This window comes from Carettochelys insculpta, chromosome 10, assembly GCF_033958435.1.
Source record: "Carettochelys insculpta isolate YL-2023 chromosome 10, ASM3395843v1, whole genome shotgun sequence".
Classification (NCBI taxonomy): Eukaryota; Metazoa; Chordata; order Testudines; family Carettochelyidae; genus Carettochelys; species Carettochelys insculpta.
This window is the reverse complement of record NC_134146.1, coordinates 46566627-46851486: the sequence shown is the minus strand read 5'-3', so window position 1 is coordinate 46851486 and position 284860 is coordinate 46566627. Positions and strand designations below refer to the sequence as shown.

Sequence of the window (284860 nt, the reverse complement as noted above, 5' to 3'; positions counted from 1 at the left end):
TTACTGCAGAATGCTGCTCTTCTTCCACTATTCTGCTGTAAAATCCCAGCAGAGACAAGGGGCTGGACCATTGCCTTGCGGTACTGGCAATAAGAACTAAAGGTGCATTGTCTCCTCTGTATTTTATAGCAACAGAACTACCAGGTCAAAAAAAAAAGCAATCCTGGGCACTTTAAAGACTAACAAAATAATGTATTAGGTGATGAGCTTTTGTGAGACAGACCCACTTCTTCAGATCAATAGCCTTACCAGAAAACACTCAATATATAAAGCACAGAGGGCCAAAAACTGTTATCCAGGTTGGCAAATCAGAAGAGCAGAGGGGGCGAGGGGGGAGTTAAGAGTTAGATCATCAAAGTATGTAAAGCATCAGAGAAGTAGCTGAGTTAGTCTGTATCTTAAAAAACAACAAGAACAACAAGAAGTCCTGTGGCACCAAGCTCTGGCCCTCTCCTTTACTGAGACTCCCCTCTTTAAATCCTCCTCTGAAACCCCAACCCCCCACTCACGCATCTGACACAGCGGGTCTTTGCCCGTGAAAGCTTATGCTCCAAAATATTTGTTAGTCTATAAGGTGCCAGAGGACTTCTTGTTGTTTTTAAAGATACAGACTAACTCGGCTACCTCTCTGATAAAAACAAGAAGTCCTGAAAGTATGTAAGAGTCCTTATAATGGATTAGGTAATTGCTGTCCCTGTTCAAACCATGTGTTAATGTGTCGAATTTGAATACGAATGTTAGTTCTGTCAAATTTGACACTAACAGGTGGTTTGAACAGGGACAGCAATTACCTGACCCATGATAAGGACTCTTACATACTTTGATGTTTTATCTAACTCTCAACTTCCCCACGCCACGCCACACCCGCAACCCTCTGCTCTTCTGATTCACCAATCTTCTCAACAATTTGTCTGATTTGCCAACCTTGATAACAATTTTTGGAACTCTGTGCTTTATATATTGAGTGTTTTCTGGTAAGGCTATTGATCTGAAGAAGTGGGTCTGTCCCATGAAAGCTCATCACCTAATAAATTATTTTATTAGTCTTTAAAGTACTACATGACTGCTTTTTTGTTTTGATAGACTACAGACTGACACGGCTATCTCTCTGGCACTATAACTACCAGGTGTTAATTATTTCCCTGTTAAAAAGTACCTTTTGGCCATCCCTCCGCTCTTTTGATTTGCCACATGGATGGTCTGCACTGAAAAACACACATCAGCAAGCTTCATCTCTCACGCATGTGAACAATTCCCACCCCTGTGAGACCAAGCTATGCCAACCCAACCCCCAGTGTAGACAATGCTGTGTAAACAGAATTATTCTTCCGCCAGCCCATCCAAATCCAGCTCCCCAAGAAGCAGATTCACTACCATGGTGCCACAGGACTTCTTGTTGTATTTGATGATGCAGACTAACTCGGCAGCCTCTCCGACACTGTGACTGGAGAACCCTAAACCCATCACACTAATGAGCATCTGCACTGTTGGCATAATTAAAGCACCCCCGACAAGAGGCAGGACAGCATCTCGCTCCACCCCAGCGCTTTATATCAGTGAAGCTCGTATCAGGCAGAGGCAGCATTGCATGTAAGCTGAGAAGGTGCTTGGCCACTCAGGAGAGCATCACACGCCGCCTGGCTGATTAGCAAACCTCTGCCATGCTTGCAGCCAGCAGGGTGGGTTTCTACTGGTGGTGCGCACACAGGTGCCTCAGTGCACGACAAAATTTGTTCCGTGCATGGACGGGGATAAAAACGGAGGGAACGCTGGGCGAGCTTTTTCACACCCCAACAGACCAAAGGGCAAGGGGAGATGCTTAAGTGTGGACGTAGCCTCAGTCCCCAGTCCAGCACCTCCTTGCCTTAGGACATGCCAACATGGGGACCCTCAGGAAAACAAAAGTGAAAGTGGTCAAGTCTGCACCAGCGTTAGGTCAATGTAAGGCAGCTCACGTAACCGCGCTGTCCATGTCTACATTACAGCAATCCACCCCCCAGTTTAACTCACCTCTACACCAACCTTCAACCACTTCTGTGAGAGGCTTAAGTCGATGTGGTTGGGGGAGCCAGCGTACATGTAGACACAACGTTGCTTACATCACACATGATGCTGCCTTTGAGAGACAGAGTGTGACAAAGTTGCGGGGGGGGGGGTGTAACCTGGGCAACCAGGCCATGGTTGTCTGTGACCTAGGCAACCAGGTAACACCTCTGCCAAGCTGGGGCCTGGGCCATTGGTAACTTGGGCCACCAGATGACATCTCAGCTGGGTGGTTTTTGAATGAGAAGCCCGGGAGTTGGAAGGCAGTTAGCCTGGACTGCAGGAGAGTAACAAAAAGAGGGGGAACCAAGGCCCTGACTTGGGGGGCTCCCCTCAGGCCTCCCCTCCCCAAGATGGATCGGAATGACTGTTTCTGGCTGCTGGTCTGACACCTCTGTACTACAGTGCCTCTGTCAACGAATAAACTTCCTGTTCTACCTGCTGAGTGAGAGTCACTTCTGGCTGTGGATGGGGTGTAGTTGCTTAGGGTCCCCTGAACCCCATTACACAGAGCCACAGCTGCTTTGGGGCTGACTGCTGGAGTCCCTGCCCACCAGGAGTCCAGGGGCAGAACTGGTCTTCACAGCATCAGTGCTGGTCTGGAGAGGGGACTTCACATCGCAGTGGCAGTGATGGGAGTGTTATAGGCTGACTCAGCACTTGCAAGAGATGTTCAAGGAGAAATGTGAAGTGCACATGGATGCAAGTAGTGTGTTAACATAAAGATGGATACCAGAGGGGGCTGGGCAAAGAAGCCTGCTGAACGGGAGGTCGGAGATCAGGTGCGGCATTGGAGATTTGCAGAACAAATCATTCTTTGGGAATGAACAGGGAAGCTGGCCCAACAGCACACCAGGTAAAAGTCTGGTCAAAGCAGCTAAACGAGACAAAATTAAAATGGCTCCATTCTTCATAGCTCAAACCACGGGACCAAAACCTTTCAGTAGAAGCTTTTCATTTTCATCAAAACCAAAATGTCTGAAATTTCAGGTTTTTGTTTTATTGACCTCCCTCTCCTTTCCGCCTCTCCCCTTTTTATCCTTTCTCCTGCTGAAGAGATGCCTGCTATGAAGCAATGACCTTCAGCATTCTCATATTTGGGCAGAGGCTGAGTCAGCTGGGGTGGGCCAGGCAGCGTTGGGGGTGCTCGCTCATTTTCGCCCACGTCGTAGAGGCATAGAGGGGTTAGACAGAGAGTTACTCCTGGCAGCTTGGACTTGCTTACCTGGTGCTGAGGATACCAGCCCATGTCCACCTTGCCGAAGCTGAACCCTGTGCATTTGTACCTGGGGGAAGGAAGGAGGCAGTTAGCAGAGGGAGATCCCAACACACAGGAGGGGAGCCTGGGGGCAAGGGTACCTGACTGCATGTCAGGATGGGCAGAAATGGCATCCCCAGCCTCTGTCAGGAACTGGAATGAACAGCAGGGAAGGGATCAGTAGCTGATTCCCTCTTCTGTTCATTCCCTCTGGGGCACCTGCCATTGGCCACTGTCGGAAGACAGGACATTGAGTAAATGAATCTGTAGTTTGAGCCAGTTATGTTACGTACAGGTTTCTGGGTGGCATGTTAAGGTAATTCCTTTAAACAAACACCAGGAAGCAGTAAAGTTCTATCATCCAGCCCGTGAGATCAGTCATTTGGAGATCTTTTATAAAATTAGTCCTGGAAGTTGTATTTCTAGTTAGGCTCTCAGAATGAACCAGAAATACAGCACTTTATTTATATAACACTGTACACACCCAGGTGGCTCTAGGTGGTTTAACAGTTCTTCAAGGAAGCCACAGTAATATACTCACTTTGGCCCTCTGAGCCGGGTACATGTCAATTATCAGAGGGGCAGCCATGTGCAAAAACAAGAAGTCCTTTGGCACTTTATAGACTAAAAGATTTTTGGAGCATAAGCTTTCATAGGCAAAAACCCACTTTGTCAGATTCCTCTCTGGAGCCGCCACTCCAGTGTATGTGACAAAGCAGGTCTTTGCCCACAAAAGCTCATGCTCCAAAAATCTGTTAGTCTATAAGGTGCCAAAGGAGTTTTCATTGTTTTTTGTGCAAGTCAATGAAATCCCATGGCTTCTGTGGTATGCCTCTTGCCTCATGGCTTCTGATCTCCTTCCTGATGAAGGCACGCACAAATTCACAGCAACAGTTTGCTCTCTGATGAGGTCCTGGCAGATGATACGTAACCCAGAGGAGAATTTCAAACAGCTGTGGAAGAAGACACATGAAGGAGCTGTGAGTTATTGATATTAGAGAGCTAAAGACAGGTCTCACAGAAAACCTTTTGATAGTGGAATCAGTGAATTTATCACTCCTTTGAGTACATTTTAGCACTGCACAGAAAAATAACATTGGGAACATGATGTTTAAAGTTTGTGACTGTGAAACCACACATTTCATGATTTCTATCCCTGTGTTTAAAAAGGGATACCTCAGAATTATAGACAAAGTCCAGATTAGAGATTACCTAGAATTGCCATGACACTGCTAAAACAGTCATATTAAGGCACTGGAAGAGCAACACCCAGTCGTTTATAGCAGAATCACGAACGTTTTAAAATCCATCTTAGCAGCTTATTAAAAAACATGTGGGGCTGCACAGGGAGAAAGACACAGCAAAATCTGACCAGCGCTAAGATTCAAGGATACGTGCAAAAACTCCATGAAAAAAAATTAACATCGATCCAAAATCCTGCGAATCTACATCACCAGATTGAAATACCTGGCGACAATTGCTACAACAGGGCACATAATCCTTCGATAGTATGTGCGCAAGCCACATGAAAGAATTTCTTCTGAGAAGGAAAAACTCTAAGACTCAAGAATTCAGAAATAGACTGACATGCAGCTATTGCAATCAACTGTGAAAACCCAATATTGGACGGATAAACCACGAGAGAAGCTGCTGACTCAAACGCTGCCCATAGATCCTCACTGTGGCTGCTAACCACCGTCTCTCAAGATGAAAAAGGGCCATAGTATAGTATAGCATTAATGTATTCCCCTTTTTCTATGAAATAACTACTCTTACTGTATAAGCATGGGGGGGTGCAATTTTCTTGTAACAGTATAACTAATATGGTTTGTCTAGCCATTTTGAGAGGCCTATAGCTTGTCTGCAGCCAGACTAAAGAACAGCAGCCAGTAACTGTGAAGCTACAAGTCACATACTCACATTCCATCTACATTCCAGCACAATCGTAGCATATCAGGCTGTTAAGAAGACGACCACATCCTAGTGCCACCCACTGTTAAACAGATCTCAAGATGGGTAAAGAAAACTTAATTAACAGCAACAGAGAGGGAGCCGAGCCGTGCTAGTCTATATACTATCAAAACAAAAAAGCAGTCAAGTAGCACTTTAAAGACGAACAAAATAATTTATTAGGTCTGTCCCATGAAAGCTCACCGAATAAATTATTTTGTTCGTCTTTAAAGTGCTACTTGACTGCTTTTTTGTTTTGATAGTATGAAGACTAACATGGCACCTTCTCCTTACTATTCATCTTCTGATGGTGCCTCTATTCCCTCACTTCCTGTGTATTGTAAGATATGTGCACATGCAAGGCCCTGGGGCAAAATTTCTGGGTGTTAGCCTAGAAGGAGCGGTAAGTGGAAGCCGCCTCCAGAGGAACTTCAGCTAGATTGTGGAGCTTCTTCGTAATGAAAACAATGTGCTGTCTGGGGCCCCAAGTAGTAAGTTTCCTCCCAAGTTGAGCTGGAGATTAGTATGCACCCAGTAGGTACAAAGGGATGCCATGGTTCATACCAGCGGTCAGCACCCCCCAGCACACAGGCCAAGCATGACAAGCTAGCCAATTTTCATCAGCACGTGAGGCAGGAGCTCAGCCCTGGCTGTCCTCCCTCACCTCCAAAAGCCGTTGGGCTGCTTTCCTCTTCCCGAGGCTGTTCCAGAAATGCCAGGCTTTGTAATGAGGAAGAGGTTTTGTGAAGAATGCAGATCGGTTGTTTAAGGCACCAGGAAGCCAGCAGGGTCCGCCTGTGAATTAACAAAAGACCGGCTTATGATATCAACTGCCATCTAAACAGTAACACTCTGCATTTTAATGTGCTTATTAATAAAGCTGTTGTAAGTGGGACTACTAGTGACTTTAGAAAGTATCACCAGCACTGACTGTACATAGAGGTCAAAAGGTCAAATTTTGGCAGTCCATCTAGGAAAGGTTGCTGACCCCTGGTCTATACACTGATTATGCAGCCCTGAGACCTCAAAACTGCAATAGCTTCATTAACATCAGAAGGAGGGAAAAAATTTTCACGATGGGTTTGAAATGAAGGAATCAGATTTTCCCCAGACAGAGATAATGGGACGTCATTCAGAACTAAAGTATGGAACCTGCTACTCTAATTTCTCTTAATCCATTTGCAAACTGAACACAACAGCACAAAAGCCCACGGCTGAAAGGCACTGTGACTCAGACACTTGTTTGGCCTTCACATGAACTGAACGGTGTTCATATGGTAGCATGGTTTAATGAATTAGTGGCACTAAATTGTTGGATTCAATAGCTGGTACAGAATGTGTTGAAAGTCTGATTCAGTGACTTTGAGTCTGCTGAAGAAGTATTAGTCCAGGAACTGAAGTTGGCGCAGTGAAAGAACTGCTCAAATGACTGTATTTGCTTATAACGAGCAGTTACAAGAACTCAGTTGAGCTGAATTCTACCCAGATTCATTCCTCAGATGCCATAGAAATGTTGATTATTATTTACTTTTAAAGGTGTCAGAAGCCCTACAAAACAAAGCTTATCCAGAAGTTATACCAGTGGGTTCTTCAGCAGGCAATTAACAGGGAAAGACAGGCAGCCATTTTACAGCAAAGATAATAAAAATGGGTGAAAAAACGGTACTTAAGGTCCAGTTCCAAAGAAATGTACACACCACAATTCCAAGAAGTACTGCATGTCTGTCTGGGAATCACCCAAAACACACAACCAAAGTGACCCATGCCAAGCCTGTTAGCAAATTTGTTATCCTAGCCAGCTGCCATAACCTGACCCTTCATGGGCACATACCTTGTTCAACACCAGTATCTCTGGGTCACCAATAAAGCCTTTTTATCGCAATCATTTTCTCAGGATGTTTCCTCGTGAATAGTGTGATCCTAGCTACTTCTCCTAACTTTATTTTGAGGGTCTCGCAGATCTCTCAAAAACCTACCAATTGACAACACCTCCAACTTCTGATGGGGTTAAACAAACATCTAGTGTTTTGTCAATCAGACTAAATGTAACGTCAACCTGCAAGTGTTCAGAAAATTTCCTACATGTTGAACCTTCCTATTCTGGAACACTCTCGCTCAGCAACATCCATAATCCAGCATGACTTTACTTAGCCAGATGATCACTTATCATAGGTGTGGCCAAGTTTTCTGTGGTCCCATAAAGTTTGTTTCCAGCCCCCAGTCCTGGCTCTCAATGTTCTGTGCTATTATTTATCTGTAATTTACCCCTAAACATTTTCTAAAACCCCAGTAACCACTGGAAGTGTTGGTAATGCGCTAGACAATATTGAGCTCCCATGATATGGGGAATTCTCTCGTGCGGCACCTGTCAGGTCCCAAGATGGTGCCAGATTAGAGAAGTTCAACTTGTATTTTTTACTCCAACAGGCACACCCTATTCTTATCAGGACCCAGCCTTGCTCCCTCTCATGACCAGTCTAGCTCTTCGACACTCTCCAATGCCCTTTCAGTTAGGATCTTGCTCCCATCTCACCATAGCACCCAACCCTTCAAATTCAAACCCTCCAAATCCCAAACAGGCCAGCTGGGTGGAACATCTATTCAGGAGTCCAAGCTTCTGTCTCTTTGTACCTCCAGCACCATGTTCTCCGTTGGTCTTTGTCCTACTACATAGCCCCATGGTACAATTTTGCTTAACATTCTATCCTACGACCAGGAGTCCTGCGGCACCTTATAGACTAACAGATTTATTGGGGCATAAGCTTTGGTGGGCAAAGACCTGCTCCGTCAGATGTGTGCGATGTAAGAGTCTAACACGCATATGATGAAGTGGGTCTTTGCCCACGAAAGCTTCTGTCTCAATTTATCTGTTAGTCTGTAAGGTACCAAAGGATTCCCCATTGTTTTTGTGGATACAGTCTAACATGGCTACCTCTCTGATACTTATCCTGTGACCACATCTCTGCTGCAATTTTCAGACCAGCATCTTCACATCAGCCCATGGGCCAGATGCATTCATTTCTGCCCTTCTACACTATGGTGCTCCAAGGGTGATCTATCAGGTTTACGGGCGGTGTGCCTTAAGATAAGAGCATACCAATCTTGCTAATCCGCTGGGAAAGAGTGGGGAAAGATGCTAGGTTTGAAACACTGTCCCCAGCAAAGCCAACAGGAGTAGGATTTCACCCCACAAAATGCAGAGCCATCAGTGTTTTTAAATATTTGAACTGTGCATTTCCCCTACTCGGAGCCAATTATCTCTTGCAGTATTACACTTTTGCACTGTGCTGGTGTGCCCAGTAACAGGCCATCCCAGTAAAGAGAATCATGTTATAGTCTTACATTCACAAGCCCCCTTCAAAGTGGCTTCAGTTTAATATAAAATATATATTTTATCTTCAAACTAATTTTGTTATATAATTAGTTACATTATCTAGTTTTGGTTTGTTTGGTTGTTTTACTAAATAAGGTACTAACTACCTTTATACAGAATCTTGTGGATAATTCCCCCTTCTTTCTGTAATTACAGCAATCACTTCTTAGGAAAACATGATAAAATAATATATCCCTAGCTGTTTCGAAGGAATTTTAGCTGGTGGGAACAAAGAGAAGTGTCAGTGCTATCAGAGTCCTGATGCCAGTGGATCACAGTTTCAGAGCCAGTAGCACGTAGCCCCAGGATCCATCCTAAATCGAAGAGTTTCTCATTGAAAAGAGAGAGAGGTCACACTGGGAGATCATAGAACAGGGTGGGTGTGGTTTGCTAACTGGACTGGCTCGCATATTTCAAAGTTTACTAAAAACACCTTAGTTTGGCAAGTGTAGAATTTATCAAAGAGAGAATCAATAACCGGAAAAGGCAAATGCTCGCAGCAAAGAACCAGAACCTAGCAGAACGTGAGCCAGCATACGCAGCTCCAGAACAATTTTCAGAAAGATACTGCCCCGGACAGAAAAAAAATGGATAAAGCAGCGCAGTGAGATGTCAGGGATAACTGAAGTTATTGTTATTCTGATTGTGTTTCTCCTGATTGTGCAGTTTCTAAAGTTGCAATGGACACGTAGCCGGTTTCCACCTGGACCAACTCCCCTACCCGTTATTGGGAACCTACTGCTGCTGGACTTCAAACTCGACCGAGAGAATCTTGTTAAGGTATTAACTTTTGCAGAATTCTGTACTTAACTAAAGTTGACAGGCTTGAAATTATTCTGAAGAATTTAAAATTTGTACTGCACAGGATTTACCTAATCAATCACAGGGCATTCTCCAACCTGTCTTAATTAAGCATTACTGGCAAAAGAATAATTACTTTTGATTACTGTTTGTTTTATTTGCTTTTGCTGGTCTGTCTAAGAACATCCAAATATCTATATTATAAACCACAGACTTTATCATCACAGTCCACTCTGTGAACAGCAATGAAAGCCTGATCCAAGATCCACTGATATCAATGGAGGTCTTTTCATTGCCTTCGTTGGATTTTAGATCAGGCCCGGTGGCTTCCAAAGTGGTTCTAAGACAATGCAGATACATTGTTTTGTCAGAGGATGAACCACTCATCCCTTCTCTAGCATTATTTACTGACTACGAGTGGCACTGGGTAGTAGATATGGAAAACTCAGCCTCCTTCTAAAAACAACTCATCACACTGATGGCTTGGATTCACTCTTTGAGATAGGTACTGTGAGTGTCTCATTCTGTGACTTTTCTTGCAAGCAGCACTGTAACTATCTCTAAACTCTAAGAACTTTATCTCCATACCATGGGTAATTGTACACCCTAAAACAAAACAAAATTTCACAATAATCCAGACTATCAGTTTTAAGATGGAGCAGGAAAAACTGTATTCCTGTTTTGAAGTGTCATTCTCTTGAGAAAGTGTAAATAACAATGGTAAAAAAAAAATCACTTCAAATTCCTTTATAGGAGAAAAAGTGTGCCCTGAGAAAAGGCAATAAGAAGATAAGAAAAATCACAGAGAAGCAGTAAAAAGAAAAAACAAAAATGTAAAGTGCAGAACTACTTCTCTGCCTCCATTGACACTAACGGACGCAAACACATACAACTGTGAGGCCGAAGACAAAGCTGAGTTGTCAGCAGGAAGGAATAAGCCTGCAACCTTACTGGCTAAGGCCATGTGCTCTACTACATGAGTTAAAAGCCAGCTGATCCCCAGCTAAGGGTACAAAGCAGAGATTTCACTCTCCCTTGTCAGTGGTCTCAGGGCCTTTGGGGTTACACAAGAATTTGCAATAAATGAAAAGAAAAAGAAAAAACAAATACAAGAGAGTTCCCCCAAAATAATGAGTGTATCTGCTCTTTTTCCACTCTTAAGTTTGAGCTGATGAATCATTTTAATAGAACTCTTTGGTTCTCTTTTTGTAGCATTTTCCCTCCTGTTATAATACTCAGTATCCATGTTGCATAAGATGGAGTAGGACAGGCCTTCCATACCCAAAGTGTGTTAAAATAGGGTTGTCAGGTGTCCAATATTGAACCGGACAGTTCGGTCTTTGGGCTCTCTGTCCAGTTAAAAAAAAATCAAATACGGGACATGTAAATGTCCAGTATTTTAATATTATTATAAGTTCTCAGCCAGTGGAGGGGCAGGGCATTTCTGAACATGCATGGCTCTGCCCCTGGCCTCACCATATATTGCCCCTGCCCCCATCCTGCCTTCAGTGCTGCTTCTGATTGGAGAAAGGGCTCTTGGTCTCATCCCTCGCTCTTCCGGGATTGGCGTCGGGCATCTTCACCACGAGCTTCCTTTGGCGACTAGTGGTGTGGCACCCTTGAGCCCACTTCCCACGCAGGAAGACTGGCGTGGGCAGGATGCCTCTCTCTTCCTGGCCCCTCAATGGAACTCTGATTGGTTGCCAACTGCTGCATCCCCGCCCCATCCCACTGGGCTCTGTGATTGGGCAGCAGGCACTCGGGCGATAGGGTGAAATAGCGGGTGTGGAAGAACCAGAGACAAAGTTGTAGCACATGCAGAGTCCGAGCTTGTGAATCTGTCGTGTGACTCTCTGCCGCTGGCCGCCACCGCTCTGTCTTAAGTATTGGAAATCCCTCGCTGGCTCGTTCCCATCCCAGCTGAGGGAGGGGCTGGCTGCTTGCCAACTCCATCCCAAAGAAAAAACCTTGTTTTTGTAACCCCCTCCCTTTCCCCAGCGGCTGGTGTCCAGTATCTTGTGAAGGACATCTGGGAACCCTATAGGAGGCTACATTCTGTTGTAAACTCCAACCCAGCTCTGTCAGAGGCAAATGGTTTTATAGCCACAGTTATAGAAAACATCCAAAAACCTTTTAACAGATCTGCCGCTTGATTTCTATTTTTCTGACTGACGGTGTTCAACTCTCCAGCTCACCAACCTCTATGGCAAAATCTATACAGTGTGGATGGGACACACTCCCATGGTGATATTGAATGGATTCCAAGCTATAAAAGATGGTCTCATATCCCATTCAGAAGAGCTCTCCGGACGGCCTCTTTCCCCCTTCTATAGGGATTTGATGGGTGAAAAAGGTAAAAGACATTACTCTTTCACAAGGAATAATATTGACGTATACAGGTGGCATTCCAAGGAAGAGAGTTCTTCCTGGAACCATCTTGCCACGTGGTACTTATGCAGCTGGATAGCAAGGCACCATGAAGAACTGGAAGAGTAACAAATTAAAAACAGACCAGAAAACCCAAATCCCATATTATTTACTCACTTAACACACCACTGCCCATGCCTCTTTTCATTCTGTAGGGTTCAGAGAAAGATTTGCCTGAGATGTTGGCCTTAATTTGACTTAGTTTGAAAGACACGTCTCCACATACAACACCCCTTCACAAGCTATATCTGTTTAAAGGCTTGCTCACAGAATTAAGCACTTCTGACACACCAGTATTTAATCCTCTCCAAAAGCTGTCGCCATGGAGTTTTCAGTGATGCCATTATGTAGTTATCCTAATGGCAATAGAAACCTAAATAACAAATCCCAGCTCCAAATCTATGAAGTATGTTGTTATTTCCTCTTACTAGAAAAATGCATCTGAATTTAAATTTATCTTCTGATATAAAAGGGTTTCCTTCCTAGCAAGAGCAGAACAGTATTTCTATGGCCCTCAGGTGTTTTCCTGACAAGCGGTCACACCTGGAAACAGCAGCGGCGCTTTGTTATGTCATATCTAAGGAGCCTGGAACTGGGTAAGAGAATCCTGGAACACCAAATACAAGAGGAGGCCAGACACCTGGTGGAGGCCTTTGCGAATGAGAAAGGTAAATTATGTGAAAGATTGAAACTTGGAGCTGTTCCCTTTCTATGTGACAGGCAGTGGGAGTAAGAACGGGACTAAGGTCTGTGCTTGAAGGACGTACAGGTGGTCCCTCGTGTGGATGGGATTATTATGGGTTTCTTAAGTGTCTCAGTGAACAAAGCACTTTCCGAGAGTGCTCAGGCGAGTATTGTGACAAAGTCAGTCTTGTACCTGGGCTTCTGGCCTTGATTCAGTCCACTGGTCCCACTTATGGGCCCAGTTGCCTTTGCTGGGGGGAGGGGTGGCCTGGGGGGAACCTGGCGCCCTTCCACCCGTGCCAAGTTCCAGCCCAGGGACCCTGTGCGGCTGCTAGTGGGAAGGGCTGACTCCCTTAGCACAGCAGCTCTTCTCCCCGGGACACTTCCCAGCCAATTCCCCCGGTACCCTCTCCAGGCTGCAGCAGTCGTGAGTCCCCCCGCGCATGATCTGCTGAAGCTCCTCACTCTCCCTCTATGGTTTCTGGTGTTCCCGAGCCTCTCCTCTGCTCCTCTCACACTACTCTGGTCTCCACTCGCCTCTCACACTTTCTCCCCGCCCTTCCCACTGTGAAGGGCTTTTAAAGGCCTCATGACACCAGTCATGGAGTCAGCTGGCCCTGGTTAGGCTGACCCCTCTCTTGCCCCGCCACCTGTGATTGCTCTGCTGGTGTTCTGCAGGCCCTTCTGCTTGTCTGGGCTCCCTCTGAGTGGGCCTCCGCCCCGGCCCTGCCACGCTACTCAGATTGACGTTTAACATTTGTTTAAAATAAATACACCAAAGCCGGTTCTTATTTCTCCTTATTGATAGGGAACAAGCCCGATCTTCGAGTTATCTAACACTTTCCATTATACAAGATTCCTGTGAGCGCTAACAACTCCACTGCTTTGAAATTCATCCAGGAGTGGGCCCTCAGGCTGGAGTCACACTGAGAAGCAGATTCACTCTCCTCACAGGTGCCCCATGGCAGAGGCATTCTCCCTCTCTGTTTCCTCCTGCCCCGGGATAGAGCAGTGTCCCAGAGCGCCCTTCTCAGACAAATGTCCTCCCCCTCTTGCTACAACTCTCTAGCTGAGCCACTGGGCTTCCGTTCCCTCCTCTGAGATGCCTAGGTCTGTCCCTAGAAATTTTGGAGCCACTCTGCAGGGGCCTGGTCCCTCCATAGGGGAAGGAGAGTTGCACTCAGGAGCACAGGGGTGGGAGCCATGGGGTACAGGCTCAGAGCTATGGGAGGCAGCAGAGGTCAGTCCTGTCCCCACACTCATTGGGGCAGTGGGAAGTGGAGCAACCCAAACCCAGCCTGCTTGGACCCTCTGGTTCCCAGCCAGGTTGCTTGGGGAGGAACTTTGGGAAAGGGGTGGGCCATCCCCTGCATTTGCTAGTGGCAGGAAGTGAAGCGACACAGCTAGGAACCAGGTGAGCAGAGGGGGCTGAGACCACTGGCAAGTGCAGGGCCATGTCATTCAGGGGAGGGGATTTTGGGGAAACAGTAGAGTGTGGGCAGCTGGAGGATTCTAGGCCTCGCACACCCTCAGGGATGGTCCTGTTGAGCACCGCATATGGGTGGCCAACTGCGGAATGGGGCTGACTGCAGAGCACACAGCTTCCTAAGACATCATAAAACTTGGGGAAATTTAGTGCCCCAAATTTCACAGCACCCTATGCAGTTGCAGTTTACCTATTGGTAGGCAGGGCATTGGTGTGCCTCCAAGTCTAGAACCCTCCCACGCTGTGGCTAATGGTACTTCGGGGGAACCCAGGCCTTCCCACTAATCTGGTCCTGGCCCAGAGACTCTGTAGCTAGCAGCTGTCTGCTGGGTCCATTCATTCAAGTTCTGCTGTTGTTCTGATTCCCTGGCCCGCTTCTTCACAGCCCTGTGCCCTCTTCACCTTTCTCTCAGGGCTTTGTCCAAAACAGAGTCCCAGAACCCCACTCAGGGCTCCTACTTGTTCTCTTAAGTATCTGGCAGTGCCACCCTGTCCAGGGTTCTCCAGCTCTGACAGCCAGCCACACCCTCCAGGCTCCTACAGTGCTAGTGAAGAACTGGCTAGCTATCTGACCCAGCAGCTCCCTATATACTAGCTTGCTGAACCCTGATTGGCTGTTTCTCACACAGCTGCACCAGGGAGGCAGGACTTCTCCTCTACCGTTCGGTTCTAGGGCAGCATTGAGACAAGGTCACAACGCCACCAACAGGGGGCTTGGGGCCTAGCCCAGCTTATCACACGTGTCTTTCCCTTTTCCAATGAAATTTTTTTCAGGTCTGGATGAAAAATAGACCACTCAAAGTCCCTATCTCACTTCCCTCCCTTGTGTTCTTCTGTAACAGTGTGGCAGAATGCCAGGAGAATAATAACTGAACATAAATATTCTAAGAAGTCAGGTCCACACCACCACAGCAGCAGCACCCCAGAGTAGATGGGGAATGCCTAATTATTCCTGTAGCTCTAAGAGCAGCACTTGCTGCAGCAGTGCCTGTTTCAGGATACAAACCCTGATGATATACTGGAGGAAGGGGTGAGGTTGTTAATGGTACACAAGAGAGAGCTTACTTTTTCCTTTTCCTTCAGAACCGCTCCTCAGGGATTAGACACAGAAAGCCACATTAAAATTAGAATAATTTAGGTTGCAAAATCAAGTGCATGAAAAATAGAAAATACCAGAACTGAGGTAGCTGTTGCAACCTGAATTTGCCCGTAAGTTCAAATTCATTATGATGGTATTTAATTTCCTAATCATGCAGATACACATAGGCCTCTACAAGCTTTATTCACTCTGCATGCATAAGATAACAACATTTAAAGATTGCCAGGGCAATCTTTAATCTCGCATTGGCTAACTTTGACTGCTTTTCTTTGCTACATAAAGAGAATTACTGTACTGCAATTATGTGGTAGGCAAAAGCAATTGAGACTAAAGCCGTGTGTGTGTGTGAGAGAGAGAGAGAGAGAGAGACATTTTAAATTTTAATGCTTGCTCTGGAAATTTGAATACTTGGAAATAATCCAGTAAGGCTCCAATCCAACACCCACTGTAATTAATCAGCTTTTCTCTTTTTTCACTGGATGCTGGATCAGGCCCTAAGAGAGGAGTGTTGTAACAATCTTTTTTGTGATCTCAAAATCAAAAAGCAGTCATATAAAAAGTGGAAATTAGGAGAAATTACAAAGGATGAATATAAGCAAACAATGCATGCATGCAGGGGCAAGATTAGAAAGGCAAAGGCACAAAATGAGCTCAAACTAGAGACATAAAAGGTAACAAGAAGTCATTCTATAAATATATTGGAAGCAAGAGGAAGATCAAGGACAGGGTAGGTCCACGGCTTAGCGAGGAGGGAGAAACAATATCATGAAACTTGGAAATGGCAGAGGTGATTAATGGCTTCTTTGCTTTGGTCTTCACCAAGAAGTCTGATGCAGAAATGCCTAGCATGGTGAATAGTAGTGGGAACGGGGTAGGTTTAGAGGATAAAATTAAAAAAGAACAAGTTAAAAACTACCTGGAAAAAATAGATGTCTGCAAATCATCAGAGCCTGATAAAACACATCCTAGAACACTCAAAAAGCTAATAGAGGAGGTATTGGAACCTTTAGCTATCATATTTGAGAAGTCCTGGAAGTCGAGAGAGATTCCAGAAGACTGGAAAGGGGCAAATATAGTGCCCATCTATAAATAGGGAAAAAAACAACCCAGGAAACTACAGACCAGTCAGTTTAACTTCTGTGCCAGGAAAGATAATGGAACATGGAATTAAGGATTTCATCTGCAAACATCTGGAAGAAAATAAGGTGATAAGTAAGAGTCAGCATTGATTTGTGAAGATCAAATCATGCCAGACCAATATGATAGCTTTCTTTGACAGGATAACAAGTCTTGTAAATAGGGAAGAAGTCGTGGATATGGTATACCCAGACTTTAGTTTGGCATTTGATATGGTGTCACAGAATCTCATCAATAAACTAGGCAAATACAACTTAGATGGGGCCACTATAAGGTGTGTGCATAACTGGCTGGATAACCATTCTCAGAGAGTAGTTTTTAATGGTTTGCAGTCATGCTGGAAGGGCATAACAAGTGGAGTTCCACAGGGGTCTGTTTTGGGACTGGTTCTATTCAATATCTTCACCAGCAGTTTAGGTATTGGCATAGAGAGTACGCTCGTCAGTTTGCAGATGATAGCAAGTTGGGAGGGGTTGCAACTGCTTTGGAGGATTAGGTCAGAATTCAGAATGGTCTGGACAAACTGGAGAGATGGTCTGAGGTAAAGGAGGAGTTCTGCAGAGAGGGATTTAGGGATCACAGTGGATCACAAGCTAAATATGAGTCAACAGTGTGATGCTGTTGCAAAAAACCAAACATCATTCTGGGATGTATTAACAGGAGCATTGAGAGCAAGACACAGAAAGTCATTCTTCCACTCTACTCTGCACTCATTAGGCCTCGGTTGGAGTATTGTGTCCAGTTCTGGACACCACATTTCAAGAAAGATGTGGAGAAATTGGAGAAGGTCCAGAGAAGAGCAACGAGAATGATTAAAGGTCTAGAGAACATGAGCCATGAGGGAAAACTGAAAGAACTGGGCTTGTTTAGTTTAGGAAAGAGAAGACAGAGGAGACAAGATAGCAGTTTTCAAGTACCTAAAAGAGGGTCACAAGGAGGAGGGAGAAAAATTGTTCTCTTTGGCCCCTGAAGATAGGACAAGGAGCAATGGGCTTAAACTGCAGCACGGGAGGTTTAGGTTGGACATTAGGCAAAACTTCCTAATTGTCAGGGTGGTAGAACACTGGACTACATTGCCTAGGGAGGCTGTGGAATCTCCTTCACTGGAGATAATTAATAGCTGGTTAGACAGACATCTATGGGCTAGACAGTGCTCGATCCTGCCGTGAGCGCAGGCAACTGGACTCAATGATCTCTCAAGATCCTTCCAGTCTAGTGTTCTGTGATTTTATGATTCATTTTACAAATGTACTTTTGAACCATGGGAAAGGTTTGAGCTTAACTGTGCTTGTCTCTGGAAAAAAAAAATCTTAAAACTTTAAAACTGCACCCGAGTGCTTGAAGTGATGTGTCACTTCAAAACTTGGAACAAACTAAAACTTTGGCAGCAAAAAGAAGAAATTAGAGCTCCTGCCAAGAAACATGAGAACCTACTCTCCTATTTCAATCCATGGCACTCAAGGGAGCAAAACAGCAGTAACTCCACACAAAACACGCCACAGAGCAAAGGGGGAAATGTAGACGCAAGGTTTGTTTTCCGCAAAACAAATATTCAGTAGCATCCTTCCATAGTTAAGGATGAGTAACTAATACATTTTAAGGATCTCTTCAAAAATACCTTATTCTAAAAAAACCTGAAGGAAGTCCTCACCAGGTTCTCGTTCCTCTGTTAAGCGCACATTAAATAACATTTACTCTTCTGTAAAATGCCTCGCGTATCTAAAAGTAGTCCAGTCTCCTTTATATTGTACAACTCTAGAACTACTGTACAAATTCTTTCATGCCTCTAATGAACTCTCCGCACTACAGGGCGTTCAGTGGTTCTCATTAACACTTGTATTTGCAGGGAAATCCTTCAACCCCCATACTCACATTGTCCATGCTACTGGAAATGTGATTTACTCTGTGATTTTTGGTCATCGTTTCTCCAGCGAGGATGACTCTTTTAACCGGCTCATCAAAGCCATCTCTTTCGTGATCTACTTTCAAGGCACTATCTGGGGCAGGGTGAGCATTCAGTTATTCCGGTTCTTATCACTGTGTACTTTACCTGTGCTTCACCACAAAAAACAGAGGAGGTAATGATTATTGCAGAGTTACTATATATGCATAGTACAGAGCTGAACATCTGATACAGGACATAATTTCAAAAAAAAAAAAATGATGCAAGAATTTTGCTTCTGAAGCAATAAATATCCACTTCATACATCTCCGGGCACATTTATAGGACACAGTCAGTAAATCATGTGGCCCAAGACTTGAGTTATTAATATAAACAATTAATTCTCTTGGCAGCCAATTTCCAAATTATTTAATGTGTTTCAATACCAAGAAATGTTTACATAAACTTGAATAGTAACAGAGAGGAAGCCGTGCTAGTCTATACACTATCAAAACAAAAAGCAGTCAAGTAGCACTTTAAAGACTAGCAAAATAGTTTATTAGGTGAGCTTTCGTGGGACAGACCCACTTCTTCAGACCATAGCCAGACCAGAACAGACTCAGTATTTAAGGCACAGAGAACCAAAAACAGTAAGCAAGGAGGACAAATCAGAAAAAGATAATCAAGGTGAGCAAATCAGAGAGTGGAGGGGTGGGGGGGAAGGTCAAGAATTAGGACTGAGCCAGGTATGCAGACGAGCCCCTATAGTGACTCAGAAAGTTCCCATCACGATTTAAACCATGTGTTAATGTGCTAAATTTGAATATAAAAGCCAGCTCGGCTGTTTCCCTTTCCAGGACGGTGCGATAATTCTTCTTCAGTAACACACATGCCTTGAGGTCATTGACAGAATGCCCCATTCCATTAAAATGTTGACTAACTGGTTTGTGGATCTGGAGTGTTTTGATGTCTGTTTTGTGCCCCTTGACCCTTTGTCTAAGGGAGTTAGAAGTCTGTCCAATATACAAAGCATCTGGGCATTGTTGGCACATGATGGCATATATGATGTTAGTAGAGGAGCATGAGAAAGTGCCCGTGATTCTGTGAGTAACCTGGTTAGGTCCAGTGATGGTATTTCCAGAAAAGATATGTGGACAAAGCTGGCAGCGGGCTTTGTTGCAGGGAAAGGTTCCAGGACTGGTATTCCTGGGGTATAGACTGTGGCTGTTAGTGAGGATCCTCATGAGGTTGGGAAGTTGTCTGTAGGAGAGAACAGGCATGTCACCCAGGGCCTTCTGGAGTGTCGCATCCTGATTAAGGATAGGTTGTAGGTCTTTAATAATTCGTTGCAGTGGTCTGAGTTGGGGGCTGTAGGTGATGACCAGTGGTGTTTTGTTCTTGGCTTTTTTGGGCCGATCTTGGAGTAGCTGGTCTCTGGGTATTCGTCTGGCCCTGTCGATTTGTTTTTTTATTTCTCCTGGTGGGTAATTCAGGTTTATGAATATTTGGTAAAGTTCTTGTAGTTTTTGGTGTCTGTCAGTTAGATCAGAGCAAATGTGATTGTACCTAAGAGCTTGACTGTAAGCAATGGATCTAGTCACTTGTGCAGGATGGAAACTAGAAGGGTGTAGATAAGTATAGCGATCAGTAGGTTTTCGGTACAGTGTGGTAGTGATCAGGCCATCCTTGATTAGTACTGTAGTGTCCAGAAAATGTATCTTTTGCATGTTGTAATCGACGCATAAGTTGATGATGGGGTGTAGATTGTTAAAGTCTCTGTGGAATTCTTCTAGAGCCTCTGTACCATGGGTCCAAATCATAAAGATGTCATCAATGTATCTTAAGTAGAGGAGTGGTAATAGGGGACGAGAGCTGAGGAATCGTTGTTCCAGGTCAGCCATAAATATATTAGCATATTGTGGGGCCATGTGGGTGCCCACAGCAGTTCCACTAATCTGGAGGTATAAATTGTCCCCAAAACAAAAATGATTGGGTGTGAGAGCAAAGTTACAGAGGTCAGACACCAGATTGGCTGTGGTGGCATCAGGGATGGTATTCCTGATTGCTTGTAATCCATCTTTATGTGGAATATTAGTGTACAGAGCCTCTACATCCATTGTGGCAAGGATGGCGTTATCAGGAACTTTTCCGATGTTTTGTAATTTCCTCAGGAAGTTGGTGGTATCTCGCATATAGCTGGGAGCGTTGGTGGCATAGGGTTTGAGGAGGGAGTCCACGTAACTGGATAATCCGGTGGTAAGGGTGCCAATACCTGAAATGATAGGGCGTCCAGGGTTTCCAGGTTTGTGGATTTTGGGAAGTAAATAGAATAATCCAGACTGTGGCTCAGATGGTGTGTCTGAGTGAATGAGGTCCCGAGTAGCAGCAGGGAGTTCCTTCAGTAGTTGTTGTAATTTCCTTTGGAATTCCAAAGTGGGATCAGCAGAGAGAGGTCTGTAAAATGTGGTGTTGGAGAGTTGTCTGGCTGCCTCCTGTTCATAGTCTGACTTATTCAGGATGACAACAGCACCCCCTTTGTCAGCTGGTTTGATTATGATGTCTGGGTTATTTTTGAGACTCTGGACAGCATGGCGTTCAGCATAGTTAAGGTTGTGTCTCATTTGGCATTGTTTGTGCATAATGTCAGCCTGAGCACGGTTGCGGAAGCACTGTACATAGAAGTCCAGACTTTCACTACGATCCTCGGGGGAGTCCACATAGAGGAGTTCTTCTTTTGTTGGTGGGGGGGGGGTCGAGAGAGTCAGACTGTTGTTCATAGGTGTGCTGGAAAAATTCCTTTAGATGGAGGCGGCAAAAGAAGGCTTCAAGGTCAACATAGAATTGTATTAAGTTCGTGGAGGAGGCAGGGCAGAAGGAAAGACCCCGGGACACATTTCCTGGACACTACAGTACTAATCAAGGATGGCCTGATCAGTACCACACTGTACCAAAAACCTACTGATCGCTGTACTTATCTACACCCTTCTAGTTTCCATCCTGCACAAGTGACTAGATCCATTGTTTACAGTCAAGCTTTTAGGTACAATCGCATTTGCTCTGATCTAACTGACAGACACCAAAAACTACAAGAACTTTACCAAATATTCATAAACCTGAATTACCCACCAGGAGAAATAAAAAAACAAATCGACAGGGCCAGACGAATACCCAGAGACCAGCTACTCCAAGATCGGCCCAAAAAAGCCAAGAACAAAACACCACTGGTCATCACCTACAGCCCCCAACTCAGACCACTGCAACGAATTATTAAAGACCTACAACCTATCCTTAATCAGGATGCGACACTCCAGAAGGCCCTGGGTGACATGCCTGTTCTCTCCTACAGACAACTTCCCAACCTCATGAGGATCCTCACTAACAGCCACAGTCTATACCCCAGGAATACCAGTCCTGGAACCTTTCCCTGCAACAAAGCCCGCTGCCAGCTTTGTCCACATATCTTCTCTGGAAATACCATCACTGGACCTAACCAGGTTACTCACAGAATCACGGGCACTTTCTCATGCTCCTCTACTAACATCATATATGCCATCATGTGCCAACAATGCCCAGATGCTTTGTATATTGGACAGACTTCTAACTCCCTTAGACAAAGGGTCAAGGGGCACAAAACAGACATCAAAACACTCCAGATCCACAAACCAGTTAGTCAACATTTTAATGGAATGGGGCATTCTGTCAATGACCTCAAGGCATGTGTGTTACTGAAGAAAAATTATCGCACCGTCCTGGAAAGGGAAACAGCCGAGCTGGCTTTTATATTCAAATTTGGCACATTAACACATGGTTTAAATCGTGATGGGAACTTTCTGAGTCACTATAGGGGCTCGTCTGCATACCTGGCTCAGTCCTAATTCTTGACCTTCCCCCCCACCCCTCCACTCTCTGATTTGCTCACCTTGATTATCTTTTTCTGATTTGTTCTCCTTGCTTACTGTTTTTGGTTCTCTGTGCCTTAAATACTGAGTCTGTTCTGGTCTGGCTATGGTCTGAAGAAGTGGGTCTGTCCCACGAAAGCTCACCTAATAAACTATTTTGCTAGTCTTTAAAGTGCTACTTGACTGCTTTTTGTTTACATAAACTTGTGTGTCGTGAACCAGATTTGTAAATGCTAGTGCTAAACCTAACACTCAGTCTTGCTGTGATTAGTATGTACTTGGAAACTGAGACATAAAAATACAGTTTAAAAAATCCAGAACTTTGAAGCCCTGTCATTTAGAGTATATGTCTGAGCTGTCTTGCTCAGATCTGATCTACAAACCCTAAATGCATGTTCTATACCAGTGCTTAGCAAGCTTTATCATTATGGCACACTTCAGCACTCGTTATAATTTCACAGCACATCCAGTCTCCTCACCCCAGAGCCAGGCCCCCCTAGCCCCCTGCTCTAATCCAATCCCCCTCCCCTCTTCCAGAACCAGTCACCCCCAGTTCCCCACTATAACCCAATCTCTCACCTCTCCCACAGAGACAGGCACACCCAGCCTCCCCCCCGCAACTGACTCGATACCAGTGACTTGGGCCAAAATAAAACTGATGTGGTTCAACAAGGAGAAGTATAGAGTCTTACACCTGGGGCGGAAGAATCCAAAACATCGTTTTTAGGCTGGGGACCAACTGGCTAAGAATCAGTACAGAGAAAAGGGACCTAGAGGTTATGGTGGACAAAAGGCTGGATATGAGTAAAGCGTGTGCTCTTATAGCCAAGAGGGATAATGGCATACTAGGGTGCATTAGGAGGAGCATTTTGAGCAGATCTAGAAAACTGGCTGCTCCCTTCTATTTGGCACTGGTGACGCTACATCTTAAATACTGTGTCCAGTTTTGGACCCCCCAGTATAAAAAGGATGTGGATGTGCTGGAGCAGGTTGAGTGGAGGGCAACAAAAATGATTAAGGGGCTGGAGCACATGACCAATGAGGAGAAGCTGAGGGATTTGGGATTGTTTAGTTTACAGAAGAGAAGACTTAGGGGTGATTTAATAGCAGCCTTCAACTTCCTGAAGGGGAGCTCTAAAGAGGAGGGTGAGAAACTGTTCTCAGTGGTGTCAGATGGCAGAACAAGGAGCAATGGTCTGAAGTTAAAGAGGGAGAGGTGTAGGTTGGATATTGGGAAAAACTACTTCACCAGGCGGGTGGTGAAGCACTGGAATGCGTTGCCTAGAGAGGTGGTGGATTCTCCATCCCTTGAGGTTTTTAAGTCCCAGCTTGACAAGCTCCTGGCTGGGATGACTTAGTGGGGGTTGATCCTGCTTGAAGCAGGGGACTGGACTAGATGACCTCCTGAGGTCCCTTCCAGCCCTATGATTCTATGACTCACCAGAGCCGCTGCTGCCACCCTGCCCAAGCCACCACCACTGCCGCATGCTTCCCCCACCAAGCAGCGGGGCACATGCACACAGCAGCCGACTACACTCCCGGCACTCGGCTCTGAGGCACTCCAAGCACTGCTTCGAAGCACATCAGTCCATCACAACACGCCAGTTCTACACCACATTCTCTCTCAGAATTTAGGGTTCACCATGGACTTGTCTAAAATCTTAACCAACCTGCATGAATATTCTGTATGGATAGTGCTTTTTCCATCTCTTTTTAAAGCCAGAAGGAGCCATCACATCTTCTAGTCTGACCTCCTGTATAACACAGCCCAGAGAATTTCATCACCACTAACGCCCATTTTTAAACATATCTGAAGTTTATCTGGCCTGGTTGTCTTTCTGGCATGCTAGTGTTCTCAGGCAGTATTTTTGGGTTTCTTGTGGCCTTCAAGTACAGGTCCCTCAGTAATTAAAACAAATATAAGTGGATTCAGTGGCAGCGGAAGTTGCTCTGTTTGCACCCCTACAGGTTGAAATCTTCTCCTCTACCAAAGAAGAAACAGCACATGCAACATAAAAGGAAGCATCCTACAAATGACTTCCTAACAGTGCATCTCATTTCTGTGTTGAAGGGAGTATATCTAGGAGGTCACCCTTCATACCCACTCAGCCCACGTTCTCTTTAGTGAGAAAGTTATGACAATCAGGATGACAATCGTCAACATGATTTTATATTACAGTAGGGTCCCAACATTTGTGAGGGTTCTGTGTTGAAAACCCTCACAAATGCTGAATTTCACGAATACAGCAGCCATTCCTGCCTGGAGCCCTGGCTGCTGGCACTCCTGCCCAGGGCCCTGGGGAAGCAGCAGCTGTCGGCACTCCTGCCCGGGGCCCTGGGGAAGCGGCGGCTGCTGCTGGTACTCCCTGCCCAAGGCCCCGGGGAAGCGGTGGCTGCTGGTGCTCCATGCCCAAGGCCCTGTGGGAAGCGGCCGCTGGCGAATAATTGAATTCGCAAACCTTAAGTTCACAATGTTGAGACCCTACTGTATAAGCACTATACGTGCTCCCTCAAAACATGGGATACTACCACTAGCTCATTAAGGAGAGGCTAGGTCACTGAGCAGCTGTTACCTCTCTGCAACTTCTGGTCAACAGTCTCCATGGCCTGGGCTCATGGTGTCGAGGGCAAAAATTGAATTTAACTCGGTTTTATAAATTTGATTTTGAGTTTCTTCACTTCAGTTGGATTTGTGCTGCCACACTACAGTAGCCAGACACTGACTGTTGCAGCAGTGCATTGTGGGAGCCTATCCCACAGTTCTGTCAGCCTCGCCTTCTACACCCTTTCCCCGAGCTTTGCTACATCCCCACAGCTGGCAGTGCTCACCCTGCTGCCTGGTTCCTGGGTCCCCACAGCTTGGGGGAGCTGGGAAACTGAGCTGCGCTGCTGTGCCTGGTTCATGGGAGGGAGGTGCAGCAGTGAACCAGGTGCTGTGCTGGTCAGTTTCCTGGCTCCTGCAAGTGTCGGGGAGCCAGGTGCAGCATTGCTGTGAGTTTTCCAGCTCCCCATCACTTGCAGGAGCCGGGAAACTGACAAAGGCTGCTGCAGGAACCGGGAGCCAGGTGCAACAGCACCCATCAGCCTCTGGAGGCCAGTGAATTTGATCCAAAGACATGGAGCTTCCATGCTAGCCTTCATTCGAGTGGTTAAATTTGAACTTGATGCTACACCACCTGGTTCCAATGATATTATGCTATCAATATTAGTGCTCCCTAAATCAAGCCAATGATATTTACAGTGAAGACAGTCACTTGGTACAATCGAGCTAACTGCCTTAAATTTGAGTTTACCTCATAGTGTAGACATAGCGTATGGGTCTGTCTACACTGCAATAAAACAGCCAAAGCTGGCCCCTGCCAGCTGACTCTGGCTACAGGGCTATCATATTGCAGTGTAGATATTTGGTTTGGAGCCTGAGCGTTAACACCCTAACACCCGACAAGGGTGGAGGACCCAGAGTCCAGTCTCCAGCCTGAAACCCCAATACCTGAACTGCAATTTCACAGCTCTGCAGCCTGAGCCTAGTGAGCTGAAATTAGCTGAGTCTGGCCAGCTCAGGTGTTTCACTGCAATGTACACACAACTTTAAAATGGGCCAATGCCCCAGGACAAAGCCTGTGGTTAGCAATTGTGCTCCTCTGGCACAAAGAAACACACAACATCAGGAGGTGATCCAAAACAGTGGATTAACTGCCCCTGGCACTCAGAGGCACAAAAGAACTCACAACTTTCCATACCTTAAGCAAGATACATTTCTTTAACCTTGCCATGTCTTACCTAAACCCACAGAGCAACAAATATATGTATGTAAAAATCACCCGAGAACAAACAACATGACAAGTGGGCAGACACATTGTTTAACGAACACTGCAGAGCACTCTGCTACCATGACTGAGCAGAATGTAATATATATAGAACAAAATATCAGTTTAGCCCAGAGTAGAACTGACCACTTAGAGGAGAGATTAAAGACTTTATATTCCTGCTAGAATTATATCCCCTTCATGACTTGGCTTAAGTTTTCATAACACCTTAAACTCACTCAGGTTCACTTGATTTTATCAAAGAACTCACATCACTTCCCCAATGTTTTTCTCGTAGTTGTATGATGCTTTCCCCTGGCTTATGCATTATCTCCCAGGACCTCACCAGGAAGTGTTTTTGTACAATGATTTTATGCATGATTTAGTTAGAAATGAGATCCGAAGTCACGAGGAAAGATGGAAGGCAGATGATCCACAGGATCTCACTGACTTTTACCTGGTCCAGATAGCAAAAGTAAGTGCCCATGTTTTGTATAATACTAGCTTCTTATTAGCCTCACTGTCTGCTGCAAAGAAACGTATCTGAAGGACTGCTAAATAATTCTATAGATTGGTATCTCAAATCTTCCTTTAACTGGGGACTTGAGAGGAGTTTTTGGTTCCCCCTCCCCATTTGTTGGATATTTCATGAGAAGTTCACATCAAGCATTACTGTAACAGAGACAGCTGCCTCCTATGTGCCCCATTTTGGTGACAGATGGTGCTCCATTACCCAGCCTCAGTTTGTGAAAGCCTCTCGGTTTGTCAATCAACTCAAGAGGGTTTTACAAGTCTAACAATAGCATTTCTTCAGGATAGTTTTAAAAACACAAAGTTCCAAAACAAACACAAAAGCCGAGGGCCTCTATTCACTCAGGTGTTTTCTCTTCTTCTGTCCACTGGAGAAGATGCAAAGCCTGGCCCCCTCCTGGGTCTCCCCACAAAAGGGAAACAAAAACTTCCAGAGGAATCTTTCACCCAACCCCAACTGCCTTCCTCAGAAACCACTGCAGAGACCCTTCCTTGTAGTTTCATGCTGTAGCCACCACCCATTTGGCTATCCACAGGCCTCTGCTATTCTACTGCCTTAGAGGTACGGTTTAGTAACATGTCTGCCTGTCTAATGACCTGATTCATTCTCTCAAGCAAGTGAGGCAAATTAGCTATGTCACAAGTGGGCTCTGTCCCTTTAAAAGGGCAAACCAATCCGTGAAAACTACGTTAATTACTACATGGTCAACTGTGTATTTGTAGAACCTTCTTTCGAATCTTATGCATGTCACCCACAGACTAAAGAGGACCCCACCTCCACCTTTAATGAAGAAAACATGGTTCAGACTCTGGTTGATCTTCTGCTGGGAGGGACAGAAACCACAACTGTCACTCTGTGCTGGGCTCTCCTCTATATGCTGCAATACCCAGATGTCCAAGGTGTGTGAATGCGCCTCAAAGGGACAAACATTAAAGTTTGCACATTGTTACTAAACAAATATTAGCTCAGCTTAACAATGTGCTGTAAACCAAGTGACCTACCAACAATGAACATCAGCGCTCAGCTGTTAATATCTAAAAGCAGCTCAAAAAGGAGAATTTAATCTATGAAATATCATGAAAAGAAATGGGAATGTGCTACTTCCCCTCTGGCTGCCTGAAATGCAACACCACTATATGTTTATATAGGCTTATCGGTCTCTCCCCATCCTAAGACAGTAAAGAGAGGAGATAGCAAGCTTCAGGGCAATTTCACAAGTAAAGCAAGCGTATTTTCTCTAGTACTTTCCTTGTTGCCCAAGTGGAAACAGCGAACAGAACTTAAAATCATATGTAATCTGACATGTATTTATAACTTCCCTGACAAAAGATGAATCTGTCAAAGTCCCTCATGTCATCCACTTCTGGAGATGAGAACATTCAGGCACTTCTATAGAAATTACTTGGAAATACTTGAGAAATAGCCTTGAGCTCTGGGGACTCTCTCTCACTCACTCATGATCAACTTCAAACCAATGTCAGGATCAAACCATAGTCCAAAGCATCTCACAACAATATATACTTATTTTATAAAATTATGAAATGCATATATCCAGGCAAGGGGGACACAGCACATTAACACGGCTTAGTAGAGATGGGTATATAGAAAAAAAAATCAGAGTAAGGGATGAAAAAATATTCATTAGTTAGAAGTAAAATGAAGTATTTCTTTGCAGAGAAAGTCCAGAAGGAGCTAGAGACTGTTCTTCAACCTTCACAACTGATCCACTATGAGGATCGGCAGAAACTGCCTTACACAAATGCTGTGATTCATGAGACTTTGCGTTACAGCAACATCACTTCTGTGGGGGCCCCTCGGCAGTGTATGAAGGATACAACGGTGCTGGGGTTTCCCATTGAAAAGGTACGATGGTACACCTCATGTCTGGGGAGAAGGCCACATTCAAAATAAATCCAAATTATAGTCTTGCAATAACTGGGAGGATGGTGGTGTTACCACAGTGATGGAGTGAAAGGAGAAAGCCAAAATGCAGTTGTAACCATGTTGAATTTAAGATTGCAGCTGAGCATCCATGAAGAAATGTCAGAACAGCTGTCTATGCTAGATACCTGAATGGAGAATAACTCAAAGCAGTCGCTATAGAGGGTATATTTTGTAAGTGTGGAGGTGGTGGGGGAGAAGGGAACTGTAACTGAAGAGGTACATGGAGTTACACTTATTGTATGATAGGGAAGAAAAAAGCATGCAATTCTTGTGAAAGGAGTAAGAGATTACGAGAGAGCAACGAAGGGGGTAAATAGGGTGAAAGAGATACAGACATAGGATAGGATCAGGTTCCTGGGACAACTAGAAGGATTAGAGGAGATCATATGAGAAACCTCTGTGTTAGTGACTGAGGAGAAAAAGAGACTGTGATAAAAGGAAAGAAGACAGAGAGGTCACATAAAATCTTGTCAATTTGTAACAGCAGGTCTGAGGACAGTGCTATCAGATGTAACCTTGGTGAACCAAACTGATAAGCAGACAAATGAGGCTAAACAGTCTATTAGCCGCAAGTGGCTGTACAAGGACAACGCTGATCTACCCAAAGTGGGAATCCTGTTTTCTATACTTGGCTGACAAAAATTAATTCACAATTAGTAGACAATTAAGTTTTACTTCTTTTTCAGGGCACAATTATACTGCCAAACTTACACTCTGTTGTATTCGAGTCTGAACACTGGGAGACCCCATGGAAGTTTAACCCAAATCACTTTCTCAATTCAGATGGCAACTTTGTAAACAATGAAGCATTCTTACCTTTTTCAGCAGGTAATGCATTGACTTCTAATTCTGCCTGGTTTATGCATCTTGGGGTAAAAACTAAGGAAATTACCGTTCCAAAAGGTGAAAATATGCATGATGCATGACACACAGGTAACATTATTTTACTAATACTGCAAACTGCAGGGATTTAGGTCAGGCAGTCTCATGTAAAAGGAAAAAAAAAAATGCACACGGCTAGCATTTCACACCCACACATTATCAAATTGAAGATGCTAAGGAAGTGGGTCTGTCCCACAAAAGCTCATCATCACCTAATAAATTATTTTGTTAGTCTTTAATGTGCTATGTGACTGCAGGTTTGTTTCATTAGAAATACAGACTAACATGGCTACCTCGCTGTTACAAACAAGGGAGAAATCTATCTACTTAGGTACAGTAGAGTCTCGATATTCAATGATTCATGAGCGGCCAGAGCGGCTGCTTCCCCGGGGCTCTGGGCAGGGAGTGCTGGCAGACGCCACTTCCCCTGGAGCTCTGGGCAGGGAACACCAGCAGCTGCCACTTCCCCCGGACCCCAGGCACAAGCGCCAGCAGCTGGATGCCATATTTGCGAAATTCAACATTTGCAAGGGTTCCTGACCCAGAACCCTCACAAATGTTGAGACCCTACTGTACTTACATAGCCCATTTCTATAGCAACTCAACACTTCACAATCTTTCATGCATTTTTCCTCACACAACCCCTGTGAGGTAGGGAACCATGATCCTCATTTTCAGATTGGAAGCTGAGTAACTTAGACACTACATGACATGCAGGAAATATGCTATGGAGAACAAAGCAACTTGGGTTTGCCCAAGGCCTAGATAAATATCAATTAGTGGACAATTCTTCCTCTCCAGTAGCTACAGAAAACCAGAACTCTAATATCTTCAGTGGAACTGCACTAGGTAGACCATCCACCAAAATCAGATTCTTTATACAGCAACAGTACAGGCACATGGCATATGATTGATTAGACAGACAAGGAAACATACAACAAGGACAAAGCAATGAAGCAGTTGACCAAAAATTAACCCCGCATGTTAGATTCTCGGTCAACTAGGTCTGGGAGAAAAGGCAGCATAAAGCAGCAGACAGGTCACAGTAATTGGAGATTTAACTGGAAAAATTAATAAATAAAAAATACCGACACAGCAATCAGCCAGCCTGACAAAATCTTGACTGGGCAGCAGCAATATAAAAAAGAATTGAGGGGTCAATGCAGATGACAGATTAACTGTGAATTTACTTTGTTGTGCTGTGGCAATAAGAGCAAACACTACCCTGGGAGGCATAGACAGCAGTTGGATTAAACAGAGTGAACCTAATTTTCAAAAGTGGCTGCTGACACTGAGCAGATCTTGCAATCTCAAACATGTGCAAAAAGGCAATAGAGGCAATCGCTTACAATTCAGGCATGGCAAGGCTGGGTTTTTGGTTTACATCCCCAGCTCGAAGCACAGACACACCCAAGGCCACATGTTTTTAGCATTTCTTAACTAAAGAAAAGTATATAGATTATTTCACTCTGAGGTAGATCCACACTATAGAAGCTATGAGACTCAGTGGAATTTTGTTTGGAAATTCACTTTTCTATGACTCATTCTGTGCAATCATTTTTAGGAGTAATTCACTGTTCTTGTTCCCTCTGCAGGTCATCGGATGTGTCTAGGGGAACATATGGCAAAAATTGAGCTCTTCATCTTCTTTGCCAACCTGCTGCGGGCTTTCACATTCCAGCTTCCAGAAGGAGTAAAGGAAATCAATCTGGACTACATTTTAGGGGCTGTCTTGCAGCCACATCCATATAAGCTCCTTGCTGTTCCACGCTAGTCTGAAATGAACCACAGAGAGGAAGTAATTCTTTTCGAAATATCCATCCTGTACTACTTCTTATTAGTCCTATTTGATATTTCAGCATCATGACAATGGATTCAGATGTTTTTATTTAGGAACACAGATCTGCAAAATTTTAACTCTTAAAAAATAAATCCATTTGCCAAAAATCAAGAGATCTGCAGTGTTCACTTGTGTACACAAACACCTATTGGAAAGAGGTATCTAAATTATTTCTACACAATAGAGACACTGATGAATTAGCTGTAGTATTTTAGAAAAAAATCTGCATCATCATGCAAAACTTAAAAAAAAACTTACTAGAGATGGCTGCTCAATGTACTAACAATGTTAAAGTACAATATATGATTCTGGGAGCAAGACACAAGTAGTAATTTTTCCGCTCTACTCTGCACTAATTAGGCCTCAGTTGGAGTACTGTGTCCTATTCTGGAAAGATGTGAAGAAATTGGAGAGGATCCAGAGAAAAGCAATTAAAATGATTAAAAACCTAGAAAATATGACCTATGAGAAAAGACAAAGAATTGGGTTTGGTTAGTTTGGAAAAGAGAAGGCTGAGAGGGGAAAGGATAGTAGCTTTCAAGCACCTAAAAGGGTCTTACAAGGAGGAGGGAGAAGAACCATTCTCCTTAGCCTCTGAGGATAGGACAAGAAGCAATGGGCTTAAATTGCAGCAAGGGAGGTGGTTAAGTACTGGAATAAATTGCCTAGGATGGTTGGAGAATCTCCACCATTGGAGATATTTAAGAACAGATTGACTAAATATCTAACAGGAGTTATGTTGGTGCTTGGTCCTGCCATGAGGGCACGGGAGTGGGCTTGATGACCTCTTGAGGTCCTTTCCACCTCTAGTATTTATGATTCTATATTACATGTGAGTCAAAAAGAGTAGACAATGAAATGGCATTATATGAACTGATGATCCAGTTGTACCAATGATGCACAATTGTCCAGATGCAATAAGGCTGCATTATTTTAACTGAACTTCAGTGTGTACCACTCACTCCTCTTTATTCACAAAACCTCTCTTCTTTTCTTCAACGTTAATTTCACATGTTTTTATCCAAAGGCTATCAATGCACTCTGGGCTTGTTTCCTTTTACGCTCTCTCTCTGGGAGGACTGTTCGCAATAGAAAAGGTAATTATGTGCATGTCTGCAATGTTAGTCTTCTCAATTCCTCTTAAAAGTCACTGCTCTTTTGATGCTCCCTTTGGATTTGGCAATGTAACATGTCACTTTTGTGTCACAGCTTCCTTTAAGTATGCCTTCTTCCTATGAGTTCCTTGTTAAATGCTTATTGTCTCTTAAAAGCTGCTTATTATATCAATCATGGAATCTTTTGGAACCAAATATTTTTTCTTATAAATCTCCCATTTTCTCTTACAACTATCTTTTTAGTAGTAAAACATCGTTCTTCTATTGGTTACTTTAAATAAGAGCACTGAACTGTTGAAAACTGAAGAAATTATTTCAAAATTACCACCATTTCTTTGGGACACCTATAAATACAGCATCTTTCTATGCAAATTGGGAGTTTGGTGCACTTAATATTATCTTTTGTTGGGTACCCACACCACTCAGATAAACAAAATATATAATCCCCCTTCTGTGTCCACTTCTGAAAAGGTTCTGTTTCCAGTTCTGCCACATGGAGTGTAGTGTTATTTTCAATTTCTGGAGTTCAAAAGGAAAAAGTATTAAAGATTCTGGAGTGTAGCTTGAAACTGCAAGTATAATTCTGCATGTGAATCTACTGCAAAATCAAAGTCAGAATATAATCAGGTCCTCTAGCTCTGCTTTTTGATTCCCACTTAATAGAAACCAGGTGACTGTAAGTGTCTGCAAAGCATGCTGTAACAAAACAAGCAAAGGTTAAAGAAACAAAAGTTTGAAAAGATTAATGCTATTAACAGGAAACATTGTGAACACATTATCACCACCTTATTTTTATTAAAGAAAATTCAGTATCTAAAAAACCCACACTAGAGTAACAATGTTTTTAATAGGAATTAAGAAGAGCTTGGTAAACTTCATGGTATCCTGCAGTAAAAGGAGATTTCTCAGAAAATAATATGCTGGGTACTAGTAACAAAAACACTGTCTTGTATGAAATTTCAAACCAACAGCTTTGCAAAAGTCATTTCTTCCTTTCCTACCAGCTATTCACATGGTACAAGACAAACTCACCTAAATTCATCCTCTCCACACTTACAGTTTAATGACAAATAGTAGCATGGCCCTTCATAAAGTGCTCAGTAGTTAAGACTGGCAGTGATAGATCTGGTCTATTCCATCTCCAATGTACTTTGTTGGCTCTTCGAGTCTTTCTTCAAAAAAGGGATTCCAGTTTCTTTCCCCTATACTCTTCCTTTCCTACTTGAGTCTCCTGAGGTTGCTCTGTAAACTTGAATATATTTCACCAAACGTTTTTTTGTTATGTTTAGACAGGTCACAATTTTTACTTCTTTAATTTTAAAACGGCAGCTTGAGTTACATGCGCACATATCCTTTGCTCATATTTCTGAAGAACTGAGGTATAGCAGGAGGTCCAGGTGCATGCCTCTGGTTGTAAAACACATGGAAGAGACAGGTGGCCATCAGGACGCACATGTTTAAGGAGGCATCTTTTCAGAGAAGACATCATCTGGCTGGAAGTCAGACTGAATGGAAAATAAGCGGGCTCAGAGTATTTCCAGGTTAATTAATTTCAGACTGAAAAGAGCCAGACATCAGATTTTGCTAATTTCTGCACTGTTTGTTATGATGTTGAGACGAGAATTCCAAATTACCTTTTCATCACAGCTGTAAAGGAGGCCTGCAAAAAAGAAGCTGAGTTGAAGCTATTTCATAAGTTTCAAATCTGTAGGTTTGTAACGTTAACAGTCTCAAGAGAAAAAAGATTGGCAGACATGCCTTAGCAAGACAGAGAAAAGGAAAACTCAGGAATTAAGGCCAAGTATCATTACATAGTCTCATCTCATTAAATTGATACACTTAAATAACCTCAAGGAAGTGATGCAAATTCCATAAGGTCAGTAATTTGGAACCAGACTGGTCAGAACCCTACAAATATACAATACATTACACCAGTGGCACCACCTCTACATCTTTCTCAGTGCTTTTCTTCACTTGTCCCATTACCTGAGATTTAAAACTACCTGAATGAAAAGCAAGTGATGGACCTAGTAGGAAAGGAGATGTTCTCCTGGTCCTAGTGATCTCATACCACTCCTACCCAACAGCAGCCGTAACCAAAAATGCTTTAATATTTAACTAACAAGGAGACTAAAGCTCTTGTTTTAGATGGAGACATAGCACAGGAAGCCATGTTTCCATCTCCTTTGAGCTAAGCCGCTACAGTGCGCTGCACCTGGCACAGAGCAGGAAGGGCACATTGAAGATTTAGTTGTTTTAACACACAGAAGCCCATATTCTAGGTCAGGCAGACTAACAAAACCACCCCACAAGAGTGGTTAATGCGCTCCATTGGTTCACCTTCAGGTGCCTGAACTGCTCCTAGGTCCTAGTCTTTATAGCCTTTGCTCAGTTAAGACTTGTTAAAGTCAGAGATCATCTCTTTCTGTATTTGCAATTAGTGACAAGACTGTGGCTGTCCATGTTCAAACCAAAATTCTCAGAGGTTTGAAACAGGGTATTCTCTGCGAAGGACCACTGGCTGTTTACCCCACCACTGGGCAGCAAAGCAGGCCCACGTCTTACTATCCTTAGGAAGCAGTGTAAGAATCATTTCTCTAGATTGGCCCGTCCCTCAGTAAAGACAGCCTGGAATAGAGACAAGCAAGAACAATACCTAAGAATGAAATGAATAATGAACAAGGAACAGAAATGCTAATATTAATTAGGTGTTTCAGCTCCCAGATTCTAAAGCCATGGTTACATTTTATAAACATACATATACATCTTTTCCATCTCCAATTGCAGTCACATACACAAAGTCCAGACTTAGTTTTTTGTGGTTTTTGAGGACAAAGTATAGTTATGGGTCAACATAACCTAGATCATGAAAATCAGTAAGCCAACTAATATCAGCTGATGGTGCGGGTGTTTTTTGTTTGCCTGTTTTTTCTGTGTACAGTTGGCCCCTATCTATTTCCAAGATTTTATCGGGTTGACATCTGTCTTGCTTAACAAGTAAACAGTGCTATCACGAACACTGTCTGATCTAAAATGCAAGAAAGATTTTCTTTTAAATGATTGCAAAAGTTAATATTTTGGAGATTTCCCACCCAAAAATTAAAATACCGTAAATGCCAGGAACTGAGAACTCATGCTGAATCCTGCATCAAACAGCATGTGCATACATAGTGCAGAAAAACATCAGTGAAATGTGAAACATATTGCATTAATTTAGGCAGAACAGCTCACAGCCCAGTGTGAATTACCATGGTACCATATTGTGTGTAAAAGCAAACGCAAATGTAGGCCTCTTGAGGCATGCGTAGCTATCACCTCCAGGTTTTCCCTCTCTCTTTTTCCCCTTTATTCCTGTACTCATAGTAGTTGTAATATTAATTTCTAAATATTACAGTAGTGCCTAAAGACTGCAATCCAAATCAGAGCCCATTAGGTGAGGAAAGGGATTTACTACAGAAATAAAATTATAAGAGAGGGATGATCATAGAAAGGGAGAATACAGTTAAACACACACATTTTATTAAAACTAATCTTTTTAAAATTAAAATGTGTCAGTTAGTGACACAAGCCCATCAACAAAGACATCTATTCACCAGCGTCTTGGACTGCATAGCAGAGGTGCACATTGAGGAATGATTTGAAGGAGTAAGTATGGTTTTAAAGATCAGTTCAGAGAGGGGATTCCATGTATATGAGGCAGCATGAGAGAAGACATAAGGTTACACTCTAATTGCTACTTGGCAGACTGGAAAATGAGGGGAGACATTTACTGATATGCCCAAGAACAAGCAGTTAGTTTCAGAGTGGAATTAGAACTTTCAAATTCCTGTCTCCCAGTCCTTGGCACAAAAGACTAGCTACTGTGTATATGTTTTCCTCTCTGACTCCCGATGTACCTCAATCTCACTGCCACAGAAATTCAAATGCCACCTACTTCTTGCAATATTTGTCCAAGAGTCTCCTGGCTTTGAATGCGTTTCCTGTTTGAAAAGAAAACAGTTGTTTTAATGCAAAGCATTATTCATTTCCCACTGTCTTATTTCCCAGGAAACCCAACCTGTGTTTCCTAAGGCCTAATACCTTCCTACAGGCCTTAAATGGGAGCCTCCCACAGACCTCACCTACTTCCCACTGGTGGCAATGGTGCAAGGGGGAGAGTGCAAGCGAGCATATGTCTCCCAAACACAGTGCGCACGAGGGGCAAGGAGCCAGAGCCTCTGGGCAACATGGTGGACAAGCGGAGGGATGTGGTGCTGGCAGCAGGGACTGGGCCCCCTTACACTCACCAGCAGCAGTGGGGGGAAAGCAGAGCAATACTGATCTGCTCTCCTGGCCATGTAACTAGGGCGAGGGGCAGTGGATAGAATTTCAGATCTCACCCCCTGGACTCAGAGGAAAAAGAAGCAACATAGTCAGGAGCCAACTCCTGTTGCCAGCACCATAGTCCCTGGGGCCAACATTTAGGACAGGCAGCTTGTTGGAAAACCAGGGGTGGGGTGGGGTGGGGTGGGGTGGGGTGATCAGGCGAAGCCACAGGCAGAAGGGACACTGTTCCAACCCTCCCCCCGGGAGGAGTCATGGGGGGTGGGAAATCCTGTAGTCAGTGTTCCCCCCTGCGCGACAATCTTCCTCTCCAGTCATCCCTACTACTTCCTGTAGTTCCTTTCTCCGAGTTCTCTCAGGATGTTTTATGGCCCAAGTGTTCATCAAACTAACACCTCCAAATGGGTGGCGGGGGCGGGGTGGCTGGTAATTATGGCACAGATGCAGCCAGCATACAACATGCTGAATTAGTTTAGTGATTAAGTTTAAGAGGCCTGTCACCCCAGGATAGTGGTAGTAGATATCCCTAAGTGTCAAGAGGCCATGGGTGGTGTGTGCCCCAGAGAGGTAAAACATTTACTGAGTTGGTTTTATGTCAGCTGCAAAATGTGGCCAAAGAGACTCACTCAGGGAGAGGGTAGAGAATCTGTCATGATGATACAAAGATATTATAACAAAAATGGACACATTTACTGTTATGAATTAATTGTATAATATTGTCCTATGCACTATTACATGTAAATTTAGACAATGTGAACCTAAACACATACCTATGTATTTTTACCTGTCTATTTTGGTTGTTATGACCACGGTGAAATTGCCTTCAGTGTTAGGCAAGTACGTTGAAGGTACAATTACATAATTCCCTGCAGAGAGTCTGCACAGTTGGCTCACTTCCTGCGAGTAGCAATGAGGTACACAGCTAACAAGTGGCTCTAAGGGCAGAAAATAAGTAGGCAGCTTCCCACTGCTGTTAGGCACCTGAAGAAATGAATATAATTTCAGATCTCAGACCTTTAAAGCAAACCAGTATGGTTTCACAAAAATTCCACTGTGTCAAACATTCACCTTATTCCATATAATGACCCCGTTTGCTCAGGATCACTTATCAATTGACAGGAAAAAAAAGTATATATTTGGGAGGAAAGAGTCACACCTGTTTACCAATATTGGGTTTCAGTCACCAAACATTCTGAACCATTTGCATCTGTGCAAAAATTAAACAAATCCACTCACTTTATAAATAAATATATAATTTCACACACAGTTAACTGTTAGCTATGGTCTTATTGTTAAATAAAATCTTCAGCTGTAAGAAAAATCTATAAGTACCGGTGGCTGTGTGACTTCTGAATCAGAATATGACAAGGGTTCAGAGGAACCGGAAATGTGGTTGCTACACTATCAAGTCACTTATTGTTATACCTTCCACTATACTGCACCTGTGAACTACTCTAACTCAAATGTCTAATTGTGTGGGCCCAAAAGTGATAACTTATAGGCTGCATTTCCAAAGTAAGAGGCACCTGAATAAATGATGGATTAAGTTTATTCTTGTAAGTGACTGGGGAAAGATATACCTGGAAGATATGAAACCCTATTGGATGCAACTTGCTATCTTGACAGTGCTGGCGGAGGGTGACTTTCACACTGCGCTCTCCTGTTCCTGCAGAGATGGAGAGGGGAAAGCAGGGATTGGTATGGAAGGAGTGGAAGTTCCTGCTACCTCCAGCACTTTGGCCATTTTTCCAGCATCCCTGTAGTTGCACGATCTCCCATTCACCTGGTGGGAGCTCTTCACAAAGGGCAGCATCAGTGGGTAGTGGTTTTATCTCACTATCAAATGTAAAACAGAAAGGAAAACTAGTACACAAAAGGTGGAAGATTTCCATGCCTGAAATTTACCATCCCTCATGCTCTGTTGTCAAAATGCTATGAATGGAACAGAGATGTCAAGAAATGCAAACTCTTGCCAGTAAGCAGTCAATCCAATGCCAACCACTGCCACGTACAAATGTAATTAAATGCAAAAGAGTACATTTTCAGAACAGAGTAAATAAATAAAAGTAAGCATTAAGATTTCTGCAGCACCTTTAATCAAGCCAAACTTCAGAATGTAAATTTAATGTATTTAACAGCGACAGAAACTACAACATGCTGAATTGGTTTACTGACTAAATTTATCTTTTCAATTCCCTAACATTAATGCAATTAGAGTCTTAACCATAACGTTCCATGAACTTATACTGTTACATTTAGTTTCCCTAGTTTTTCTCCCATCCTGAACAGGGCGTGGAAGAAAAGGAAACAGGAAATCTGAAAACAACGTAGCTCCCAGAGTCTTTCCACACTGCCCACAGAGCTTGAAAAGACATGCACACCACAGAACTGTGCAGCATCCAAAATGTACTGATGCCTGGACTAACTGTGCAGCAGTATAATTCTGGTACAAAACGCATCAAACCATGAATGAAGTATGTTCTCAACAAACTACACACTACAGAGAACTACATCAGCTCACCTCAGAAAAATGTACACTTCTTCCAGACACTGTGTTACTATGGGAAGGATTTCAGCAGCTTCAGACCGCCATTCAAAAAGCCAGGAAAAGTGCACATTAAACAGCTACACTAATTACCTGAACTCAAAGGATTTAGAACCCTCTTTGCAGAGACCTCCTTCAATCATTGTCCAGGTCACAGCAAGACCTCATCAAGGGAGTAATGATTTGCATAAACTGTCGGCAAGGGTTTCATGGGATTTGCTACTTCTCTTCCTTTTTTAACATACCTGAGGCAGATTCTCCCCATTGAAAATACACGAAGCAGAAAGTCCATCTCTACATCCTTCAGATAGGTGCTAGGGACAATAAGGTAATAACCAGGGCCAAGGTCACAGCAGACATGTACCTCTCTGTCATAAGAATGACAAGTGGTTCCTACAACCGGAGGAGCAGAGAGTGTCTTCGGCAGGTTAAACCGCCTCTTCTCCACCTAGAATAATCACATAATGTAACATAACATTGTAGGAAAATTAACAAGATTTTCATAAAGTCAAATGGGGTCAAATATTAGTAAACAACCCTGTGTGTAATCTGCCACCTAGCAAACCATGAGCATTGTAGAGTTATTTCCAAACCTGTCTCGAAGGGTCAGATTCCAGTTTGTACTCCCGAGGATGAACAATTTGGAATGGAGGAATGAAATCTACTTCACCCTTGAGCAGGAGGGGCACAGAATTTCAATAGGGACTGTAGTCCCTTCTTCCACATAGCTTCCTTGTGGACGGTAATGTCAGAATAGGGACAAAAAAGAGTAAGGTAAATGCAGCGAAAAGGTTCACTATGTCGCTCATGCAGCAGAAAATAGATCAGACCACCATCTCAAAAGCTCACAGTGCATTGCTCTAGGATATTCATTCTAAAGGTTCACAGGAAGAATTCTGTCTCAGGTATGTGGAAACCACCTTGTATAAGAAGCCATTTCATATCCCTTACTTCTGCATGCATACAAGAGCCTGTACTTTCCTTGACCTGTTTGGGAATAGCAGGAAGGATGAGCTCTATGGAATGCGTTAATGAACCGTTTGGAGTTAAGGCTCCAGCTCCCTGGTACCTGTTTCTCTTCGCTGATAACGGTTTCTCTTGGAGAAGTGATTTACAATTCTCTAATTGCCTCTGACACTGGGCTTTGTTTGTGGAAGGGTATAACATACTAGAGTTAGGTGCATCAAGCAGCCTGGCTGGACCTGGTTTTACTAGTGTCCAGTTTGGCTCCTCTGTTGCCATATTGAATTCAATAAAGCTGAATGTTAGCCGCCTAAACACAGAGGAGTCTTGTGCTCCAACAGGTAGAACTGCTTTTGGGGGCATCAGCTACAAACTGGCCCCATACAAACATATCCAGCATGCCTCAGAGCAGAACTTCACCCAAGGAACATTAACTTCTGATACATCAACAAGATCGCAAGCTCAATTTTCTAATGTGAGCAACTGTTCTTTAAAAAAAAAAAAAAAAAAAAAAGTAGTGAAAAAAATTGCCTTAATTTGTTTTCTTCAAAATGAAAAACACTGAGCAGGGTGGAGGAATTCAGATCCAAGCTGACAAGCCATCTGCCACACGGGGCGGGGGGGAACAAACCAAGAGCAGATCATTCGAGTATTCCTGTTCTGCCCTGCACTAGGAATACAGCTACAGGCAGAATGCTGAAGTGGGCGGGGAAACAGCTGCTGTGCTACTTTGACACTCTTCAGCATGGTCAAGCTTGCAGAGCTACTCATGATGCTGCTCCAGCGACTGAGAAAGCTCGGGGAGAGGACCTGGAGGGAATCCCAAGACGCAGTGATCACCTCTCCCTTCCTACAACGCTGCACTGTTGGATACATACCCAGTGCATTGCTCACAGTGCTGATGATGGTGCCCCCCCAGTGTGGGCATGATCTGTCAACAGAGAGATCAAGTATGAACACCCTCCGACAATTTTTGTTCTGTTGACTTTTGGGTGTCGACATAAATTTTGCCAACAAAAACTTAGTAGAACAGACGTAACCTAGGAAAGGGAAAAATTAAGCAAATTATCAGGAAAACCTTACTAATACTGCAATGTACTGACTGTGGAACAGTCTCCAATGAGGAGCAGTGGAAGCTTCATCATTTAGAATGTTTTACAATCAAGAGCATAAAGCTCTGATAGATGTGCTTCAGGCAAGAATCCTGTAGTCATTCTGTAGACAGGAAAAGTCATCTCATAGGTCTTTTACACCTGACTTCTGTGAACAATTTACTCATGGAATTGATATAGCAAATGAATGACTATGCCAGATGTCCCTTTTTTCCCCAGGAATATTTCTTCTTGGACCAACTAGGAAACCGAGGAGTTACCCTTAAATTACCTTCCAGACATGCAGTCCCACTGCCTGGTAATTCTCCCCTTGAATGGCTTCAGTCAGAGATGGGCCTTCCTCGGCTAAGTGGGTCAGATTCTGAATTCTTCCAGCCCAATCAGCACTGTATTTCCTGGGTTTCTGCAGAAGAGCAATGCACACCTCACTCTGCTCACATATCCTCAGCCAGAACTTGGGGTTTGTAGGAAAGCTGCTGTTGTTACGGCAACCACCGGAAGACTGGCCTTTCACCCAGGATCCACAAAGATGCTGAGTATGACTCAGCACTTTCTCTAATAAAGAAAAAATGTTACCACACAATCAATCACTGGAAACAATTCTTTTTGTGGCTCAGGAGTACCCAGAGTTAAAGCATTGCTGTAGCAGTGCTACTTCCTGTGAGCTAAAATACCTCAAGGGATATGAAATCCAAGACAGAATGGCAAGCTGAGGAACCTTATCCTTAAAGATCATATTCAGAACTATTTCTACAAGGCTGAAACCTCAGATTTGCCTCCCCTTTGGAAGAGATCATACTCAGCTTCCCAATAAAGCCTTCTGTTCTTCCAGGAAAGGATTAACCCTGCAACACAGGGGCCAGATGTAACACGTGATTCTTCGGCCTGACATGAAAGGCTTAAAAACATCTGTACAATCTCCTTCTTTCCTCCCAGCAGCAGACACAAAAAAAGACTTACAGGTTGGGAAGGAAGAGAGTAAAACACTGATAGTTCTGCTTTTAAATACTTCATAATAGTTACAACAAGAAACAAGGACTATAAAATAACCTAAAATATAGATAATCTCATCGGAAAGCACGGGCTGATGTTAACAACTTTATAGCACGTGTACGTCAGAATTCCAGTCTGCTAATCAATAGAGCATCTTGAGGGAGGATGAAGGTGTAATTGTGACATATAGGGGACATCTGCACTAGGAACTAACTTTGAATTTAACTTTGAAGGTAGGCACTATATCACCGTAGCCAGCAGAGAGTCCACACACATTTTTCCCTTACTTTGAAGTTAACTTTGAAGTCGGCAGCCCAACTTCGAAGTCCTTACTCCATTCCTGGGAATGGAGTAGTGACCTGCTTCAAAGTTTAAGTTAGAAGTAGGGTGTGTGTAGATGCTCTTCCTCGAAGTTGTACTTTGAAGTGAGCAACTGCAAAGTTATTTTTGTAGTGTAGACACAGCCCTACAGTTCAAGGGAGATGTGCAGGAGGAGGAGGAGGAGAAGTACTCATTATCTTACTCAATGTGTCCTCATTTCAGCGACTGACCTGTATCCTTCAAAACACTTATGTGCCAACTTTACATTTAAGCACACGACTTAACACTTCAGTGAAAAGGAACTAACTTACAAATGTGTTTACATGTTTTGCCAAATAAGGGCAAAATGCCTCCCACTGGCCTTTCCCTGGAAAAAGCACAGAACCGTATACAGCACATCCTCGATTTAATGGACTAATAGGTGGGAATGGATGTCCGTTAATGCCCAAAGTCCGTTATAGCCGAATGGTTATACTGTATGATGCTGCACTGACATTCCCAGCCCACTACTTACCCTTATCCTCTGGCCCTCCTCTCCCCGTCTGCCCTTCTGCCCCATTCTTCCCCTCACACCTCCATCTACCTCTCCTAATTACCAGGAGAGGAGCTGACATCTGGCTCCTTCCACCTCCTGCAGCTCTCAGCACTGCAGCTCCTCCAGCCCCAGGCTCCTAGCCACCCATGTGAAGGTAGAGCATGGTTGCCCTGCACCTGCCAGTGGGCAGCAGCCTCCGACACCATGCCTACCGCTCAGCACCATTGCAGGCAGCGGCGGCCAGACGCCGACATCCTCCACACACCTGGGCTGTCCTGGGGAAAAACCTCATCTTGAGTCCCATCCCCGAACCTCCTACACTCCAACACTCTGCCCCAGCCCTGCGCCCTGTCCCACATCTTGAGCCCCTCATCCCCTGCCACAGCCTGTAACAGCCAAAGCCCTCATCATTCCTTGAACCTCAACCCTCTGCCCCCCCCCACGTTCCAAACTCCTCAGCCCCATTCGCCACGCACCCTCCATGTACGTAATGAGTTATGATATGTGCACCCATATGGAGCTGAATAGTTACCCATGCTGATGTGTAGAAGAAAATTCATTCCGCACATGGATATAAAAAATTAGAGGGGACACTGATTACGAGTCTTAAGATTATTAGCAAACAAGGAAAAGGATTTTTCCTGTAAATCAGAGAATTGAGAAGTAAGTGAAAAGTGAGTAAGTAATAAGTTTAGTTTACTACCCAAGAAGGGGCCTGTTCTGTACTTCAACCTGTCCCAGAGTATATGCTCACTGCATGCTCAATAAAATAAAAAAATTGGAATCCACAGAAGTCCAGGGCTAAACAAGCCTAATTTTCGAACTTTTTAATTCAAAACAGACTTCTCTGTTAAAATAATCTGATTTGTTAAGAATAGTCCCCTTGTCCACATAGTACCTGTATAGAGGCTCTGAAGCTGTCCCTCTTCAGTGACTGGAAACCCAACAGTAATCTCATCAAATTCCTTGAAAAACTCTTCCTCCTCAACCCAGAATTCTCCTTCCTGGGTCTGGGAAAGCAACTCTGAAGCAACTACTGGATTCAATTGGCTCCACCCTTGACCACTGTAAATAAATGCACAAAAGTCTCTATTTAGGCTTTTTGCTCACAATTTTAATCAAGTTCTACAAAAAGTTTCAATAAAAATTGCTGTGTAGAGAGGAAAAATAGGGTTGGTGTCTTTGTTTTTGTTTTTTTTTCATTTTACTGTTATGTTTACTCATACATTTCCACTAGTTATTATTCAGTTGTTACTGGAGACAAATTATAGACAGGCAATCTCTGCACAAGAACACCTAGAAATCGGCCAAACCAGAGACTGAAGGATTATGGAATATGTTCCCAGGTAAAACAGCTGATTTTTGTACAATGAACAATATGCAAAGTACTTGTACTTTTAAAAAAAACAAATCAGGTTTTAGAATTTTTACATGATGGGATAAGGAAGGGAAAACAACTCCAAACACAAAAAAAGTGGTTCAACAGATAAAATTAAATATGACTGGCTTAGAATGGTTCTGGTGCCACTTATCAATGCCCTTACATCAACAACACACGATTTCCATAAAGCAGTAGGGCAAGATATTTTAGTATGTTGGCTGCCAAGCTACTGAAGATCTGAGCCAATAACTAACCATTTAGGGTCCCATTAACTGCTGGATACCTTCAATTCCCATTAATATCACTGAGATTGAAAAATATTCTGCATTTCATAGAATGAGGCATTACAAATTTAAGTCCTTGGAGGCAAGAATTGCGCCGTCCTTTATGTTTTATGCGGTGCCCAGAACAACAGTAATTTTTACATTTTTAAAACTTTTTGTCTATGCAGTGCTGTAGCTGTGTTTGTCCCAGGATACCAAAGAAACCAGATGAGTGACATACTATCTTCTACTGAACCAACTTCTGTTACTGGGAGACCTCTCCTTCCGGCCTAGAAAATGTACTCAGACTATCACAGTTAAATATAAGGTGGAACAGATAGTTTAGCACAACCAGTTAGTTAATACATATTTCAAGGGATCATTAAAGGGGAAGTGGCTCAGTAACACATTTCCTGTGATCTGTGCACTATCATCTAAGGGCGCCAGAAAAGAGGACTATGGAAATAAAGTTTCAGATCCCAGAAAAAGCATTTGTTTGTCTGATTAAGAGTATGTGAATAGCTCCAACTACAGGTGAAAACCTGAAAATGCTGTTATCATACAAGTCCACTGTCAGCACCCTTTCTCATGCTACATCAAATACCTTGATGAGCATGTGCACCATGGATAGTCTAATTCCTCTGAGTCAGTTTTCAATCTAAGACTTTCATGTGGGGTTTGGGGAGGGCTCCTCAGACTACAGGCTGAATTTCCAAAGGGGTCTGCGACTGCACTCAAAATTTACTTAAAGGATCCACAAATGAAAAGACAGCCAGCTCGCAGAACTCATATAGACATATGATAAAACAAAAGCACCATATCACCTGTGGTTGAACATTTTCACAAAGTGATCACTCTATATCTAACCTCTCAGCCATCGTCTTCAAAAGCAAACTTGCCCAGTCCCTTCCTATGATGAGCCTGAGAGCGCAAATTCATCAACTTTCTAGATACCCACAATCACAAATTGAATAGACACCGAATTTATGGGTTATTACGACAATCTGCAACCCATGTATACCCCCACCATAGCACCAAAAAAAATATTTCTTATCAATGTATCATGTATTTGGAAATCTAGACCACCATACCCAATGGCTCAAAATATTCAGACCCCAAGAACCATGATGTTGAATACTGAACTCAGAAATAGGTTTCAGTGAAATAAGTCTACCATAAACTCTCCTCTGTGGCTGCCGATTAGGAATACTACTCTTAGTAACACATACACATTTTGTGCTGATACACAGTAAGTACATTTTTATGAAAGTACCTTACAAAGAATATTCTAAATGAAAACAATCCATTTACCCTTCCCTCCAGCATCCTTTCCAACACCGCCTTCCCCAAGGGTTTCGTATCCGTAGCAGGATGATTTCTTTGCCTGAGATGCTGGAGAGATGAAGCATGTCTATGACAATAAAGGCATGAAATTCTCCCAGGTCACTGGCACCTGTGCACAAAAGACAGCCACTGTTAGGAGGCAGCAAACTTTCCAGCATTGTTTTACAAGGGAAGAGGAAGTAAGCTCTCCACCTCCTGTGAAAAAGATTCACTTTCTACTGAAGAAAGTTGCTACAAATCCATGGCTCTGTCTATAAACGCAATGGATGAACATGCAAACCCACCCTGTAAACAAGGAGCTATCAGTCTCTGGTTTATGTATCTATCACTAGAAGACTGAAGGAAAATGCTGATCATCATAACCCCCTAAAAACATTCTACAGGTTGAACCTCACGAATGCAGAACACACTCATCTGGCAACATCCATAATCTGGCAAGATTTTAGTGAGCCAGACAACCACTTATCTTGGGTGTGAACAAGTTTCCTGTGGTCCCATAAAGTTTGTTTACAGCCACCAGTACTGGCTCTCACTGTTCTGTGCTGTTATTTAGCCGTAACCTACCCCTTCTAAGAGCCCAGTTGGCAGTGAAAGTGTTGATAATGTGGTAGACAATTCTGATGTTCTGTGGTCCAGCAAATGCTCTCGTCCACACCAGTCAGGTCCCAAGGGTGCCGGATGAGAGAGATGCAACCAGTAGTTGATTTTGTGCATCCACAGACTGGATATTGAAGCACTGCTTTCCCAGACTGATTTGTCTGTCATGATACATAAATTAGCTTCCCTGCTCTAAGCCTCAACAACATCCTTATGCCTTCACTTCTCCAGTCTTCAAAACAATTCTATCAAGAAGCACTAGTGGCAGAATTTAAATTCACAAACTATTAGTGCAGCTGGATTGATACATAAAATTCCTGGCTACCTTGTTTTCTGAAGCATATGGTTTACATGGCTTACCTTGCCTGGAGCTAAGGACTGAGCAACTTATCACGCATCGTTCCTTCAGGTTCATGAGTTTCCTAAATGCCATCTTCTCCAAAACTCTACCAGCCTTTTCTCTTTCCATGCTTCTTCCAGGGTCTTTTAGGGTCCATCTCTCAGCTAGACTTCCAGTCAAGTCAACTAAAGCATTTGCCACCTGTCCTGCCCACAACTGCTCATAAGACCCATGCACCCTATAAAACAAAAAGAAACAGTAGCACAAACTTCAAACTTTACTCCTAAAATGGATACCGTTTTGTCTTTATTTTAATAGCACATTATCAGAGGGGGCCAAGCATGGGGCGGTAGCAGCACTGTTTGTGCTTCCACCCCCAGCACTCCTGTGGGGAAGTGGCACGCACTCAGCAGATGCACTCACTCTGCTTCACTGCAGCTCCCACCACCATGGTTAGTGCGGGGGGCCCAACCACTACAGCTGCCCCATGTCAGGTCCCCCAGTAATCCCCAAGAGTGCGACCCTCAGAGGAAGAGGTGCTGTAGGGTAAAAGTGCAGGATGGTGATGGGAAAGGAGGGAGCATGGGGGATGGGTTCAAACACACCCTGAGCCACCAGGTCTCCCAGGACAGATTGTGAATAAGCTCTGGCCTGTAGATGGCCCACGAGCCAGGAGTTTGAGACCCTGGAGATAGGGCCATCAGACATCCCAAATAATCAACAAAAGTATCTAAATGACTGCTGGTGCCTCTGATAGTCTATGAGGTACCGAGGTCCTTGATCAGATAGTGGTGGGTTTCTATGACAGTTTTGTGACAAGTGGACATGCTTCCATGTAACAGAGCGTTTTGGGGTGAAGGTTTGGCTCCACCACCATGGATCTATTACTATACATAAAGGTGATGGACTACATCAATCAGAAAATCCAGATGGAAGATGCTTCAAAGTGGACGTATGTAGACCACACTGCACTAATGGCGAATAGTGCAGACCATTTAGTTCAGGCAACTAATGCGTGGAACAGGAAACTAACAAATTATGGCTTCAAAATAAGAAAAGAAAACACTTGAAGTCATGTGGATGATTCACATGGAACCAGAATAGATAAAAATTAGCACTGAGGGGGGCGACAACTAAATCAGGTTTCTGTGGTAAAGTACTTTGGAGGCTGATTAGTAGCAAACAGAGAACTGTGCATGAGAGAAATATGGCAAAGGCCAGTGGTGTGATTTCTGATAAACATATGCCCAAACTACTTAACTATACAAATTGGGGAAGGTTAGAAACATTTGGGACTATAACTCACAGTCTGAGAACAAGAAGGTAGTCAAGAAAATGTTCAATATATTTTGTACAGGAGGACAGAAAATATACATGGTGTGAGCATTGGACCCGCAAACCTGGAAAGACGGATAAGCTACCCAACCACAACTAGATGGGAAAAAGGAAAGAAAAAGATGATATTCTACTGCCTTATGGAAAGCTTGGTACAATCATTTCCTATATAAAAATTGCTCGTGGGTTGTCATTTTCAGTTATTCATTTTAGGATTTTTATCAGTTCACAATGCATGATATATGTGATAATGTTGTAAAAATAACAGTTCTAACATATCTCCCTTTGATAATCTTTGTTTGCTAAGCACAGTCAAACTACTTTTTCCTCCCAGATGTTTTATTTTGTGTGGTCAGGGAGATTGTGTTGTTATTTCTGTACGAAATGGTCAAAAATATTTACCTAGCACACCCACAGTAGGAAAACAAGTTCACGGACCTAAGGTACCTTTGTAGAAACACGTACTTTAACTCCAGCATATCTGCATCTGAGTAACTGCACCTTAAAAGGTATTTGTCCTCTGGTGGGAGCTAAACAAACCCTTCTCTAAGATCTTGTGTCAGCTGGTGTCCACTTTATCCAAACCATTTGGTCTCTGATCTGCTTTATCAGTCTACACTGTAGACTGGACTGAGATAGTGTTTTGTTCTTGTTTTATAAGTCAATGGAACTACCCGTCAAACATAGAACAACAAGAATAACATTCTAGTGTTCATAACTCTACAAAACTGACGAATAAGTGGCAAGGGGTGGTTAGGAAACAGCATGCAAGAGAGAGAAAAATATTCTGAGCCTGAGCATTAGTTAGCATAAACTGGTGTAGCTTCATTATTTCAATGGAGCAAAGTATGTTTATAATAGCTGAAAGATCTGATGCTTGATGTCTATCTTAATCTTCTCAAATAATGCAATAGGGAAAACTATTTTGGTCTTATTAAGCTAGATGATCTGCAGCTAATAGCTAGCTGAGCACCACTATCAGTTGCTGGGTCATTTAACAACTCTTATTTTTTTAACAAGTCTTTTCAGTAAGAAAATCTTACTCTATGGCTATGTCTACACTACAGCAAGCTGTTGACAGAAGTCAGTATCAGAAGAGATCCTCTGACAAAGCTTCTGTCAACAGAGTGCGGCCAGACACAAAAGCAGATCGAAAAAGCGATCCACTCTGTCGACAGAGAGTGGCCAGACTGCCCAGCCCTCTCACAACAGAACGGCCAATCTGAAGCACAGCAGACAGGGCTGCCCAGTGACCCAGAAACCCTGTCTATCGACAGAGGGCCTCCCAGAGCATCCATATGGCTATTTTGTTGACAGATTCTGTCAAAAATGGCACTCTGCCTCATGGCGGAGAGGCAGAAGGCTGTCAACGGAAGTGCAGAGTTTTGTCAACAGTATGCATTTTGCGTGTGGCCGCATCGCGAGTTTTGTCAACAAAACCCCAGTTTTGCCAGCAAGTCTCTCGTGTAGACATAGGCTATGTGAGAAGAGAACTGTATCTGGGTGATCCAGGATAAAACTGGACTTTTCACAGAATCCAATATAACAACAACTCTGACAATCATCAGTCTATATAATCAGTAAAATACAAATATCTCAAGTCCTAGAGAGGAAGCTCTAAGCCCACGTGGCCGGAATGAAATCAAATCAAACAATGCAGCATGTTTAAGACATGCCAGTTACTACTATAATTTAAGTCACCTCCTCCAGTGAAGTTCACATACTTGGCATAGACCTTTTCCAGTAGGGGAATCCAAAACACATCTTCTGTCTGACAATGGGAGAAGCAAAGTTTACCCCCAAGGCAAGGGAGACGATCGTCAATGGTTACCTCCACCCAATGCCCAAACTGCCAGATTTGACAAGTGAAACAGCCTGTGTACATCTCATCTGTCCAGCTGGGCTGACCTGGAGGGATTACCTGGGATATAAGACGATATTAGCAAAATCAAGATAAACAGGAATTCTTCTGAAGAAATCACTACTTAAAATATGGTTAGTTCCAGCTATTTTCTATCATAGCATAGATAGAAAAAGTTTATCATAACACACAAAAGAGTAAAGACATAGCATCAGAGCACATCATCTTACACGTTTCACTGAGTTGGAAAAGGGAAAAATAAAAGGAAAAATAAAAATGTTAATGACGCATAAAGGAGAATCTGCTAGGACATGAAACACTGCAAGAAACTTTTCTATACCTTAGTTAGCAGGTATTTGCTCTTCTGCAAAGCCACACAGGCGCACAGGAACCAACAATCTCCCAAAATCCCTTGCTTTACTTGCACATCCTGTGGACTGTCAGAAAACAATCGAGGAGTAGAACAAATTTCCTAAAATAAAGCAAATATTAAATAAGATGAAATCCTACATGACAATCTAAGCCAAACAAATCAGTTTCATGGGACTGGATGGTTCAGGAGATGGTTAACACAATACGTTCACACCTTTCATTCCTGTTTGAATCCAGTACAGGTTAACTGTCTGAACTGACAAACTAAACAGCCTCTGTGCCGAAGGATGAATGGACATAAATCTGACATCAGGAGTTGGAATACTCATAAACCTATAGGCAGGGACGTTCAAAGAGGGGAGAGTGAAGTTTCACAAGGGGAAGTGCACCATGATTGGATGCTGGGTCTCTCCGGCTAATCCAGCTCATTAAAAATGCTGAAATATGTTACTGTTTTTATGTAGGTGTATTCACATTTATATACCGATTAATAAAGTTTTTACATTCTACAGACTATTTTCTTACACATGCCAAAAGGTGTGGGGTTTTTTTTCATATGAACATAACCGAAATTTCCATCGGTTTGGATCACATTAGACATGTCGGGAGGCGTGCTAATTGCAAGGACGAAAAGCGGGTCCTGATGTAAAAAGTTTGCTTGCCACTGCTATACGGGAACACTTTAAACTCCCTGGACACTCAAAGGATTGAAAGTAGTCATTCCTCCTATGAAAGGATTTTACCATAAGATTACAGAGGGAGACATCTGAATTGGAATTCATTTGCAAGTTTGACGCATTTAACTTCGGACTTGACAGAGATCTCAATTATCTTACACATTACAAGGTCAATTTCCCCACTTTTGATATTCACAGGAATGGCTCCCATCTTACTTAATTTACTCCTTCCACTGGTTCTGTTAACAACAGGTGACTCTCCCCACAAAAATCTTTTTTTTCCCTTCTCCTCCTCCTTCCTCACCCCACCTGCTATATAAACCCTGGACTCTCATTATCTGCTCCAATCTGAGGAAGTGGGTCTTACCCATGAAAGTCCATTACCTAGTAAATGGATGGATGGATAAGGCAATAGAAGGAAACAATGAGAAACAACAAGAAGCGGTCTCAGCACACCAGAAGTTTATCAGGGTTTTGTCAGCAGTGGAAAGTAATTAGGCAGGTTTACAGTATTCTTGGTGCTCTCCTCCCAAACATAAGAAAGAAACAGGAGAAAGCGCAAAGGAGCTAATTTGAAAATGTAACAAATGGGTGATGGACATTAGCATAGACATCTCAGTTCTGAATAAGAGATGATCAGATGGGGCTTGATGGGGCATGAAGGCCTTTGAAACTGAAGTATGTCTTACGTTTGTTGAGACAAAGGAGGAGCAGCTAGTGGAGGGATATCGTCAAAGTAACAAACTAGAAGAATCTTCTTTGCAGAAGGGTTCTGAAGGAGTATGGGAGGGGCAAAATAGCATCTGTCAAGGTGAGAGAAAAGGATGTTGCTGTAATCAACATAAGAGATGATGAAAGCCCTCATGAGAAATCAGCTGTTTCAATGGACAAGAAAAACCATCTGTTGGAGATGTTGTGCAGAAAGAATGGGCAAAATTTAGACATAGTCTCAATGTGAAAAGGCCTGACCTGAAGATGACACTCAAGTTATGGTCCCAAGTGATGGACAGGACTGTTGTGATGTCCACAGTATCGGAGAACAGATGGAGGTGAGGGAGAGCATTTGATGTAGAAGACTAATACCTCTGTTTTAGCCATGTTGAGTTTGAAAGGATGGCTAAACATTGACAAAAAGACTTCAGAGAAACGTGCCACAATTTTAGCCTGGATAGAAAGTTGGAGTTGAGAGGCATACCCATGGATCATCACCACAGATACGGTAGATGAATTTGTGTTTGCAAATAGGAAATTAAATACTAATTTGATAGGCTTCTTAAAAAAACAAAGTATATTCACCACGAGTGGCACACTGCTAAAGGGAAGAATCATAGGTACCAAATTAGTCAAACTTGCTGGGTAAGCACATTTGATACACAGAGCTCTGACTAACAGAAAATTGCAGCATTCCACTCCAGATGAAAACAAAGCAGCAGTCATGTAGCACTTCAAAAACTAACAAAATAATTTATTAGGTGGTGAACTTTTGTGGGACAGACACACTTCAGATCTACAGCCCTACCAGAACAGACTCAATATATAAAGCACAGAGGTCCAGAAATTGTTATCAAGGTTGGCAATTCAGATAGAAGAGCAAGAGCAGGGAGTGAGGAGTGGGGAAGTAAGGGTTAGGTCAAACATCAACGTATGTAAGAGAGTCCTTTTAATGGGTCAGGTAACTGCTGTCCCTGTTTAAACCACGTATTATTGTGTCAAATTTGAATAAGAATGTTAGTTCCAAACATTCTCTCTGTAGACAGTCGTTGAAGTCTCATTTCTGCAGAAAACAAACTCTTGTATCTTTAACAGAATGGCCCACTCCATTAAAGTGCTGGCTGACAGGTTTGTGTATTTGGAGATTTTTGATGTCTGCTCTGTTATTAAGACCTACAACCTGCCCTAAATCATGATGCCACTCCAGAAGGCCCGAGTGACAGGCCCGTTCTCTCCTATAGACAATCTCCTAACCTTATGAGGATTCTCACTAGCAGTCACAGGTTATACCACAATAATACTAATCCTGGAACTTTTCCTTGCAACAAGCCCCGTTGCCAACTTTTTCCACATATCTATTCTGGAGATACCATCACTGGACCTAACCACGTTAATTACAGAATCATTGGCACGTTCTCCTGTTCCTCAACTAGCATCATATATGCCATCATGTGCCAACCATGCCCACACACTTTGTATATAGGACAGACTGCTAACATGCTTCGCCAAAGAATGAAAGGACATAAAGCAGTCACTGGAACTAGGTAACAGCTGTAAAATGGTAACTGGTACTAGTCATAAGCTGACAGCACATTTCAAAACAAAGGTAACAGCTCCCATTAAAAAGGACCTATACTCGTCATGTATATTGACCCAGGTTCAGGAATAACAGCATGACAGGTAGAGATGGGTGGTATCTAAGTGAGGTCCCACAGTGATACCCTGGAAAGACAAGGGAAATGTAACTTGTTTGTACCCGCATAAAAGGTGGTGTCTTGAGGGGACCGTCTTTGGAACCTAGGGAGCAGTGGAGGGGAACTTCCACTGATTGAGTCAGTCCATTGCAGAGAGTACGTATGCATATTGGTTCAATACAGTCTACTGACAACTTTTAGAGTAAACTCTCAAAATGGGTGATTGCGAGTTAAGTGCAACTCAACCCCATCCCCCATGGCTCAACCCCCATTTGTATATTGGACAGACTTCTAACTCCCTTAGATAAAGGATCAATGGGCACAAAACAGACATCAAAACACTCCAGATCCACAAACCAGTTAGTCAACATTTTAATGGAATGGGGCATTCTGTCAATGACCTAAAGGTATGTGTGTTACTGAAAAGGAATTATCGCACCGTTTTGGAAAGAGAAACGGCCAAGCTGGCTTTTATATTCAAATTCGGCACATTAACACATGGTTTAAATCGTGATGGGAACTTTCCGAGTCACTATAGGGGCTTGTCTGCATACTTGGCTCAATCTAATTCTTGACCTTCCCCCCCACTCCTCCACTCTCTGATTTGCTCACCTTGATTATCTTTTTCTGATTTGTCCTCCTTGCTTACTGTTTTTGGTTCTCTGTGCCTTAAATATTGAGTCTGTTCTGGTCTGGCTATGGTCTGAAGAAGTGGGTCTGTCCCACGAAAGCTCACCTAATAAACCATTTTGCTAGTCTTTAAAGTGCTACTTGACTGCTTTTTGTTTTTACATAGCCATAAGGTTATCATCACTGACAGAGTAGGAGGCCTGTCAGGACAGCACTGCAGCAAATCCTGACTGATGACAAACACTGAGCCACCCACTCATTAATGAAAACTCAAATTTGGCTCAATCATTTAGTTGTCACATCTCAAAAACTCACCTGAGGTCTCAGCCAGGAAATCTCCCCTCTGAATTGTGAGAGTGGGGTGGCATAGTTAAAAAAGAGAGAAGCATCACTTGCTGGAAACATGGGGTCTTTGTAAAGATTTTCTTTTGTTGCTGACTGCTCTTTATCTCCCAGCATTTTCAACAAAACTGACACTCTACCGGTCACATCCAAGAGTTTACATTGCCAACTGAAATCTGCATATAAAATTAAAATGAACCAGAAGTCATAATTTTGGGAGTGGGTGAATGATGTTGATGAACTCACAAGCAGAAAGTCACTAACCTTTTCCATTCATTTGCTTGAACCATGTTTGCTGAAAGTTTATTTAAAAACAAATGGCCTGAGTAGTTCTCCCAGTGGAACCTGATACAGTATGTTCCTCTAAGTAATTTCACCATCAATGGACAGACCAAGCTAAACAGAAGTATGCAATAGCGATAAACCTCATTATTAGTACAGACGCACAATACTGTTCAGGATGTGATCTCTCAAAGTATTTATTAGCCCCTTCTGTACACATCCCTGGCTAGATGCCTCCCCAAAGTTTCCCCCCGAAAACATACAAGACACTTCCCCAACAAACACACCAAGCCAGACCCACCTTCACAGTCCTCCCTGAGGACAAGTCCATCCATATACGTTCCCCAGAGACCTTCCTGCCCAGATTTTTCTTACACAGAAGCCCTCCCAGACTCCCCACTCTTCCACACAGCACAGCCTCCCCAGACCCCTCCTCAGACCTCTCCCTCCTCCACACCTGCCTCCCTCTCCCCAAACCTCCCTCCCACCCACAGGCCCTCACATCTGCCCACTCAGGACCTTCACCATCCCTCCCACCAAACTCTTCACCCACACATCTCTCCAACACTTGCCTAGACCTCTCCCCAGATCCCACAGTTCCTCCCGCAGACACCCGCTCTCCCCACACAGCCCCGCCCTCCCAACCCCTCCCCGACACCCACCCTCCCCCACAGTCCCCCCACCCCTTCCCCCCACAGACACCCCTTCCCCATATGGCTCCCACAGACACCTGCTCTCCCCCCCAGCCCCGCCCTCCAACCCCTCCCCGACACCCACCCTCCCCCACAGTCCCCCTACAGACACCCCTTCCCCATATGGCCCCCCGCCCCCCACACTCGCTCTCCCCCAGAGCCCCCCACCCACCCTCCTTCCGGGCTCGCTCCGTCCCATCCACCCAGCACCACCGAGCCAGGCCTCGGGCTCTCAACCTCCGTCCCAGGACAGCGCCCCGCCCCCCGCAGCGGCTGCCGACCCGTCACCTGGGCAACATTCGGGCGGCTCTCGAGACACCGCACTGGACCGTTAACTAACCGGCGGCAGGGCTAGGAGCACGTGACCCTGGACAACCAATTATGACCCCTCTAGGCAGAGACGCTTGATCGCAGCTCCCCACAAGGGGCCCGGAAACTACCCATCCCAGCATGCGCTGCGGAGCAGAAAGACTACAACTCCCAGGAATCATTGCTGCTGGGGCTTCCCCACACAGGCGCGCGCACACAAGCGTTGAGATCTGGTCGCCCGCAGCTGACTGTTGTGGAATGTGTCCGGGTCCACCTGCGGGGAACTCCAGTGGGAGGGGGCCTACAGGAGCCGGGGGGAGGCAGCAGCCGGGGCCCGTCACCTCTGTGCCCTGGCCAATGGATTGCAAGCAGGCTTTGGAATCCAGGCAGCCCCCCTCTTTGCCTGGTGACTGCCCCCTTTGTGCAGTGCAGCCTCCATTCATCCCTGGTGTGCATTACTGACAAGCGTCAGCGAACTTGCTCAGGTCCCGTGCGCCCGCTACGATTTATTTTCCATCCAGGTACAGAATGAATTTTGTTATGTGCACCACAGCTTGGTGGATGTGCACCAGCAGTTAAAAAAAAACCAATGTGCTGCCATGTGCAGGTGGCGGTGGGCACTCTGCTAATCAGCTGGGCGACTTTTTAATCTCTCCTGAGCAGCCACCCAAACGCCCAGCTCACAGGGAGCACCGCTTAGGGCCCTTCACTCTGCTCAGCCAGTACCTCAAATGCCAAAAGGCAACAGGGCCCTGTTAGATAAAGGAGAGCCATCATGGTAGTCCAGAACACCAGGCAGAACAGGGACCCGCTACTTCAAGTGCCTCCAAAATCAAACCCTCCAGTCCAGTGCAGCCATCTCAGGTGTATTTTTTTGCCCATGAGCGGCATGATTTCAACCTGGGTAGGAGCCAGTCTCACCACGGCAGGTGAAGATCTAGCCCTCTCATTACTGACCTGCTTTGAACTATTGAAGCTGCTACAGACAGAGCAATCTCCCCCTCCCCCCTCATCAAGATCTAGAGATTACCAGCTCAACATCTGTCTGTCCTTTTCCAGTCTGTGAGCAATCAAGATAGGATGCTGTTTTTATTTCTCCTGTTTCCCTCTCCATCACCTGGCCTGGGAAGGAGCAGAGTGGTGGAACCTGCTCCCTTTTCTGCCTCAAGCTCCAAGATGAAGACTGAGTGTACAAACCATATAAACTAAAATATATAGGGTGTGAAAAACTGGAATGCCAAAATAACAAGAACTGGAAAGGGAAAAAGACCCTAGTGCTACTGAAACATGGCAGAATGATAAGTAAGAATGGTGAAATGAAGGAAGGACAAAGTAAGTCCCAGAGAGAGGGCAGTAAAATCCATAAAATCTAGCGATAGAACATTTCTGAATAGAAAGGATCATACAACTTCTATTACATGTTAGAAAAATAAAAATATATTAGTAAAAGTATATGATACCATCCTGGAAGGAAATTTAAATTGACAACACAATGTTGAGAGAGATCCAAAAGACAACAATTAAGGCTACCAAAATTTCCTCTGTGTAAATGGATCACATGTCACAACTCAGCCGTGTTAAAAAAAGGGTTGCTTTTTGGAGCAAGATGATCAGCTGTTTTCAACTTTCAAAGGGTTTGACCTGCCATCATGAAGGTTAAACCTCCTTCCTGACTGAAGCTTGAATGAAACTAAAATCTTTCATTTAGGTTGACCTAATGCAGAGGCAGGCCGCATTTAGCCCACCAGGCCTGCTAATCTGGCCTGGGGCCTGCCCCTTAGTCTGGGTGGGAGATGAGGTTTGGGTGCTGACCGGTGCCCCAGTATGCTGAGCGCTTGGGTGGCCCCCCAGCAGAGATTCAGGGGTACTACCCAGCTAATTAGCAGAGCACCCACAGCCAGCAACATATGTTCTACTGGTGGTGCACATCCCCATGCATTGGTGCACATGAAATTTATTCCACCGATGGGTGGAAAAATAAGGGAATTCTGGTGCTTATCTCATCCCCAGCAAAATCTCTTATTTCCCAGTTTCACAGGCTGCCCCTTGCATCACACTCCCTCAGCTCCTATTGGCTGGAAACCAGCCAATGACTTACCTGACAAACTGTTGTACTCTGAATAGAGCATAGCTCATCTACAGGTCTCCTCCACTTCACTCTGTCTTGGGACAACATTTCTGGGGTGCTCCTGGAGTCAAGCTAGTGTCGCAGGGAATTGTTAACCTCTTACGGCCCGCTCTGAGCCGCCCGGTTAGCGCGACCGGATTGCAAGGCTCCCTGCTCTAGTCGTCCGGATTCTTGAGGACCTAAGGTGTATAGGAGAGACAGCAGAGGCCTGGCGACGTTAGACCACCCCGCCCCTCTGCAGACCGCCCCACCCCCCACCAGCGAGAGGACCAGGGGTTATGCACGTACCCTCCCGCTTTAAGATGTAACCCCCCTGGCAGGCAGTGGCTAGCTCCAGGGATGAAGGTGAAACAAGGAGGCGGCTTAGGGTGAACCTATTATTCTATTTATTAACAAAGCCAGCAACAGACAAACAGCAACACGTATAAAATAAACACGAGACAGTTCATAACAATAGTGTCCTATATAAACCTTACACTCTAATAAACACTTACTAGTATCAATAACAATTCCATAGAAGCAACCTGTATAACGTTCTTTATTTAACCAGAAGGCAAAGTAAGATGGTTAGGAGAAAACTCTTAAGGTAAGAGGGAAAAGGTAGTTTTTGCGGTTTAGCTCCGAGCGGGGAAGGGCGCTACTCCTTCCCCAGTACACTCAGGCCTGGTCGCTACTCCGGCCAGCACTGGGGACCTTAAGGCTCTGCCTCTGAGGTCCCTCTTCTAACTGAGAGTTTGCCACGGCCCCTCTCAGCGCTGGGAGATTATGGGATAGATTGGGTGCAGGATTTACTTGGGAACCGGGAGGCTATGCCCTCACCGTGGTAACCCACCTGCACAGTGGTAAGTATGACTTATTAACCAATTCTATAACTAAGTAACTAATCTAAACTATAATTGCAAACTATTAATTCAAGTGTACAGCTTAAATGTTTTTAAATTTGGGTGATCAAGCCCGGCCCTAGGGTCGAGCCCCAGGGTACAGCCCTTCCCTGGCCCTGGAAAGGGCACGGCAGAGGTGCGACCCCTACCCCTCCTATTAGGGGACCCAGTACCCAAAAGTGTTGTATTAAATGAAGTGTCTAATTTGGCAAAAGTCCCGGGCTGTGCCACGGGCCAGTGAATAGATTACGTGACTTATCCAGTGAATGGAGGTCTCGTCCAGGTAAATATGTCTTGTCCGGTGAAATGGTCCAGGTAGGCACAGCAGACGCAAATGCTGGGGACCGTTGATGGTATTGATGGCGGGTCCCTGGTTACGTCACCAGGTACGCAGTACGCCACTCGGTGACTTGGCCAAAGGGCCCGCTTGCTGCTCCCCGACGCAATGCGCTGCTGGCTAGCGTTGAGGCGCGCTGGGGTGCTGGCGCTGCTTCTGCGCCGGTGGGCTCCTGAGGTGAGCCAGTTACTGCGGTGTTTTCCCACTCCCGGCCGGCGCCGCCTGAAGGGCAGGCACCGTAGTGATTTCAGCTCAGGCCTTTTGGCTGTTTAAGCCTGGCCTCGGAGTCCAGCGGACACCACTAGGTAGGCACGCTCCTCCGTGCAAGGTAGCAGGGTCTAGCCTGAGTCCCTCAGGGCCACCGAATGAGCTGCAGCTCCTGGATTTATAGAGGGATCTCACAAATATTCATTACATGATTTACATACTGTAGGTTCTATGCAGGTGTTTTCAAATAGGTCCTCCTCTAGTCCGAAGGTACTGGAAGATTTTACCTGGGGCCAATCAGAAGGCTCCATTTTGAACCTGCAGTCATGAATAATTCATGAGTTCAGGTTACCGGGGAAACCAACTGACTCAGAGTGACAGTTGCAGGGGCTGCTAAATGGCAGCCTATGTAACTTTAGATTTTTCATGTACTTGTATTGATGTTTAATGGACAAAGCCTTGTTCCCCCTGGCCCACGGGGACGATAATGCCCAAGGGATAAAATCCCTGACAGCGAGTAGTTGTCCTTCATTCTCAGTAGATCTTCTCCACGTTGTCCAGGGTCTTCCTCTTTTGTGTTTCTGGGTTCCATTTGAGAGCTTGATGTCTACACTGGATGATGGTTTTCTGAGAGTGTGACCTAGTCATCCCCACTTTCTTCTCTGGATTTGAATGTCAAATGGTTCTCGTCCTGCTCTGTTCCAAAGCTTCTTATTTGTGACAAAGTCTTGCCATTTGATGCAAAGGATGTACCTCAGGCATCTCTTTATGAATGTCTGAAGCTTGTGATATGAAGACTTTAGTATGCCAGGTCTCGCATCCATACAAGAGCGCACTCTTCACATTTGTGTTGAAGAGCTGCAGTTTTGTCTTCATATATATTATTTGTGAACTCCATACAGGAAGAATAGTCTTGAATGTAGCTGTTGCTTTCCCTCTCCTGGCATGTATATCCTTGTCTGTTCCTCTGCCTATATTTACACCCTCCTCTGGAACCCCCCACTCATCCATCTGATGAAGCAGGTCTTTGCCCACGAAAGCTTATGCTCCAAAATGTTAGTCTATAACATATATAACAGGACTTCTTGTTGTTTTTGAAGATACAGACTAACTCAGCTAACCCTCTGATACTCCCCAAGTAGGTGAACTGCTCCACATCTTCCAGATCACCCCTTCCCAGCATGATGGTGGTGATGAGGCAGTTTTGTCTAGCGTTGCAACCTTTTCTTCCATGTTTTCATGTCGGTGTGAAAGGAAGGTGACACTGTCTGCAAAATCAGTGTCCCCTAGCTGTTTGAAAAGTGTCCACTGAATGCCCCATTGATGCCACCTGTTGTCCTGTTCATAATCCAGTTCACTGTGATCAACAACAGCACAGGTGACAATATGCATCCTTGGTGCACTCCTGAGAGTTTTCTGAAGGATTCTGTCAAGATACCATTGTGAACAATTTGACATGTTGCGGGTTCGTACGTTGAATGGATCAGATTAATCATTTTGGATGGAATGCCACAGTGTTGCAGCAGTTTCCACAAAGCGTCCCTATCAGTGCTGTCGAAGGCTTTTTTTGAAGTCTATGAAGGTTATGTACGGGGATGCTGGGGCGGGGGGGAGGTTTCCATGCAAGTGACTGTTCTCTGATCACTCACAGTTGCTATTTGGTCAGTACAAGATCTCTCGCTTCAGAAGCCGGCCTGTTGTTCCCTGAGCTGTCTTATCAATTTCTGCCTTCATTCTCTTCAAGAGAAGCTTATGGAACACTTTTCCTGGAATGGACAATAACATGATGCCCTCCTGTTCTTGCATTCCTTCAGGCTGCCTTTCTTTGGATGCTTGGAAAGCTTGGTAAACCATGTTTCCAATCTCCTGAGATCTCCTCAATGCCCCAAATAGACTATACATCATGTTGACTGAGGTTTCACTATCTGCCTTGATTGTTTCTGTGGGGGTGTTGTCTGGATCAGGTGCTTTTCCTCTTTTCAGATGAACAATGGCTTTTCTGATTTCTTCTTTTGTAAGTCTGCTGCTGTTAATTTGCAGAGGTATATTTGTTAAAAGGGGGACAATGTAGATACATCTCTGTTTTAACAATCTTCTCATCGGAGTTTTTAAATATTGTCAAGTCATTTTATGTATCATTGAATTAAGCCCTGTTACATAGAAATTTAGTTATATTTTGTAGAACAGTCCCTAGAAGTAGGTAAGGTAAAGACAAAACTCTCTGCACCCTTTATTTTTGGATTGCTTAATTGATTGCCCTGTTGAGTGAATGAGGTGTGAATGGAAAGGTATGGGAGGCAAGTGCCTTCAGATACTTGCAAGAGTTGGGGAAGGTAGATCCAAGACCAATGAGAAGAACAATCGAACCTGTGAAGTGGGCCCATTGAAAGAAGACTGGACATATGGACACCTTGAGAGTCACCAGCAAGTGCCTTCCTTTGGGAGCACCACCCAGAAGAAGGTGCTAAATGCATGTTCTTAAGACTTATCTCCTAGATTATACATATGCATGAGATGGCTAACTTGTGGCAACCTGCCTGAGAGAGAGGACTTAATAAATGAAGGCATCTTGCACAGGGAACCCGGGTTTTGTCTTGTCATCACCGGAGCCCCGATCCAGATCGGCACAAGCCTGGCTCCACCCCACCCCCATCTAACTGACCTGGCCAGTGCAGTTATGGGGCGCAACTATTGGTAACAGCAACAAGACAGACAGACTCTCTCTCTCTCTCTCTCTCTCTCTCTCTCTCTCTCTCTCTGTGTGTGTGTGTGTGTGTGTGTGTGTGTGTGTGTGTGTGTGTGTGTGTGTGTGTGTGTGTGTGTGTGTGTGTGTGTGTGTGTGTGTGTGTGAGAGAGAGAGAGAGAGAGAGAATGGAAATGGGATATATCATATATGTATGATAGGTGTTGATTGCTATATGTGTATTACTACTAAATGCGGCATTTTGCCTTTTCCCCTGAAAAGATCCTGTGCAGTACTTCTCAGTACAACAGGTCTGCTGCTGTTAATTTGCAGAGGTACATTTGCAGGTGATAACTCTGGAGCTTCTGGGTGGGCAGGGTGGTTCAGTAGCTCTTCCAAAGCATTTCTTCCATCTACTGAGCTGCTCACTTAGGTTCGTTAGCGCACACACTCCTTATCCTGTACTAGCTAATGCACTGTATGCCATGACCCGGATAGCTTCTGTGTGATGTTACACAGCTCCTTCAAGCTTCTCCGTCCTGCAGCTTGCTCCGCTTGTTATGCAAGGTTTTCCACAAAGTTCTTCTTGTCCCATGTTACAGCCTTTTCAACTTCTCTGTTGGCTTCTGAATACAGCCTCTGAGCTTCCGCCTTGGCTGCTCTTGTTTTGGTCTTGATTGCTGCTTTTCTGTCGTTTTGTTCCTTCACTTTTCTCAGAGTTTCTGCTGTGATCCATTCTTTGTGACCACTTGTCCTCTTTGCCATGTTTTATCACAGGTCTCCTTCCAGGCTGTTTTGGTGTGCTCCCAAATTTGTTCCACAGTAGCATTTTCTGACAGACCTTATCCCAGGAGGGCGTATCTGTTGGACAGCTCCACTTGGAAACTGGCTCGTCTCTAAATCCTTCCGCGGCTGCGTTGTGAATCACAATCTCAGCTTGGTCACTTCTGTGGTGTACCTCTTGAGCTTGAACTTGAGCTTCATTGTGACCAGATGGTTGTCTGAACCTACGTCCGCTCCTCTTCTAGCACAGACATCCTGCACCAATTTTCTGAAAGAACTGCTGATAGAGATGTGATCAATCTCGTTTGCTTTCTCTCTATAAAATAAACTTTGAGGAGGGTCCATGGACAAAGCACCTAATTTTACCACCCATCTTGAGGAGGTAATAGCCATCAACAAAGCTACCTTGGTAGACGGAGGCAACAAAGAGGTAGCCATTGGTTCAAAGGGCAAACCCATCAGCACTACCAGCATCAAACTCACATCCCAGGGAGGAGAGGGATCTGTGACAGGGTGACACAATTGGTCCAAATCCTTTGAGAAGCTGATTGAGACAGAGTTCAGAAATACTGACTAACCCCCAAAGGGTGGGTGGAATGAAGAGAGAGGTGCCAGGGAACTAATGGAGAAAACTTGTTGCTTTAGGGAAACGTAAGAACTCTAAACACATCCTGGATTCAAGCCATAAGTGGTGAAACACCTTTCTGCTGAGCCCACATTAAGAAATGCTTCCACTTTACTGGGTAAGAATACCTGATAAATGGCCTCCTACTGTTCAAAACAATGTTCTGCATGTTCAGAGAACACCCTGCCTCTTTGAGGCATTTGCAGTGCCCTGAGATGGGCTCGGATAGAACATCTGCCTGTAGTCCTGGAAAATTACATCAGCGTCTCAAGACAGCACCAAGGAAGTCCTGATCAATAGGGTCAGAAAAGTGGAGAAGAAATGCAGGGCAAGCCCAGTCTGGCGCCATACAGATCACACGTGCAGGCTTGTCCTTGGGAAGCAGAGGAATCTTTGGGCAGGCATAGAGCTGCTTTTCTTTCCAAGAAAGGAAGAAAGCATCCAACAAGGAGCATGGACTGTGACCTGTCCTGGAACAGGTGACACTTCCTGTTCAGTCAAGTAACAGATCCGCAGGTGGAATCCCCCAAGCCTAAAAACGAACCTCGCATTTGATCTGAGACACAATCCATGATGTCTCCTGAATGAGCTGCTTAGATGATCTGCCAGACTGTTCTCACCACCAGAAAGGTGGGAGGCATTGAGATGTATTGCACGGCTGATTAAAACTCCCAACTCTATTGCAGAATCCATTGCCTCCTGGCAGAAATGATTTGACCCAACCCCTGCCTGTCTATTCACACAGAGCATGACTGCAGTATCATCTGAAGCTTTGCAAGTTCACAGACATTTAGTATCCAGGAGAGAAAAAGACATGCAGGACAAATTCACTACAATTCTCATCCATTTACACCATGGACTATATTTTGATGTGATCATAGTCCTTGAGTTTACAGGTTGCCTAAGTGAGCTCTCCAGCCTAGATACAGAGTGCCTGCTGAGTAAAACTGTGGGCAGAGGTGGAGAAAAGAGAACTCGTGTGCACTTTGGCAGAATCCATGCACCAGTCTAACGAAGCTCCTGCAGGCCTGCAAACCAGCATATCCGAGGGAGGACAGTACGTGGAATAAACCAACTAGCTCTGCAACGTCCGGATTCGAAGCCTGGCCTTCTAAATCACAGAAGGTCCTATGCCCCATAAACAAAAGACAGATTCTTGGCTTGGAGAGCAACACATTTAGCATTATGTGGAACCTGGCTAGTGACAGGAAAGTACTGTCCATTGCAAACTATTTGAGAGAAGACTGACCTGTCCTGATTGTTGAATAGTAACAGAGAGGTAGCCGTGTTAGTCTGTACTCCAACAAACCAAAGCAGCAGAAACGTAGTTTGTCCTGATTGGTTGACAGGACCAAGTATTTGAAAAGGAAGTGGATCTTGGCCAGACTGATTTCCATTTGGAGCTTAGATCGAGCCTCAGAAATGACAGGAAGGGATAGCCATATGGAAATGTGTCCTTCAAGCTCAGGTGCAGCGTACAAGTCACCGGGACTAAGGATAGCATGAGAGGGACTGGGGTGAACATGCAAAACTTTCCTCACATATTTTTTTTTCAAAATTTCACAAGTTCTGAGTGGGCCTGGGACTTACTTTTGGCTTTGGGATCAAGAAGCCTAAGCCATGGAGTGGAAATGCCTCCTTCAAAGAAGTGAGTGAAAGGTTTCTGTAGCTCCCAATTGCCGAACAGACCTGCACCTCTTGGATGATCGCAGCAACGTGAGACTGGTCCCTGGAAAGAAACTGCAGAGTGTAAAAATGCCTAAGGAGAACTCTACTGTGTCATCAGGAGTTGATAACTTCACAGCCAAAGTCTCCCAGGATGGAACGGCTCTTTTAAGGGAATTTCACATTAGCTCCAACCTTTGATTAATTTGCTCCTGCCCACAAGATGGGTCCGAGGCCAGGAATAAGGTGTTAGCCGTCAGATGATCAGGCCCTCAGATCCAAGGCCACCAAGAAGCTTGGCTAGGGAGAGAGAGACACCTGCTGGGAGCAGGCGGTCTCCTCCTGGTGACCCTAGATTGGAGGAATGAAGCAGTAACTGCAATCACCTTAGCAGGGTAGTACCCTTTACTACACCAAGTTGGAAAGTGTATTCACATGCCCAGCTACAATGCTGATGATGCAAAACAGCAGGATGTACGTCATCTGAGTAACAGTAATTAAAACAGTTGATAGAGGTGGGTTCAGAATATACACTCAGCTAGCTCTCTGACGACTGTTATGGTACTCTCTGAATACTGCATCTAGTTCTGGCAGCCACACTTCTCAAAGGATGTTGAAAACTGGAGAAGGATCCCAGAAAGAGCTACAAAAATGATCTGTAAGATTGAAAATATGTAAATATAGTGAGCAACCTAAGATGATCATTCTATTTAATTTATCTCTGAGAAGGATAAGAGGCAACTTGCTCAAGATAGACAAATACCCGCATGGGGAAGAGATTTCTAAGAGAAGATGGCTTTATCATTTGGCAGAAAAAGACAGTGTGAATTCAGACGCTGGAAGATAAAGCTAGACAAATTAGACTAAAATTAGGCACTTTTTTTTTTTTAAGCAATGACTGTAATTAACAATTGGACCAACTTGTCTAGGACAGAGTGGATTCTCTTTAAATATCTTAGAAAATTTTTCATGCCAGCATTTAAAAGATACATTATAGTTCAAGAAGATGACCCCCATTCAGCAGTTTCTCCCATGGCCTGTGTAATGTAGGTCAGACTAAATGGTCATAAGTTTCTTCTGGCCATACATGATAGAGACATAAACAACAAGCAATCCTGTAGCACCTTAAAGACTAACAGATGTGTTAGGTAACTCATGGGTGAGACCCACTGTTAGCCGATGGCCAAGGATGTTTGGTGAGGTGCCAGCTATGCCCGTTTTATACCATCCGTGACTTTAACCGCTAGGACGCACTGTCCCTTCGCGGCGGGCAGCCCGGGCTAGGCTGACGGATGCCCCAAGGTCCTAAACACCCGTGACTTTAACTGCTAGAGCTCAGAGCTCCTTCGCAGTGGGCAGTCAACACTGACTGACAGGTGCCCCAATGGCACCACTAAGAGCCTTTCCACACCCGTGACTTTAACTGCTAGAGCTCAGAGCTCCTTCGCAGTGGGCAGTCAGGATTGACTGACAGGCGCCCCAAGAGTTTGCCCCGTGGAGGCGGCACAACTCAACGCTAGGCTCTTAGTACTCTCACCTAATGGCCAGGCTTTATAGCCAAAACGGCTGAGGTTCTTTAATTGTGTTGGCTGCTTTACAGTAAACCAGAGAAACAAGTCAGGCTTATGCACAAATGGTTACCAAAATTTATTAAACTAGATTCTAATCATGTGGTTACAAAATTGCTAGTGCCTACTTATTTAAATGTATAGATGTTACACACACAAACAAGTTACAAAGCTGAAGCCACAATCCCAAAGAAAGACAACAAAGTATAGAGCTCTATTTCAAAATATGTGTACACTAAAGATAGGAGATCAGGTGTGGGTGCTTCTTACCCTCCTTGCATCTCTCGATTCCAGCGGTGCCAAGCCAGGATCGGTCACTCAATTCTGCGGAAAGACGAATAAGGGACAAGGCTCAGGGACCCTCTTAGCTGCAGAAGCCTTGGGAGGCTGTCACTTATCTGACCAGCAGATAGATAGTGAAAAGCACTCAAAAATCATGGTGCTGTAGGTCCCATACTTATACCTCTGTACTCCTTTATTCTCTTTCTCCTTTCTTATGCCAAATTGGGGCTGGTCTGTCTGGGCGACGCCAGCTCTCGCAAGAGTAGTTTACACTTGCAAGGGAGAGAAACAATAAGTTTCGACTACTGGACATTCTTTTATTAGGGTAAATATTTTCCCACCTAGGATGTGGGGGTGTGTGCATCACGTTATTTAGTAGGGGCTAAGAGCCATGTCTGTCACAGCTTCTCTGTCTGCTGTGAGCCTAATCGTTGTATATGTTCCCAGAGGCACATTGTAGCAGCACACCTGTGCTTCTCACAGCTTCAAAGGCTGTGCTGGAATTTATGTTAAGTGCCCTGTTGTTTTGGCTCCCTTGTGTTCCCAGCAATGCTGGTCTGAGAGGGGGCTGGCTGTCTGGCTACACCCACTTCCTCAGATTGGGTGGGCCTTACTCCCCAAAAGTTCATGACCTAATACATTTGTAAGTCTTTAAGGTGCTACAGGACTGCTTGTTATTTGTTAAACTACAGACTAACATGGCTGCCCATCTGTGACTACGATAGAGACATATAAAACAAGTATTGCCAGACTTACAAAGGATTTAAAATGGTCAGAGCAAGATGCTGCCTGAAGGATTTTCTTATGTGATGCCAGGAAAGGGAAAGCTTACCTGTCACAAACCTGCTTCCATTTTTTAAAAATCCACGTGAAAGAAACAGACATGCACCACTCATTCATAAAGGGATCCTGAGCCCCTCAACAATGGAATATACATTTTTTTCTCTCTCTCTCTTTTTTTTTTTTTAACCAAAATCTCATTATGTTGGACAATTCTCATGAAAATTCTCTCTCTCTCTCTCTCTGACATTTTACAGAGATCAGCATGAAGATACCAACCCAAATCTTGAATTCTTTATTCAGGAAAAGGATCTATTGGTTTTGAGGAGTGTTTCCTTCCCATCCATGCCCTTACGTTGGCTGGATTTTGTAGCCAATGGGTCAAACGACAAGTATAAAGTTTTGTTTAAGTAGTGTATAGGTGTAGGGCAGCCATGCAAGAAGCCTGCAGGCCCATACCTGTAGGACATTAACTTAAGCATTTAGCTTAAATTAGGCCTATTAGGTTTTAACATAAGTAAGCTGATCAACAATGATCTGAAGTCACAAGACTGCACAGGATTTAATATTGCAATATGCAATTTGCCTGATAGTCTGAATAAAATGCTCCTAGGTAACCACAGGAATTCAGTTGATGCCAGTTTGGGCATATCAGGATAGGAAGATCATCAGATGCCTAACCACTGGGCTGCTAATTGTAACTAATTGGTGTATATGCCAACCGGTTTGAGATAATAAATATAACCACCTATGAATAAGGACATCACATTATTGTTAGGGTGAGAAAATTAGTTATAGAAAGGAGGCCAAACACTTATGAATATTCATGGCAGCCACCAGACCATATGATAGGGCTAAACATGGCCTAAACCACTGAAATCTCAACTACTGGAATTCCAGAGACTGGATAGCACTTATAGGCTCTCTCTGGTCTCCCTACTCCTTGATGTCCACAAGAACTGTGTGAGAATGCTTCTGACCTGGCACTGGACCTAAAATTAATACTGCATTCTTGTTATCTCCTTGTTTGTGCTTACTACCTGGTGTGTGCTTACTAACCCTGTTAATCAAACTCAATTAAGTGCAGAACCTTTTTCTTATGAATATGAATAACTGCTGCAACCATCCCTACCTGAGTTTCTAATTTAACAATAATTCTAATAGCACTGGGTCTACTCCAGGAACTGTCAAACTTCAAAGATTTGATTTGTCAACTGGGGATTATTATTAACACACAATAAATAGATCATGCAGTAATTTCAACATACCGTAACACAACACATTTACATTAGATTGCATTTTCCCTCTCTCTGAGGCTCACGCAATGTTTTTGCCACACAGCCTTGATGGAACTTCTAAAATCGAGGTGTGATGTACATCTTTTCAGCAATCACAAAACCAAGACAACGCATGCTGCTTGCTCTTCCAGCTGTTTATACCATTCCGCCAATTTCCATTACAAACTGCACAGCATTCAGATGGGCACAAAGGACAAAAATAGTGACTGGACATTAAGCTTTGAAAAACGCTCCCTTGGTCAGAACCTTCACTGTTGTTTAGTCTGCCTGGAGGATAGATCCACCAATGGCTGTACCCCCTAACCCATTTGTCAAAAGCTGGGAATGGGCAACAGGGTGGACCACATGGTGTTTGCCTATTCTGTTCGTTCTCTGGAGTGTCTGTCATTGGCCACCGTCACAGGATAGGATGCTGGGCTAGATGGACCTGTGTGTGACCCAGCATGGCCATTCTTATGTTCTTATTTCCCATAGATTACTCCCGAACTCCCCACACAGCTGTGTTTTTCTGTTTCACAACCCCTGCCCCACTGCTCTTTCCACCATGTTCCTTCATCTTTTTCCCCTCTGAAGTTAACAGTACAAAACTCCCCAACACTTGGGAGGGACACAGTAAGACAGACAAGCAGAAAGGCTTGACACATCACAAAGCTTCGTTTAATTTGATATTTAATCATAAGGCATCAACGTCAATTAAAAAATTCCCAGCAGGGTCACATACATTCTCCCACAAAATAAAATGCCAAGGCCTGGTGCTGTAGATGAGGCTAGTGGTTTTAGCCAGGCTGTCACTGCCGGCAGTGGTGTCCAGGATACTCAGCGCCAAAAATGGCACTAAAAGGAAGTGTAAAAGGTCAATTTGCATAAATCAGCGTAACAAGGTAGCAATGAATAAAAGGGAAGAGAATTGTATGGAAAAAGCCATGGGGGATGTGGGGAGATTAATCCCAATAAAAGAGCAAAGAGCACAGCCTGGAGATGCCAAGCTCCAGAATGCTGATGGCACATTTGGGAAATGACTGTAGAACTAGGGAGGCCTGAGTTTATTATTGCTTTATTCCCATTTGGCCCAGGCTAAGGCAAATAATGTGAAATCCAACTTCATTTAAGGCAAGAAAAACAGAGCAGTAACAGCACCTAAATCCCCATCCATCCATGGGTGTAACCTGATTTCATTTGGTGTAATATCTCTCAAGCTTCCTTCCTTGCCTGTGCTAGGCAGGTCTTCACAGCAGTGCTAAAACATCTGTCAGAACAAATAATGTTACACGGAAATCACTTTTTAAATGGGAAAATCACTAGAGGGGGCCCCAACTGTAACGTAAGCCCCACCCCACCAGAAAACACTGGCAGACTTATTTTAAAATCACCAGATCTCTTCCCACTCAATTCTCCTTTAGTTAGACTGCTCCCAACATTTGCACCATTTGCTCAAGCGTGTTTCACCATTTACTTGCTACAATGTTACTTCCAAGAGAGCTGCAGGAACCCCACAGAGAGGCACTTAGAGACTGCGCACGGTTTAGAAGAGGAAAGGTTCTTTAGAACCTATAGCCTGAGTTGTGCCATTTACTGAAGTGGCACTAGCAATTCCCGGAGGAATCCCCAGGTGTTTATTTGGGATGAGCGGCTATAACCAGGCTTTGCCCACAGGGAAAGGGCAGGGGAGATTTTTGCTCGTAACAGTTGGGTGTGCCTGGCCAGTGACCCTGAGAAAGCAGGCTGGTTAGGTGCCTTGGCATTGCATTGGCATTAGGCAGCGGATGTGAGTAAAGTGGGGGGTAGGCCCCAGCAGTTTGCATCCAGGGAAAGGCTGCTTCCTTCACCTCTCCTCTCACAGGTGAAGATAAAAATGCATAAACCAGAATTTTGGTACGGTCGCCATCTCCACTGTTGTCTTCAAGGTCCAGCACATGCAGGTGATTTTTTTCAATTAAATAAAAGGTCCATTGATTATTCCCAAAGCAGAGGAAACAGGAAGAACACCCTGGCTATTGGAAGGATTCAGATGCTCTACGTGCAAGGGAACAAATGAGGGTTGAAGCTGGGCTTGTCAGAGGAGTTTGAGACACTTAGGTGTCCAACTTCCATTACAATTCAATGGCATTTGGGCACTGAACTCCACCGGGCCCCTTTGAGAATCCCAACCCGTTTGCTCATCAGTCCCAATCAGTGCAAATGGAACACAGACGGTAGGTTGAGTTAATGGGGAAGATTTTTTTAAATCGTCCACGAGGTTTCTTGCCCTGTTCTCCATAGAACAAACTGTATATATTCATCCATCTAGCTGAAACCCAGGGGTCTATTTTAAACTAGATTCTCAGTTACATAAGCACTTGCTCTCCGCCACCTAAACTCCACATTTCTGTCACAGTAAAGACCACAAGCAGAAAACATGTTTGCCATCACTTTGAATTCTGAGAAATCTATTCTTTACAGAGCTCTGGCTTTAATCCCTGTTACGCTGCTTCTTGGGCCTCCTGGCAATGCACACAGCAGGTCCTGGGTGTCACCTCAGATTACCAAACACAAACAGACCCATCCACAGGAGCCCCAAAGAAGAGAACTGTCCGCTTGCAGAGGGGCAACGCCTCCACGAAGCCCCTGCCCATGGGGCAATGAATAAAAATATCCATCCCACAGTAGTTCCTGCTCCCATCCAAAAGAGATCCCTGAAGCCTGGCTGTGTCGCCGTGTTGGGTGCTTGAAGGCACATTTGCTTTGTGTTGGGATTTTAAAAAAAATCCAGTTACAAAAGACTGCAGCTAGAGGGCTGACAAAAGAGAGAGGCAACAGATTGTATTTTTCCTCTGTTTCTGTCCCCCTCCTCAAGCTTCACACCTAGCACGAGACGGTGATCTAAGCAGACACATTAACATCCCTGAGTGAAATGGCACTGTTAGCCGCCTCTGAGGGTTTGTCCTCAAGCACCATAGCTGGTGTGTCTGTGGCAACTACTGCAGTGTCTGTGGTGGGAAGAGGAGTCAAGCCCTGTGTCAAGATTTGCTGGATGGTTTTCCGCAAGTTGGGGTGCAGCTGGTTCTGGGTCTGGTAGAAAACTTCTAAGGCAAAGGACTTCAGGGTGCCAGCACAGAGGTCCTCATACAGTGGAATTGTGTACATTCGAGACATCTACAACACAAATAAAGCTGGATAACAAAATACATACAAAGGTTAAGAGACCCCACTATGCAAAGAATGAACCAGACAGTTCTCCACATCAAGATCAGAGCAATTACTGCATTTCTTCAAACTTGTTCTTTGTTAAGCGTTTTATCAAATTACTTTAAATGAGCTCAACCTGAAGACAGATTGGTCCCAGTAAAACAACAGGCTTTTCTTTGAACCTGTCTGTCTGTCTGTCTGAGAACAGTTAATTCCATGCACAACTCCTCCAGCTGGCCAAGAGAAAAGGACAGAATGATCAAATGCCTTAACTTTTCACTTTGGCTCAATCCAGGAACTAACGAATTGAGTTTGATGTGCCTAAACCTAGTCTATGGATATTTAGCCACTGGCCAACAAAACTATCACACGGCTCAGTACAAGCTGCTGTCACTGCCCAGGCCTGGAAAAGCAGGACAAGAATGATGGCTGGGTGGGCAGAGCTGGCTAGGGGTGGGGAGCCAGAGTAGAACGTTACAGATTATGCATAGGCAAGTCACATTACCTCCTAGCCAAGCCATCACAGAAGGATGGTGCTAAACAGAAATATGGTCAGGCCAATGTTGTGTTCTCTCGCTTGCAGCCATCCCCACCCACTAGCAGGTGAACCGAGCTCAGCCCCTTCACAACACACCTGATCTATGCTTGGCCAGGAAGCAGAAGTTCCAAGGTCTCTTTCACGTCGCATGTCTCATGCACATGCCTCATGCACTGAGAGGAGCAGTGCTTTTTAATCCAGCAGTTAGTACCTGGTATTCCAAGAAGTGCCGGACTTTGTAAAGATCTGGATGATAGTCATTTCGGACTACGATCTGCAACCAGCGGATACGGATCTCTGCATTCATGGAGTCTAGCTGAGAGGAGTAACATTCTGAAAGCTTTTTTATCACCTCTGAAGAAAACACATACACAGAGAGTTCATTACGAGGAGATATTTGCCAAGTTTTAAAGAAATTAGATAGAAGTGGTTGAACAGCATAAACTTATGAGGGAGAAGCTGTGTGTTAAGTGAGCAAGGTAAGCTCTAACTTTATTTTCTTCACCGATCATAGCAGTAACACTTGGCTTGCTGCACTGGGGCAGTACTCACCATAAGGCAGTGGTGACCCATCCAGCAATCTGTCCAAAAAAAGCACAGTTTGGAACGTTCTCCATTTAGTGATGTCAACACTGCTGGCAGCAGCTTCGGCATCAAGAGGCTCAGTGGTCCAGAGTTTGAAGAGTGTCTCCACTGGTCTGATCAGACTGGATCCCTGAGATAAGTCTGGCTCAGCTAATGGAGGTCCTGTAGCATTAAGCCAACGTTCAAACTCCAGTCCTGGAATGAGGAGTACCAAAAGGGTCAAGACAACATCTCTGAGGCTGACATGACTTTCTCAAGACCCCAGACTGCTTCTAGCACACTTAAGAGAAGTTCTAACCATAACAACTGGATCCACTGCTAATGGCAGCAATACAGCAGAGGGCAAAATCCTATCAACCTGAGCTCTCTTCCCCTGCACTAACTGCATAGCAGTTACCAGGATACCCTTCCAACCGTAACACTTCTGTGTCTACTGCTAGCCCTGGTATTATCTAGTCTTAATCACTATGTTGATGGTAACTCATATATCCAAGAAGGTAATGCTGAGATAAATAGAGAGGAAGATGAGGCATTTTTGAGCCAACTTTCACGCTCCCCTTCACGTGCATCTCTTTCTCAGCAATTTTAAGACCTCAGTTCTGACAAAGACTCAAGTAGAGACTAAAGTGAAAGTAAGCAACTGGGGGAGAGCTTCAAATCTATAGAAAGGGGGACAAGTGACTGATCCACTAGTGACGATGTGAATAATTTCAGATTTATGCCCACAATCAAAAGAGAGACTAAAATAACTTCTTATAATGCACAGAGCCTACAAACCTATTTGTAGAATCAACGGCAAGAAAGCTCATTACAGAACAACCATTACATATGAACTTCAGGGAAGTATATAGCCTGCAGCTTCATTGTGAGAGAAATGTGTATTTAAATTCCACTTCTTTTTAATTACAGAAACATTGCCCTTCTATCCTCTTTCTCTAGCCTTACTGACTGGTGTTAGAAGCACAACAACAATGGCATATATTACTCTGAATGCCAAAGATGAATGAGTAAGGGAGTTTAATTTTCTTCAGATCCAGCCTTTCCTAACACACCCCCTGATCCAAGTCTAGGTTTTCCCTTTCAAATTTTCTTTTCTTAAACAAAGAAACTCTTTCTTTCCCACCTGCTTTGCTGTCAACACATTGCTCTTTCAGTTCTGGAAAAAAATTCAGGAAGGAATCCAAAAGATCTTGGGCTACAACGCTGGTGAATTTGTATTTCTCAATGTAAGCCTGCAACAGAGTGAAAGAGTGAATTATGGTTAGGAAGACAGTAAGAGTTGGATGAAGAATCATGGAGCCTCATGTGAAAATACAGAAGTGGGAGAGTGAGATCAACTGTTGGAAAGCGTATCTGGTACAGAAGGGAAGTGAAGAGGAAGGAAGATCTGCAGTAGGAGCTTGAGCAAGATACAAAGAAATGGAAGCACTACCATAAACAGAAAAGTGGTGCAGTCATGGAAAGGTTTCAAGTGAAGTATCAATGGGGGGAGGGAAGGTTGCAGCACATTCGCACTTGTGCAAATCAGGACACAACTGACTACCAGGCTATTCACCAACGTGGTACGGGCTACAGGAGACACACAAATGTCTCTGTACATGCTTGATGTGTTAAGAAGAGAAAGAGGATGAGTCAAAAGGAAGATATTAAGAGAAAGGGCAGAGTGGGGTGGGCAGCAACATGGAAGTTAAGGAGAGAAAAGTCAAGAGAAGAGCAAATGAGTTTTGTTGTCAGTTTTTAAACACAGTTCATCTTATGCAGCATTGGCCCTGGTGCACTGGACCCCAAGGCGTGCCCACCTATGACAACAAATGATCTCTCTGACGAGTCTCGATCACTGGATCTGCTAGACATGCATGCAAAAGCCACAACAAACGAGGGACTCCCGGTAGCAAACTGAAGGTAATCCCAGCAATAACTACGCTACTCCATGCAGTGTTTTCCGCTGACATTAAGCCCTAAAAAATGAGCTGCAAAGATAACTACTAGCTGGGTTCTGACAACTGGGACCAATCACTGGCAATCTCATGACACCCTTCCAGCTTGCAGATGGAGATGAAAATGGACTGGAGTCTTGCCACGTCCAGATAGGACATAACCCAGGAAATTCTTCTCTCTTGTGGTGTCTGCTGCCTCAGATCTAACTCCCTCCCAGCCCTTCATCCCTTAGGCTATGTCTGCTCTGCCATTTGCTGTGGGCAAGCCTGTGTGGCTCGGGGATGTGAAAAAAGCACTTCCTTGAGCGACGTGAGGTTTGCTGGCATACATGTTACTGTGTGCAGCACCTAAGTGGCAGTGAGGCTCTCTCCTGCTGGCATAGCTATGCCCCTCGTTGAGTTGCTTTTATTATGCTGACAGAAGAGCTCTCTCCCATCAGCACAGAACAGCTACACAAGTAATCTTACAGCAATGCAGCTGCATCAGTAGAGCTGCGCCACTGTAAGCCTGCTTGTGCAGACGTGGCCTTAGCTGCAGTGTCAAAACCTGACACACCAGCAGTCAGAAACCCAAGTGGAAAGTGACGCAGGGTGAGGTATGGTATTCACACTAACTCTGAGGAAGGAGTCAAAGTGTTTGGGGTCTCCGCAGAGCTGGGACAGGTAGTAAACAAAACAGTAGCCTTTCTCATAGGTGAACAGATTCATCAGATTACTCGGATTCACACCTGAAAGGAAAAGAAAAAGAGCTGCATTGTAGGGTACTGCACCCCCTGAGATACCATCGAAACTAAACATAAAATCCGTATGACTTGAGCCACTGCAAATTCCAGACCAGTCTCTAAGGCCTTCCTTTGGGTGCAGATCTTTTCCTTAATCCCACATTCTTCAATTAAAACCTTCAGCACACACACAGTGCTGTTAATTTCCTTGCTAGTGACTCTGAAGATGCCAACATATGGCACCATCAATATTTTTCAGCCTGCTAATAACTTCCTACGTGAGGTTTTTTTTGCCTCTACGTAGCACCTAGTCCCTATGTCTACTACATGGTCTGGCTCTCTGGGTCCCTTTCACACTATGAAAAAAAAAAAAAAAGCAAACGAGGTGCAAAGACAGGAAAATGCCCCAGGTAAAAGCACACATTGAAGGTGTAGAAATAAATTTAGCTGAGGGAGTAACAGAACAGCTACTAATATTGAATCAAAATCAAACCATGAATTTTAATTTGTGCATCTATACCTATCTACACACAAGCATATATATTATAAACATGTGCACCAGTGCATCTAATGGACAGACCTTCACCAAGGTTGCAAACCAGTTTCCACTATAATCACTTATTTTGACAAGTTCAAATGTTCAAAGTCAGTTTTCAGGGTGGAAATTTTTCATGTCTGCCCACAGTGGTTTATTTCGGAAACCGGAAAAAAAAACATTCAAACATCCTTCAGTTTAGCAAACAAAAACTTCAAAAATCCCTATTTAGTTTTAAAGACAGGGCTAACATGAAAAATGCCAGGGGACCGGATGCTCACCAAAGGCAAGTTCCTTCATTTGCATTTAAATTGTTCTCCACATTACTGGAAATATAGGCCAAGATTTTCAAGAACTGGGTGTCTAAACTTAAAACTCCTGAGTACTTATTTAGGCATTTAAATTTATAGTCTGTTTCTCACACCAGCAAACCCCAGGCCTGGCCATACCTGGCTCCAGCTTAACCTGAAGCTTGCTAACTGGGTTATCCTCCCCAAGGAGCTTCATCTGTCTGTGGAGGGCATCAAGGCGGAACGCGGTCTCCAGGCATGTGAAGGCAGCACCTGCCTCCCGAGAGAGAGAGATTATACACACTGTCCAGTGTCAGGCAGTACATGTAAAATACAGGCTACTGGAAAGCAGAAAACAAATGTCACAACAGGAGAAACATTCATGGAAGTACTTAGGAGAAACCAACCACAGAAATCCTTTGCTATTAGTGAAAAATATCTGCAACAGAAGGTTGAACTTGAAAGGTAGTATTGCCAAATTCTGGCTACATATCCCTCTGAAACAAAAGAAGCCTATAGAACTAATCAACATGAAAACTACACCAGATTTCCCTCCCAGGCTCTTATCTGATTAGACTTTACAAGCTAGGGCAGAGTGGTACCAGGGCAATCTTTGAATGGGAAATTTCCAAGGAACACCCAAGGTGATCTAGGAAGTGACACTGGGAGTGGAGTAATTGGTACTTTTCTTAAGGTTCATCACTTCATCCATCCCTAAGTCTGCCTGCAACACTGATGAAGGAAGTGCCATCTCCTAAAGGACACACAGAGAGACTTTCTGACCCAGTGTTGCTATTAAAAGTTCTGTGGCTTTTTCTGAAACAGGAAGAACTTTATCTATAGTTTCCAAGCAAATTCTGATTCAAGTTACATCATCTTTGGTCTTCCCTACAGCTGAGATAAGATAAATTACTCTATACAGTGAAACCCTGAGATATTTGCACTCGAGTGCTGGTCAGTTTTCCAGCTCCTGTGAGCACGGGGAGCTGGAACCTGGCTTGCAGCTCTCTGCTGCTCACGGGAGACAGAAAACTGTCTCCTGTGTCTGGAGCTTGTCTCCCAGATCCTTGCAGCTCAAGAGAGATGGGAAACTGACCAGTGTTGCTGTACTAGTCAGCTTCTGGGCTCCCCAAGTTACGTGAAAATTCAGCTTACGTGGGGTTACCAAGAACGCAACCTCCACATAAGTTGGGGGTCTACTGTATTTCTTGTCCCTAACTTCTGTGCAGAATTGTTCTGTGCTGTTAAGACACTGCTGCTTTCACCATACAGAAAGGATGGATTAGATAACAGAAGTCAAGTGGCATTGTGCTATACCTAAAAGACTGCACATAACTTAATGAAATTCAGTTTTGGAGTGGAGAAGACCATACACTAGGATATGTGTACAAATATGAAATCTCAAGACTACTAGTAGGTTTATACTACTGGCCTCCTGGGTAAAGAAAATGCCGTTAGGGAAACAGTGAGGTCGGAGCTCAAAGAGGCAACCAAGTCTAATGATACAGCAATAGCAAATGACTGTATATATTAATCACATGTTTTTCAACTGCTTTTTGCAACAGCTAGTTCTAAAGTAGGGAGAAAAGAAGAGACTGAAGCCAGAAAGGATTTTCTTCTACCCTACAGTGACAGAGATGGGATCAGTAATGGGTATTGGAAAGAATAATAGGAACTATTCATACAATCTGTCTTTCACCACTGTAATTATGACCACTGAGGAAGGAGACCTGAGCATCACTGGGGCCTGTTCAATGCATAGTGGCCGGCAAGCAAACAAGGAAAGAAAGGGTTATAACTGGAATCCAAATAATACTGAGAAATGTAATAATGAATTCCTTTTTGTAAACTGATGACAGCTCTACCTCAAAAGAACAGTGCAGAAAAGGACAACAAAAGTCATCAGAAGCTTGGAAAGGATGCTAAGGCAGACTGAATAGAAGAGGGCTCTTTAGTTTAGAGAGGAAACAAAAGAGGGGATGAGATATTGTTACATATAATAATGAACAGAAGAGAGAAGGCAAACTGGGCACTCCTGCTTAACCTGTCTTCTAAAGGGTTGAGAAAGAAAATTCAGTCAAATTGAAAGACAACAAATTAAGAAATGATCAAATGAAACCCTGTTTTGAAACACACCACCCATGACTGACCTCCAAAACTTGTGATAATAAGGTAATACTAAGGCGAAGAGTTAGCAGGATTAAAAATATACTAGAGGCCTGGTTGCAGCTCCACTTGCAAGCAGAAGTTGGGCTGGAAGAAAGTTCTCAACAGAAACTTGTAATATGCATCCATAGTGTATGGGCTGGGCCCCACACTGGCTGGGATGGAGTAGGGCTGGCACAGTATGGGGGACTAGGAAGAAACTTCACCATGGGCAGGTTAGCTCATAAATAACTAGAAGGCTTCTTACACTTTTCTCTGAAGCAACTGACAGTAGCCACGGTCAGGCACAGGTTACCGAACAAAGGGACTACTGGCCTGACCCAATACAGCAATCCCTGTGCTTCTCCTGCATATAAATCTCCTGAAATCTTTGGCTGAAACCTACCATTGGAACATCAGTCTTTATACTTCAAGTGTGACTTCAACCCAAAGCAAATCAAGCCACAGGGATTCAAAATGCAGGATGCTACACTTGTCAAATCCTCGAACAGTAAGAAAAAGAACCAGAAGAATCAACAGCAGTGTTCTAGTTGTTTTGTGGTACGACGGAGCGCTTAACACTACTATTTTATGTTAGGACCTTGAAATCTCAGCTCCAAGTGGTTATTAGTCAAATCTTTGTGTGCCCGTCACATGACGGGACTTTTATACTGAATATGGATGCCATTTTGTGTGGCCATTGTATCTATTGGCCCGAACAGTGTGCCAGGGGGGCGTGTGAGGTGTCTAATGAAAGACGGAGATGTCCTGAATCTGTGTATGCTACTTATATGTCTGTATCACGTCTGTAAGTAGTTATGGGTTTTAGCTCTGTAGTTGTGTTAGTGCTAAGATTCACAATAGGAGTTGTAAACTCAATCACAGCTGGCTCAGATGTTGAATCACCATCTCAGAAATTTGGGACTTGCCAATGGAATGCAGCCAACAGGATCAGGTGACCTGAGCTGAGCAAAGGAACTGAAATTAGATGCCCAGACATCCAGTACACCTGCCATGTAAATGGCTGGGGAACGCTAGCAAAACCAGCGACCAAAGGCATTTTGTCACAGTGGCTCACCTGGGTCAGATGACACTGACCCTCAAGGGCCTGATGGGAAGAAGAAAGGGTTTCTTCCCTCCACAGGAGAAAATTATAAAAGGGACCTAGCAGCCTCCATCTTGAGAGATAAAGACTATATCTTTTGCTCCTGTCTTTGTTCACATTCCCGTTCAAAGGATCCCTGCTCCAGCATGCTAAACTCCAGCTCGACAGATCAACATGCAAGAGATACATTTCCTGGACACTACAGTACTAATCATTGATGGCCTGATCAGTACCACACTGTACTGAAAACCTACTGATCACTATACTTATCTACACCCTTCTAGTTTCCATCCTGCACGCTTGACTAGATCCATTGTTTACAGTCAAGCTCTTAGGTACAATCGCATTTGCTCTGATCCAACTGACAGAGACCAAAAACTACAAGAACGTTACCAAATATTCATAAACCTGAATTACCCACCAGGAGAAGTAAAAGAACAAATCCACAGGGCCAGACGAATACTCAGAGACCAGCTACTCCAAGATCGGCCCAAAAAAGCTAAGAACAGAACACCACTGGTCATCACCTACAGCCCCCAACTCAGACCACTGCAACGAATTATTAAAGACCTACAACCTATTCTTAATCAGGATGCTACACTCCAGAAGGCCCTGGGTGACATGCCTGTTCTCTCCTGCAGACAACCTCCCAACCTTATGAGGATCCTCACTAACAGCCACAGTCTATACCCCAGGAATACCAGTCCTGGAACCTTTCCCTGCAACAAAGCCCGCTGCCAGCTTTGTCCACATATCTTCTCTGGAAATACCATCACTGGACCTAACCAGGTTACTCACAGAATCACGGGCACTTTCTCATGCTCCTCTACTAACATCATATATGCCATCATGTGCCAACAATGCCCAGATGCTTTGTATGTTGGACAGACTTCTAACTCCCTTAGACAAAGGGTCAATGGGCACAAAACAGACATCAAAACACTCCAGATTCACAAACCAGTTAGTCAACATTTTAATGGAATGGGGCATTCTGTCAATGACCTAAAGGTACGTGTGTTACTGAAAAGGAATTATTGCACTGTTTTGGAAAGAGAAACATCTGAGCTGGCTTTTATATTCAAATTCGGCACATTAACACATGGTTTAAATCGTGATGGGAACTTTCTGAGTCACTATAGGGGCCTGTCTGCATACTTGGCTCAGTCTAACTCTTGACCTTCCCCCACACCCCTCCACTCTCTGATTTGCTCACCTTGATTATCTTTTTCTGATTTGTCCTCCTTGCTTACTGTTTTTGGTTCTCTGTGCCTTAAATATTGAGTCTGTTCTGGTCTGGCTATGGTCTGAAGAAGTGGGTCTGTCCCACAAAAGCTCACCTAATAAACCATTTTGCTAGTCTTTAAAGTGCTACTTGACTGTTTTTTGTTCCGACACTCCAGTAACTAAAAATATGTAACCTGGAATCTTACCCCTTACGGGTGTGGACTTTCAGAGACTTTCAAGAATCAGCACATAACATTGCTGGCCTTCATCAATAACTGTGACTGATATATGTAAAGTACTGCTTTACCAATTTTTCTCTCTAAACCTGTCCTTTCTTGCTTTGTACATAAACCTTTAGCTGTTTAGAACTAAAGGATTTGGGCAAGCGTGTTGTTTTTGGGTAAGATCTATTATATTGTATATATTGGCTGGCAACTGTGGCTGGACCCTTTGGGAACCAGCAGAAGCTGTGTGTGGTGTTGGTGAAGAGGTTTTAAGAACTGCTCACCTGAGTTGGGGGTTGTTGGGATGGGCTGGTAGAGCAGCTAGGAAATCTGTGGGTTTCCTTGGGTAGCTACTGGCTGGCCACTGGGACTGGCAGAGGTACTTTTGTGCTGATTGGATTTGCCTTTGTGAGAAGGAAATCCCAGCCTGGGGATATAAGTGACCTGGTTTGAAGAAAAGATACCCTGGACTGATTCCTCTAGCTGCGCCCAGGAACCCCAACCTATTACACTGCCGCCTTCTTGTTCTACATACAGTTCAAATCTCTGAACCCGCTTCCCACGAGCAGGGAGCAGCACATTGTTGGTTACACGTGTCAAGCAAGGACAATCGCCACATCCGCACCATAGGTCTCAGTGGTGATCCGGCGCTGTGCGTACGTGGCCAGCCCCTCGCTCAGCCACATCTCCTCCCACGTGGCGTTGGTGACTGCGTTGCCAAACCAGCTGTGGGCAACCTCATGAATGACGTCGATGATGAGGAATTCGTCGCTTTCCAGAATGGAGGAGATTATGAAGGTCAGGCATGGGTTCTCCATGGCAACAATGGGGAAGGATGGAGGAAGAAAAACAATATCATACCTGGAATGGAAGAAGACAGAGGAGCCAAATTACTTTAACAAAGACAGTATTAGACAGCAGCTCTACTGAGGGAAAGCTTATCTGAGGGTTACTGGGCTTTTCCCCTTTCTCTTCCTCACCCACCACTTGAGTTGTTTAGCCAATGCACACCAGGTCAGACTGCAGTAATACTGACTCCCCACCATGCAATCAGCATTGGGCCAATGGGCCACGATCAGAGAACACTGCAATCAGTTTTGTTGCGTAGGAGAGCTTTCCCCTGCCTATCCTTAACAAAGAAATGCAGAAGCCCTGCACTTCAACGACAAAAGCAATGCCTTCAGAAATGACAGCCATCTGATAATCACGCCCGACTCCAGCAAACAGTTATAGGGGTGTGTAGGCCTCATTCCTGAATGTGCTGACCGCCATCAGCTCTCATTTCAATAGGAGACAAACACGTTCAGTATCTCACAGAAAGGTCTCCACACCTGGCAAGATTAGGCTCTAAGAGAAGCACAGACTCCTTACACTTGGCCTGGTGAGGTTCGAGCCCACCTTGTCCCAAGGAGATAAAACAAAAGTAATCACACAGGCTACAATAATCCAGATGAGTGTAGCAAAATACACAAATGGTTTAAATACGGCAAGATGACATATAAAGTCAAGTAACTTTGCAAACATCAGAAAAATAATTTCTAATTCATCTGGGAAATATGGTGTAAGGCAGTGTTCCTTGAACTTTTGGAGACCAAGGCTATGTCTACACTAGCCCCACGCCTTCGAAAGGAGGATGTTAATGAGACACTTCTGGATATGCTAATGAGGCACTGCTATGAATATGCAGCACCTCATTAGCATAATGGCAGCCATGACACTTTGCAAGTGCCGCTTTCAATAGCATGCGGCTCGTCTACACAGGGTCCTTTTCAAAAGGACCCTGCACACTTCAAAATCCCCTTATTCCTATTTCGTTTTCAAAAGGACCCCATATAGATGAGCCATGCGATTGAAAGCGGCACTTTTGAAGTGCCGCGGCCGCCATTGTGCTAATGAGGCACTGCATATTCATTGCACCACCTCATTAGCATATCCTGAAGTGTCTCATTAGCATCCAGTCCAAAGAACATCAAACAATATTTTTTCTGCAGAAGGCCTACGAAAATTTTCTTCAAAATAAAACTGTCAGACCAAAAAATACCCAACAACATATACAGCAAAAACAAAATGAAGTCATTTAATCAGGTATCCTAGCAATGAAGAAGTAACTGTGTACCTGGTTTTAATAACAGAAAACATATACTAACAGTGTGCGACACCAGAAAGTGCCCGAAGCTTGCGGCACACCTGCAAGTTGGTCACAGAACACCGTGTTCTACAGAACATAGTTTAAGAAGCACTACTACTCAAAAAAAAAACAAAACACTGTGAGGTCAGCACATCACCTAGAAGTACTGGTTAGGGCTAGGCACAGTCTAGTCAGACCAGACTGTCTGCAGCTTTCTGGAAGATACTGAGCTTTGCCCTTGTGCACATCCCTTAAGCTTTTGCTGAAGATCATTTCCAACTAGCCAAGCTTCACTTTTTATTTTAAATGATCTGAATTATTTCACTGTACAGGACTTCCATACTGGGCAATGTGTTTTATAAGTATACTGAATAGATAACAGCTTATTAAACACTGTTTAAAACATCTGTATGCTGTCATTACAACATAATTTTCATGTAATTTTCTGCTGGAAAAATAAACTGAAAAGCAAGCTTGTTTGTTCGATACTTTCTATTGCCCTCTGCCGAAAACAGACCCATTGCCGAACCAAGACACTCCAGTCAGTTATTAACTCCCCACCATACACTCCTGAGAGGCTTATCAGGCTTGCCAGACACAGCCCCATCACAAAGGTCCTCCTTTCACATTGCTTTACCATACTCCTGTTGTGGGCCTCCAGAAGAATTCCCGTGAACTCACCTTCCCCATATGTAGGGGCCATAGAGACTCTCTGCAGCACTCAGCCAAGGCTCCACCATGCCAGACAGCTTGCTGATGGCTGTTGGCAGCAGACAAGGCTCTGCCCACACCCTGCTCCTGTCACAAAGCAGAAAATTGGATCCAATAATTCAAAGAGATTTGATTCCTCTCCAAAGAAATAAAACCTCTTCTTTCCACCACGCTTCCGTTTCCTATTTGTACCCCAGTAGTCATGAGGGAGATCTCAGGTCAGAACTTCTGTGCTAAGTAGTGAATACAGAAGAAAAGATGGTTGCTGCCCCATAGATCTGACAATTTATTAAGACTCAAGTTGCTTTAACCATCGGAAGGAATTAATGAAGGCAAATAATAAACACATATTAAAAATAATAATATGCTACTGCATGGCCACAGTGCCTACGAGCCCCAGTCCTGGATCAGGGCTCTTGGTCTAAGTCAGGGGTGAGGAACCTTGTTTTTTGGGTCAGGGACCACTGGCCCACAGAAAAAAGTCAGTCAGAGGCCATACACAAATGAGAAGAAAAAGAACCCAACAGCAAACAAAAGACCCTCACTGACCTGGCCCCCCAGAAAACCTTCACAGCAGGAAAAAAAAAAAAGAAACTCACCTCACTCCCCTCAAGCACCAGCTCCCTGGAGAGGGAAGGGTGCTGAGGCTCAGAGCTAAACCCCCAGGGACTCTTCTGGGGCGGCCAAAAATAAGGGGTTCAGTGTGCAGGAGGGTACTGCGGGTATGGGTGTGGGGTCTGGGCAGCAGGGCAGGTGCAGAAGCAGGCGTGGGATGCAGGAGGGCAGGAGCAGGAGCGGGTGGGGGTGAGTGCAGGGTCTGGGCAGGGGCGTGTGTGGGAGCGGGAGGTGGGGTGCAGGATCAGGGTGGGGGCACAGGGTCCGGGCAGGGGCGTGTGCGGGAGCAGGAGGTGGGGTGGAGCATCGGGGTGGGGGCGCAAGGTCCGGGCAGGGGCGTGTGCGGGAGCGGGAGGTGGGCTGGAGGATCAGGGTGGGGGCGCAGGGTCCTGGCAGGGGCGTGTGTAGGAGTGGGAGGTGGGGTGGAGGATCATGGTGGGGGCGCAGGGTCCTGGCAAGGGCGTGTGCGGGAGCGGGAGGTGGGCTGGAGGATCAGGGTGGGGGCGCAGGGTCCGGGCAGGGGCGTGTGCAGGAGCGGGAGGTGGGCTGGAGGATCAGGGTGGGGGCACAGGGTCCGGGCAGGGGCGTGTGTGGGAGCGGGAGGTGGGCTGGAGGATCAGGGTGGGGGCACAGGGTCCGGGCAGGGGCGTGTGCGGGAGCGGGAGGTGGGCTGGAGGATCAGGGTGGGGAAGCAGGGTCCGGGCAGGGGCGTGTGCGGGAGCGGGAGGTGGGGTGGAGGATCATGGTGGGGGCGCAGGGTCCGGGCAGGGGCGTGTGCGGGAGCGGGAGGTGGGGTGGAGGATCAGGGTGGGGAAGCAGGGTCCAGGCAGGGGCGTGTGCAGGAGTGGGAGGTGGGCTGGAGGATCAGGGTGGGGGCGCAGGGTCCTGGCAGGGGCGTGTGCGGGAGCGGGAGGTGGGCTGGAGGATCAGGGTGGGGGCGCAGGGTCCTGGCAGGGGCGTGTGCAGGAGCGGGAGGTGGGGTGGAGGATCATGGTGGGGGCGCAGGGTCTGGGCAGGGGCGTGTGCGGGAGCGGGAGCGCAGGGTCCTGGCAGGGGCGTGTTTAGGAGCGGGAGGTGGGCTGGAGGATCAGGGTCTGGGGAATCTACCCATCACAACTCCAGGGAACAGGAGGGAGACAGGCGTCTTGACGCAGGGCTGCACCCTGCAGCAAAGTGCTCCCTTGTGGGCCCCGCCCTTCTGCCTCTCCCATTGGCTGTAATTCCTGGCCAATGGGATCACCAGGGAGACAGTGCCTGCGGGGAGCATTTCCCTGCAGCCTGCCCAGCTGCCTCCTCCCCCACCAGCCCCCCTCCCCCGGTGTAAGTGCTGTACAAACCCAGGACAAAAAGACAGTCCAAAGGCCTCACACTAAGTGCAACTCCTGCAGGCCAACTCTATGGAGTTTCTTACACCTAAGTAGCCCTCCTGCTCTATGACAAGTCACAGCTCTCTCCCTCATGGTACCACAATGCTGCATTAACCCTTATCCACATTATTGCCCAACCCCGCAACATAGCTTCATACAGACACAAGGAATAAAGCAAAAGCAGCTGGCTGTCAATCTCACCTGGGACCAATGTCTGCAGGTATAAGATCCCCTGCCACCAAAGCCACGAGGTAGGCAGGAACCGGATATTCCATATAAAACTGGTATACGCCCTCCTGCTCCAAATAGGTGCTTTGGGTGGCACTCATCAACACCTGGATACCTGCTGGGGCCTGAAACACCAACACACATCTGCTTACGCTGGCTGAGCAGGTTGAGATTGGGGCCAAGGGGATAGACTCGCAGAGCTTACTTTTCCTGGAAGGATGCAATTTAATGAACGGGAAAACATTTTATAGAGATAGACAGAATAAGGTAAAATTTGAGGGGGAGGAGGGTTGAATCTGGGTAAGCTGTTTGTGAAGTGATCCTTACTAACCTACTGCAGAATGTACATGTAGCTATACCTGTTGCAGGAGCGCTCGCATGCCAGCCGGCTCCATCCACCCACAAGATCACATTATCTGATACTTTATCAGAACTGAGCATTCCCCTGTCACCAGTGAGGATGGTTACCCCTTGGTAACCATTGCTGGAAGCTACCAACCAACCTAATTCTCCCTTTCAAAACATGCACTGCAGAATTAATGGTGCCAGAGGACCTGGGATATGCAAATGCAAGGCCTAGGATTTGCTTCAAAATAGCTATGCTGATTCTGTTCAGGAAGGACCTGAAGTCTCCTCTCTGCTTCCAGATCACCACCACTCCTCTCTCATTAGCTGTCACTGGAGTACTGTGTGTGTCATTAGCCAACACTGCTCATGTCTCTGGAGTTACCTACCTTGACTGTAGCTGAATAGGTGCATTTCACTGCTGGTGTGTCAAAGCAGGGAAAGAAGGACCGATTACACACCGAATGGCCCTGGGTGAAGACAAATGGCTTGGCGTTGCCACACGTTAGCTCTGGATCCAGCCACCAGATCTGTAGGAATGGCAGATGGAGCAAAGATGAGCCAAAGGAACAGAAGTGAAACCAGGGGAGGGGAGGGGAGGGGAAATGTAGGCTGTAAGAATCCGAGTGAGATTAGCTCATTAGTGATTCCTCATGCACTCACCTGGGGTAACACATTTCCATTTGCAACAATCCTTTTCAGCTGCCATACATTTGTCATGGCTATCTAAACAAAATACACTTCTACTAGCATAGCACACAGCAAACCATCATCCCTTTCAGCTCAAGCCCAGCTATAACTGGGAATATTCATCCCCCAAACCTGAAACACTCTCTCCTTGAGTAAAATGTCATGCCAAAGTTATAACAGTAGGAAAGAAAGGTTACTCACCGTAGTAACGGTGGTTCTTCGAGATGTGTCCCCGTGGGTGCTCCACATTAGGTGTCGGGCTCACCCGGCGCCGCAGATCGGATCTTCCAAGCAGTTTCTGCCGGACCGCGCATGCGCCGGTGCGCGCCGCTCCCCCGCGCGCTCCCGGCCATGTGCGCGATCCGGTCCCCGCCAGTTCCTTGACCAACCGCCTCGGATGCTCCTGCAAAACACTAAACAGAGATCCGGAGCGGGGAGGATGGGCGGGTAGTGGAGCACCCACGGGGACACATCTCGAAGAACCACCGTTACTACGGTGAGTAACCTTTCTTTCTTCTTCGAGTGTCCCCGTGGGTGCTCCACATTAGGTGACTACCCAGCAGTAACCCAAGATAGGAGGTGGGTAATCGGATTATGTGCAGCTTGTCCCCGAGAGGACCGCTGCCAAGAGACGGGTATCCTCTTGGAATACCCTGTGAAGGGCGTAATGTTTGGCGAAGGTGTCACAGGATGACCAGGTCGCCACTCTGCAAATGTCTTTTAGCGCAACGCCCTTGAAAAAAGACTGTTGATGCTGCCACCGCCCTAGTGGAATGAGCCCTGGGCGTGGCCAGTAAAGGAGTCTTTTTGAGTTTGTAGCACATTTTTATGCAAGATACGATGTGCTTAGAGATTCTCTGCGAAGAGAGACATTCTCCTTTTGATTTGGGAGCGATAGAGACTAGGAGCCTATCCGTTCTCCGGAAGGACTTGGTCCTGTCCATATAGAAAGCTAGCGCCTGCTCACGTCCAGGAGGTGTAGGCGCACCTCTTTGTTAGAGTTATGAGGCTTTGGATAAACAAGGGTAAACAATAGGTTCGTTAGTATGAAACTCAGAAAGAAACTTTAGGAACAAAGGCTGGATGCAGCCGTATGGTTACCGCCTCCTTGGAAAAACAGCGCAGGGCGGCGTTGCCATAACTGCCTCAAGCTCGCTCACCCTGCGAGCTGACGTGATTGCGAGAAGAAAGGTCGTCTTCATCATAAGGAGGCGGAGGGAAACCGTGGCCAAAGGCTCAAACGGTGGTCCCCTTTTCGCATTAAGCACCAGGTCCGAGTTCCACAGAGGTGGAAGAGGTTTCTGAGGGGGGTATAGGCTTACCAGCCCTTTGAAGAACCTGGTAACCATGGGATGGGCGAACACCGTGTGCCCTTCCTCTTTGTGTCTGAACACCAAAATGGCGGCCAGGTGGACCTGAAACGAGGATAGCGAGAGTCCTCCTCTCTTGAGGTCCAGTAAATACTCTAATATCACAGCCATAGGCACCGAAAGGGGGCTAGCTGTTTGGTAGAACACCATGCCGTAAAGCGAGTCCATTTCTGCTTGAAGGTCTTCCTGGTGGAAGTCCTCCTGCTACTTTCTAGGACTTGCTGCACTTCCTCCGTACATGTGCTCTCTAGGGAGCTGAGCCATGGATTAACCACGTTTGTAGTCGCAGGCTTTGGGGGTGCGGATGCACTATGGACCCCTGGGCTTGCGTGAGCAGATCCCGCGCCACCGGAGGGGACCTCAGTGGCCGGTCCGACATGCGCAGGAATAGGGGGAACCATTGCTGTCGATCCCACGTTGGGACTATCGGGATCATTCAGGCTCCTTCCCTCCTGGCTTTCTGCAACACTTTGTGGATGAGCACTGTGGGAGGGAAAGCGTAAAGCAGGGGGCCCCTCCATGAGATCGCGAAGGCGTCCCTCAGGGACCCCCGTCCCAGTCCTGCCCTGGAGCAGAATTGTGGGCACTTCTTGTTGTGCTGAGTAGCAAACAGGGTCTATCTGGGGAAAAACCCCATGCGTGGAAAAATCGGTTGCAGCAGATCGGGACGGATCTGCCACTCGTGCGTGAGTGCGAAACGCCTGCTCAGCTGGTCTGCCTTCACATTGCGAGCGCCTGGTAAGTACGAGGCTTTCAAGGTTACATTGTTGGCGATGCAGCAGTTCCACAACCGGACTGCTTCTACACATAAGGCACGGGACCGAGCTCCTCCTTGCCGATTTATATAAAACATGGTGGAGGTATCGTCTGTACTGATCCCGACTACCTTGCCTTTCAGTTGGTCTCGAAAGTGTCTGCAGGCGTTGAACACTGCTTTGAGCTCCAGTATATTTGTGTGCAGTGACTGCTCCATAGAGGACCACAGCCCTTGCGTCACCTCTTCGCCCATGTGTGCTCCCCACCCTATGAGGGGGGCATCTGTAGTAAGAAAAACCAATACGTGTGGTTGGTGGAAGGGTACCCTTGTTAGCAGGTTCTCTGGGTTTACCCACCATTGCAGGGATTTGCGCACCTCCGTTGTGGGCGACGCCATCCTGTGAACAGTGTGTGCTGCCGGTTTGTATACGCTCGCCAGCCAATGCTGCATGCTGCGCATGTGTAACCTGGCGTTCTGTTGTACGAAACGTTGCTGCTGCCATGTGGCCCAGCGGCTGTAAGCACGTCAGAACCGGCACCATAGGGCTGAAGGTGAAGCCTTGCGCGAGGGAGCCGATGGCCCGAAAGCGAGTCTCTGGTAGATACGCCCTCGCTGTAATAGAATTTATGCGTGCCCCTACGAACTCTATGTCCTGTGTGGGGTCTGTCTTTGATTTTGTCAGATTGATAAGCAGGCCGAGCGAAGAGAACGTGCCTGCTGTGACACATATTATGCGTAGTACCTCCTCCTTTGAGGCCCCTTTGAGTAGGCAGTCATTCAGATACTGGAATATAAATACCCCCTGTCTGTGCAGGTAGGCTGACACCACTGCCAAGGTCTTGGTGAAGACTCTGGGGGCTGAGGAGAGCCCAAACGGTAGGACCTTGTAAGTCGAGGGCTGCGAACCAATCTCCATCGTCTAGTGCCGTAAGGATGGAGGCGTTTGTGATCATCCGAAAACGTTGCTTGCGCAGGTACCGGTGAGGCCTCGAAAATCTAAGATGGACCTCCCCGTGAGGAAGTACCTCGAGTAGAACCCTCTCCCTTGCAGTTGCTCCGGCACTCTTTCCACTGCCCCTACGAGCATGAGATGGTCTACCTCCTGCTTGAGCCTCGCTACATGGGAGGTCTCCTGGAGGTGGGGCCCCGGGTGGAGGTCATGGCGGTGGGAGCAACTGGGAGGGGATGGCGTACCCCGTGGCTATGATCTCCAGCACCCATGTGTCTGTGGTGATCCTTTGCCACTGGTTATAAAATGGTCGGATGATGGCCTTGAGCACTGGTTTCGTGCCCTCTGGAAGCGAGTCCATGAGGGAGGTCAACCTAATGTGGTTGTTGAAATTATGGTTCGCTAGATGCGCTGCGTAATTTGCCATTGGCAACAGTAGCGTGGAGGAGGAGTAGACCTTTCTGCCCAACAGCTCTAGCTTTTTGGCATGTTTGTTTATTCCCCCACGTTGCGACGACTCCGCCACCAAAGAATTTGGTTGTGGGTGGCTGAACAGGAACTCCATGCCCTTCGTGGGCACGAAGTATTTTTTTTTTTTTTTTTTTTTCGCTCTTTTGTGGACAGGCGGAATAGTCGCAGGAGTCTGCCATATCATAGTGGCAGGCTCCAAGATTGCGTCATCAGCGGTATTGCTATTTTGGAGGAGGCCGGAGGTCTCAGATTTTTGAGGAGCTTATGGTGTTGCTCTTGCACCTTTGCTGTCTGGAAGCCTTGCGTGAAGGCCACCCTCGTAAAACAGCTCTTGGAACTGTTTGAGATCGTCCGGAGGATGGACGCCCCCCGGGGCCGTAGCCTCATCCGGGGAGGAAAGCGAGGAACCGCTGGGGTACATCTTTCTGGACCCTTCCGGTTCCTGCTGATGATGGTACACCCTCTCACTAGAGGTGTGCGAGGAAAAATCTCGGGGTTCCATAACCAGTCCCCCCTGAGATGCTTAAGTCTCTGTCCCCGGTCACAATTGCCCTTGGGGGTACGAGATCGTTCGTAGGGATCTTTCCCTAGTAGATTGCCGATGGTGTCTATGCCCTGCGTGGTAGGGGCGACCACGGCAGTATAAGCACTGGTCTTGGGAAGGTGACCTAGACCACTCCCTTGGTGCATACCCTTTGCGTCTGGGGGAGGGAGACCGTCGAGACCCTGGAGAGAGCGACTTTGCCTAATAGTCCAGCGGTTCAAATCCCAGGAAGGGTGGAGGTGGTCCCAGCCAGGGTGAGGCTGGTTGCAGAAATGGAGAAGGGGGCTCTGGGTAGGCCAAGGAGGGGGGGGACCCCTGCCTTCTAGTTGGAGTCTGCAACATAGCGGAGGGCTGTGAGAAAGCAACTACACAGCCCTGTGCGGAGAGGGGCTGCAATGCCTCCTCTTGTGTGCAGTCTTCCCCCTCCCTTGAGGAGGTAACTCCGCCCCTGACATACAGGGGATCCCGGCCACGTCCGCACCGAGCTCGGCACACTCGAAGTCGGTGCCGCATGTGCGGTGTCCTTCGGTGCCGGCAGGCTGCGTGCCTGCGCGCTCTGCACCGCCGGTTTTCCAGGGGTCGGTGGTACCGGCGCTTGTTTAGCCGCCGCCCTGCCTGCGGTGCGGGGCGGCTGGCTGATTATCGAAGGGTGAGCCGCTTGCACGTGGCTCTCCGTGCCGCCGCCGATCAGCTGTTGCTGCGGCTGGGGGCTGCTCGCTCCTCCCGTCCCGCTCGTTGTTGCTGCCGGCAGGGATCGGGCTGGGGGGGCATACAGGGCATTCCGGCGTCCGCACCGAGCTCGGCACACTCAAGGGCGGTGCCGCACGTGCGGTGTCCTCCAGTGCCGGCAGGCTACGTGCCTGCGCGCTCTGCACCGCCGGTTCCCCAGGGGTCGGTGCCGCTGCCTGCGGTGCCGCTGGTACCAGCGCTTGTTTAGCCGCCGCCCTGCCTGCGGTGCGGGGCGGCTGGCTGATTATCGGAGGCTGAGCTGCTTCCACATGGCTCTCCGTGCCGCCGCTGATCAGCTGTTGCTGCGGCTGGGGGCTGCTCGCTCCTCCCGTCCCGCTCGCTGTTGCTGCCGGCAGGGATCGGGCTGGGGAGCATACAGGGGATTCCGGCCCCGTCTGCACCGAGCTCGGCACGCTCGAGGGCGATGCCGCATGTGCGGTGTCCTCCGGTGCCGGCAGGCTGCGTGCCTGCGCACTCTGCACCGCCGGTTCCCCGGGGGTCGGTGCCGCTGCCTGCGGTGCCGCCAGTACCGGCGTTTGCTTAGCCGCCGCCCTGCCTGCGGTGCGGGGCGGCTGGCTGAGTATTGGAGGCTGAGCCGCTTCCACGTGGCTCTCCGTGCCGCCGCCGATCAGCTGTTGCTGCGGCTGGGGGCTGCTTGCTCCTCCCGTCCCGCTCGCTGTTGCTGCCGGCAGGGATCGGGCTGGAGATACTTTCCTCCGTTTCTGCGCTGATGGGGTGAGGGAGGCAGCTTTCCTTTTAAGGGCCCCGGAGGGTCCCTCCTGCTGCGGCCGCTCCGGCACTTCTGGCTGGAGGGCCTTGTCAAGAAGCAGCATTTTTTTTTTTTTTTTTTTTTTTAAAGCCTGAAGAGGACATTGTTGGTGAGTCTTTGTGTTTTTAAGTGGGTACTTAGCACCTTCTTTGTGCCGTTTTCCCCGTCCGATGGTCTGCCTTAGCCGGAGGGCTGATAGCCCTAGCTCCTGGCCTCCGGCGCTTGTTACTGGGACTGGCTGAGCTGTCCCTCTCCTAGCTTGTTCGTTGTTGTTTTTTTTTTTTACAAAATAACAAACGGCTAGCTTATAGTAGCCTAAGTGCCTGAAAAAACTTTAAGAAAAAAACAGATAAAGCCATTGAATACACTACTTGGCCTTAGCCTAGTTGGATTCCGTCTGCAGCCGACGGCGGTTAAGAGGAACTGGCGGGGACCGGATCGCGCACATGGCCGGGAGCGCGCGGGGGAGCGGCGCACACCGGCGCATGCGCGGTCCGGCAGAAACTGCTTGGAAGATCCGATCTGCGGCGCCGGGCGAGCCCGACACCTAATGTGGAGCACCCACGGGGACACTCGAAGAAGAACATATGTGATCGGTAATGAAAGCCTTCAAATGAAGTTGAAACAAGTGTAAATATCACTGTAGGGTGATATGTAACAGCCAACACAGATTTTTCAAGAACAAATGCCCAACCAATCAGTGCACAACCGATTGAAAAACCCGTGCTCGAAGAACAATCATCACTGGTTTGCTGTCAAACTGGGTGACATGATCTAGTGTCAGAGGGGTAGCTGAGTTAGTCTGCATCTTCAAAAACAACAAGAAGTCCTGTGGCACCTTAGAGACTAACCGATATTTTGGAGCATGAGCTTCCGTGGGTAAAGACCCGCTTCATCAGATGCATGCATGCTCCAAAATATCGGTTAGTCTATAACGTGCCACAGGGTCTGTCCTGAGTCTGGTACTATTTAATGTTTCCATAAATGGTTTGGAGGGTACGCTTATAAAATTTGCGGATGACATCAAGTTGGGAAGGATCGCAAGAGCTTTGGAGGACACGATTAGAATTCAAACTGATTTTGATAATGCCCAAAAATTCAGATTACATTTTCTTTAAAAAATAAAAGCACAGTGAAAGGCTGTAGTCTATTTTTCACTACAGCACAGTCCTTCCTCATTCATCGAATGCCCAACCACCTTACAGCACCCTCTCAAGTTCAGATTTGCATAAGTATATGGAAAAGTAAAACGGACAAAACTAGAACATCTGATTCCCTTTTCAAGGGTCCATCTCCAATATCCTGTAACACCAACACACTGCAACATTACTCAGTCCAACTCAGCTATTCGCTGCAACACAGTTGACAATAAAAAAAAAACCAACTATAAACTTGCAGCATCTCATTGGGTTACATAAATCAACATCATGTTACGATCAACATGTACCCTGCTATCACAGACCACTCCAATCTTGTTCAGAAAAATACCCCTTCTACCCCACCATCGCACCCCACCACCTGACATGCTGCTGTTGCGTGGTATTACTGAGGCTGCTGGCGACTTAACTAGCCCCACAAAAAGCCATGGATTTGTGCGGCTGCCTGCCATGGGACAGAGCGGAAAAATAATTCCCTCTTCCCAAAGCCACATTACACTTTTCCTTTACCTCTCAGTCGTGGCTTCTCCCATGAGACATTTCTATGCATGTGAACAACCCAACCTCCCACTACCTTAGAAAAACCAGGGGATGGCAGTTTCACCCAATTACATCCACTGAAAGAAAGGTGGTTTCCCACTGTCTGGTTCTCCCTCACCACACGTAAAGAAGAGTAACGAATGTGGCACTGAGAACACACCTCAGGCAACCAGCACAAAGCTTCCTATTTTACTGAACCACATCAGCGTTTGTACGAATTCGCTGACCGTCCTGAACCAGAGAGCTGCACTTCCCACAGTTTGGAAGCCTTCAGTTGTATTTACTATTGGTCAAGACCCAGGAACTACCATCAGCTCTCCCATTTGCCTGCAGGGTTGGCATTCATAGCAGTGGTGAGGAGCGGCTGCTGCATTTGAAGCAAGAATCTCAGATCCACAGGAAGCAATGAAACTACCTATTTGAAATACAGAGGGCTTTGCTATTGTGTTCTGTCCACACAACAGGAGGGCAGTGCTGTTCTTCACACACACTAGCTCCTGGAGCATGAACAGAGTGTACAGATCACAGTTCCCTAACAGAAAAACATACCCAGAAAGGAACTGGAATGTTCTGAATGGCCGATTTAATCTCCCAGCTGTCCCTTAAGAGCCATCCACCATAAAAAGATATAGGCTCCTGCCAGATCTGTATGAGGACAGCTGAACAACATATGCAAATATCTAAAGCCCAATAAACAACCACAGCACGATTCCATGTTTCAGTCAGATATTTCAAGCCTTTCATGCTACCCTAAGCTGATAGCTCTATGCTGGACTGAAATATTTATTATTTTAATAACAACCCCAACAAATGTATTAGAGGCCTCATGGGAAACCATTCCAGCCCCATCAAAAAAACTCAAATCCCCAAAGTCTAAAATTATTTTGCCTACAAAAAGAAGAGAGTTTGTGAGGAATTTACTAATGTATTGACAATTATAAAGAGTCGAAAAGAAATCACTGTTCTCAGAGTGTCGCTCGTACTCACCATGTAGCGCTACACTAAAAACAATCCTAAAAAATGGCGCTACGTTCCCACCGCTCAATTGTTCTGGAGTCAGTAAGACTGAAGGAGTGTAACTGGATATCAGACATGATGGGGCTGAGCAGGTGTTCAGTGACGGCCAAATTTGGCATGCAGAGTATTTCAGATATGCAAGTCAGAAAATAAAATGCAGTTTTGAGATCACAAAGCAAAGGTGAGACAACTTGAAGACGCAGGGATGTGCCACAGGCTCTGTTGCCAGTAACATCCTTAGGACTCCAGACTTTGTAGCTCTAATTCAAAAGAATCATCCAATGCTACCAGAAAGACATCAAAAAGGCTGCAAGAGAAAAAGCACAAGGAGAAAGAACAGCTGCCTCACACACAACCCAGGAAAGGCCAAACCCATGACTGGGGGGACTAGAGAATCTGGATGAGGGGCTGGACGCAGCATTTGTCATCGCTACAGGAGATTATTACAACACATTGTACCCAAGGGCAAAGGCAGACGCTCCTGCAGAACAAGGCAGGAGGACAGACCAATAAGAGAACATCACTCAAGTGTTGTGCATTCTCCACTGATTTTCAGTGCACTTCTAACGCCAAAGCTCTTGGCTCAGGATGCAGCTATGCCTGAGACCACCTCTCCATGACCCAAGACAATTCTGCCTGTGGCACAACGCAGCTGGCAAAGCCCAGCACTGAGATAAAACAGCCAACGAAACCGCTAACAAGAACACATGCAGATCTAATTTATCTTCTCAGGATATAAAAGCTACAATGAGGAGCTCTAAGGAAAATCCAAGACAGAACGTACCTTTCTATAAAGTTTAGAAATGTGCACCTGTCTGTTCAAGACCTCGTCATCAACTGTAAGAGCCAGGACCACCATATTTGGTACACAGCTTCCTCTTACCATAACTTACAGACAAGCCAGGGTTTGGCTGTGTCAGGGCAATAGGATGTGCGTGGAATGGGATTATTTTGTATCAAATGGAAAAGGATGGGTAGGAGAGCAGGAACAGCTATACTCATGCATAACTCTGGGAGGCAGCGAGTGCTCCAATGATTAATTGCTGGCCAGCAGCATGGCCCCAGCCATTCCAGCCTGCCCTGGGGAACAGCCCCTGCCGGCTAGTACAACCCCTGCCATTCCAGGAAGCTTGCACACCCTCAACAGGTCCCTGGGCTGAGCCTGGAAAGCATCGGTGGGTGGCCTGTGAGGTCCCAACCACTGCAGAGGGCTGACCCCAGGAAGAAGCCAGGAGGCAGCCTGTACAGTCCCTCCCCCAACCATGGCCAGCCCCAGGGAGAAGACAGCAGGAAGGGTGTGTGGCACTACACTTCCAGCCCAGCCCAGCCCTGGACCTGGGCATCACCAGGTAAGTCTTCTAGCACTGTGATACAGTACATGAAATAACAGCCAGACATACTCCCTCTTCTTACCTACAAACACAACACATTTGATATGGAGTTAAGAACATAAGAATGGCCATACTGTTGGAGTTGTCCAGAGTGGATAGCAGACTGATAGGGTTGTTAAGGGATATCAGTGACAACAAGCAGGCAGTGTTAAGAAAATGTGGAGAGTTCTGAAGCTGGTTTAGAACGAATTGAGGTACGAGACAAGGAGATCAGATATCGCCGAGTATCTTCACCACGCATCTAGAGAGAGTGATGGACAAGATCAAGGAAGAGATAGAAGGGATATCTGTGCACAGGACAAGAATTAACAACTGGAGGTTCACGGATGATATGGTTATAATTGAGGAAGATGAGAAGAAGCTAGCAAAAACAGTGGAGGTGCTCAATGAGGAAGGGAAGCAGTATGCACTGATATGAACATCCATAAAATAAAAGCAATGGTATCTGGAGATAACAAAATAGGGAAGACCAGTGTAGATGGGATTGAACTAGAGAACATAGAGAAGTTCACGTATCTGGGGAGCAATCTACTGTGTGATCTAGATTGTAAGAAGGAAATATCAGCTAGAATACCGAAAGCAAGAATGAGTTTGAAGGCGATGGATAAGATCTGGAAAAGCAAAGCAATTAGCTTAGGAACGAAGCTAAGCATCTTGAAAACGTGTGTATTCAGCAGCATGTTGTACAGCTGTGAGACATGGGTAATAATGAAAGATTTGAAGGGAAGGATATTGACATTTAAAAGGAGTTGTCAGAGAAAGATCCTGAGAACAGGATGGATGTGGAAGGCCGCCAATGAGTAATTATATAGGAAGATACAGACGAAAGAGAACCTACTGCAGAAGGTTATACAACAGAAGTTACAGCCATATGGGCATGTTTGCAGAATAAACGATGAACAAAAACTCAAGACCCTGGTATTCAGCACAATGGACGGTTCAAGTAGGAGAGGCAGACCCCACAGAGAACGGGTAGATAACGTAGCAGATTGGTGCAGAGCTAGTCTACAGAAACTCAGCCACTCTGCACTGGATGGGGAAAGATGGAAGGAAATAGAGAGGCATCAAATACCAACAGGCGCTGAGCCCATGGTTGATGATGATGATGATACCAGATCAAGCCAAAGGTCCATCTAACCTAGTCGCCTGTCCTCCAACACAGGCCAATGCTAGATACCTGAGGGACTGAAGAGAACATGTAATCATCAAAATGATCCCTCTCCTGGCAGCCGTTTCCAGCCTCTGGCAAACAGAGGCAAGGGACACCATTCCTACCCATCCTGGCATGAACGTACGTAGTTCTTTTCTGAACCCTATTAAAGTCATGGTCTTCACAACATCCTCTGGCAAGAAGTTCCACAGGCCTCCTATGCACTGTGTGAAGGAAAACTTCCTTTTGTTAGTTTTAAAACTGCTACCCATTAATTTCATTTGGTGACCCCCCCATTCTTAGGTTTTGGGAACAAATAAATAACTATTCTTTATTCCATTGCTGTAATACCTGAGCACCTCACAACATTTTTCATACCTGTCATGATCTTATAGACACTTAGTGGGACTCATTTTTATTGTCACATCTCTGGACAGAACTGTGTTTGAAATATCACCACACTGAGACATAAGAAATCATAACTTTAAGTAGCACATAGCATATGCAATTCACTGCCATGGTGGAGTCAAATTCTGAAGTTGCTGGATAATTTTAGACCACAGAAGATTTTTGCAGAGTTAGACTCTAGGGTAAGACCTAGACACCAGCGTCCAGAGTGCTTCAGAAATGCTGTATGGTTAGGTAACTTTATGCCCTATTGCCTGTCGCTGTCATGAAAGAATCCCTACCCTCTGCTACCACACATGGCAAATGTGTAACTAGCCAAATATGTTCTGAAGGTTTTTCTTCCTTACCATCAGACATCAAACAATAGCAGAGGCAGGATGATGAAACTGATCTGATCGTATCAACACGACAAATCTCACAGGAACCTTATCTTAGGGACTGCCATTTCATAACATCATGACCAATGGTAAAAGCTTACACACCCAGACAACCTGGGCTTGAAAGAGACGGAAATCAGAGCAGCCAGCATTTCTTCGTATTCCGAATTCTAATCTCCCTCTCAAGTGGCAATATGGCACCGTGTTCTAAACCAGGCAGAAAAACGACTCTTACAGGTTATTTCCAGGACAATCATCATTCCTGACCTAGTAGCTGGAGATGTCATGAGAAACATTTTTGCAGTGCCTCAGGTAAAGCTGCTAAAATCAAGATTATAAAGACTTCACGGGAATCACTACAAAAAGAGGACTACAGAAAGAAAGGTCCAGTGTTAGGCTGCTAGTCTGAGACCCAGGTTCAATACCGAGCACTGACACAGGCTCCCTGAATGAACTTGGGCAAGTCACTTAGCATCTCCCCTTCTGGCCAATAGGGATAGTAGCAATGCCTTACCACACACAGCCAAGTTCTGAGGCACTCAGGTATTACAGCAACGAAGGGGGACCTGACAAATACCTAACATGCGTGGAGAAAATGCTGGTAAATCACTTCCATCTGGAAATCTGTTCTCAAGGGCATATGACCGCCCAACTGTCGGTTAATAAATCATTTTGCCATAAACAGATTTTTTTTCAATTTTTCCCCCTTAGATTTTCCATATGAATTATTTTAAGAATTCTGGCATGCCCTGGTTAATCATGCCTGAACTGAGTATTAAATGCAAGAACCGTAACTCCTGCTCCCTACTATTGTTTATCAAAATAACAGCTGGGTATATAAACCCTAATTTTTGCAAACCATTTGGCAAAAGTCCACTGTATTGTGGCTTACGAGCAGATATCAGACCCGCTCAGCAGCATTCTAAATGAGGCAGAAAAGGATATGTACCGAGGTCAGGTGCACATTACAGATTATTGCTGGTTTCGTCAGTCGAGGTGCTATGAAGCGTCATCTGTGTCAAACGTGCCGATATGTCAGCAAAAACCCTGAGTGCATCCCTTATACCAGCAACGTTTTGGCAGTACAGCTACCTCTAGCATAGTCCTGTCTGATTACACTCTACTTGCCAACAACTACGTTAAGGGCTTAACTCTGAGCAGTTTATGCCCATACTGGCAATGAACAGGGCCCTCACCTTTTGAGAGCCATAAAAGAGCAAGCAGCTCAGGCAATACATGTGTTGCAAAGGAAGTGCCTCGGAGGAGAGCTCATTTTTATTCAGTGTCACATCCTGAGGTAAGTCCTTGCTGAGTGAAGAGAGATGTCACAAACACTGAATCAGAAGGGGCAAACTGAAGGAGAAGGGGGAAAGCTGCTGTTTACACACAGACCATCTGGGTAATCAAGAAAAAAAAAAGGGGGGGGGGCAGGATAACATAGTAGTGGAATACTGGTTCTCCCCAATGCCCACGCTCAGTCATGAATTTCACAAATAGCCAATTACAGGTCAAAAATGAAAAAGAGGGATTATGAAAATAAGCAAGCGGGTCACCTTACGTAGGTAGGCAAGTATCAGAGAGGGAGCCGCGTTAGTCTGTAGCTTTGAGAACAACAAGAAGTCCTGTGGCACCTTACAGACTAACAGATATTTTGGAGCATGAGCTTTCGTGGGCAAAGACCCGCTTCATCAGATTCATCTGACAAAGCGGGTCTTTGCCCCCGAAATCTCATGCCCCAAAACATCTGTCAGTCTGTAAGGTGCCACAGGACTTCTTGTTATTACACTGGTAGATGCTCCCTCATTCCTACCCCTCCATTCGTCTGCTGCCCTCTCCCCCTGGCTCAAGTTGCAGCGGCCGCTTTCCCACCCTCACCAGGATAAATGGGTAAGACAGCGAATTGCCCGTCGGGCCCCCAACCTGGGAAAGCAGCTCCTGCCACTCCCGCGTAAGCGGACCACCACCACCACCACCCACAGCAACAAATGCTCCCAGGCAGCCTGGACACAACCCCACAGGCCAGTCCAACCCGCCCCCAGGCAGGCGGTATGTCAAGCCCCACGTTCTGCTGTGCCCCGGCAGGGGGATGCCCAGCCCAGGCACGCAGGGCAGGACCTCCCCGCCCAGGCTCCCCCGGGGGAGGAAGGGCCGGGGCGTCCAGGCTACTTACGGCCGGGCCGTCGGTGGTGGTATAGCGGATGATGATCTGGAAGGGCTGGTGGGGCTGCAGCGCGGCGGGCAGGGAGATGGTGAGGGAGGAGCCATAGTCCGCGAAGGGGTCCAGCCTGAAGACGAGCGGGCAGCAGGAGGGGGCGGCGGGAGGGTCGGGGAAGGTGGGGAAGGGCGGGGGCGGCAGGTCGGGCTCGGGGGCGAGCTCCGGCGGCGGGGCCCGGGGCTCAGGGCTGGCGGGGGGCGGCTCGGGGAAGGCGAAGGCGCAGGGCCCCTCCCCGGCGGCGGCGCGGCGGTAGGCGGCCGAGAGGACGCGCAGGGCCGGGTGCGCGTCCAGCACCAGGGCGCGGGGCCGGGCCCGCAGGGCGCACAGCTCCAGCACCAGGCAGCCCGCCAGCGCGCGGGCCGCGGGCCGCAGCTCCAGCCCCAGCCGCAGGTGGCGGAGGCGGAAGAGCTGCGAGCTCGAGGCCGAGGCCACGTCCGGGGGCGGCTCGGGCGGGGGGGGCGGCGGGGCCGGCGGCGCCTCGGGCCCGGGCGGGGGCCCCTTGCGGCAGCAGCACAGGCCGGGCGGCCGCGGAGCCGGAGCCGGAGCCGCCATGGAGCGCAGGGGGCGGGGGCGGCGGCCGCGCGGTGAAATCCATGGGCGGGCGGGAGCCGGGCCCGGCGGAGGGAGAGGCGCGCAGGCCCCGCTCGGCACCGGCCGCGGCAGCGCCGGGCCCGGTCGGCAGCACCCACAGGGCGGGACGGGGAGAGCCGGGCGCGGCCGCCAGGGGGCGCCGGAGGAGACCGCGGGGCGCGGCCGCCAGGGGGCGCGAGGCTGGGGCGGGCACCGCCCAGGCCGGGCACCCGGTTACCAACCCTCCAGGACTGGCCTGGAGTCCCGGGCATTCGCCGCTAGTCCTTAAGGAGAGGTGGATGTCGGGGTGGGAAACTCCAGTGACAATGGGCAGAGGATGAGCTGCGGGGAGGGGGCATGGACGCCCCCTTCTGCGGGGGCAGCCCACTCCCACCCTCCCCCAAGCACCCCCTCCTCCGGGGGCAGCCTGCACCCAGCACCGATACCCCCTCCTCCGGGGGCAGCCTGCACCCAGCACCGATACCCCCTCCTCCGGGGGCAGCCCGCACCCAGCACCGGCACTGATACCCCCTCCTCTGGGGGCAGCCCGCACCCAGCACCGGCACTGATACCCCCTCCTCCGGGGGCAGCCTGCACCCAGCACCGATACTCCCTCCTCCGGGGGCAGCCCGCACCCAGCACCGGCACTGATACCCCCTCCTCTGGGGGCAGCCCACACCCAGCACCGGCACTGATACCCCCTCCTCTGGGGGCTGCCTGCACCCAGCACCGATACCCCCGCCTCTGGGGGCAGCCCGCACCCAGCACCGGCACTGATACCCCCTCCTCCGGGGGCAGCCCGCACCCAGCACCGATACCCCCTCCTCCGGGGGCAGCCCGCACCCAGCACCGATACTCCCTCCTCTGGGGGCAGCCCACACCCATCACCGGCACTGATACCCCTTCCTCCGGGGGCAGCCCGCACCCATCACCGGCACTGATACCCGCTCCTCCGGGGGCAGCCCGCACCCATCACTGGCACTGATACCCCCTCCTCCGGGGTCAGCGCGCACCCAGCACCAGCACCGATACCCCCTCCTCTGGGGGCTGCCTGCACCCAGCACCGATACCCCCGCCTCTGGGGGCAGCCCGCACCCAGCACCGGCACTGATACCCCCTCCTCCGGGGGCAGCCTGCACCCAGCACCGATACCCGCTCCTCCGGGGGCAGCCCGCACCCAGCACCGATACCCCCTCCTCCGGGGGCAGCCCGCACCCAGCACCGATACCCCTTCCTCCGGGGGCAGCCCGCACCCAGCACCGGCACTGATACCCCCTCCTCCGGGGGCAGCCCGCACCCAGCACCGATACTCCCTCCTCTGGGGGCAGCCCACACCCAGCACCGATACCCCCTCCTCCGGGGGCAGCCCGCACCCAGCACCGATACCCCTTCCTCCGGGGGCAGCCCGCACCCAGCACCGGCACTGATACCCCCTCCTCCGGGGGCAGCCCGCACCCAGCACCGATACTCCCTCCTCTGGGGGCAGCCCACACCCAGCACCGGCACTGATACCCCTTCCTCCGGGGGCAGCCCGCACCCAGCACCGGCACTGATACCCCCTCCTCCGGGGGCAGCCCGCACCCATCACTGGCACTGATACCCCCTCCTCCGGGGTCAGCGCGCACCCAGCACCAGCACCGATACCCCCTCCTCTGGGGGCTGCCCGCACCCAGCACCGATACCCCCGCCTCTGGGGGCAGCCCGCACCGAGCACCCACACCAGCATCGATACCCCCTCCTCCAGGGGTGAGCCTGCACCCAGCAGCCACACCAGCATCGATACCCCCCTCCTCCGGGGACAGCCCGCACCCAGCACCGACACCCCCTCCTCGGGGGGCAGCCCTCACCCTGCAGCCACACCAGCATTGACACCCCCTCCTCCATGGGCTGCCTGCACCCAGCAGCCACACCAGCATTGGCACCCCCTCCTCTGAGGGCTGCCTGCACCCAGCATGGACACCCCCTGCTGCAGGGGCAGCCCATGGCCACTGTCCAGCTGCCACCAATGGCCCCTCAGAGGTGGCAGCCTACACCAGTATGCAGTCCTGGCCCGTTACACTATGACAGTACCTGTAAGAAATGTTACTTTCACCCCGGCACTAGCTTTTCAAGTGTAGACAAGCCCTTGTTCTCTGGCAACCATCTGAAGCCATAGCTCCAAAACCATCCATATCCACCAGTTCCAGTTGAAATTGCTACTTCCCGATCAGTTGTTCACACCTCCCTAGTTCCACCTGCCCTTCCCAACAGCTGTAGTTCAAACACCCCATTCCAGGTCAGGATCCCGCACTCCCTACCAGCATTCCTCCTGGTCTACCTGCATGTGTAGAATGGCAGCTCTCCCATTCAAGTCTCACGAGCATAGCAGCAGGACTGGGAGTTCGGCATGGTAGCACCAGGGCTGAGCGCTGAGAAATGGTGCAGTGGTCGATGCTGGGTACTTTCTCTGGTAGTGGATGTGCAGGGCTGGCGCTAGCTTCCCGTGAAGCAGCAGGAGGGGGAATGGTGCATGGAGCTGCACTGACTGAACCCCCTGAAGGGGGCACCCCCTTTAGGAGTGATGGCAATTTGTCAGATATCTGTTGTGGGCAGAGGGAATGGACTATCAGCCCCAGCAACAGTAACCCCTTATTTAAACCAACGAAGCAGTCCCCATTATAACTCACCTTGATAGTCATCATTTTGCATATATGTTGTCAATTAATTATGGAAACTAAATTAATTATACATTGCACAGAACAGCACTTACATCATTTTTTAAGGCACTAAAAGCCAGCAACACAGGCCAGGCAAGTTTTGTGGTGGCTGGGCAGAAGCAGCTGTCGTGCTGTGACATCACACCACAATCCTTTGCATTGTGCTTCTTACTGTCAGTAAGTGTTGAAGCGAATGCATTGAGTGCACACAGTTTATCTTAATATATTTGTGTAATCCTTTAACCATGCCTGGGAAATCAAGTGTTGGTGCAAAGTGCTATTTGCCAGAGGCAACTTATTAATGAGAGTCTCGCTGTGAAAACAGAGGTGATAAAGCGCATCTGAAATGATGAATGGGCTGCTGCCATCACCCACGCAGTGGGGACGAACGTGCTGATCGTATCCACTGACGCAGTGCCTCATGCCAAGGGGAGCAGCAGCGGCATACCAGCTCTGCTGCCTCAGTGCACCATCCCCATTCGCAGCTGCTTTTCAGAGGCTTCTTCCAAGCAGACCTTCTGTGCAAAACTAATTGCTGAACGTATCCCCCGACATTACAGCTTGGATCCTAACAAGCGGGGGGACAGGCAAAACTACAAATGCTCCCCTTGGACTCGACTCACATTAATATAAAAACACTCAAGTTGAGTCCACATAAAGAGAGGGTGTATTGTAATAGAAAATACTGAAATTATTTCTGCATCTCCCAAGAGTGGCAGTAGTCTGGCAAAACAGCAAGGTAACTCACATTGTGCTAGCCCCCCCTCCCGCTAATCATCTTCTCCAAGGTATACAGCAGCATAGCAACTAGCAATGATGTGGGGGGCATGCACTACGCTGGCATAGCAGCTACCTGGTCAGTCAGCTGCTTGATGTCAGCCAACACGCATGTGATTTCTTGAATTTGTTTCCACCAATATGACTAAACAGAGTAAGTTCAATTTCTTTTTTGAAAAAAAAAAAAAACAGAATGAGTGAAAATACTACCGCTGCTGAGGAACCCGTACCATCTGGCTTGATACTGTTTTGATATCTGACACTGATGGTAAATATTTTGTTATTAAAACTAGATACTGTTACTTTTTCAGTGTCTCGATACTTGATTAAATGACTTCATTTTGTTTTTGCTGTGTGTCAATGTTTGGGGGGGGCCGGGTTTTTTGGTTTGACAAAAATCATAAGTATTCTGCATAAAAATATTGTTTGGTGTTCTGTGGCATCAAAAAGTTTAAGAAACACTGTTTTATGCTCCCTGTCCTGCTCAGTACTCTCACTTGTCATGCCCTGTACCAGGCAATGTGGAAATAAAACGCTGTACCTCTCTTGTCCAGCACCCTGGGGACCTGACTGATACTGGATGAGAGAAATTGTGGGATGACTGCAGGTCAATATTTTCTAGCACATTACCAACACATTCACTGCTTACTGGGCTCTTAGAAGATATTAAGGGGGTAAATTACATATAAATAACATCATGGAACATTGAAAGCCAGGACTGGTGGCTGCAAACAAACTTCATGGGACTGCAAGAAGCTTGGCCACACCCAAGATAAACAGTCATCCGGCTAACTAAAACCATGCCAGATTACAGAGTTTGCAGACCCAGCAAATTCTGGATTAGAGATGTTCCACCTGAACTGTTCTGACTTAAAAAAGGGCAAGTCAGCTGCTGCAGATGGGAGTTTCTCTTGATGCACCAAACCAATTATGATTCAGTAGTTGGGCTCCCCACCAACCGCCCTGCTGTTCAGCAGTAACTCAGGTGCCCCAAAGAAACAGCTCCACACAAGAGTTTACAAAACCCAAAATAGTTTTATTCACTTTTTCAGATTTTTGCCTCGACAAGACATTTTGCAAACATGCAAAGGTTACAAAACGTCCAAGTTGACAAAGACATGCAATGCTGACCATTCAGTAAGTCACAGCTATAACTGGAATGACCGTGCCCACCTGGGCCCCTGGAGCAGGGATGGTGTACAGTAATCATGGTAACGTACCACACGGGACTCAGCAACCTGAGGTAGGTCTCTTTACAGTAAGAAAGTTACTTCCTTCCAGTGTCACACCCTGATCAGCAGGAACCTGTTCAAAATTGCAGAAGATTTTGGGGGGTTAAGGTAATAAGTGTCTCAGATCGAAACAGGAAATGCTGATGTATTTTAAGCTTACTGTAAGTGAGCAGCAGTGAGCGAGTGTTATGTACGCCATTAAGAACCAATCTAAAACCTGTAAGGAGCATGAGCAGCTTCACGAGAAAGGATTCAGCTGGAGCAGCGTGGGACGGAAACGACTTTACTGCCAGCAACCAAGGGCTTGGATTTGAACATCCGAGAGCAATTGTTTTACTGTAGGTTGTTCCATGAACATTTAAATTCTAGTCACAAGTTAGATCAGCGAAGCAGGCAGAGTTTGGTTATTTTAACAGAAACAGAACCCAAACTCCACTCAGACATTAGGGAATGGGCTGCATTCCCATTTATTGCACCAGGATGCTGCACGAGAGCGAGCTGCTGCATTCCCATTACTGCCCCAGGACACTGAGTGACCGTGGAATCTTCATGGGACCGAGAAGCAGTCTGCTCCCCGAACCACTCAGGTGATGATAAAAAAGCTACCCTGAGAAAGCATCCTGGGAAGCAGCAGCAGCAGTGATGCTCCAAACAGCTTTGACAAGAGCTACTATGCAATAGAGTTACACCACAGAGCCCTTCCCCCCTGTGCAGGACAACAATGATGGGACGTTGAAGGACATTACTGCAAAGCTTCACTTCCATTCAGACACGCAGAAAATCCAGCACTATGAAAAGACCAACTGTAAGAGACTAAATGGCGCCTAATACAGTCTGATAAAGCCAGCTCTAGTACCGTAAACTGTACAAAAATTATAGAAAAGAATATGCACTGTTATTAATACAGTGCTCATTTTAATATAAAATAAACAGCTTACATTTCCACTGTAAATATAGGCTATGTACAGAATTATGTATAGATATAGCTACATGTATAAAGCTTCATTATAGGCCTCTGATACATTTAGAACTATGGCTCCCTGAGCCATTTGTAGAGTGCATTTAGTAACCAAAAAAAAAAAAAAATTAGTAATGAATATGGAATAAATACAATAAAAACAGGAAGAATTCTTAGAGGATTTTAAAAAGTCTCCAGCTTGACACGTTGTGCTAAAAATTAAAAAGATGAAAAGGCAATAATCTGCTTTGAGAATGAGGAGGCGGAGGGGGAGCTGGCCTGCCACAGGCAGGGAGCGGAGCCCTCCAAATTAAAGTGACTTTATCCTGAATTTTAGCCCTTGACAGCAACCTTGTTCTCTGCAGCAGCAAACATGGCATAGAAGCGCGAGTTCTCATTGGACAGAAGGGCAGACGGCGTGTCAAATTCCACTACCTAAAACAAAGTGGGGAGTTTTCATGAATGAAACAGCATAAGAGGTTGCCAGAGCAGAACATATGTCAACAACATAATGATGAACCAGAGGACTCCACACAAGAAATTAAGCCCAGGGCAATTTATTCCAGGCCCTGACTCCCTGCCCACATGGCCCCCTGAAGCCACACAGACAGACTGCATAATGCCAAGTTTGGGGCACTCCTTTTTTGCCTGGCATTTTAAAAAAATCATTCCCTGGATTTCCACCTGCTAGAAAAAAAATACAGCAATAGAAGACAGCTTCCTGGTTCGTTATCCAGCCTCCTTTCGCAGATCGGGCTGTACACCCTACTTATGGCATCCCCTTTAAAACTTTAGATTGTGTTCTATTAAGACTGAAACCTCTTACTTTCCCGCTTTCATCTTCCTACCATCAAGAGTTTCCATTATTTTCTCTAAGTGCCCACTTCCACAAGAAGACAGAGCCTCTACCCAGAAAACATTTATGGCAGAACAATAAGTGGTGCAGGGCAAAGAGGGAGGGATGGAGAGCACTGTGCAATGGGTGAAGGCACCAATGAGGGCAGGATGAACCAGATGCCTTCACCACATTAGCTTTAAAAACCTACACCTGGCACATGCTCCACAGCGAGCCAATGCTGCTCCAGGTGCCAGCTAAACTTTTACTGAGAATCAGTGTACCTAGCTCCCTGCTGGCCCAGAATGCAAGAGAAAATTCTGAGACAGACACACAGCCACACACCCCATCCCTGGCAGCAGGCCAATGATAAGTGCCACAGTAACAGTCTATGCATATCTGAACAACAGGCATGCAAATTAATTACATAGGGAGGGGTGTAACTCAGAGGAATGGGAAAAAAAATAAAAAATATATGTATGTTAAATTTCAGGAAGAGAGAGTTTTCTAAGACTGATCCAGATGTGGAACAGTCTTGAGGGCTGGGGTACACATTCCCTGACACTTGGGACATTTCAATTTCAAATGAGACTGGACAAAACACTAGGAATGGACCACAAGAGATAATCCTGCATTGGCTCGGAGAGACAGGCTTGGTAGGACACAATGGGTTTCTTCTTCTGACTTCTAGGATTCACAGTAAACCCCAAATGTGAAACATGCAGTGTAGAGCCCCCATACGAAAACCAGATGCCTCTCTCCCAGCCACTTCTTACTGCAGGGCTGCACAACAGCAGTAGGTCAAATAGCACTGCACCATAAAGGAGCGGCAGACAGCTCTTAAACCTGTTGGAAACCCCATAGACAGGTTAATTCCAAGTGATGGGATTGCTCCAACATACCTGCTTCTAGATGTGTTTGGTGTTTTTTAAAGAAAAGCAGGACAAAAAATTCATTCCCTTTGATCTGGTCATGCTGCCAGCCCCTTATCCCAACGCTGACTAATCCTGACAAAGGGGCAGAAGAACATACAGCCACTAATAGTGTAGCTTTCCACATTGGAGGTACAAGTTCAACTTGGCTATGTAAGCAGCTCCAGCACACAGGCTATACCTGGACCCAATGCAACCTACACAAATTCTAATCACACAGGCAATGTGCTACTAATTACCTGTCCTTGTGTTAGCACCATGATCCGATCAGAGCCCAGCACAGTGTGCAGACGGTGAGCAATTGTTAGCATAGTGCAGTCTGCAAATGCCTCCCGGACAGTCTCCTGAATAAGTAAATCTGTCTCGGTGTCCATAGCAGCTGTTGCTTCATCCAGTATCAAAATCTGCAAGGGGCACATAATGCAGACTTTACAGTTTACCCACTTCCCCCCAGTGCACAGACGCACACAGCATGGGCTGAAGACACTCCTGCTTGTTGCCATGACACCAGGAATGGCTGATAATTTTAACAGTGCTTCTTGCACTTTAGGAGGGTACCTAGTGCACAGGCAGACCCAGTCTCTCCCTAGGCCTTGTTTGCTAGGAGCATTTTATGATCGCATGTCCGCGGCCCTGTCAGAGAAGGGGCTGTGGAACAGAGCTCAAACTTTAAGCTCACTCAGTTTTGTATTCAGTGGCTGAATCTCAGATTTGAACTTGACCAGTGAACTACTCCTAGTTCACAAAGGGGAACAGCTTTTGGAGAGAGGATGGGATGAATGAAGGCTAGGAAATCTGCATTACCAATCAGCTGTCTGGGACTTAAAATACTGTTTTGTAGAACTGCTCACTCTCTCAAGAGCATTAACATGGTACCTACCTTGCAGCAGTTTTCACTAGCTTGTATCACACAACTAGCCTGAGAAAGGAAGAGATTCCTTACTTTGTCCCACATCCAGCCCCGCTTAGCTCAAACCCATGCCATCTTTACCCCAGAGAGGTGACAACAGCTCCAACGCTGCAACTCACATGGGCTTTCTTGTTCCATGCAGTCTCTACTTCCAAGTTTCCATGCCCAAAGACAATTTCCCTTTGACTGATACCTCCCCTGCTCTTTAGATGCCATGTTGCCACCCACACCTGGAATTAGTCAATATTGCCCTTAGTAACCTGCAGGAGGTCACTACCAAACAGATACTCTACTGGAATAGCAGCTCCTCAAATCTCATCAGCTAAGCTAGGCGGGTATGGTATTTAATATGATACAAGAGACCCTGGGCGCTACAGGCAGATCTTAGTTGAGCCCACAGGTCCTTCTAAGCTTGCACTGTATCTGATGGGCCCTGAGAGATGGGGTGCAGATGAGAGGGAAGTCTACTGCACTGATGGAAGTGCCATTTTTGATGAGATAAAAACAAGATGTGAAAACCCAATGGCAGCCACTTTTTTAAAAAAGCAGTTTAACCCTGACTCCCGGTCATGTTCCACTTGAATCCATCTGTTCTGAGCTACCTAAAATCCTTTCTTCATTAAAATTATTATTCAATGGCCTTCCTAAAAGAGCAAAAACCTTTATAATTTTGATCGCACAGAATAGCCTCATTTCCATTTCTAGGGGTTACATTTCAGTGGAAGGGGAAGTGATCCTTGCACTGAAAACAAATCACTTAGATACCTTCAGCATGAATGGAGCAATGTAAAATATCAGCTCTGCAACAAGCTTGGCCAGCACTAACAAAGGGAGTTGGAACCTACTGCTCTCATGCAACTGGGACGATCCCTAACTCCAAGTCATGAGGACAGCCCGTCTCTAGCTGTTAACAAGTAACATGTCTCTGGATACACCTAAGGCTCGTAGGATGTCCTGAAGGCCTGACACCTGCCAAAGGAATGCCTTCTCCGCTCTCCTGACTCCATGTATATGTGGCACCTACAACTCCCTTGACAGCAAGGGAATGATAACAGGGATGAATATGGCCCAGAGAGCGGTCTTCTTGTGCTGCAATAACTGATCTCTCCAGCAATGTCTCCTCTCTCTGACACTCACCTTACAACGACGCAGCAAGGCTCTGGCTATGCACAGTAACTGCCTCTCCCCCACAGAGAAGTTCTCCCCATTTTCTATCACTTCCGCTTCCAGTTTCATAGGCAGCTGAGCAATCTGAAGGGAAAAGGGGAATGATTGAGGCTACCACACAGAGATGTCGCACCATCAACACGTGAACAAAACAACTGACACCACTGCTTCTATGCAAATTCAATGCCACTACAGGGCTAAGAAAAGCTCTCTCCACCCCTGCCACTCACCAAGCTGCCCAAGTTCTTCCACCCCCTCCAGTTCCCAGAAGGAACAGCTCATACTAAAGAACACACTGAACTAGAACCTGGTTAACTGAATGGGTCTGATAGCTTGTGCATTTTGCCAAGGCCAAAATGCCTCTTGTATTTGATAATGCTGCTGCGAATTTGTGATAGAATTCTGGACATGTAGGGCTAGACTAGAACATCAAGATGATTTCAGGAGGTAAATATTAGCTTGAAACAAGTCCCACTCATAAAGGCCCATAGCATATCCAGAAGTCACATCAGCACAAATATCCTGTCTGCTGACATTCTCTCCTGCCAAGAGCACACCTGAACCTGGCCCTGTGCTATGTAAGCTCCTACATGCTTGAGCCATACAAGCTCCAACAGAGCCTAATCTCCTGCAACCTCCCTAGTGAGGGAGGAGACAAGAGCTGATGGGGAAGCCACAATGAGACTTGTTGCAGGTGGCAAACAAACACAGAGCTCAGCACATGCCCATACGTACACCACCTCACCACCAGAAAAAGGACACAAGCTTTCCGGAAACCAGAAAAAAAAAAAAACAGCAAGGACAGATCGAAACTGACCTGTGAGTTTTCAAATGGGCAGTGGCCACTAGTGGGAGACAGATAAGGTCCGTGTATCTCTCTAACATAACCATACCCTTCTCTTCAACTTCCTCTGTGCATAATACTTACGCACTCCTTCATGTGAGTCCTTTCCAAGGCATCCCAGATTTGCTCCTCACTGTACTGGTTGAAAGGATCTAAGTTTGATCTAGAGGAGGAGGCAGAAAATGTAACAAGAATCTTTCACCACTATAACAATGAAATGGCAAACCTGTGACATTCTGACCCCTCGGGATGTGACGTTCTGACCCCTCATATCCACCCGCTGCAGCAACGTAATTCATACCATGGAAGTCAGACACCCTAGACATTCAAGGGTTAAAATGACTGAAAAACTAAAGAAGGTGGGGAAAAAAATACTATCAAGAAGTAAGGGCCTAAGGGAGATTTAAAGTAGGGAGGCTCCATGCAAGGCAACACAGAGCAATAATCATGCCCAATTCACTCTTTTCCAATAACCAGCCTGAACTCACACTTCACCTGTTTCTGGGTTTCCAGGGTGTTATGTTTTTAAATGCCTGTTAGAACAGTTATACCAAAATGAATGGTTAGAAGTGTCCTACCACTCCTAGGCTCTTACTGCACAGACCAGAGACAGGAGCAGGCTAGTGCCAGAAGAGCCAGCTTCTACTCTGAAACAGCACATGACACCAGATATCTCCCAGAACAAATGGCAAGTCAGTGACACCACTTGCTGTTTAGCAGACCAGATTCTAGTCAGTTTCACTTTGCTGCTATCCACATATGGTGCAAAATGCAAAGAGAACAACACAAGAGAAGGGATGTGGTATGCCACAGAACAAAATCAGCCAAGATGAACTGCTGAATGTTACATTAATGAGTCACTCTAGTTAGTACCCTGATGTTATGGGGAGAAGCGCTGCTTGGACCATTTAAAATTTGACTGCAAAATACACCACAGAAATGACCTTTCAAAGGTTAAAGTCAGTTTCAATGGCCCTTTTACCATCTTCATCGTCTACGGTCTCACTGACCTCACAGTTCCACTGAACAGCACAGGCTCTTGAGGGATTATTGAAAGTTTGCTCCGGAGATCTGCTAAACCAATGTCATTAATTTTCACTCCATCGATTTTAATGCAGCCTCCAGACAGTTCAACGAGACGAAAGAGTGCCATTCCAAGTGAGGACTTCCCTGAATGGACCAATGGGGAAAAAAAGCGAGCAGTGATTTTGGGAGCAGCAGCTCAGCAAAGCCTATAATTTAGGGACATAGGGATAGTTTAAAAGAATAAAACTACTGATGCAAAATGGCCTCCAAAAACAGTTCTGGTAGGCTTAATCCATCATCTTTAAAATCCCAAGCAATACCAATTCCTCATTTAGAGCAAGAACACTGAAACACAGCTAAAACTTTGATATCAACCTACTCACTAGTGGTTTTGAACCAAAAGCACGTTTTGAAGTGATACTCTTCAGAAGAGTTAGGGCCAAATGTGGCTGCCACAACCATGCAAACCAACAGGTGTACTTTAGGGGAAGAACGTGGCCATTAAAAGAAAGTTAGCTAGCCGTAGGCTCGCTGAGCAAACACAGGGTCTACTCAACACTGGGCAACGGCCGTGGATGACACTGGAATAAATTGGGTGAGGAGCTTGTGAAATCACCGTCACTGGAGAACTTTAAGGAGGAGGTTAGATAGGCATCTGTCAGGGATGGTGTTTGGCCCTGCCATGAGTGCACATGACTGGACCTGATGACCTCTACAGGTAGGTCCCTTTCACAGTTCTATGATTCTAGGACAGTTAGTATTATGCTGGCTGCATAGCTGGATTTTCTCTCTTCAAGAGTAATTACAGAGTCTTTGTCCACATGGGTCCCACTCCAGGTGTGCAGGTGCCTTGTGAGTTTGTTCACACACAGAAGGCACATGGTGCATCTTGAGGGGGATCTACATGAACAGTTTTGAAGAGCCAGGTCCGAAAGGTCCATAAGCCGTTTTTGTCCAGCGGGGCACCCAGCATCACGTTCTAACACCTTCAGCTTTGATGCTGCTGGAAGCATGTGCACAGTGGTGCAGGTCAATAAGAGCTAGCCAGTTACATCCCCAAATCTGCCAGCAAAGTGATTTACCACCACCCAGAGCTTCTGCTCACCTGACCCCGTCCGCCCAACAATGCCAATCTTTTCCTTGGGTTTGATGGTAAAGGACACTTTCTTGAGCACCAGAGGGAGGTTCTCTCGGTACCGCATCTCTGCGTTTTCAAAGACAACTTCGCCTTCTTGCGGCCAGTCCAGAGGGGGAGCTTTGTTCTTAATTCGAGCAGGAGCCTCCAGAGAAAGCGTCTTTAAAAACAAAAATAAAACCAAGATGTTTAGTTTCCAGCCAGCAAGATGCATCAACATGGCAAACTGGTCACCGCAGTTCTGAACAGGAGTTGGTTTCTTTGTATTGTAGATTTTGCCCCCTTCTTTCCTCCCCGCTGAGCTGGGGAGGGAAGAAACACCCCCAAAACTGATCCCAGATCTCTTGAATAGTGCTCTGCATTTCCCCACTACAGACCAGCCTCATGTGCTGCTTTATATGCTGCCTTATTGAGCATTTAAGCAAGGCAATGTTGCCCAGTGGCAAAGGCACCAGATTAGGAGTCAGGAGACTTGAGTTCAGTTCCTGGTTAGAACGTAAGAATAGCCATACTGGATCAGACCAAAGGTCCATTTAGCCCAGTATCCTGTTTTCTGACAGTGGCCAATGCCAGATACCCCAGAGGGGATGAACAAAACATGTAATCACCAAGTGATCCATCCCCTTCACCTATTCCCAGCTTCTGGTTCTGCTACTGGTTTGCTGGGTTACCTTGGCCAAGCCACGTCCCCACCTCATGCCTCAGTTTCCCCATCTGTAAAATGGGATGTTTACTCCCACGCAGGAATCTGCAGAGCAGTGATGTGGTCCTCTATACACACTTTCACCACATGCTATGTGCAATCACCCAGCAGGCCAGAGACCATGTGACCTTTGGAAGACCAGTGGTCTAATCAGTGGTCAACTGACCCCACATCCTAAACTTGGGCTTGAGAGTCACCTGACTGGAAATGACATGAATAAGCACTAGAAGAGGAAAACTATTATACACCTGGAAAAAAAAGTTACAAGATGCATTGTTCATGTCCATTCCAATACCCACCCTCCTGCCCCCTGTCAGAGTAAGCCAGCAAGAAAGTGAGGAGCTGGCAGGTCAGCCAGGATCTATACTGAGCACCATCAGGACATAACCCCAAGGGCACACAGGCCAGTGCCACTATGGGAAACATCTTCCAGCTACCGTGCTCTTGTGGCAACACACCCCTCTGAAGTGGCGAGTACTTTTCTTCCCCCAACTAAGAGCACCACTACCTCTAGTGAAGTCAGTTTTAAGCACATACACGTTTGCAGGAGCTGAGCCTCATCTCCTATTCCAAAGCAGGTGCCAATGCAGATACAGGCCAGGTCTCCTTCCTCTCTTGTCAAAAACATGAACAGCAACAAATTAACTGCACAAGAGGGTGAAAAGTTGAACTGCTGCCTTACCTTGATATAGTGATCAATCCTCTCCACTGAGGTGAAGCGAGCCTCTGTTTCAGAGGCCAGTCTGACTGTAAACTGGAATAATCCTGTTAACTGGAAAAGGGGAAGAAACAGGGACTGAACCATTTATTTCACAGAATTGGTTTATTCTTTGCATGTCAGAGACCTTTTCATTATCAATAGTCAATGGAACTTGGATGCCTAGATGCAAAATACACCTGTCTGTGGAAGCTTATTATTAATATTCAAAGATTTACAATTCCCATCAGTAATTGTCTGTGGAAGACCCAAAAATCAGCAAAATGACTTGAGGTTTCAAAACCAGCCACTTAATATAATGCTATTCTCTTACTGGACCCACTTCTGTTGGTGAGAAACTTTTGAGCTTACACTGAGTTGATTGTAAGCTCAAAAGCTGTCCTCACACCAAGGAAAGTTGGTCCAGTAAACGATATTAGCTAACTCACTTTGTCTCTCTAACCTCCTGGGACTAACATAGCATTTTGCATTGTAGCCAAGTTTTTCATTTTGTTACACCTTGTTAAAGCCAGAGGGCACAAAAAAACCAATATCAGGACTAACGTCCATGAATTCTAAGCATAACTAGTATAAACTAAAGATCCAAGTAACATCTTACCAAGCCATCTGATTGGTTAACATGCGTGTTAATTCTCTAGAAATAACCGGGGAAAAAATATACAATATTCAATCTAACACCCAAAACAGCAGCCAACAGCAAGAATCTCAAGCCTGACATCTCTCAACCTATCCTGAACCCCTAGGAAAGACCCTAATCCTTAATTACCACTGTTCCATTATCAACAGAACCATCAGTCTCTCTGCCATCTCCCACAGCACTGCTTTCAGTATGCTATTACCTAAACCAAGATGCTAGAGATTCAGTCAGATTCTAGAACTCAGTTGTGGACAACATCTCACCTGGACAGCATAAGAGATGGCAAGCCCAGCATATGCAGGAGGAATCTGGCCATGCATTAAAACAATCATGAGGCCAGTGGTTGTGATGAGGGCAATGCTGATGACATCTAGTCGTACGGCCAGCCAGCGCATTGCACAGCTGAACAGGTAAAATGGTGCTTGATTGTTATCCAGCAGCTCTTGGTACCTGGAAGCATATAAGGGAGAAATCTGAAAAGGGGCAGATGCACTTCTTTGAAGTTTTATATTTAATGATGCCACTTTTAATGCTGCTGCATGTAATTAATATGAGAATTCATGTGGATCGACAAGTCCTCGTTCTTGCCTTTCATGCAGTACGCTCTCCAAACTAGGCACAAGAAAAAGGATTTGCAAAGACACAATTTTAATCCTTCTAAACTACATGAGAGATCTGCTCATCTTAGTGGTTTTATAGCCAAGAACAAGCTGACAAACAGCCCACGAGGGATGACTCAGTATCCACCACCTCCTTTCCCCATGTAAACTGAGTAACATCTTCCGGGAGAAACCAAATAGCTACCAACCCCAAATCCTGTTCATACGAGTCTTATCCCATGCTAAACAAACGGTACTCACCTGTGCAGGAATTCCTGCCCTTTATTGTAGGCATGGATTGTAGAGAGACCCTGAATACTAGATGTAATGTGAGACAGGAATGGAGACTGTGTGATGTTGTCCAGACGCTTCAGCTCACGAATAAAGACTCTGGAAGAGACAAAGAAGCAGATCTGAGGGATTCATACAACCAGCAGGGCCCACAGAAACTGTGGACCAGGGTGCGGAGGGGTGGGAGTATGTGCGCTGGTTGGCTCTGTGCCCCCAGAAGTGGCAGTGTGTCAAGCAATCACACACTAGCACCATCCAGACTGCAGTACTCTTCCTCTCCCACTGGTCCTCAGAGCTGCACGGAGCAGCACTGTGACAGCAATTCAAGGAACAAGAGAGTAGCCACACTGGGTCAGACCAACGGTCTGTTAGTATCCAGTCTTCCAACAGTGGCCAATGCCAGGTGCCCCAAAGGAAGTGAACAGAACAGGGAATCACCACTTGATCCACCATGTAGCCCAAACCCAACCTTCGACAAACAGAGGCTAGGAACACTATTCCTATCTATCTGGGCTAATAGCCATTGATGGACCTATACAAGGGACCCAGGGCTCCAGCTGCCACTGCTGTGGCCGTGAGCTCCAGGCCCCTTTGAATTTCTGGGCTCCAATGCAACTATCTCCTGTTACCATTTCCCCGCATCAGCATGCCTGCACAACACCAGCCTGAAGAACGCACTGCCCGATTCACTTACAGTAGAGAGCGTCTGACCCACAAAAGGTGACTGGTGAGCTTACCTAGAGACAACATGCAAAATCGTGAAGAGGACGACAAGGGGTCCCACTGCCATAAGGAACCACGGGAAGACTCCAGCGATCACCCCAACACAGAAAAAAACCAAGATGACATTCTGAACAAACATTTCAGCTTGAAATGGCAAGCGGACATCAACTGGAAGAAAGGGGGAGAGAAAGAGGGAGGTCTTGGGAACAGGAGCCAAATGACCTAAATAAAGCAATTCAGTCTAGCTTCTACAATGTCACACCATTTCTAGGGATGCTAGTTTTGAAGACTTATTTAAGGTATGAAGTCTTGCTCCTCAATGAGGGTCATTGTCTTCTACAAGGCTATTTATCTTCATAATTGCTCCTCCCTCCAAACCCCATATAAATAAGGTAACTACTGCAGCAGCACTGGCCATTAAGCTCTTTGCTCTTAACTTGCCATAAAAAGACAACAAGATACAGATGGAAACAATAAGATGAAAGGTCTGGTAGCAACCTGGAGCCTCAGGACATAACTGGAGCCTCCAGGACCAATGTTACTATATAGGGTATGACTGAGTCTTCAGATTCTGCCAGCATCACTCTTCCCAAACAATTTAAAGGCCTCCAGTGCAGAGAGAAGTAAGTAACAGTTTTATTTTGAGGAAAAAAACCACACCCAAAAAAAATCTACAATAAAATTAATTTCATCCTAGTAATCCTGTGGGCAAATTACCAGCAGTACCCCCGCACTGACAGGTAGGAGTCCATATGAATGAGATTTAGGTATGAAATTGCATTACTGTATTTCTTTTGGCCTGATCTGGGGCTTTCTACTCACTGTCTAACCTTGCCTTGACCCAATTCTTAACTTATCTATTTCTGACAGGCCATGTTCACCAAAGGCTTGTAATGTCTATTGACAGACCTTCAAGTCACCTTCATCACTGCAGCCAGCCATTAGCATGCACAAGTGAGTGAAATGGAAGGCCTGAACGCAAAGTGTGCTTTGTGATGGCAGACCGAGAGGAACACACCTTCATCCATATCTTTGGAGAACCGGTTGAGAATCCGCCCAGTGGGTGTAGTGTCAAAGAACTTCATGGGGCTGCGAAGAATCCGTCGGAAGAGTTCATCATGAAGCCGGGAGGAAGCTCTAAGTGTTCCCTGGTAACAAAACAAAAAAGGCTACTGGGGGTATGCAGGGATGTCTGGCTACGCTGTCACACTTCACACCCACCACCAAACAATTGAGCTGGCTTGCTGTGACCAAGGGGCCAAAATTGGCTTCAGCCCCAACCCAAAAGCAAATTCTCTGTTCTTGCAGTCTTGAAGGCAGCCACACCATCTGTACTGCTAGGCAGTAAAAGGAAGATAGTGATCTGAAAGAGGCTTTAACAGTAAAGAAGTGAGCATCCCCAGATGATGGAAAGTTGCAGCCAGCCCAACTCATGTTTGTACTGGCCCAAATTCAGCAAGTCTTTCTTGGGAGCTGCAGTCAGCCTCTTTGCAATACCAACAAGAGATAATCGGAACACCAAAGGCCCCAGCCATGCAGAAAAAGAGGGGGAAAAGACACAATTGGCCAGTGCATACCTTGACAAAGACAACCCCACGAACAGCTTTCAGAATCAACATCACTCCCATAGAGAGCGCATAGATGCCGGCATAGTAGCGCATATGAGGGTTATCTTTCATACTGTTGCTCACAACAGTTTCATTTCCCAACATCACGGTGGTGTTCTGTGTGAAATCCAAGGTCCCAGTTACATGATTGCAGAAAACAGGAGCACGCCAGAGGCTCACTGTGCCTGAGGCAATTTGAGGACTCTCTCTAGCACATACTTTTTTTAAAACAAAAATTTTAGGAAAGCTTTGTTATTTTAAATTTTGAATGGGAAAACACCCATGACAAATCTGGAGTTGCAGAGAAATCCAAGTCCTCTCACACATACCCCCACCCCCCAAAAAGGAAACTTGCTATTCTCAAGCAGACACCCCAGATCCTGTCAGCTGACTCATGCGCATAGCCACTGTCTGCCTTCATACCCACCTCAGACTCGACTCCATCCCAGTCGTGCCTCAGTCAGGACCATGTTTTATCATGCAAGGCACTGTAACACCACAAGGTGATCCACCCCCTTGATTTGACCCAATGTCCCTTTTATCTTAACTGCAGCTGCACTCGGCACTGTGGATTTAATCTATAAATTGGGTCTATCAATACACCCAAACCTCTCTCCCCAACTAATTCAGTGGCATTTAGCTGTCAGTTTATCGGGTGTTACTTCTATCTGAGCGCACTTGTGTATGCTTGTGCACATGGCAATTCAACTGTAGCTCCATTCCCCCAATTTATCATCTTCAGTAAATGAAGTGACTTTACATGTTCTAGCCTTGTCCCAGTCATTAATAGTTTTGCACACCAATTAAAATAAATAGCATTCTGCAAATGCCCATGAAGTATATGCACTAACTCTAGCCTTCTTTTGCATTAATTCTTTAGTCTCCTAAATTAATCTCCTTGTGCATGTCTTCACTACAAGCCAGAATGCAGCAGGGGTCAATTTATCAGGTCTAGTTTGTTGGTTACTTTCCCATTAATTCCTGTACTTCCCAGAATAAGAGTAAGGGAAGCCAATGGAGGGTTTTTTTGTTGTTGTTGATACAGCATGGTGTGAACTCCGCAACAAGTAGATTTAAGCTATGCCGATTTGAGTTCCACTACTACTATTACTCAAGTTGCATAGCTTAGATTGACCTATCCCTGAAGTGTAGACCTGCGCTCTAACTGTATTTGGGGTATTTAAGGTTCCATGTGAATGTGTGTCTAGGAACTTCCTAAAAAGTATAAGAAGTCCTGTGGCACCCTACAGACTAATGGCCACAGGACTTCTTGTTGTTTTTGAAGATACAGACTAACTTGTCTACCTCTCTGATACTAAAAAGTACAGAGATACTTGAATATTGAAGACCAGATCCCAGAGTAAATGAATTAACAGCAAACAGATTCTTCCAAAAAAGGTGCAAGAAATCTACAAATAGGGTAAATGTGGAATAATGTGTGCTCCTGTTGGGTTCACACTCTAACCCTTAAGCAGACACTAATCCCTAAGTAGAGTACGAGACACGTACAAACAGCTAATTGTAAAATGCCGTGTACAGTCCAATTTGAAGTAATCAGTAGTATTATTTTGCAAGTAACTTTTGCACTTTTTGTTAATATTATTAGTTTATTGTCCTAGTTTTTCCTGTTTATTTCCGATCCTCATTTTTATGTCCTCCAGTTTTAGTTAATCACCTTACTATTTACTTTAAGAACCTTAGGTACTTGTACTTCTTTATGCCTTGTCATTTAAATACATCCTTTACCATCCCTCATTTGTGTATCATGAAAAAAGTAAAGTGCAGTTTTTTGCTCCCTGTGATTAACTTTTTTCTTGTTGCAGCTAATTTAGAATAATTGGTCACTGATCTCCCCTGGTTTGGACACAAACTGGACTACCACCATAACAGGGATGAATTTTACGTAGTTCCCCATAAGCTAGCTCTCCACCAACTTTTTAAATGCCAGGCAAGTTTCACCAAAGAGGCTTTTAGCTAATGTGCATAATGGCCAGGCTATTTCATGTAATGAGCGTCTCTTATTGCGCATGGCTTTTCAATCTTTATATTTACCCATATGCCATCTAAGCCACACAATGGGGAAAACAATGCCCCATCCTAGGTTGTGATGCCCAGCTCCCCAACTAATCCTAATTGTCAACGACTGTCATCTCTGTTAACAAAATAATAGTAAACCACCGGATGCCCAGGTCACACTGACAGAAAAGTGATGGACAAAATTAGCTATTGCACTTGATGTTTGAATACTCTAAAGGTACTTCTCCCCCTTTCTCCCCACACTGTTCTGCTTCCTTTCCTTAAGCTGACAGACCCAAGGGAAAAGGGGTCCTACATCAGACTGCATGAGCTATTGCCTTTTTCTCATCCTGTGAATTTCTGTCAGGCTCGGGGACTAGCTTCTTTCAGATGAGATCACTTGCCAGAGAGCCCTCCTAACTACCTTCCTTTCAGAAGCACAATGAAGTTTGCTCTAGACCATCCCAAGCAAGCCTACGAAGCAATCCCCCTACCTGCCTGTCACTTACAAGTTCCAACTCCTCTTACCCCACTGCCTTGCTTGATCCAGTAACTCAGCCACCAGTTGCTGAATGCTGTGCTGCCCACATTTAGCACAAAGAGAGCCATGATGATCAGGAATGCAAAGGGGCCTCCAGCTGCCTGGATATAAATGCCATAAACCGACCATGGGACAGAGCCTTTGCCCTTCTCTTCCAACTGCACCAGCTGGCCTAGGAAATACAAAAAGGAGTGAGAAAAGGGTGAGATGAGAAGAGCTGCTACATAAAATTTCAAGCAATTACCTTCTTAACATACAAAGGGCTGGTGTCAAGATAGTATTCTTCCCACGAGGCTCATGGTAGAACAGTGGGGTCCCCAAACTATGGGGCATGCCTTCTCTGGGAGGCACAGGGGAATGTTTGGAGGTGGTGTGGCAGGGCTTGGGACATTCCCCAAATGGGTGGAGAGGAAGTACCACCCAGCATAACTCAGTCCCCAGCTTTGCCTCCAGCCCAGGATTCCATTGTGGGTAAATGGTGCACACCAGCAAAAGTGTGGGGAGCACTGCTGCACAGAGGAGTTCTGAGAGCCCAGTTGTTACTTGCACAAAGAACTCAAAGATTGAAGCAATAAAAGAAAACCACAGAAGACATTTCAAAGGCAGAGTCATAAAAGCATGGAAAGTATGTGAAGGCTCCAACATCATCAGCTAGGGATCAAAAGATGCTGATTTTTGGCACCTGTTAAGAGTTATTTTTGTTAACAATTATAGGGCAGAGCCAGCCCTTCCATCCTTTATGGACAGGTGCTGCTTCCTCCCCGGAACTCAGCATTAAGTAAATACAAATGCCCTCTCACAATTACAGGGAAGAGATGCATGGGAACTAGGGATGCTAATAACTGAAACCATCACATGACATATGCTGATAATATCTTTCCCTTCCAATTTATTTAAACTGAAATAGTACCAAACAGACTATCGTGAAGTTCACAGTGATCACTGTTTAACCTGCTGCACTTGTGCTGTGTGACCAAGCTGAGTGACCACGATGGTCACTCTTTGAAAGCTGCCCCACATATCAGAGTCATTGATGTCATGATTAAAGTCAAAAATTCAATTCCACAGTTACCTTCTTCCTTCTTCACCACTTTCTCCTTCTTCACAGACCCTGCTTTGGTGTTTTTATCCTGGGGTCTTTTTAAAGAACTACTTGTGCTCTTCTTTAGATTAATCTGTAGAAAAACAAGCTACACTGAAACATACTAAAGCAGTGGCTCTCAATCTATTTACTAGTGTGAGCTTCTTCTGCAGTGCTCTCCATGTTACGCGAGTTGAATTCCCACAATATATATATTACCCTGAGTATGTTACATAGGCTGCAGCTATGTGTCCCAATTGGGCCATAGGCTGAAAACCACTGTGTTAGAGTCATCTGTTTTTTCAGACAGATACAGAGATCAGAACCACAACTACAATTCTTTTTAAAATTGTGCATTCTAAAGAGCACAAGGCCTGTCAGTAGTTTAGTGTACAAAGCCAGACAAGATATTCATTGGAAAGAACACTGCCCATCATCTCTATACATGATTTCACTAGGACTGACTGCATACCACGGACAGAGTAAGTTCTCCTTTCCTATTGTTCTGTGCTGTTAGCTGCTTGTACTGTGGTAATGTCCAAAGGACCCATATCAGGTTGAGGGTGCCCCTGTGCTAAGTGCTGCCCATGCACATGAGAGGGAGGTGGATGTGACCCCGGCTCCAAAGAGAGTCTACAGCCTAACCAAGACACCTCTCTCAGAAACTGCCACAGGCTCCTTTCAGACAGGTACATAGGAGTTGATAGCCTCTTCCAAATACAGCGTTGCTCCCAAGACAGCCTAAGCAGCCACTATAGAGCAAAATTTCTCAGAGGCGGGGTAGCCATGTTAGTCTGTAGCTTCACAAATAAGCTTGGATGAAAACGGAGTGGAAGAAAAGTCCAGATTCTAGTTTTCCACTCAGATTCCATCTGAGGAAGCTGGTTTTACCCACAAAAGATCATGACTTAACACATTTGTTAGCCTCTAAGGTCCCACGGGACTTTTTGTTATTTACAGAGCAAAATGTGGCCTATGTATCTCTAGACACTGAATACACAACCTCCAAGGAACACACACCAAAATTACTGTTCTAAACATTTGTCAGTCATTCTCACGAATACATTATACTCTGTTTGGAGATTGTACAGTTTAATTTTCAGGCTACCCCACTAAAACCCTCATGCACCTTTGAGACCCTCTTCCCAGTCCATATGCTTAAGAGCTTGCTCACACATGTAGTGAAACTAGAGATAATATCTAATATCTCCATCAAGGCCTTCTCGCAAGCCTATATGGACTTCCTATACACTGCCCATTCCTTGTGCTAGTGCTTATGGAGAGGAAATGCAAGTAAGAGCATCGCACATTAACCATGATTGCTTTAAATTTTAAAATGACAGCACCACAATCTTCACAGCACTGAGGAAGGGCGTTTGAGGTTAACAGACTACATTCCTCTGCCTCTTCCATCAGCAGTGTCAAGCAGAAACTCCAATCAAGCAGCTATCACAATTCCATCTCACTGGAATGTCTCCGGGCTGATGTTTGTAGGAGGCATTTATTCAATCTACGAAGAGACTGGCCTTTTATCTCTTAGAAAAATAACCTGGCTTTGTGCTTACCAAACCTAATTCAATTACAATAAGGACATCAATTTTTGTTCTGAATTTTTAACAGCATTCTGAGAGCTCTTTCCAACAAACAGCAAGAACACACTTAACTCCCAGGCATGGCTGTTGAGGAAAATATTGTGGGAAGGACAAGAGAAAATTAAATGTTAACTATTAACACCATAGACAATCTCCCATGATTCCTGTTACACTACTTGAAGCCTTTTCTGCAATGCATTAAAGGGTGGCAAGCTGACTGAAATAGAGCACACAAATCCCAGCTGCATTTATGGCTATTTGTCCTCAGCAGTCTCACTAGCTTCTGCTCCCCACCCCCAATTTTAAATCAGAAGAGGGCATGTCTGGATTTAAATTCCAGCCATCTGCTGAGTAGGACTTTTGGAAAAGCAATGTTATTTCTGTTGTGTCTCAGTGCTCTCATGCTAGAAAAATAGGAAAGAAGAAATCAGAAAGAAGCCAGGGAGAAATATATAAAAGTAACAGCTGGGATGAGTTGCACTAATTTAGGAAGACAGCTTCTAAAAATGAAGTGCGCATTTCCTCTGTGCAATACAGTATAAGCCGATACTTCTCCTCCATATTAGATAAACTAGTTCAGGGGCAGGACTGCATAAGAGAGGCCATCTCTAAAAGAGAGATCTTGAAACTAATTACAAAATGCCAAGCCAGCAGAGAACAGCCTGCAAGAGACTCAAACTGCCGAATTAACAAACCATGTTATTTTCCTGACTTCTTTCAAGGGACTAAGCACAGGCATCTGTCATACTATATAAAAAAAATGGAGTGGGGTACCTCAATATGTGGTGTCTCTCCCAGCTGCAGGCTATTAAAAATGGCTGCATAGTCACCATTTAAGTTCATCAGTCCCTCGTGGCTTCCTCTTTCGGTGATACAGCCCTCTTTCATGAAGATGACTTCATCGCAATCAACAAGATACTGGAGAAAATGACAGTGAGAATACAGCTTCCTTATCTCAGATCGTCAAAAAAACCCACCAGTACCCTCCCATTTAAACTTACACCCTTGAGGAAGTGAAAGTCAGCCAAAATTCTAATAATATAAACCTAACTGGTGAAGAACCTGCACTGATGAGAGCACTGCGATCACTTCCACAGCATGTTCAAAACGCTGCTGCGGTGACTGAGCAGAGACTTTCTGCAGAATGCTGGGGAGATGCTTTCAGGGCGCTTTGAACACTACAAATTCTCACACATCACTTACAAGGAGCTTTCTGAGCAGAACAGGTGACAAGAACCCAGTCTCAGAGAACATTTACTTATACTAACCCCAAGCCGGATTCACTGACATCAGATCTCAGGTACTCTATAATGAGAAACAGGCTTGATGTACTTCGGCATCTAGATTAATACAAAAAACTTCTTCCAGCCTAGTGACCCCTCTCCAAGATCTACTCCCAGCTCCTATTAGCTTCCTACCAGGCAACACTAGCTATTTACATCATTGCCAATCTTCTGTGTGCAACACACAAATGAATACAAATATTATCTAGCCTGAAGGAGAATGCATCATGTAACAGATGGAAATCTACAGCAGGAGGCAAAAGTAGTTACTAAAAATAGTAGCCCTAAAGCTTTATATCAGAGAAGAGGGAAGAAAGGAAGTGTAAGGGACACTGTACCTGCAGTTGATGGGTGATGAACAGGACCGTTTTTGACTTCAGATGCTTCCTTATGGCACTGTTAAAAATGTGGTTTCCTACATGGGCGTCTAAGGCACTAAGAGGATCATCAAGGATGTAAATATTCTTGTCACTGTACAGGGCTCGGGCAAGACTGATCCTCTGCCGTTGGCCTCCACTCAGGTTAGCACCTCGTTCACCTATCTGCATCATATATACAATGTCATTTAATTTTGCAACATTTAATACAAGACCCAAAGTCCAATTCATTCCTCATATAACTAATAAGTTTACGGAGCAGTAGCAAAAATCAGAATGGGTCACAATAAAATTTAAGCAACTCACTCATTCACCGTGAAAAGAACACTTACAGCAAATATCTCTAAAGCAAACGTGCTAGAAATAGTCCTGTCAAATAGCCAGAGATTGCTATTTTAATTACTTATTTTTAATCTAAGTTTCAGAAGGCCTCACTTTATGGAAACCATTTCACAGTCCAATTGGGAAAAAAAAAAAAAAAAGTCCCACACTACCAATATTGCTTGAGTTATCAGCCACCATAGAGTCCAGGATCTAGAAATGTGCATTTCACATGGAAAAGAATGATGTGCCCATCTGTTTTTCACCACACGTGTCTGGTGCCTCCCCTACCCCACCACAGCTGATCAGGCTAACACTATATTCCACCCATCCCATTCACTATTTTATTGCCCCCCAAGATTTTTACCTCTGTCAGGTCTCCATTTGGTAAGATGGCTAGGTCAGGCCTCAGACAGCAGCCATTTAACACAGTGTTATACCTAAATAATATGGATAAGACAAGCAGTGAGCAGTCGCACTTATGGAGGTACCTTGCTAAGGGAGCATTATTTTTAATCCCACACAACGACCGGACAATCTTGTGGCTTTGCGTAATCAAGAAACGGTTACTCCTCTTTTCATAACTGTTTTTCAAGACTTGCTGTTCATGTCCATTCCAATCAGAAGTGCACGGTAAATGGAAGGTTTTTCCCTAGCAGGTACCCATAGCATTGGTCTGGCAGCCCCCTAAAATCATGCCTTCATGGTGCTCAGTATAGATCCCTGCTGATCCACCCCCACCCCAGTTCTCTCTTTCAGCCAGTGGCAGTAGCTGGAATGTCCCTTGCTCCAGCAAGTTACTCAGCAGTTACATTGTTTGTTGAAAAGCTTATAGCTGGTTGGTTGGTTTTAAGTTTCAGTTACAGGGTTTCCTCTATTTTAACCCTGCTGCCCCTGGGCATGACACAGTCTGTGGGATTTAAGACCAACAAGGACTACACAAAACACATGCCAAAGAGTGACCCCCACACATCCTACTTAAGGTGTCTGGGAGAAGGTCACCAAAAAGACCATTAAAAAGGCATTAGAATGCACATGAACAAGCACACGAACTATGGATCTGCTTCATCAATAAATTGCATATGATTCTCTGGGAGCAATTTCAGCAGACCTATGAGAGGCACAGGGAAGAGCACCCAAGTTCACTTGTGAGGCAATGCTAGCACAGACTCTGGTGAAGATCCATGGGGTAGAAAGTTATGTGGCCCTTTCCACATGTAAACAGCAGTGCAACATAAACAGATTTTGCATGGAGGAGGAGGAGGAGGAACGTGTGGCTGAAGAAGCCACAGAGTGCACCAGTCCAGCACCTCGCCACAGCAGCAGCTACCAGCAGAACTCAGAGTTCTAGTGGGAGTTAAAGCTGCCGTCCTACAGAGGATGGGTATAGAAACACCAACTGCCAGAATGAACAGCCCCTCTGGTGCAGGTGTCTTGGGCAGTGAGGTATAAGTCCTCCCTGCACCATTCTTCCTGACATTGGCTCAAGAATCCTTAAACTTCCAGACTCTAAAGTGTTCCACTGGGACAAACCTTTCTTCATCAAACTCCTTTCCAAAAAGGATGTTGTCTCTAAGTGTAGCATTGAGAATCCAGGCCTGCTGGGCAACATAGGCAAAAGTTCCATTCACTGCAATGCTACCTTCCAGCAGAGTCATCTAGAAGACAAGGGAGAAGTTATTGAAATTATGCTATTCCAGGTATAAGGTGGCTGGGCATGTAATCCCGTTACATGAAAGAAAGAAGCAAAACCAGCACAGAACATAACTCAAAGACCCACCATGTGTTTGTTTTGCAAGGTGCTACATAAAATACCCAATGTTTATTCTAAACTTCTCTGAAGCTTGACTTTCATGTACTGTGCATACATGGATAGATTGCCACAAGGGCTCAGACACCTATATGAAGTAGCTAGATCTTCAGCATGGCTCAGCACTAACAATTCCCAAGGAACGCAGAAGTTGCCCTTGTGAAAATCAGTTGCACAATATAAAAAGCATTCATCTAATAGATTATAGCAGTCTTAAGACTGTAACCTAAATGCGATCTAGTTAACCAGTGTATGATCTGAATTATAAATCAGATTAATCATCATATGTAATGAGACCAATTAAATTTAGCTCCTGGCAGAAAATGGAATAATAGAAATATACAATTCTCACCTGTCCTAAAATGGCTGAAATAAGTGAGGTTTTTCCACTTCCCACACTGCCACAAATCCCAACAAGTTTCCCCTAAAATAGAAAAAAAAAAATTGAGTGACAGAAATGAGTTAATTCCCCTAGACACTCTACAGTACCTCAAACAGAAAGGGGATTTAAATGCTAAAGCTAATGGAAATGGGTATGTCAGATGAGAGAATGCCCAAGTCCAGCCTTTCTCCCATTCTAAACAAGCAGTTGGTGAACATTCTCCATCTGCAATCAAAGAACTGAGTGAATGTGAAAGGCAGATGCACTGAGTTATTAAGCTTTCCTCTGTATAAAGACAAGTGGCCCGTATCTTTCCATTGGGCTCCATCAGTGAAGCTGAAAATGCTGACTTCAGCTCTATACCCACAGTCCCAGGAAGATATTGCCTGAGTGAACAGAGTACGGAAGGGCTGTCCAATACAATGCAAGTCTTTCCACTAAATTCAGTGAGCTCTGTATTAGTCCCCAAATGGCCACAGAGTTGAAGGAACTAACTTATGAGAAAAATAGCTTTGGAAAGTTTGGCTAGGAGACGACTATGGGGGCGAGGAGGAAAGGTAACAACTTACTATGGTACAGGCTTAACATGGATGAGTGAAGACAGATGTTCAGTGTGATACATAAGGATCCATGGTCAGGGTTAATGGAAGAAGAGATTTAAGCTATCAGACAGATACCTTCCGGACTGTGAGATGGATTTGATTTAGAAAAAGCCAGTGTATTACTTGCAACTTTTAACAGGTTGGACAACAGAATCAGAAACGATCTGTAGGGAACAATTTTGCCTTGGCTCCCAGACAGAAGATCCAAGAAGTCTTTCCAACTCCAACTGCCCTCCCTAGCCTTCTATTAGTCTACGAGACCCAGTCAACAGTACTGAATGGTGCTTCTGATGCCTACATTAAATACCCAATGAATGTATTGAAATTATTCTAGTTCGAAAAGAACCAAAAATTAAAACAAGTATCAGTGAAAAAACTGTCAGCTGTAGGGACTGGATAAGAACACTGCTGGACTCCTGTAAGTAAACTGTCTTGCTCTTACCACAATGTAGCTTTATACTATCAAATATTAGTCTTCTTTTAAAGTTGCTGAAAACTCCTTAAGACTATGTGGTCATGTTGTTCAAGTGACAGGGTTTCAAGTACATTCCTATTCGACTACACAAAAGACGTTCTCAGTTCTTTTACAAATAGCTCCGTAGTAGAATGCATAAAACACATTTAAGTGTGCGCTGAATTAAGACTGATGTAGCATCTATGAGTCCCACTGTATCCTTCTACAGCAGTGTAATGGGGGACTATAGATTGTTAAGGTGAAACACCTCTGCTATGCTACAATCAGAGCACTCAATCATTTCACTTGCACAAAGCCCTCAGTTTAAGTGAGCATCTACAAACGTTACAAACAGCTATGGAGATATGTTTTGTCCTGAAGACCCTTACTCCCATGTTAAGTTCTCTGCCTACCTCAGGACAGGCACCATGCTGAAAACAAAACCTTCACAGAGCCCATGGCAGAGGTGAAAGTCTAGAGTACTGTAATGCTGTCACTACAGCAACTAATGGTACAGTCATCACAGGCTGCACCAGCATATTAATTTTTGCAGCAACCTGCTCCATTTAATACAAATTAAGCACTGCCCTTTCCACAGGAGTGCCAGGCTCTTGTAATATGCTATCATTTATTCCTCCTCACCTTTTCAATCTCCAGGTCAATATTGTACAGGGTCCTCTGAAGCCGAAGGTTAACTAGATGGATATTTTTGTTCTCCTCTTCAGGGCTAGGATGGTCATCATTGTCCACTAGAAGATGTCCCTTCTGCTCAGCCAGCATCGCTTGTGGTCCCTCATGCTGTAGCTTCATTTTTTCTTTCTTGCCCTTGTTGACCTTCTTGTCTCTTTTCATTTTAGGGGTCAGCTTTGGTGAGCTCTGGACACTGGCGTGGGAGAAGTCCCATGCCAAGGTAGCATTTTTCACCTCTATCGCGATGTGAGGACTGGCTGGTTTTTTCTTTACCATATGTACCTCTTCCATTAGAAACAAACTCTGATAGGAGTTGTGAGAGAGGTGTAAAGATGAGACACCTGGTCAAGACTGGGGGACAAGGCTATGGCACACTCACGCAGCAAAACACATCAGGCTATACAGTGGGAGGAAGCTGAAGAGCAAAAGGTAGCTCATTAGTGTAAACTAACTCCAGTCCTGCTAAGGGGCCTGGGCATTTTTGGATGTGGTGGAAGCTCAGATATAGTCAGACTTCTGCAGAACTATCATATTTTGAACAGTGGTTTGCATGCTGTGCGGTGAAGCGGGAAGGGAGGTTAGCACTTTACAATGTTTGCGGTTGCTTCCTTTACATTTCCAAATGTAAGGCATAACAGCAGAAAGTAAGAAAAATGGCGAAGCGCTAACATGGCTGGCACACCAACTCCTTACGGACTTTCTCCATAGCTAGAAAGGGTGGGATAGCTTGCTTTCCCCCACTTGCAGAAGAGCTGGAATTTCTGCTGGAAATAATCATCTGAGATAAAGTAAGCCATTTGTGAAGTCTTGGGAATGTGTAGCAGTAACAATTAACCCATTAAGTCCACTGTATCATTTTCCACCACATCCATCACTAAATACCAGTTACAAATTCTCCAGAGATTTTCCACACAGTTCAGTTACCAATCCCACACGATAATAAAACAGCATTCAATTAAATAACCTGCATTTGAATGGAACAGGTTCCTTTCAATTACGGACATTTTAACTATCAACATAAAATCACTCTAGTACTCGTGAGTCACCCCTCTGCTTCGTGCACCTGCAAGAAAGCCTGGAATAGATTAGAGAGCTAAGCATTCAGCTAGAGCTGTATTTGCAGGTAATATTATAGCCAGCCTATCACCCTCTCTGCACAGCTGACGGTGGAGGAGCCTCCCGGAACTTGAGTAATATCATCTCATTCCTTCCCCTCATCACAAAGAGACACTCCCTTTGGTGATTTTGAATTTAAAAAAGTCTGATTTTAGGGAGATTCAAAATGAGGTTCAAATGAAGAAAGTACCTCGCAAGCCTTTGGATTACCCAAGCATTCCAGTCTAGATTTTGCTGTCTATTGTACTTGTGCACAGGCTTCTTTCAGGGCCTTAACCATCTGACTGACATTACCAGCATGCAGACTTTGGGATATTCCACCATGGCTGGAAATGCCAGAGAGATGTCAAATGCCTAGAATGCTGACATTAAATACTCAGTGAACGCATTGGAATCATTCTAGTTACAAAAGAACCAAAAATTAAAACAAGTATCAGTTAAAAAAATTGTCAGCTGTAGGGACTGGATAAGAACTGCTGGACTCTTGTATTAAGCTGCTGTCCTGCTCTTATAAGCATCTAAGAGAAAAGAAAATCCCTGTCCTGCCCAGAGAATTCACACTAAGAGAGCAGACACAAGTACATCTGCTCCCAGGGACTGAGGAAGGAGCTGACTTAGATTTAGGTTAGGCAGAATGCAATGTTCTATTTCCATAATTCTTCACACCACATGAATATACATTTAATTATCTAAGCAACCACCATCACGGGCAAGGCATGTTCTTTCTGGCAATTAGTGTTAAAGTGGAGAGCTTGAGGGGTTGTCCCTGGCACCTACATGTACTTCATGTGAGGAAAAAGAGTCATTGTTGTCTCCTATTCCATTCCCACCTCTTAGACCACATTTTCAGCATCTACTTCATTTGTCCTGCTGGCTGCAAACCTGTAACTAACATGCGTTCATAACAGTCACCTAAGCAAATTAGCCATGTACTGGTGATGCTGAACGGCTGACAAAACAGTGAAACAGTTTTAGACTTGCACATTATCATGGGACAGGATTGGCAATAAGGCCATCAACAGCTGGCCAAGGTTAGGATGAAGTGTTCTCTTATTCTCTGTCATGGGCGTTCTTGTACTTTCCTCTGAAATGCTTGCTACTGGCTACTGTTGGTGACAGGATTCCTGATAGGACAGTTTACTTAGCCTCATTCCTACTGGAGATAAGAGAAGCTCTCTTGTATTTATCTCAGTTAGGAATTTTCCGATTTCACTGCCATCTAAATTTGCATTAATGTATAATGGATCAGAACCAGCATGCCAGACCAGGACACCTGAAACTCAAATACATAAATCCAGGTATTTTAATCTTGGGCCCAAACTCTGGTGTTCAAGGAGCAGAAAAAGAAGTGCTCCAAGGACCTTAAAATCATTTGAGAAAGAAAGAATTAAAATCCAAAAGTGATCCCAGTGACAGATGCAGATATGCTCACTACAAACTTACACCTTTGAGGCTGAGATTATTCTTCACGTGCTGTAATGAAATAAAATTAATACCTCAAAACTTTTTTGGATTACAAATAAAAATGTATGCTCGGTTCTTGTGTAACATGTATTTCCTCAATGAAGCCCTGCATACCACTGAGTTCTAGAGACAGCACATTGTCCTCTATAAGGCTGCTCTTAAAAAGCCAGTACAGTAAACCCTTGATTTAACAGACTAATATGTGGGGTGGGGTGTCTGTTAAACTCGGCAGTCTGCTAAATACAAGAGGTTACTCCCACCCACCCCCACCAGGCTCCCCTAGCCCTAGTGCCCCCACCCCAGGCCTCTCCATCACCAAAAAAGGCACAGGAGACTCACCAGACCACCGCTGCTGGACCCCGCCGCCACATCTGGGACCCCATCGTTTGGCTGGAGTTAGTGGATCCTGCCACAAGGCTGGAAGAACCACCACACACTCCTCCCACCTGGAGTGGGTTGCATATGCTAGCGCTGTCTGCCCCTGGATGCACCCCACCACTGGTGGGAGGAGAGTGTGGTGGCTCTAGGCAGTGGCAGTCCAGGCTGCCATGGAGGGTTCAGCCATCGCTGACTGCAGTGGCTGGAAATGACACCCTGGTAAGTCCCTTACTTTTGCTGGGTGGGTGGGGTGGAGGTCGGGCTTGAGGATTTTACAGGCCCCAATTAAGTGGGCTTTGGGAACAGCGGGTGTTTGGGGGTGTGGACATCAGTTGTCCCCAAAGTCCACTAAATTGGGGTCCATAAAACCTAGGGTTTACCATATAGGAATTGATGTACTAGCTAAGACATGTGGTTCACCTAGCCCAGTATCCTGTCTCCAACAATGTCTAGCACCAGTGCTTCACAGGAAGGTGCAAGAAATCCTCCAGTCAGATACAAAACAGCCTTTCACCTAGATAGTCTCATCTTAACACTTGATAGGTTGAGATCGGCTTAAACCCTAAGTTCTATATCCTTTCTGCACAGAATAAAAACTACACATATAAACCAGAAAAAAAACTTCCAGCCCACTCCAAAATAGCCTTGGCATTAAAATGACTCCTTAGCACAGTGAACTGCGTTCATGTTTTGTAAGGGATACTCTGCAATGAAGGATAAAACAATATGACCAAATGACCACTCACCTTAAATCGGTCTACAGATACCGATGCCTCAGACAGAGACTTCACAGAAAAAGGTGTTACTTTCAGAGCAAAGGTCATTGAATTGAAGACTGTAACCACTGTGAAAGCCTAAACATAGGACACAGAAACAAAAACATGGCTGCAGCATCCATTAACAGTTCCAAACAAACCATGGATGAAGTTCCACCAAAAACAGCAACTCAAGACCATTCCATTGGAGAAGGAAAGGTGTGCATTCAAGATCCATTTCAATACAACATATCTAGCCTGGTACATGAAAAGGCAAGGTCCTCCCACCAGAGCTTCAAAACAGACTTTAGGTTATGACTTTAGACTCTCACTTTTAGAGATCTGGGTTTCAGTTCCACCTTATGTCACAAGGGAAGATAAACTGTTCTCCTACAGCCAGCTGCACAACTTCAGCAAAAATGTGCAGTGTCCCAGTCTTTTTGCAGAAGCCTGTTTGCTCCATGAAAAGGCAGGTGCAAATCATGCCTGCTAATGAGGATACTGGCCCTCTCTCCCAAATGAAAATTTGTAATATTTTGAACTGCTCCCACACAGCTTTCCTCGGTTTAAACTGTTGAAATCCTAGTGCACACATGATATAAAATAATATTCCAAACTCTGAGATGGGCCAGCCAATTACCTGAGCTGCTGTGAGATCATAGCCAAGGATCATATGGACAGAGAACGTCACCACACTGGCAATAACCACAACAATGGGAGCCACTCCCACGGTGATGCTCTGGAAGTAGCCTGCACGCTCTAAGATCTTACGTTCTTCCTCTCGGATTTCTAGAGACACAAAAGCCACACCACTTCTGAGGGACAACTGATACACAAATGTGGCAGGCACAGCCAATGCATTAGGAACGCAGAGTAAGAGAGAACCACCATGTCTTCAGCATGTACAGCATTACTCATGTTCTAAAGAGAGATACCCTTACAAAGGGATGAAGTATAAATGTATGGATAGCTCAACGAGGATGGCATTCAGATTGCTCTTACAACATTTAAAAACCCCCACCAATTTGTAGTAGGTCAGTCATCATTAGCACTCCTAGTAGAAGCCAGCCCAACGTTAATAAAACTCTTTGAGCCCAAATGTTAGAGGGAAGCCATACACAGAACTGTGCTAAAAGGTCACAGAACATGGAACAGAGACTGCCACGTCAGCCCACTGTAAGCAAGAACAGCAGGATATCTGAGGAATGGATGATCTAGCACACTACTCAGGCAGCAGAAACTGCTGAAGTGAGCAAGCAGAATCCATCAGGATGGGGCTAGGTGGTGTATTTTCTAAAGGAAGCTGTATTTGCAGAGTGTCTGTACTCACTTTGAACATTCTGAGAGAATGCTTTGACCCAGGCATACATTTTAATGAATTTAATATAGTTAAGAACTTCATTCATCTTCTGCACACGCTCATCCGTCACCGACACACATTTTCTTCTGAAATAAGCTGTGAGTCGTGATACAAACATCTGAAACAAGAAGGGGCACCGTACATCTTAGCAGCAACTCAGAAATGGCATATAAATCCAATTCTCTTGGCTATAGAAGAAAACAGGTCAACTGATAAAGGGATGTCCATGCAAGGATAACTTGATACCATCCCTGACCAAAGTGATGAACTGGAAACGTCCCTTCAGAGCACCCCATGACATTCAGCAGGCATAAATGCATCCTGGCCAGAGCAGTTGCACAATCCGGCCATGGAGTACCAGTGGGCCAGTAAGCCTCTCCATTAGTCCCCCAAGCCCCTTACTTTCCTGTCACTGACTTGCCCTTCCCCAGTGGCACCCCATCCCATAAGAATGCAGCCTCAGGGAGGGCAGGTACCATAATGTGTAGGGGACAGGTCAGTGGCAGATTGGTGATGGGGTGCCACTGGAGGAAGGCTGGTGCAGCAGCCGCAGAAGCAGCAGTCGGGCCCATGACACTTCCCACTGTGGCACAAGCCACAGGAAAGCAGCAAGGAACTAAAAGAAACCTTACACAGAAGAATAACACACCCACATCCCACATCCCTCAGATCATTCCCACAAAAGCCAAGAAAGAAATGATGGGCCTTGCATATGCAAAAGTAATTTATTTAATACACCACATCCGAGAGCAAAACTACAAGAGTAACAAACGTATCAGGACCTTTACCAATCAGATCTAAGACATGGTGGTATCCATGTCCTCAGACATTTCTCTCTGTCAGTCAATGACCTTTACGCCTTCCTCTTTCCCAACGCTCAGAAGAAAACATGCTCACTAAACAGTTTTCAACTGTTTGCCCCATATCTTAAAGACATCCTTACTCCTTTTTTAATCCCCCTCAGTTACAAAAAGTAAAGCAAAGAGAGATCAACAGTGAAAATAGTTGGTCGGGGCAATTAAATTCCACCCCTTCTGTCACCATTTAACTGCAAAATAACTGTTGCCTTATTGTTGAGTAGATATCTTAGATTATGGTAGACCTCAGAATTCTGCTCTTCACTTGCAATAGCTTTTTCGAAAAATACATTTTGATCATAATGGGAAAATGCTTGCTGTATGGTCTTACAGGCAAACAGATTTTGGCTCAGGCTACTTACCCGGCTGCTCTTTCCCCAAACAGTCCCAATTGGCCAATAAAATAGGCTTTTACAAACACAGCACACTTTGTCCTAATTACATCAGCTTTATCGTTACAGAAGAACGGAACTGCCTTTGTGGTTCATAGGTATACGGATTGTCTTATGTATTTAAACATCAAAACCATAGGCTTGAAGTTTAATCAGAGTAATCCTGAAGCCAAAAGAGGATGGAAAGGACAGGAATGGTGTGCTCTTGGCTTCCTAACGTGCTGCTAAGGTAAGATGCTATGTTCTGAACAAGCTGGAGGCTCTGCATTGCTCACTTTCAATCCAAAATCCAGCCCGGAAGTCTATCACTCCATGATTTAGTTGCTAATACTCCATCTCACAAAAATTTCCTTCTATTAGACACATCTATTCTTATTTCTAATTCCCTTTATCATTTTATTTTCTTGCCTCTGAGATTTTACTTTTAAATGCCTTTTAAATTACTTGCAAAGCCCTAAAGGGACTTAACTCAGTACCCATCAACATCTTCCATTCAGGACACAGATACTGGTCTCATGCTTCCCTCAAAGAATACCTGTTTCAAGAATAATTACAGCCTACATTGGACAAGAGTTTGAATACCGCTTACTCACCATTGCTGGGTAGAAGAGGACAAAGACAGCAGATCCCAAGAAGCCCGTTGGTCCTAGAATAATTACATTATAAACCATGCCTAGGATGGCAACAATTGGGCCCCCAGCCAGCAAACTGCCAACTGCTGCAGCCTCAAACATTCTCTGCCCATCAGAGGAACACATGTTTATGAGCTGAAAAATACAAACATAAGGGTTATCCTCAGAAGGAGGTATTCAATACCTACATTTTTTGTTGTAATTTGCAAAAGGCTTCTGTAGCTTACCTCCCCCAGAGACTTCTCCTTGATATTCTTCAGACTGAGAATTTTCTTGAATGCCATTGTCAGGATAGCCCCCCGCAGTCTGACCCCAGTGCGGTAGTTTAAAGCCCAGGTTAGCGCAAGGGACCAGGAGCGAACTATTTCCGTCATTAAGATGCCAAAAACTAGCAGCAAGCTGTACTGCAGGTTGGACTCGCTTTGCTGTGTGTATTCCAGGAGGTGTTTCACAACGAACGCCTACAGGAAGAAATGCAAACTTGCATGAACATCCCAATGTACCAGAGGCACCATGCAACAACTTATGTTAAGTTAGAAATGAGTGGGCTACTTTGTGTTTCAATGAGCGATTTGTATTACATGGAATCTTCTTTCTAGAAATAAAAATTGTCAATACACGCAGTACTGTCACACAAAACCCTGCTGACAGCAAAGCAGAGAGTCAAATTTAGCAGGCGTGAGGGATTTATGTTTGGAACCTCATTCCTGGCAACAAACTTCTAATCCGTCATGTCTTCTAACTTAACATAAATATGTCAGTTAGTTGAAAGCAATGCTTTATCATACCAAAAAAATAAAAAAAAAAAAAAGGTTTTAAAAATAGTCTGTATAAATATATATATATATATATGTGTGTGTGTGTGTATACACACATTTGGACACATTAAAAGACATTCCACCTTTGTTTGCATCAAACGTGCTTATTTGATAAAAAGGAACAATGTACCTACAGTTGTACTGGGGAAGAGTGAGAAGGACATTTGCAAAACATTCCTGAAAATAAACATCAGCAGTTTAATAGTAAAGAAAAAAACAAGCAGACAACACAGGTAAGCAACACCAGGCTATTTAAAAAAATATTTCTCTGTCCCACACCACCCTTCTTTCCCCTCCACAAATAAAAATATTTTACCTCAGGAATCACATTTTCAACCATCACCTGCCAAAAGACAGGCCAGCCCAAAGAACCACCCTCCTCCAGCTACGTGTTAGCCAATGGCACAATATAGCATATAAATCACATTGATCAGCAATATTAAATATCATCAACTGAGAAACAACAGTCTTTTATTTAAAAACAATAAAGTGCCATGTTAAAATGGGTAACATCTCACAAACACTGTACAACAGGAAGAGCATCGCATAAACATACAATCTGAACATACAAGAGAATTATAAAAAGCTAATACCTAACAAAGAGTCTAGCCTTTGACACAAGCCAAGTTAAAGCTAAACACACAAAATTAAAGATACAAAACAGAACTAATATATGCTCACATAGTCCGAGAGGGAGTGAAACTTGCAGTACTAACCAGGCAGGCTCCAGGGATTCTGAAAATTGGTTTGAAAGGTATGCTACAGTAAGGCCTCAGAGCTAACAAATGGAGATTCCCTAAAGAAGGCTTTTCGACAAGGTGCTTAAAGACGTTGATGTTTGTACGATTAGATGTTGGTACTTTAATACAGAGCTGAGAATTACCTTTGCCCACAACACAACAAAATGCCAAAAATTTGTGAGATCAAAGAAATGATGTGGAAAGCCTTTCACAGTCAGTTGAAGTCCTCTTGGCTAAAACAGGTTTTGCAAATGAGAGTTCTGCATAGCATGAGCAGGGAGGAAAAACAAAAAGGCTACTTCAGCAAAGGTAACAGCAGCTATAGCCCAGCACCGAACAACAGATAAAAATGGAGGCTGAATGCATTTGTCCTGAAGTGGCTGATTCTGTATCCCAGAACCAAGGAAACATGCTGTCTATAGTTTTGCTTATTCATTTTCGGAGTGTGAATTAAAGCCAGATGTCCATCAGGGTCTGGAATGGCTCATCGAGAAATTTACTCACTAGTCCCCTGATCAAACGTGAGGAGCTCACGTGCACAGAACTACTGTATTCCAGCTTTTTCCTCACTCTGTTTTGGCCACAACTGCATACAGTTGGTTTGCAGTTACTAATGAGGAGATTATTGGCTTCTTTTCCCGGATTCAATCCAACATTCACAACTGAGTCATTGAGTAGTGGGAGTTAAAAGCCCCCCTTTTCCTCACGAGTTGTAACTCAGCATGATCGCAGCGCAGGAAGCATTTTCTCGCGCCCCGCAGCACTGCTGTTAAGTCTCCAAGGGAAGGTGTGTAAAGATAGCAGATGTTTCCTGGGGTCTCTTTCCTCCCAAAACCTTTTAAGTGCAATTTTTCAGCACTGTCTATAGAATCAGCATCTCCCGTGATGAGATAAAAGACAATGCGTATATTATACCAAAAAAAGAAAGAAAAGAAAAAAAACATTTCAAAAGAAAGAGAGAGGAAACAGCAGATTAAAGAATTTGAAAGAGGAAAAAAAGTCACAATATCTACCATTTACATTTCAAAATGTTCCATTTGAAGTAGTTTAATTAAAACGAAAGCCAAAAGTTCTTATCAAATTAGAGCTACAGCTTTAGAAGTTAAATTTAAACTATTGGTGAAAGGTACTTCTGCGACTGTTACCATAGGAGTTGGTATGAGCTGCTTGGCTGTCTTAAGCATTCCCATTGAATAAACAATACCTTACCTTTACTCTTGGAGTTGGATTCTGCCCAGCTTGACTGTCTCATTCTGATCGCAGAATACAGCCATCCTGAAAATTCTAAAGAACAGCTTCTGTCATTGGTTCCACTACAGAGAGATTCCCCACCCACATCCAGTATCTGACAGCACAAAGCAAGCTGCAACTGGAGCGGAACTAGAAGAGTGGGAAACTTACCTCAAATATCTTACCACTCCCCCCTCCAACAACTGTCTGAACGGTCAAGCTGTACTCCACTAAGATAGCAAGTTTCCCCATCTCCCAAACAAGAAGGCTAGTTCTAAGCAAACATACAAATTGGTCATGCCTGGAGTTAAACTGATTTTGTTTAGTAAATTAGAAATATTATTTGCCCCTCCCCCTACCTGAACGTAAGATTTAACAGCTGGTTAAATGGCAGCAATTGTATCAACTGAAAAAAAAGTAGTATCTCGCCTGCACTACTGCATTCTGATGGTTATTACAAGGTATTCTGACACATGGAAAGAAGCCATCTCCGAGCGGGCTTCAAGGTTAGAAATTGTATCCGATGTGCAGGACGTCAATAAGCACCCCAACAGTAATAACCATCACAATGCTCATAAGTGAGACACCACCACGCCATTTCCACAACCATTCCAATGTAATCAAAGTTCAATTTGGAATTTTCAAGTTTGAGAAAACGTTTAACTCCATTTTGGTAGTTTTCACCAATACATGTAGAGAATCTAAGTTCTTTTCCAGCTTTCCCTTTTCATTTCAGCGTGACTGAAGGGGTGTATCAGTACAAGAAAGCACTGATACTTCAGAGGAGACAGCATAGGTGTATCACTAACACATTACATTTTAAAAGCAGTGGGGAGGGTGGTAAAGACTCATTTTTTCATTCCAACTGATGGAACCCAAAAGGGCACTTCCCTCATGCAGAGAGTAGTCCAATTTTGAGAAGATACAGACAATTGTTTGAAGGATAACTTTAAAGAATCCAATTTGAACATTAATTGAAATCTAAAAGCCCCAACCTCTTCAAGTTTCTTCCCATTCAGCAGTTTGGCTCTGACAAATAGATCCAATTATTCTAAAGAAATTAGGGACAACCCTGCTGTAAGTTCTCTTCTAAAGATAAGAGGTACTACTGGGCCCTGTAGTGAAACAATGACAGAAGCTCTTCTTGGGAGAACCTGGTTCTGTGAAAACCTTAGTACATCAACATTCTGGTAATTAACAGTGCACTCAACAGGTAGTCCAAATTTTTCATAGTTAGCACAAACTAGTTTCATCATTACTGTGAAATAATACCAAAGAAAACAATTATTGTTAATTCCTATTACAAGAAATAAGGCAAAACTTTTTAGAAGATTCAGAAAGCAAGAAAAACATTTTTAGAAGACTTTTAACCTAACATACCCACATTGTACTTACCCAAGTAATGAACCTCCATCTTAACAGCACACTGAAACATGTACTACAAGCAGTAATACTGCTCCTACTCCTCAAGGGAAATTTGTAGAGAATAAATTTAGTCAAGATCGCAACTGTAAACCTGCACAACATGTGCAACAAACATGTGACAAAAATGGTGTGAATGTCAAATCCCATATGTTCTGTCTTCATGACTAACTAGTGCAAGCAGTTGCTAGTGGCAATTCCATATTCTAATACTTCTAAACATAACCCACCTGATTAGCCCTTGTGGTACTGATAAATAAGTTTGCGGACTTCTCCAGAGCCCCGTTTCCTTTGGTTTTTAAACAATGATCTAACACCATTACTCAGTCTAATTTCTTGCAGACTGCACTAATAATGCCAATGCCCTAGAAAGTGATGTCTTGTCCATTCAAATTTTACTTCCAAAATAATTATTATTTAAAGCAAAAAACTTTAAGCAAGATTTTTCTGCAATAGAATCACACCAGTTAAGGAGGAACTTTAAGCTATACTCAAAACCAGACAGAAACGCCAAGTGTGTTTTTCCTTGAAGACACCTAAACCTTGTACCTCTCCAGAAACCTGGCCTCAGTCAGCCAGCAAATGATTAACCAGCTCTATGAAAGCTATCTTAGATTGCTGCTTCTTTCTGGAAACATCTTCTTTTCTCAAAAAACTGTAAGGACTAATATTTCTAACTAATCAAAATGTGTCAGTGAGCCTGGAATGAAACCTTGACATGTTAGAGCTGGCCATGGGATGGAGCCCTCTGTGGTTGTTAAAAAAAGGACTGGTATTACTTACTGGTCCACTGAAGCCTGCAAGCTGAGTGACCATCAGACACACTATGGAAATTATGAGCCTGGTACGGCAGAAGATCCATACAACCCTCCGGAGAGAAGCATCCTCAGGACCTGTTTCTTTCACTTCTTCCTGCCATAGTCTTTCTAACCTAGACGAAGCACAAATCTTGCTGTTAGTAATGTTGCTACAGAACACAATCCATCTCAAAGGTTATTCTATGGGAAACTTCTCATCACACATGACTGCAAGCAATACAAATCATCAAGATTCTGCACCGATTAGGCCTCAACTGCAGTATTGTGTCCAGTTCTGGGCACCACATTTCAAGATAGATATGGAGAAACAGGAGAAGATCCAGAAAAGAACAACCAAAATGATTAAAGGTCTAGAAGATCTGACCTAGGAGGGACTATTGAAAGAAATAGTTTCTTTGTTTAGAAATTGTTTAGTTTGTAAAACAGAATGAACATAACAGCTTTCAAGTACCTATAAGGCTGTTATAATGAGAAGGAAAAAAGTTATTCTTAACTCCAGGGGTAGGACAAGAAGCAATGGATTTAAATTACAGCAAGGTAGGTTTAGGTTGGACATTAGGAAAAAGTTTCTAGCTTCCCTAAATTGTCTAAGGAGGTTGTGGAATCTCCATCATTGGGGATATACAAGAATAGGTTAGGACATCTGTTAGCGATGATCTAGATGGCTGCTTGGTCCTGCCATGAGTGCAGGGAACTGGACTTGATGACCTCTTGAGGCCACTTCTCATTCTATGACTCTACAATATGCATAGCACCTCCCTGGTGTTCAACCAATTCTGAAGCAGTAGACACTACAGTGGCTACTGCTATAGTGAACTAGCCACATTATTCTGAAAATACAGTGAACCCTCACATACATGCATCTCAGGTTTATGCGACTGCCACCTCTGACAGGAGTGGGAAACAGCTCCTGTCAGGGACAGCAGCCTGGCTCTTGCCACCCCTGACAGGAGTGATTTCCTGTCCGGGTACTGTGAGTCAGGCTGTTGACCCTGACAGGCAGCTGCTTGCAACACCGGCTCTCCCAGCTGGGGAGCCCGGCATGCAGACAAAGGCTTGCTGCACGACTGGGAGAACCAGCACTGCAACCAGCTGTTTGTGCATTGGGCTTCCCCAGTTGGGGAGCCCAGCGCGCACACAGCTGCTTGAAACGCAGTTTCTCAGTAACCATTGGGTAAGCAGCTGTGTGCCTTCCTGGCCGGGAGAAGCTGGGGGGGCCGTGGAGCTGCACCTTCCACTTTCCCGGCTGCCTGCTCCCCCAAACCCTCCCCCTCTTTACGCAAAATCCAATTTACGTGGAGGTTGCCCAGGACACAACCTCCGTGTAAATCGAGGGATTACTGTATATTTACTGTTCAAGCCAACTAGCCACATGTGGCTACTTGCTAGCATGTTGGACATCACAGTTTTACACAGTCTGGTGAAATCGTTCTATCCCAAATCTCTGTGCAAAGAGACTTCTACACAGAGCAGAGCTGAAAAACTTAGAGTGTTTTTTTACTTTACCCAGAGTCCTATTAGGAATAGAAATCTTACCACCGCCTCCACTTTTCAACTGTACCTTGCAATGAAAACTTGGGGGCAAATTCTCTAGCCCTCGCTATGAGTAAATTATCCCACTGACCACAACGGTATAACCTAACTGCAGGATTTGGCCTGTTATCAAGACAATATTCAGTTACTGTCAATGTTATCTTGCTATTAATTCAACATTGCATGGTCAGAATCTGGGCTGAGACACTGTGCTTGTTTAAAAACAAGGAGTTCTGATAAGGAGAGAATGGAAAAGCAGCTATGAAGCACCTAAGGCAGGGGTTGGCAACCAAAATAGCACAAAGACATTTTTTTTCCAACTCGGTTAAAAACCTCAATAATTCAAGAGCAGCACTGCATGTGAATACAAGATGGTCCTTAATAAATAATCTCACACCATACTTTTTGTAACCCCTATTTTAAGAACAGTAGGCACACCATGTTTTGTAACGCGATACATGTTTACTGCACGGCACAGACAAAACTTTCCACATATAATATTTCCTCACGCATTGTGTGTGTGTTTTGTACCACTGTCTTCTGGATTCCCACTCCTGAACCTTCTCTCTCCAGAGAATGTCATTAGGGGGAGATATCCAACATTTCAAGATCACACATTATTTGCTATTTAGATAGGAGTTGTTAATTTTTGGGATTTTAAACATTCACTATTTATCTAAAGTAATCAGGAGGTTTTGCTTTTGACTTTGCAATTATTGCCTTGGGAGCCACAAAAAAAGTCCTTAAAGAGCTGCATGCAGCTCCAGAGGTGCAGGTCCCCGAACTCTGGCCTATGGAGACAAAAGCTCCTTGTTTACAGCTGCATGACCCCACTCAAGTCAGTGAGGCTAAAAACACCAGCGTATCTCAGAAGCAACAAGACTTCCTCTGATGGAAAGGATTTAGAAATGCTTTTCAAATTGTCTGTACATTCAAATATCGGCAAAAATACCAGGGCTCGGGTGCATACCAGGCTCCAAGGGCTAGAGTACAGGGGAAAAACATCAAACAGCAGATCCTACCTTCTACAGTTAACATCTGAAGACTCGTGCTTTGACAAAGCCCACACATCATCCATAAAAAGCTCCCCTTTCTTGTATGCAGTGCGAGCCAGAGGTGTGAGCCATGAAAAGGTCATGCAGGAGAAAAGTCCAGCATTGTCTCCTGGGTGCTGGTGTCTAAAAGGACAGAGAGAGAGAGAGAGAGAGAGAAACTACAATATTCTTCAAGAAAACCAAAATGCCCTCCAATTACAAGTATCAGGAGACTTTAGTTAGGTATTACTTTATGTGAACTATGCAAAATACATTTTCAAAAGTCACACTTCAGTATTAACCAAAAAATTTAAGAGCTGCAACCACACTTTGACACTATTTTCAAGAAGGCTGTGGTTTCCAGATCAGTTCTACTTTTACAGACAGAAAGTCTTACTTGGAAGTAGTCCGTATGGGTTTTAGCAAGCTCAAGCCATGGTGATATTTGCCCTTGTGATGTTCCTCATCCAACATTCTCAGCTGGGAATGCATGGAGCTGTCCAGTGGAAGGCCTTCTGCCCTTGCTGCTGTTTCCAAGGCATCTTGACATTCCACCTGCTTTTACAAACGAAACAGTGAAGTCAGAAATTCAAGAGTTCCCCAACAGTCAAAGAAAACGCAAAACGATCATTTCTTCTCCAGCAATTCAACACCTGTTACCACTATGGATCACGATGGTAATGTAGCACACTCACTGTAGCCGAAGATTTCTGAGGACACCTGGATAGCTTGGGAGCAGCAAAGCAACATAGGGCTCATGCACAATCGAGTTCTGCTTTGGCTCTCTGGATTTCTAGAACAGTAGAGTTAAAACAATAGCAATGGCAGCCATATATTTTGGGCTTCAGAGAACTACAAACATAGAACTGCAAGACTAGATTAGAAGAATGGTTGATCCTTCCCAGTACTAAATGCTTAGGGAAAAACACAGAACTCTGATGTACAATTATGCAACAGGGATGTAAAATCCCTGTTAATTGGTTAGCCAATCATTTAACCAATTAAAGTGGGGGTGGTTGGGGGGACTGCTCGAGGCCAGCCAAGATGAAATCTCTCCACTTGACCCTCCTCCCTACGGGGTGCTGGGAACCAGCACTGCTCCAACTGGGCTCAGGGCACCAGAGGTGGGGGCACTCCAGCCAGGCCAGAGCAGCCCTGTTTCCAGGAGCACCACCAGGCCACCACAGACAGGGCTGCTATAGCCACAGTGGAGTGCCTCATACCTGCAGCTAGGACTGAAACAACCACCACCTACCTGTGCTGGGCAGGGTGCTACTCCATCCCCTCCTGGTTAACTGTAACCAGTAGACCTAATCAGTTTAGGATAAGGCTTACCACTTAACCATTAACATTCCTATTATGCAACAACATGCCCAACAGAGAGCATCCTTCCAGCATGCAGGCAGTTGGTTATTGGGCTTATGCCCTAAAACATGAAGGTTAACCTAACCTTATTAACTTGTATCCTACTTAGGATAGCTGTATCCATATGAAGGTCTAATCATTTCAGAATCCTATTTCTCTCTATATGCCTCAAAAAACTCCGTGTAATAGTTTAACAGGTTAAACACGCAGTGTGTGCAAAAGTATTTCCTCTTATTATTTACAAACTGTTGCCATTTACTATCGCATAATACAGATCAGGGAGATCAAGTGAAAGACATTTAGACTTGTTCATGTATGGGCTTTCTGTGAGCAGAGAACCCCTGTCCCACTGTTTCAGAACATTACCACAGAACTTGGTAGTGATGGGGGACTTCAATTATCCAGACATCAGTTAGGATAAGACAGCAAGGCACACAGAACAACCGACAAGTTCTTGGGATGCACTGGAGACCATTTTTTTCCTCCAAGAAGGTAGAGAAAGCTACTGCAGGAAGCTGTTTTTGATTTGATTTTAGCAAATAGGGAGGAGCTGATTGAGAATTTGAAAGTGGCAGACAACTTGGGTGAAAATGATCACAAAATGTTTAGAGTTCACAATTCTAAGGAGAGGTAGACAGGAAAACAGGAAAATTAAAAATAACGGATTTCAGGAAGGCAGACTTTAGTAAACTCAGAGAGCTGGTAGGTAAGGTCCTATGGAAAGCAAGACTGCAACAAAACAGCTGAAGACAGCTAGCAATTTTTCAAAGGGACATTACTAAGAGCATGTAGTGGGGTGAGATGGCTACCCCACCACCTGGAAGGGGAGGATCCCTTCCAGCAGCCATTTTGTATGGAGCCTGGCCCCTCCCAGTCACCTGACTGGAAGTCAGAAGGTGGGGCCAGGGCTAGAGAAGCCCAGCCTGAGGGCTCAGTCAGGGCTCAGCCTCCACAGAATGGTTCTGGGCTTCCTGCCTGGGAGGCTGAGGACTCAGTGGGGACTGGGCCTCAAGAGGAGCCAGGGGACAGCCTAGGAGGTGGAGGGCCAGCTACATGAGGCCGAGCTGACAGAAATAAGGGGATTTCGACCTTTGCAGGGTCCTTTCAAAGAGGGCCCATGTAGACAAGCCGTGTGCAATTGAAATGTGGCAGTTTGAAGTGCTGCAGCCAGCAGCATACTAATGAGATGCTGAATATTCATTTCAGCACCTTATTAGTATTCTCCAATTTGGCCATTAGCATGGCCCTTTTGAAATTTTGGCCAAGTGTAGACATGGCCTAAAAGTCACAGTCTCAATGAAGACACTGTCTTTATGGCTCACAACAACAATCCAACTCACTCAGCCTCCTTTATCCTAGGATTACTGAAGTGGTCTGTGCCCCTTTGCCTTGAACAGTCTCTTGCAACATCTTAACCCCTTATTCTTAACATAATGTTCCACCTTGTATTTAGCTGCGACGCTCTCCCAGAACTGAAGCACACCTCTAAGATTAACAACTTGTCTCTTTCACCAAGGGTGTGTCTACGCTTGCCCCCTTCTTTGAAGGGGGCATGGTAATCAGACTGAGGGGAGATTACTAATGAAGTGCTGCAATAAATATGCAGCACTTCATTAAGCTAATTCTCCTTTGCAGCAACTTCAAAGTAAAGGCACTTAGAAGGAGCCCAGGCACTTCAGAGTTCCCACAGCTCCACAGCAGGTCAGCACTTCAAAGTCTGACATCTTGAAGTTGCCATGGGGGAGAATTAGTCTAATGAAGTGCTGCATATTCATCGCAGCTCTTCAATCAGTAATCTCCCATCTGCCTGATTACCAGGGGCAAGTGTAGACACAGCCCAAGAGAAGTTTGCAAGAGAAGTTGATCTAATGAGATATAACCCTCACACACTCCTTTTCCTGTCAAATTCTAGACAATCCAAAGACTTTTTAAAAAAGCAGATACTATAAAAACAAATTTGGTTACCCTGAGCTGTCATGCCACACAATTTCTCTCAGCACACATAGAAATGACTAAATGGTACATGAATAGGAAAATGCTTTTGAAAGGAGTCTATTTTCTTGTCAGTTCAGAGAGAAGGTATATGTAAACTCCTGGGCAGCAAGAAGAGAATACATCTCATGGGGTTGGCAGGGCAGACAGAAGCTTGCCAAGCTGCTGTAAATGCCAGATTTGAGTCACCAGAAAGCAATACAATGTATTGCTCTAGGATAACAATGCCTTCCAAAAGACTATGCAACTCTGTTACATTTTTAAAAAAAGCCATTAGCAGCATGCAGTTTTCAGCCAGGTCCATATGTAAAAACTAAAACAGCTACACCACAACGTTGAAAATTTGCTTCCCAGCAGAGTAGTTAAGACAACATAATCCCTGGAGTACACAGCATTAGGTCTACAGAAGTATTCTACCATTGACCTAGCTACCGCCTCTCAGGGAGATGGATAAAGGACAGCAATGGGAGAACTCCTTCTCTCCCTATACTGAATGGCTATGCTGAAGTGCTACAATGGCGCACCTGTAGCGTTGCCTTTATGACTGTGCATTAAGCTTTTTAAACACATGAAAGGCTTCTACACCACATACACACTGATCATACCCTCAATGCACAGCCAACTCAGCATTGTTTTAATTATTATCAAATTGTGTTGTCCTAAGGCCCTGGACTCTGAGTTTATATTACTTGTTCAGCACTGACAGTATGCTGATGTCCCACTGCACCACAGACTTTTATTTTACTTGGTAAGTAAAAGCAGAGTATACATCAGCAAATCCATGAAATAGCAGGCTTCACCTCATCTACTGGAGTCAATGACATCCAAGCTGTGTGGGCAAGCATGCCAATAAATGGGGCAATTCCCGCCACTCTAATTCACTATCTTGCTAGTGCACCCTTAGAGGTTGTATAATATTAAAATACAGATACATTAAAAGCATATCTAGATTGCAAAGTCAAGCACTCAAAAGTTAAGAAATTAGATTTAATGGGCCCCTTTGCACATCAATTCTGTGACCTGAGTAAAGTTGACCCTGCGATAACAATGTCATCACACCATTAAAGAATGTATATAATCTATAAGCACAGGAAGCCACATCAAGGTTGCCTCTTTGATAGCGTTTCCCAATTTTCAGGTATTACACTTTGCGCCAAAAACTGTGTTTTAAGATTACAAAGAAGTTATTTCTCAGGGATTATTGTTTTGTTTTTAATTATATTGCATGCAATTGTAATAAGACATCACCCTCCAAAATCAATCACCTGAGCTTGGAAACCTGAACCTTCAAACACTACAGCGCACAGTGCTACAAGATAAACTACACAGAATACCACAACTGGAAGGACTCTCAAGTGGTCATTGAGTGCATTCCATTACACTCATGCCAGGAACTAGCACCATCTAGTCATACCTGACAGGTGTTTATCTAACCTGCTCTTAAAAATCTCCAATAAGGGAGATTCCACAGCCTCCCTAGTCAATTTATTCCAGTTATTAACCACCCTGACTGTTGGGAGGTTTTTCCTAACATCCAACCCTAAACCTCCTGCGCTGCAATTTAAGTCCTTTGCTTTTTGTCCCATCATCAGAGGTTATGGAGAATTATTTTTCCCTCCCTCCTCCTTGTAACAATCTTTAGGTACTTGAAAGCTGTTATGTCCCCTCTCAGTCTTCTCTTTCCAAAACTAAAACTCAGTTCTTTTGATCTTCCCTCACAGGCATTGTTCCCTGTAAGCTGAGTGCTTGGGCAGCTGCCCAGAAGAGAGAGATTCAGGTGCTGCCTAGCTGATCAGCAGAGCACCCACTGCCACCAAAATGTTTCTAATGGTGGTGCACATCTGAACATCTCTTGGTGCACATAAAATTTATTCCACCCGTGGATGGAAAACTCAGGAACCATAGCTCATGTTTTCCAGATCTTTAATCTTTTTGACGCTTTCCTCTGAACCTTCTCTAATCAGTCCACATTCTTCCTGAAATGTGGTACCCAGAACTGGACACAGTACTCCAGCTGAGGCCTAATCAGCGCAGAATGGAAGAATTACTTCTATGCCTTGCTTACTGCATCACAGAATTATATTAATACATCCCAGAATATTTGCCTTTTTTTGGCAACAGTGTCACACTTGACTCAATTTAGCTTGTGGTCCACTATGACTCCTAGATCCATTTCTGCAGTACTCCTTCCTCAACGATCATTTACCATTTTGTGCGTGTGAAACTGATTGTTGCCTCCTAAGCAGAGTACTTTACATTTCTCCTATTTATTTCACACTATTTCCCACATTTAACCAGATCATTTTGAATAATCCAAAACACTTGCAACTCTTCCCACACGGATATCATCCCCAAAATTTGTAAGCACACTCTGTGCCATAATCTACATTGTTGCTGAAAATACTAAAGAGAACTGATCCCAGAATTGATCCTGTAGAACCACACTTGTTATGCCCTTTCAGCATGACTGTGAATTATAACTCTTCTTTGGGAACAGTTACCTGACCGGTTATGCAGCCACCTTATAGTAGGCCCATCTAAGTTGTATTCCACTCTTTTGCTGATAAAGTGGTCACGTGAAACTGTAGCAAATGCTTCACTAAAGTGTAGGTATACCACATATACTTCATCCCCTTGATCCACTAACTTTCTCTGATAGCATAAGAAGGTTATCTGGTTGGCTTGACAAGATTTGTTGTTTACAAATCCATGCTGACTGCTACTTATCACCTTATCTTCCAGATGCTTGCAAATTGATTCCTTAGTTATTTGTATCAGAGAGGTAGCCCAGTTAGTCTGTAGCTTCGACAACAAGAAGTCTTGTGGCACGCACGTTGTAGACTAACAGGTATTTTGGAGCATAAGCTTTCGTGGGCAAAGACCCACTTCATCAGATGCATGGGGGGGGGGGGCTGATTTCAGAGGGTTATTTAAAGAGTGAGGTCCCAGTAAAAGGGAGGGGCAGAGCTGACAAGGTCTGTTCAGCAAGGTGGAAATGGCCCAGTATCAATAGTACTTATCAAGAAAGGAAAAAACAAGTCAGCTCAGACAGGGGGATTTGAGCCTTTGTCAGAGTCTAATGGGGAGATATTAACACCCACGGCAGAGAAGCTGCCTTTGTAAGCTGTGAGCCCCTCCAAGTCTCTGTTTAATCCTTGGTTAATGGAATCAAATTTGCAAATAAATTGCAGCTCAGAGATTTCTCTCCCCCTTTGATTTCTGAAGTGTCTGTTTCTGGAATCTCTCCTGACTGCCATGACTTTTCAAAGATGATAGAGGATGTATCTGAGCCACTAGCTATCAGCTGTTTGAGTATTCTATAATGCATTTCATCTGGCCTTAGTGACCTGAAGACATTAAACTTTTCTCAGTAATTTTTAGCTCTTTCCCTATTTTAACTTCCTGACATACTCCATTCCCACTAGCATTCACTATGTTAGGCATCCAGCTACCATCAAGTTTCTTGGTGAACACAAACACAAGGAAGCCAGCCCTGCCCAGTTGGCCCCAGCCTGGCAGCTGCCCTGTATCCCAGTTAATACAATGTGCTGGTTATCAGAGTTCTGAATAAAATGGCTTTTAGTGTATTTGTATACTTTTTTTGTTGTTATCCCTTATGCCTCTAGCGAGTCTGAGTTCGTTTTGTACCTTCCCCTTTGGAATTTTGCCCCTACATACCTGTATTACCTGTTTATCTCCTGATTAAGATAGATTAGCCCCTTCCCATACTTCCTACCTTTTCTACACAGTGAAAGTTTGCTCTTGCACACTTAACATCCCTTTGAAAAGCTGCCAACTGTCTTCAGCTGTTTTTTTCCTCTTAGTCTTGCTTAGGGAGCTCACCTACCAACTCCCTGAGTTTGATAAAGTCTGTCTTCGTGAAATCTAGTAGCTTTATTGTGTTGTTTGCCCTGCTACCAATCCTTGGAATCAGGAACTCTTATTTCATGATCACTGTCACCTAGGCTGCCTTCCACGTTCATATTCTCAACCAGTTCCTTCCTCTTTTTTAAAGTCAAATTTTAAAGCGTCTCCCCCCGACTCCAGCTTTCTCCACCTTCTGAATTTAAAAAAAAAAAAAAAAAGAAAAAAAAAGCCCACAATACATTCCAAGAACTTCTTGGATAATCTGTATCCTGCTGTGTTTATCCAAACATCTGCTGGGAAATTAAGTGCCCCATCACCACCAAGTCCTGGGCTTTGGCAGATTTCGTTAGTTGTTTTAAAAAAGCCTGATCCACCTATTGTTGCTAGATAGATGGTCTGTAGGAGACTTCTACTGTGTCTTTACCCTTTTTTTAACATCCCTTTTATCCTTACCCAGAGACTCTCAACATGCCTGATTACATTAGGTGGGTAGCAGGAGAAGGCTGTTTTTTTCAAGAAAAGGGTGATGGAATCCAAGGGTATATAGTTGGTGGGTCTGGAGAGCCCAGCCTGATCTCTTCTTCATTTCTAGTCTTGAGAGCTCCTGTCCCACACATGGTGCCCCAAAATAAAAGGAATGGGCCAGTGAGGTTAGGCATTGAGAATGCCCAACCTAGACATCATCTCAGTCCTAATCAAGTTGGTGCCTCCTTGTCCCAAATCTGAGTGGTGTTGTGACCCATGCACAAAGTCACAACCTTCAGAAGTAGCTGCGAGAGGAACTGTTGCTCAGAGATAGGGATAAACATCCACTTCTCCTAGTCATCCTGGGCCTTCCTTGAACACCAGGTCTGGACTGAGGTCACAGTGCCTGGGCATAGTGTGCACAGATGTGGTAGCAGGTCACCCAAAGAAAAAAATGCAATAGATAGGTCATCTTTGTAAGAAGTTTCAGAACCCAGCATGCAAGTTGCCTGAAAAAGTTTGATGTGATTAAACAACCATAAACCCCCACATTTACATGTTACCCCAAAAAAACAGAAAAGCTGGAAGGAGGAGTTGCCTGGCCAAAATGGAGAACTAGTGTATGTACAGAATTCTTCTAAGACCTTTCCATCAGTTAAAGAGATTGGAATAGCTGAGCTTTAACAGAATATTTACTGGTAAAGTCAGTTACCTAAATTCATTTGCACTCAGAACAGCTCCAGGTTAAACAGGAAGAAACAGATATTCTGACAAATGCAATTCCATTTTTTTTTCCAGGACCAATGATATATCAAGCAGCAGTTTTAAGAAGACACCAGAATTGATAAGAGTAGCATTCCCCTACACCAGTTCTCGCACAAAAGCCCAGACAGCTGGATGATCTCACTCCTACATCAGTAATCCACCTAAGAGGGGTCAAAAAGGACAAACATAGGACTGTGATTTAGGATTAAATGCAACTAAGTGCCCACTTCCTTACCAGGCGAGGCTTTAAAGCCAATGTTCATTTGTTTTGCCTGTGGACAGAGAAGCAATTCAATTAAATTCTTCTAAGATGATTAATGCTTCATTTTTTCCCTTGCCTTGATTTCCTTCTTTGTCCAGACACAGTATGCATTTAGTCAAAGGAAAACGCCATGTTGTAATGAAAACACTTGCCAGATTACTCTACTGGGAGGAAAAAACCTGCAAGAATGTATTTTTGAGCTACTTAAACTCTTTCAGGGAGAATTCCAAGAGCAAGACAGAACCATAAAAGACTTGGGGTAGTTGTTCAGACTATTTGGAGAGCTAGCAGATCACTGTATCTGCCATGACTCTGGACTTACCACCTGTTAACATATTGAGCCTGCTTTAACTTCCCACTAACTTACTTTGTTTTCTCAACTAATAAATCTTTATCAGAGAAATTGGCAGTTGGGATTATTTTTTGTGCAAGATTGAGTACAGTAGTGCCTTGATTTACACGAGCGTTGTGTTCCCACGTACCCTCATGTAACTCAAATTTCACATAAGTCAGCGGGCGGCTTTTTTCCCGGGCAGAATGCACGTTTTACAGCTGGGGAAGCAGCAGGAGCACCTGGAGCTCCTTTTGAAAGGTAAGTCCTAGGGTTGAGGAGGGTCAAGCCTGGCAGTGGGTTGGGGCCAGGGGAGTGGGTGGCGGGGTTAAGCCTGGGGTGGGTTCGGGCTGTAGCGGGGCAGTGAGTGGAGTTGAGCTGTAGCCGCATGCAGGCAGGGAAGGCAGTTAAACAAGGGCAGTCTGAGCCAGGCTGCAGCGGGTTTGAACCAGGGCTGTGGGATGCAACCGAAGCCATGCGTGTGGGGTTTGAAATGGGGCAGTGGGGGTTGAGCTGGAGCCACGCTCAGGTAGTGAGCCTGCAGGGAGTTTAAACTGGGTCGGGGGGGTGTTGAACTGGAGCTGTATGTGGGGGGTAGTGAGCTGGAGCCAGAGCCGGGCGCAGGTATGGGGGGTGAGCTGGAACCGTGAGCAGGTGGTGAATGGGGCTTAGGGGAAGCCCCCTGCTGCAGGATTTTGAACTACATTTAACTCATGTTAATGCGAGTTAAGCGCAACTTGAAATCGTGCCTTTTGAGTGTTTACTGTATATTCACTGACCTAGGGTAAGGCCCAATGCACTGGGAATGGGAGTAACCTAATTAAAATGCTTTTTAGTTTTAGTAACTTTATCATACTTTGTCTGCTTGGAAATCCTAAGAGGTCTGTTACCGCCTCAGTGAAATCAAATTGTAGAATATACCTCCAGTTTGGGCTGTCAGCCTTGTTTTCTGACAGGTCAGTATGAGAAGCTCTTAAGTGAGGGTGTCACAGTGTGACACTAATAATGCAGCTTTTCCCACTGGAATGTGAACCAAGATCAGCTCTTTAACTACAAGAGCCTGGAGATGGACTCTCAAAAATAAACACTCCAAACATAAAGTGGATCACATCATCTACCACAGATGGACAGAACTTTCACAACACTCTTGTTTACAAGTACCTACAACATTCCTGCAGTCCACGTTTTTGGCTTGTCCAATTGCGCCAGTCATTCAGACTAATAGGGCCAACAGTTGCAAACACACTGGAGGCACTTCACCATACAATTCTTCACTATACGTAAGGTGAACCAGAGGCCACGTAAGACCCTTCCTCCATGAGCAATACCAGTTAGGGACATGGCCTTTACCTCAAATACCTTACAAATAAATGCTAATTGATTACGTAATCAAACTACACTCCCACATCGGATAGAACAGTAGCCATTGATTAGCAGGGCAGAATGTGTTAATTTCATAATAAGCTTAATCTTTTGAGACATACTGTGGACTTAATGAATGCACTTTGGAATCTCTGTCAAAAGTTTAGAACAAGGTTCTGCAACCTGCCGCTCTAAGGACTTCTGTGGCTCTCAACACTATATAACTGAAAAGTAAAAAACCCTCTCCTGCTCATTTTTGATATTTTGGTGACTAAAAGGCAAAAAATGAGCACCTCATATCTAAAGAACAATTGATGTGGTCTCAAAATGTCGAATAACTCCCCCTTAATTCATGCAGTGCGTTGTGAGATGTGTGCCCTGTTCTTAAAGTCAGAGTTTGAAAAAGTATAGCTTGACTGTATTTATTAAGGACCGTCTCATATTCACATGCATTGCAGTTGCTGAATTACTGAGGGGTTTTTTTAAACTAAATTTAGGAAAAAAAAGGCTCTTCTTTCTCTTTTGATTCCTGACCCATTTTAGCAGAGTTTCCCCTTGTCTAGCTTAAAAAAAAAAAAAAAAAAAATTCAGGTCCTGTCTACACTAGACAACCATCTTATCATCAATTCCTTAGTTCTGCAGTCATAAACAAGAGTCAACATTGACCACTCGAGAGGATAGGCTTTAGTCAGTAAAAAATAAAATGAAGATCCATTGAAACAATGAGTAGTGAACACATTGTCAAGAGACCATCTCTAATCTTTATAAAGAGCAAGTTAAAACGCGGGAGGCAATGATAGCACTCCCAGAAAATACATGCAGGAGACCCAGGAAATCCTCAAGCAAAGCCAGTACTAGCACTCGTACTTTAGGGGAAAAAAAATTAACATTTCTACTTTAATGCTTAAAACCCCTTATTGTGTCCATTTATCAATTGACAGGAAAAATGCCTGAGAGTACCCAGAAAGACCTGGGGGAGGGAAGAGAGTGTTGGTCTTATTTGCCTTCATTCTCCACTTGCTTATGCTTTAGAGCAGCATTTCTCAGATGCAGTCCCCAGGGGGTCTCTTGTGGCCACAGCCTCCTATGTGGTCATGGAGGATGCCCCCCGCTCTCTGGTGCTCCTGCACACACTGTCTTGGGTGTTTGTTGTTAAGGACATGCGCAGGGGTCGGACCCCACCCCACTCTGTTGGCACTTGAGGCACCACACTAGAGGAGCAAGCAGCTGCAGAACTAGTATATCTGGTAGACTGAGCTGGATTGATAAACTAACACAGATGAAGCAGCAGCACTGTAGCACTTTAAAGACCAACAAAATGATTTATTCGTTGATGGGCTTTTGAGGGACAGACCCACTTCTTCAGATCCCACGAAAGCTGATCACTGAATAAATCATTTGGTTAGTATTTAAAGTGCTGCGTTTGTTCTTTTGTTCTGTTGGAGTACAGACTAACACAGCGATCTCTCTGTTACTATATACAGTCACACCCCGAGATACGCCCATTCAAGTTACAAGAATTTGAATTTACGAGGAGTTGGATTTAAAACCTCTACTTCGTTTTACAAGGCATTTCCTCAAATTTACAAAGACGGATTTGAATTTTGTGCAACTCAGTGGGACGTGGACGCTCTGGAACGGGAGAATGGCAGCGGCTCCAGGCAACAGCTAGCTGCAGCTCCATCCCGCCCAGCACATCTCTCCACAGCGCCTGATGGCGGTTTCCCAGAACCCCCGGCCCAGCCTTTATCTGTGGCTGGTGTGGGTCTCTGCCTTGGCGCTGCAGCAGCGGCGCATCCCGGCCCAGCCGGTGGCCCCGGACTCTCAAGCGCTCCCGTGAGACATAGCTGCTGGGCGCACAGCCCATCTTGGCCCCGCTCCTGCCGCTCGCCTCTGGGTGGCTAGGGGGCCGCCACTGCCCGCCATGCACAGCTGTACCTCAGGCACCGCTTGCCAGCTGTGGCGTTCCTTTGCATTTAGCACCTCAGGCGCTGCCGATAGGGGCCTCTCTGCTGCGCAGCCCCGCATGAATGAGACATCGCCCCTCGCCAACCGAGGGCCCCCGTGCGTGCCTAGCTCCCCGCGCAGCCAGCCCCTGGCACTGCCCCCTCCCCGTGCAATATAGTAACCCTTCAATGGATTTTTATTCAATTTCTTCATAGTCCTCCATCATTTCACAGAACTATAATAAGTCCAGCTGGCAATGTATTAAACATCTGAGTGGCAAATGGTTTTCTCCTATGCCGACGTTTCCGAGTCTGGTGCTATTTTATCTCCTTACAGACAAATTCAGTTTCTAGCAATCCTCATATTATGGAATCTGTCTGGCAACAAGTAACAAAATCTGACCTTTCAAGTATCCATTGCAAGTTGTATCAGCATGTTGGAACAGTGGCATGTTAGATTTTAGAGATCATATTGCAAAGAAATGTATTTTTGGGTGCTCATGGGTTGCCAATAAATTATGCTACTTACTTATGACAAAAAACAATGTGATTGGCCTGCTTTGGAATTAAAATGTAGAAGTTACTCTGCTGTTTGCAGTTGTATACAGTAGTTGGTGCGTGTTGCGTTGTGTTCTCCTCTCAGAGTACTTGCGGTTTGATAATTTATAGCAGTGATAAGTGTACACTGCGTAATAGCGACAAAAGAGCTTAACAAGAGCAGGTAAGCAGCCATACATTAGAGTAATTAATGGAGGGAAAATGCCTTGTCAGGGTGTGTTATAACTAATGTTAACTATTGAAGTAATTGTGTTCATTTTAATGGGATTTGGAGTTGTTTTAGCATAAATGGGTGTGAATTTTGGGGCTCAGGAATGCATAAAATTTTCTCCCATTGAAATTAATGGTAATTACATTTTCGACTTACAAAAATTCACCCTAAGAGGAGTTTCTCAGGAACGAATTACCCTCATAAGGCAAGGGAAGACTGTAACAGATGAGCTCCCCATCTTCCCAGGGCCTTTAAGACTTCAGGCCATGGGCTTCATGGCGTGACTCCCTGCTACTTCCCCCAACTAAATTCCATCCCCAGCTCTTTCCACCAACTCTCCCGGCAGGGCTTAATAAAGTTTACCCTGGAGACTTCTTAAGTTGTATATTTGTTATCACTTTCCGGAACAAGCTCTTTTGCAAATTATTTACATGTGTGTATTTGCATATTTATTTGGTTTTCTTAAAGCCAGTTACATATTTTAGGAAACAGCAGCCATCAGCAAGAGTGGGTAGCCACAAAAAATTGTTTTATATAGCTTGAGAACCACTGCCTTAGAAATCCACACCATGTATCTCACACCCTCCAGGTTCGAAAGCTCACCTAATAAATTATTTTGCTAGTCTTTAAAGTGCTACTTCACTGCGTTTTGGTTTGATAGTGTATAGACTAGCACAGCTCCCTCTCTGTTTCTATTCCTCCAGGTTAGCATAACTGCTGGTGGAATAGTTCTCTCCAAGGGGAGAGGAATGATCAGAGCTTTCGAATAAAAATGCTGAAGAAAGCATACGGTATTATTATTACCCATTTCCCTCCTCCTGACTGCAGGAACTATTGTCTGTGGTCCCCCCCCCCCCCACAGTCAACCTCCGTCATCTTATCTCTTGCCTTGTCTCTGCATGAAGCTGTCACTACGTGTTCCTTCTCTGCTCTCTTCTCCCTCCTCTAGCATAAGCTCTGCTCTTTTGCAACACCATAATGGCAGAACCCATCTACTCCCTGTGATCAGTATGCTATACCCTCCATCTACAGGACGTTGGCACAGACTCATGGAGCAATGGGAAACCAGCAGCAGGAATTGTGGACCTGCATCCCCATACAGCAATTTACTCATAATACAGAATTTTAGATCAAAAAAAAAAAAAAACCAACCAATTCAACACCTGTAGCTGACCAGTGCCAGCTGACTGGTACTTGCAAGTCTGGGGCTGTACAACTACGGTGCAGATATCCACAGGAATTTCCAACCTACTTGTCCAAGCCCACAATGTCTTCATTGCAGTTTTACAGCCCCACAGCGTCAGCTGATTAACATTTAGACAGCCCAAGATGGTTAACTGCAGTAAAGACATACCCTTAAATCCCAAGCATGCTCTGATGGAACGTGTGGCTCCTTAGCAGTCCCACTATCTCCAAGTGCAGTATGAAAATTCATTTATTTCCTCAACACCCAGAAATTTAAATATAGCATGGGATGTGATGTCAGATGCCTGGGTGCAGGTTTTGGATAGGCTATTTTGTATGCAGTTTTTCATTCTGTTAAATGCAGTACACCGAACTATGAGACAGTGACCAGAATCAGACTACGCTTTATCTGCGAAAACTTGAGTAGAAGGTAAACTGCCAAAATATAACACTTTGTATTTGAACTTGTTAAATGCATCAAATTAATGCACAATGATAACGTGTTAGATTTCACATGTGCAAACAAATGCCACACGCCAAGCACAGTTGTAGAAGTGGCAGAACAGACTAGCAGCCACAAGTTTTCAGAACGTATACATGTAAACACAGCCATGTTTGCTGTGCCCCTGTGTATCACCTCCATCACAGCCAAATGGAGATGGATCTGCTCACTTGGGTGGTAATTAAGCACACCCATTCAGAACTCTGTTGAATATGTCATCTTGATGAAGTACACTGCTGTTCCAACCTATTTTTACAGCTTATCCATCGTGATCAGCTTCAAAAATATCTTCTGATATTAAAAACCCACCCCCTCAGAACAAATTCTGAAGCCCATCTGAGCCTCCTGACTAGTCATATTTCATATATTCTAGCCCTCTTTAAAACAGTAGCTAAAAAACATGCGATACAACCCCACCCATGCTTTACATAAATTGGCTTGTGAATATGCATAACTCAAAGATGTTTTATACAAAACAGGTCATGTAACAATTTTACAGTTATCTGCTGGATCTGTATATCCTATTTTTGACTGTGTCTCATTCTTGTATGTGAAGTAAAATCTGCTTATAATGCTAAATTGTGCTAATGAGAGCCATTACCACCGTCCTGGAAGCCTAATGGCTCAGCCATCAGCCCAACATGCTGCCTTGTTGGTCTTGTAAGCTCATGAGGGGGTTGTTTACTACCGCCTCAGTGGTCTGCTTGAGATTGTGCCACAGAATGCTGCTCATGCTACCGATGCCCACCTTCTTGCTCTCTGGGGCTCCTCACGCTGTCCTGCTAAGCTAGATCCTATGGTCTCCCCCAGACAAAGCACACAGAGTTGGGATTACTGCTCCTCTGCAGACCCTGAACCTCTTCAGGTCCAGCCTCCTGTGCTCACAGCAGGACTTGTAGAAGTATGGCCAGAGCTGATGACCTTTCAAGGTCCCTTCCATTTCTATGAGATATGTATACATAAACTAGAGTGAACACACAGGGTGAGAAAATATGGGGACAGGATGGAGTGGGAGGGATAAATAAGTTGCCTATATAAGGCAAAGCCCCTAACATCAGGATGCCTGGCCAGCCTATTTTTAAACACTGTAACAGAAGTAGAACTACTGCTTCTACCCACACTGGGAAGCACATTCCCAGCTGCTGTGTACTCTAAGAAAAAGCAGAGCCTATTAGGGAATGGTGGAGATAAACTACTATGTTTTTAAAACACAAATACATGCATGCACAACCAAAGCTAATTCCTGCTTTAAGATTAACATTCAACTCAAATTGAAGAATTTCCAGGAGTAGTACCTAAAACTATTCCAAAATACTTGGGGGGGTTTTAGACCTTTGTGATAAACTGATTTCCAGCACAGCCCTTAAAGGCTCTTCTGGAATGTAAAATTCTTTCCATTTCTTACAATGTGCCTTTTTGCAGGGGATTTCACAGACAGTCAAGGATCCACTTTCCCCTAAGGGCAATGCCCAGTAGGGTCCCAGATAAGGAAAGGTAAACAGTGCAAGCTGTCTGTGATCAATGAGTAGGGAAGGAGTTCATCTCTTCCTGAGGCAACTTGAGCCCAGGTGAACCAATGGGAGTAAAAACCGCAATTACTGTCCTTTGGAAAAAGCTCTCACAGCTTGTGTCTGCTAGGAAGGCAGAAGATGTAATCAAGGCAATTGAAATGAATCCCATAAATATGCTGACCATCTCAAGATCAGCCACAGAGAAGTAAAAGGGAAACATAGTCCAACACTATGAGGTTGTGGTTATTTTGATTGGGTTGGACTGGCTCGTGCTGTTGGCATGTTACCTTGCTTTGTTGTTTGCTGCTCTGTTTGTCGTTTTAACTGGATGTTTTTCCCGCCCCCCTACAAGTTAAGGTGAATCCCAGGAAAATATTTTTCTCAGTGTGCAAACCCACGATTTTTTTTTTCTTGTTTTGTGAGTGAACCACTGTTCTTAAGCATTGCTCCGATACCTGTGTCCTAAGAAGAGTGTGTATGTTCATGTCTTAGACTAAACACCTGGTGTAACATCTCACCAGAATTTTAATCAACAATGAATGTTTCAAAACATCCCTTTATTTTCATTTAATCTGGTAAACCACACTGGCTTTTTAGCAACAGTAAAATGACTGTTTGTGGAACCCTGCATCTATCTTTACACGTGGTAGCACCATAGAGCAGCAACCTTCATCTGGAAATTAAATACTGTTAAATACAGGAGTGCACAGGAGTAAAGTGAAGAGCTTAACGCATTTCAAAAAAAGTTAATAAATCCAGTATGGCAAAAGCATATGTATAATTCATTACACTTCTTGATTTTGGTTCAATATTTGCACTAGAAGGTTTTGTTTTTAAAACAACTGAGTGACTTGCTCTTTTCACAAAAGCTAGGTGTATCCTTCTCACAGCACTACCAGATCCTGGCTATGGGGACAAAAAAAGATTGAGTTTAAGATCAACACAGTATTTATCTCCAAACAAGTAGGGGGAAGGCTTTCAGCTCACCTAGCTGCCTGCCCCTGCAGGCAGCCAGGAGAGCCAAAAACCCCTTCCCCCTGCTTCCCACAGCAGTGCAGCTAACACCCCTGACCCCCCCATTACACCCCCCCCCCCCAACTGGCTCCATCCCCTACTCCCATGGCCCCAACTCACCCCCTCCCACACAACCCCAGCAGGGGGGGCTCCAGCCACATGCCTGGGACTCCCCTCCAACTCCTGTGGACCCAGCCCCAAACCATCCCAGCTTACCTCCTGCCTCATGTGGGGGGGCTCACCTCCAAACTACCACAGACCCAGCCCCAACCTGCCCCAGCTCACCTCCCCCCAGTGCGGGCCTCCAGCTGTACAACAGGGGCTTCCCTCCAGCCCCCATGCCCCACCAGATTGCCCTACTTTTTGCTACAATCTGAGTCAGGCACCTCCCTGCCCCGCCCCCAGATTGCTCGCTTGGTGTGAGCTGCCCAGGGTTGGAACTGCTACACCATGGCTGGAGGAGCCATCGCTGCTGCCACGTACTTGTCTCACTATGTGGTGGGGCATGTGGCTGGAGGGGCACCCCACATGTGCAGCTTTTCTGAGCTGCACTTCCCCACATGTGACAGATGGGGAGCATATTCAACACCCTATTCAACACCCCCACCCCCAAGCCCCAGTTCATCACCAGGACCCCAACCCACCCCACAAACCCTCATGGACCTACACAAAATTCAAGGCATTGGAGAGTTGGGTGGAACACAACCCTTGCGTATCTCAAGGGATTACTGTATCTTTTTCTTCCCACATCTTCTCAAACAGGGAAAGAAAATCTCTGCTGTGGTAGAGATGTCTGCTTCTCTTTTGAGAAAAATACATCATGCATTATGACTCATATTGGAGCCATCTAAAGAATGGAATGCACCACTTTACATCAACTACAGGAAAGCCTTCAACAATCTACACAGGGAAACCTTCTGGCAGCTCCAAGTTGGTCAGCCTCGTTAACTCTTACGAAGCAATGGACTACAAAGTTTACCATGGGCAACAGTTCACAAGGAGCTTCAAAGCGAAGACCAGAGTCCGACAAGACTGCTTGTTGTCACCATTCCTCTTTCTCCTGGGGACAGAGTGGGTCATGAAGATATCAGGGGAAAGAAATGGAATCCAGTGGACACTGTGGACCCAGCTGGATGGCTTGGACCAGGGGTCTGCAACTGAAATAGCAAGAAGAGCCATTTTTTCCAAATTCAGTTACCAAAAAAAAAAAAAAAAGACAACAAACAATCCTTCAAGAGCCGCAATGCATGTGAATAGGAGAGTCCTTAATGTCAAGCTGTGCCTTTTATCATGCCTATTTTAAGAACAGTGCACACACAAATGGTTTGTCCCAGTTAGAAAGTTAAGTTACCCTGCCCCTGCCCCCCCATCTCCAGGCTTTACCCATCTCGGCCCCCAAATCCATCCCTTACCACCAGGCTTTACCCCCCTCCTCCATCCTGCAAACCCTCCTCTCCTAGGCTTCACCCCCAAGTCCCCACATCCCCTTCCCCAGCTTAACCCCTCTGAGCCCCAACCCCATCCCCAGGCTTAACTTGACTAAGGGCACGCAGTCCTGTGGCAGCCGTGGCCACCTCCACACTCCTCCTCCTCAGGGTGGCTGTGTAGCTCCAGCAGGGGCAGGTTCAGACATCCTCCCACCAGCTCTCCTACTGGTTTAGACTTCCACCTACATGGGGCAGCTCCCTGCCCAGATTAGTTTCACTTCTGGGCTCCCTGCTGAGCAGCTCCAGCTGCCGCCACTTAAAAGCGACTAAATTCAGCTACCCACCCCTGAACCAAATGAATTTTGGTTTTTGTTTAAGGGGCAGCAGCCTCCAAAGCCACACATGGAGTCAGCAGTGGCAGCACTTGGAGCTGCAGCTCTATAAGGAGCCACAGGTTGCGGACCCCTGGCCTGGACTTCAGCAATCTGGCACTTCTGCCCCACAGCCACTGACAGATCCAAGAGAACACATCAGACCTTGCAGTCATCTCAGCTACAGTTGGCTTGACCATCCACAAGTGAAAAACACATCAGTAGCACAGAGCCAGTTATACTTGGCATCAGGGTGCTAGAAGAAGTTGAGATCTTCACATACCTGGGCAGCATCATCAATTAAGGGAGGTGGAGGACTGATGCTGAAGTGAGAGCAAAGGCTGGGAAAGCAAGAACAGCTTTTCGCCTCAAGAAAAAAAAAAAAAACAAAACACACACACTGGAATTCGAAGCATATCAGAACTCGAACTCCAGTGTCAAGTCAGTCCTACTGTATGGAGTCCAAACTTGGAGAGCAAACAAAGAGGACTATCAACAACAGCTTCTCTAAAATCCTCTGGCCCCACACCCACCACCACGACCTGTGGCAACTGACTCACCAATTTCCTGCTGAAGAAGAAATCAGGAAGAGAAGATGGCGATGGATTACCTATACCCTTAGAAAAAACTGCCACCATCACAAGACAAGCCTTAAGCTGGAACCCACAAGGAAAAAAGGGTGTGCCAGAAACACCTGGTGTAGAGACCTGAAGGCAGACACTAAAACTGCAGTGCCCAATACGCTCCCCACCTGTCACATGTGGGGAAGCGCAGCTCAGAAAAGCTGCACATGTGGGGTGCCCCTCCAGCCACATGCCCCACCACATAGTGAGACAAGTACGTGGCAGCAGCAGCAGCGATGGCTCCTCCAGCCATGGTGTAGCAGTTCCAACCCTGGGCAGCTCACACCAAGCGAGCAATCTGGTGGGGAGGGGGGAGGGTGCCTCACTCAGATTGTAGCAAAAAGTGTATAATTTAGTTAATGTTATAAGACTAAGTAACCTGTATAATTTCATGTACAAGTTCCATAGGTTTTATTTCTGTCTATGTTTAGATGTTTACTGTATTTCTCCCTTGTCTGCAGCAAAAACTAAGTTGTATGTTCCAGCAATTACCTATCTTACCTGAAACTGATACAATTATTTGGTGAGTGAAAGCCACCACAGATGCCCAGGCGAGCAAGAAGTGGAAACTTTAAAGACAACAGGAAGAAACCTTGAAGATTACACGAAACATGCACTGTATCTTGATGCTAAATTAAGTTAGCAGCATTGATGAACCCTGGAGACAGGCAAAAACATCCCCCCCTCCCCAAGAGGGGAAGACAAGGATAGGCAGCCTGACACTCACCAAAGGATAACTCTGGAGAAAAAAAAAAAAAAAAAAAAAAAAAGATACAGCTTAACACCTCCTAAGGGTGGAGGACTGCAGCATGACACTGCAATACCCATATACACTTAAGCTCCCATTTGAGTTTAAGAAGCGAAGCTCTTGTCATGGAATTCCAAGTTCAGTCCTGCAAGCTAACCCTCAGAGCAACCCCAACTCTTACTGGTCAGGCAAGGCCGGCCGAGTGAGGACTGACTTGAGCCACCATGGACTGGTAACTATGCACCATATGCAGGATGCATGTGTGCACATGATTGCCTTTATAAAGCATATGCTAACTGCTCCTCTACTCTGTTCTCAATAAACATGGCATATTGTCTTTTCCCTTGAAAGAGATCCCATGTGCGTCTTATAAGCATAACAGGATGTGGTGGGGTAAAGGCACAGCAATGACTGGGTAAATTTCAACTGGACACCATTGCACTCAAGACAGGATACACCTGGTCAGAACAGGAAAAAGACTGCCCAAGACAGGCAGGAGACGCTGGTGAATGGTTGACAGTGGCCTATGCTCCAAGACTTAAGCAGTGCAAGAGGCTTACTACAGCTTCCAGACTTCTTTTCACAGGAACTGGTGGTCCTAGTGCCAGGCCCTGAGAGCAGAAGGAACAAATAGCACATGAGTGGGGACCCCCTAGGACAAAAGCAAATGTTCACATTCAGGACTGGAGAGTGAACTTGGACTGACATGACACCCATTAATAGCTTCTGGGGCCTGACTGTACAATGCATCATACATCATCCTTTTGTTCCCAAAGGTCTTATTTAGGAGACAAGTAAGCTTTTTGTTGATCTCAAAACACTGAACAAGATATGCACAACTACTGCTGCTTAAAAGCTGTATTTCTTGGAGCTAAAAATTGAAGCAAGAAAAAGACGCAGAGGCACATCTGGTCGAATGCAGCTGCAGCTCTGCCTAGAAGCACGAGAGAGACCGTAAGTCAATCAAGCAAAGCTAACTCAAGATTGTTCGAGTGCTCTTTGGCTGGATCCTCTCATCTTGGCTATTTAATTGGTAATGCCCAGTAGACCTAACAACTAGGCTGCCTTGTGCTAAGCAATCTGCATGGTCTCTCTCTCAAGAAAAGATAGGAGATGATCTGGTAGATGGTGATCTCTCCCCCTTTTTTTTTTTTTTTTTTTCTTTTTAAATAGGGTCCTATACCAGCCCTTTCTAAATCTTACTCTCCCCATCCCTCACATACCTATTTTGTTTTTTTTAAAATTAGGCCTAGATTCCCAATTTGTCCTTCTGTTATCCCTTCATCTTTTTAAGGAATATTTTAAAACAAACTATGAAACCCAGCCCTGCCACTTCCTGTCCAGCCAGGGGTCAAGGACTATTCAGCTTCTTTGTTCCCTGCATTCCACTCAGAATTCTGCACTTGGACAAAGATTCTGTTTTCCATACGGGAGTCACCCACAAGTTCTAAACACCCAGAGGGTGTGTGGCCTTTTCTGACCATCCACAACAGGGAATTACTCTAGGACCAGGTAGACAGATGCATCTCCAAAGACTACCCTGAATGTAGCTTAAAGTGAATTTCAAAGGCAATGACTGCTAAGCTTATTTCTTCTCAGCAGTTTCAAGAGAATAAATTAAAGCACAACACCCTCCCAATCAGAACAAGCCATGCCAGGCTAACTGCAGAATAGGAGGAGGTAAACAGCAGCTCATGCCAAGCAGCTTTAATAGGCTCACTGCAGAGCATAAGCTGTATAAGCATGTTCTTGGGATGCAGGCCAATGAGAAGCAGCATCCTGATATGGCTACAGCTAAACACAAAAAAAAAAAAAATCCATTAGCTAGGAAAAAAAAAGAAAAAGCAATCTTCCCCACCAATGGTAACACTGTCGTCACCACCAATTCCAGAGTGAAGAGCTGCTACTGGATAATGTATATTAGGCTGTAAGCCAATCATAACAACGTCATCAATGCTAAGAAGCTACACTATGACTTCGGAAGGGCCCTGCTCCAGTATCACTGCCTGCATTAAAGCAGATGTTTCTGACTCGCCTTGAACAATGTCGGTCATGGATATTATGCTGACTCATAAACACTGTGCAGGAACAAACAGAACTGCAGGCACTGCCAGCACTTGCCACACTCAGCACTTCTGTCCCACTGCAGAACAAGCCATTCTATAATGTTCCAACCTTGAGCAGTGCGATGATTTAACCAGGGTTAAAGCCAACTACCAAAAAATAACTAACTATCGCTTCTCACTTTATCAGTACTTTACTTGATATTAACCTTAGCAACATTCATAAACTTCGCATGCAAGCCAGCCCCACACCACACTGCAACTTGTCCCTGCCACACTGCTGACTTCAGAGAGCTAATCTTTTGTAGGTGCTCTCTATGAATCCTGACAAATGAGCAAGTTCATTAGTTTCATATTATGTTTGGATTCTCTCTGCACACAAGCAAGACTGGTTTGAAATATTAATCTCTTAATTTGTTGTTAAGACTAGTATTTACTTTGTTCGCATTTAGATATAAAATATTCTTGAGGAAAAAACCTACACCAATAGATTTCAGAAAGTGTCAACAGTCAAAGCAAACATCCCTAATCTAACTGAAAACAGGTATAAACTGGCTGAACTACCCCTTTAAATAAGTGTGAATCATGACTGTCAAGATTTATTATTTGCAATGTGTGTCACCAGGCAGAAAAAAACCCAGTGTTTGTCCAGTTAAGATAACTACTTATACATGTGCAGAACACCTAGAACTCCATTCTTATTAACTCACCAGTGGAGATAACAATGGACAAGACCTGCCCAGTAGCTGAACAGCCATGCCAGTACCAGAGTCTGATTCTTAACTGACAGGGGCAGTTAACTACTTCTGGGTATAGTACAAGAAACACAATCAGCACCAAACAGTAAAGACTAGAGGTAAATAGTGGTATAAAGACATAAGTAAGCAAGGATTCTAAATTCATCCTTCTAAGTACTAACGCCTAAGGCAAGTTAAACATCTGCTTCAAGAAAATAATCCTGAAAAACAGTGTATGATTAAGAATGTCTTCAAGCCATCAACTCTGAATGGGGTACGAAGAACTCTTCATGTTTTCATGCTGTCTGTTGCTTCTGTGTTCACAAGTATTACTCAGTGGTTACGTCTGATCTGTGTAACACACTTCTCTTGTACATTACAGCATTAAAGATAGCTACCATGTGCATCACCAAATATGTGCATCAGAATATTTGGTGTAATTTCGTTTATTTTAATAGTCAAAACACATACATTGTAAGTAGTATCTGTTAAGCATTACTCCCACCCATACTGCAATTCTTCAGGAGACTGATGTGTACAGCATTCCTTCAGATGACATCCTGTGCAAGCACAGCAATGTCCATCACTGGCCTTCAAGGTAGCAGACCTGAATAAGACTCATACGGCAAAATAACGGTTGCTGTATGTAGTTTATTTTTACACACACACACACACACACACACACACACACACAAAACTGACCTTATATTTAGCTTGGTGGAATTTCAACCCCTCCTGCTCTTGGCGCTGCTCCGAGCCGGTACTCTGCCTCACACTTCTATACCCAGGACTGGGTATGACATACTCTTTTCCTAGGTCGATGTCTTTCATCTTCTCCTTCCGTAAACGCCAGGGTTTACTGTTGTTTTTCACCTCAGAAAAATCTGAAGAGAATTAAAATCCCATTTTAAGCACATATCCTGCACCCTATTCAGTACTGCATGATTTATAGGAAGCTTTCCAATCAAAAGCCTTGGGCAGCAAATTTTCACATCCTTTTACTACAGTGCCTTGCAGAGAACTGATCTAAGAGCACATATTCCTTGCTGAGCTAGTTAGAGGGCACCCTAATGTAGCCATGGTACTGAAGTGACTCAGTGCAGAAGAGGAGTAACAGAAAGGTAGCCGTGTTAGTCTGTACTCCAACGAAACAGAGCAGCAGCAATGTAGCACTTTAAAGACTAAGAAAATGATTTGGTGATGAGCTTTGTACCACTGTTATCTGAACCGCTAGGTATCATTTGAGTCAAGCAAATTAGAAATGTCAAAAATGTTTCAAACATCTAGAGCTCTATTTTCTTGGTTGTGTAATTTTACATATTAACATTTCAAAATTAGTATGCTGGTTTCAAAACCCACAGACCATACAGGTCTGCAGATGGAGAACAAGATATTAGTCCTCTTAACAACACCACATCCACAATGAAAAGACCCTATTCTTCAAGATCTCTTTCCTCCCTCAAAAGTACTATTCATCTTCATCAAAAGTTTTAAATACATTTTGTAGCTTGTTCCTTGCCTATGTATTTATTAAAAAAAAAAAAAAAACCAAACACTCTGTACTGCTGTTCTTTTCAGACTGTTAAACCTGTCAGGTTATAATAGCAAATTAATTCAGCCATAAAGCTGCTTGCCTCAAAGTCACCTTGTCCTATGCCCTTACATTTCTATCTCCTGATCTGTTGACTTAAAAAAAGTCACCAAGGAAAAGGTCAATTCAAACCACATTGCAGCCAGAAAAATACATCAGCAGGTCCCAGCTGGTGCAATGGACCACATAACCTTACACATGCAGTAACATTCACCTCTTGTATTAATTGTGTTTAGAGCACCATCCTACTTCCATAGCCCTTTGCCCCGTTTATTACTAAATCTATTGGATTTTCTCTCCTACCCTGTAAATACGTTTTCTGTCTATTGGTGAGAGACAGAAATTGGTCCAATACATAATCTCAAACACCTTTCCCCCGTAATACCCTAACACCCACAAGGCCACCACACAATCCGCCTACACAGCAAGGCCAGAAGGTTTCCCCCTCGGCCCCCTTTTGAGAGCGCCACTCACAGAAGCAGAAGCCCAGTGAAAAGCCCGGGCCCTCCTTGCCCCCTCCCCTGCTTGCCCCGGGATTTGTCTGTCTGCGCTGGGCGAGGATGATTTTGCATCTCGCCGCCGCCAGGGCCTCCGTTTGCATCCCGAGCGTTCGCTGTACCTGGCGGGATGCGGCAGCATCTCTTCTGCAGCACCCTCTGCGGGGCCGACCGCACACGGCGGCTACAGCCCCGGTGCCGGTGCCGCTACCGCAGACACCCCCACACCCCCGGCAGGCCCTCCCGCGGCTCTACCGGCAGGAGCACCCCCTCTCCTTGCCCCAGCCCCGCTTCCTAACCCAGGACACACGCACACGGCCGCGAACAGCCGCAGCACACAAGGTAAACAAGGGAGGGGCCTGCGGCCTTGTCTGCCTTCTGCGCCTCCAGCTCGAGCGCCAATTTCCCCCCGGGAGCCCCCAGCCGCACTGGCCCCGGCCCCGTGAATGGGGGGCGGGATGTCGTCCCCGCCCCTGCCCGGTATAGGGATACAAATGGGACCAGCCCCCCCGGCTGCCTCAGCGGCTCCGCTCGCACACCCGGGAATAGGGAAGCGCGACCGCCCCTCCCCCCACGACGGCCCGGCCCCGCCCGTTACCTCGGCCGGCTCCTGCCCCGCTGCGGCGGCTTCTGCACTCGGCGGCCCTGCAGCCCAACTACCCCCTTATAGCGGCGCCGGCGCCCGGACTGCGCCTGCGCCAACCCAGCCTGGCGCGGCGGCCCGCCGGCAACTGTAGTCCCCTCTGCGACGGCTGCGGGGCCGAGCCGCCAGGGCGGGAACTACACTCCCCAGTAGCCCCCGCGCCGGCCGGCCGCGGTGTCCCCCCCCACTCCCCTGCCTCGGGGCTGCTGCCGCAGCGCTCGCGGCGCCTGGAACATTCTCCGCCGTTGGTGGCCTCGCGCGAACTGGGGGGGAGGGGCGCCTCACCCCCCCCCCCCCCGGCGGGCACTGCTGTAGGGGGACAGGAGCTGGCGTGTGACGCCCCCCCCCAGGGCGGGGCTGGCCGCAGTATGCGGGTGGGGGGTGCCCCCCCAATGAGAGCCCCCCCCAAGGGGCGGGGCCGAGCCAGGGCGGCTCTGCTTCACCCCTGCCAGGCGCCTGAGGCGCTGGTTTGCACGGCTCCGTGCCCCCAGGGCCAGGTGATGTACATGGCCTGAGCCTGCCTGCAGGGGAGAGCCTGAGGCACCCCACAGCCCGCCTCCCCCTCCCCCACACACTTGTGGGGAGAGGTGCCACAGCCTGCGCCAGAACCTGAGGAGAGACCCTCTGGCAGGCCCCTGAAGGCAGGGAAGCCTTAGAGAAGCTGCATTGTCCTCTGGTTCATTCCCACTTATCCAGGGCTGAGTGCAGCCCCGGATAGCAAAATCCATGGGGCCTATTGGTCCTGCCCAGGGCTATGAATAAGGGAGGATTAGCACAGCCAGACGTTCAGACTCTCACACCCTAACAACCCGTGTTCCCTGTTAGTTGGACACCCATCCAGGAGAGCTTCAGGTGCCACCCAGCTAATTAGCAGAGCACCCACAGCAGGCAGCGTGGGTTTCTATTGGTGGGGCACATCCACAAGTGCCGTGGTGCACAGAAAACGTCTTCAGCTCTTGGATGGAAGAAATTAGAGAAAACACTAACAACTAGACCCCATTCAGTCCCCTCATCCTTTATAAACAGATTGAGGCACTGGATACAGCTGTGTCCCTAAAAACACTTCATCCATTGAAAAGATTGCGAATGAAAAACTGCCAAAACCTTTACAAATAAACTATTTTTTCCTCTTGTTCTTAAAAAACCTTACCCCAAACCTTACCTCAGCAAATCTGTATTAATTTCAGAAGTTAATCTTGGCTGATGTCTTGGGTAAGCAATTTGTATAAACAGGTGTCCATCTGCACAGCAATTATTGTTCTGTCAGTAGCATTCTTCTGGGGTTTTTCAGGATTCTGAAACAGAGTTATTGCCGAACTGGCATGTGGAAACAAGTAAATTGGACCCTGAATGTTTGTTTCACGCCCAGGGACAACAGCACAAATAAGTAGGCTTGGCAGAATATTTAGTAAGTTCATTAGGCAAAAATGAGTAGTAAACTGATCTGTTTAAGTGTTCAGTTGTGTGAAAGTATGGGGGATTAAGTTTAAATTCTAAATACAAACAACATCACATTCAAAAAAAACAAATAGTCTTAAATCAGATTAAGTTCTCAAATACCTTTTCTCTTTGCACATTGCAGTCATTAATTCATAGCAGTATTTTTTATTGGTTGTGTGTACCAAGTTGATTGTTGATAAATGTCAATTTCACACGCACTGACCAATGTAATCCTTCTGAGCCTGTGTACAATAATGGTACCATTGACAGATATCGGGTGACCCTAAAACATGATAACCCAAGGAACATTCATGACCACGCTGATACAGTCTGAACCCGTGCTATTTCTGGCAAAATTAGGAATCATCTTCATGGAGGACATGCTAATATACTGGGACAGCAGAACCAAAACCGAATTACTAGCCAAAGGCAGAAGAACAGTAAGGATCACAGCAGGGCAGCCATGAAAGCATAGGGATAATAGGCTGAATAATCACGCCTTTCTTTGAAATATTCCACTAAGAGCTCAGATGTGCAATTTCAAACTGGTTTGGTTGGAACTGTGTGTGGGGATTATCTGATGCCAGGTGATATGGCAAACTGTTTTATAAACAGGTGTTGAAGTAAAAGACTTCCCTGTGTTTAGGCGGCTAGCATTCAGCTTTATTGAATTCAATAAGGCAAAAGATGAGCCAAACTGGACACTGGTAAAACCAGGTCCAGCAAGGCTGCTTGATGCAGCTAACTCTGGTATGTTATACCCTTACACAAACAAGTCCAACGTCAGAGGCAATTAGTTAGAAAAACATAAATCATTTTCAGAGAGAAAACTGTTATCAGCAAGGAGGAACAGGTGTGAGGGAGTAGGAGCCCCAAATCCAAACAGTTCATTAATGCGTTCCGTAGAGCTCACCCTCCCTGCCATTCCCAAATAGGTGAGAAAAAATTTATACACTCTTGTGTATGTGGAGAAATAAGAAATGTGAAATTGCATCTATATAAGATGGCTTCCACAATAAGGGTGGATATTTGGACAGGAGCCAGAAGGATAAAGAACCTAAAATGCTTTTGACTTAGTTACAAAACTGGACTCTTATGAAAGTTCTGGTATAAAAATAAATACAGCTGCAAATAAACAGCACAACCAACAAGGTACAGGGTGTGAGATGAAGAGAAATAATTTGAGAGCTCAGCATGGTTTAAATTCAATATAAATCCATTTTAGTGTGTTGACATGAGTCATCTTGACATGAAGAAAATATTTCAAAACAGCCATTAGTTCTGGACATCTTGTATCAAGTGTGGGCCTTATACAGGCTTCCCAACAAAGAGTTTGCCTTGAGTCTCATTCCAAGGTCGTAATTCTAAAAAAATCTCTGAGAACGTGCGTACTTTGTCCTCTGGCATAATAATGGAGAAGCAGCTCTCGATCCCGAAATGCTTGCATTGTGCTTTTATAAACAAACCTGCACACTACATTCTTGTTACCATTGGGGTCCAGCAGGTAGTTTTCAGCCTTGCTGACACCAGGAGGGCACAGAGTAGCCTTCAATTGAGGCTTTTGAGCCTGAATTATGAAAGAAACAAGAAAGGAAACTGGTTTTTATGTTGATGAAATGACTGTGCTCAAAGGTTCTGTGGCATCTAGTTGACGACATGATATGGGAAAGGCAGTAGGGAGGGGCAAAGCAGGAAGGACTGAACATTCAGCCAAAACACCAAAACCACTGAAAATGAGATCACGAGAAGGGGAGGAGGAAACCCCAAGAAATGCAGAAGTAGAGTGTTTCTGTGGCTGTGACTACACTGATGTGTGTCGCTCATCTTTCAGAAGCACAGGAAAAGCTCCATTCATGGGAGGAATAGTAGAAGCATTAGACGTATAGGTGCTGACATTTAAACCAGCATCTCTTAACTTTGCTCAGGTCAGATTAAGCTGCAAAGTATTTGGAGCACTAGCAGCCTATTCAGACTTGTAGTCCTTCAACTATAGCTGGCCCACGCTAGTGCGGTGATAGGAAATTTGCAGATAAGCACTATTGTAGACATAACACAGACGTGACAGTGGGTTATGGGTGTCTACTAGCAGCCTGTCCAGAATATATGCATATACCTGTACTAGTGCTACCCATGAGAGGCATTAAATAAGGTAACCAGGGGTAGAAATTAATGCTTTTAGTGCTGAGTTCATTACCCTCTCCCTGCAGTGTCAGCAGACTTCGCATAGACATGATCTGCAGGGAATTTAAAATGTCACTGATTCAGTACCTGGGATTTTCTATATTCTGCCCCAGTCCAAGGATTTTAAAAAGTGAGATGGCCAAACGAAGGAACCAGTGTCAGCTTTTGAGACTTGTATCTCTAGGGAAAAACCAACCCTCGAAAAAGTTTTACCCCCATGGTTCCCATACTTTTTTTCTTGTTTTATTTTTGCAGACCACTTGAAAACTGTTGAGAGTCTTGGTTGACCACTTAGTGATTTTGTACAGCTGCTAATCATTATAAAACACTTTTGATAAAAGCAATATATGAAACCCTGCTTTCATGGTCCAAGGAAATGCGCCCACAAAGGAGAAACAATGTAATTTAACTAAGTGTGAGCTGACAGAGTCCAAGAGATCTGGTTTTGGAATCACAGGAGATGCTGCAGGATAGTAGAGATGCATAATGATGCACGTGCCGTCATAGTGCCATCCTAGTCTGTTACGATTGCCACCAGTCTCAGCCTCTCCCAGTCCTGCAAAACTACCTGGTAGGATGCTCAGTCCCTATATTTCATTTAGGTAGGGCAATGCATGAGACTGCATCTTGCTTCACAACTTTAAAAATTCAGTGCCAGCTGCACTCGAGTTAGTTCTTCGTTCTAGTGCAACTTGTTCAGGGAGCTACTTTGTCCCCCTCTGTGCGCAGTCCACAGGGGATATGGCTCTGCCACAGTAATTCACAGCCAGGGAATTCAGGCCAAACTGCAGAGCTCATGCTTTCAGAGGCCACAGGTTCAAGCCCTGTAACGTAGCTTCAGCGTTTACTTCCTCACTGAGCCAGCTGTGCGTTCAGCCACCACACAAACTGTGGAATTGATACATTCATTTCCTTTTCCTTCAGTCACCCAGGAGTCCCATGACCTTCTGTCTGGCCTGAAGCACCACAGTTCCCACCAGCTCCAATTCAGAGAACGAAGCCCCAAGGAGAGCCAAGGGCATTGAACTCCTCAGCTTGTTGTTTCCCTTTTTTTAAGCTTGCTTTGAGATGGGTGATCTTTTATTAGAACTGAACAAACATTCAGTTTCACACCTTTCTGATTCCACCTCAACACATCTGCTACCAGTTATTTGCAAGTCTACAGAATCTAGTCTGGTTGGGCAACCCCCTTCTTCAGGCTATTCTGCAACTCCTCTCAAGAACATGACTCCCTCAGTTGTAACCGTACACTAGGGACTGCGCATCCTTTTGGACTCACACCCATGTCAGCTGGGTTAATGCCAGGGCACTTGCCTGATTTACAGATAGAAACAGGTCCTGTAATGAATGTGCAGCACTGGATAGGATCTGTGTGCTGTGTAAGCTAGATGGGATATGTCAAGTGACAGAGGTCATTAACACTCTCCTACAAGCCAGGGAGATGAATAGCTAGGAATAACCCTGCACTAGGAAATCTAGATTCTGCTACACTGACCACATCAGAGGCTCAAAGCTGGGATCTGGGCTCCTTCTGCAAAGGGCCCATGGGTGCAGAAACCCCAGGTAAGAGGTCAGAGTGAACACTGATCTCATTGCTTTCAGGATTAAGTGCAACTATCAGCTTTTCCCCATAACTTACTGGTAGTAAGAATATGTAAACACACAACAACAGGACTGCATGACTCTCCCAACCAGGGGAAACAATCATCTTCCACATAAGCCACTCCAGTATCAAGAGGTGGAGTCCTAGCTTGGGATATCATGTCCCAGAGGGGCAAGCAGTCAGAAAAACAAAGTCAAACACACAGTGGGATTTTTACAGCAAACTTGTTCCAATTTCATGTCAGGGTTAAGCTCTTTCAGGAGCTCAGCTTTTTCATGAGAAACCTAACGTCCTTCCAGTCAGTCCCCTTACAGGCCCATATGCAGGGATTTCCAGGGGGAGGTGGAGGAGATTTTTTGGTAAATGTGCACCACAATTTTTTAAATATAAAGTAGTTCAAAATAGTTGTGCAATGAGTGTTCATAAGAGAGGGTAATGAAAAGTTTGAGTGGAAACAGAGATTGGTAAAAGGGTTGTTATAACATAATAAAATGTTACCCAATAATAAAGGTTTCATGGAGATTACCTTCCAGGATCTTGTTCTAGTACTGTAAGTAAAAAACAAAATTCCAAAACATTGCAGTCTTCTGAGGTCGAGATTGGAGTCAAGGCCACCTCTTCCCTGTGCACCTGCATCCTCCCCTTGCAGCAGCCACCTTTAGGCCCAGCAAGTGTTGTTCAGGGTCTCACAGCTTCCTCTGTGCTTCCCTCCCTTTCCTGAGCCTAGCTGCCAAGGGCATGCTGGGAAATGTAGTCCCTTCCCTGCGCCAGGGCAGACTGTCTGGGGGGGGCGGCTGGCCAAGAAAATATAACTCCCAGGTTGCCCTGGGCTCCCTGCTCATGCCCTGCAGGCTTCCCCTGCACAGCACAGCAGGGAGAGAAACCAACAGGGGGTATCTAGAGAAGTTATTATTCCCCTCTGTTCAGCACTGGTGAGGCCTCACCTGGAGCATTGCATCCAGTTCTGGGCCCCCCAGTACAGAAAGGATGTGGATGCACCGGAGCAGGTCCAGTGGAGGACAAAGAAAACGATTAGGGGGCTGGAACACATGATCTATGAGGAGAGGCTGAGGGATCTGGGCTTATCTAGTTTACAGAAGAGAAGAGTGAGGGACCATTTGATAGCAGCCTTCAGCTTCCTGAAGGGGGCTCTAAAGAGGATGGAGAGAGGCTTTTCTCAGTAGTGATGGATGGCAGAACAAGGAGCAATGGTCCTAAGTTACAGTGGGGGAGATGTAGGCTGGATATTAGGAAAATCTACTTCACCAGCAGGGTGAAGAAGCAATGGAATGTGTTATGGAGAGAGGTGTTGGAATCTCCATCCCTAAAGGTTTTTAAGTCTCAGCTTGACAAAGTCCTGGCTGGGATGATTTAGTTAGGGTTGAATAGTAACAAAGAGGTGTCCGTGTTAGTCTGTACTCCAACAAAACAAAACAGCAGAAATGCAGCACTTTAAAGACTAACAAAATGATTTATTTGTTCATGAGCTTTTGTGAGACAGACTCATTTCTTCAGATCTGAAGAAGTAGGTCTGTCCCACAAAAGCTCATCACCAAATATATCATTTTACTAGTCTTTAAAGTACTACATTTCTGCGGTTTTGTTTAGTTAAGGTTGATCCTGCTTTAGGCAGGGGGCTGGAGTTGATGTCCTCCTAAGGTCCCTTCCAGCCCTAGGATTCTATGATTCATTCGCACCCTTCACACACCCCTGCATATGGAATTGCCTTAGATTAATAATGTTAGCCTCCTTGCAGTCAAATGGGCTATGCTAACTGGGATCTTCCTCAAGCCTTTGTTAAACCAAGTAGTGTGTGGAGGCAGGTGGATGGGATCAGATAAAAACCCATCTCCCCCATTTGCCTCAGTTCACAGTGAAAACCAGCCCAGACCTTGTCAAGGAAATAAAAGGTAGGTTAATTCCACTTTTTTCCAAAGCCTTAGGTTTTATGATAACACAAGATCTCAACAGTATGGCAGGGATCCCCGTTAGGACAAGCCTTTGGTTTCCTGCCTTCCAGTCGGCTTCCCCCAACCACACCTACTCCAGTCAGGGCTGTGTATGAAAATGACGTATTCCCATATAATAATTATATCCTTCTCCCAAAATGTTAAACATGCCTTGTACAAAGTTGATTGAAGGGGCAAGTGGGACCCATTTGGATGCAGGGCAGGTGACACTCATTTTTGACACTCATGATAGTATCCAGAAGGCACCTGATGCTTTGGAAGTTGGGGAAGGAGTCTCTTCTCTCCCTTCCTCTTTTGGGCAGCAGCGAAGAACTTAAACATCAAAGGAGGCAGCCTGAGTTCCTTGCTCCCCATCACGGCAACTTGCTGCTTTAGTGGCTGATATCTGCCATGACATACCAAATTGACACTCAAGTGCATTACTTTTGCACAAACATCAAGCTAATCAGTTCACGCTAGCACTCAGTTGGTCAGCTTGCTTCAGAATTAGCCTCTTTCCCCACTGGACTGAGCTGGGAAGCTTACTTTTCCACAGCAGCTGACTCAGACAAACCTCACAATATGTTCACAAAACAAACCAGCAGTCCTGTAGCACTTTAAAGGCTAAAAAAATAATATATTAGGGGATGAGCTTTTGTGGGACAAACCCACTTCTTCAGAAATTCACAGCATGTGTTTATGTTTGGAAAGCGCTCTTCCCAGCCTTGAAGGAGAAGGATTTTGCTTTTGCTTAAATGAAAGCTTCTGGATAAAGTTCCGTGGCAATTTTGCAGCCATACAAGTCACAGGAACATTATGCACAAAGCTCTGCTTACCTCATATTGTTGGGCTATTTCTCTGTGCCTTTGGGATTTAGCCACATGCTGAAGCCTTGCAAGAAGCTATTCTCAGTGTAAGTCAGGTCTGTGTTAGATAGCTTTAGTTTTGTGGGATTCCCTATTTAAAGTCAATGTTTAAACGGAACCTCTCTCTAGAATGGGGTGAACTGTTACATAGTTTACATAGTTCCAGCTGTAAGGAATAAGTGTTCCATTTGCCGTAACCCTTTCTTAAAAGAGGCCCTTCTCTAGCATAGAAGAGATTGTGCAGTGGTTAAATCGAGCAGCTACCAGTCTGAAACTATTTTTGACAGGGATCAGATTAATGGAATCAGACAGCCAACTACTGCAAAGTCAAGAGTAAAATTTAATCCAGGGCACAATTCCAGAGCAGTTACTCTGTACTGAGTGTGGGATGGTTCTCTTCTTAGAAAACCTGATGGCTTCAGAGACAAACCATACATTAAAACAATAGCAGCGCAGTCTCTGAATAGTGGGCGCTGCATTTAACACTGCTCATGCCGGGGCCAGGGTTACAGCTAAACCAGAAGTCTGTTCCACAGCTAGAGTTAGAGGTCTGCATGTGGCTGCAGTCAAGGAATGGACAAACCAGAGTTACGGCTTAGGCAAGCCAACTGCTCACTGTTGGTTATTAGAGGAACAGAATTAAGGTCTAATAAGGCTAAACCAAAAAGGGCCAAATTTATTCATTTGAAATTTGATCAGACACTTCAGATTCAATCCCTACCTCCCTTCTCTCCCCTCATCCCACGGTTCTGGGGTGCCAAGTTGGAGTTTCGGTTTGTAGACCCACATTGGAGGCTCTACTTCAAAACATAGGGACGACCTTGCCCTCCACCCTGCCCCCGCAGATCAGCCTTTGTTTTTTCACTTGGCAAATACACTTGGTGAGAACAAAGGTCATATCAAAGGATGGGGTCCTAGATTTGTTCTTGGTTCTGTACTCTGATAGGTTGTAATTGCACTGGCACCAGCCAGGGCCCACCAAATCATTCCAAACTCTGCAACTCACTGTTGCTAAATACATACCAGGCGGCTATCAGCTTTTGGAGGTGCATGGGGCACATTTGAGGCACCAGCTAGTTTACTTAGCTAGGTCATGTCAGCTTGTGGCTTTCTGACAGCTGCTTCCCTCAGTCAGCAGAATCACTGAACATGGCCCCTTCAGTGCAATAGCCAGGATGGAAAAATACTAATAAAATACAGATTTAACCAAACCAGCCCCCTGGGCCAAAACGTGCAGGGAAAGGTCTTCACCCACCCCACCATGTCCTGTCAATGGGAGGGTTATTATAAAATAGTAAGAGATAAAGAACACATAAAAAAAGGCAAGAATAAAAGTGAGTATTATCAAGGAAAACACCAGGTTCTGCTCTATTAACCAACTCCAGGGCCAAGATCTACATCTTACGTGAGGCTTAATATTAGATCAGCCCTTTTTCACACTACTATTTTTAACGCTAATCTAGATACATCAATGCATGTGGCGTCTCATCATTCCTCTTTGCCCACTCTTAACCCTTTGTCACTTTCCTACCAAGATAAACCCTTCTTCCAGCCACCCTTCACCCACCTCTCAACACACACGGAAGGCCACAACCTTCAACTAGTTTCAACATGTTCCCTGTCACGGGCACCTCCTGCCTTCCCCCTCCCACCACCCTAAGGCTTTTGGTTGCATGAGGGTTGGGATTTCACGATGCGCCTGAACAGAGCCTACCCCCTGGGGAGGGGAGAAGGGGCATCCTGCCCCACACAAAGTATGTCGTCTCCCATCCTCTGTGGGACAGTGGGAACTAGGATACGAGCCTTACAGGAGGTAGGTTCCGTGGACACAATAGGGTGGATCCAATGGGATCGGCCCGTCGGACTGCAGCATTAACTTTACTCTTTCCCTTTATGCTTCCCTGCTTACAAGCACAGCCAACATACCTCCTGAAAGTCTGGCCCTGAGCCCAGTACTTCATTTGTAACGAGAAAGGCGATGAGGCTCAGGTGATTTCCTCCCTCCCCACACACTTTTTTGTAAGCAATGCATCAAACCCAAATTATGCACTGCCTGAGCCTCCTAGGCAAGCACTCAGCACCTGGCTGTCCCACTGTGACATGAAGGCCAGATTTCACAAGGGAGCTCACCATCTCGCATGTCCCCAGTGGGCTGATTCTTTAGAAAATCCAGACACTTGTTTAGGCAGGGAGGAAAAAGGAGGCTTTGAAACCTCAAATCCCACTTGCAGGTGCTGAACCCTCCTGAAAATTCATGCCTCTCACCACAGCATGTACCAAGACAAATTGCTAGCTAGTGCAGGATGCAGCAGATGCCCCCTCCCAGGCAGAGCAGCCAGAAGAGCTGTGCTCCTGCCTTGGACTCTTCACTTGCTACTTCTACAGTGGAGCATGATTTTTAGGCTGAACCATGCACATTTTCCTGGGCCTCCTCCTGACCAGCTGGGTTCTGAGCAGAAGAATGGCAGAGCCGAGAAACCTCTGTTAGATGTGCTGGTGTTTGCAGTTGGTCCATACCAGCTGACTCCAGACAAGGGGCTGTTTAATTGCAAGGTAGATGTTTCGGCTTGGGTCTTCACTGCAGTTAAACGGACCCTCAGCCAAAGCCCCATGAGCTAGAATCAGCCGGGTTTCTATTTGCAGTGTAGACCTATCTTAGAGGAACAGAAGGGAGCCCCACCTGTTGCTAGCTGGGACACAGCTCTGAGAGGGCAGCATTCAGCAGGCTGGGGCCCTCAAGGGAGAGAAAAGATTAAAATAAGGGCCTCTGAAGAACAGTGAAAGTAACAGGACTTGCCCAACCCACAGTCACACAGACAGAGTCACACAGGCTTCTCCCTGCTCACTCTGCCAACACCTGGCTAGAACCTCCACTGGGGAGCAAACTGCCCGATAGGTAGTGCATAGGCCAGAGCTCAGGGGCAGCTGCCAACTCCAATGTGCCTCCAGGCACACCCCCTGCCTGCCCCGTTCCCACAAATCGTGCAGAAATTCCCAGGCTTGGGAGCCTTTTGCCACTGTTTACACTGCTGGGCAGTGAGGTACTAAGAGGCCCGGCGGCTCCAGTCCAACAGGGCTCAGCACCCCCAGGGTGTCAATCAGGGTTTGTTCAGTTAATACCTTTGTCAAGCTCCTGAGGGTTTCTCACAGAAACCAAGGCCTGGGCTGTCACACCCTACCTCCCACCTGCTCTCCTTGAAACGCAGCACACTCAGACAAGTCTCCGGCCCAGAGCGAGGCAGGATCTAGAAAACAGACCCTAGGCTGGGTGTTGGAAAGAACAGTTTCCTTACAGGGTGGGAGCAGGGCTAAGCCAGCTGCCTGGACCTCCTGGGAATCTTCAGCTGTGCAAGGGCTCAGCTCCACAGCAGCTCAGTGTCTGACCCATGTCAGCCAGGGCACTGGTACTGGCAGGGGAGCAGGCAGCCAGACTTAACATACAAAGCCAACTGAGCGACTCAGGCCCCAGGACTGCAAGGAACAGTGCCAGACTCTAAACAAGCTGTTCCAAGCAGACGCTGATGCAGGCATTTTGTATCCTGGGAAGCCCTGGACGAATGCTTCTCTTGGGATCCAGAGACGGTCTAGTACCTGCTGGGGCAGCTGCCCTGGCTCCCTGCAGTTTAGAAGGGCTTGGGACTCCCAGCCACCACCATTGCTGCAGTGGTAGCCAGACTGCCATGCCCTTTTAAACGGCCACCAAAGCCCCAGGTGGCACACTATGAGCGAAGGCCTGGGGGGGGGGGGGGCTAGCTGCAGCCCCGCCCCTTCCAGGAGCACAGAGTTACCTCTCTGCTCACCTGCTGCACCTGGCTTAAGGGCCTGGGCAAGTCTTTCCACCCCCTGAGTCCCACTAATTGGGAAGGACTGCGTGTGGGGGTCACGTAAGCTGATCAGAACCATTGCCACAGGCTGACACGGGCCAGCTCAGAGGGAATATGCAGAAAGCGTCATAATGGACCTCAGACTGCCTCAGCAGAGACCAGTTGCTTTGTGTTTGGTCAGGACAGGGTTAAAAGCTATGGGCGGGATGGAGGAGTTACTGATGGGAACTTCTGGCCAGGAACTCAGACTAGCTTGTGCAAGGGCTGTAAAATCTCTTCTGACTCACCCACCTCAGGGTTGGGTGTTTGGAAAATGGAAGAGTTCCTGGCCCCAGTTCAGGAGTGGGGCAAAGAATTGTTTGCTCAGGGACGAGAGGCCCTGCCCACTGTCCATCTGACGTCAATAGGTTTGTCCTTGTTCATCTTGCCGTATCAGGCAGGCTGCAGGATAATGGAACCTGCTGGTCCTCCCGGACCCCATCCCCTGGCAAGTTGTTTTTGCTTCGTGTAAAATAACTATTGTGAATACAGGCTTGGTTCCTGCCTGGCTCGAGCAGAGCTATTATAAGGCTGCAGGGGGTTAGCTGCAATGGAAGCAGCACTCCAGGAGCAGTTACTGAACAAAGAAACCTGCCTGCTTTCTAGCAGAACCTTGCACTTGCCCAGGAACTTCCCATGGGGTGTCACGTGTAGGGAAACAGCAGTAGAGGGAGACTGACTTGCCCAAGGTCACAATCCTGGCTGAGGTGAGGCTGAGACGCAGATCTCCTGAGTCACAACCACGTGCTCTAGCTGTTAGACGATGCAACAGAAGGGTTTGACTTCCTTACAGTCACCTGTCTCGAAGATGATGGACAGACCTGTCCACCAGCTGCTACACTCAGCTTCCCATCTACTGCCTCCTGGAACCACAGTTCTGTGCATATTTTAAGGGAATTTTCTGACAACCTTTTTTGGCTTTTCTGCTGCATAGAGAGGATGAGCCAATCCAGACACCCCCATCCACACATTGCTGCTAACTTCACTGCAGCTGAGAGGGCGTGCATGGAGACAGGCTGACCTCTGTCTGGCTGTAGCACAGAGGAACATGACTGCCAAACCATTGCGGTGGGAAGTGCTTTAACATTCTGCCATGAAGGGGAGAGGGACACCCTGGCTACATCTACACGTGAAGCCTACATCGAAGTAGCTTATTTCAATGTAGCAACATCGAAATAGGCTATTTCGATGAGTAACGTCTACACGTCCTCCAGGGCTGGCAACGTCGATGTTCAACTTCGACGTTGCGCAGCACCACATCGAAATAGGCGCTGCGAGGTTATGTCTACATGCCCAAAGTAGCACACATCGAAATAAGGGTACCAGGCACAGCTGCAGACAGGGTCACAGGGCGGACTCAACAGCAAGCCGCTCCCTTAAAGGCCCCCTCCCAGACACAGTTGCACTAAACAACACAAGATACACAGAGCCGACAACTGGTTGCAGACCCTGTGCCTGCAGCATGGATCCCCAGCTGCCGCAGCAGCAGCCAGAAGCCCTGGGCTAAGGGCTGCTGCACCCGGTGACCATAGAGCCCCACAGGGGCTGGGGAGAGAGCGTCTCTCAACCCCTCAGCTGATGGCCGCCATGGCGGACCCCGCTATTTCGAAGTTGCAGGACGCGTAATGACTACACGGTCCCTACTTCGATGTTGAACGTCGAAGTAGGGCGCTATCCCCATCTCCTGATGAGGATAGCGACTTCGACATCTCACCGCCTAACATCGAAGTTAACTTCGAAATAGCACCCGACGCGTGTAGCTGTGACGGGCGCTATTTCGAAGTTAGTGCCGCTACTTCGAAGTAGCGTGCACGTGTAGACACGGCTCCTGTGTGTTAAATGGACGGTCACCAGGCCAGCAGTTAGGTAGCCTGACGCAGCCCAGGTGTGAGCAGTTGCCCTGGTATAGCTACGCCTGAGCTGCTGGGTCCTGATGGTTGCTGCACTCACCAGTGTGTGTTACTAGGACTCGGGAAGGTACAGACTATTGTCCACAGCTCTGCAGCCAGCTCAGTAGCTCGAAGGTTCTTTCGCAGTGACTTGTGCCAAGTGAGGGGCTGGACCAGGGTTGAATCCAGCGACTTGTAGGGGAGCTGGTCTGCCCCTCTGGGAGCAAAGCAGGGAACTGGCAAGGCACAAGAGGACTTCAGTGCTCAGGTGGCTTAGCCTGTGCATTACTAGCCAGAGCGTAAGCAGCACCCCCAGTTTAACCCAGAACTACCTGTGTTGGCTAGCTGAGAAGGGAAGGACCAATTTGTTGGGATGACAGAGCTTTGTGTGTGGGCAGGAGGTGGTGTAAGCATAACATCGGGATCAGAACTCCAGCTAATTCGCCAGTGAGTGCCGAACCCCCAGAGAAGCTACCAATTAGGCCAAGACCTTGAAGCTGTTTGTTAAATCTAAGTGAACCATTTTATGGGAAAAACACAGGGCATCCTATCACATGCCTGTCCCATGTTCTGTTGCTGGGAAAAAAAGACTCTCTGGGCATTTCTCAGTCACTAATATAAAAAGCTCCACGTAATCTGGGATTAGCCAAGTGAGCTAGTAACAAAGTTCTCGGGCTGCCAGTTACCCTGTTTTCCTCACCAGCTCTTTCTCAACTTGCTTATAACAGACGAGGAGCCGTGCCACTCGAAGCAGCAAAGTTGAGACTTGCTACCCGTGACCAGCAGCAAGGAAGAGCCGGAGAAGCATCTGGACAGATTAGCAATAGCCCCTGCAGTGTTTGTAGTGTGCAAAAAATCAAACACTTTGATTGTCTCTTTCTGCGTTGCCTCCTCCCCAAGGGTGACTCAAATAGCTATACCCACCCCCCACCCCATTGGGGGCTGGGAGGACTTTAAAAGCAAGGTCATAAGGGCAGCACAAGGCTAATCTTGTTTTGTTAATGCGAAGGTGCCATGTTGGGATGGCAAAGGGGCAGCAGCTGGGCATATCACTTGCTCTTCTCCCCACATCCCTGACTGTCAGGGAGCAAGGGGAAAGTACGTGTCTTATGTGAATTGCTGCTCTGCCCCTTCCCCTTGCCAGCAGTGAAAGGCAGCAGCTTGGAGACTTGGGATACATTTCTACGGCCTCACTCCTTGGGCTAAAGGACCCTTTGTTGTCCCCCCTACCCGCAACCAGAAAACTCCGGCGGCTTCCTTCCTTCATGCCAGGTGAAGTGACACAGCCCTGCCTTTGAGTCAAGGCAGCGGAGACAGCGCAAGAACGCCAGCTAGTGGCGGACAGGCCAAGGGTGAGAGCTGCAGCCTGGTGAGCTGTGTCCTGGGAACGGGCATGTTTGACAAAAGCCAGGAAAAGTCCCCGAATTCGAGAAGTACTGGGGCAGAGAGCCACGGTGACTCCTGCCCTGAGTGGGCTCTGCTCTGGGGTCACGGCTCCCGCGGGAGACAGCTGCTGCTGTTTCCCAGGCTCTAGCGAACGAGGGAACTATTCAGTCACAGTCACAGACAGGCCTGCGTTCAAACAACTCCTCTGGCTCCCTGCTCGGCTAGCTCTGGTGCTGCTGAAGGAGAAAGATGGCCCAGAATTGCCCTTCCTGTTTCTTTAACTCTGCAGACTGGTGGCAGCTGAAGGCCTGTAGCTCACCTACCACTGGACATCCCTGTCCTTTCCCAGGGTGTAAGGACTGTGGGCGCCAGTACTGTGTCCTCTGCTGTGTCCTCCGCTCCCACCTTTGGGAGTTCAGACTCTGTCTTTCCAGGCTCTCCTAGTGAGGTCTTCTCTTCCCCTTGCCCAGACCTTGGGTCCTCATCTCTTGGCCAGGATGCGTTATTGCAATCCAAACTTCCCCAGGTACTTGCTTCACACCTGCTTAGAGAGCCGCTCTTCCAACCCCAATGAGACCTTTGCCCCACACTGCAAATCCCTGCTGGCACAGCCTATCCCTGGTATGGGCTGCAAGCCCCTCAGCTCTCCCTGCAGCCGAAGGAGCCCTGGCTGCCTCCCCCGCTGCCCCCACCTGCCTCCCCAAGTGCCAAACTGGCTCAACTCCCCACCCCGCTGGCCCTAGTGCGGCCCTAGGCTGCTGGAGGACCCGAGTTAAGGGCTGCCAGCTGGAGCAGAGGTCCGGAACCCTTTTGACTTCACCAGATGGGGCCTTAGGATGCAACAACGGTGCGGCCACCGCCTGGGTCGGGGAGGCTTAGCCTGACCTGGGCCGCATCTACACGTGCATGCTACTTCGAAGTAGCGGCACCAACTTCGAAATAGCGCCCGTCACGGCTACACGTGTTGGGCGCTATTTCGAAGTTGAAATCGACGTTACGTGGCGAGACGTCGAAGTCGCTAACCCCATGAGGGGATGGGAATAGCGCCCTACTTCGAAGATGAACGTCGAAGTAGGGCACGTGTAGACAATCTGCGTCCCGCAACATTGAAATAGCGGGGTCTGCCATGGCGGCCATCAGCTGAGGGGTTGAGAGACGCTCTCTCCAGCCTCTGCGGGGCTCTATGGTCACCGTGTGCAGCAGCCCTGAGCCCAGGGCTTCTGGCTGCTGCTGCGGCAGCTGGGGATCCATGCTGCAGGCACAGGGTCTGCAACCAGTTGTCGGCTCTGTGGATCTTGTGTTGTTTAGTGCAACTGTGTCAGGGAGGGGCCCTTTAAGGGAGCGACTTGCTGTTGAGTCTGCCCTGTGACCCTGTCTGCAGCTGTTTCTGGCACCCTTATTTCGATGTGTGCTATTTTGGCGTGTAGACGTTCCCTTGCAGCGCCTATTTCGATGTGGTGCTGCCCAACGTCGAAGTTGAACATCGACGTTGCCAGCCCTGGAGGAAGTGTAGACGTGAAGTCGCTACATCGAAATAAGCTATTTCGAGGTAGTGTGCACGTGTAGACGTAGCCCTGGTCTATGATACCACCACGGCATCACCCATGCTCCTGGAACCCATCCAGTTAAGGAAATGGAGGCTGAGTGGGCGGTGATAATGAAATATTTGCCCCTGCCTTTCCCCCTCACGGTTCACTGGACTGGGAGACACACCCGGGATCTGTAATTCTCAGGGGTCGAAGACAGACAGAGGCTTTCAGCTAACTCAGCAGTGTTCTAACAAAGCAAGCAAGTCAGTTCGCAGGCAGAAGCTTGGTTTGTCAAGGTCCGGCGCAGGGCCAAGTGCACTGGCTGGGCAGGCCCGACACAGCCCTGGAGCTGCAGCCCCTCACACCACTCTGGGTTCCCTGTTCCTGAGCGCTGCGAGGGCTAATGGGGCAGCCAGCTCTGTGGAGAGATGTACGCCAGGAGACACTGGTCAGGACCAGAGAAGTAGAAGAGGGAATCTGACGGGCAGCTGAACCCATGTGAGCAGACAGGTCTCAGAGTGGGAGCCGCGTTAGTCTGTATCTTCGAGAACAACAAGAAGTCCGGTGGCACCTTATAGACTAACAGATATTTTGGAGCATCAGCTTTTGTGGGCAAAGACCAGCTGCATCATCATCATCATCAACAACCGTGGGCTCAGCGCCCGTTGGTGTCTGATGTCTCTCTCACTATTTCGTTCCAGCTGGAGTAATAGAGAATGGGATAGGAGGAGGGGAGCTACAAAGCTGTCAGCTTTGCCTCTGGGTTGGCCTGTTGTCCAAGGTAACTCTCCAATAGGCATATGTCACAGCTCCTTGCAGCTAAGCCATACAGGCTAGTTAACTAGAATCCTGGGCTAAGAATCAAAAGTTTGGGGTTTTAAGTCCTGACTCTGCCATTGACTTGCTGGGTGGCCTTGGGCAAGTCACCTCTTCTCTGCATGTCTCTTCTCATATGTATTCTTTGACTTGTTTACTGTGTAAGTTCTCAGTTCCTCCCGACGTGCTCATACACTGCCCAGAGACAGTTTAAGAACAAGCGGGGTCCTGGGACAAGAGTCACAAGCCCCGCCCCCAAATATGTTACAATATTAATGTCATGTCATTATTTATGCTTTAAAATCTATTCATGCTTATTATGACTCACAAGGCATAATAAAATGACACTTCAATGAATTTAAAATAAGCATAACATGACAGTTCTTTCGTTCCATTAAAGTGAATTGTTTAAACAAAATGGAGTTACGGAGCCTTTGGGCCCCTCACACATAGGGGCCATGGGCAACTATCCCTTTTGTCCCCGCGTTAATCCGCCACTGAGGCTGCCTGATTTAATAGAGCCCTAAGACTGGCTGTTGCTGTTGTGTGTTACTGCCAGACATATAAATAGCGTCCCCCAGGCAGGACTTCTAGGGCGAGATCTTCAGCTGATGTAAACGGACGTGACTCTGTTTATCTCAGGGGAACCACACCATCATACCCACGCTGAAGACCTGCCACTCAGGGCGCTATTAATCCCCTTCCTGTTGTATCCAAGCAAATGTTAGGGGGACCCAAAAGACGGATTCTTCAGCCTGCTGCCTCCATCCGGATCATGGTACATGCGCTTGGTGCTTTTTGGGGCAGATGAACCACCCTGCTGCCTGAGCTCTGCCCTGGTCCAGTGGAGACAGGTGTGAAAAATGAAGACCCCCCCACCTGTCTTATCCCTGTGCAAGTTCCAGCTGCCTGGGAGCTACTTCAAGTGGAGCAAGGCCTAAGTGAGTCGAAAACGGAGTGATTCCACTGCCAGCAAAGCAGATGAAGAATCAGGGATGTTATGCTAACGCAGGCTTAGGGGAGCCCATTTCGCACTGGCGAGCGCTCCCTCCCCGGCCAGTGTGCGCGTGGGCAGCCATCTAGGAGAGTTTCAGGTGCCTCCCAGCGGATTAGCATAGGGCCCATAGCCACCCACAGCTGGCAGCCTGTGTTTCTACTGGTTGTGCACATTCACAAACATCTCGGTGCACATAAAATTGATTCCGCACATAGTGCGGAAAAAAATTACAGGGACCATTGGCTCTGACTCCTCCGCAGGGCAAGTATTCCAAAGGGCACATTACTCCCCCTTTCCCAGGTGGGAGAGTGGCACTTTCTAAGGTCAGGACAGCGGGTTCTTTCTGGGGCCTGACCACTCAGGTGGACTCAGGCTGCTTCTGACCACAGCACCAGCCCCCTGGATACCGGACTTTGCATGAGGCGGACGTTTCAGTAGCTGGTCCACGAGGTGGAGAGATGCCAGTCCTGCCACCGTGCACACGTGGGCCTTTTGGGACCAAATGAAGTGAAACCCCGGGGTGAAGTGCAGCACACGCAACTGCAGCCCAGACGGTCTCGGTCCCATCCTCTCCCTGACACCCGCACCCCTACCTGTTTGCAGCACATCCCTTCACGGGGGCGGGGAAACAGGATGGAATTACCTGTGGAGTAGGTAAAGTCTTTCAGTGCTGGGTTTGTGCGACCCCTAACAGCATGGAATCCATGGCTGGGACTCTGTGATTATGAATAAATCATAAAACGGGCCGTGATGTTGTTGTCAATCTGTGTGACCTGGCACTCCCGACTCTTTATGGAAATATTCATGAGTGTGAAGATGCATAACTGGAAGATGCTTTGTGCAAAATACATCTTGTCACACAACATCAGCAAAGTTCCAATCAGTTGCACGTCTATATTCTATTTGCGTGCGTGTACCATTCCTGTATTTGCAGGTAGAGATATGAAGGATAAACCTGTTCACTCATCTAGATGTGGTAAGTGAGGGCCATCAGTAATACTCCAGGGGTACATCTATACTTGCATTCCTCTTTCGAAAGAGGCATACAAATGAGGTCTGCATTTACATATTCACACCTCATTTGCATATTCTCATTTCAAAAGAGCTTCTTTCGAAAGAAGAAAGCCAGTGTAGACGCTGCTCTTTCGAAAGTAAACCCATCTTCGAAAGAATCCTTCTTCCCATTAAATAAAGGGAAGAAGGATTCTTTCAAAGATGGGTTTACTTTTGAAAGAGAAGTGTCTACACTGGCTTTCTTCTTTCAAAATTAGAATAGGCAAATGAGATGTAAATATGCAAATTTATACCTTATTTGCATTTTAATTACCTCATATGCGTACCTCTTTCAAAAGAGGACTCCAAGTGTAGACACACCCAAGGAGTGTAATCACCCAGGACTCAGAACAGTGATCTGTGAATACTCTTGCTCTTCCCGTCAGCCTGGACTACGGTGGGTCCTGCCAAGACGTGCCAGGTCCCCTGCTGCAGGAGCCCATTTTGGATGCTGCATACTTGCACTGGAAGTATGAAAAGTTTAAACTGAACACAAAGGATTCCTGCCTTTGGCAACTGGGATATAAAGGTGAGAAACCCAATAATAGGAGCAGATGCAAGATGCCAGGATACCCCTGTTTACCATCTAAGACAGGGGTCAGGAACCCCCGGCAGGGTTGCCAAGAGCGGCATACGAGCCAATTTTCATCAGCATGCAAAGCGGCAGCTCAGCCTTTCTCTTCCTCCCCCGTGCAGCCAGGAGCTTGCCCAAAGCTAGGCCACCTGTGGATGAACAAAAGCCCAGCGAATGCTACCAACCACCATCTAAACAGCAAAGCTCTGCCTCTTAATTTACTTATTAATGAAGCTGTTGTAAGTGGACTATTAGTGACTTCAAAAAGTAGCACAGGCACTTGGGCCGTACAAAGAGGCCAAAAGGTCAAATTTCATCACTCTGCCTCGGAAAGTTTGCTGAGAACTGATCTAAGGTGTCTGTTGCAACTTCCTGGAACTAAACTTTAAGAAAGATCAGGCTGAAGTTACGAGGCTCCCCATCTCGTGAGAAAAAACACTTAGAACTACTGTTAGGATAAGAAATTCCATGTAGCAAGTGTTTTAAGACTATTAGACTTAGCCAGCATGCTTTGTTTTAGTTTGCTTAGTCGCTTACTTTGATCTGTCACCTATTACATGCAATCACTCAAATCCTACTTTTTATACTTAGTACAATCACTTTCGCTTTTTAAGAAACCTAGTGTAAATCATTACTGTGGGGTGGGGGGACAGCTATACAGATCTCTTTCATTCCTGACGGGGGTGAGCAACTTATAAAACTGGATGTAGAATAAGACGGATTTATCTGAGATTCTCGTCCCATTTGGTTGTGCACCTGTGTGCTGTGTTGGGTCCCTGGCACTGAGCCTTCCTGGAGTTGAGCTGATCTCACTGTCTGTGTTGCTCTTCTGTGACCTCAACTCTGCGCCAACTTTAGAGGACACCAGAGAGTCCGGCTCAGCAGGACAGGGTGGGGGAGGGCAGATAGATGGGTTCAGAGGCATTTCAGCCTATCAAGTGACAGTTTCAGGGGGATCTCTGTGACTGAACAGTCACAATCTGTAAGGCCGCGATCTTCCTATTGCTGGGAGTGGAGCAAGTGGGATTCGAGGGGTCCAACAACCTTACTGGGACCTTGGAGAAGCAGTGGAGACCCACTCTGTGCAGGCCTCAGGTAGAACAAGTAGGGCTGGAGGGAGCTGGCCCTCAGCGCCACCCAGGCTGTGTCTACATGTGCCCCAAACTTCAAAATGGCCATGCAAATGGCCATTTCGAAGTTTACTAATGAAGCGCTGAAATGCATATTCAGCGCTTCATTAGCATGCGGGCGGCAGCGGCGCTTCGAAATTGACGAGCCTTGCCGCCGCGCGGCGCGTCCAGACGGGGTTCCTTTTCGAAAGGACGCCACCTTCTTCGAAGTCTCCTTATTCGGGAATAAGGGGACTTCGAAGTAGGCGGGGCCCTTTCGAAAAGAAGCCCCGTCTGGACGCGCCGCGCGGCGGCAAGGCTAGTCAATTTCGAAGCGCCGCTGCCGCCCGCATGCTAATGAAGCGCTGAATATGCATTTCAGCGCTTCATTAGTAAACTTCGAAATGGCCATTTGCATGGCCATTTCGAAGTTTGGGGCACCTGTAGACACAGCCCCAGAGAGCCCCCACACCACCCACCACAGCACTCAGACTTGCCTAGAATGCTCCAGGCAGCACTTTGGTGCCACTTTAAAGGGCCTGGGGTCCTGGCTGCCACTGCTCCTGCGGTCGCAGACGCTGCAGCTGGAAGCCCCAGGCACTTATGAAGTGCCAGACCCTGGAGCAACTGCCCCTTCTACTCCCCTCCATTCGGCAGTCCTGACTTAGCTGGACACAATTTCTCCAGCTGCCCGCTTACGTGGTGCTGTACATGCAGAAAAGGAAGACGACGTCCCTCCGCCCTAAGACCGTCATAATAAATCTGCCCTTTGCTGTCTAGATCACTGCCCAAGGCTGTAACCTTGGGTCTAACATTCACCAGGGCCCTTTGTTCCCTCCAGAGCTTCTTCACTGAGGCAGCCTTATTCCATGCCGATACTGCTGCTCGTATGCTGACGCTGCGCTGCCTCCAGTCCCCTCTGCTTTTAGCAGGCTGGGGATGATGTATTTCCCCAGAGCAGTTCCTTTCGCAGCTACACTGTTCCCAGTTGCTTTAATTCTACCAGTCAGCAGCCTTACTAGAAGCACCAACTATATGCCTATGCTGAAATTAAAAACCCATTGCTGGCCCATTGCTGACTTGGGCTCTAGGGGCTTGTGCTAAGGGTTCGCTTAACTGCTGTATAGACATGCAGAATCAGGCTGCAGCTCAGGGTCTAGGGCCTGAGAGGTGGGAGGGCCCAGAGCGTGGGCTGCAGCTTTAGCCCAAATGTCTACACCATAATTAAACAGCTCCTAAGCTCAAGCCCGGTAAGCCAGATTCATCTGGCGTGGGACAGCTGCAGGTTTTTAATTGCAGGGTGTAGACAGATGCTAAGAAGTCGAGCGACTTGCGCATACCAGTACAGTGGAGCATTGGGCTGCAATCCTGATAGGGTTAACTAGGATGGGGGGCAACAGCTAGAGGATCTTTCTAACCATTACTCTAGTTGTAAATCTGAATGGGTGCTTGAAATCCAAGGAACACACCGTGTTGAAGGAAGGACGCCTGGGGATTCAGCAGGGAGTACTCACCATTGGGTCAAGAGACCAGCACTCCAGAATGGTGCCAGGGTCCATCTGGCGATCAGTAACGTGGTCCGTAGCAGGTGCTTCAGAGGAAGGTACAGGAAACCCCACTGAAGTCATGGGATAACCTGACCCTGGGGAAAGTTTCCTCTGGACCCCCAAGTTAGGGACTGGCTCATGCCATGAAGCAGGACAGTTTATTCCCCTTCTCGAACTCTCTGTTTTGGATTTGCTGTTTTAACCCTGGATGCCTCTATGCTAAGGATCCAATCTCTAGCTGACTCCTGCTAAACACTCAGCCACAATTATCTGGTGGCAGTAAGTTCCACAGGCTGATTATCCTTTCTCAGTATGTCCTTTTATACCTTTTCAATTTGCCACCACTTCATTCCACTGACTCTCACTTACTTTTTGTTTTATCAGCAGAAGTGGGCACAAACTCCTGGTCTCTCTTTGCTAAACCATTTAATGTAGTTTCTGTGACTTTCTTTCTGCGCTGTTGTTTCTGAGGTGGTGTGACTAGGAAGGACCACGACATTTGAGATAATATTCATTCTCATGGCTCTCACAACCTCACTCTTCTGGCACCAGCAACGTCTCTACAGCAAAATAAAGCTTTTCTATGCAGGGTACAAAACTTTCTTGTGGCTAGCTGAGACAGTGGCACGAACTCCCCAAGGAACTAGGGACACCATAAATCTCTCCTGTCCTTTGCTCCAAGTATAGGGTGCAGTCCTTTGACCTGCCTTCTCCAACCTAAATGTAGATGGATAAATAGACTATTTTAAAAATTTCAAAGCAAAACGCTCCAGTGTCCATGCAGGCTTTTTGATTTTACGAATGAGCCAAGACATAGCACTACTATACCATGGGTGCTGACTCCATGGGTGCTCCACAGCTGGGGCATCCATGGACAAAAATGAGTGGGTGCTCACCACCACCTACTGTCAACCAAGCTCCCCATTCTCCCGCCAAGACCTCTTACCCACTGGTACCTCTGCTGATCAACTCACACCGGCACTGAAGACCTGTTTTACCAAGTGCAGGACACTTTGGAGGGAGATGGAGAGAGTGCTTGATGGAGCACCTTTGGGGAAGGGGAGGAAAGAAGTGGGGTACAGGCGGGGTAGGGGCAGAGCAAGAATGGAGTCTTGGGGGAAGGGCCTGGATCACAGGGAGGCAGCTAGAGGGGAAGTTGGTGCCTATATAAAACAGTGTATGTCCATCAAAAAGCGTGTCCATGTGCCCATATCAGTGCATAGTTTCTGTACCTATGTGCATATGTGTAAATGCACACCTTGAGTTTTAGACAACTCCTTTCTCATCACACACTGACCACAAGGTTTGCCTTTCACTCCCCAGCACATACGACTACAGTATTTCTAACCCTTAATGTTCAAAACTCATAAGTCAGATTCACCAAAAAGCACGAGATTTTGTAAAAATAACAGCTGTGGTGTTCTTCTTGCCAGCTGTGTGGGATTTTTTAAAGTCTTTAGGGTGTGCTGGGGTCACATTTTGACACTTCTGCCAAAACCACAAAGCTTAGAAACTTTTACTCTAAAAACTAAGGCTGAAATCATCACATGCTCACTCAACCCTGATATGGGTGAGAGGGATACCTTAGGGGCGCCACCATTAGCCTACCAAACTTAGGCTTGTGAGTTCAATCCTCCAGGTGGCCATTTAGGGATCTGGCACAAATAGATCAGCTTTAAAAAAAAAAAAATTGGTGCTGGGTCCTGCCAAAAGGACTGCACTTGATAACCTCCTGCGGCCCCTTCCAGCTGTACATCTTAATATTTATTGAATCAGAAAGCTCATAGCAAGCGCACGAGAACTGGCCACGCTGCAGTGGCAGATTCCCCAAGAGAGACACCTGATAACAAACCCGCCGGGCTCCAGGCTGCATGGAGCGGCCCTGCAGGCGCCTGCCCTTCCCCAGGGTCACGCGCCGAGCGAGCCCTGGCTACCAGCCATAGGAACAACAGATCCCCCCGCCAGGCCCAAGCATCCTACCCACGTGGTGTCCTGGCGCGGGCAGCAGCCCCGACTACCGGCAAGAGAAGACATCAGAGTGCACGTGCCACACCAGCTTTCCTACAGGGGGCGCCGGGCCCTGCGCATGCGTATCCGAGATTCCCCTTCTCACGGCGCGGTGTGTCCCCGCCGAGGTGCCGTCTCCTTCCGGATCCCGAACCCGGGGCGGCCCGGAAGCGGATGCGGCGGGGGGGCCGCGTGCGCGTGTGAGGAGGTGGATGATGGCGTCCCGGGGCACTGGGAGGCGGGGAGCCGGGTCTGGGGGGTCCCGGGGGCCGGACCCGCAGGAGGAGCCGCCGCCACCGCTGCAGGCCGTGCTGGTCGCGGACAGCTTCAACCGCCGCTTCTTCCCCATCTCCAAGGACCGGCCCCGGGTGAGAGGCTGGCCGGGCCCCTTCCCTCCCCTCCCCTCCGCCGCCGGCGAGACCCGAGATCGGCTGGGACCCTTCTGTTCCCCCCGTCACCCAGCCAGAGAGACCCGGGGCCCTTCCTTTACCGGCCAGCCGGGACCCTCCTCTCCTCCCCCGCCCCTCCAAGAGATACCGGGACTCCTCCCCTTCCCTCTCCCCCCATCCTAAGAACAGAATCAGGGTAAGATCCCTGTATCTTCCTGGGATCTAGCCCACGTCTTACCTCCCGGCTTCTCCTCCATCACTGCCATCTCAATTTGCGTTATCCTTGAGTGGTGGGAAGGAATTAATTCTGAAACTCCCAAAAGCTCCCGAGGGGTTTACCCCTCCATAGCGCATCAGAGGGCTGGACTCCTGGGTTCTGTTCCTGGCTCTGTCCTTCACTATGGAACTTGGTCCGAGTCCCTTCTGCAATACAAGCCTCGCTTTTCTTGTCTGTAAAATGGGGGGATAATAATACTGATATACCAAGGGGAAAGGATAGTGAATGTTCCTAAAGCTCTTCCACTGTATGGCTACATCTACACGTGCCCCAAACTTCGAAATGGCCACGCAAATGGCCATTTCGAAGTTTACTAATGAAGCGCTGAAATGCATATTCAGCTCTTCATTAGCATGCGGGCGGCAGCGGCGCTTCGAAATTGACGCGCCTCACCGCGCTGGCGCGTCCTGATGGGGCTCCTTTTCGAAAGGACCCCGCCTACTTCGAAGTCCCCTTATTCCAATGAGCTGATGGGAATAAGGGGGCTTCGAAGTAGGCGGGGGCCTTTCGAAAAGGAGCCCTGTCTGGACGCGCCAGCGCGCTGCGAGGCGTGTCAATTTCGAAGCGCCGCTGCTGCCCGCATGCTAATGAAGAGCTGAATATGCATTTCAGCGCTTCATTAGTAAACTTCGAAATGGCCATTTGCATGGCCATTTCGAAGTTTGGGGCACGTGTAGACACGGCCTATGAGAGGTATTTGTTAGTTTTGTTCCTGAGGTGGGGAGCAGCATCTGTGGTGGGAGGCACTGATTTGTTACTTGGAAGTGTAAAGCACCCACCATAATCCTCTGGTTGTTTCTTAAACACCTTAGTTCAAGATAATGTTTCTAGAACAGGGAATGCTCATCTTCATCTCTAACAGCAACCAAACTGGCTTTACGAGAAGAATAAGAAATTGGTAGTTTACCAGGCATGGACTAATTGCCACTGTGATACTATAATTTGTAATAAAACACCTGACTAAAGAAATGTTGTCTTATGCTGACAGTGACCAGACTCAAGACAGAATTCTGCAGCGATCCTGTTGGGCTAATCATTCTACAGGTTGCACCTTCCTCGTGTAGTGTGCTCAGGACCTGACAGGTCCCAAACGAGAATTTGCCAGACAAGGGGAGATCCAGGGCTTTTTTCCCCCTGCACACCTGGGCTGCTGCGACCCCAGCCTCCATCCCTTGGGACTTCAGCCCAAGTTTGGGGTCCCTGTGACTGCCATGGGGCTCCAGCTCTTGCTCTTTGGCTGCCATGACAAAGCCAGGGGACTCTGGCTCTGTTTGCTGGCCCTGCAGGGCAGTCAGGGACTCCTGCTCCCACGGGGTTGTGGAGGGCACCTCCAGCTCCTGGCCACCATGCTGCCATGGAGTAGGGTGTGTATGTGTGTCCCTTCAGCTCCTGCGCAGTGGCGGGCCTCTGGCCCACTGCTGTAGGACAGGCAGGGCTCCTGCATAGGACACATCCCTAGCCCAGTACTCATGTCCTAAAACTCCTCGATGTCGCCAGATGAGAGAGTAACGGGTTTGAGAGGTGCAACCTGTAGTATGACCTCCATCGTGATTTTCTTGGTGACGTGACAGGTCTTGGAAGTGAAAGCTGTCATGACATGTTCGAAGAAGAAAGTATTTGGTAGAGTCCTGTTGGAATCTGTGGGAGACATTTTTATTGTACTGAAGTTTAGTTTATTTTAAAGAAGCACTGAAAGGTGCATATGAACACTTTCATGGAGTTTTTCCAGCAAGGGGAGAGAAGCAGAACCACCACAAATGGCTGGGAGTTGAAGTGAGAGGAAATTTAAAATGAGAAATAACACCCCCATTAACAGTGAGGATGATAAATTATTTGAACAGACTTACAAGGGAAGTGGTGGAGTCTCCATCTCTTGATGTCTTAAAATGAAGACTGGATCCCTCTTTGGAGGACATGCTTTAGCCACACACAAATTATTGGTCTTAATACGGTGGTGACTTGATGAAGTTTAATCTGCATAGGAGTCAGACTGTGTGAGCTAATGGTCTTTTCTGATTTTCTATTGGGTAACTCTGAATTTTTTTTAAATAATTGCATAAAAATTCTGCTATATTAAGAGGCAAAGTAGCTGAGTTCTGTACTCAACTACTCAAGTAACTTCTTGAGAGGAAAGAGGAAATTTTAACATTACACCCATAAAGCACAAATAGATATTGTGGCAGGGACAGGCCAGAGGGCTCTGGCAGAGTGGAAGAATGGCAGCCCAAAAAGAGAGAAGACCTACTAAATACGAGCAGAGGGCAGCAGGGTAATGATAAGCATCTGGAAGGGAGCTGGCTCAGGCAGAATGGGGCCAGCTAACTCCACTGTTGTCTTGAAAGAGGCCTTTAAAAACCCTCCAGAGTTGGAAGGTGAGGGAGAGAGTGGGTGGACAGCAGGAGAGGTATAGGACAGACAGAGGGCAAGAGACCAGAAGCCTGAGAGGGAGTCAGACCACCTCCAGCTCAGAAACAGCAGGCCAGGGAGTCCCAGGAGGAGTGGCTGCGTTCCCTACCTCAGAGGCACTTTGCAAAACCCCAGCCCCTGGGGCAAAGGGGCAAGAGTCTGATCCAAGCCATGGCCTGGGTAAGAAGGACCCTTGTTGTAGTCTATGGTATCTTGCAAGATCAGCTTATGGAGGAGGAGAGAGCATTCTAACTGCCCAAGTCTGGTGCTAGAGGAGACAGCAGTGCCTCCAGAGTCTGCGTTGAACAGTCCTCTTTCACTGCCTGATTAAATATTCCTGGCAGTCATGATTACATGATTTGTATTAGGTCAATGGCTGAGAGCCAGGAAGGAGCAATTGTTCCTTTCGCTGTCAGAAAACAAGGTTTTTGAAAATGATGGATACAAAAAAATTCATATCAGTGACCTTCAGTTGTGTGTTGCCTTCCGGGAGACACTTAAATCACCAGCTGATGGACTGTTTTCACATAACCTCCATAGGTGTTACGTTGGGATTGTGGGGGTTTATTTGGTTCTGACAACCATTGTTCCTGTGGTTTCATCCCTCATGTCTGACATTCCTTTTTAAAGATTAGAGTGTAAGACAAGGAGTCATGACCATGTTACTCCAGCACCACTGAGTCGTCTTTCCTGCAGCTGGTTAGTTGCTGATCTTGTTTGGTGTACAGCGTTGATTCAGCTAACTCTGTCCTGTTTCCCTAGGTTCTCCTTCCTCTGGCAAACGTGGCCATGATTGACTACACTTTAGAATTCCTAACTGCAACTGGAGTGGAAGAAACTTTTGTCTTCTGCTGCTGGAAGTCGGCTGAGATAAAGGAGCATTTACAGTAAGTAAGCAGCACATCATCTTCCTTTGAAGTTTACTGTAAAACTATTTATTAAGATCTCATATCATAGTGACTCCTATGGCTAATGAAATGTGGATGTGACTCTCATTATTGTCCTGGGGGTAAATTGAACAATGCCTCCTCAGCAGCTTGTGCTGGTCCGGAAGGCATACACACTATATGTCCTTATTCACCAGCTGTTGTTAATAGGTGAGAAAACAGGAGGGTAAGTACCACATGATGAGAGAACACTGTTCACTGGAGAGCAGGGTGTGGGTAGCATTGTAAGGGGGTTGTGTCTGTCTGTGGACTGCACATATGAGTTCTTGACTGTCTTAGTTGTATTTAAAGGCAGAGCCTTCCTGGCTAGATATTTATTAACTCTGTGTACCTGATGTTCCTTAAATGACTGGCTTTCCCTGAGGAGTGATGGAGCTTGCTCTCTAACATTGTAACAAAACAAAATAGCAGAAAGATAGCAGTTTAAAGACTAACAAAATGATTTATTTGGTGATGAGCTTTCATGGGACAGACTCACTTCATCGGATCAATCTGATTTCCAATACAGACTGACATTTGTAAGTACAGAGGACCAAAAAAACCCCAAACTGACTGATCAAGTGCATAGCACTGAGGGAGAGGAGTGGCGGGAGTGGGGATGTTAAGTGTCCTGCCTGAGATAATTATGAGCATCAAAGGAAGGGAAACAGTCCTTGCAACCTTGTATGAGGTAATTGGTGTGACTGTTCATGCCTCGTGTTAATGTGTCGAATTTGAATATGAATTCCAATTCACAAGTTTCTCACTGTAATCCCTTTTTAAATTCTTTTTGTTCCAGGACACGCATTCTCAGGTCTTTAACAAAATGGCCCACTCTATTGACGTGTTCCCTGACTGGCTTATGTGTATTGAGTTTCCTGATGTCTGCTCTGTGTCCATTTATTCTTTGGCGAAGGTTTTGCCCAGTCTTTGTCATGGAATTCATATCAGAGTCGACACATTAACACGTGGTATGAACAAAGACATCAGTTACCTCTGATGAAGTGAGTCTGTGACGGTGGGCCAGCCATCATAGCATGGTTGTTTCTAATAAGCGTGGACGGAAAACCCCCTGCACTAGAGCACAATGTTCTTGCCTTAGCTGGGAGATCATCCTGGCCATTCCTTCTGGTCTGTTTTTCTTCATCTTCAGCAAGTCTAAATGGTGCCGCCGCACCGCTCCCAACAAGGTGCACGTTGTGACTTCAGACCTGTACCGCTCACTTGGCGATGTGCTAAGGGACGTCGATGCCAAGTCCCTCATTCGCTCTGACTTCCTCCTTGTCTCTGGAGATGTGGTGTCCAACATCAATGTTTCTGCAGCTCTGGAGGAGCACAGGTGGGTGACTGGGAAGAAGGCACACCAGCCTGGCTTTCTCAAGCTCACTGGTGTTGCTTTTTCAGAGGCACTGCTTAAAACTCTTCCTTTCTTGTTTAGGATGCGCCGTAAGCTGGAGAAGAACGTGTCTGTGATGACAATGATTTTCAAAGAGTCCTCACCAAGTCACCGTGCTAGGTGCCAGGAGGATGACATCATCTTAGCTGTGGACAGCGCCACGAACCGTGTTCTGCACTACCAAAGAACCCAGGGGCTGAAGCGCTTCCGCTTTCCCATGGTACGTTCGGTGTGTATGGCAGGCAAAAAGTTACTAATGCAGTCAAGCAGCCCAAAGGAAAACTCTTACGTCTATGGTAGGGGGGAGCATTCTTTACAGCTCCTGTTGAAGAAAAGATAACGGCCCATTGATTTTTAATTCTGCGCCTTCCAATGTGGCTTCTGGCCTTTTCTGTGTACATGTCTGCTGCCTGTCAATCTAGCCAGTAGTGTAATCGATCCAGTGGCAGTTGATTTAGCGTGTCTGTCTAAAATAGACATGATAAATCAACCGCTGAACTTTCACCTATTGATTCCAGTACTCCACCAGAATGAGAAGAGTAAGCGGAATTGATGGGAGAGCAGCAGCTTTTGTTGTGGTGATGACACTGCAGTAGGCAGACCTAAGTACATCAATTTCGGCTACATTATTCACATAGATGAAGTTGTGTAACTTAGGTTGATGGCCTGCAGGAGTGAAGACCAGGCCCATGGAAGCCTCTGTGGCGTGGTACCGCTGCATAAGCATGTGCCCTGAAGTTATCTCCAGTTCCGCCGATCCCTAGCAGGACTCAAACCTTTTGCTCTAAAATCAGTTTCTGTTGCAATGAATTAGTTCCTGTAACTTCTGAATTCAGGATTCTGTGTGTGTAACAAGAGATGAGCAGAGAATCAGGCTGTTGTCAGTTGCCAGTGAGGAGGCTATCAATGCACCTTCTCGCATGGCAAAGGGATTATCAATTATTTTCCTATTAGCCCTTGTTGAGTGTGTTACTGTCATCCCAAAAGTAATAAAAATGGGTCATTCCCACACTACCCGCACCTAAGTCATGTTATCGCTCTTTAAATCACTGCAAATGCAGCTCAGGCCATGCTCTTGAAGCTCATAAGCTAAAGATTGCTTTAAAACTGTAAATGCATTTTCATTTATTAAACTCATTTTCCATCTGTAAATCTCAGTCACTCAAGTAGCCAGCTTGCTGCCACTTGGAAAAGTATGACCCTGTTTCTGACACGCTGTGTCTCGTGGAGACATTTTTCCATGTGGTAATGCTGCTCAGCTGAAGTCTTTCCTGGTTGGCAGACTGTGGTGGGTGTGAGCATTTTGCACATATTAAGCATTGTTGCTCTGTGAGATGTGTATGGCCAGTGGATGTACCCTGTACGTACATAACTTGTGGGTTGTCCATCAGATTTCCAACCAGCTGAAGTGTGTTCTTAATATGTTGCCCTCAACTAGTGTAGGACTGTTCTGAGTAGACTCCCGCCCGACAGGCACTCAAGCTTAATTGTGTTCTCTCCTTTTTCCAGAGCTTGTTCCAGAGCAATATTGAGACAGTCGAGGTGCACCACGACTTGTTGGACTGCCATATCAGCATCTGCTCCCCGCAGGTGAATTGCTGTAGTTCTGGAGGCCTGAAGTGTTTTGAGTTGCGGGTTTAGTGCCACTGACAGGGTTGGCAGCACGCTGCATTGGTACGGCGTAGAGCGAATTCCAGAGCCTTTGTGCTAGGCCATGCTGCTTTGTATGCAAGGTGTCATGGACACGGGAGACGTGATACTTTCTCAGGCAGTCCCAGCACACTTGGCATCTGGTGTCCTGCTGAGGAAACAGGTCAAACAGGAAGGGGCTGTGTGTGTGTCGGTATCTGACATGAATGGAGGAACTAATCCAAGGTTAAGCCAGACGAAAAGTAATTAATCTTACAGAGCTTGTTATAGGCTGCAATGGCAGAGGTGGCACCTCTGATTCCTGGAGGTGGGGCACCAAGTGACGTCAGGTTTTGCTGGCTGGTCTCTCATTGGGAATAATGTCCGTGGCATTCCTTGCTATGCACTGGTCTCAGAAACGGTTCTTCCGGTGTCAGGAGGAGAACCGGTCTCCAGTCTTCCACGCTCATCAAACGTAGGGTTAGACAGGCCAACCAGCTGGAATTAATACCCAACCGCTTCTGGAAACCAGGTTCTACTAAGGTTCACTGAAGAACAGGAGATGGGAAGTCCCAGCATGTCACCTGGAAGACACCAAGCCCTTCCTCATGCCAATAGAAGGATAAGACCAGTGTCTTCCTGTGTTGTACTTGGTTGAGCTCCCTGGGAGCGGCTGGTCTGTGTTAATAACTGGGCTGTCCTGCCAGTGTCCTTCAGTTTTGGCCTCATGTTGTTGCTTTGTTTCCAGGTGGCCGAGCTGTTTACAGATAACTTTGATTATCAGACTCGGGATGACTTTGTGCGTGGCCTGCTGGTGAATGAGGAGGTAAGGAGAGGTATTGTAGGAGAGCCACTTCTTTCAGATCCCTGGGCCCTTAGAGTTCATCTCTTCAGTGGGTGGCTGGCACCTTTTGGTGTGCTGTCTGGGGTGAGGTGGTTCCATGTCTGTGCAGCTGGCTGTGCGTGCTGGGCTGTAACTTGGCACACATTCGAAGTTGCGATCGGTCCTGGAGATACTTGGGGAGGTGGCAACAATTCTCTGTTCAACTAGGAACTGGATATCTTGTGATCCACAACAGCACCCGCTCTGAGCTCATGGGTTATAGGTTATGTGCAGAAGAATAGACAGTAGGAAGGCTTAAGTCTTGTTAGTGTTTAGTTTAACACAGCCTTTATTGTGCCAGTATTATGGTGCCATATTTAACATCAGGTTGGGGATCCTCTGATACACTGATGGGCAACCAGATGCTTTGGTTAGCTGAGATACTGCAAGCACTGAGCCCTGCAGCTCTCACTGACCATGATTCACTGTTCCGAGCCATTGGGAGCTGCAGGAAGCAGCGCGGGCTGGGCCACCACTTCCCACATTGGCCAGGAACAGTGAACTACAGCCACTGGGAGCTGCGAGTGGCCAAACTGTGGACGCTCAGGTAGACACAGTCTGGCAGCCTGCCAGTGGCTAGCCCTGACAAGCCCTCTGCCCCCCAGTCTGGAGGTTCCCCACCCATGTTTTCCATTAAACTCTTCAGCGCAAGAACTGTGTCCTGAGTTTGACAGCACATATCACAGTTGGGCTGTGAGCCTGTTTGGAGCCTTTGGACATTGGCATAGTGCAAATATAAGAGAACTTAATTGCATTTGAACTTTCACCTTTCCAGACTCAGTTTGGTTGAATTTCAGGAATTGTAGGGGATCCGAAAGCCGTGGCTAGAAAGAGGCATCATGTCAACAAATGTATGCTAGCTGTCTCCACAGAGCTCTGCCCGTCCATCCTCTTGTAGCCCAGTCCTGGTTACTCATGCTGGGTCTGTAGTGGGTATCTCTGGAAACAGATGAGCAGGCTTCTGCAAACGAGATGCCTTCCTAAAGCCACTGAGGTGCTTGCGGCTCTGGCTTGCAATGCATTTGGGAGGCGGCAGGTATTTGGAGATCTGGGTCATTGGGGTGTGAGGGTATCATGGAGGCAATGCTTTTAATTTCTGAGAAGGCTGTTTAGGGAATATGGTAGCAGAGGCATCTTTGTGCAGTAGTCGTGCAAGGAGGAGGGGTGGGTTGTTAAAGGAAAGTGGGTGGGTGGAATTTGACATGGTGTGGAGCCCTGCGCAGGTACAGGCAGCCTTCCTCTGCAATGAATCCCATGACATGCTTGTCTATTCTCCAGGTCCTGGGGAACCAGATCCATATGTATGTGACTGCAGAGGAGTATGGCGCCCGTGTGTCCAACCTGCTGATGTATGAGGCTGTGTGTTCTGACATAATCCGGCGCTGGGTTTACCCTCTGACTCCGGAGATGAACTTCACCGATGATGAGAAACAGAGCTATACCCATTCAAAGCACAACATCTACCGAGGGGCAGAGGTGAGCCTGGGCCATGGCAGCGTGCTGGACGAGAACGTTCTCATTGGGCAGGGGACGATCATTGGCAGCAACTGCTCCATTACCAACAGCGTAATTGGTCACAACTGCAAAATAGGTGAGTGCTGTGTATGGGAAAGGTGAGAAACAGAAGCCTGCAGTTGGCTGGAATGATAGTGAACTCAGTTCTGATCCAAGACCCTTGTTGTGGGAGGAGAGGTGCAGAGGTATTGGGTGAAATGGGAAACCGGTGTGAAGGAGGGAAGTTACAAATAGTTAAGCTAGTGTATGCTGTAGAGTCTTGAGTGTTTAGTTTGGAAATAGATGCAGGCCTTTCACGCAGGAGGCAATTCCCTAGCAGGGAGCAGCGTGAAGAGTGCACACTGACTGGGAGGAAAGGCTCTTGGCATGCAGGAAAAAGAAAGAGGAGGGTCATGTGTATGTATGCGAGAGCACTAATTTATTGGGCTTGTCTCAGACCAGTACTGAGAGGTGAAAATCTCTGTATCTCACACTCATCCCTGTGAACATCCTAGTGCCCCAGGTTCAGAGCCTTGAATACAACTCGGTTGATTTAATTTTTCCTCATTTTGTTGAATTACTGTAAGAGGGAGGCCTGTTGGTCCTTCAGCCTTTGAATCCTTAGCTCAGTTTGTCTTCCCTGGCTTAGCCTCAGGGGTGGCCTGCTAAAATCTAAGGCTGACGTTGCTACGTCTAACCTCCTCTGAGCCACAAGGTTACCCTCTAGTCCTGGAGCTAATAGGTTGAATGTTCTCTGGCGTAGCCAATGTTGTGAAACTGCTAGTGAAGTCTGGGGTGAGAGCTGGGATCTGCTCTGCTCAGCACCTTTGTGGTGGCCTTCGGTAGGGGATGAAGTTACCCTGGATGGAGCATGCCTCTGGAACGGCGTCCGTGTAGCAGACTTTGTGGAGATCCGGCAGTCCACCGTCTGCGATGAGGCTGAAGTGAAGGAGAGGGTCGTATTTAATCCGCGCTGCGTCCTGGCTTCCCAGGTGAGCTGCTTCTGTGCCTGCAAGTTTATCCACACGCTAATGGAGAACTACTTGATTGACGGGTGTTCCAGGCCCTTTCTTCTGGTAGGGGCGTGGGCTGCTGCTACCTTGTCCGTGCCGTGAAGAGTTCCATTTATTTAGCAGCCTACGTGGCCTGGAACCACTAGAATCTCCAAATACGTTTCAGTGTTAAGCAGTTCCAGGAGAGACTGTCTGAGGCAGCACTTAGCTCCCGAGGGGGAAATGGGAGGCAGCGTTGGGAGCAAGCTGTGTTACTGTTCCTGCTATAGAAGTGTAAGTCCTCTGCTTGTAGGCGGTGGTGGGTCCTAACATCGTCCTCCCTGAAGGCACAGTGATCTCCCTGCACTCACCAGATGAGGAGGAGGAGGACGACGATGAATTCAGTGATGATTCTGGAGCGAACAAGGAGGAGAACAAAGTGAAGCTGAAAGGTGAATGAGCTATTCTGAGGCTGTGGGCCCTGTCCTTTGTGGGGCTTCGTCCTCTGGAACCATCCTGTGTTCCAGACTTCCTGAAATGCAAAGCTGGTAGCTAAAGTCTTATGTTAAGCTTGGCATCTGTGCCCCTCTAGTGGGGAAAGAGGGATATATTGTATACCAACTGAATAGTCAAGTTAAATAACTGGTGACTGCCAGCCCTCATCAGCATCCAATCTCCAGTTTCCTCTTAAAGAACTGTGGACACTTGTCTTGGGATGGGAGCGCTCTACAGATAACGGGCTATAGCTTGAACTGTGGTTCACTTCAGGACAGATGCCAAGACTCAGTTCTCTCCCACTGCACCCCAGGGAACTCCTGGATCTTAATCCTCCTCCCCCATAGGATATATGTTCTCTCAGTCTCTACTTGTGTATGATTTAGAATGCAAGTGTCAGTGTATCAAGCCAACCAGGCTGTGCTGCTGTAGGGCAAGATCATAGAATCATACAACTGGAAGGGACCTTAAGAGGTCATCAAGTTCAGTCCCCTGCACACATGGCAGGACCAGATACCATCTAGAGACTATCCCTGAGAGGTGTTGGTCTAAGCTACGCTTAAAAAAATCCAATAATAGAGATTCCACAAACTCTGTAGGCAATTTATTCCGGTTCTTAGACACCCTGACAGTTTTTCATAATGTCCAACCTAAATCTCCCCTGTTGTATTTTAAGCCCATTTCTTTTTGTCCTATCCTCAGAAGTTAAGGAGAATCCTTTTTATCTCTCCTCCTTCAAGCAATCTTTTAGGTACTTGAAGATTATCAAGTTTCCCCTCTCTTTTACAGATTAAACGAACCCAATTCTTTCAGTCTTCCCTCATGGGTCATATTTTCTAGACATGTCTTCATTTTGTTGCTCTTCCCTGGACTTCTTCCAGTTTGTCCATGTCTTGTCTGAAATGTGGCACCCACCGCTGGACACAATACTCTAGTTGAGGTCTAATCAGCCTGGCATAGAGATGAAGAATTACTTCTCATTTCTTAGTTACAACAGTCCTCCTAATACAGCCCAGAATGATGTTTGCATTTTAGCACCAGTGTCACATTGTTGTCTCATATTTAGTTTGTGTGCTCCACCTTGTCCCCCGGATCCCTTTCCGCAGTACTCCTTCCTAAACTGTCATTTCCCATTTTGCGTACGTACAAACAGATTGTTCCTAAGTGGAGTACTTTGCATTTGTCCTTATTGAATTTCATCCCATTTTTCCTCTGATTATTTTAAACGATAATTATATGCTCCAAAGCACTTGTAACTCCTCCCAGCTTGGTACTGTCTGCACGCTTTATAAGCATACTCTCTGTGCCGTTGTCTAAATTAGTGATGAAGATATTGAACAGAACCTGAACCGATCCCTGGGGAATGCGACTTGTTATGCCTTTCCAGCATGACAGTGAACCATTGATACCTACTCCCTGGGAATGATTTTTCAACCAGTTATACACCCACCACATAATAACTGTAGTTAGATTGTATTTCCCTAGTTTATTGATAAGGTTATGTGAGACTGTGTTAAAAGCCTTACTAATGTCTGTGTATACCACATCTATCTCTTTCCCGCCCCTCCCATCCACAAGGCTTGTTACCCAGTCAGAGAAAGCTACTAGGCTTGTTTGAGTTCTTAACAAATCCATGCTGACTATTTCTTATCACCTTACAATTTTCTAGACGATTACAAATTGATTCCTTAATTATTTGCTCCATTACCGTTCCTATTACAGAATTTAAGCTGTGTAGTTTTTATTTCCTGGGGTTATTGTTACTTCCCTTTTTATAGATGGGCACTATGTTTGTCCTCTTCCAGTCTTCTAGAATCGCTCCTGTTTTCCATGACTTTTCCAAGATGAAAGCTCATGACTTCAACGTCTCCTTAGTCAGCTCCTTTAGTATTCTACGATCTGTATCGTTAGGCCCTGGTGATGAAATGCTTCCTAGAAAGATGAGAGAACAGCCTGATTGTTTTTTGAAGGCTTAGCTTAACGAAAGGAATACCTTGGATGCACAGATGGAGAGCAAGCTGTGCGCTCCCCGAACTCCCTCCATGGGTTGAGTATTTGGAACGCTGGTGGGTGCAGGTTTTTCTGGCCTTCCCCTCGCTCCCCCACGAGAGGCCAATCGGTTTCAGGTGGGCTGGCTGTCCCGGTGTGCTGTCGTCCTTCTAAATGCTGTCGTCTTCTTTCAGGTTATAACCAAGCCGAAGTGGGGGCAGAGGGCAGAGGTTACCTCTGGAAAGCAGATGATGAGAATGAAGCAGAGGAGGAGGAGCAGAGACAGAGCCTGTGGGGTGAGGAAGGGTTTGATGCTGGCGATGGAAACACATGTATGCTGTTTCAGTACGGTGCTGAGGGGGACGTTAGTAACAGGGCAGGGATCATCTTTTGGTTCAGTTTGCACAGTGCCTAGCACTGGGGCATAACTAGGACTCCTAGGTGCTGCAGCGATACAAACAATAATTAGTGTTGAAAATTATTGATGGTGTATTGCATCTTTTTCTCTTGGCGGTCACTCAGTAATGCCTAGGACGTCTTCATGTCACCCTCCTGTTTGTGAGTGTGTTGATGGCTGACCAGCCTGATTCTGGAGCCACAGGTCTTATCACAGAAGGGGCAAGTGATGCTAGCTGTTGGTGGGGTGCGAGTGGGAGAGAGAGAAAAAGATGCTTGGAAAACTTTCTTCCCAGCCATAGAGACTAGGTACATTTGACTGATAAAGGAAGGAACCCAGTGAGATTCTGGAGCACAGTTTCACAGCTAGGGCTGGATACTGAGGCAAAGACAAGGTGTCTCAGTCATAGTTGTGGAAATAGGGTGCATGAAACCTCCCACTGAGCTCTGGGTAGAGTATGGTGTATATGTATGTATGGCCTCTGTCAGGGTCGGTGACAGGTCCTGCCTTGAGGGCAGGGGACTGGACTCAGTGACCTCTTGAGGTCCCCTCCAGTTCTGTGATATATAGTTGAGCAGTTGGGCTGCGAGGGATGCTGTTATTTCAGTCATTGACCCGTGCTGCCTGCTTTAGGGATCTGCTGAATCCCTTGTAATTCAGTGGCAGGCTGCTGTCAGCAGTTCTGAATGTCTGGGTCTGTAAGCAGCATATCCCATGCAGCAAGGATAGCTTGTTCAAACCTGACTGGATACCAGCTTTGTCAGCAAGGGGAAAACTGCTGCTCCTTTGCTTTCGAGGGTGTCCCTTAAAAAGGTTACATTTTCCCGTTCTCGTCAGGACCCACCTTGAATCCAGAAGAAGAGAGTGAAACAGAGAGTGACTTGAGTCTGGGCTCCGAGCAGCCAGACAGTCGGGCTGCTTCTCCTCAGCTGGATGACATCAAAGGTAAGAGGCCTGGGCCCCTAGAGGGAATGTTGGACGGACCCTGAGCTTGTGGGAATGAGGTCAGTATGGTGCTGCTGGGACCATGTGCACTGAAAGTTCCAGCCTTGCTCCACCTCACGCTTCCTGCTTCAGAGAAGCCTCCATTCTTCCTGGCCAGCATTTCTCTTGTTGCTGTCGCAGTTCTTAGACATTCTTTTCAGTGCTGTTGCCTGGTTAGTGCATTCATAGGACCCCTTGTGGGAATCTCCAGAAGCATTCGATGCAGTACTGCGTGACCTTCTTAACAGTAAACTATGGAAAGGCAACCTAGATGAGGCCACTATCAAGTAACTGGTTGGATGACCATTCGCTGAGAGTAGTTGTTAGTGGTTCGTAGTCATGCTGGAAGGGAATAACAAGTGGGGTTCCCCAGGGGATCAGTTTTGGGGCCAGTTGTGTTCAGTATCTTTACCAATGATTTAGATAATGGCACAGAGAATACGCATATGAAGTTTGCAGATGATGCCAAGCTGGGAGGGGTTGCAAATGCCTTGGAGGACAGGGTCAAAATTCAAAATGGTCTGAGGAAAATAGGATGAAGCTCAACAAAGACAAATGCAAAGTGCAGGCAGTCCTGTAGCACCTGAAAGACGAATTTATTTATTAGCTAATGAGCTTTTGTGGGTAAGACCCACTCCATCAAATGCAAGGTGCTCCACTTAGGGAGGAGCAATCAATGTTACTCATACAGAATGGGAAGGGACTCCCTAGGGTGAGGGTACCTCAAAAAGGGATCTAGGTGTCATTGTGGACCATAAGTGTGAGTCAATGGTGTGACACTGTTGCAAAAAAAAAAACAAACATGATTCTGGCATTCATTAGCAAGTTGTGAGCAAGACACAAGAAGTAATCTTCCTCTCTGTGCTGAGTAGGCCTCAGCTGGAGGACCAGGAAAGATGTGGAGAAATTGGAGAGGGTTCAGAGAAGAGCAACTAAAATGATTAAAGGTCTAGTAAACGTGACCCAGAGACAAGATTAAAAGAATTGTTTGTTTCGTTTGGAAAAGAGAAGGCTACAAGAGGGCACGATGTCAGCTTTCAAGTACCTAAAAGGGTGTTATAGGGAGGAGGGAGAAGAATTAGTTTCCTTGGCCTCTGATTATAGGGCAAGAAAGCACACGGCTTAAACTGCAGCAAGGGAGATTTAGGTTGGATATTAGGAAAAATTTCCCGTGGGGGTGGTTAAGTGCAGCTCTTCTGTAGATTTGTCCCAGCTCCTGCCACAGGGCTGTTTTTTTCTGTAGTGAGAGGTGGTGTTTGCTGGACTTCTCTCTCCCCTGTCTGATGGCCTATTCTTGCATTGGTGACAGTTTTCCAGAATGAAGTTTTGGGTACCTTGCAGAGAGGCGAAGAGGAGAACATCTCCTGTGATAATCTGGTCTTGGAAATCAACTCCCTTAAGTAAGTGCTCCCCCTGGAACTGTGGTGTCTGACTCTAGAGCGTCTTTTGTCTCACGGGCACGACGCTAAGAGCTTTGGGGGGTGAAACTATGTGACTAGCTCACGTGGCGCTCAGTGCCAGTTAGTTTCTTCAGCAGCAGAGTTTAACTGAACATAGTGACAGGAGGTGGTGCAGAGAGTATTCAGCTGCATAAGCTCCCTAACCAGCTTTAGCTGTTGTTCCATGAGCTCTAGGGCTGGGGACTAAATATTCATTGGGTGCCTGTGAAGGGAGGGGAAGAAAACCAGTCCTGCCAGAGCTAGCCTCAGGTTTGTTTATCCACAGAGTTGCTGTTCTCCATACGCTGAAACGTTCAAAATGACAGGTCCAGAGCCAAGAATCTCTATGGGGTCTGGCATTTCCACCCTTTCTTACTCTTGGGGGAATTTGGCAGCAAAAAACCTAAAAATTCTTGACACGATACTTTAACATTCTGCATGTTTTGTCAAAATGATGCAATACAGTCACTCTGGTTTCACTTCATTCAGTTTATTCAAACTACAATTCGATGGCTGGAGAATGGGAGTAGGGAGCAGGGGAGGAAATCCCCAGACCTCCTTGTCTAACAGTTATGTAGCTAGGTTTTACCTTTAGTCTAGTTTGGTCAACTACTATGTTCAGTGTTATGTCGGAGACAACTGATGAGCAAGTGAGGGCTGGGGAATCAAACTCTCGATTTATACTGGCTACTCACCATCTCTGAAAAGGTCAGGCGCAAACAGCTCATGGAGACCTTTAGATAGGAAATTATTTCGGTCCAGAAAATTAGATCAGTACTAACCACTAAATCACCATAAGCATTTATAGGGCCATACTGTCCTTCACACCATTCTGGCAATATAAAAGAGCCTTTAAATTTTATGTCTGTTTTATACTGTTGGAGGAATTGGCAATAACACTGGCGACAATTCACTAAGCAGACAGGCTGCTACCTTCTGCTCTGCCTGCAGCTGACTGAGCCTACCCTGCACCTAGCTCCCTAAAAGCTCCCTAAAACCCAGCGCCTGCATGCCAAGCATACTGCAAGAGCAGGCAAGAGGGACAGTGTTTCTGACAGCATGATTTCACAGTCCTGGTGATTCCTATCTCTGACTACTCTGGGTGCCCAGACCAACCTGCTGGGGTGGAGTGCTTAACCACCTTGCAGCTTCCCCATCAGAAGTCATTTTTCTGTAGGGACGCAAAAAAATTCTGTGGGGGGACATAAGTTCTGCGCACGTGAGGTGATGCAGAATTCCCCCAGAAGTACTATTCACACAGTAGCTCCTGGGTTTTAGTCTTTGTGATATTCTGGTTTATTCATTAGCTCTTGTTGTGCGTCTTCACTGCTAACATGCTTAGGTTAACCTTAGCTTATGCCTGCTCTAGAATGTGCCTTCCTGCCTCTGCTATCACTGAGAAGAGTTGTTGCGGAACAAACCCTTTGGGCTTCACTGAAGTCCTCGCTCTACTGGGCCAGACTATAAATTGGAGGCACAAACCAAATGTCTAGAAAGGTGACCTAAACAGAGATGGCCATGGATCTGGTTTGTCTCCTAGCTCTGGGTAGGCTTGTTGAAAGGTGAACAGTCTAGGCTTCTCTCACTTTAGAGAGCTGTCAAATTTGTGAGACTTGGCGTCTACCTAAGTAAAATCTGTGTCTCGTTTCCTGTAGCACACCAGTATACGTGAGTGTGCTCTCCCTGTCCAGGTAGCGTGTTACAATTTGAAAGCAGGTCTCTGGGAATGTGGTCTTTCCTGAGACCCCTTGCAGTGCAGGCGTGTTTCTGACTGCATGAATATACTCAACATGTTGGGATTTTTCTGTATTTTTTTAAAGATTGGGCACAGGGCTGGAAAGTTAAAATTTCATTCACTCTTAGAAATGTGTGTCCTGCAGTAGAAGAGTAGATGTCAGTGATTTGCCTTGGCTGGAGGCGGGATGCCAGAAGGCGCAAGTTTTTGGTTCTAGAAGGTGTCAGTCTGTCATCCCCTCCTCTCTCCCTTTCAGATATGCCTATAACATTGGCCTTAAGGAGGTGATGCAGGTACTCAGTAAGGTGGTCTTGGAGTTCCCATTGCTGCAGCTGGATACAGCGTTAGACTCCCAACACTACTGTGTAATGCTGATTCCTGTGAGTACACCTCTCCACGCCTTTTGATCTGCACATATTTTTGGTTATTGTACGATAACATGGTGGTGGAGTGCACGGATCCCTGGTCCCTGCCCTCGACTTAAATTAAGCTAGTCTCAGTGACTATTACAGGAGCAACAGATGGATTGTGCTTGAGTACCACACATGGACGTGAACCTTAGAAGAGGCAAGAGGGCTGTGGATGGGATGGAGAATTTTGCACTTGCACTTGGGCATTGGAGTGGGGGTTCAGAGGTGGGACCTGAAGGTGTTGAGAGCCTGCAGAAGCAGAGAGAACATTGGAGGTGTACACAGGAGCATAGCAGTAAGTGGGAATGACACTTGTGGGAGAATGGGTTCATTGGGTGCCAAGAGGTAGGTTCAGAGTGGTGTAATCTTGAAGGTGAAGACAAGAAGATGAAGAGTCTGGGAAGGTAATTGTGGTCAGGCTGGAGGTACCTGAGTCAAGAAAGCCACAGAGCAGGAGGCTTCAGCAGCAGTTAAAACTCAGGGGTATGGAAAGCGAAGACTTTATACCTGTTCTTCCTTGAGACTTCTCTCGTGGGGCATAGGAATGGGTCTGTCCCCTCTAGCCACCTGCTTGCTCTAGCATCCTTGAGCCTAGGAGACTGGCTTGTCATGCATTCAAGGAACTTAATGGCTCTTGAGCCTCTTTTGATTCTCTTAAAGCAGTAAAATCATCACCACCACTCACTCCATGGGGCAAAGTTCAGCTGGGTGTCTGGTTTGGAGGATACTTAAGCAGTATATGTAGAGCCTTGCATGGATGCAAAAATGTGTATCCATATCTGCCAGGGTCACTCTGCGATCCAACCTGTGGACAGTTAGTAACCTTTCACACCCACAGCCACTAGCAATCTCACAAGGGCACTGAAGAAAGGTAGGGAAGTACAGATGAGTGGGGGGCTTGCAGGGAAGAAGCGGGTTGAGGACGGGTTGGGGATAAGGTGCAGCGCATGGGCAGGCTCTCAAGGAGAAGGGGCGGTATGGAGGGGCAGGCTGAGGGAAGGGGGTGCCAAGAGAGGGTGTTGCATTCCCAGGGCTTGTGAATGGTGGCACCAGTGTATGTTACATCAAAGTGGTGCAGAGGGGTGAGGCACTAGGGGCGGGCCCTCCTGCTCTGGAGATGGTGGACTGGGAGAGAGGCCACTACTGCAGGGGCAAGGCACGGCAGGGACAGTGGTGCTGCCTGAGTGGCGCAAGCTGCTGGAAGGTAAGTGACGGGCCAGGTTCTAAATAACCCTAGAGAACTTTCATCCAAGAGTTTTAAAATAGCTGGCTGAGGAGCTCACTGGACTGCTGTCAATAAGTCTTGGAGCCCTGGGAAAGTTTTGGAAGACTGTTGCCGTGCCAATATTGTTAAAAGGATGAACAGGATGAGACAGGTAATTTTAGGTCTGCCAGCCTGACGTAAATTCCTGGCAAGACAGTTGAATGGTGAATTCAGGACTTGATTAATCTATACTGTTATAAAAGGAGAGCTGTCTGTTCATCCGTCCCACTGTAGTCTCTTGATTGAGGCTGCTATTTTAGATGGGGAGTGGAAAAGTGAGGAGTGAGTTGGGGAGCTCTGCACAGCCCATGGGAGAGGAATGTGCAATGCCTGGGCCGGAGTCAGTGGAGGAGGGTGGGGAGGGGGGTCACCCTTCCTTGGCTGGGCTCTCCACCCCATGCCTTCCCTGGAATGGAGTCAGCGACTCCCTGCCCTGTCGCTGAACCCCGAGGACACTCTCCCACCCGGGGAGGAGGTGCTGCTGCTTCACTGGGACACAGGTGTCACTGGGCTGACCCCTCTTCCTTCAGTGTAGGTGGAAGGTGCTGGGCTGGTCCTGCATTGGGAGCAGTGCTGGGGCATGGGTAGCCGCAGTTCCTTCAGGGGGAGAAGGCCATAGAGCTCTTTATAGCTCTGTCCCTTTCCAGACAGGGTCCCAAGCAGGATGCGGCAGGACCAGAGAGCCTGGATGGGGCAGGGCGACCCCCACCCCCTTACCCCCGACCCCCACCCACCTACTTCAGCTCCTGCACTGCCCATACCTCCCGTGCAGGCTGTGTGGCACCCCCAACTCGCTCTAGTTCATCACTAGCCGCCACAAAGGGGCAACCCCTGCTAGTAAAGAATTAAAGGAGCAGGGAAAATCTCCTCCAACCTGCTGGCCGCCAGCCCTGCGCTCCTGGGGCTGCCCAAGCTGGATGCCACTGGTAGGTAGAGCTCTGCCTGCTGCACTGTCCACAGAATGGTCCATGGATGTGAAGTGATGTCCACAGAATCTTAGGGCTCTAAGCAAAAGCTTTCTGCATCCTGGGAGTAAAGACTGGAAATCTAATCCTTTCTTCAGCAGATAGATCCAAAAATGGTACAGTCCTACTGGGGAAGTCACCAGGCATGCCGCTTGCCTTCAGTATGTAGCTAAGGCTGGTAACTTTTCCAGGGTCTGTTTCGGAGACAGAGGCATAGCACTGTTCCACCCCCAGGAAGGCCACAGGTGGATGTGGCTGGGTAGAAAGGGCTGCCGTTTTACTTGGCCTGAGGGCAGACAGATGGTGATATGCCCCTGTTAAGCTCTCACTGAGGGTCGGTATTTTTATCTTGGGACCTTTGGTCTGAGTTTGCAGGAGGTGGACAGGTCCCTGCTTTTTTGCTGTGTCCCCTGATGCCCATTTGTGTGTGTTGGACTGAGTGGTCCTTTGGTGCTTGCAATGATGCATATGGTAGAAGAAGCAAGTCTGGCTCCGTGCTCCACAGAGATGATTTGGATTGTCCTGCTTCACGTGGAATATGGAGTGCAACAAAGGACAGTCCCGTGTTGTCCAGTGGGGAGGCTGTGGAAAGAGACATTTCCGCACACGGATCCAGTCCCATGACTTAATTCACCTTTTGGAAAGAGGCTTTCATTGGAAATGCGCAGCAGATGAACCGTTGTTTGTACTAATTCAGTTCTTACAAGGTGGAATGGAGAAAGACCCATTCTGTTTACCAGTGTTTCTATTGGCTAAAATGTACCCTAATGAAAGCAGGGAGCTGGGGGTGCCTACTGAAGCAGATGCTCAGCTCTCTGTGTATGTGGAAGGTAATACCACTGAAGATTGAGATGCCTGAAATCTGCTGCCGTTTGAGATCCTAGTCTGAATAAAATACAGTACCACTCCTTGCTGGGTCATGAAGGGAGCTGCTGGTCCAGCAGCGACACATGGAGGCATCACTGCAGCATCCTAACAGAGGAGCAAGTGAACTAGGATGGGGCTGAGCCTGTGGTTTTTCTATGAGCTTTGCAATGAGGGAAAATGGTAAGAAAACCATGATGATTGTTTATAATACAGTACTGCCCAAGGCCCCACTCAAGGGGCTGAGCCCTATGGTACAAGACACTGCACAAACGCGTAATTATGAGAAGGTCTTTGCCTCAGAGAATTTATGATCCAAGTGAAAGATGAATAAAGGGTGTAGAGCGCGAAAAGTAAATGGCTTATGTTTGATGCATATATTTTGTATATGGGTATTTCATCCTAGCAAATCAGTCATGAACATTTGCCAGCGTAGGCACTAAATGAGTTCCCCATTTTTGTAGAATTTTGTAAGGTAGGTGCGTATGTATGTGTATACTGGAGTACTTATTAATACCCCAATAAGCAAGTTTGACATAGAGAAAGTGGCCAGTACATTTCCCGGTGTGCTCTGCCAGGAGAAATCTTATGTACTGATGTCCTTATCTTCTGCGCAAAATACGAATGGTGGGGTTCCCAAACCTGAGCTCAGAACCGCTGGGGCAGTGAAGAAGTTGTGTTATGGGCAGTCACACAAAAATACAAAAGCTTGAGTGTGGAAAAAAATGTCAGTACCTTTAAAATGAGAAAAGTAGACGTAACGTGAGGCTGGGGGTGATTGATAATTAACGTGTATCATGGAAGTGGATATAAGTCCTGCGTCCTGGATTTTACATTCTGTTGCACTAGGTGCTGAACAAAAACAGATTGTCTCTGCCTCAAAGAGCTTCCAGTCTAAGTAAAAGCCTCTTGAGAACAGAGGGATATAGACAGAAGAGTCCAAGGCAACAATGAGATGAGAGCAGGCAGTGTGACAGATGTTGGCCTGAGCACATCTGCAGCCTAGCCATTGTCAGAGATCTGTTTCATTTGAGAAACCCAGCTAGTGCTTAGGGCATGCTGATGTAGAACGAGAATATAACCAGAACGTTCCTCGTACGAGTGCTACAAGCCGCATTGAAACGTTCCTTTGTATGACATGAGGCACCTACGCCAACAGTGACAAAAGTAGAATGCCAGACATGTCAGCTGAGTGTCACACGGATGTGTTGTATGAGTCATTCAATAGATTGTACCTCCTCCCAGGTGAGAGGTGACAGAAAGATGAATCCTTTGTGAGAAGGATAGAGGCAAGCTTCGGCAAGGGAAGGGGGAAATTCAGCAGTACAATCATAATTAAGACATACCGTTTTACATTGACTTGAAATCACAGCATGTAATTTGTTGTCAAGAGCTGGTTGCTGTGAGTGTGAAGCCTTCAGTGGATATATAGTGCTCAGACACCAAACACCCATCAGAGGAGAAATAAGCACAAAGTGATTTTTTTTCAGTGAAAACACAAAGCTTTGAAAAATCAGCAAGACTGCGCTGCTCACACTGGCCCTGTCAACACAAACAGCTGCAGACGTTTTATCTGGTGTGTCTACAAATTACACAACAGTATAAGCACATTATGTTGCACAAAAGTCCATCCTTCCCTGGACCTTAGACGTGATTTTAAGTTGTAGGGGCTGAAGCAGCTGCAGAGTTGAAGAGGGTGCTTTTGTCATGTAATCCTGTGTAATGCAGTATGAGTGACATGGGTGAGGCTCTCCACAAGCAATTACTTTGAAAACTCAGTAAAAGCGACTGCATAGCAACTCACCATAATGAGTCATTCAGCGTGTCTGCTGCTGCTGCCCATTTTCTACAGTTTGAGGTGTCTCCCGACTGGTTCTGCGAAGGAGACTTACTCTTTTCTAAAGCTGTTCTGGGAACATCAGATGTATGCTCAGCAGAGAGCTTTCAGCCAAAGATTTCCATGTGCAGTGGGGGGCAAGCAATATAATCTACATGGATGGCGCGGGGGAGAGTGCAGGTGAGAACCGCAGCTCGGTCACACTCAGGCGGATCACATCTCATGACAGCACCGTCATCCTCCAATGTTGGGACGTGGAGATGCAGATAAAGGAATATCTGATAACGGGAGGAGGTAGTTCCCGAACATCTGCATGCAAGGTGCAATCAAGAGTGGGGCCGACAGCTTCTGCCTGCCCATGGAAGATGGGAGGGGGGCCTGGCTCTGTGTCCCCAGAAGGGGCAGGGCCAGGAGTGGAAGTGCGAGGCCTGGGGCAGTCAGCCCTTAGTGGGCTGCCTCAGCAGCATTTTGAAGGGGCCTAGAGCTCAGGGTGCCACCGCTGCTGAAGTGAGAGCAGCTGAAGCTCCAGGCCCAGGGCAACTGTCCACTTTCCACCACGCACATGTACGTTGGCAGGCCCAGCTGTCAGCAGCACAGACTAAGCCCAGCACAGGATGATCTGACGGGCTTCCCTCTGACAAGAATCTGTAATTAACTCCAGTCAGTGTACCGTATTTTTGGCTGAAGCTGGGTTACTCCCAGACGCAGTTGCAGAAGTGGTGGAAGTTCATATTCCAGCCTTGTATCCCTGCAAAATCTCTCTCTATGGTGGTGGCAACCCAAAGTGTAATAGTCCTGCTCATTCTAAAATAGCTGTGCGCTGAAATTTTGTCATCTCCAGGCTGAACTCGTTCATCACGTAGGATGTCTGGTGAACTCTGTGCTTCCTTTGTGATCAAAGTTTGCTTTGGGAAACTCTAATCGTTTCTAGTATGACACGTGTTCCAAAATTCTGCCTGCTTACAATTAAAAGTGTTAATGAAAAGGTTCACAGCATTTCTTTGCCTGGGTCATACTAATGGGCTGCTGGGGTGCATTTGAGGGGGAGAAAATCCAAAGACGAGTAAAAAAATTGTAGTTGCAGGGGAGGGAAAAGTGGAGCATCAGTATTAAATATACTGCGCATGGGTTAAAGTAGTTACTAGAACTGTGCCAGCTGCCCTCAGTCTTAGGTTGTGATTCTGCCACATCAGGACCACTTTGTGCCATGTTACAGATGTTGTCCCGAGTCAGTTGTCATTGACATACAAGTCATCCTGCTTGTATTTCCTGTGCCATCTCCTTGCCTTCCCACTGGATGTTTGCCATCACAAAGACCCCAAGGTGTTCCTTAATGGTACCTTTGCCACCAGCAGAAAGGATGGAATGTCGCACTCCAGAGCCATTCATTATTGCCTCCTGCCTCAGGAATTGCTATGAGTGCCTTGCAATTCACAGCCTTGCAGGCTTGTAAACTTGCTCAGGGTCTCCATGTGGCTTTCATGCTGCCTGGATTGGCTCCTGAGTGAGAATACCAACTTCAGGGCAGACTGCTAAGAAGCAGGACACAACCCCCCAAATGGCTGTGAGTTCTAGCAACTTAAACTTCACCAATCAAGTAACAAGTGTTCGCTCCTTAGGCACTATACACGCTTTACATGGAGTCACAGACAGTCCCCTTAGTTTTTTCAGTCTGTCACTCAGCCAACCTTGACTCAGTGATAGATGCTCACCCTACACCAAATGTGACAAAATATTTAGGTTACTCCCAATCTCAAAGGGCCAGTCACTAACCCCAGGCCAGTTTGCTCTTTATCTCTCACACCGAAGATTATCCTGTAATAAACTAACTAAAGGCTTGAATAGTAACAAAGAGGTAACCGTGTTAGTCTGCACTCCAACAAAACAAAGCAGCAGAAATGTAGCAGTATAAAGACTAACAACATGATCTATTCAGTGATGAGCTTTCGTGGGACAGACCCACTTCAGGATCTTGTGAAGTGGGTCTGTGCCACGGAAGCTCATCACCAAATTAATTAAAGGCTTATTCACTAGGAGAAATAAATAGCTCATTTACAAGGTTAAAGCAGGTAAATATCCACACACAAGTGAGTTAGTCAGTTTTCGAATGTGGTAATTTCAATAGCAAGCAGGTTGTCTGTATTCTTTAGGGCCGGGGTCCTTGTCACCACAGCTGCCCCAGTCCCATCACTCAGCTCTGGGGAAGGTGGTGTGTATGTAAGTTGATGTCTGACTGATGGAAGAGTGGCCTTCGACAGTGCTTTGCTTCTCCACACTGGGCTGTTCCCACTGAGGAACTGTAATGAACATGCAAATATTTGTGTTTTGAGGTTTTGTAACCCAAGAGCCCTCGTTCTCTGCTCTTGTTTCTCCTGCAGTTGTTGAAGAACTGGTCTCCACTCTTTAAGAACTACATAAAACGGGCATCAGATCACTTGGATGCCTTATCTGCCATTGAGGAGTTCTTCCTGGAACACGACGGCCTCTGCACATCCATAGCCAAAGTAAGTTCCTCACAGCCGCGAGGACTTCTGCTTGCGCTAGCTCAGCAATGAACTATAGGGCATCAGTGTCATCAGCTTGTTTTCTACCAGGAAAGAAAGACTCGTGTGTCTGATGGGAAGAGTGGGTGAAAGATCATCTATGAAAGTCATTAAAATCTGTCCTCTAGGCAGGCTTCTGAGTGAGCCCTACTACAGAGGATTACCGCTTGACATGCAGCTTGGACTGCTGCCCAACAATATCTAACCCAGAGGGACCCCGTCTGTGGTGCTGTAGTTGAGAGGGAGGGGGAGGGGGAGGAGAGGCAAGTTTCACACGTTGAAGGCACCTAACCTACCATCTTGCACCCAAAACATAGAGGGCAATGAATCTTGTTCCTGCCAAATGTCTTTTGTCCCACTTACAGATCAGATGGGGAATAAACAAGGTTCGGAAGAGTGTGAGATTCCCTATTCAGGCTGAACTGGGTGGAAATCGGTGAATAAAGTGAAGGTTGGGGGTGTGGTGGGTGGATCTGCCTTTCCACTGTAGGTTTCAGTCCTGGAAAGTTTTAAAATGCACGCCTCATAGACATGCTCCCCCTGTGTCAGTGGCTTATTTCTGCCATATAAAATTGGAGCGAAACTCTCCCAGTTAGGAATCTCTTCATGAATAATTTTTCTGCAAGTGTCTGGACAGCACTATGCCTGTCACTTCCAGAAAAGAGTTGTTCTGCAAACTCACCTGCGCCTTGATTCTCCAATAAGGGGAATCTTGTCTCATGGTACCAGTGCCTCTAGCGAATAGCACGACCACTCAGCTTGCGCTGAAGTCAGAAGCCTTCAGCTCATAAGCCAAAATGCCCTTGAAGGACAGTGATTGTGTGGCATATGTCCATTGTTCTAGGAGCCTGGTTTTCCCCGGTCACCAGGAGTTGAAGTGACTCTTCCTTGCTGGAGCTGGCACATGTAGCCCAGCTTTGTCAGTCCTCTGCTGCGAGGAGTCTGGCTGCAGCGTGTCCCATCAGGCTGAGCACACAAGGGTGTGGAGGTCCCCCAGCCTGCATTAGCAGCTTCCCCTCATCCGTGGTATCAGGCAAGAGCTTGATTCTACAAATGATCAATTGCGTTTGACACCCTCTATTGGGCCCCTTTTAGCAAAGGCTGGGTGGGGTTGAGTTGCAGCTGTGATGACCAGAGTTAGAGTTGGCTGAACCGCTATTGTGTGCTTCCTGCTGCAGCTGCCAGAATTGTGCACTTCTGGGGCTGCGGACATGAGGTTCCTGAAAGATCCCTTTTGATGCTTGTCGTGAGTGTGCTTCACCCAGGAGATGGGGGATGACTTTGTGGAGTTTCCTTGGGGGTCCTTTCTTGCTTTCTCCTCCTAAATACCCCAGTCTGCATCCTTGGAGCTGAAAGCTGTAAGGCAATTGCTGATTTGAATCACTGGTGCACCAGAGCACCTGCAGAGGCTCTGTCGGCGCTGAAAGCTTGGGTGCTATGGACATAAAAGCACAATGAATTACATCCAGTTCTCTCCCACAGAGCCTTGTGGGAGTCCCAGATTGTCATATGCAGCCTTTTGCTGCTAAGTGGTCCTGTCCCAGAACTGCCTGTTCTTTTGCCCCATTTATGGTTTTCTGATTGGTCTAGGTGCTGATGACCTTCTACCAGCTGGAAATCCTGGCAGAAGAGATGATTCTCTGCTGGTTTTCTCAGCGGGACACATCTGATAAGGGCAGGCAGCTTCGTAAAAACCAACAGGTAAGTCCCCGAGTCCTGGAGGGATTCCCTAGCAGAGGGAGGCAGCTTTGGGACAGGGTGGGTCCGGGAAAGCCAAGTGCTTAGTGGGAGCCAGTTGTTGGGGCAGATAACAAAACACATAATGCACTGGCTTAGTTCAGTTCAGCTTGGCGTTCTGCCACAACCAGAGCGCTCTGGTTGGAATGAAGGATGAAGTAGAGGGAGGGAGACGTTCACTTAGAGGTATTTGAGAAACTGCTGGGATGTGCTGAGTAATGGAGAAATATCTCTAAGCTAGGCACCTGCTTGAAATGGGCTTCAGGTAATGAACTACGGCTCTTTCCATGTTCCCTTTGAAACTGCTCTACCTGGCTGTCTTCTCAAGCTGAGCCCTTGCAGTACTTGAGTGGCTTTGTATCACAATAGCTATGTTATAACTGGCTCATGCTGCAACAGGCAAGCAAGATACGGAGAAACTGGAAAAGGTCCAGACAAGAGCAACAAGAACGATTAGAGGTCTGGAGAACATGAGCTATGAGGGACGAGTGAAAGAATTAGGCTTGTTTAGTTTACAAAAGAGAAGACTGAGAAGGGACAGGATAGCAGTTTTCAAGTACCTAAAAGAGGGTTACAAGGAGGAGGGAGAAAAATTGTTCTCCTGGGCCTCTGAGGACAGGATAAGAAGCAATGGGCTTAAACTGCAGCAAGGGAGGTTTAGGTCGACCATTAGGAGAAACTTGTGAACAGTCAGGGTGATTAAACACTGGAATAAATTGCCTGAGGTGGTTGTGGGATCTCTATCCCTGGAGCTATTTAAGAGCAGGTTAGACAGACACCTCTCAGGGATGATCTGGAATAGAAGTTGCTTGGTCCTGTCGTGAGGGCAGGGGACTGGACTTGATGACCTGTGGAGGTCCCTGCCAGTTCTAGCGTTCTATGATTCTAAGCATTAACCTCCTCCGCATCACTACGAACTCTGCCCTGGACATGGCCAAGCCCAGGCTCAAAGCCTTTCCCACAAATGATGCACAGAAAGAACCTTTGGGGAAGAGGAGAGTTTTGCTTAGTTTAATGCCCGGGTAAAGTCAGCTCCCTTTATAAAAACCTGTCGGTACCTAGAGCCGCTTATTGAAACCGTGTCAAAAGGCAAAGTGACCAAAGTCTGGCCCCTCAAAGCAGTCCTTCAGGGAGTAGGTTTCTCCTAGCAGCCAGCTCCTCGCACTGTCCCCCTTACGTGCGTATTGAAAACTAGGTGGCGTCATGCCTCCATCCCATGAGCCCTTGATGGAACAATGCTGGGTGCAGACTAAGTGCCCATTTTTCTGTCTGTTTTCTCTTAATCCCCCTTGTGGTTTCCCTGTTCCTTGGCCCCCACACTCCTTCCCCCACACACATACACACCATCTGAAGTGAAGGTGTTCCAATGCCAAGACATTGCAATTGTCTCATTAAAGTTGCTGTTTTCAGGGGGGGGTTTATTTTTCCTAATTGTGTTTCTTTCTCTCTGCAGCTTCAGAAGTTTATCCAGTGGCTGAAGGAGGCAGAAGAAGAATCATCTGAGAATGACCAAGACTGACCTGGCCGCCTGCCATGAGAACAGGCACTCCTGCTGCTCTTAGAGGAGGAGGGAGGGGTCTCGTACTGGTCCAGCTTTGCCTGGTGGGCAGTGCCAGTGCATGGTGTGTAGCTGAGGGACCTGATGTCGAAATGACTGACAATCCCATCTGTACTTGTTGTGTGTTCCCAGTCTCTCCCCCCGCATCCCCCCAGTGGCATCTTATGTGGGACAGTCACAGCACAGGGTGAGAATCAGAAGGAAAAAGCAGGAGACACTGATGTCAATGGCCTGTTTGTGATGTATTATAAGCTATCCATTGGGAGCCGCTCACTCCTAATGTAGAGGTCACAGGTAAATACATACAAATTCCATGTAAATTTAACCCTTGAGGTTTGAACCATTTCTGGTTTGTGTAAATGTGGTCATATGACCTAGTTCTTCGGAGTTACTGACGTTCCCGAAGCTGTAAAGAGGCCAATGGACAGTTTGTTCTCACTCACTTGTGGAGAGCCCCTTTTGAAGGGACACTGGCAAGGCTGGTAGACAGATACGGATCAGTGATCTGAGCACATGGCTGGGCCTCGGGAACTCCTTTGGCAGGGGAATTGTATTTGTCAGAGGAAGTCCCAAGGCATTTGGCAACCCGGAATGAGGGGAGGCACTCCTGCTCTCTTTTGAGGTGGGAGACATGCCTAGCTCATTAAAATCTTGGCTCAGACGTGGACTTGCACTGCAGTTGTAGCAAAACCCTGTTACCTTTGTGTTTGTTTCTGTAAAATGGGGCTAATACTCACTTGCCTACCTCACAGCGGGCTAGCTAATAACAGAAACACGCTTAGGGAACAAAGTACTGTTTAGATGATTGTGCCCCAGTCGTGACCTCACTTCTCTGTCCCCTGAGTTCCTGGTTCTTTGGGGGAGTTTTTGTTTTCGCTTCTGAAAGGAAAACAGGTGCCTGGTGCTTGCTAAGACCCCCCCCCCCACTTTTTTTTTTGGCTGTGTGTGATTTCTTGCATTTGCTGCGACACCAGACACTCCTGTCCTGCGTCCTGTGCTAGTGACAGCACCAAGTACTCATAAGAGACATGCGGGCTCTTGAAGGCTGCTCTTCTTTGAAAACAAAGTCAGTGATTGTTCTTTAAAAAGCAGCAGTGCGGTTGGAGCTCTCCACAGGTTCTAGCTTGAGCCGTGGGGTTTTATTTATTTATTTATTTGTTTGTTTGTTTAAAAACTACCTTTTTCCCCCCTTTGGGGGAAAAACTATGCTGCAGACCCGGTTCGAGGATCAGCTGTAATCAAGGGTAACACAGGGTTATGCAGAGCATCCGGGTAAGGCAGGGGTGTGCAGCAGGAGTGAATGTGTGTCTCTCTCATCCAGCCCTCTCCTGCACCCTCCCCTGTGCTAGTAATAGAGCCCTCTTCAGGCTGCATTCTTATAAGTATCACTGTGCCGCTTCCCTACCCCGTTCTCCCCCAAAACTGGAGCAGAACAGCAAAGTGGGGATCAACCTGTTGTTAGAAGGCAAATCCCATGTTGAGCTCTCTTTGCCACTGTCCCTTTAGGGGGAATGGAAAATAAATTCTAGGCGGGAGGATGTACTGAAGCTGCCCACTCGAGTTTTTTTTGGCCATTGGATTATGCCACGTATGGTAAATGAGGGAGCACTGATGTGTGCGGGAGGGGGACCAGAAAATGCAGCCTCTTCAAGCTAGATGTTGGGAACTAGGCAAACTTGAAATATGCATGGTATCAGCTGCCAGGAGGCTGCATGAAGACCCTGGGCTTCTGGCATCATGGAACTCAGTCTTGTAAATGTTGGGGAAAATAGTTGATATCTAAACTTTCTCCACCTGCCAATGTTTAATTCAGGGAGTGATTAAAAACATCCTGGTATACAGAATGGCTGCTCTGCACTGTTTGACTTTGAATAAACGTCTCGGACGTAGGACAGACCTGAGCAGGTCTCATAGATAGTCTGGTAAAGAGCCTTATGTAGTAGCTCACATAGCTACTTCTGTTTCTCAACAGGATCCAAGTATGTATGTAATACTCACATATCCACCCGCTTATTATTGGAATAACTGTCCAACTATGCCCAGCAATAATAACTGCTCCGACTACATCTGACAAAGCAGGTCTTTGCCAACGAAAGCTGATGCTCCAAAAATATCTGTTAGTTTATAAGGTGCCACAGGACTTCATGTTTTTGCATCTCCAAGTGGAGCGGAAGAGTTTATCTGATTGAAACTCCTGCATTTCAGATTTCTGCTGTCTGTGAGAGGCTCTGTTTTATTCAGAATTAATTTAAAAAGATGCGTCTTAAGCCTCTATGAAGCAGTGGTGAGAGTTATAAAGTGTATGCAACACTATGTCCTAGTGAGATGGTGTGGTTTTGGAGGGCAGGGATAGCAACCGTGTAAAAATACTTGCAAGCCAGCTGGAAGATTCAGGCAGCTTAAAATCTCTCTGGGTGTCTTCTGTATTTTTAACAGTATAAAGCTGGTTAAAAGATTGGCTTTCACTTGTAATTGCGTAACTAGCTTGTTGTGAACAGAGGCTCTGGATTTTTTGTGCCAAGGAACAAACAATTCTGCTTTCTGTGTTCTACATTCCTCAACCTGAATTCTCTGTGCCAAAGCAGCTGATTTCTTATTGTTGCGAGCCTCGCTCATCCAGGGGTTAGAGGCATGTACAAAAGAGATTTTAAAAGTAGAATGTTCCTGCATTGCTGGACTTTGTCCTAATCTCTCAGGGCTCTTCTGAGTGGCTTTTTATACTCTTGTGTCAGGATCTGCACTTTTCAAAAAGGAGACTTCTCAACATATGTGATCTCTTCCCAGGTACAGCCATAGTCAAGTGCAGGCACTCTTACTTGGAAAGCCGGGGCCGGGGGGGGGGAGGCCATCAGACGTTAGTTACCTGGAATGCAAAAAGTCCATGGAGGTCTTGACTGAACTGTAAAATCAGCTTCCCATTTTTAGGAGGGATGGAAGTAGTAGCTTCATGTATTTTGTTAAGGCTGGGACAGGCTTTTGTGATTATCTAACCTGGCATTCTGCATAAACCAAGTCAGAGAATTTCACCCACTGGTTCCTGAAAAAGCCTACATCATCTTCTGGGTGAACAAGGGTATATCTTTTATATCCTGTGAGCTGAGTGCTTGGGCAGCCATCCAGGAGAAATTCAGGTGCCACCCAGCTGATCAGCAGAGCACGCACAACCACCCACAGCTGTCCGCATGTGTGTCTATTGGCGGTGCACATCCACACGTCGTGGTGCACATAACAAAATTTATTCCGACCATGGATGGAAAACAGCGGGAATACTGGTTACATGTAGTTATTTAATGTCTTCCAGACCAGCCATTTTTACCACCATGTCATCAGAGACTGGTCTGAACAGGCTTCCGTGGCAGGCTAAAATCCTAGTAGCCAGTCTATAGGGGTGCTTACATCCTTGGCAGCTGTGATGCTCACTAGCTGCTGCAACATTTTTGACCCGTTCTACACCATAAACTTGCATCAGTTTGTCTGCCTCGGTCAAGGAGGCGAAAAATCCAAGTGACACAGTTATACTGACCGAAGCTGGGGCGTAGAGAGTGCTATAGCAACGTCAGGGCTTCTCCTGCTTCCGCGCAGGTGAATTAACTATGTCAACAGGAGAAGCTCTCGTATCAGCACAGTGGCCTCTTCACCGATGTACTACAGTGGTGCGGCTGCACTGGTTCATCATTTAAAGTATTCATTTGTGCGCAGGCATTGGAACTAGAGGTGCTGCTGCACTGCCTGACTTCAAGTGGTTTTCATCAAATACGCTCAGCTCTCGCTGTACAAGCACAGTTGGTTCCCAACTTTCTGCACGTAGGTGAAAACTCGTAAGAGGGACACCAAATTACCATTAAACGCACGTTAAAGTCTCGAGTTGGTTGCTAGTGCCTAGTGCTCCTAACTCGGCACGTGTCACTGCTTTTGAAAGTAAGTAAACCTTGTGGCAGGGGTTGGAGAGGGGTAAAGGCTGGGGGCAGTTTGGGGCCATGAGTGGGAGGGAGGGTTAAAACCTGAGGGCAGCTCCAGTGGAGGAGGTGCTGGCTCATTCCTCCAGGCTGCAGCAGCAGTACCTGGGGTGAGTGCGGTGGGCCGGGGTGAGTGTTGGGAGTGGGCCAGGCTGGGGCTGCAGATCTCTCCACTCCCCAGACAGGGACCCTGCAGCTGGCTCATATAAGCAGGGGAAGTTCAGTCGTTTTGTGAACAAAGGTAGGTGTGTGAGTCCCTTGTTTTAGCGAGTGCTCGTTAAATAAGAGATGAGTGTACAAAGTTTCCAATTTGGTTCAATGGCTCTCAACACCTCCACCGTATAAATTGTTCCAGTATGCCCGGACCTGTTGTTAGTGTAGATGTAAGACTAGTCTGTTCAGCAGGTTCCTCTTGGAAATGGCTTGCTTAGCTTACTCCTAATTTCCCTGTCTTTGTGGGCTTTGCTCCCATGCATTGAGTGAATCACACCAAAGGCAATGTTTATCAGTTGGGAGTTGTTAATCACTGGGGAGAACCTGGCCCAGGACTGTCCAGAGTGGAGAAGGGTAATCCGTGAAGCGTGGCCCAATTTGAGAGGTGCCCCCGCAGTGCAGACGAGGTGGAGAAGAAGAAAAGAGGCAAAACTGCCCTGTGCCCCGTCAACAGCTACCCACCCCCGCACCTTCTGTGATAAACCTGCTGGCTCCATAATTGGGCTGGTCGGCCATCAACCGACTCACCAAGAGGAGGGTCACGTGAAGACGTCCTCGTTAGCAAGTGACCACCAAGAGGAGAGAGATGAATCGCTTTGCCCATTTTCAAAAAGCAGCTGCAAAAATGGCTGTTGATGAGTCTCTGGAGCAGCACTGGAACGACAGAATGTGGAAGCAGCGGTGGCAGCCTGCAATCTGGGGGCTGCATGTGGCCCATCGGGGTTCTACATGTGGCCTGCGAGACATTTTGTTTGTCATTGCCCATGCGCAGGGTAGCCAGGGTCTGCTGGTTTCCATCCATGTCATTATTTTCCTCTCAGACGTGAGGTGTGTGCTGATTGCACACAACATTGTGTGAGCTGTGTTCCTAATGCATCCACTCAGAGTGCAGCTGTGGTTCATTTGGCACTTCCCGCACATTCTAGGTGCACAAGCACAGTTAAATTACGCTAGCCTGGGAAGCTGTCTTGGATTGAATCATAGAACACTAAGACTGGAAGGGACCTCGAGAGGCCATCGAGTCCAGCCCCCTGCCCCAATGGCAGGACCAAGTACTGTCTAAACCATCCCTGATAGACATCTATCTAACCTGTTCCTACATATCTCCAGCGATGGAGATTCCACAACCTCCCTTGGCAATTTATTCCACTGTTTGACTGCCCTGACAGTTAGGAACTTTTTCCTAATGTCTAACCTAAATCTCCCTTGCTGCAGTTTAAACCCATTGCCTCTTGTTCTATCCTCAGAGGCCAAGAAGAACAAGTTGTCTCCTTCCTCCTTATGACTCCCTTATGAAGGAGGACCACTCATGTAGCCCAGTCATTAACCTGTGTTGGCTATCAATGGTATACAGCCTTATTCATTCGGTCAACCATACCGTGGCCCTGTCAGCACCCACCTTATCCTGGGGGAGCCTAGCATTATAGAATACTTTGAAAGACTCCTCTTTCAGCAACAGAAGCCCCCAGTGATGTGGTGGAAGCTCCACTGTGTTCAGCAGCCTTTCTAACAGAAAAAAAGTGCAAGGAATTAGGAGCACGGAAAATTACAAGAGAGGTGCCAGATATGCCCACCTGAGAGCACCCCACAGGAGCTTGAATATTAGCTCTGTGTATGGTGCCAGGGCCACTACCTGTAGGACCAACAGGAGATGAGGTTGCACTAGATATTTGTATGATTGGGGGATGGTAACACACTGAGCAGGAAGCTCTTTCTGGCAGACCTCCCCATGTCCAAGTGCACTAAAACACTTGGGCTATGTCTACACTAGACGCATGTGTCGAGAGAGATGACTGTTAATCTCGACAGAACCTCTGCCAGCAGATTGCACCTACACACAATTTGTTCTGTCGATAGAGAACTGCCAGCCTGCACTGCCCTCTCGTGCCAGGAAGTGGAATAGCAGCTCTGCAAAGAGGGCTGCCCAGCAACCAGAAGCTCTCTCTGTCGACAGAATTGTCTACACTGTACGCCTGTCGATAGCTTGTTGTGCCTCAAATTTTTGAGGGATAACGCTGTCGAGGCAAATGCAGAGTTTTCTGTCGATGATCTGTCGATAAAATGCTGTAAGTGTGCATATACTCCGAGTTATGTCCCCTTCTGCCGACAAATCCTCTAGTGTAGACACAGCTTAGGAGAGGCAGTTATGCTATATTCTGGAATATCTTTGAGGCATTCTTACTGCAGTGGGGGACAGCGTGTAGCCCTCATGCCTTGATGGCACTCTCAGGTGAAAAAGGGCACGTTAAAGGAGACGTTTGGACTGTGGGCAGGATCCCTATGGACTCAAACCCTTCATCTGCCAGCCAATGTTCTGTGCAAAGAGCCATTGCATCTACAGAAAGAACTCCAGACCGAGAGCAGTGACAGTTTCCCCCTGGGCTGAGGTGGAAGTCACCCACTCCCCTCCTCAAGCCTCCTGCAGTTGCCTCTTACTTGCCAGCTTTTACTGCTTTGTGCTTTGAGATAAAGCTAAATATTAGGCTGATCCCCATCGCTCAGGGTTGTGAATTATTTTGTGCCCTGTGCAATGTAGTTAGCTTGACCTAAATCTCACTGTACACAGAGCTACCTCTGCAGAAGAATTCTTCCATCAGCGTAGCTACTAGCTCTCAGAGCCGTGGGCAGACTGAAAAACCCCTACCAACAGTGGCAGAGGCAGCTATGGTGCAGCGTCAAAGGTGCAGTGCCAGAGCTCTGCTGCTCTGGGTATAGATACACCTGCACTGTGTGTTCCTTAAGGTTGTTTGTTGTGAGAGGGGTAGTTAGTTTCAGGCTAAGCAATTAGCTTAGGAACGAAGTTGAGCGTTTTGAAAATGTCTGTGTTCAGCAGCATGTTGTACGGATGTGAGACACGGGTGATAGCAGAAGATTCAAAAAGAATTTTGGCCTTTGAAAGAAGTTGTTATAGAAAGATTCTGAGAATAGGATGGATGCAGAAGATCACCAATGAGGAATTATATAGAAAGACACAGGAAAGAGAACCTGCCGCAGAAGGTTATAAAACAGAAGCTACCACTATTTGGGGATATTTGCAGAATGAACGATGAATGAAAAATCAAGACCCTGGTTTTCAGCATAATGGACGGTTCAAATAGGAGAGGCAGACCCCACAGAGAATGGATAGCTGATGTAGCAGATTGGTGCAGAGCTAGTCTACAGAAACTAAGCCCCTCTGCACTGAACAGGGGAAGATGGAAGGAAATATTGAGAGAGGCATCAGACACCAACGGGCGCTGAGCCCCCGGTTATTGATGATGATGATGATGATAACAGATTCTCAGTCATGTGAGTGTGGCTCCCTGCCAGCAGCACCACCTGAGTGACCCAGGCCCAATGACTTGTTGGAATTGCCTGAAAAAGATGAGTGCGGATTTTGCCCTGGCAGTCTGGGACCCCAAGCAAACTGGACTGTTCCCTCCAAGAGATGATACAGGGGATTCAGGCCTCGATGCTGGATGATTTTTCAGAATCTAGCCCCATTCTGAGCCCTTGGCATTAGGATGCTTCCTTGGGCACCCTCCGGTCCAGGCGCTGGCCAGTATAACAGAATCCCTCTCCAGCAGAGCTGTCTGAATGTCCCAGCAGCTCCTTGCTCTTTAGTGAGACTGTTTGTTTCTCAAAGGGATAACGAGGCATGTAGGTGAAAGGAGTTCCCAGGTCTCAGACAGGCAGAGGCTTCCCTAACCAGCCATCAACTTGTACACGTGTGAGGAGGAATCTGCTGCTGGGATAGTTTTCCCTGCCTCCTTTACAGGTGCTAAAGGGAGAGAGGGGAGCAGAAGTTCCAAGGGGACTGCAGGGAGTACTAGGGAGCAGATAAGGGAGAGGGGGTTTTAGAGAGACAGGGAGTGTGAGTTGGGATATGTTAGAATGAGGGGAGCACATGGTTGTGAGGGGCTGATAGTAAAATGATGAGCTGGGTGGGTAAGAGAGAGGATGGTGGACAAAAGGAAGGTTACAAGAGCCCAGGGTCTAGGGACTCATGTTGGCTTTTGTAGGAGAACTTGGTAGGTGTTGGAGCTGGAGGGAAGATGGTGGGGGATGTAGTCCCTGTATGGAGAGAGGGGTTGTGCCTGGCTATAGGAGAGCAGTGAGAGCAGATTAAATGAACTGTGTGGGTGTGGTCAGGCTCTGATGAGAGTGGGGGCAGCTGGTGGATGTTGGGAAGCCAGGACTGGAGGGAAGCATGTTTGTTCAGGCATTGGGGCTGCCTGGAACCCTGTGGGTGTAAGGGAAGGAGTTGTAGAGAAGCCACGGCTGCAGGGAGGGGAATGAGGCCTGCACATATCTTGGGGAGGCTGTCCTGCAGCCCTGGGGGCAGAGAAGGGGCTGCAGTGAAGCTGGAGGTGGGTGGAGTTCTGTATGTAATTGGCGGATGTGGTAGGGGGCTGCTGGAAAGACAGAACTGGGGAGAGCTCTCCTGGAGTCTGGGGTCAGAGGGAAATCAAAGTGTCCGAAGAGGGTCAAGAGTATGGGTGCCAGCCAGTTTTCCCCTCTGCATTTTTAACATCCCTATGCAGAATAAATTTTGTTATGTGCAAATGTGCATCACCAGTTGAAACACAGGCTGCTGGGTGGCCGCTCAAGTGCTCAGCTTACAGGGAACACCAGTGTCAATGTCAAGGCAAACTGTCAAGAAGCAGACACAAACCCCTGAATGGTTTAATGTTCTATAATTAGATTTAACCACTAAGTAACAAGCATGAACACTGCAGGCACTGTAAAAACCTTCCCGTCAACTCACGCACATTGGACAAGCACTCAGGTCTATCCTGTCACTCAGGCAAGGGTGCCTTTGTAATAGACGGTCCCTTCTACCAAAAAAATCACATTAATACTCAGGTTACTCCCAGTCCTAAAGGCCTACCACCCAAATCAGTTACACCCCAGGTCTCTCACCAAAGACAACAGGGGTAGCCAACCCTACCATAGTTTTTCATCTTTAGTTTAAGAAATGAGTAATTTACAAGATTAAAGCAGGTGAATATAATACAGGTTCCAAAAGCTGACTGTAGCTGCTATAAACGGAAGCTATATATGTTCTTTAGGGTTAAGCAGCTTGTGGATCCCTTGCTTATGCTTAGAAATACTGCCCTCTCTGAATGCCAAGCAGCAGAGGGATGGTAATTTATCTAATGGGGATTTGATCCCCCAGGATTTGAGCCGAGGTGGGATGAGGGCTCAGGTGCTGTACCAATTTCGAGGGAGGGAGGGAAGCAATCAACAAGTCTTTCATCCACTGACCTTCCACAGTGGTTTGTCTGGCATCTATAGGCTGCCATTCCTAGGGAAGGAGGCAAGGTAAATTGGTATTCCACAGAACAACAAGAAGTCTTGTGGCACATTATAGATTAACAGATATTTTGAAGCATAAGCTTTCGTGGGCAAAGACCTGCTTCATCAGATGCAGTGTGGTATTCCACACTTAGCAATGCTTCTCCTGCAACCGTGGATCTTACAGTTTTAGCAAACACTTAAATATTACCTTCTATCAAAACCAAAAAGCAGTCCAGTAGCATTTCTAGTGCAGTGGGTGGCAATGGTGCTAGTATGTAAACAGCCTACAACAGGGGTCGGCAACCAAAAGAGCAAGAAGAGCCTTTTTTTTTTCTTCTTTTAATTCAATAAAAAACTCAGTAATTCAAGAACTGCTATCAAGAGCCACAAAGAACTCCTTAGAGAGCCACATGCGGCTCCGGAGCCGCAGGTTGCAAACCCCTGGCAAGTGTTTTATAAAGTCAGAATGCAAAACACATTCTTCTCTCTCTTAACAATAGTAACACAGAGGAGCCCAGCTGATTTCCAGCTACACATTTGTCAGTGTGCAGTGAGGTCCAGGCAGGAGCTGGCTCCTGGTCTGCCAGCATCACATGGGGAGCTAGTGCCTACAGAAGGGGCTGTGGAGAAGCTGTGTGTATTGAAGGGTGGGAATGTCCTGGACTCCTATTGTGGGGGATCTGGTTGATGCAGGGAAACTGAGGAGCAGTAGAGAAGCCAGGGCTCTGTATGTTGGGGGGGCTGTAGGAAATCTGGGGCTGTGGGGCTCTGTGCTGCGGGGGGTAGTAGGGAAACTGGGTGCTCTGTGTATTGGGGGGGGGGGCTGAAGGGAAGCTGGGGCTCATGAAAAGCCCTGAGTTGTGGGGGCTGTAAGAAAGTAAGGCTGGGGGAGTCTATTTTGTGGGGCTGTAGGAAAAGTGTGGAGGCTGAATACTCAAGGGGCTTTGCGGGGGGCTCCAGGTACTCAGGGAAGGCTACAGGGAAGTGGGGTAGGTGGATTGTCTGTTGGGGGGGCTGTAATGAAGCGGGAGGCTCTGTGTTGGGGGCTGTAAGGAGGTGGGGGGTTCGGGATACTTGGGGACAGCTGTAGGGAAGTGGGTTGGGAGGCTGTGAGGGGGTGGGGTCTCTGAGTGCTGGGGGCTGTAATGAGGTGGGGGGTTCGGGATACTTGGGGACAGCTATAGGGAAGTGGGTTGGGAGGCTGTGAGGGGGTGGGGTCTCTGAGTGCTGGGGGCTGTGGGGGGGCAGGGGCAGTTTGTTGGAGCGGGGGCTCTGAGTGCTGTAGCTGGTGTTGGGGCAGGGGGCTATGGACGCAGGGGTCTGAGTGCTAAGGGCTATGAGCGGGGGGGCTCTGAGTGCTGGGGGCCTCTGAGCATGGGAGGGCTATAAGGAGATGGGGACGGCTCAGGGTACGCAAGGGGGCAGTGTGTTGGGGGTCGGGGCTATAGATGGGGGGCTCTGAGTGCTGTGGGGGCAGGGGGCTGAGTGTGGGAGGGCTACAAGGAGATGGGGAAGTCTCAGGGTACGCAGGGGGTGGTGTGTTGGGGCGGCGGCTATGGGAGGGGGGCTCGGAGTGTGGGGGCTGTGGGGGGCAGGGGGCTCTGATTGCTGGGGTCTGTGGGGGGCGGTGTGTTGGGGCAGGGGGCTCAGAGTGCTGGGGGCTGTGGGGAGCGGGGGCTATGGGAAGGGGGCTCGGAGTGTGGGGGCTGTAGGGAGAGGGGGGCAGGGGCAGTGTGCTGGGGTCTGTGGGAGGCGGGGGTGTTGTGCTGGGGGGCAGGGCACTCGGTGTGCTGGGGTCTGTGGGGGGCGGTGTAATGGGGCGGGGGGCTGAGAGTTCAGGGGCTGTGGGGGGCGGGGGGCTTGGAGTGCAGGGGCTGTGGGGGGCGGTGTGTTGGGGGCTGTAGGGGGTGGTGGCGGTGTGGTGGGGGTGGGGGGCTTGGAGTGCAGGGGCTGTGGGGGGCGGTGTGTTGGGGGCTGTGGGGGGCGGTGGCGGTGTGGTGGGGGTGGGGGGCTCGGAGTGCTGGGGGCTGTGGGGGGCGGGGCGGTGTGTTGGGGTTGGGGGGCTCAGAGTGTAGGGTCTGTGGGGGGCGGGGGCGGTGTGCTGGGGCAGGGGGCTCGGACTGCAGGGTCTGTGGGGGGCAGTGTGTTGGGGGCTGTGGGGGGTGGGGGCTATGGGAGGGGGCTCACAGTGCGGGGGCTGTGGGGGGCGGGGGCGGTGTGTTGAGGGCGGGGGGCTCGGAGTGCGGGGTCTGTGGGGGGCGGCGGCGGTGTGTTGCGGGCGGGGGGCCCGGAGTGCGGGGGGCTGTGGGGGGCGGGGGCGGTGTGTTGGGGCGGGGGGATCGGAGTGCGGGGGCTGTGGGGGGCGGGGGCGGTGTGCTGGGGGCGGGGGGATCGGAGTGCGGGGGCTGTGGGGGGCGGGGGCGGTGTGCTGGGGGCGGGGGGATCGGAGTGCGGGGGCTGTGGGGGGCAGGGGCGGTGTGCTGGGGGCGGGGGGATCGGAGTGCGGGGGCTGTGGGGGGCGGGGGCGGTGTGTTGGGGCGGGGGGATCGGAGTGCGGGGGCTGTGGGGGGCGGGGGCGGTGTGCTGGGGGCGGGGGGATCGGAGTGCGGGGGCTGTGGGGGGCGGGGGCGGTGTGCTGGGGGCGGGGGGATCGGAGTGCGGGGGCTGTGGGGGGCGGGGGCGGTGTGCTGGGGGCGGGGGGCTCGGAGTGCGGGGTCTGTGGGGGGCGGCGGCGGTGTGTTGCGGGCGGGGGGCCCGGAGTGCGGGGGGCTGTGGGGGGCGGGGGCGGTGTGTGGGGGCGGGGGGATCGGAGTGCGGGGGCTGTGGGGGGCGGGGGCGGTGTGCTGGGGGCGGGGGGATCGGAGTGCGGGGGCTGTGGGGGGCGGGGGCGGTGTGCTGGGGGCGGGGGGATCGGAGTGCGGGGGCTGTGGGGGGCGGGGGCGGTGTGTTGGGGCGGGGGGATCGGAGTGCGGGGGGCTGTGGGGGGCGGGGGCGGTGTGCTGGGGGCGGGGGGATCGGAGTGCGGGGGCTGTGGGGGGCGGGGGCGGTGTGCTGGGGGCGGGGGGATCGGAGTGCGGGGGCTGTGGGGGGCGGGGGCGGTGTGCTGGGGGCGGGGGGATCGGAGTGCGGGGGCTGTGGGGGGCGGGGGCGGTGTGTTGGGGCGGGGGGATCGGAGTGCGGGGGCTGTGGGGGGCGGGGGCAGTGTGTTGGGGCGGGGGTCTCGGAGTGCGGGGGCTGTGGGGGGCGGGGGCGGTGTGCTGGGGGCGGGGGGATCGGAGTGCGGGGGGCTGTGGGGGGCGGGGGCGGTGTGCTGGGGGCGGGGGTCTCGGAGTGCGGGGGCTGTGGGGGGCGGGGGCGGTGTGCTGGGGGCGGGGGTCTCGGAGTGCGGGGGCTGTGGGGGGCGGGGGCTATAGGCGGGGGGCTCGGAGTGCGGGGCAGGGCGGGGCGAGGCCGGGCCGCGGCCGGCGGGGCGGAGCCGGAGTTTGCGCCGTGAGCCGGGCGGCGCTGGGACCCGGAGAACAAGGGCCGGGGTCCGCACCGCCAGAGGCCGGGCCGGGCCGCGGGGTTGGGGCGCCGCGCCGGGGCGGGGGGCTGGTGCGCGGGGCCCGGCGGGGGCGGCGGCGCGGGCGGATCGGGCCGGGGGCGCCATGGCGGCGGCCGAGACGAAGATCATCTACCACCTGGACGAGCAGGAGACGCCCTACCTGGTGAAGCTGCCGATCCCGGCCGAGCGGGTCACGCTGGGCGACTTCAAGGGCCTCCTCAACCGGCCCAACTACAAGTTCTACTTCAAGTCTATGGACGATGACTTCGGGTGAGCGGGGGGCGCCCCCCAGTCCGGGCCCCGGGGTGCTCCCGCTCCGCCCCCCCCAGTCCGGGCCCCGGGGTGCGCGCCCCCTCCGGGCCCGCCCCCCAATCCCGGCCCCGGGGTGCTCCCCCTCCGCCCGCACCCCCATTCCCGGCCCCGGGGTGCGACCCCCTCCGCCCGCACCCCCATTCCCGGCCCCGGGGTGCGACCCCCTCCGCCCGCACCCCCATTCCCGGCCCCGGGGTGCTCCCGCTCAGCTCCACCCCCATTCCCGGCCCCGGGGTGCTCCCGCTCAGCTCCACCCCCCGCCGGGGTTTTCTCCCAGTCAGCTTCCCCGTCCCTCCAAATCCTGGCCCTGGGTTCCGCCGGGTGCGCTCCCCTTCCGGTGTCCCCCCATCGGGTCCTTCGCCCCCCATCCCAGCCTGGAATGCGCTCCCGCAGCCGATCCCACTGTGCCCGTTTCCGTTCCTGGGCTGCCCTCAGCCGGCTCCCCCCGCCCCCCGTTATGTCCCGTGTTGGGTGGCCTCTCCACTCCTCATCTCACCTCATTCCCTTTCCAGGGGGTGCTGGGGAAGCTCCCCTCCCCCAGCTTCCCCATCCCATCTCTGGGGTGAGCCTGGGCAGCCCCCACAGCCCGGCTTCCCCCAGTGCCACCCTTGAGTGCCTCTGCATTATCCCTTAGCCCCATCCTTGGCAGTGTGCTCAGGTACAACACCCCCCATCCCGTCCTATCCCCTCCGATCCACAGGGTATACTGGAGGAGGGCATCCCTGGCTTCCCTTATCCCCATCCCAGGGGTGTGCTGGGGACAGCCTCCCCAGCTTCCCATCCTGCAGATTGTGCTCCAAGGCGGTGGTCTGTTGATGACCCTCCCCAACTCCATCCCCACGTTGGGAGTGGGACAGCACTCTGTCCAAGCTTCCTTGTGTCCCATTTTTGGAGTGTGTGTGGAGGAAACATCCCCCTCCAGCTTCTTCTCAGTCCTGTCCTGGGGTGGGAACACCGATCCTGTCTCCAGCCTAGGGTTATGTGAGGGAGCATCTGAGCTTTGTCAAAGAGGGAATCCCTCAGTGCTTAAAAATTCGTTTCAGGGGAGGATCTTCTAACCCAGATGTAAACGTTTGAGAGGCCGATAGTCTGTTCCCAAGGGTTATATCTGGGTTAAAAGGTTGGGAGAGTTGTTCTTCCTTCCCCCTCTCATTCTGGGGCTCCACAGGCTAGTTTTGCTGACATCTCTGTCCCCCCCGCTCCCCAACAAAATCTACATCTCGTTAAGGAACCGCCAACCATGTATGCACTCCTAATTTTCTGTGGAGACCCTGATCCTTTCCTCTCCACAGGATATTCCCATCCCTTCACCCCATTCTGTCATCTTGCATCTCTTCTCCAATCTCCATGGACATCCCATTTCTTTCCAGGGAGCTCTGCTCCTCTTCTCTTGCAGAGCACCTGCTTGGTAAGGGGTTGCAGGGCCCGTCTTGCTTGTTTTTTTTTTTTTCCCTCACCGGATTCACAATTTACACTAGAACTTGTGAGGGAGTGTCTGGGGGTTGCAAGTGCCCTGTAATTTCATACTCCTCCTAGCTCCTTTCTGCTACAGCCGAGGACTGCCTCGGGCCATGACCTTGTTAGATCTCATAAAATAAACAGGCTGGGCCTGGTTACTGCTTGAATGAGAGACTTTGAGTGCTGTACAAAGCAGTGTGTGGGAGTCATTGTTTTTATTTTTCTCCTCCAAAGTCAGTTTTGATCCTGATGGGGCTGGTGTTAGGTCTGGGGATGACATCTTTTAGATGAGACTTAAAACCAACGTAAAGTCTACTCATGGTCATGCAAGATTCCTGGCACTTCTCAAATGAGTGTATGGCCTTTTATCCAAATTCCAGCTAAGTACCTTTTCCTGCCCTGCATTCCGTCAGGAATTTTAGTTGTTTGCATTACATATTCTGTGCTTAAATTGTTGCATCCCATTGTTGAGTACTGTTAAGCGGCTGCTGCTTTACCCTGAGGGGAAGCTGACTTTCCGTGGTGGTTGAAATGAATTCTCTGCATATCGTTGGTAAATAAATGCTTTGCAGGGGGCGTTTTTGAAATGTTCCTCTCGAAATGAATTAAAACTCTTGACTGCAACACTGCATGGATGTGGAGAAGTGTCTGTATTTGTCAACAAAGTATAGTAAATAAATAGCGGTGTCTTGTAGCCAGGGGTCTGGTGGAAGCTGCAGGGACTTGTATTAGGCCTGGTCTTATTTCATAGCTTTGCTAATGATTCAGAAGAAGAGACATATGGCAGATTAGTGAAATCTGCAGCTGAAGCAAAACAGGGAGGAGCTATAGATACCAGTGAGGCCAGAGAAGTGTTACACAGACGCCCAGGCTATGTCTATGCAGCCTGGTCCCTAAAAGCAGGTGTGAATGCAGTTTGTCCACACTTTTGCTGAGGACAGACTTTGAGCCCCCAGGAATGGCTTTTTGTTTTGTCTGCGGAGAGTGCTTCTGCTGACAATGCAGCATGTATACTTGTACTTGCTATGGCAAAACTTCTGTTGTTGTTGAGGGAGGAGGTATTAAGCACCAGTGAATGACCAAAGTCCTATTGAACAGTTGTAAGTGTAGACAAAGCCCCAGTGAGAATAGGAAGGGGCTGCAAATAAAAATAAGAAGGATCCACTTGGACGAATGCAAATCATGCAGTGGGAGAAGGGAATAACCCTAAACCTGAATCTTTGGATAGACGTAATGTGGGTTTTAGGAAGGGGTGAGAGACTGAGGGGGTGGGCAGCAAATCAGACAGGAGCCTGCAGCGTGATACGTGGCAAAAAACTGGCCGCTGTGGTTTTGTCTTAGTGCCATGTTCTTCTGTGCTGCTGAATAAATCATCTAACTGGGGTTGCAGATGGAGGGGCCTCATGTTCTGGAATAGAGAGGAGAGAGTCTCTATCTGACTCTGGGGAGAACCCATCTGGAAGGCTGCATTTACTCGGGTGCCTGCTCATTCAGAGAAGGGCAAGGAGAACGTGCTGAGGGCTGGAGGGAGATGGTAAGGCTTTGTCTACACATACTATGCAGTTTTGTGTGGCGCCACCGTGCTGACACAGCTGTGTCACGAAAAGTCGGGGAGCGTAGCTGCTGTTTGTCAGCTCTTTTGCCAGCCAACTGCTTCCACCCCCACCATGTGGCACTCGCGTAGTTGGCAGCAAAGTAGCAGGCTTTTCACGGCAAAACTTCTGTTTTTCGGGGAAGGGTTAGCACCTCTGAAAGACAAAAGTGTTGTTCAGTTCAGCGTAAATAGAGCGTAAGACTGATCCAGCTATGGAATTCTCTCTGAGAGAGGGGTGGAGTCCTTCTCACTCGAGATATTTTGGGAACTTCTCAATGGTATACGGGAGGGAATATTTTCAACTGACTCGTGGGGACTCAGGTGCTCTGGCAAGAAAATACTAGGGCTGTAGTGCCCAAAACACTATGCGCATGCATCTGTTTGACCTGCTGAGCGTGGCGAGTTGGCTTGAACAATAAATGTGTTTTTTAGGAAAATGTGTCTAGTTTGCTATAGCAGTAGCCAACGGCTTTGGAACTAGTTGGACACCACATTGCTAAGGTCTTGTGTTCCCATTTTAGTAAGATGGATGGAGATGGAAGATTGTAGTGATTTGTAGAGGGGCAACGACATGATAGTGCCATGTGAGTGACCGGAAAGAACAATGCTGTGTGGATCAGATAGGGAGGGGTGATATTCATGTGCACTTCTTATCCTTTGCCAGACAATCTGCCCTTTTCTCCCAGATTCTCTTCCCCATCACCAGCAAGGAGGAACATGGCTCCTGTGCAGCAAGTCTCCTGCACCGGCCTGGTTCGGACAGTGGGAGAACTTCTAGAAACTTCTCTAGGCTGCCAAGTCTTTTATGATGCAGAGGGAATGTTGGTGCCTCAAGGTTCAGTGGCAGCTTTTAAGGCCGAAAGGGGACGCGTCAAGACAAGGTGGACTTTGTGCGTTGGCCCCGGCTCTGAGGAGGCAAAATGCCTACAGAGTGCACTGAGTTCTCTGCGTGTCATTTGTCAGGGATGGATGGATTTCACTTTCCCCCAGCGTCAACCAAAGTACGATTTACCTACTGATGCAGGCCTGACAAGTGCCTCTCCCCAGCAGGCAGCAAAGATACAGCAGCCTGGACGCTTGTTCCTGCGATGGAAGAGATTTTTCGATCATTGTAGATAAGCCTCCTTTCTGAGTATCGGTAGGTAGGCTGGTGGAAGAATTCTTCTTTTATCTGGTCATGTCTACGCTGGGGTTAAGTCAGCATCGCTACAGTGCTCAGAGGTGTGAATTTTTCACACCCCTGAGTGCCACAGGTGTGCCAGCCTAACATTTAACTGGAGACCTGTGCTTAGTGAGTGGGGTTTTTTCTTTGTTTTATTTATCTTGGTAACATCGGTTTGCTCTGAGTATCAGGAGTGTAGTGATGCTCCTTGGAAATGTGCCTCAGAATTCTCCTTGCTGGGTTGCAGGGGTGATCAGCAGATAATGCTATCCAAAGTGCATGGTACCCAGCCTTGGAATAAGTGAATCCAAGAACGGTGTGTTTGGTGGGGAAAAAAGCCAGGAATAATTAATCTTAAGCAGTGAGGTGGCAACTCTTCCCAAGGTAGACCTCGTGGGGAGATGTGTTCTGTATCCACCCAGAGAGAAGCCTATTACTGCTCTGAGATGCAGTAGAATCGCAGCCAAGACTGGTTGTTGATAGTGAGGTTGGACTGTCCAGCAACATCCTCACCATGGGTGTTCCTGGGCCAGAGAATCCTGATGGCTGGGCATCAGGTGGCAGGAGGGCCAGTGGCTGGGAGTCCAGCTGGGGCGGTGGCAGTGGGCAGCCCTTGTGGCCTTGCTGGGTCTGGGAGCCTGTATGGGCTGGACTGGTGGCAACAGGCTGGCATTCAGCGTCCCGGCTGGCTAGCAGCTGGAAGCCCTGCCAGGGTTGGGAGCTGAGCCGGTGTCTGGGAGCAGGGGGATTGGTGGTAACTTTTCCTGGTCCGGCTCACTCCCTCGTTTGGGACTGGTCAGGTTCCGAGGGTGCTGAATCAGGAATGTGCAACCTGTATTGATCTAGTCTGCTGACTGTGTTCTGGAGTTCCCCTGGTAAATTACTTAATCTCTCTGTGCCTCAGTTCACCAGCTGTAAACCGGAAGTTATAATACTTTCACCCCACCGTTTGTCTTGTCTCTTGAAATCCTCAGAGCAGGGACTCTTATGTGTGCATGTGTCTCTGCTCAGTGCTTAGCATGGTGGCCCTTATCTCAGTTGGCACACTCATTAAAAATTTAAAATAAAAATCCTAAAAAACAAGTATCAGAGGGGTAGCCGTGTTAGTCTGGATCTGTAACAGCAACGCAGGGTCCTGTGGCACCTTATAGACTAAGAGAAAGTTTTGATGAAGTGAGTCTGTGCTCACGAAAGCTCATGCTCAAAACTTTCCTGTTAGTCTATAAGGTGCCACAGGACCCTTTGTTGCTGTCTAAAAAACAAGAGCACCCATGCAAGCTCTTGAAGGCCGTTGTTGTTTGCGTGATTATTCAGAAAGGATCTAGAGCTCAGTAATGTGCGATAAGGCTCTCTCAAGGTGTCTTAGTGAAACGGTGTCTTGCTTTATCCATCACAAATACAGCTCTTTTCTGCAGTCTGTGCTACGCAATGGTTAAATTAAAGGTGTGGTTTTAAGCCAATTTAGTTAAACTGGTGCAACTCTGTGGCTTCTCTCTCAAATCAATTTAAAGGAGGCTTTTATTGCTTTAGGTTGACCCTACCTATATAATCAGTTTTAAGCCAAAAGAAGGATGTCCACGCAGTCTTTGCTCTGGTTTAATATAAGTAGTTTTTTTACACCTGTGCAATTTCTTGTGTAGGTAAATTCTTCGCAACTAGCCAAAGGTTTCCCCCTTCTGTGCTCTCCCTAAGTCTCTGGTTACCTCAGAGTTTCCCCCCACACATACACACTGTTTCTCTTTTCTCATAACTCCTGTTGTGCTTAAGGAAGTCCTTGGTCTGAGCGATTGATTGTTTTGCTTGTCTCTGTCTCTGTCGTGCCCTGTCAGCCCTTCCATTCCATTCTGGCCTTTGGCCCTGGGACATCTCCTCTTTGGCAGTGATAAGACAAACCAACCCGTGTTCCCTTGTGCTGCCTAACTTAAGGGATGCAAGTGACTGGGGCGAGGTGATGGGGTGCTTCTGCTGCTTCTTCCACTGATTCTTGCTTCCCCCTTTGCATGCAGGAGTTGGTTCCAGTTTTAGCCTCTGAACAGTGGTGAGTGATATCCAGGTCTCAGCTGGCAAGTGGAAATTGGTATCCAACTAATCACCAGCCTGATAACTAATCCAGGCCTGTTTAATTGTCACTCAGTTTTCAAGCGCTGGATTCAAGACTGAGATTAGCAGAACTTTCTGGAGACAGAACAAAGCAGGCCCTGCTGGAATTCCCAGCTCGTGGGTCAGACGCTGTTGGTATTTGGCGACCTCATCTCGTGCACATGTGCATGGGGGAAAAGTGTTGATGTCTGCCGAGAGGCTGATTGATTTATTTTTATTGTGGGATCTTTTTGATATCAGTGCCAGGAGCCTCTGCCTGTCTGGCTGAGAGTGTTGGGAGGAAAGGAATGGATCCTAACTTCATAAGCAGTATCAGTCCCTAAGAAGTAGTAAGCTTCCTTGAAGTGTGCCAGCCCTTTGGAGCCTGAGAGAATATTTTCTTCTATGCGTAACTTTCATGTTCGCAAGAGACTCTTGGCAGTGTCCTGTGTCTGGTGATAAGTGCCGCTGTCGCTCCGATGTCAGTGAGCTCACAAAGCTTGGAAAGTATTGTGTGGTTGGCTGGTTGGTTTGTATAAAAGTCTTGGTAAGTCGCAGTGCTTGTCCTGCTTCGGAGCGGGCCTTCCCCTCTCCTCCTCCAGCCAGTGATCTGGTTAAGGGGGAGGGCTTATGCTGTCCCTGTGGCCTTCTGGGGCTGAGCAGAAATCTGTTGTTGAATCTTTGCTGAGCAGTTTAATTGAGAAGAGTTGCCCATTCCTTAGGTGTCCCCCAGTCTACCGCTGCAAAGATAAGAGGGCTGGAGACGTAGCTGGATTGTAGATGCCTGCAGTGTTGGGTACTCTGTGTAGTTCTGCAGGGTAATAGTCACAGAGAGGTAAACACTTTGGTCTGGATCGTCACAAAAATAAAAAGCAGTCAAGTAGCACTTTAAAGACTAACAAAGTAATTTATTAGGTGATGAGCTTTCGTGGGACAGACCCACTTCTTCAGATCTGGAAAACTCAGGAGAGGGGTTTCCCCGCCTCTCGCAGGGAAACTGAGCAGGATCCCCAGCTCCAGAACAAGGAGCTGGGAAGGTGTGAGGTGCGGGGTCAGAGCTGGCTGCTGGAAGGAATCAGGGCTGACACCTGGGAACTGCCCTGGGGAGATCAGACAGACAGTCTGAGCATAGAGTTTATTACAGCTCGGCCTGGGCTCTGATCAAAGAACAGTGGCCCTGGACTGTGCTTTAATTTTCAGTTTTCTGTGCTCCCCTAAGGATCTCCTGGGCTGCGTCCGACTGTTCTGACAGCGCTGTGGGAGCATCCCTGCAAATACTGGGTGAGGAAGGGCAGGACAAGCCTCTGCCAAGGCCTACCCTGAAAGAAGAGAGAGACCCATTGGGAGTCTGGCGCGTCGAAGGGGTTCCTGCAAGTGACTATTCCAAAGCTGAGGGCATAGCACAATGCTGTGGATCTGTGACCTATAGCTCTGCCAGAAAGGGCGTTTTCTCTACTCAGCGTTACATTGGCTTCGGTCCCTGACTCTGTTTTCTGAGCTCGGTGGTCTGCCAGTGGCTTTCAGTGACAGCGGGGCCTAATGCGCAGCGTGAAGGCAAGAGGCGCTGTGCACGAAGCAGCCTGCCAGGGAACATGTGAGGCTTGTATCTCTGGCTTCTGTGGTCAGGACAGTGAAAGCCTCCCTCCCCCGCCCCCGGTGCTCACTGGGAGAATACGAAACTGTTGGCTTTTCCCTCTGCTTTTGCCTCTTGTTCCGTCAGTTAGCTAATGGCGACAGTATGGCAGGCGTTGCTCGGTCTTCTGGTTTCCATTTCAAAGAAACATTGAGTGTTTCAGTCTGAACTTGGCTAAACTCCATTCCACGCTGGGCCCTTCGCTCCCTCTCTGGCCTGGCTGCGTTTCAGTGACGTGTCTGGGTGGTACAGCTCGGAGCAATGTTAGTTTTCTCCTTTGCTGGGGCGTTAGGGGGGTGAGGTTGCCACTTGCCAGGTCACTAATGCCGTCGAGGACCTCTCGGAAAGGAGCAAGTTGGTTGGCTTGGAGTGGGTGATACAGCTGGTGCTAAATTTTTCCCCTCGTGCTTGTGGATAACGATGCTGAGCTCTGACGTTGCTCTCTTCAGGCTTAGCTTCCGTGAGTGTGATTTGTTTGCCTTTGGCTTCCCCACCCACTGATCCCATTCAGTAGCTCTGTGATTTGTCTCCATTGCAGTGTCCAGTCCAGGGACTGTTGTCCTACATTGTTGTAATGGCTGTATTGTCATCCAGTTGCAGTGCACGTCCCAGAGGACTGGCTAATTTCTGTCCTCGATGAGAGCTCGTCCAAGGGGCAGTAGCTAAACAGTGCCATGCCCTGGTCTCTGGGGATGGCATCCGTGCCAGATCCCTGCTGTCCGACCTCGAAGAAACAAGCTTCTGCTCAGTCCCAGGAGGCTGACAGAAACAGTGGTGTTTCTGCCTCAGCTCTCACCCGGAACTGGCTTGGAGCTTCCACGTAGGGCAGGGCTTGTTGTTGCTCAGCCAGAAGGGCCGGGGAGTGTGAAAAGGAGCCTCTCCGTGGGCAGAGGGGTGGGTCTCCCAGCAGCTTCTGCTATGCCGTTGTGCTTGGGTTTTCCAGCTGGCTCATAAAAGCCACCCCCTTTCGCTAGGCAGCGAGGCGGTAGGCCTTTCTCTTTAGCTGTGCAGGGCACGCCATTGTTAAAGCTCCTTTTGTCCTTCCTGAGGCTGCTGTGAAGTAGGTTGGCGGGAGCCTCTCATGTGGCTGTTGGGGTTGGTGTGGAAAGGCTCAGCAGCGTCTCCACTTCAGCTGATGGGATGTTTCAGTTTGCACAGGGGGATGTTCCTCAAATGGGAGAATTGGTTCCATCTTTCTCTGCCCCCCCAGCTAGTGTTTTCTGCCCCCTTTGTAAACACCCACGAGAACATGGCACTGTCCTGGCCTAGCCCATTGCTTTTGCTTGTCTCTCTGTAACAGCCCCTGCAGAACAGCTGGCTCTTGTGGGTCTGCTTTGGAGAATGCTGTGCAAGCTGCTGATGTGGACGTTGCCTGTGTGTTGCCAGTGGTCTGTGCTCCCTGGATGCTGTGTGCAGGCTTTATCTGATGGGATGCCAGCCACCCCCTATTTGGTGTTTCCTATTGATTCCCTCCTCTTTCCCCTCCCACCCTCTTGTTTGTTAGTTGGAGGCCGCTTCCCTGAGCTTTGCTATCTGGCTGGGGGTTTTCTGGGGTGGTACTGGGAGAGTGGTTCTGCCTGCAATAGCCTAGGGTCCCAGCTCCCATTGCTTGTTGTTCAGGTGAAAAACATGAGCTCCTTCATCTCCCCTGGTGCAGGGGTAGTGGAGTTCAGGCAGGACTTTATTGGAAGCGACAGACCTTAGTGCAGTTTTCAGATTCATTCTTCCCCACACGTTGTTGGGGCAGTTGGCAGGTTGGGACAGATCTGGCTCCATAATAGATCTCTCAGCTACTTTGGCTCCGTAGTAAAATCTTCTAGTCCCATCTGCAGGAGAGGCCCTGATTGTTATTCTTATTTATAGAATGTGCTGTGTGCACCATCCCTGCCTCAAAGCACTCTCAGGCTAAGCAGACAGGACCTTTGATGACTCGTAGAGGAGACATATTGGCATCTTTCTGAGCTTCCTTCCTGCTGCACCAAGGCTCTTGGTCGGGCTTTTCTCTTTCTCCAGCCTTGTGGTAATAACAATGGGCCGGCAAAGCCAGGGGCTAAGCTGTTCTGGTAGCCTTGGCAGGCCCAGAGCCAGAGCAGGATCACTGGGCTCCCAGTTGTATGGGCAGTATTGTCTGGAGGTTGATTTTTATATCTGTTATTTTTTAGAATGAGTTGGGGGAAACAGCTCCCTAGAACTGTCCCATCATGAGTCAAGTTTCTATTGGGCAGCAGAAGCAGCGTTCAGTGTGTCGTACTGGTTGGATTTTGAGTAGATTTGTCCCTGCTCTGCCCTGCTGACTGAGGTGTTAAGTACAAATACAATGAATTTGTGTAACTGGCAGAAAAGAATGAGTCTCGTCAGCCCGGGCGCTTCAGACTCTGAGCTGCATTGAAGTTTTTAAATCCCTGAGAGGAAGTAAAAAGAAGTCCTGTGGCACCTTGTAGACTAGCAGATATTTTGGAGCATCAGCTTTCATAGGCAAAGACCCTCTTCATTAGATGCATGAACAGAAATGTTGGCTTCCTTGACGAGAGCAGCTGCTAGAAGACAGCTAGCAGCAGCCCTGTCTGGTTCTGTCCTTACAGTGCTGAGAGTAGCGTCTGCTGGATGACCTCCCTCTCTCCTGCCAGCTGTCTCAGTGGCTCGTGGGGAGTGCTGGGTGTGAACGAGGCAGGCTGTGTTTGGGTTTCTCGGTTCCCTGATGCCCAGCAGCTGCTACCGTACACGCTAGTCTACCTCAGAGAGGAATCTGTAAGGGCCAGGGACACAGGAGTGCATTCTGAGAGCTGCGTTGCAGGCTTGGATTACAATGGCGAGGAGGATGTTTGTGCTAAAAGAGTCGTAAGAGTAAAGTGAGCCCTGGGTTTTGGTGCAGCATTGTCAGCCGTGCTGACTCCCCTTTTGTGTGTCTGGAAGGCCCCTTCTGTAACATCGGGGTAATGCTGACCTGCTTTATTGGGCTAGAGATGACTGCTTGGAAAAGGCTTTCAGATCCTTGGGGAGGAAGTGCTGAAACAGGGCCAGGACTTGTTCTAGCCTCATGGGGGAGAATTCCAGAGGGATTTATTGTACAGACAGGCTCCTCCTGAGTTGTTACCTATGTGGGTATTGTTAGGACTTCGCTAGGATTTCTGATGGAGTTCTTGCCTACTATGGCCCTTGTGATATGCCTGCTGAAAAATCCAGCCCCTTTGGGCTCTGTAGTGAGCCCCAGGGACTGAGGAGATAGTGCACAAGTTAGCAATGAAGAAAGTCTGCAGGGGTGAGCTCATCTAGGCCTTGTCTTCTCCAGGAAAGAGAGGTTTTTATTGATTTATTTATTTTTACCACTAGTGTTTACCTCTGCCTATTAACATGTGTTAAAACTACAGCTGCCTTGTCCTGTCAGAGCTCGCTTTGGCTGTGTCCACACTGCAGGGTTTTCTCCACGATACTCTTTTCGATGGCCCAAAGTTGAAACAAATAAAGTCAAAAATTGTGTGCACCCAACCACAGCGCTGCAGAATGGCGGGTTCTCATTTATAGCCACAGCCTTGCAAGATGAGTGTTCACATTTGCAGCCACCGTTCACAGCATTGCAAAAGGAGTGTAACAGCTGTGCTTTGATAACAGCTGTGTTTTTCACATGCATTCGTTTTTGACCTGGGGCGGGGGGATTGCCAAAAGCTGCTCTCAGACTCCTCACTCCTTTCCTGACAGAGTTCTTGCCGATAGCCTATTTTTTCTTTCCTTTTCTTACTCGTATCCTCGTTCTCTTAGCTACTCGCTGCTGTCTTCCCCGAATAGCTTTCACTTTTTTGGAGGATAGTAGCAAGTCACTATATCTGTAATGCAGGAATCCTGTGGCTCATCCATATGTGGGCAAACCACACAGTTCGCTATTCTTCTGCTCTTTGGGAGGAGAGCATCTCATGCTTCTAATATGCAATGAACCCTGCAGGGCAGCTTCTGGTCGATCCTTTTGTTTTCATTATATAGTGCCCAAGTCACTAAATAGCTGGGGGTAATGTGTAAAATATTGCAAGAGGTGTAACTTTGGTCATCAGTTTGGTGGCAAAGCTCTGAGAGCGCAGAGGAGGTCGCTGCGGTAGCTGACGCATTCTCGTGTTACAGTAAACTCTTTCGTATCCGATTTTCTATTGTCTGGAACTCTCAGATAACTGACATCTTAACCATAAGTACATTTTAGTTACGTCTTCTGTATTTACAGCCTAGTGAAAGCGAACACAAATAAATACAAGAAGTCCTGTGGCACCTTATGGACGAGTAGATATATTGGAGCATAAGCTTCTGTGGGTCTTTGCCCATGAAAACTCATGTTCCAAAATATCTGTTAGTCTATAAGGTGCCACAGGACTTCTTGTTGTTTTTGAAGATGCAGCCTAACTCGGCTCCCTCTCTGATAAAAACAAATAAGGTGTAAGTTACTGTTTGAGTATGAGAAATAACTGCATAACATATCGCTTAGCTATTGATTAATATTACATGAATTATACTCTTCTGTGAATGCAGTAGATTGGTGTGGCGCTAGCCTACAGAAACTAAGCCCCTCTGCACTGGACAGGGAAAGATGGAAGGAAATAGTGAGAGAGGCATCAGACACCAACGGGTGCTGAGCCCACGGTTATTGATGATGATGAAGTTACTGTTGGTAAATAAAGTACTCTGCCTACATTTTTGTTTGTTTCTTAATATCTAATCTTGTCTGTTGCGCACTTGTCTTTAGTGTTATGCATTGCCAGGTATGTCTCTGTGTTATCCAGAATATTTGAATACCCAGCAACCTCCTGGTCCTGGGGCTGCTGGATGTGAAAGAATTGACTGTACTTAGACCTGCCTAAAGCAACCTCTCTACTGCCCCAGTGAAATCAGACTAGGTCAGTAGGTGTATGGTAGTATCTAATATTATAGGCACATGTTCAGATGAACATAATGCTTCAACACTCATTTCCACAAAGAATCCCCTTGAATAAGATTTCTCGTATTAGCTGGAGCCAAAAGATGGGTTGTTTTGGAATGCTGGTAGGATTTTGCTGGTCTGGACCGTCTCCCCTACTCATCCTCCAGCCAAAAATCAAGGTGTGTGAGTCGCCCAATTCACTTGCCTTTTTGTGCTTGGATATTGTCAGTCTGTTGCCCTGTGGATCTCAGTCTCACAGATGTGTCGTCGTGAGGTGCTCCCAGAGCTTAAGTGGGGGTCAAGGAGAAACAATCTATGTAAAGGATGTATTAATGCTTCAGTGCAACTGAGCGTTTGGACATTGAAAGCCCTGGATCGCCCTACAACTTTGCCCATCCTGAAGATATGCTGGGGCAAAAAGTGGATCTGTTGCTGATCATAATTATCATCAATGGACCACTCTGCAGTGGTGTTGGAAGAGGTTTAGACTAACCGCTAGCGTAACCCCTTTCCAGCACGGCTGCCGAACTGGGGATTCCGCAGTTCTTATGTGAATAACAACAGCTTGGGTAGAAACAGGGCAAATCATACCACTTACCACCATGTCTTCACCCTGCTCTGGAGAGACTTCAGCGGGACTGGGCCCTGGCAATCTAGGTTTCCTGAGGCTGCCAAGAGGACTTTTAGTTGTGATGGTGATCCAAGGGACACAAAAAAGCCAAAGCAGAATGACTTTAATTTTGAGACCAGCCTGCTGGGAGGGCTGGAGCAGCTGTAACGTTCCCTACCCTGTGGGTCTGGTTAGGTGGCTGCTTAAAGAACTATGACTTCTCCTTGGCGGAGTGATTGGCCTGACCCTGGTGATTGTTAGTTTTGTTCTGTGACGTGCTTGAGCACTGGGTCAGTCCCAGTGCATCCTCCTCCTTAGTAGGTGGGGTCAGAGCATCTTGATTTCTTTTCTTGTTCTGACAGGCGCCAAAAAAGTGTCTCCTCCTGTTTTGTTGTGCTGCCCTGGGCTCCCCGGCCTGGTGTTTGCGTGGTGCCGTGGGTAACACAGAGGGCAGTAGCAAACCAGGAAACTTTTATTTGCATGGAAAATGATCTGTGTTATGGTGATCCTGCTGAGAGGCCAGGCCTGTCCTATAGCTGGTGTATTGTTCTAGTGCTGGGCCTTGCCCTGGGAAAAGAGCCTGAAAGATGGCTGGATTTGTCCACAGTGTATAATGCTCTTAAAATCTGTCCAATTGAGTATTTCTTCTGGGAATTCCTTGCCACTTCTGAAATATTTGGACTGGCCACTGTTGGAGACAGGAGACCAGACTAGCTGGCCTGGCAGTCACGTCTGTCAGTTCCTGTTCTCTATGCCTTCTCCCACTGTAGACAGGTATATGTCAGCACCTGTCCCCTTTTAGGTTTATCCTTCCAGTTGCATTATTGTTTCTGTTCTGTGTTGTCAAACACGCTAGCCCATTGCCATATGGTGCTATTTCCCTGTTTGAGTGTAGCTAGTTGACTTGAACAATACAAATTCAAAAATCATTGCATTCCATTTTTTTTAAATCAACCCCCCAAAATTTTTAGAGAACAGAAAACGTTTAGAGGATCTTTCTCTCCCAACTGTTAACATTTTCACAATAATGTAGCTAGTGGCTATAGTGGGGCTGCTGGTTGGACACCGTGGCTTCTGTTGCTTTTCTCTGAATTCTTTCCAGTTGGCTTGAAATTTAATCTGTTGAGGAGGTAGGCAAGCTATACCAGGTGTGTGATTTATTTTTTCTCCCCCCATTTCCTGCTCTGCTCTGGAAATGTTGCCCAGTGGTTACTCCAGCTGTGTTTTGGAAATAGTTTTCAAGCTGGGTCTCGCTCTCTTTCCCTGCATTTGAGGTCTGTAGGGAACTGGTGTAATTGCTCAGCCTCTCTTCCCCCAAAAGGCATGCTGGGATGTTGAGTCCGGGACCATGACTATCCAGTTGTTCTTTAAGCCATCATCTGCAGCTGCCCTGGCCTCCATGTTGGAAAGGGATGCCTTCGCTTTTTATGTGGTTCCTTCTGTTGCTGTCTGGGGCTAATGCTTTTGTCATATTAAAAAACCAAGCCCCCTACCACCCCCTTTTCATTTCCCCTGTTGGCTTTACAGAGGCTGTGCCTGGGCACAGAGTGCCCCGCTCAGGAGCGATGTTGCTGTTGATAGTCCCATGGATCAGCTGGAGATTTCAGGAGCCTGTGGAGAAAAGGACGTAAGGACCCTGTCCCTTCCCACAGCTGCCCCTCTCTGTCCTCTGCTGGAACTGGGGTCGGGATGTAGCTGCTGATCTGAAGTGATGTGTTTGGGAATGAGCCTGCGTGAAGGTCTTGTGCTAGGCCTGAGAAACGTGACTTTGTCCTTTGCGTGCTGCTTCAAAGGAAATAACCCTCAAGGCCCTAGAATGGAGCTTTGTCGTTGCTGCCGCCTAAGAAAGCAGCACAGGGTTCTGCTCACAGTAGGAGCACAGGAGGTGGATTCTTGCCAGCCAGCACCCCATGTGGAGTCATCCTCGCTCTGGCCTCAGAGGCATATGTGTAGAAGTCCACTCGTGCCCACTGCCCTTGCTTTACAAGCCCCTCTAAGCACCTGCCCTGTGAGAGGCCTTGGGGGCAGATGTACTGGATTCTTGCGACCTAGAGTCTGATGGGAAAGGTGGTGCTTTCTCCTTCATCCTGGGTGCTTCGTGGTGGGCTTCCACGACTTTCCTGTTTGTCGGGGCAGGGAGAGGGTAGTTTCCGACAGTTGTTAACACGAGGCCAGGGTGTGATCTGAGGCAAATTTTGAGGCCTTCCCCCACTTTCTGGGGCAGATCTGTTGTTAAACGCAAACCGGTTGCTCACATGGTGGAGGAAATAAATCCAACAAAGCTTCACCCTTCTCCCAACAAAGGCTTGCCCAGGACTTGAACAAGATGGGAGGCGCCCGCCTTGTTTTGCGCCTTACCAGGAGGCAGCAAGGCTGTTGCCTGGGCCAGGAGTATGGTCTGACAGTGGAGGGGCTGTGCTGGGTTGCGCCTGTTGTGCGGAGAGGCCAGAAGGAGGGGCTGCTGGTGAGCAGATTGTTTTGTGGTGACGGTTGTTCCCCAGGTGTGGAGGTTGCGTTGCTCAGATCCCTCTGCTCCCTCCTTGCTCTCCCGCTGTGTTGATGCTTTTCCAGGAATGAGCTGTTCTGCTAACCCAGCACATTCCACAGCATCAGCATTTTTTTGGCAGCTTTGCCTGCTGTTAAGAAAGAGCTGGGGCTGGCTGGGCTTCGCTCCTCCACAGGCCGAGGCCTCGTCCTGCCCGCTGCACACACAGAGGCGCATTGGTCTTCTCACTCTGCCTGCCCCTTTACATATGCTGGCCTTGGGGCGGGTTGTGTGTGTGTGTCTCCCATGCGTCTTTTGAAGTATCTCTCCTAGCTCTGAGGTTTTCCTTCTTTGTCACTTTAACTCCTGTGGTCCCAGATGCTGCAGGGGAGAGCACAGAGCATGCTACATTTACAGGCAGTCTGAAAAAAGTGACTTCTCAATAGAGTTGCAGGAGTGCCATTCTTGCAAGGGGAGTTAGTTGACACCCAGGCACTGCAGCAGCGGGTGTTGCAAGGTGAACAGCATCGTGGGCCAGGCTCTGTTTTGTTTTGTTTTTTCTTGAACCCCTCACCATTAAGGTGAACCCTAAAGCTACGTCTGGATTGTGCTTAGCCTGCCCTGAGAGACATCCGTCTCCTTTCCACTGCAGCTTCTCCGAGCCAGTTTTCCCCCAGCGAGTCCAGCTTTCAGCTCTGAGTGTGTTGCTGCATTCGCTGGCCTGCCTATGGCTTCCTGAACGTTTTGCCTGCAGGGAGTTTTGCCTGATGGTCGCCTTATCTGTTACACTTGTGGTTGACCACCTAGTCCAGCTCATTCTGCCCCCATGAGCTGAAGCTGCTTGGATTACCAGAGAGGGGGAAATGAGTTTATTTTTAGTTGGGGTGTTTCCTTTTACCTCAGCCAGAGGGAATGAAAGTGGCTTTGAACCTTCAGCGGCCTGGAGAACGGCTCCTTTGATGGCTTCTCTAAACATTGTTGTGGGGGTTGGAGGCTGTGGTGTCTGCTGGGCAGGGCAAAATTAATGAATATGGAAATGCATTTGTGTCTCCTGTCCTTTAATCCTCAGCTTCCTGCGTCTGTTCAGACAGACAGGTCTGTGGAGCTTGTTTGCAGGACAGCGCGTACAGCTAGACAGGCAGCTCCCGGCGCTCCAGGTGGGAAAGGCTGCTGTAGGGCTTCGGCTTAATTTGATTTCTGGGCCTCATGATTGGGTTTGTTCAATCCTGGTACTAGACAGGCTTCTGAGGTCAGTTTGGTTATTTCCAAATCCTGTTTCTTCCAGCTCCCTGGGCTTGATCAGCACTAAATTCTGGCTGGGTTGAGGTGACGTGGCGTGGAGGAGGGTTGCCCTTTTCACTGAGCACAAATCCAAGAGAGCTGAATGTCTCTGCCAACTCCTGCTCTGGGATGGAGGACCTGAGTTGGTGTCTTTCCCAATCATTGAATCGGCTTTTCTAAGGTCTGCATATGTGTATACAGCAGAGAAATCCTAGCAGGAGCCATCTTCTCAGTGTGTGTTCAGCGTCTTGGTCAGTGATTGCTAACCAGGACTCTGCACTGTATTGCAGTACAGCTTAAAACTCCCAAATCCAGCATTCTCTTGTCTGGCAACATCCATCATCCAGCAGGACCAGAGAGTCCCAGGGCTGGGAGGACGAGGGGCCAGCCAGGCCTGTGGCAGGAGCCCTGGGCGGGGCAGCCACATCTGCTCTAGTGATAAATGGGGAGTCAGCTGCAGTCAGGGAGCCCAGGCTGGGAGTAGCAGCAGGGAGCAGGGCCAGATCTGATAAGCTGGGAGATCAGGCCAAGGGCGGCAGCTGATCCCTGGGGCCAGTCCTGGGAAGCTGGGGCCAGGCAGGAAGCTGTGGTCCTGGGAAGTAGTGACCAGGACTGCAAGGGAAACCACAGCTTCCCGGAGGGGTGGCTGGGGTTGGGAGCCAGCAGCTGGAGAGCCTACATGGGAAAGAGGAGGTCGGGGAGCCACAAGCAGGGAGCCCAGGAGCAGGGCTGAGGCTAAAGGGCAGGGGGCCAGAATTCACCATCCCTGGTCCAGGATTGTTAGGTCCCAAGGGTGCTGGACCAGGGAGGCTGAACCCTCATAGTAGATGCCTTGATGAAGCCTCATGACTGCAGTGTTGTGGGGCACTCAAAATGAGATTAGCAGGGAACGAACTATAAATATAAAGAGCCAACCCAAGAGAGGCAAGGAAGCAGTGTGACACCAAGGCTTCACTGAAGTGAGAGCGCTTAGCCCTTTGAGCTGGCGAGAATGTCATGCCCCTTTGCCTGTTCGGAGGAGTCATGGTCCTGAGTGGCCTTGCTGGAGAGCTGTGCTGGAAAAAATCCTTCATGGCTGAGTCCTTAGAGGCCACAGTCAGAAGGGGCTTTTCTAACTATCTGCTCTGATCCCCTGTCTAAAGCCATCATTGCTTTTTAGTACTGCATCCCTGAGGGGGAACGTAGGTGCAGGTAGGTGTGTGCAGGCTCAGTGCTTTGCTTCTGAGGAAGCCTCTTTGCTGACTCCATCATTTCCCTTGACAACTGGAGCACAAGGAACTGTGGCGGATTTTGACTTCTGAGTTGAGAGGCTCAAAATGGCAGGCCTTGGTGATTGTTTTAGCTCCAGGGTGCGGCTTTCCCTGCTGCCTCTGTGAGTCTGCATTGAACCAAACCATGCAGGGCCCTGCTCTTTGAAGACCTCTTTGTAAAGGTCACCTGATGAACAGAGGTGACAGGTGCTGCCTGCGTCTTAATGTAGGGTCACTATTTAGCAGATCAGTTGCTTTGTGATCCCTGCTTCCCCAAAACCTCAAACAAAGGCAGTTGTGCAATGAAGTTCTCCGCAGGACTTTGGGTAGAGCCCTGCACAGATACAAAAATGTGGATCCACAGCCGCTTGGCTCAACTCCCATCTGAGCTGCAATTTGTGGTCCAGGTTTTACTTCTATCCGCACCACAAATCTGAACGTGGGAGGGAGCGCAGACCAGTGGGGAAGGGGGAAAGAGGCAGGCAGCAGGAACTGGGGGTAAGAAGCAAGAGGGACACAGGGCCCAGACTCTACAAGTGAGCGCTCATCGGGCCGGAGGGCTGGCAGGGCCGGCACTCAACCCCTACTGCAGGGAGATTTAGGACGCAGGTTCTTGCATTCTTTCCCTGCCAGTAGTTCAGGGGTCTGCACTGGCTGCCCCCCATCTCCCTTGCCTCACAGGAGGCAGGCGGAGAGCCCTGCACAGGTGTCCGCTCCACTGTCCGCTGATATGAAGCAGATATCAGGGGAGATAAGGGTTCTAACGCTGGGACTTAGTGCATGTGCATCGTCCGGTCATAACATGTAGTTCAGTCAGAGGGTGGGTCCCAACAACACCCTTGCTGAAGGGTCTTACCCTGTCATCCGTGGCACCTGTTGGTGCCCCTGGTCTCAGTTATGTAAGTGGAAGACCCTTCAGCAAGCGTGTTGTTCTTTCAGGGAATACAAATGTTACCTGAAAATGCACAGTCAGTCAACAAATCTTCCTGACCTCCTGTGGAACCTCCAGTTCCTTCCACCCTGTGCCCCCATCATGCACTTGCTGATGCATGCGAGGTGAAGACAAGTTGATGGCGTTTTTGATTTGACTTAGGAAGACCCTGGTTTATGACTGCAGATATCTCAAATCCCCTAAGCCTGTGATATGCTTCGTTTGCCGCTGCAGCTGAAGGCCTCTGTCTCTGACGTGTAAATACAGTCACTGGCGTGCAAGCGCCCTGATTTGAGATCCAGCTTTTTCAGAGGGTCCTAACTCACGTACTGCAGCATTATGTTTGGGCTTGATCTCTGAGGACATTTCATTTCTGAGACTCCATCTCCTTTCAGGAATTACCCTGCGTAATTGTCCTGATTTAGGTGATCTCTTCCAAGAAAGAGATGTCCCCCCCGTTTCTTTTTGGCAATGGCATCTGACCTTTGAGAGGAGACTGGGGGGGACATAGCTGTCACAATAAGGGCCATGATATTTTAACATAAATGCAGAATTACTCTAGTTTAACCCCCATGCAGGTTAACAGGGCTGAGTGAGAGACAAGACCTCGTTCCAGCTCTAAAGTGCCAAAGCTATAGATATGGAGAGCTAACCTACTTTTCAGTTTTTCGGTCACTGAAGCATGTGGTGGTGATGTTGAAGGACAGGACCATCTCCTCGCTCTCAGCTGTTCTGTGAGGCTTTTATATTGGGGCAGAGTTAAGGTTATGGGATGGCTGTAAGCTCTGCATCTTTCTTATATTTAGGGATTTGTAACATAAAATTGAGCTTAACATTGAAATCTGCCGCCCTTGTGATGTTTGAGAAAATGGCACCATTCTGTGAGGGGTGGGGTGGGGGTTCCATAAAATAAATTAAGCTTTATGCTGATGAATTGTCTTACACTTAAAAAAACCCCCAACGTTTGGATTTCACTATTTTTCTGATTCTCAGCGTGAAATTGCCATCGTTCAATTGGGTCTCCTACCTCCCTGCCTAGCCCTGAGGCATTCCTTTCCAGCACTGTTACTTACATAGCTCAGGTGCTTGTTGCTCGAATGTTTGCCCCCTTCTCTCTCAAAGTCCTCCTCCCCCATCAAGTGAGATTTCTTCCCCTTAATTGAGTTGAGTCTCGCTGTGCTTTTGATAACTCCCATGGCTTTTCTCTGAACTTTTGTGTTTGTCATTCTTTCCGGTAATGAGGCTTCACAAATGAACGTGAGATTCTGGGTGGCGTCATCCCAGACGCCCTCTGAAGGGAGTCTGTCCCCCTCTGTGCCTCTGGATAGCTCTGCATATGCAGCTCAAAACTGCTTATTAACAGGTAGCTACTCCCACCCGCAGGTTTTCCACTGCTTCCAGGTTTTTGCTTTCCACTGAATTGCTGTCTCTTTCCCCAGATGCACTTGCTTTCCTGTGCATCTTCCCAGCCAGTGGGCCCTGCCTTGGAGAGCCCCGGGCTGGAGTGACTCCCAGAGCTCCCCGGGTTGCTGTCCCAGCAAGAGGAATTGCAGGGACATGAGCCAGGCTAGGGCTCAAACAACTGCATTCTAGGTGAGCTAGAAATGGCTCTGCAGCCCGGGTTGCAGGGCTCCCTTGCAGACGGGAGGGGTAGGGGGCAGCAGGCCGCAAGTATGTGCCTCCTTGCCCCCTGCCCCTCTCCTGCGAGTGCAGACTGGAGGGCGGTGTCGGGGCAGAGCAGTTGGCTCAGCTGCAGGAGGGTAGGGGTCTGGGGAGGGCCTGAGCTGGCTTCCTCCCTTCCCTCTCTCCTCGCAGGCTGCCTCTTCCCCTCCCCCGTGGGCCTGGGAGCAGATGTGCTCCTTGTGTCAGCGACTCAGCCGACAACTGTTTCACAAACACCCAGCAAACCCAACCCCGGCTTCTGCAGCCGCGGAAGTGTCCCCCCTGCCCCCCCCGCCTGGCTCCATGTGCAGTTCGCCTCCGTGTCGCTGGGGGATGGAGCTTGAATCATCCGCCCACTCACCCAGCCTCCCCCCCGACCCTCCTTCCCGCAGGTCCCTTTGTTGGAAATCGCAGGACCGATGAGCGAGGCAGCGTGAGGGTCAGGCGCTGCCAGGGCCAGGCGCTGTGTGCCGCTTGCTTACGCTGCTTCTCTGCCCGCAGCCACTGTCCTGCGAGGGCCCGTCAGTCGGGCTGGGGCTCCAGGTGTGCGGTTTTTACATGCATGGCAGCAGGCGTAGCTCGGGGAAGGCCGTGTGCAGTCAGTCGCGTGGTCACAGGACCCAGGGTATCTCCGTTCCTGTCACACCTGGCTCCTGTGCTGCCCTGGAATGACTGTACCATGTCAGTCACACTGAGCCTAGGGGTTCTTGTTGGGTGGATGCAGCGTGCTCCGGAGCTACCCAAACCTAGTGTGCCTGCCAAATCCTGGCAGGTGTGGGGCCGGCCTGCCTCGTGCACGTCAAACCAACGGTCGTTCCCTTGGGATCAGACTTCTCCGGGCAGCCTGCAGGGCTCCACAGGGCTACCACGTCCCACTAGATGGGCAGGTCCTCGGAGAATCAAGGATGAAAGCCCCGTTCAGTCTCCTACAGTGCCTTGGGAACCCTGTGGTACAACCCACCCGCGGAGAGTTCTTCCCCAGGGGACATGCAGCCCTCTTCTTCTCTAGGGCTTCACAAACAGATGTGGCACTTTGCACAGCTCTCGGGGCTGCCCAGCTGTGGTATGTCTGATCTGATAACTTAAGATACAGCAGGGAGGAACCCTTTAGTTCAGAATTGAAAGGCATTTGCAGATCAATGCAGTGAAGAGCCTGTGGGGGGTGGGGTCTGCAACCTGCAGCTCCAGAGCTGCAGGTCCCTTTAAGGACTTCTTTGAGGCTTTTGATGCTATAATTCCAAAGTTTAAAAAAAAAAAAACACAAAAAACACAAACCCCTTCTGATTATTTTCAGTAAACATTGAGCATCTAAAAGCCCAACAATGAAGACTCGTATCTAAATAGCAAAAATATGCAATCTCGAAACATTGGGTAACGCCCCCTAATGTCCTCCCCTGAGAGAAAGAAGGTTTGGGAGTGAAAGTCGGGAAGACGATGGTACAAACACATGTATAAAGTGTGAGGAAATAGAATATGTAAGAAGTTTCAGTGTCCTGCAGTAAACATGTATCGCATTCCAAATCATTGTGTGTGCGCTGTTCTTAAACTAGCGGCTACGAAAGGTCTGATTTGACGTTATTTATTAAGGACTGTCTTGCAGTCCCATGCAGTGCAGCTCTTGAATTATTGATTTTTTTTTTTTTTTTTTTTTACCAAATTGGAAAAAATGGCTCTTCTTGCTATTTTGGCGGCTGACCCCTGGTGTAGGCTAGAATAGCATTGGGAGCTGGGCGGCAGGATTGGCAGGCGTCGGCAGAACTGTGGGGGTGGGGAGGGCGGTTTTGTTCAGCCTGTGTCTGACTAGCTCACTACAATTAGGCTTTACTCTGGGTGATTCTAAATTATGTATTTCAGCACCTAATGGGAATTCTTCTGGTAAACATGAGATAAATAATGCAACGTGCATGCTAGGAGCAGGTTCTGGGGGGGAAGTTAGAGGTACACTGGGCGAAGCTTATCCTCGTGTGGGGAAGAAATCTGCTCCTAGCGCTAGTATCACTCCTGAAAGACCTGAACTCTGCCTGGAGCTTTGTGTTCCTTCCCTTTCTCTGGCGGGCACATGGGCAGCAGAGCCCTCGTGCGACATGGCACCTGAGATTGTGGGGTCTCCCCTCTCAGTGCTCCCTGCCCCGCACTGACAGCCTACTCCCTCTTCCGTTTGTTCAGTCCCTTCCTGGCTGTTGGCCCCTGCTTGTGTGTGGTACTGACTCCTCTGCCTGCCCTCGGGGCTCTGTGCCCTGGGTGAAGCAGCAGGCGATACTCTGAACGTGCCTCTGCCTGGAGCTCTCTAGGAACTGGATGGAGTCCAGACCGCCTGTGTCAGTCTGAGCGGATGTTAGTGCCACCGAGCAGGAAGGAGGTGCCAGGAGACCTTCTAGTCAGCAAGACGGACTGGCCTGGTGCTGACAGACCCTGGCGTCTCCCTAGCAGCATGCCAGCATTTGGCATTTGTTCTGCGGAGCGGAGCCCAGGCTGCTAGCGTCAGTGACGACAGCACAGACTGTAGGAAGGCACTGTTGGCTGGCAGAGTTCTGATCCTGGGTTTGCCACTGCCTCGCTCTGTGACCTTGGGCTAGACACTGTGACAAAGTCAGCTGTGTGCCTGGGCCTCTGGCCTCTATTCCGTCCACTGGGCCCACTTAAGGGCCCAGTTGCCCTCACTGGGGTGAGGGGTGGTCTGGGGTGAACCCGGCCCCAGGACCCTGTGTGGTTGTGACTCGGAAGGGCTGACTCCCTTAGCCCTAGGCACAGCAGCTCTTCTCCCTGGGCCACTTCCCCAGACAATTCCCCCTGGTACCTTCTGTAGCTGTAACAAGCCCCCCTCTCAATCTGCTGTAGCTCCTCACTCTCCCTCTGCGGTTCCTGGTGTTCCTGTTCCTTTCTTTTGCTCCTCTCCAACCTGCTTTCTCTCACTACTTCTGGTCTCCCACGCTTTCCACTGCGAAGGGCTTTTAAAGGCCTCTTATTAGGCCCTCCTTGGAGTCAGCTGGCCTGGGTTAGCCTGAACCATCTCCTGCCCAGCTGCCTGTGATTGCCCTGCTGGTATTCCACAGGCCCTTCTGCTTGTTTGGGCTCCCTCTGAGGGGGCCCTCCACCCTGGCCCTGCCGCGCTACACTTTAGAGCAGGGGAGAACAAACTTCTTACGCCAGGCCCCACTTTGCATCCCTGCAAGTAGCAGGGCCCCCTCAACTTGTCTAATGTAACCCAAACCGACAGAAATTTTGGTTATATTTGTGTAAAAAAACCCCAAACTTTTGGCACGTGTAAGTAAATAAGTCTGTAGAATGTAAAAACATTATTAATGTGTATATAAATGTGACTACACCTACAGAAAACCAGTAATGTAGTTCAATGTTTTTAATGAGCTTGGATGAGCCTGAGACCCAGGAACTGATTGAGCAGAGCTCCCTTAGGAAATTTCACACACCACCTGACTTTGTGCAGTACTGCTGTAGAGAAGGAAGGATTCGTCCGCTTCTGAGTGCTAAGGGTTCTCACCCTCCTGGCCTGTGGATGGCTACAAGGGATATTGTCTTTTGAGCTGTTGTGGAATATCTCCTCTCTTCCTCCCCCTTCTCACAGTCCCTTAGGAGCCCCCATTGCTATGCCTTGGGAAGAGTCGTGACAATTGTATGACGGCCAGAGGTGATCTTGAAACCCATTCAGTGACCCTCAATGGCAGTGCGTGGCATTCAATGGAACAGCTCGTGTTGCTGGGCAGGATGGGGGGAGAACCTGTTCCTCAGACTTTGTCACATAGCTTTGTCCATTTGTCTTTGGCTGATGTGTTAAGAGTAGAAATGCAGGTTGTCCTAATTTCAGCAGCCATCTGAGCACTCATCCTCCCATGTCCCAGCGTGATCCAACCAGGCAGGTTGCACTCTACGATGAGAAGACGGGTCACAGCCCAGGAAAGACAGCTGCGTCCAGTTTTTTTATTTTCTGTAAGTTTGAGATAGCCCTCAGACACCTGGGGAGGTGCTGATGTGGCCTTTTGTTCCTTCTTGCTTTACTGTAATAGCTATTTCCAGGCTGGAGTGATTTAAACCATCCATCTGAATAATGGCTTAAATAAGCAAGCAAGAAATCTTGATCTCAATCATCACATTTAGTCCTATTTAAAATTTTGTACTTTTTAGTTCTTTTACTAGTAAAAGGTTCAGTCTCATTGGTTGCTAGCTATTTACATGTGGTGATTTTCAATGAAATGTGGCCTTTTTACTCAATTATATAGTATAGAAACACACATGCATAAGCATTTAAACAAGACATAAGAAGAAATTCATCTGCACTGTTTAGGCCTCTGCTGGAGTACTCTGTCCAGTTCTGGCCCCTATGGTGTAAGAAAGATGTGGAGAAATTGTAGTGGGTCCAGAGAAGAGCAACAAAAAAGGTTTAGCGGTCTAGAACACGTGACCTATGAGGGATGATGAAAGAACTATCTTTGTTTAGTTTGGAAAGAGAAAACTGAGAGGGGACATGATGGCTTTCAGGTACCTAAACAGGTGTTACAAGGAAGAGCGAGGCAAATTATTTTTCTTAACCTCTGGAGACAGGACAAGAAGCAGTGGGTAGTAGGGAGCAGCAGGGCGGTTGTAGAAGCTCCATCACTGGAAATATTTAAGCACAGGGTGGATAATCATCTGTCAGGGATGATCTAGATCGGGGCGGGCAACAATTTTTGATGGGGGCCACTTGGAGATTTTGGTAAGTGGTCAAGGGCTGCACTTTTCTATGGAGGGGGGTCAGGGTCGGGGGTGGAAATTTGGCTGCAGAAGGGAGCTTGGGGTGGGGAACTGGGGTGCAGGAGTCGGGGGGGGTTGATGGGGAGCTGGTGAAACGGGAGGTGTAATCTTGGGGCGGTGTTGGAGGCGGTGTAGGGTCTGGGAGGGAGTTGTGACCTGGGTTTGCAGAGAGGAGGATGCAGAGAGTTTGGGTGGTGACTTGAGGCAAGCGGTTGGGATGCAGGGTCTTGGAGAGGGGTCTGGGTGCATGACAGGCCACTGACCTGGGGGAGGGATGTAGGAGGGGGTTCAGGGTCTGGGAGGGTGCTGGGGGGAGGTGGAGGGTGCCAGAGGCAGGCTTTGGCAGGGAGGCACTTACCTAAGCTGCTTCTGGCCAGCAGCACTCTTAGGCAGGCTTCCAGGCTTGCTAACAGCCCTAGACTACTCCATGTGGCTTTGTGTGCTGTAGGGTGAGACTCTGTGTGCTGCCCTGCCCCCAGCAAAATCTCTCGGCTCCTATTGGCTGGCACTCTCCTGGTGGATGATGAGAGCTGCTTATGCCCACAGGCAACACCCCTGCTGTGGTGCCCAGCCAATGGGAGCCGTGGAGCCTTTGCTGGGGGCGGGGCAGCACTTGGAGCTTGCTTATTTGCTCCTGCACCTAGGGGCCAGGGGACAGGCTTGGGGCTCCTCACCTGTGGTGCAGAGATTTGCTGTGGACCGGATGAAATGAAGCAGCAGGCTGGCTCCAGACCTTATCGGCCTACCCACTCTCCCAGTGCCGTCCCAGCGCTCATCTCCTGATTTATAGTAGATGATTTTCTGCCGTGCACCTCTCGAAATCCTTTCGTGTACCAGACTTTAGGAAACCCTGATCTACACAGAACTCATCGGCCTTAGTTCTGTGAGAAACACACCATTGCAACTTCTTTTAACCTCTTATAAGGAGAGAAAGCAGTTGAAGCCTTTGAAATAGAAGTACTAAGTAAGGCTATTGTCGTGCTGTGTCCTTTCCATGGATTTTTGGAACAGAGAGAGTTGACTCAGTGGGAATTCGGCACCTAACATGCTTAGGCGCTTTTGCCTAGGCCAGAGTGGTGCAAAATTTCAAAAGGGGGGCACAGCACAATCAGTGCCCCCCCCCCGGGGGGCCCTCCACTGCTTCCCACAGCCTCTGTCTGCTGAGCTTCGTTGCCCTGTGCAGTGCGTCTGCCTCCGTCTGGTGTCAGCAGAAGGCTGGGTTCATTTCTGGTCCTGCCCCCCACAATGGGTACCTCTGCAGCTTCCCTGGGCTAGGCTGACCTATGCTTCCAGCCCTTCCCCCCGGGAGCGCCGGAATCATTTCCGGTCTCCCAGCCTGAGCAGAGGCAGCTGAGTGGGTGTAAGCATCTGCCAGGACAGCCCCTTTGTTCAGCTTCCCAAACAGTTCAGGCTTTTTTTTTTTTTAAGTGCAATTATGTTGATCTGTTGTTTTGTTGGAGGGAGGAAGGGGGGAAGCGTGCTCTTCAAATTGCAGGGAGCTTTTGGGTGTTCTGGTTGTTGGGCTTTTTCCCCCCAAGCCGGAGAGTGGGTGGGATGTCTTGAAACAGCAAGATAGAGTTTTTATGTATATAAAGCACTCTCTGTTTAATTAAAAATGTGGAAATATGTTACTGTTTTTATGTATGCATATTCACATTTATATACTGATTAACAAAGTTTTTACATTTTTGCATACTTTTTTCTCATGTGCTGAAAGGGTTGGTTTTTTTTTTTTGTCATATGAACTTAAATAAAATTTCCATCAGTTTGGATTGCATTAGATGTGTTGTGTGTGGGGGGGGGGGGGGGGCTGGCTAACTGCAGGGACAAAAAGGAGGGGCTGAATGTAAAAGTTTGCGTACCCCTGGCCTAGGCACTTCTCTGCATCTATAGGTCCCTAAGTACTTTTGTAACCAGTTTGTCAGCTTTGAACCAAGCCAGATGAAGCAAATATTCTCAGCTCCCGCTGGCTAAATGAAATCAACAACAATAAAGGCAAAAGCTTTTCTGTGTGACAACAATGGACAGTACTGACGTTTGGGGAAAAAAGAAGCCCGCCGCGTTGGCTCCTTTGCAAAGACTGTAAATAAGGCAGATAATTAATACAGTACATGGCATTGTGAGATCTTTAAAAGTTTAAGGTGGCCTCAGAAGATTAAGAGGTTATCCCCAAGTCTGTCTGTGTTTCTCAAAAAAGCAGCGTCCTTTAAGCCTTTTTAAAATTTGAGGAGGGCTCCTTGTAAAACATTTTTGTTGCAAACGATTTTTATAGATCATAGAGGTGTTTGGGCTTTGATGTAGCTAGTCATTATTTCAAATTTAAAAACATTTGAGTACATTTATTACATTTTCGTATGGATTTGTGTGCTCCCCAGTTACTTCTCGCCATTGGTTTCTCTCCAGCCGTCCCTCGTCTTCTCCTGTTCTCTGGGCTCTGAGTTAGTTGAGCAAGTCAGGGTGCAGAGCAGCTGGAATCCTGCTTCAGAGCTTTCCCACAGAGTCATCCCTACCAGTAGGCAAAACATGCAGCCATGTGGGGCACTAGAAAATCTGGGGCACCAAATTGCTGCCTATGGGCTCCAACTACCCCGATCCACCCCCTGGACGTCCCCTCCCCCAGCTCAGCACTGGTCTGGCTGTCCTTCACCCCATCCCCTGTCCATCCCACCAACTCAGTGCCAGTCTGGCTGCCCCTCACCCTATGCCCTGGCTGTCTGATCTCCCCTCTCCGCGCCCCCCAGAACTCACTGCCCAGCCCCCACTCACCAGGCAGAGGTGAGCAGCCCTTATGGGCTGGAGAACTGAGCAGGGAGCAGCCACGCCACAGGTGGCTGAAGAGAAGGGGCAGTTTCCCTTTAAAAGTGCCACTTCCCTCCAGCCAGCTCCATGGCCGCATCCTGCTCCTCTGGCCCACACCTCTCTCCCAGCCCTGCTTCAGGTTGCTGTCTCTCCTGGACGTCACAATAATAAATGGCGTCCAGTCCAGGAGAGTTGGAAGTCCCTCTCCCCCACAGCTTCAGCTAACGTCTCTCTCTGCCGTCCCGCGTGGGGAGTGGTGGTAGTGCTGGTGCTGGGCTGCGTAGGGCACCAGCACCAGTAGGGACAGCCCTGCTTTCCCATCCCATCCCAAGTGCCATTGGCTCTTACTGCAGCGAGACCTGCTGCTGCCTGTGCCCTGGGGGTCAGAAGTGATGCTTCAGCACAGCCTGGATGCCTCTCTGAATAGCAAGAGTCCCTTTCCCCTCATCTGCCCCATGGCCTGCCTGATGTCTGAGCTGATGGCTCATCCTGGGCAAAAGCTGCCTTCCGTGCCCCCTTAACTGCATCCCTAACCTGTCCCATCTCTTTTCACAGGGTCGTGAAGGAGGAAATCTCAGATGATAACGCCAAGCTTCCCTGTTTCAATGGCCGGGTGGTGTCCTGGGTAAGCAGGCCTCTTGGCTGGCTGGCTGCTTCAGCCTGTGCAAGCAGATGGAGCACTGAGACAGCTATGCTTTGTACTGAAGAGACACTTAACAGTAGCAGAAGCCAAAGCCATGCTGAGCTCCTGAGTGTCTGGGCTCCTCAAGAGGGAAGCCACAGCGCAAACGTCTTCCTCTGTCCTGTACGAGGCAGATGATCTCCCCCCTTGCTCTGGCGGGGACCCCCTTTTGGAATGCGAGCAGAGTTCAGTCTCTGTCACCCACTGAGTCCTCGCCCCTGTGAGCTTACGGATGCTAGTTGGGGTGTGGGTATCAGCCTCCTAGGAACTAACCTGAAATCCAGCAGCTCGTTTCCTAAGGTCACCAAAAGGCCCTTATAACCTGGGTCCGATTGGACCTGATGGCTCCCAGTGCAGGTAAATTACACACAGACCCTGTCTCAAGGAGCACCTGCTGTCAGGGCAGGGGCCACAACCCAGCAGCAGTGGTGGGAGGACAGCTGTGGAGGAGAACTGTTAGGGAAGTGTGAGACCAGCCAATCGGGTGTCCGGAGCATGGACTTCTGCATGCATTATCCCTGCTGTGAGTATGTCTGAAAGAGAAAGCCATGTCCCCAAGGCTGAGTCCTTTGTGTATGTGCAGGGAATGGGGCCCTCTCAGCAGCCCAGGCTCAGCCTCTCACTGGCCTTGTTTTAGCTGTGCCTGAACAATTGGCCATTCTCCCTCTAGTGGCACCTGCACCACGCAGAGCCTTGTCTCTTCTCCTCCCTCTCCAGTATTTATTACGGCTCCATCTGTCCACAGACAGCTCTGATCTTCCCCTTCCCAGTTGTCTTTGTTCTTATTTGCTCAGTCAGTGGAGCCCACAGGCGGTGATCCCTCTGCTCCCCAGCTCAGTTTTTTTGCCGTACTTCTAAATGTGGCTCATACGCATGTGCAGCAGCTGGCTTTCCCCCTCCCCTCTGACATTTCAGGGCCTGCTGCTGAGCAGAGTCGTATCACAGGTATAACACCGTTTGGGCTCATCTACCTACACGGAGCCGGTCTGCGTTCTCAGTGCCGAGGGAGGTTAGAACTGACTCTGCTGTAGCTGGGGCCTGACTTAATTGGACTCCTTGTGGGGCAGGCAGACAGACACCTGGAGTTAGCTGTGGTGTGGGCAGTATCTGCTCAGCTCTCTCTGTGCACAGCTGATATCCCCCCCTGAGATTCCCCGTCAGCTGATAACTTAGGGAGCTGTGTTGTCTCTTCTGCTGTTGCCAGACAGCCTAGAGTGAGGCTATTTCAGGAATCTGGTGCTAATTTTAGCTGGGGGGGATTGAGTGTGAAGCCTTCCTGGTAGCTAAAGAGGCAGGAAAACTGCTGGAGTGTTGCTGAAAAATTCCCTGGAGGACAGCAGTGACCAACCCTCGCTCAGCCTGGGGGGGTGACTTCCAGCTGGCGGTGTTAGATTGCTGCCTGGATCCAGCCCCGTGCCTGTCTGTAGTTATTTCTCTGGCCCCGTTCCCACAGTGTTTGAATGGAGGGGCCTAGGGGGTGCTTTTCAGAGCCTGTCCTCTGATACTTCTCTTGCCCTAGCCATTTAATCCTGCACCCTCAAAGGATCACAATCCCCATACAGGACAACCAGTCCTGCTTTCCTGGGCCTGTCACCCTCATATTCTGTCTTCCTGGTGCAGTAAGGTCTGCTTAGTCATTCCATGATGACAAGTATCAGAGAGGGAGCCGCGTTAGTCTGTATCTTCAAAAACAAGAAGTCCGGTGGCATCTTATAGACTAGCAGATATTTTGGAGTATAAGCTTTCATGGGCAAAGACCCGGTTCGTCTGATGAAGCGGGTCTTTGCCCACGAACGCTTATACTCCAAAATATCCGCTAGTCTATAAGGTGCCACTGGACTGCTTGCTGCTTAGTCATTGACTATCCGCAGTGCCCTCTGCAGACAGGAAGCAGAGCTACAGGTGAATTTTCCACAGCTGCTGCATAACCCACTTAGTTGCCAGCAAAGCCTTCCTTTCCCACCATGAAGCTGTTTCCATCACTGCATTTGCCAGAGTTTTGTCCAGGGCTGCAGTGGGGGATTTTCTGCTTGTGCTACATCAGGCCTTGTCCCCCCGCACCATGGCGAGTGATAAATAGAAGACCAGGAACCCAGGTAGTCCAGGCAAGTAAGATCACAGCTTCACAATGGCAGGCCAAGCACCTCTCATCTCTAGCTCTCTTATTGTTCTTGCTCAGTCCATCTCCAGACATGAACCAGGTCCTGTTCCACAGCCGGTGCTGCACTGAGTAAGACCAAGGGACCGGGTCAATGCCCCCTCTCGGGTCTGGAGAGAACTCCCCAGTGCTGGGCATGCTCCACGTGGGAAAAACTTGGGGCGGCCGAGCCCAGCTGTGCAAGCAGAAACAATGCAAAGCTGCTGGTTTGCAGTCTTGCTGACTGATGGAAGCTTAAGTTCACTAATGTGCCCCTCCCCTTCCCATGAGGAATAGCTGCTTGCCTGCGAAAGGAGCTCTGGCCCCACAGCCTCTTATTGTTAGTTTGTATTACTGTGGTGCAGACTGTGACCCCAGGGAGCTAAGCATTGTAGGAACACAGAACAAAGAGACAGTTCCTGCCCTCAGGGCTGTCCGTGTAGTGCATGGGGGCTGGAGAATCCCTAATCCCACAGAGCCCTAGGTGCAGGACCTGAGGCAACCGTCCCTACCCCCCACAAACCCAGTCCCACCTCGGCACCAACCCACCCCGACCCCATCTCTTCCCAACCCTGTTCCTAGCTGTGCTCCACCTCCTTGACCCCTCCCCTGAGCAACAAGAGCTGGGGGATGACCTGGGAGTCTGGTGTGGGGCGGCAGCAGGGGGCAGCGCCCTGCCTCAGGTAATCCCCTCAGTCCTATCCATTGCACAGCTGAGGCAGCTGCTATGTGACCTGGGTGGCCTCCTATGGATGGGATGGCTCTGCCGGCCCTGAAGACCTTCCAGCCTAACTAGAGCAGGCAGGGGAAGAGCTGGAACACACAAGCAGGGTGAAGCAAATGGTTAGTTCTGTGGAGCTCTTTGTCTTTCCTTGGTTGGTGTAGCTTAAGGATCTGCCGAAGCAGAGGGAGGGGGCCACTGGAGGGATGGAGAAGGGGACGAGAGGATGGGAGGAGTGATGCTGTGGTGAAGACTGAGGCAGAGGAAGGGTTGGAGCAAACAGCCAGTCAGGGCAGGGCAGGGGACGTCTTGTGAAAACACATTCTCCAAAGACTTAATGTCTCTCCTTTAGCTGCTTCTGCCCCCTGCGTCTGGGGTCTCTGGCTAGCTCCTCATGTAGCTTTCTCCCACGTGGCCTTGGTGTCTCCGTCTCAGAGACTGTTGATCAGCCCAGAAAGGAGAGACAACAAGAAGTCCGGTGGCATCTTATAGACTAACAGCTGTTTTGGAGCATAAGCTTTCGTGGGCAAAGACCCGCTGACAAAGCGGGTCTTTGCCCATGAAAACCTATGCTCCAAAATCGCTGTTAGTCTACAAGGTGCTCCAGGGCTTCTCGTTGTTTTTGAAGATACGGACTAACTCAGCTACCCATCGGATACCAGATAGGAAAGTGGCTTTTGATCACTATTCTAAGCTGCATATGCATTTTGCAAACTGCACAGGCTCCAGGACCAATCAGGTCTTCCATCTGTCCAGCCCCTAGAAGCTGATGGAAGAGGAAGGCAGGGCTGGGCCCAACCCAGGAGCAGACCCCACAGTGCTTTTCTCCTGGACCTTACCAAGTACTCTGCAAACCCACAACCTCTGTCCAGTCAGGGAGCCTGGGCGTGGCCTGTAAGCTGCCCTGTGAGAGCTCAGTGCTGTGCCCAGAGCAGCAACTAAGCCCCTGGGCTTTGTGCCCCACACATTGTCATGTAACCTAGATGGGAGGTGTTTTGGGACATCATCACGTGCAGTGAGTCCCAAAGCCAGACTGTGCCTCCCGTCATCCAGGCGCCAATGCAGCGCAGGGAGAGCTGGCTGGCTCAGGAGGGTTGAGGAGAGGATGGTGCTCTATCATGTTAGGGAGCTGTCTGAAGCTGGCTCCATCTGAGGCACTTTCTAACTGGATAGATCCCTCCACATTGCTGCCAAGCTGCGTAGGGAGCTGGCTGAGCAGCACCATGTTTAAGCACGATTCCCAAACTTGGTCTGTAGGAGCAGAGGGGGACGTAGGTCACTCGTGGACTCCTAGACTGCTAGAACTGGAAGGAGAGGTCTTCCCACCCTGTTCCTGAGCCGCTCTATTCCATTTCTGTCCTATCTCCAGCTGGTGTCGGCGGAGGGGTCGCACTCAGACGGGGGGTCGGTGTCTGCAGATAACCAGCCGGAGCTGCCCCCCTCCATGGAGCGTATGGGGGGCATTGGAGACTCCAGACCCCCCTCCTTCCAGTAAGTCATTCCCATGGGCTTCCCCTGCCCAGGCGGTCGAGTGAGCTCTGAGCAGGGAGCGGCCACATGATCCCCTTCGGCTCAGCATGAGATGGGGAGAGTGACAGAAGGCGGGGGGCTGTCTGAGCAGCACGGCGGGGAGGCAAACCAGCCGCAGTGGGGCTGGGAGGGAGTGTCGGGTGACGTCCCTTGCAGGGGGGGGCTGGGAATGGAGTAACGGCACTGGGAGTGGAGATTGGGCAGGTAGGGCATACCGCAAGCAGCCGGAGGATTCCCCCCTCCGCCTGCCACAGCCATTGCTCTGGTCTCCCATTGCCCTCCGCAGGCTTCTGTCTCCTTTTCCTCGTAAGCCCGGTACCAGCATATTCCACGGGGGGGCTTGGCAGGGAGCGTGGAAGCTGATCCATTTATCCCTTCCCCTCCCAGCTCCACCTCGGTGTGTACCCCAAGGCCCCCGTCCCGCGCAGGGACTGTGCACACCCCATCTCCTGTCCCACACTGGTGAGAGCGGGTGGGAGTTGTCAGCCACTGGTCCCGGTATGTGCCTCAGAAGTGAGGGGAGAAGAGGGAGTAGGACTGGCAGAAGTGCAGCGTCGCTGGGGTATGTTGGAGCAGGAAATGCCCGGGGGGGCCTTTGGGTCCGGTGGGGAACCCCGGCGTTTTCTGTTGGACGTGTCGTCCCTCTGCAGCCCCAACACTGGGGGGAGTCGGGAGAATCTGGACAACGAGACCGAGACCGAGTCGGTAGTTTCAGCACAGCGGGAGAGACCTCGCCGGAAAGAGGGGCCTGAGCACGGTGAGCCTGGAACGCTGACTAGAACCTCTGTAGGGTGGAGCTGAGGCTCAGAGCGGGAGCTGCTCCAGGCATGCCGGCTGTGTGGGAAGGAGCCTGTGCACGGCCTCCTGCTGCGCAGTCAGGGCTGCAGTGATGATAAATCCCCCAGCACGTGTAGCGGGGACCCCAGGGTGCGACAGCCTAGTACCACTGCCAAGAGCTGGCCCCAGATCCACCTCAGCCTTGGGACATGAGCATCTGGTGGGCAGGAAGGACAAAACACCTGTTTCTCTCCTAGCTCCCACGGGGGCAAGGGCTGTTACGGGGCTGTTGCATGTGGGGCCAGGCTGGACATGTGCCTAGGAGGGTCAGTGCTGAAGAAAGTCCAGGCCCCCTGGGCACCTGTGGGGCTCTAACCCCTCTCAGTGCAAAGGCTGAGGAGTGGTTCCCAACCCTGGTTGGCACTGCACTGTACTCTGATTGCCCCCCTGGCACCTCTCACCCTGAGGGACCATCTCCGAGCAACCTTCCCAACTCCATACGGAGCATTAAGGCTTCAGCCCTTGCTCTCAGTGCTCTGCATGGCTGGAAGAGGCAGGGAAGGGGTAACCTCGAAGAGACTGGGAATGGTCAGAGCACAGCGAGCGCCCCGGTGCCCCCTCGTGCCAAGACAGGGGTGTTTGACAGCCAGCTCCCTCCCTCAGGAGCTAATTCCTGTGGCACCTCGTGTCCCCCGTGAAGAGCTGAGCCTGTGTGGAGCTCCTGTAGGAGGCAGTGTCGCAGCTCAGCTGACGTCTTCTCTCCTGTGCTGATCTCTCTCTACCTCCCCCCCACCCAGCGCCCAGGGTGAATGGGACTGCGAAAGGAGAACGGCGCCGAGACCTCGGCGGGTACGAGAGCTCCTCCACCCTCATGAGCAGCGAACTGGAGACCACCAGCTTCTTCGACTCGGACGAGGACGACTCCACCAGCAGGTAGGAGAGCATGCGGCCTGGGGGAAAGTGGACACCTCTCTCGCTCTCTGCAGGGCACCTCAGCTACAGGCCCCGATCCCGACCGGCAGTGCCCTCTGCTCTTACAGTCCTCTGCTTCCCACGGTTTCACCTCTGCCCCCTGGCCTGGCCCGCAGTGTTCTCTCGCCCACGACTCCTTTGTGGGCACCCGACTGACAGAGCCATCTTGTCTGAACCCCCCGTGGGCAGTGGAGCTGACTGTCTCCTTTGCTGGCAGGTTTAGCAGCTCAACGGAGCAGAGCAGTGCCTCCCGCCTGATGAGGCGGCACAAGCGACGGCGGCGGAAACAGAAGGCCCCACGCATCGAGCGGGTATGTCTCTTGGGAGGGCAGTTGCAGAGCTGGGGCTGGGCATTCCCTCTTCACTCCCCTGGGGCAGGGGGGCGAGGCTTCTGCTTGGCACCCCTGAATTGAGCTGGTGGAGTCTCCAGTCACCACAAAGTGGAGCTGCCGGTGAAAGCGCTGCATCCCTTCTGGGCCCATGCTGCTGGGACAGGGGGGTCTTTCTTGTCCCAGTCCCAGTGGCAATGTGTGGGGTGGAGCCGCCAGTCCGTGTTTTCAGAGATTCCTGTGTTGGTTGGCGTAGGAGGAGAGGTGGGAGCTGGGGGCAGCGCTGCAGGGAATAGAAGGGACTATGGGGAGTAGTGGGGACTAGAGACAGCTGAGGGCATGGGGGCAGTGGAGAGCTGTGAGAAGGAGCAAGGGTTGATGCGTAGGCCCTGGAGCAGGGGGACATCTCATTGTGCCTCGTTGCGTTGCAGTCATCGTCCTTCAGCAGCATCACGGACTCCACAATGTCTCTGAACATCATCACCGTCACCCTGAACATGGGTGAGTGAGACACTTGCTCTGTGAGGGTGCCGGGCACTCCCAGCCTCCCGGAGTGGGATCCAGAGGTGCAGTGGGGGAGCCAAGAGCAAGCAGTAGGGAGGTAATGAAGGGAGAGGGTCCCCTGGGCCTGAATTGTTAACCCCTGAAAGCTTGCCTGTTTGCAAGGCTGGGGTTGGCATCAGGGCAGGGAAGGTGCCATTTTTGGCTCTGGGTTTCAGTCCACAGTGAGTTGCATCCTCTTCTTCCCCGTCCCCAACCTTGGCTTGGCTCCCTGGGTGGCCTGATTGCCACGTACTATTGCTTCCGAGCTGCTTTTTGTCTGGGAGATTGTGAGGCCAAGATGCATGTGGGGAGGGCTCAAAATTTCTCTGTGTCCAGGTGGGCCGTGTCCTTCCAGTGCTTGGCACGCAGGGCTGCGTGCAGGCAAGAGCAGGGCAGGGCAGGTATTAACTCTGCTGTCATCTCGGTGCTCCAGCTCTCTGGGGTAAGGAAATGGGGGGCCACAGAGCACTGGGAAGCTGAGGGTCGAGCTGGGTGGAGTCAGGAAGGGAGGGTATGAAGGAGCCAGGAAGCCACTTGAGATATGGGGAGGGTGGTTGCGTGGCTGTGACAGTGAAGCCTTATACGCATGAGCCCTGGAGCCCCACACCTGGATGAGCCCCACCGCTTCCTGCTCTCCCCCCTCCCTGCAGAGAAGTACAACTTCTTGGGCATCTCCATTGTGGGCCAGAGCAACGAACGCGGGGACGGTGGCATCTATATTGGCTCCATCATGAAGGGGGGCGCAGTCGCAGCCGATGGCAGGATCGAGCCGGGAGACATGCTCTTGCAGGTACTGTGCACCTTGTGGCCGGGGCGGGACCAGGGCCATGTGGGACTCAGGGTAGACTCGCAAACGGATGGCCCAAGTTGCAGTAGTGCCTCTCAAGAGGAGGGAGCTGCCCCATTCCAGAGCCTGGCCTCCAGCCGTGTCTGTGGGGCTCATCCTCTCTCTGCCTCTTTCACAGGTGAACGATATCAACTTTGAGAACATGAGCAATGACGATGCTGTGCGTGTGCTGAGGGAGATCGTGCACAAGCCAGGGTAGGTGCTTTCCTCCAGTTCTCCTGTCTGAGGCAGGTGGCCTTGAACCAGCATTTCCGACTAGGCTACAGGCCTCTCTGCTTGGGCTGCTGTTCAGCCCTTGGTGTCTGTGAGCACCAACCGCCGCAGTCCTCGGTGGCCAGATCCTCCACCCCCGTTACGCTGGGTCTGCGGAGGATCACCCTCTCCTGTTAGTATCACTCCGCCTCAGGGGTTTTGTATGAATAACCTTGAAAGAGTCCGACACGAGAATTGGAGCTGGAAGAGTCTCCACAGTCAGGTCATGAACCAGGTGTCCCGACACTGGTCCCCTTCCCTAAGTCCCTTCTTTCTACCTAGGCTGAGTTAGCTAAGTATCCCTGCAGTTCCCACTCCTAACCTTAAGACCAGCTGCGCTGTTGGGACGGCTGGTCCCTCACTGAGGGGTCTGCATTAGCCTGTACTTAACCTGCCTGCGATGGAGCAGGTTATACAGCTGAGGGCCAGCCTGCTGGTGAGAGGTGCCTGGCTGGCCCAGGTTGTAAAAATGCTTGTGTTTTCTGCTGCAGGCCAATCACCCTGACTGTTGCCAAGTGCTGGGACCCCAGCCCCAGGGGCTGCTTCTCATTACCACGGAGTAAGTGGATTGCTGACTCGCCCTTACTGCTGGTGCCCCGCCCGCGTGAGAGCCTCTCCGCGAGCACCTGCTTGTTTGCTTTGTCTCCTGTCGGCCTGCTGAACTCTGACACTGAATGCGGGGCTGTTGAGGGTGGCACCTCCCTCCCCCTGGCTGTGACCTCCAGGCTCCAGAGTGGCTCAGAGCTCTGAGCGCTGCGGTCTCCCTCTCCTTGTGTCCCGTAGCCCAGAGGTCCCACCCATTGCCCACCCTCCTCCCCCACATCATGCCTGGGACACGCTCACCTAACCAGGGTTGGGGGGTCACCTGCTTGGAGCTCCAGAGGAAGGAGAAACACCCCCTCAAGAGTGCTGCCACTGAGCCATAGGGGGACTCTCTCCCTCTGAGCCCCTCTTGCTGACCCTCCCTCTCTTCTTTCTCTCCCAGTTGCTCCCCAGCGGATCTGGGCTGGGCCAGACTCTCCATGCTCCGATCCAGGTGAGTCCCGGCTGATGCTGGGGAAGGAAGGGGCTGGCCAGGGCACCCCCTCTAGGCGGGTTGCACAAGGGAATGATTCTCAGGCTGCCCCTGATGGTCTCTGCCTTCGCTCTAGGTGAACCCATCCGACCCATTGACCCGGCAGCCTGGGTTTCCCACACGGCAGCGATGACCGGCACCTACCCGGCGTACGGTATGAGCCCATCCATGAGCACAATCACTTCCACCAGCTCCTCCATCACCAGCTCCATCCCAGAGACCGAACGTAAGTCCCTGTGTGCTCCCCCCACTGCACGGCTTCCAGTCACCTGCATTGTGCCTGCTGGCCCCCAGCCTGACAGGAGCAATACATCTGCATGGGCAGGAACCAGAGTTTGGGGAGGTTTCGGAAAGAGGGATTCGAGGACCAAGGGGAGCTCCCGACCAGCAGGCGTGGGGACTGGAGGAACAGCAGCTCCCTCCAGGCAAAGACCAGGAGTGGCTGGAATGGGATGATCACTCCAGACAGGTGCCTGGGGCTGGGTAAGAAAAGTCGCCCTGCCAGAAGCCCAGAACAAGTACAGACTTTGAGGGGTAACGTTAGCGTCAATGTTCCTGCTCTCCAGACAACAGGAGAGGCTGGGCATAGACTGAGTGATGTGAAAACACCAGGCTGGAAGGAACCTCCAGGGGTTATTTCCCCGCACTTTGAGGTGGGATGAGTAACCTAGACCATCCCTGGTGGTCGTCTGCCCAGCCTGTTCTCAGAAACCTGCACTGCCAGGGATTCCAAAGGCTCCCTTGGAGGCCTGTTCCCCTGTGGACATAACCAGATGGCTACAAAGGCAGGGCAGGGGTGAGCTGCCAGTCAAAGGGAGGAGGACACTGTGCTAGTGGGGCGGAGGGGTAGTGACACCAGCCATGCAGGGGAGGTCTCGGGAAAAGTGAGCAGGGCCTGGAAGAAATGGCCTGCTGGGCTTGTATGGGTGCTCGCATCACAGGCCTGGGGTGGCTCGGAGGGAGAGAGAACAGCGCTGGGACTTTCAGTATGGGCAGGCAGTTGAAAAGTAGCCCTAAGAGGTAAGTCTACCCTCTAAGGGCTGGGGACCTGGAGCAGGCCAGCCCTGTTCTGAAGTAGACCCCCTGTTAAGCCCCACCCTGGTCTGGGCAGTTTGCAGAGGTGATTGTCTGGCTAGGCACCTGGTCCCTATAAAGGCTGTGAAAGAGCTCAGGTGAGTGAGGAGAGCTGTATGAAGCAGGTTGGCTCCTGCGGTAGGGCTATCGGAGAGCTTCCAGGAGCAGAGAGGCCCTAGGAAGGAAGCTGCTCAGTCAGGGGAACTATTGAGTTGTATTTTGGGGAGGTTGCTGAAGGTTTTTGGTGCCACCAGTAAATGGCTCTGAGAAGAGAGCCAGAGGAGAGCTGGAGCATGGCACTGTCTTCCCTGTGCTAGGGAGACAGGCCTTTCTGGTAAAGCTGCTTGGTGCTGGGTTGATTTCTCAGCTAAATCTGTGTCTGGCGCATAGCAGCTTGTAGCTTTTGGTTGGGTTTCGCGTGGGAAGAACTCTGACAAGACATAGCCTGGTGTGCTCAGTTCCCCAATGTTATGGGGTGTGCCCACGATGTACTGTTCTCTGGCCCATCCCCATATGTGTGACACCTCCATCCAGCCTCATGGCCTCCTCCATCCCCTCTCATCTCTGCCTTCCTTCCCTTTGCCCGCCTCGCAGGCCTCGATGACTTTCACCTGTCCATCCACAGTGACATGGCCACCATCGTCAAAGCCATGGCCTCCCCCGAGTCAGGCTTGGAGGTGCGCGACCGCATGTGGCTGAAGATCACCATCCCCAATGCCTTCATCGGTAAGAGGCAGCCACTTCCTCCTTTGGGGTGGAGGGGTGGATGAGGAGGACGCATAGGGGCAGGCACCTTCCCTGTGTGAGTGGACCCACTTTGGCGACCTTCGCCAGGGGAAAACAATGAAGAGTAACATGGCACCTTAAAGCCTTAATAAGTTAATTAGGGCAGAAGCTTTCGTGGGCTCATCTCATTTACGTCATCAGAGGGACGAAGTGGAAGCTGCAGTTTGTCTGGGATTTACACGTACATACAGAGTTGGGAGTGTTACGTGAGCGCTAACGCGGCTAATTTAATCAGGGTGTATGTGGCCCACTTCCAACCATTGTTAGAGTGGGAATACGTAGTGGGAAAAATGACTTGTTGTAATGAGCTAGCCTTTCCCAGGCCCTGTTCTGGCCCATTCTGGCCCTGTCAAGTTTGCCTAAAATTCCAGCTCTGCAGTTTCACACTGCAGTCTGGGTCTGAAGTCTGTTTGTTCACGTAGGGCACCTTTCAAGTCGGTTACTGTGTGTGCAGGGATGTTGAATTGCTCTCCTCCTGCTGTTTGCGTATTACCATTCCTGAGGTCTGATTTGTGACCATTTATTCTTTGGAGTAGAAACAGTCCAGTCTGTCCAGTGTACCTGGCAGAGGGGCGACAAGCCATTTGCCAAGGGAGTAATCTTCACCATTATGTTGGTAGTTCCGGGGAAACAAATGGAATCCCTGGCCTTGTGCTGTCTGCAGAAGCATCCTGCACCTCTTTTGCCCATGGACCACCCCCCGTCACTCACGCCTGGGACTAATTCAGGCCCCCCTGTCTCTCCCTCGGAGGCAGCCCTTTTTGTCCTGGCTGCATTTAACCGTGCTTGGTGGTTGATCTCGTGGCAGGTTCAGATGTGGTGGATTGGCTCTATCACCACGTGGAAGGCTTTACGGACCGGCGGGAATCCCGGAAGTATGCCAGCAACCTGCTGAAGGCCGGCTACATCCGACACACCGTGAACAAGATCACCTTCTCCGAGCAGTGCTACTACATCTTCGGAGACCTCTGCGGCAGTACGGCCCCCGTACTCTAGCACTGGCTGGGGGGGAGGCTGCCAAAAGGAGAAACTCTGCTGTACCCTGACAACTCTCTGAGGATGCTTTGCCACCTCTAAACTGTCAGCCTAAACCCCTTCCGTACTGCTGTCCAGTTCTCAGTATAACTGTGCAAACCACGTCACCATCTCTGTCCTGTCGCCTCGGCTGGGGAGCAAAGAACAGCAGTAGCTCCCAGGGGGGACTAAAACGTCACCTTTGATCCTGAGCTGAACCTCTGTGTGGGGCTGGTTGCTATCAGTGCTGTCATTGTCTGGGAGAAATGGGCGGGAGCTGCGATGCAGGGATACTCAGCTGGCTCTGCTCACCTGAGACGTGGAAGAGACAGACTGACTGTCCTAAGTGGGTCAGGTCCACTCAGACGTTGTCCTTTCTCGTCTGAGCTGGTGTCTGACTGACTACCTGTCTGAGCACTGATCCTCTCCCTGAGCAAGTGGGGAACAGTACCCTGGGCTGGCATCTGGCAAGGGGGTGTCCATAGCTGCCCCCTAAAATCTTCGGCCCCTCTGCTAGGAATTCTGTGATCCCCCTATGTCCCCACTGCCCAGTAAAGTTGCCCCACTGCACATGACTGTTTTCATTCCAGGACTAACCCAGGTTCTCTGCTTCTCTCCAGACATGGCTAACCTGTCCCTGCATGATCATGACGGATCCAGCGGAGCCTCAGATCAGGACACGTTGGCTCCACTCCCCCACCCAGGAGCTGCACCATGGCCCATGGCTTTCCCATACCAATACCCACCGCCTCATCCATACAACCCCCATCCAGGATTCCCTGACCCCGGCTACAGCTATGGCGGGGGCAGTGCAGGCAGTCAGCACAGCGAGGGTGAGTTAGTGAAATGAAAAGAAATGTTTTAAGGCACACATCTCAAGGGCACCTTTGGTGAGCAAGCCAAGGTCCAAGTCATCTCCTGGAAGGAGGACTGTGGCTCCCTCTCAGGTGTGTGCGCGCACAGCATGGCTGGGCAGGTCCATTGCAGGGCTGTTTTGAAGCATCAGGTATGACCCGTTTGCCAAAGGCTAGATCATGGGTGTGATGGAACCAGTGTATGGTATCTCCCATCACAGAGCCGCAAGTGGGCTGGAGGCCAGAGTTCTGCTGCAGCGCTGCCCTGTCTGGGGGCTAAGACCAGGTTATTACGGAAGTGCCTAAGGACGGAGATCGAGGCTAGCCCTGTAGGCTGCAGGAGCAGGCAAGAAGGCAGATACACTGGCTGGTGGGTTTCTGCTTTTCTGTTCCCTGAGTGAGCCCAATTAGGGGAGGCAGCTGGGGCCTTGTTAGGAATCAGCCACAGCTGAGTCTAATCAGCACTCTTGGCCAGCTGAGGCCCTGGTCTTCCTATGAAAAGATCACTGCCTGGTAGCCAGGGAGAAGGTTTTGGAAGGTGCGCTGGAGAGAAGGCCGGAGCAGAGCAAGAAGGTATGGGGGGATGAAGTGGCCCTGGGTGAGGTTGCTACATTGGGGCAGGGGTGAAGGCTCTGCCAGCTGCCTCTTGCCCTCTTAGGGACCCTGGGCTGGAGTCCAGGGTAGAGGGCAAGTCTGGCCTCCCCGCACCCTTCTCCAGGGGGTTGCCCTACTGGAGCAGGCCAGGGCCTGCAAGGGAACTGGCGTTATCCTCCCTATTCTGGACTTGCCTATGATGAGGAGGGCTCACTAAGCAGAGACATCTGCTTCTGGAGAGACGTAGGCAGATAAGTCATCTCCGGAAGTCTCTGAGGCACAACAGAGAACCGCCAGGAAGCGCAGGGACCCACAGGGGGCTGACAGGGGAAATTGTCACAGCCTGGACAGACACTGCATGTTGGCCCTGAACACCACATAGCCTAAATGAACCAGAGGGTAAGGGTGGAGGTAGGGGTACACCACACAGGCAGCATGAAGGCTGTGATGGCAGCAAATGGTGTGGTACTTCTGTGATGTGAAAACAATGGTTTTAGTTTTTCTGTGTGCATGTGGGGGCTGGGGGGTTCGTTCAGAGGGTATTGGCTGTACAGAAAGAATGGGAAGGGACAGAGGATATTCAAGAGAAGAGGGGCTGGGGGAAAGAGGGAGATGGGGTAGGTGTGGAGTGAAGCTGGGATGGAGGCAGGGAGGAAGTTGACCAATAATCAGAGGGCCAAACTGTGAGAAGACTTGGGTATGACTAAAGGTCCCTGCTTTGCCGGCTGCTTCCGCCTTACTGGCTGGTTCTGGTCTGTGGTGTTTCCCTAGGCTGTGCTTTGTGGCCTTGTCTTAGTGGCGGCGCCTTTTATTCCAGGCTGTCCCTGCCCTGCTGTGCTGCCTGGGGATGTGTGCTGAGGGCGCGCTCTTGGGGCCCGTCCCTAACCTGGCCTCGGGCTTCTTGCAGGGAGTCGGAGCAGTGGTTCGAACCGCAGCGGCAGTGAGAGGAGGAAGGAGAGAGACGCCAAGGCTGGCGAGTCCAAGTCAGGCGGCAGCGGCAGCGAGTCGGACCACACCACCCGGAGCAGTATGCGGCGGGAGCGGGCGGCCAGCGAGCGCTCCGTGCCAGCCAGCCAGCACAGTCAGCGCAGCCAGCACTCTCTGGCTCACAGCATCCGCAGTCACCACAGCCAGCCGTCGTATGGGCCGCCTGGCCTGCCGCCCCTCTACAGCCCGCCCATGCTGCTGATGCCTCCGCCGCCTTCTGCCCTGGGGCCCCCTGGGGCCCCACCGGGCCGTGACCTGGCCTCCGTGCCCCCTGAACTGACGGCCAGTAGACAGTCGTTCCGAATGGCCATGGGCAATCCCAGTGAGTTCTTTGTGGATGTAATGTGAAGAACCCATCCCCCGTCTGTCTGTCTGCTGCCCTCGTCGGTTTGCCTTCTAGGAACAGCCCTGGCTTCACTTGGGTTTTTTTTTTTTTTTTTTTTTTTTGCCTTGATAACTAAAAAAAAAAGGGAAAAATAAACTGAACTAAACCTTGATTTTAATCCCTCCTCCCAAGGTGTGGAGGCGAGAGCCAGCAAGCCTAGCTGAGCTCCGCCGGCCCTGCCCTCCTCCGGACTCGCGTGTGCAGAGACAAGTTGTGGCTGCTTGTGCGAGCCTCTAATCCCCATCTCTAACCTCATTAACCTGCATCCGTCCTGGTGCCTGCGCTGCTCGCCCATGTGTAGCTGCCACTGCCACCTCGCACCTTCCGCCCTAAATGCCTCCTCTTTCTTTTCACCCTTTTGTGTTTCTTCTGTCGAGCAGCAAAGAATTACGGGGTGTTTGACTTCCTCTGAGCTTGCCGCCCGCAGGGGTGAGAGCTGGAGCGTGGTGTGGCGGCTTGGCCCAACAGAGGAGGACACGAAGCCCCAAGGGCGCTGGGCATGTTATGGCGCTGAAGATGGCTTCTTTCCCACTAGCTGACGACGCCCCTGTATCCCTCCATGGCCCTGAGAGGGGAGCAGGACCCAGCTCCAGCCTTGTGTGTGTTCAGCTCAGTCAATTGTAGCCATGTCCGGGCCAGTAGCAGGAATGTTCCAGGGTTTCAGTGCCTCTGGGGAGTGGAGGAGGCAAGGTCCCTGCTGGGTGGGTGTCACACCCTGTTCCTCCATCCCACCCCAACCTGCTCAGCTCAGGCCAGGGTCTGTTACTCTCTGTACAGCAGTAAGCTGTGTGCAATCCTGTGGCAAGGCCACACTTGGGTTTGGCAGCAGTAGACTAATGAGGCTTTGTTCCTGACTGAATGCTGTTGTGTCAGTAACTCCCCTGGGAGGTACAGACCTGCGTCAGGAGCCTGAAATTCTGAAATATCAGCTGTCTGTTGCTCAGGGCTCTGCCCATGAACTGCGTGGTGTGAATCTGGCTGAGCAAGCGGGTTCTGTTTGCAGCCATCGTTCCATGCACGTGCAGGTGTCTGGCTCTGAAAACAGGCTTCTCCTTGCTGTACTTGCCCCCTGCGTGACCACGAGTACCCCTTCTACAGCCCCAGAGCCTGCTCCATCCAGCCCTGCTGGGTGTAGCTGGGGGCTTCAGCTGCTGGCTGTACTCTGCTATGCTGGTGCTTAGCAGCATGCTCAAGGTGCAGAAGCTGTTAGGCCTAATCAGAGCAAAGCTGGGGGTAAGGAGGTGCGGTGTTGCCAGGGAGTGGTCAAGCACAATTCCAAATTCCCCTGGATTTGCTGTGTCCTGGGCAGCAGTCTGCCTCCCTCTGTTCTAGCAGGATAAGTCGTACTGGCTTCTTGTAGTCATCCTCCCCATGGACAAACGAGGTGGGAAAGAACCAGGCTCTTAGGGCACTCATGTCCTGCTATGACTGCCCCTTTCTGTGTAGTACCACCGCTGCCCTGGCCTGAGGCATGTATGCATGGCCTGGGCCCTGGCCCTCCAGAGGACTGCAGTCTGTTTAACTATGAGAGAAAAGTTCTTTTTTTTCTCTCCCCACCCCTTGACTACCTAGAGTTTCACAGACTCTGCTTCTCCTGCCTGAAGCCAGAGTGACAGAACGTCTATCTTGACTAGTGAGCGAGACAGTATATGGTACACTAAGCTCCAGCTGAGCCTGCCTGGGTCCTCTTGTGGTGGGTAGCAGCTTCCTCTGCAACAGTGTAAACTCCTTGGAGTTGGTTTTTGTTATTTTTGGGTTTTTTTCCATTATTATTTTTACACCGGGCACCAGCTCATCCACTGCCCCCTGTTCTGCCCTGTCTGCCATTCCAGCACCAGCCATCCTGCTTTGTGGCATCCTCCTGCCCCTCTCTCTGCCCCCCATTCTTCTAGCTCCCCTCTGTGCTACCACTGTATCTACTGTGCATAATCCTATGTATCTACCCTGGTGCCAGCCCGCCTAATATCCACAATCCTGCCCAGTGTTCCACCCGCCCAGCTCTTGCTACCACCTCCCGTTCTCCCTTGCCTTCCAGCCTGACTGCCAAGTCATCAGCCTGGCTCCTTCCCCTGCCCACTGGGTTTTATAAAAACAAAACCAATCTCATTTTTATTTATAAACATAGTTTTATTGGAATCCTGGCTCCTGTTGTCTTTATTCCTCCTCTGTCCTTCTGCATGTAGCCGGCTTCCCTTGTGGCCACAGCCTAGAATGCTTGATCCTATTCATTTCCTGATGAGCTCTTCTCAGATGTTTCCGGCTCTGGCAAGTGAACACTCAGTGTCTGTCCTCAGCTGCTACTGCTCCAACAGAATGAGACTCACATGCTCGCTGGGGCCCAGCCCAGAGGGGTGTGGTATATTTTTGAATGTGTGCCCTGATGATGGTCATCTTGGAAGCTATTGACTAGCAAACTGTTGCAGTCAAAGATTGCTAGTGCTGGTTTGGCCTGTAGTTTACCTGCTTATTACAGGAATGTTTT

The 284860-nt window shown here is 47.7% G+C and overlaps 6 protein-coding genes and 1 long non-coding RNA gene across 24 annotated transcripts; 3 read left to right on the top strand and 4 right to left on the bottom strand.

Moving 5' to 3' along the window:
• The first annotated feature begins 9233 nt into the window (after nt 1-9233).
• Nucleotides 9234-30977, top strand: LOC142018709 (cytochrome P450 2J5-like). Its single transcript, XM_075004699.1, has 9 exons — nt 9234-9404; nt 11616-11778; nt 12371-12520; nt 18105-18265; nt 26144-26320; nt 27135-27276; nt 28053-28240; nt 29008-29149; nt 30799-30977. Exons 1-9 carry the CDS (start codon nt 9234-9236, stop codon nt 30975-30977), a joined length of 1473 nt encoding a protein of 490 aa, XP_074860800.1.
• A 1958-nt stretch (nt 30978-32935) lies between these two features.
• CAPN10 (calpain 10) lies at nt 32936-57890 on the bottom strand. Of its 5 annotated transcripts, XM_075004697.1 has the most exons (15): nt 55081-55177; nt 54762-54893; nt 54471-54673; nt 50412-50543; nt 49935-50131; nt 46896-47113; nt 45906-46047; nt 43849-44015; nt 41373-41656; nt 39272-39474; nt 38265-38317; nt 38062-38147; nt 37266-37462; nt 36093-36138; nt 32936-33818 (listed from the first exon to the last, which is right to left on the bottom strand). In XM_075004697.1, exons 2-15 carry the CDS (start codon nt 54772-54774, stop codon nt 33789-33791), a joined length of 1971 nt encoding a protein of 656 aa, XP_074860798.1. In that variant the 5' UTR covers nt 54775-54893; nt 55081-55177; the 3' UTR covers nt 32936-33788. The 5 variants fall into 5 exon arrangements, with proteins under 5 accessions (XP_074860798.1, XP_074860796.1, XP_074860794.1 ...); XM_075004695.1 differs by lacking the exon at nt 55081-55177 and adding an exon at nt 55644-55659 and having other exon boundaries at nt 38062-38317; XM_075004693.1 differs by having other exon boundaries at nt 38062-38317.
• An 8829-nt stretch (nt 57891-66719) lies between these two features.
• Nucleotides 66720-102087, bottom strand: RNPEPL1 (arginyl aminopeptidase like 1). Of its 5 annotated transcripts, none has more exons than XM_075004691.1 (11): nt 101371-102087; nt 87271-87411; nt 86510-86661; nt 84297-84413; nt 82113-82348; nt 76949-77062; nt 75858-75970; nt 74429-74537; nt 73273-73500; nt 72932-73074; nt 66720-66981 (listed from the first exon to the last, which is right to left on the bottom strand). In XM_075004691.1, exons 1-11 carry the CDS (start codon nt 101965-101967, stop codon nt 66976-66978), a joined length of 1956 nt encoding a protein of 651 aa, XP_074860792.1. In that variant the 5' UTR covers nt 101968-102087; the 3' UTR covers nt 66720-66975. The 5 variants fall into 5 exon arrangements, 4 of the variants coding, with proteins under 4 accessions (XP_074860792.1, XP_074860793.1, XP_074860790.1 ...); XM_075004689.1 differs by lacking the exon at nt 66720-66981 and adding an exon at nt 69025-72149; XM_075004690.1 differs by lacking the exon at nt 66720-66981 and adding an exon at nt 71953-72166.
• A 4386-nt stretch (nt 102088-106473) lies between these two features.
• On the bottom strand, nt 106474-171709 carry ABCC5 (ATP binding cassette subfamily C member 5). Of its 7 annotated transcripts, none has more exons than XM_075004344.1 (30): nt 171465-171709; nt 169481-169662; nt 145871-146031; nt 145462-145617; nt 142872-143019; nt 138106-138339; nt 137840-138013; nt 135968-136115; nt 135278-135426; nt 134629-134736; nt 130877-131227; nt 129149-129220; nt 128520-128644; nt 127354-127426; nt 126627-126830; nt 125780-125923; nt 123405-123507; nt 122320-122504; nt 119746-119892; nt 119187-119316; nt 118183-118336; nt 117416-117544; nt 116819-117005; nt 115883-115972; nt 114468-114657; nt 113347-113506; nt 112421-112499; nt 111463-111576; nt 109655-109819; nt 106474-106763 (listed from the first exon to the last, which is right to left on the bottom strand). In XM_075004344.1, exons 2-30 carry the CDS (start codon nt 169607-169609, stop codon nt 106689-106691), a joined length of 4284 nt encoding a protein of 1427 aa, XP_074860445.1. In that variant the 5' UTR covers nt 169610-169662; nt 171465-171709; the 3' UTR covers nt 106474-106688. The 7 variants fall into 7 exon arrangements, with proteins under 7 accessions (XP_074860445.1, XP_074860442.1, XP_074860444.1 ...); XM_075004341.1 differs by having other exon boundaries at nt 106474-108083; nt 171465-171708; XM_075004343.1 differs by having other exon boundaries at nt 106474-108083; nt 145871-146028; nt 171465-171707.
• Nucleotides 171710-172786: 1077 nt separating this feature from the next.
• On the bottom strand, nt 172787-177381 carry LOC142018481 (uncharacterized). The gene is made up of 3 exons (XR_012646834.1): nt 177260-177381; nt 173070-174516; nt 172787-172804 (listed from the first exon to the last, which is right to left on the bottom strand). It is a non-coding gene; the product is annotated as an uncharacterized LOC142018481 (long non-coding RNA).
• Nucleotides 177382-196519: 19138 nt separating this feature from the next.
• On the top strand, nt 196520-226771 carry EIF2B5 (eukaryotic translation initiation factor 2B subunit epsilon). The gene is made up of 16 exons (XM_075004468.1): nt 196520-196686; nt 200153-200277; nt 201470-201655; nt 201755-201932; nt 203222-203302; nt 204090-204167; nt 205503-205815; nt 206565-206710; nt 207024-207162; nt 209389-209490; nt 210429-210536; nt 211885-211975; nt 214006-214129; nt 221468-221593; nt 223223-223333; nt 224823-226771. The coding sequence occupies exons 1-16, from the start codon at nt 196531-196533 to the stop codon at nt 224886-224888; spliced, it is 2130 nt and encodes a 709-aa protein (XP_074860569.1). The 5' UTR covers nt 196520-196530; the 3' UTR covers nt 224889-226771.
• An 11226-nt stretch (nt 226772-237997) lies between these two features.
• Nucleotides 237998-284513, top strand: DVL3 (dishevelled segment polarity protein 3). Of its 4 annotated transcripts, none has more exons than XM_075004212.1 (17): nt 237998-238190; nt 267375-267444; nt 271729-271850; nt 272540-272646; nt 273464-273599; nt 273856-273949; nt 274399-274468; nt 275161-275300; nt 275476-275552; nt 276101-276168; nt 276595-276645; nt 276761-276838; nt 278353-278484; nt 279353-279520; nt 280179-280391; nt 281914-282315; nt 282759-284513. In XM_075004212.1, exons 1-17 carry the CDS (start codon nt 238024-238026, stop codon nt 282788-282790), a joined length of 2127 nt encoding a protein of 708 aa, XP_074860313.1. In that variant the 5' UTR covers nt 237998-238023; the 3' UTR covers nt 282791-284513. The 4 variants fall into 4 exon arrangements, with proteins under 4 accessions (XP_074860313.1, XP_074860310.1, XP_074860314.1 ...); XM_075004209.1 differs by having other exon boundaries at nt 276761-276910; XM_075004213.1 differs by having other exon boundaries at nt 281914-284513.
• Nucleotides 284514-284860: the final 347 nt, after the last annotated feature.

Excerpts from the sequence above, each read along its gene's own strand:
- LOC142018709 (XM_075004699.1), top strand. The coding sequence starts at position 9,234 with ATGTCAGGGATAACTGAAGTTATTGTTATTCTGATTGTGTTTCTCCTG. Across the intron at positions 9,405-11,615 it reads ACCGAGAGAATCTTGTTAAG|CTCACCAACCTCTATGGCAA; the intron begins GTATTAACTTTT and ends TCAACTCTCCAG. Across the intron at positions 27,277-28,052 it reads GCAATACCCAGATGTCCAAG|AGAAAGTCCAGAAGGAGCTA; the intron begins GTGTGTGAATGC and ends ATTTCTTTGCAG.
- CAPN10 (XM_075004695.1), bottom strand. Across the intron at positions 47,114-49,934 it reads CTGGAAAAGGTCTATGCCAA|GGTGCATGGGTCTTATGAGC; the intron begins GTATGTGAACTT and ends TTTGTTTTATAG. Across the intron at positions 41,657-43,848 it reads GCTTCAGAGCCTCTATACAG|AGAAAGTGCTGAGTCATACT; the intron begins GTACTATGTGGA and ends TTTCTTTATTAG.
- RNPEPL1 (XM_075004689.1), bottom strand. The coding sequence starts at position 101,967 with ATGGCGGCTCCGGCTCCGGCTCCGCGGCCGCCCGGCCTGTGCTGCTGC. Across the intron at positions 87,412-101,370 it reads CCACCACCGACGGCCCGGCC|ATCTGGTGGCTGGATCCAGA; the intron begins GTAAGTAGCCTG and ends CCATTCCTACAG. Across the intron at positions 77,063-82,112 it reads GATCACCACTGAGACCTATG|GTGCTGCCTTCACATGCCTG; the intron begins GTGCGGATGTGG and ends CTCGGGAGGCAG.
- ABCC5 (XM_075004341.1), bottom strand. The coding sequence starts at position 169,609 with ATGAAAGACATCGACCTAGGAAAAGAGTATGTCATACCCAGTCCTGGG. Across the intron at positions 134,737-135,277 it reads ATGATCTCACAGCAGCTCAG|GCTTTCACAGTGGTTACAGT; the intron begins GTAATTGGCTGG and ends TCCTATGTTTAG. Across the intron at positions 122,505-123,404 it reads AGTGGTGAAGAAGGAAGAAG|GCCAGCTGGTGCAGTTGGAA; the intron begins GTAACTGTGGAA and ends TGTATTTCCTAG.
- EIF2B5 (XM_075004468.1), top strand. The coding sequence starts at position 196,531 with ATGATGGCGTCCCGGGGCACTGGGAGGCGGGGAGCCGGGTCTGGGGGG. Across the intron at positions 204,168-205,502 it reads GCCTGCTGGTGAATGAGGAG|GTCCTGGGGAACCAGATCCA; the intron begins GTAAGGAGAGGT and ends TCTATTCTCCAG. Across the intron at positions 210,537-211,884 it reads TCAGCTGGATGACATCAAAG|TTTTCCAGAATGAAGTTTTG; the intron begins GTAAGAGGCCTG and ends CATTGGTGACAG.
- DVL3 (XM_075004209.1), top strand. The coding sequence starts at position 238,024 with ATGGCGGCGGCCGAGACGAAGATCATCTACCACCTGGACGAGCAGGAG. Across the intron at positions 275,553-276,100 it reads GAGATCGTGCACAAGCCAGG|GCCAATCACCCTGACTGTTG; the intron begins GTAGGTGCTTTC and ends TTTCTGCTGCAG. Across the intron at positions 276,911-278,352 it reads CTCCATCCCAGAGACCGAAC|GCCTCGATGACTTTCACCTG; the intron begins GTAAGTCCCTGT and ends CCCGCCTCGCAG.